A 285454-nucleotide genomic window follows, 5' to 3' on the forward strand; every position below is an offset into this window, starting at 1 on the left:
AACACAGACATCATAATGGAGTGATGGCAGACAGCAAAACTGAGAAATGTGCGGTCATTATCACGGTTTCCACACAGCATTAGTTTACCCACAAGCCATTCAGAGATTCCTGAAACATGAATTTAGTTACCAATAATTAGGCTGTATATCTCCAGCACTTAGTAACTAACTTCAGAAAGTGACCAGGAAAGCTTTGCTTTCCTTATTTCTGTCTTTCAGGATTTGGAGGTGTTTTGTTTTTTAGAAATGGAAGGAAGAAGGGAGAAAGGGAGGGAGAAGGGGAGAGGAAATATTTACTGACAGCCCATAGGCTATCCCTGAGAAAACTGTAGTAAGCAGTAAGACAATGCCCAGGTTCCATTTCTGCCTCATTCCTCCAGGGTCTCCGGCCCAGGGGGAGGAGTTTAGGCCTTGGGCCAACCTGAGCTATAAGCACAGCCACACTCTGGACTATTTATAGTGCTGGGCTGTTGGGCAGACCTCTTAAGATATTTCCAGCTCTTTCTAATTCAAAACAGCTCTTCACAGCCCTGAGCCATAACCGTGTGTGTTTAAATGCTTTTACATATCCTGGGTCTTGCAGGATCCATAGATTAAAACAATGTTAGTTATCCCAGTTTATTCCACCGAGTAAAATAAATTAGTCAGTAGTAGCCATGCATTTGTTCTCCTTTGTATTGTAGAAGAATTTGGCTTCTGTAGTCACTGATTTAGTCTTTTCTATCCTTGCAAAGATAAAATCCTACTGTAACAATGGCTTCAGCTGTATTTCTTTTCAGCATGTTCTAAGATTCCTCTTCCTCCTTAATAAAAATTCTGAGACTACAGTGTCCTCTCTCCAATTTAGATGGCGTTATGAATTATGGATACATCATCCACTATGAGGCCCACCAATCACTGATATTGAACAGTTCTGATGAAATACTGCAGCCAGTTTAAATTGTTTTCCAGGGACTTGGACTATTGATAAAACAGCTCCCACTGCCAAAGCCAGCCCTGGTAAGGAGTATGCCTTTATTTGGTAGGAAAATGAGTTTGGTATGGTAGCCTTGGATTATCACCAAAAATGAAGAAGAAAATGGAGATGGATTACAAATGGGATCAAGAATAGGAGGCCCTAGCTGGTTTGGCTCAATGGATAGAGCATCAGCTTGCAGACTGAAGGGTCCCAGGTTTGATTCTGGCCAAGGGCACATGCCTGGGTTGCAGGCTTGATCCCCAGTAGAGGGCGTGCAGGAGGCAGCCGATCAATGATTCTCTCTCATTATTGATGTTTCTATCTCTTCCTCTCTAAAATCAATAAGATATATATTTTAAAAAAAAATAGGAGGCCCTTAGATCCTATTTCTTGGGGTTTATCTTGCACTGGGATGAATTTGTGGGGCAGGGGGGAAAATGGCACTCGTCCTCAATTTTTTCCTTCTGGCTACAGAAGATAAAAATTTGTATTAATATCAGCTTTGGTGGGTAACTTGTTATCCATTTGACACCACTGTCCAGCTGCTTTTAAAGTCTTGTAGTTTCTTTTCTATAAGTGCTTTGATTTTCACAAGGGTTTTGCCCTGTAATTATTTTATATTTTGGAAGGCTATTATGAGACAATAAATTTCTGTTGTTTTAGCCACCCAGCCTGTGGTGTTTGGTTATAGAAGCCCTAACAAATGAAGTCAGCAGTCCTGGAGCAAGAGAGAGTTCTGTAACAGGTCTAGTTATGGTACAAGCAACCCTGGTGCTCAGACGATCCTATGGTGCTAGGCTCTGTAGAATCTTTGACAAGCCTCAATACAGACCCGCAGAGGTGTTGAGCAAGCCCATGCCAGCAAAGGGGGCTTTGCTACTCAGAAAGCAGGTCTGGGCCCATGGAGGGACTGAGCACCTCAGCATGGTACATCAAGCGACCGTGCAACCAGCACTGCCTTTTATGGGTGGGGAATTATCAAAGCCACCAGGTCGTAAAGTTTGCACAGAAGAAATCTATCATAGCCTGGGACTTAGACCTCTCAGAGATAAAGATCTGGGTTACTCCACCAGCCAAGTCACCTAAACCCACAGATGTGCTGGCCAATGAGGAGGGGGTTCTACAAAAGGTAGAAGAGAAGGGAGATACTGATGAACATCTAGGAACAAACTGCAGCAGCAAACAGTGAGATCTTGGCTCACCAATCTTCCTATTGTAGGTTCTTTGTCTTTGTGATGTTGAAGTCAGTGATAGGGTAGAGCAGCCTACCATGGGGCACAAGGAATGTGAGTGGTAAAAATCTGGACCGCAGTAGATGCAAGCAATGGCCTGTTCAGACCCCCTCATCCTTAACACTTCAGAGCACAACAACCTTCTACCTGTTAGCACCTAGATTTATTTGTTGGGAGTTTTCTCTGGCCTACAGAGCAACTCTACTGTGCACAACATGCCAGGTATGCCAGGGAAATTATACCATGTCCCCAGGAGCAGCCTTTAACTAATAACTGATAGGAACTGGTATATTAATATCCCAGCTCCCTCACCTCTTAAGTGGAATGATCCTGAGGCCCAAGTTTCAGAACTCAGAGTTCCCTGGGGGGATTAAGCACCAGTCACCTGCAGTGCTAACTTATTTGACAAGAACCTTTATTTTACTGCCCTCTCTCCCCTGTGTTTTTACTCCCTTACCACACTTTCCTATGATCAATTCCAAAGTAAACAATTTGTTTTATTGTCTCAATGTCTGCTTCTGCAGAAACCCAAACTAACGCAATGCACCTATCAAAATACAGACCATCGGCAATCTCTAATCAACAATATTCCTAGCTCCTTCCCATTGTTGTCTGGGATTGCTCTCTCTTATGTGTGCAGAAAAAATGAGGTAGTGGTCTGGGGAAGTGATGGGAAAAGATTACTTTGGCCACTTAATGGATTCACATTTTCAAGGTAAGGCAACCACACTATTTTCTGGTGGATAGAAACCCTGGGCAGCAGAGAATGGAAAACATATTGTCTCCCTACATTTTTCAGTTGTCACTCTTGCGTGATCTAAAACCGGGGTGTGCTATAAGGCATTCCTTAAATCTGCTCCATTTGCCATTTATGTAGAGGAGGCATTCCTCCATGATTCCAGCATTTGTTGTCCATCAGCATTCCTTTTAGTCATCACCATAAATTTCCACATTTTCCATGTCTTCATTTTCTGTGCGGTCATAGGTATTTTAATGAAAGTTGAATGACACTGCATGGTGGAGGCTGCTGGCCATATGAACATCTGCAATATTCTATCTGCAGTGAAGTGATAAAGTAGAAGATAGAATCACTAAATTTCAAGGAGTCCATCTTCCTAGAATAAGCCCTTCTTTCCATATAGAACCACAGTAGAGATGTAATAATAAGGGGAACTAGATACAGACCTGGAAATTCTAGTTCTCTTTAGCATGGTTCCTCAAAAGATTCCTAAAGAAATGATTCATGAGCGGAGAGAGAGAGAAAGAGAGAGAGAGAGAGAGAGAGAGAGATGGGTTTGCACCTTAAAGAGTCCTTAAGTCATAATTATTTCTCCAGAGACCTAAACTGGTCATTCAATAATGCTTGGAATATATTGAGAAGAATTAAAAAGCTATTTCATTTTGAAGTCAGCATTCTATTATTTCATTCTGCAGGTGACATTTTAATGGCCAAGCAATCACAGTTCTGCGATAAATTCTGGAAGTGTAAGGGTTGTTTCCCTTTTGGGCTAGGTCATGATTTGAGTGATTTTTCATTGGTTATGGTCTATTATTATCTGGTTGATGCTTCTTGTAATAATAACCCTGCCTTGTTCTCCATCTTGTCAATTTATCTTTCTTGACCAGCTGCCATTCACACTCTGACCCTGTGACAGTAGCGTGACTGCTCTGACCTTTGCAACTATTAAACCGAAAGGGGCTAATAAGCTACCAATCCACATGAGTCTAATTAGCTATTTCCAACAGTTATAGCAAAGAGGCAGTTCTAAGTCATCTTTCCATCTTAAAAAATGAGAGAAAGTTAACATAAGCTAGAAAGGAAAAATCAAAAGAAAGCACCTTGGAAAATCCAAGAAGCTTCTCAGCCAGACGGATCTCCCATTTTAGCACTTCCAAAGCTTTCCAGTGTGATTCTGGACTCTTACTATGGGGAAGATGGTATTGGTTTAAAGATTCACATGCATCTTCAGTGTGATGCACCCAAAAGGTGCCAGGAGTTGAAGAATCATGAGACCATATAAATGAGCTGGGCTAGCAAATAAGATGCATTATACATCCTATCTAATAAAAGAGTAATATGCAAATTGACCATCACTCCAACACACAAGATGGCTGCCCCCATGTGGACACAAGATGGCTGCAACAAGATGGCCAGCAGGGGAGGGCAGTTGGGAGGGACCAGGTCTGCAAGGGAGGGCAGTTGTGGGCGATCAGGCCAGCAGGGGAGGGTAGTTGGGAGGGACCAGGCCTGCAAGGGAGGGCAGTTAGGGGTGATCAAGCCTGCAGGGGAGGGCAGTTAGGAGTGACCAGGCCGGCAGAGGAGGGAAGTTGGGGGCGACTGAGCCTGCAGGGAAGGGCAGTTGGGGGGCACCCAGGCCTGCAGGGGAGAGCAGTTGGGGGGGACCAGGCCTGCAAGGGAGGGCAGTTAGGGGTGACCAGGCCTTCAGGGGAGGGCAGTTAGGGGTGACCAGGCCTGCAGGGGAGGGCAGTTAGGGGCAATCAGGCTGGCAAGGGAGCAGTCAGGCATCAATCAGGCTGTAAGGGGAGTGGTTAGGGGGTGATCAGGCTGGCAGGCAGAAGCAGTTAGGGGAAATCAGGAAGGCAAGCAGGCAAGCAGTTGGGAGACAGTAGTCCTGGATTGTGAGAGGGATGTCCAACTGCCCGTTTAGGCCTGATCCTACCTGAATCGGGCCTAAATGGGCAGTCAGACATCCCTTGAGGGGTCCCAGATTGGAGAGGGTGTAGGCTGGGCTGAGGGACCCCCACCCCCGTGCACAAATTTCATGCACTGGGCCTCTAGTTTTAGTATAAAACATTTGGGTCACCTAGATATTTAATCTTCCTGAAACCTCCATCTAACATTGCCTGGGAATGTGCTTTGAAATCATGTCATAGTTATATCTTTTTACTCAGCAATGGAAATTCTATAGTGCAGTGTTTATTTAATTGCATTAAGACTACCTGGAGAGTTCATCTCAAGACTCAGACAGTCTGGAATGGAATCTCTATTTAAAAGAATATGGACCAAGTTTATCTTGAATTCTGCTTCTTAAAGTTCCAATACATAAGGGTTGAAACAGAATTGTGATAAAACCCACAGTTTCACCATAATTCATTATCTTTGCCAGTAGGGAACACACGTACAAACAGAGCATCTGAGATGAGGATGAGACTGATTACTCGAGCTCAAAAGCCCTATGGCTACCAGAGATTTTATCACATTTTTCAACTGGCCCTTTTAATGTAAAAATTATCCAAACTACTCTCAATGTAAAAATTATCCTTGGGACTAAGAATGCAAACTTACTCATTGAGCACCTAATTTGCCTAGAACTGTTCTAGCTTTTATAGGAAAGTCAGAAGGAGACTTCCTCAAGGAAATGAGAGATTACATCATCCCCAGGAAACCAGAAAAGGTCAATGACATTCTAAATAAGTCCTGACCTTAAGAAGAAGATCCATGTAGATTACACTGCCTAAAGAAGGCTTCATGCAGGGAGGTGGGAACTGGGATTGAATTGGGAAAAGAAGGAAGAACAAGAGCAAATTTTCAGTATCTGGAATGAACATGCAAGTCAGAAATCAAAGCTCTATGCATCAGATTACACCAGCTGACTGGATTTATACATGGGCCTCGGTCTCACATAACTTTGAAAGTGAAGAATTCATAGGAGATGAGAGTTGTACCAAAATTGTAACCTTTGCCCGGCCTGTGTGGCTCAATAGTTGAGCATAGATCTATGAACCAGGAGGTCACGGTTCGATTCCTGGTCAGGGCACATGCCTGGGTTGCAGGCTTGATCCCTAATGTGGGGCATGCAGGAAGTGGCCAATCAATGATTCTCTCTCATCATTGATGCTTCTATCTCTCCCTTTCCTTCCTCTCTGAAATCAATACAAATACATATATTTTTTAAATTGCAACCTTTGGGGGGAGGGCAACAAGTAAATGGTTGGAATGAATATTGAGTTGGGCTAGCCCTGAGTCCCACCCCTCGGTCTGCCACTTCCTGTGTGGCACATGCATCTTACACGAAACCTCCTGTGGCCTGGCCTCTCTTCCCCCTGGTCCTCCAAGGTGGAGCCAACCCTGCTTGCTTGCCTCATGTGGATCTCCTGAGTCCTGAATAAATGAGAGGCACCTACAAGGGAGCGACCCATTGAAAGGAAGTTTGAGAATTTACAAAAACTAAAGGAGCAGTGAGAGTAACCAGTAAATCAGAGGGAAGCGCTCCCTTAGGCAATGCAGCTGCTGCAGCTGACAGAGCCTGAGGCAGCCCAAGGGCTGGGACGGGAAGAGAAAGGCAAGTGCCCTACTGCGTGGGATCAGCTACCGGAGAGGAAGGAGGCACCTCTGAGTACCAGGGCTCGAGCCTCAGATGTGAGCAGGAGGGTACTAAAGCAACACTTTGTCAACATCTGCAGAAGGGGCCTCTTGACTACCTTGCCGTCAAACTGAGAGGAGAAAGGATGTGTTTGACAGCCAGCGGTTAAATGCGACTTCAGGGGTAGCTGCCAGCCTCCAGCTTTCCACAGCGGGATCTTTTCTCCTTCCCTTATGCAGAGGATTTTCACCTATCATTTCCATCAGTGGCAAATGAGACTTAATCCCCACCCATACGCCACTCCTTTTTGGGAATACAGATCCAAAGGGATTTAAGTATCTAGGACAAAAGAGATCATACACATATCTTTAAAAAAGAAAGCTTTATCTTCCAATGCAAATCTCAAAGAAGGTATTTCTGGCAAGAAGTGCTCAGATTTTTCTTTTAATCTTAAACCCATAACCTTTTAAATGTGATTTTTTTCAGAAATAAATCTGAAGAAGAAAGTCACAGGTGGTAACACGGTGACATCTGCCACATTTAGAGGTTGTAATCACCATACTGTTGTCTGCGTCTGTGAGGTGTGTTTTTGCTTAACCCCTTCACCTTTGTCACTCAGCCCCTAAGCAACCCCTCCCCTCTGACAGCTGTCAGTCTATTCTCTGTATCTAGGAGTCTGTTTCTATTTTGTTTGTTAGTTTATTTTGTTCATTAGATTCCCGACCAAGGTTTATTTCTCACCCACGCAAAGTTCTCTGGGTATCTGTCAGCTCTACAGGGCAGTTCCCTTCCAAGGAACAACGTGGGGTTCCAGGCCAATGGAGGCCCCACTATTTTGTAGCTACCACAGTCACTATGGTGGAGAAAGAAAGCTGGACAATCATAAAGAAATTTTTCACTAGCTCAACCAGGAAGTGACATGTCACATTTCATTGCCCAGAACAAGGCCCCTCCAAACTTCAAGGGGGTTGGCAAGTATAATTTCCTATGTGCCCAGAAGGAGGCACATGAAAACAGATTTGATGACCACATAGCTTTTTCTCTGCCACAGTTGCCACACAGTAAAAACTACCAGATGGAAAGCAGCATTTCTGGTTATCAGACCTCAAATTGAGTTTTGAATAGAACAGCTCTTAAATGTGTGGTTACAGAGCTGGAACTCACTCTCCTCCCCTCTGGGGACCTGGCAGATGAACTGCCTACACAAAGACCACTAGACAAATAAAAATGCAGTATCTAGTTATCAAGCTCTAATACTCCAGCACAAAAGTTGGTCAGAGCTGGACAGAGAACACATCTTAGGCTAGAGGCTGACACGGGATTCCTTCTTCCTGGTCCTTCCTCCCTATCTAAATCTTGGGACAAAGAGAGAGTGACCGAACCCAAACAGCAGCATGGACCATGGCAGCAGGCCTGACTCACAGCTGCATGAAGTCCCAACAGAAGAACTGGGAGGGTGGCCAGGCACTACATGAGGGGGTGTGGTAAATCCATGTGGGCAGGAATGGAGTAGGGGGGCGGGGATCTGGAGTCAGAACCATGCTTTTAAGGCACAGTGATGCTGCCTACAAGTAAATATGGCTAGTTAAATGTCACAGACATGGACCAAAAATTGCCCCAGCAGCAAGGAAGAATCATACAAGAAAAGCATGAAAGTTGGCCCCAAAATTATTCTCTCCATCGTTTCTGAGAGAGAGAGAGAGAGAGAGAGAGAGAGAGAGAGAGAGAGAGAGAGAGAGAGATTGAAGAGAGAGAGAGAGAAGGGTTCTCCTCCTAACAAAAAGTGGGTGATTTGTTTCATGCCAATTTGCAATTCCCTTGTTATGACAGATTCCCTCCCCTAGTTGAACTCAGCAGGCCACAGTACCCATGGCTACAGACAAAGGCATCTGACTGCTCTGCTCTCCTTTGTCATCACCGCAGCAGCCTGGGCAGGGAAGGCTGACCATTTGGAGACTTCTGTACTGGCTCCATCAAGAATCCGAGAACTCTCCGTTTGGGTGTCCAAAGAAGACAGATGAGATTGGTTCTCAGGTCCTTTCATCTCTGTGCCTTCGACAGCTAGCCTGTGGGGTATTTATTGGGTAATCAATAAAGCCTGATCGGCGTGAACGAAGGATCAGGGAAGAGAATTATTTCTCTCTCAGCATCGGAGACGGTAGCTAAAGAAAGGCTGTGTCCTCTGGAGGCACACACAATACTTTCCTTGTGGAAGAATTACCTTCTGTGCAGCTGACCATGGGCCAATAGTAAAAGTCCGCTGGGAATGGCATCTCCTTGGGACCCTCCAGGCCTGCCTCTCATCCAGCCTGGGTGACGTGGGGATTCATGGGGAATAGTGGCAAGAGTAGAATCCTAACCCTAAACTCCAGCCCACCCCACCCCCCGTCCAATGCCCTCCTCTTCCGTGAAGCCTTCTCTGACTATTCTAGGGCTTAGTGAACTTTGAATTCCTGCTAAATTTCCTCTGCTCTGCCCATTTAGTTCTGATTGTACTTTACTATTACCTTGTTGTTTTTTACTCGTGGGTCATTTTTTTTTTATGTTCCCATATTTCTCTCTCCAACTATAGTTAATACTTCTTGGTATCTTCCACCACGCATAATTTTGGCAGGCATTTAATACATATTGGTTGAATGACAATGATAATAATGCAAACTTTAGTGAGTAGTTATTGCATAAAGGCACAAGAAAAAGCACATTTATTATATTCCTTAATTCTTAAAACAAGGTAAGCAGGTCTTCAAAGAACGTCGTTTAGTTCCATGTCATTTTGTTATAATGTTGATGCGATGCTGTAGGAACTCTTTCTTGTTTATATCAGCCTATGGTAAAATTGGTTTCGTTGTACGTTGTTTCACTTCAAGTTGCAGAACCTATCGGCGATGTTAAGTGAGGATTTACTACTATCCCCATTTTACAGATGAGAAAACTGAGAGTTGGAAAGGTAACTTGTCTAAATTCGTACAGCCAGTCAGAATGGAGCTAAGATTTGAACCCACAATTGTCTGACTAGAGTTTGCACTCCTGGCCACTCTGCAAATGGGTGAATGGAAGGACAGATTCCCTATTCAAGATAGTCTTACATGGTTTTCCCTAAGTATAAGGCAAAAATCAGTTCTTCCAGTTCCATAAGTCACAGGGAGATGCCCACAAATTTGTAAAAGGGGCCCATTTTGAGTGACAAATATTGAGACAGCCTCTGGGTTTAATTTCACATAAACCCAATTCAGTACCCGGGCCACTCAAAAATTAGCCGGAGCCACAGCACCCCACCCAAGGAAAGCTTCTCACTCCTATCAGTCACGGAAAATCATTTTCAAAGTCCCAAAGCTTCATAATCAAGGGAACCATTAGCTGATAGAAACTGTAAAGCAAAATGTTGTTAGAAATAAATAAGCAAAAACACATACTTTTTACTATTACCCTGGGTTAATGAATGCTTCTGAGTTCAAAATAGCCATGGTTTGCCCTCGCCGGTTTGGCTCTGTGAATAGAGTACTGGCCTGAGGACCAAAGGGTCCCAGGTTCGATGCCGGTCAAGGGCATGTACCTTGGTTGCGGGCTCCTCCGTAGCCTGGGCCGTGGTTATGGGGCAACCAATTGATGTGTTCCTCTCACATCAACATTTCTCTCTGTTCTTCCCTCTCTCTTGCACTCCCTAAAATCAATGGGAAAATGTCCTTAGGTGAGGATTAAAAAAAAAATAGCCACGGTTTCATCTCCCTTCACATCTGTGTTTAGCTTGTTTCCTGCCCTTTGATTCGCTTGGCCAACAGCTCCCGGAGTTCATAGGTTGGGAGACGGAGATGCCAGGGACTGAAGTAGCTGTTGGCCACATCTCTGCTGCAGGGGTGAGCACACACTCATGGGGAGGGGTCTGAGCCTCCAGCGGGCAGCGAGGGCCAGCTCAGAGCTGCATTTCAGAAGGCTAATACAATCCAGATGGCCAGTAACCGTTTCCAGCTGAGGGAGCTGGCTGCGCTGCCTGATCACTGCCCCAGCAGAAGCAGGATGAAACTGACGTCACCCATGGCCACCTCCATGGGCCTCGCTGGCCCCTGTCACAAACACTAAGGCAAGGCTCCGGTGACTGAATTCAGTGCCTTTGCCACTCTGAAGCCTCCTTCTTTGTGAAATGCAGGCCTGTTTCTACACTAAAGTGAACATTTGCCTTCTGGCTCATTTTCACCCCTTACTCCCCTGGTCCAGCTTCACCAAGCCCTAAGGGTTGTGTCATCATCTGCAGTTTATAGGAGGAGAGCTACAAGTTGCTTCCCTGAGTCATCCAGGCCGGCCTCTGACCTGTCTTCCAGATGAATTCCTGGCAACATCAAATGAGCCCAGTACCCAGCATAGGTATGACTGGCACCATCTATTCAGATAAATCTCAGCCTAAAAATAACGCTGATTCTGTTTAAACAAGGTAATAGGGGTGAATTGTTTCCTGAACAGTTATCTTTTAAAGAGCAAAATCTTCATCTGTGTGTGAAGTATAATGGACTTAGCCGGTGTGAGCCTGGTGACTCATCCGGCCCAGATGGGAGGCCAGCCGACGGAGCTCGCCATTCCACTGAGTTCTGATATGCGGAAAATTTTCAATTGTGATTTCATCACAAAGCAAAACATAATGAGACAACTTTCATTATCTACTTGCATGCCTAAAGCGGAGGCGAGTGCCAAGTTATTAATTTTTTTTTCCTTTGGATGTAGCTTTTGGCAGGGTTTATGCCAGTACAGCACCTTTCATTTTAGAACTCAAAAGGACGGCTCCATTTTTCATTAATGATGGGACAGTTGCTATTTATCATGATAGGGAGCCAGTAGCAGAACCTTCATTTTTCAAATAAAAAACTGAAAACACAACCAAGTTCAATAGCAGAGCCAAAGTCGTATGCAAAGACTTGCCCTCTGAAAATACTAATCTCTCTGTTTCTCAGCTCCTTTATGTCTGGAATGTGCTTTGCACCCTCCCTCTCCACCTTCTACCCCAAGCACTTTTTACCTGGTTAGCTCCTATTTATTCTTCAGATCTCAGTTTAAACATCTCTTTCCATAGTATATGCCTTCATACAACTGTGTTCCTATTTTTTCATAGTACTTAGCCATAATTTGAAACAGTATATTCATTTTTCTGTTTATTTGACAAACATTTCTCTCCCCCACTAACTTTAAGCTAGAAGCTTTTGGGGGTCTGGGACTGGTTCTGTGCTTGACCATCACTGCATCCCAAATATCCAGCCCAGCACCAGATACAATTGGCTCACGGGCTATGTACTGCGTGGATGGATGCAGGCACAGACAGATGGATTTGCTCTCTGAGTAGCATACAATTTTGCACAGCAGAACTGCATATTTGAATGCTATTCTGATCCCCATCAAGAGTTATGCACCACTTTCTAACCTTGATGTAAAAGTAAAAATAATGATTTCAAAAACAAAAGCCAAGGTCACCTCCCTCAAACAACACCTGCTAATGGCATGCCACTTTGTCGCTGCTGCCACGGAAGAGCCCTTTGTTAAAGGGAAAAGATCACTTTCTCCAGACATGAACACATGGTGTTTACCCATACAGAATAACACTGTACTACAAAAATCAATTGACTAAATTTTCAGTTCTTCAGAGATATCTACAACCATAATCCTGCGCTGCCCCAAGATGTGACAGAATCACCCACATGACTTCTCAAATAAGTGAGCATCTCTAAGATTGCATTGTGCACCAAGAATATTAAATGTGTCCTTACTTGCAGGTTTAAATTACTTCAGTATCCAGGTCTCTAATGAAAAGACAAGTCAGCCTGGTAAACAAGGTCTCTGCAGGAAATCTCGATGAAGAATTTAAAAAGAGGCAGCAATGTGAAAGCATATATATTAAGCTTTGCCTTCCCATTTTGATGCAGACTTTCCTATGCCAAACACTGAGCAGGCTTAGTTCCTGACAATATTGGGAAGTAAGCCTCAACGGTTTGGCTCAGTGGATAGAGCGTCGGCCTGCAGACTGAAAGGTCCCAGGTTCGATTCCGGTTCAAGGGCATGTACCTTGGTTGCGGGCACATCCCCAGTAGGAGGTGTGCAGGGGGCAGCTGATTGATGTTTCTCTCTCATCGATGTTTCTAACTCTCTATCCCTCTCCCTTCCTCTCTGTAAAAAATCAATAAAATATATTTTAAAAATAATAAATAAATATTGGGAAGTAAGTGAAATTTGCAATAGATCCTCTCCCACCTCTTTCCAGCAACCCTCCCCCTCACCTCTTCATGTTCTCTGCATACTCTGGTCCTCTCCCAGCTCAGTGCTGGTCCCTCATGGTTCAGAACCCTTGCTCACCTTATTCACCCTCCACCTAACCCACACTCCTGGTCACTATGACCCGCTCTCTCCATCACGTCCATGCGCTAGGTCTCATGCTCTTTTGTACTGGCCTCTTCTATACCACTCAACTTGTTCCTAGGAAACCAAGCCTTGACCAAATGTCAATAGTTGGCAGCAGGCTATGTGGTCCCCAGGACTGTGTTTTAATTAAGAACAGTATCACCTCCCAGAAGTGATTTTTCTAATGGTGAGACATAAGGCATCAGTTTTGAGACAACAGATTAAGCTGAGATCGAATTTTCCTGTACATAAGACAACTTCATAAAATACAAAGAAAATCTCTCTGGTGTAGCAAAGGAGCCGAGAGGCTGGAATTAAATCATTGATTTACTTCTAAAATGGGCAGGAATCTCTTTACAGCTGTAAGATTCCCTGAGAAGACCTACCAATAAAAAACAAAAAGCAAAGAACCTGCCTGTATCTTCAGCCACTTCCTCCATTCCGCCTGACATCAGTAGTTATCAGTTCAAACTATTTAACGGCAAAGTGGAGACTTTCCATGCCTATCACATTAACACACCGCTCAGCTGAAAGGGTATAACACAACAAAATAAATGACGCCAATAAGTCACTACGCAACGAGAACTGGCAATCAGACAATGCCCTTGGAAAAACAGCAGTCACTGCTGATATTTTGCCTGATGGTTCTTTACCTGCTTCTGACATCTCTGAAGGTGAAGTCCATTTTAGGCAACCGAGAACAGAGTTCAGGCAAGGGCAGGTGAACCGTTCCTGTCAGAGTCTGCCAATGGTGGCGAGACACGCAGTCCTAACTGCCCCAGTGGAGAGGTGTCCAGAGAGCACATCACTCACTCCCCCTCTCTGTCTGCTCCCTGGCCGATCTCATCTGCAGCAAAGCCCTGCCACCAAGCTGAGGCCTCTCCGATCAACCTCCTCACCCACAACAGACATGGTCTGTCTAAATACAGCGAAGGGCCCAGCACAGTAGAGGTTCTGAGTAACGTCTACTTGTTGGTTGAGTGAATAAATATAAATGGATAAAATCTTGCACCAAAGCCTTAGAGGTTTTTTTTAATGTATATATTTTATTTCTTTTTTTTTTTTATTTCAGAAAGGAAGTGAGAGGCAGAGAGAGATAGAAACATCAATGATGAGAGATAATTATTGATCAGCTGCCTCCTGCACACCCCCTACTAGGGATCGAGCCCGCAACCCAGGCATGTGCCCTGGCCAGGAATCAAACCCTGACCTCCTGGTTCATAGGTTGACGCTCAACCACTGGGCCACACCAGCCAGGCAAAATAGTCTTTTTATTACTTTTTTTAAATCCTCACCAAAGGAATAAGGATATTTTTTCCATTGATTTCTAGAGGACATGGAAAGGTGTGGGAGGGAGGGAGGGAGGGAGGGAGGGAGAGAGAGAGAGAAGCATCGATGTGAGAGAGACACATCAATTGGTTACCGTTGGGGACTCAGAGCTTTCTTAATCTGGAGAGCAAGTTAGTTTCATTTTTTACATCTCTTTTGAACAGGTAGGAGAAAGGTTTGGTATTTTGAACTAGATATTCCTAACAATTGCATTATGTTTTAAATCACCAAAACAGTATGCAAAATCGATTTCTCTCTGGATAGGATAGGTTCAAAGAAGCTATTTGGAATGGAGCAGTGTTAGGTAAGGGGTCTGATTTGGAGTGAAGACTTCTGTGTATACTACATGAGCGTTTTTTAAAAAACTTAAGTAAGCAATGTATTTTTATGGTTCAAATTTTTTTTAATAATTAAAAGGTCTAGAGTGAAAAGTCTTCTAATCACCCCTGTATTCTAGCCACCTGTTTTCTACCATCCAGGTAACTACTATTAGTATTTCCTTATGAATTCCTAGAGTTTCTTCATGCATATGCCAAAATATATATTATCCCCCACCACCTCTTTTTAAAGCAAAAAGTAATATACAATACACACTGGTCTGCAGATTCCTTTTCATAGTTGCATAGTATCTTGTTGTATATACATACAATGACTAACCAGTCTTCTATTGATGAATATTTGTGTTGTTACAAATCTTTTGTTATCACAAACACTGTTACAATGAGTAAGCTTATATAAACTTAATTTTGCATCTGTGCAAGTATATCCGCAGGATAAATTCACAGAAGTACAATTGCTGTGTCCTTTTTCCATTTGTTTTTAGTGGGTCAAGAAAACTGCATCAAAACAACCACATCAATTTTGATACAAAATGGGAAAACCAATTGAATGGCCTTGACCAGTGATGGAAGAGAGGTTGGTCAACTTTCAGCTTCTTCCAATCCCCCTCTTAAATGTTATGGACATTTATTGTTTTTTCTTGGCTACTCAGAATCAAAACCCTTAAAAAAGCCTGGATACCAAACTTCAAATGGTGCATCTCCTGTTTACATTTCCCAGAAATAGAGACAACCTTAGGCAAAGATCTACACTGAACCACAGCAGATATTTGATGGTTCCTTTGGATAGTCAGAGTCTTAGCAGGAGCAAGATAGGAGAAGTGGTGGAAAAGAAGGATGGTTGGAGGAAAACCATATGGATAAACACTAGAGAGGCAGAGAGGGAAACCTCCCTCTGCAGGTTCCCAATGCCCCTTGCCCACCGACAGGCATTGGTGTGGAAGCATTAACAACCAGTTCTGTGTAAGCTATAAAAATTGAGGCAAACATATAACAGAAATCTTTATTAAATGGATAGGCAAATGTTATTGGATAGAAAAGATTCAATGTTATAGACAATAACTCAGCTCAGCCTCACTTCTGAACTCCAGATCCATATATACAACTTCCTGCTCAACATCTTCATTTAAATGTCTCCAACTTAACATGCCCAAAGCTGAACTATTGGTATCATCCTCAGAATCTGCTCTACTTACAGTCTTCTCCATCACAGCTGAAGACAAATCCAATTGCTCAAGCCAAAACTCTCGGATTCATCGTTGGACTCCTTTTTCTTATATATCCCACATCTGGTCCCTCAGAAATCATGTTGGCTCTAACTTCAAGATGATCCAAATCCTAGCACTCCTCGCATTTCTACGGCTGCCAACCTGGTTCAAGCCACTGTCTTCTCTTACCTGAATTACCATATGAGCCTCCTACCTGGTCTCCCTGCTCTTACCCTTTACCCCCAACAATGATATATTCTTTACACAGCTGCTAGAGATACCCTCTGAAGTCTAAAGTCAGGTTACCTTACATCTAATCAAAGCCTTCCAGGGCCCCTCCTCCCCCACCGCTTTTCACTCATTACCTGGTCCCCATCACCTCACTGATCTCACCTTTATCTTCTCTCCCTACCCACTCTCTTCCAGGCACAGGGGACTTTTGCACTGGCCATTGCCTCTGCCTGGAACATCCCACCCATCAGTGTCTCAAAGGCTCACTCTCTCACCTGCTCTGAATCTCTGCACAGTTGTCATCTTTTCAAAGAGGTCTATCCTGACCATCATTTTAAATGAGAAATCTGCCCCTTCCTCTGCCCCTACTCGCTTTCCTTCTTTCCCTGCTCTGTTTTTTATTTTCCATAGCACTTACCATCTTCTAACACATTCGCTGTATACTTAGTTTGAGTCCCAGAGTTATTGGCAGGCATGCCCTCCCTCTGCAGATTTCCAATTACATTCACTACCTGCCCCCCGTTGCTAGAGTGTAAGCAACTAAAGGGCAGCCATTTTTTTTCTGTTTTGCTCACTGTTGTATCCCACATGCCTGAAACATCTCTGGGACATAGTAGTACTAAAAAATATTTGTAGAATAAATGAATCTCTTTTTCTTGTAATTTTTATATATGGACCATTTCAATAATTAAAATACTTGGACAAATGTATGATTAGGTATTTTTCTCACCAATTAACACTTTTCAATGACTGATTAACAGGGTTCCTCTCCTTGAACTTGAATAGATTTAAATCCATAAATCTCCTAACTTGATGTTACTACCCTTAAAGATTATCTGCAGTTCCAGGCCTACAAGCTATTTTGATCAAAAGCTGTCTAGCTGATTTTTTTTTAACCCACTAGTGACTTCTCTCCAGCGCTAGCCACAAATCTTCTCTTCACTCTGCGAAAACTATTGGACCAAGACAGGGACAGCCTTAACTGGCCTTTCCCATGCTCCTGAATAAGGCACCTGTGTGGTCCCCACAAAATACTTGTGTGCCTTCCTTTGTGACAAAGACAGACAAAATAGTTACCTACATACCAGGAGACCTTTTCTCTACCACCAGGTTCCCTGCCTCCTGGCTTTTACCTCTTTGGCAGACAGCACCTGGGCTATTAGCTGATTTCTAGGTAGTAGGATTTCGTCACCCTTTGTCTATGACCTTGGTCAAGTTACGGTGTCTCCAATGGAAATCTGAACAGTGGGGTTACTAACAGAATATCTGCCAGAGGATTGTTTTGAGGAATAAATAAATCATATCCACCAGAATATACGTTTCCAATAAATGCCAGTTTAAATTATTATGCACGCTCCCCAGGTGCCCCACGTTGAACCAGATCAGCACCCCTAAGCCCTTCTCACATAGAAAATTTGGGAGAACCCCCGATTTAGACAGCATTTGCCAAGCATTCTCTGGTTTTCCATGATCACTAGTTTGCCAGCTCTTAAAAGGAGATGTTAGTTTGCCCACATTGCCGATCGCCTGCCCAGAGACACCCTGCACCCAATATCTGAACACAGCAGGCTCTCGGTAGAGAACCGAAGAACCAAAAGATCACAGGCCATGCTGCCCTGAAGGCATACCGTTCTCTAATCTGTAAGCAATGGCAAAGTGAGCATTTTCCAATGGAGTCTTGTGCTGAGTAGAAATCAGCCATCCTAGAGTCTAAATGTCCATGACCCCTCAATCACACATTTCCCAAACCCCAAATATTATTGTTCTTCACTGTGACTGCTTGCTAAGACTCACCAATCAAAGTGTGTGCATGCAGTTAAGACACAGGCACTTCCCATTTTTCATGTTATTCAGAGACATTAATGCCAAGCAACTCCATCGAAAGTCAGAGTTTCCAGAACTCTGTGCCCAAATCTCAGGCCAAGAGCTGGGAATCGATGAAAACCCCTATGTAATCTTAACCCCACACAACCTACTCAGATTTCTAACATTTAACCCAAGTAATCTCATTTGAGTAGAAGGAAAATTTTATTTATGGCAGAATTATAGTTTGTTCTAAATTGATTAAAGGAGAATTTGTGTATTTGCCATTTAGTCTGGGCCAGGAGAGGCCTCCTTGGCCCACCCCCCCCCCCAACCCCCCCCCCCCCCCCCCGCCAGTGAATGCATCTCAAGAGGAGAAAATGGTTTGTGAGGTTGATGTTTTGAGTTTTCTGCCTAATCCAAGTGACAGGGAGGGGACCTGTAGGCACAAAGAGGCAATCCTACTTAGAAATGCCACACTGCAGGTTTCCAATTAAAAACCTTTATTGAGACGCAGCCAAGCAGGGAAGATGTCATGTGTTGTGAGGAGCTTTAGAGGCACCTGTGTTACTGGTGGGTGGATTTCTTCCACTGGCGTGGGCACCCCCTGTGAAGTGAGGGAGGGCTTGCCTGCCAATAACTCTGGGACTCAAAGAAAGTGTTGAGGGAATGAAGAACACCAGTGTGTAGCTCAGGTGATTATCCTACCACTAATTCCATGATGGGCCTCTGTATTCTGTCTTCTGTGGAGTGCGGGATCTGAGCTAGAGGACCTGCAGGGTCTGTACGTCCAGCCACAGAATGAAGACTGCTCCCTTCACAAAGGCTCTTTGTGGTGGAATCCTTGCTGCTCACCCTCCAGACTCCATGTAAGCACGATCTTTAAAAATTAGCATTTTATTGATTTTGACATGTGTTGTCATTGACGCTTCTGTTTTATGTGTTTTAATTAAATGTTATTATTTGCCCTGTGTCCTGAGGCCATGTGCTGAGAATGGGTGAGATTACATAAATCAGACCTGACGTTCTGTCGTTCTGTGTTGGGAGCCCATTGACTCATCTCGTGATGTCACTGTAATCATTTCCCTTCGATCAATAGAGAAGTTTTGATGGTCTCATTACAGCCGGGAGAAGGCTTCTTCATATGTATCCCCACCGTGTTGAAAATGCACAAAGCCCTTCTCTAAACCCACCCTCCTCTGGTGTGAGCCTTTTGTTTTGTTTTCAATGTCGCTGCTATCATTAGATGCCACCATCTTTCTCTGCGGCATGAAGACCTGTCTGGGACTGTGGTTTGGGTCTGTTCCTCTCTCTGCCCCCATTTTGGTCCCCACTTTGTTCCCTACACACTGCACTGCAGGCTCTGGACCACCATTAATTTGAAACTTCCAGAAGCTTATGTTGTCATTTTTATGAGCCTCTCTACACCCCACATGTCTGCCTTGCACAAAATTCGTGCTCCACGCATGTTGGTTGAATTCAGTTGAGGGGAGAGAGTGAGGAATTTGCATATCTCCCTTCCAGAGTCAGCTACCTGGAACCCCTGAGCCTCCAGGGTGCCCAGTTATTCTCCCAGCCCACCCCACCCCCACTCCCCCACTTCAAACCTGGAATCAGATTTCCTGGTTTCAATCCCTGCTCTCCTATTCACTAGTTGAATGACTTCAGACAACGTGTTGAACCTAAGTTTTCTGGCCTGAAAAATGGGATCATAAAGTACACATCCCAGAAGATCTCTGTGAGGCCTAAATGAAACAATGAGTGTCCGTGCGCAGCCCAGGGCTGGGAGACAGGAAGCAAGCATCTGAGGCGGTTTTACGGTTTTACGCTGCAGGGGTTATTCTTACTGATCTCGGTAGGAGACAGACCTGATGTGTAAACAGTGCCTGGTAGAAGGCGCTGGAATCTCTGTCATTAGGTCTATTGGTTTCTGGCCTTTCTGCAGTAGATCAGTGAAAAGGGTCTGAAAAGGAGAAATAGCATGATCCAAAACATCTACTTTCACAAATAACATGATCTCTACTATTTTTTTAGGCGACCTATTGGAAAGTTCTAACCTTACTCATTTAAAATCCCTCTCCAGGCTTGATTCTGTTTTGTGTTAGCGTTTGTATCAGGTCAACATCAGAAGCAGTGTGACCCTCTGCTGGAGAATGGTTAACTGAAAACGCAGGACACCGTGACAAGAAACTCCGCTCTTAGCATGATGAACAGCTAACAGCCTTTAACTCGAGGAATGCAAGGACAGGATTTCTGTTCAGATTTCCTGAGAAACAGAGTTTCATCAGATGGACCTGGAGATTATTATGCTAAGTGAAATAAGCCAGTCAGAGAAAGACATATGATCTCACTTATATGTGGGATCTAATGAATAAAATAATCTGACAAACAAAATAGAAACAAAGGCATGGATAAATGGAACAGACTGACAGCTGTCAGAGGGGATGAGGCTGGGGCTGGATGAAAGAAGGTGAAGGGATTAAACCAAAAAAACCCATACATATATATGTTACATATATGTGACATGTGTGTGTTTGTGTGATATATATATATATATCACATAGACACAGACAACAGTGAGGGGATACCCAGAGGGAAAAGGGGGTGGGGGCAGGTGGAGATGGGCAAAGGAGGAATAAATGGGGACAGAAAGAGACTGTGCTTGGGGTGATGAGTGCACAATGCCGTGTGACGATTATGTTTTGTTGATTTGTACACTTGAAACCTGTGCGGTTTTGTGAACCAATGTCACCCCAACAAATTCAATTTAAAAAAAAAAAAAGGCAAAATACTCTAAGCATTTTCTTTTCTTTGGTGCTTCAAGGATCCATAAAGAACCAAGCCCTGGCGCCATCTGCTGGCAGTCTCCAAAACAGACGCTTAACACAATGGATACCTCCCTCTCCTTGACAGAAATTAAGTTCAGGGGAAAAACTGGTAATTTCACAGTAACTTCTGTGTTTTCAACCGCCTGTTAAATATTTGAATCGAGAAGAACAGATGGTAAAAGTCTCAGCCATTTACAGTCCCCACAAAGGGCGGTCCCTGCTATGCCACCACTTCCTTTGTTTCTGTAAGAGCTTGTCACCCCACAGAGCTACCTAGAGACCAGAGACTGCATATGTATTGCCAGTGGGCCAGCGCTTGGCGAGCTCCTGCCCGTGCACCCAGTCTCACTGCTCTGCCCAAATTTACATCCTCGAGCACTTCCACACACTGGAGATACTTTACACAGAGAACACGTGTATGGACTCTGCCTTCACAGGGCTGGGCTCCCATCTCCTACAGAACCATGAGTCTAAGTTCACCTCAGGACCCAGAATATCACATAGCATCAGTGTGGGGTCTGCTCTCCATAGGAACCAAAACATCTGCTTTCACTTTCCAAGGCTTTGCTGAAAGCGGGTGGCTTCCTGGCCTGGTAGCCTCCGCAGTTTATATCTAGCTCCACGCTCACCTTAATGCCAGGCAACTCGGCACCAGCAGGCATAGAGCCCGAAATGGCTGGGGCACATAAAGCTGCAGGGCTGCTGACCGAGGAGTGAAGCTGTATCCCAGAGATTCTCATCCATTCCTCTGGGGAGAGAAGCAGGGTGGTTTTGAAGACAGGAAAGTCACGGGCTGGGCCGGTTCCTCCCTTCTCTACTCCAGGATATATATTTACTTATTTAAAATGCAGTGAGCCCTGTCTGCTTGCCAGATCATTTGATAAGCACTTTACTTCATTAAGCTCCTCACTTCATCTTAACAACAACCCATGCAATTGGTACCATTTTTGCTTCCACTTAAAAGATATGAAAACAGGCTTAGAGAGAGCTTAAATAACTCGCGCAAGATCTTAGAGCAAGTAAGTGAGAGAGGCAGGATTCAAACTCATACATTCTGATTCCTCTTAGCCAGTACCCTTCAGAGCCCCGGGACGTGGGGTTTTCACAGGCACTGCTGAAAACACAGTCACTGCTCCTATGTGCAGGACGAAGGGAATGGGATAGTTCCCCAAAGCCCTGTGAATGCGTGTAATGGGGAGCGGAGGAGGTGTGTTCGCATCGGGCACCACCTAATCTCACTTCCTGAACAACACACACACCCAATATAAATAAATCCTCCCCCTTAGACTCCACACCCTTGATGCAGTCACTGAACCGTTTCCTCATCCCCAGCCAGTTGTCTAGGACCCTCACAGTAATTTTCTCACACCATCCATGCCTGACGACTGATTTCTCATGGTTATCTGCAAAAGCACAAATACAAATGCTATTAACTGGTAATAAAACTAGCCAGCCATTTCTAAAACCCAGCGCTGGCAACTGCTCTGTGGTCTTCGGGGACCCTTGGTTTGCCAGATATTTGCTAAAGCAAATATTTCTTTCTGCTATTAAAATGCCAAGGGGGGCAACCTTGTCTTCTGCTCTTTCCAAAATATATAGAATGTTGGGTCAGGAGTAGGGAGATGGTCTTTTAAGAATCAAAGAAAGTTTTCGGGATTTCTGATTCCAGAAACCACCCACCAGCCTCAATATATAGAATTCATATTTTTTCCAGATAACATTGATTTTTTAAAGTAGGAATTTGATAAGCAATCATTAACCATCTGTTGGATTCTGGCACTGTGCTACACACTATGGATACCAAAGAAAGATCTCCATACCTTCAAGGTGCTCATAAACTAGTTATGAAGGAGCTCAGGAGTGAGACAAGGCAGGAGGCAATCAGGTGTGAGATGGAGAGGTACAGATAGTAGGGACTGTCAAGTTTACCAATGGCAATGTCCCGCCTGGGAGCAGTAAGAGCGGAAGCCCAGCAATCCTGCCCTTCACTAGCCCCTGACCAATGCACCTCAGTTACCAGATCTGTAAAATGGCAGAGCTCAGCCATTCATACAACACATTGCTTTGAGCACCAACAATCAACCAGGCATTATTTGTGGCTCTGGTGATACAGTGTTGAACAAGATCATGATGGCGCCCTAATGGATTTTATGGTCTGGTTGGGGAGAGGGGAAGATAGACAATCAATAGATGAATAAAAAAATGTAGTAGATGGTAGGTAGTAACAAGGACTATGAAGAAAAGTAAACCAAGGTAAGGGGCTAGCGAGGGACAGGGGGCTGTGTCCGGAAGGGTGATTAAGGAGATCTCATCAATCAAATAGCGCTGGATGATGTGAGGGAGCCACCCAAATAGACATCTATGGGAAGAGCACTCCTGGAAGAAGGAACAGCAAGGCAAGGCCCTGAGACAGGAATGACTTCAAATGTTTGAGGAACAGCAAGGATGCCAGTGCGGCCGGATCACCATGAGTGTGGGCATGGTAGAAAAGGAAGAGCAGCCAGGAGCCAGATCATGACGTGTCTTGTAGGTCAAGGTATGGAGTTGAGATGGAAGGCTTACGAACGCGTACCAGAGTATCCAAACCATCTCTGATCCTAAGGGGCGCACTTGAGCAAGATGGTCCTGAGCAAAGAGGATCTAGCATGTGGGAGTCCAAATGCCAAGTATTCAAACTTAAGACGATATGGGCTCCTTTGTAGTAAGGGAGTAATTTAATTAGGGAAGGAACCAAACTAAGTGGGGGAGGGGGGGGAAACATATCAGGGGTAGAAGTCTGGAGTCCAAGGAGAGAATCAGGCATTTCATGAGCAAATTGGGAACTACATTGTGCCTTTGGCCCTCTTTAGGCAGCCAGTGCATGATGCCGTCCTTCTGTCCAGAGATCCCCAAGTGGTGCCCTGTTAGAGCCACACAAGGGCTCAGCCTCCTGAACACCAATGTGCCATTCAAAACTCATAGCTAGTTATCGCTACCATAGATAACAGGTGGGCGCTGATGTTGAATAAATCCATGCTAATTGGTTAGTGCTTCTCTAATTTCTGACTTTCTGTTTACTAGTTCTCCTAAGACAGAAGAGAGAAAATACTTGGCCCAGATAGTCTGGAAGATGTAATGTGAAACAGACCACTAAAAGCAGGAAACGTAATTGAAGATTCATGTGTTCTCTTAAAGCTCATGTGAATGCTGCATTTTCTTCCAGATCTACTTGTAACAACATAACGGTGGTGTTTTACATTATTCAAGGAACAAACATGACCCTTGAAGAATTTATACCACATTTATCTGGTGCTTTGCCACACACCTGAAACCCTGTACTGTCTCCCCAGGGCTGGACAAACTCAACTTGGAAAGTATGAAGTTGATAACTGAGCTTAACCCAATTAAAACACTCTTGTCTCTAGAAGGACCCCGAGTAGTTGCTAATATTTGGGATTTCAAGAATCATAACTCACTATTGGGGGTAATGTATGAGGCAGGGGGCTCCTAACACAGATTTAGGTGTTTTCTTAAATAAAATCCCTAGTGCCAGGCCAGATTCCACAATTACGTATCTTAGGAAAGCACAAGCCATTTCCAATGGGAGTTGCATTATTAATCGAAGCTGGAAATACTCTGCATCTTAACCATCTCGGAACATCCTCAGGAACTATGTGAAGAGCACGTGCAATATGGCAGCTCCACAGCCATTACACAAGTCTGAGCACACTCCTTCAATGCCACATACGCTTAGGAAGTACGGCTGTTGCAATAAATAAGGACGCATTTGCAAGGAAACTGATACGTCTTCTGTTCCCTAAATGGTAGTGTACAGCATCTCCGAGGGGCTGTGTTTCTCATAGCATATCTGTTTAATATTTGACAATATCTTAGCTTATACTGTAGCGGGTTTGAGATAAAATGATTACTTATACATATACAGTTGCCCACACAGATGGAAGAATGTTTATTTGGGAAAGAAAAAGAAATTAGAAGGAAAATAACCATCCATTGTGCATGCATCAAGACTACTATGATTGCACAATGCTATGTTAATATTTTGAGGGACTTACTCTAAATCACCGTCCTTCCTTCCAAATCAGAATCCGCATAATGACGGCTTGCTGGCTACAGAAAAGCAGAGGATGCCATATTGAATGCTGCCCAGGCGTGGGGCTGGGCAGGCTGCTACTGCCACACAGTGAGGGCTGTCGAAATGGCACCCGCAGAAAGCTTCCCCTACTCCCGGCAAAGGAGAAAACATAAAACATTTATGTTCATGCAATTCCCATCTTCAATTCTCTCACATCTTCAGCAATCATAATGAATAACAAACACAGGATTCTCTATGTAATTCCACCTGTGGAGTGCAACATGAAATGTATTAAAGGTAAAGTAAATATGTATACAAACTCATTTTTGTCACTTAATCTTATTCCCTAAATATCTGGCTAATGTTGTATTTATAAGATAGATTACCTTTTTTTAAATTTTAATTTTAAGTCTGATATATGGTTTTGTACCAAATTTAAAAATCAATATCCCAAATCCAAATAATATCCCAAATTCTAAAGTGTTTTTGCTTTAGAGTACAAAAAACATCTCAATATGTGATGACAGTTTTTCCTTTTATATATATATTTTTTTAATTGATTTCAGAGAGGAAGGGAGAGGGAGAGAGAGATAGAAACATCAATGAGGAGAAAGAATCATTGATTGGCTGCCTCCTGCATGCCCGCAACCCAGGCATATGTCCTGACCAGGAATCGAACTGCCACCAGGATAAATTTCAGTATTAGTATCAAAACATACAGCATCATTACATATTGTTCATAGATTCATAAAATATAAACATACTAGTGACCCGGTGCATGAAATTCGTGCACATTAAAAGGGAATTAATTAGAGGAAATATTTTAATATTGCTATTTGCCCTTTCTCTATAATAGAAGTGTCAGAGATGAAAGAAAATTAGTAAAATGCATATGAAAATCTTCTTTCTGTCAGAGTCTGGGGTGCACCACAGGAACCAGAGTCAAGTCCCCGCCCACCCATGTGTGCCTTGAAATCACGTGAGACCCAGACCCGGCCGGCCCCACCCCCATCAAGCCCTGCTGGGTGGGAGGCGCGACCTCAGGTCGCCTGGCCTGGCACTGGGGCGGGATGCATGGCTTGAGGTCCCCCGGCCCAGGCTGGGGTAGGGGGCATGCCTTGAGGTCCCCCGTCAAGCCCTACCAGGCGGGGGCACAGCCTCAGGTCCCTGCTGATTGCTCGTTAAGGCTCGTTACGGGAACTTGGCCTCTGCTGTGGGTGCAGCCATCTTGTGTTATGGAATCCCTGCCTCTGCTGTGGGCGTAGCCATCTTGTTAGGGTGTGATGGTCAATTTGCATATTCCATCTTTATTAGATAGGATGGACTGGATTCACAACCAAATTCATGATAGCATTGCCTCTGGGTGGGTGGGGAATATCTGGGCCTTCACCTTTATGTGTAATATTTTATTCCATTTTAAAGAGAAAGAGAGAGAGAAGTTATGAAGCAAGTACAACCAAATGTTAAATTTTTTTACTTGGTATGGTGGTTATGCAAGTGTTTTTCATATTATGCTTTCCTTACTTCACTGAAAAGCAAAGGAGGTCAATCCAGTTCATCACAAGCTCCTTAATGTGCACATTAGGGCCAGAGACAAACAAACAGGGGGTCCCAAATGTCCTCCTTCCTCCACGGGGTGCTCAGCCTCTCCTCTATGTAAATTCAGATCGGACATGGATCGAGAACACTGGTGTGAAGGTGCGTCACATCATCATTCTGCCGGAGCACCCTCCATGCCTCCGCCAGCCCTTACACTGAAACATTTAGTGTCAAAACTGAAGGGAACATAACCATCAGCTTTTTTGGTCTAGAACAGCCTTGCTGCTATCCTGAAACTCCTAAGTTAACAACTGAAAAAATGCCAATAATAAATTTTTGGAGATAAAATAAAGAAAAAAACAAAGGGCAAATGTTTTCATATACAACACACACACACACCTATATTCATACATAATCCTCCTATGTAAATAAAAATAATTTCGAGGAAAAAACCTTGTCACTTTATCTTCCTGAGGGATATAACCATTGCCTAAGATTCATCATTAACTTCCTAAACTCCCACTCCACCCTCAGTGTCTGGTTATAGAAAAAAACAGTAGGAAAACATCATTGGAAACCTGAAGAGCAGCAAGATAATGGAGAAAGATGGGAGCTCCATCTATTTTTATTTTTATTTGAATTATCCCTGTGCATTTTAGCAAAAAGGCAAATTCTTAATTTGTGCTCTTCTTCTAACTCAATAGAGATGCAATACAAGCAGTTTTAGAGACTCTTACCACTCCCAACACAGCAGATTTGTTAGGAATGGAAACTTGGCAAACACTAATAGAGGAAATTTTAATTTAATTCAAACCATGAATTGCAAGAAATGTGCCCAAGCATCAGAAGCTCCTTGGAGGGAATATTTCTATGAAAATAAAAAGGAAATGTGATTTGGGAGAAATGTATTTTAGGTTATTATTTCTCTGTGCAAGGAAGTGAAAGCTTGTCCCCAAATAAATGTTGTAGTCTAGACTGCAATCTAGGGAGAAATGAGACTGTAATCTACGCATTCCTCTTGCTTTCACAATAGAACCACTAACCGTTGTGATGAGAATTATCCCAAATTATAAGGCATAAAAACTGGCATTGCCTCACATGTTATTAGTCTATTTGCAGATGGCACCACAATTTACAACCCGATCCTATTACAAGAAAGGCTGAGTCCACAAATACTCTGGAGCAAGAATGGAGCACTCAGAAATCACAGCAGTGCCATGTCCTATTTAGGTTTTATAAAATGTACATTGAGACTGTTCCTGAAAGTTATAGAAAATAACTCTATCTTCTTCAGGCCATTGCAAATCCTTTGGACCAAAAGTGGATATATAAACCAATAAATATCTTAGTTGCTCTCTAATTTAATCACAAACAATTATACATAATTACTTCATAGAGTGGGAATTTAAAAGGACTTAATATGTTTAACAACGAACAAAACAGCCAGCAAAACTTTAGTTAATTAAGATTCTTCTAGCACAAAATAAATAAATAAATAAAAATATTTGACTATGGAGCTGCCAAATCCAAAAATAAGCAATCTTACTAACAATAGCGAAGAGCCTGTTGGCAGATGTTAGGAGATTCATCCCAAACAAAGAAAGACTGAGGATTCCAAATCTCAGGTCTTTTTTCTGAACTCTTACAATTATGAGCTGCCCTAAGAATACAGGATTAATGTGAAAACCAAAATAACCAGTGAATTCATTATATTTATGTTTATGTTTGGACAGATGGAAATCCAAATCACTCTCACAAACCTGTTATCTTTGATTCAACAAACAGCTACCGAGAATCTGCTGCTTCGTAATGCTCTGGGGTAAGAAGTGCATCTGGATAAATCTCCTTCAGAGGAATTTCCAGCTGTACCCTTTCATTTTGTCAGATTTCTCTTGTGTTTATTTTATCACTATTAAATAGTACCTGCTCAACATAAGAAACTTGAAAAATACGAAGAAATTGAGTAGGGGAGGGGGAAGCCAGCCATAGTCTCACTAGGTAAGAGTAATAATTAAAATCTTAATTATTTCCTTACAATATTTTGCTGAGAGTTTTTATATAATTTCAATCATGAAATATATCCAAGATTGTACAAGTTGACTTTATACAGTAAAACACATCATAAGAGAACTAGACCTAACAGAACACTTTACTCAACAATAGTATACATATAACCTTCTCAACTGCACATGGAACATTCTCCAAAATAGACGATATGTTAAGCCATAAAATGAGCCTCAATAATTTTACAAGATTGAAAATAGAAAGAATATGTTCTCCAACCACAATGGAATTAAATTAGAAGTCAATTACAGCAGAAAATTGGGGGGATTCATAAGTGTGGAAATTAAACAATACACTCTTAAATAACCAATAGGTCAAAGAAGAATTACCACAAAGAAAATCAGAAAATACTTTAAGATGAGTGAATATATAAACACAGCATACCAAAGCAGCTGGATGGAGCTAAAGCAGTGATTAGAGGGAAAGAGTGAAGTCAACCCACAGAATGGGAGAAAAATACTTGCAAATCGTGCATCTCTGCTAAGGCACTTCTATCTAGAATATACAAAGAACTCTTACAACCCAACAATAAAAAGACAAATAACCCAATGTTTTTAATGAGCAAGGATTTGTAAAGACATTTATTCAAAAACATATTAATACTTAGCATCATCAGCCATTAGGGAAATGTAAATCAAAACTATTTCATACACACCAGGATGGCTAAAATAAAAAACAGAAGATAACAAGTGGTGGCAAGGGTGTGGAAAAATTAGAATCCTTATGCATTCCTTGTGGTGTTGTAAAATGGTACAGCTGCTTTGAAAACCAGTTAGGCAGACTCCAAAAGTGTTAGACATAGAGTTACCACATGACTCAGAAATTCTATCCTAGGTATATACCCAAAAGAATTTAAAACTATGACACAAAAACTTGTCCACAAATGTTCATAGTAGCATTATTCAAAATAAACAAAAAGTGGAAACAACTCAAATGTCAATCATTTAATGAATGAAAAAACAAAGAGTATGTCCATATAATACAACGGAATATCTATATATATAAAAGCCAAGCGACCTGAACGACTGGAACGACCAGTCACTATGATGTGCACTGAAGTGGCCAACCGGCCTGATCAGAGCCCCGAGCGCCCCCTGCAACCTCCTGTGGCCCCTCCCCCTGGCCAGCCCCGCTCCCGATCGCCCCCCCCCCCCCATTGGGGGCAAGGCTGGCCAACCTCCCACAGCTCTCCCCACCCCACCCCCCAGCTGGCCAGGCCTGATCAGGCCTGATCGGGGGCAGGGCCAGCAGCCAACCTCCCATGTCCCCTCCCCCCCTGCCAGCCTGGCCCAAATCAGCCCCCATCAGGGGGGGCGGGCAGGACACCACACGTGCACAAATTCATGCACTGGGCCTCTAGTCCTATCTAATAAAGAGGGGATATGCAAATTGATTGTTACGCCATCACAAAGATGGTGGCACCCATAGCCACAAGATGGCGGCGCCCAGTCCCCTTGTGCCTGCCACCGGAGTCCCACAGTCCTTTCAGCCCAGCCGGGGGTGGGAAGGCGCGTGGTGTGGCCAGACCCGCCCTCAGCCCCTCAGCCACCCAGGGCCAGCCCGAGGCTTGCCTGTGCCTCGGATGTCGACTGCCCAGCTGATGCCCGAGGCGCAGGCAAGCCTTGGATGGTGGCTGCCCAGCCGCCCAGGGCCGCCCAAGGCTCAGGGAACCAGGGTCAGCCGAGGCTTGCACTGCCAGCAGTGGCAGCAGCAGAGGTGTGATGGGGGCATCGCCTTCCCCTGATCGCCGGGTCACCTCCCGCCCCTGAGGGCTCCTGGACTGTGAGAGGGGGCAGGCCAGGCTGAGGGACCCCCCCTCCAGTGCATGAATTTTCATGCACTGGGCCTCTAGTAGGTCTATAAAAGGAATTGAATACTGAAACATGTTACAATATGATTAAAACTTGAAAACATTATGCTAACTGAAAGAAGCCATACACAAAAGGTCACATATTATATGATCACTTATATGCAGTCCCAGAATAGGCAAATTCATAAAGACAGAAGTAGATTAGTGGTTGCCAAGGGCTGAGGGAAGGAGAGAATGGAGAATGACTGCTAATGGATATGTGTGTGTTGGGGGGGGGGGGGATGAAAATGGTCTGTAATTGGATAGTGGTGATGGTTGTGCAATTCCAAACATAGTAAAAACCACCGAATTGCAGACTTTTCAAGGGTGAATTTTATGGTATGTGAATTATCAAGTTGAGAACATTTAATATGTAGTAATTTTTAAGCACAGTTAACACTGGTACAATCATAAATCACAGACAGAAAATAATATACAAAGGGATTTGCTATCAGGTATTCTTTATGTATATATCATTTAGGATGAATGGTCTTTATCATTTACCTTATTGGATTTTTCTTTCAAACTAAAAAAGCAATACATACTTTTATTACCTTTTAGCAAAAAAATTCTTAAAGGTACCAAAGAAAAACCCAACAAATTCTCCTTTCCCATGACCCTCACTTAATGAGAGCACCTCTTCCTGAGATGATGATGTTAACAGCTAATGTCCACATTCTTCTGTGTTCATAGCAATGCACACAAATGAAAATATTAACACCCGCAAAAGGTTTTTCTTTGACTTTACGAAAAGGTGATCATTCTACGTACATTTCTCTGCAACTTGCTTTGTTGTGGCCTTTCCCATAGGTCAAGACATATAAATCTAACCCCTTCTTTTTAATAGCTACAGAATATTCCAGAAATAAGGTCATACCACAGCTTATTCAACCACTCTCTATGGATAGTATTCAAGTTGTTTCCTCTTGTTCCCCGTTCAATGTATATCTTTATATGTATACTTACAAACCAATTCTTATATTTCTAGAAGATAAAATTGTCCGATCCAAGTTTTAAAGATGAATAAAATCATTGCATTGCTTGGCAATAAAAACGGTTTTTATGTGGCATCAAACATCCTGCTTGGCGGAAATGGGAAAATGTATTTCTTTCTCAGCTCAGACTCACAGCCCTGTGAGCAGGTTAGGCTTTGTGTGCAACTACACAAACAAAATACCACTTACAAGTGCTCACCAAGCCAGGCATCAGATTCTGTCTGTCTGAGGGGCAAAGGAAGTGTCCCAGCAGACACACTTCCTGACACAGGAAAACGAGCCGCTGAGGAAGGAAGCAGCTCAGGGAAATGCTGCTGGGCCAACCTTCACCTTTTGACTGCAAAATGCCCCCAACAACAAAGGATTCAGGGGCGTCCCCAGGTTCAGGGTGCAGGGTTGGCTGTGGGTTGGGCTTAGGTTAGGAGCACAAGTCCTTTGCTACCATGGGTTCCCTTATTGAGCTCTCTACCTGCTTCTTCTCTTGGTTGGCTGGAGCACTTTTTAAAGGACACGTGGCTGGTATGATCCCAAGGCCTTACATATCTAAGAATAGCTTTCTATTGCCGTCATACACAAAAGTCAGCTCGACTTACTTTAAATGCTTGGGTCACAGCCTTTTTCTTCCTCCAAATCCGGTAGGTACTGCAGTTTTATAAGCCTTCTAGCTCATAGTGATTCTGAAGACAACCCAATTTTGGTTTCTTTGCTGGTGACAAGTGTGTGCATACATAGAGAGTGTAAATATAGTAAACTGTAAGTGCACTATCGTTAAAATGGCTAACAGCCAAACTGCCTGATCTAACATAGTTTCAGCTGATCTGAAGCGATAAGACAAGGAAGGAACTCTACATGAACTATGCCTACAGCAATATGACAGTGACATCAGTCATTGTGAGTCTTGAAGGCCCCAAACAGGAAGGTCACAGCAAATTAGCCTGAGGGGATCATTTAGAGACTTTCTTCCTCTCTTGCTTTATGTGATCCAATGCCATCAGAAGGTTCTTCCCCGCTGTGGCAGACTGCCTCATACCCTTTATTTTTTTGGCATCTGCTTTGTCAGAGCGCCACCCTCTGGTGGGAACATGATAGTTATGCCCGTGTATATTGTGTGTAGGCTGTAAGACCTTTGCTATGAGAGGGAATGTAACTGCCTTCCTCCTCACCCCGGCCAGTTCCCCAGTCCCCCAAAATCTATCTTTCTCTTAGGGTTTATTGTCAATTGGAGAAAAAGTAGAATTTATGGAAAATATATAGAAGAACTCAAAATTGAAAAGGAAGACCAACAGGCTTGAAAAGACAGCTTCTTGATTCCAATTGGGCCTGGTTCCTCCCACCTCCCGGGTAAGGTGAAGATATTAGCACTATTCCATGCTTCTCCTTCTCTTCTGCTCCTCTACCATTCCACCCCCTCACATCTGTCAACCACGGATTTTGTTTTGTTTTTTAATGGTCAATTATATCCAAAATTCATTTGATTTTTGATTGTTCATATATATTTAAGGATGGAAGACTAGGTAACCACCAAACACTTTTTTCCCTACTGTTCTGTCTGTAGGTCTCTTCCCATTTCCCTGTAGGTCTGTTCCCACCAATAGAAAATCCTAGGTGCGTCAGTGGAGCTTGACAACTAGTCGACTTTACTCCAGCTGGGACACTAGACCTGGACATCTCCAAATGCCATACTGGCATTTAGGTTGCGAATACTTCCATTACTGTAGTAATAAAGCCATGATGACATACAAGGCCTCATGATGTCAGACCAGCAGTGCTTCTCGATTTCCCACAAAATGTTCAACAAAAATAAAAACTATATTGGTAATAATTCAAAAAGGCCATCCACAAAAGTCCAGTGCACCATCCATAGGAATGGATGGAGAAATAGCATGCTGGGCTCCAGCAGACCGACCGTCTCTCACAGAAAGCAGAGAGAGGCTCTGGCTTGCTCCCACAGTCAGACACCGGCAGACTCCCCTGACCACGAAATAAATGGACATTCCACTGCTGCACACAAACTGTCTTTTAAACTGGTGGGTGCCATGTCCTCCCACCACCGCCCCCTTCAGCCATTTACACTGTTACAGCTGTTGATCAATTGTAGCCACTATCAAGATATAAATAAGGTAGCACTTGTACCTGTGCTAAGCTGAGCCAGGTGACCAGCAGCGCCTGTCCCTATGGCCGAAACACATCATATGACCCATGGGCACTCAGATGGTCCTCAAATACCTTCCATGTGTTCAGTCAGGGATGAAGAAGATGGAAAATAGCAGCAGAGATCCAACTGTTGTGAGCATGATTCAGTCTTTAAGACTCTTTGATGAAGTGATTGTCTTCGTTCAGTGAGCCACAACAAATTAGCATAGACTGGATGGCTTATAAACAACAGAAATTTATTTCTTGCTCTTCTGGAGGCTGTAAGTCCAAGACCAGGGTGCCAGCCCTCTTCCAGGGTGCAGACTGCCAACTTCCAGTTACAGCCTCACATGACAGAAGAGGCGAGAGAGCTCTCTGTGGTCTCTCATAGGTCTGTAACTCCATTCATGGGGGCTCTGTCCTCATGAGCTAATCACCTCCCAAGGCCCCACCTCCTAATGCCATCACATTAAGATTAGAGTTTTCAACATATGAATTTTAAGGGGACACATTCAGTCCATTGCAGCAATCCTGCATTACACACAAAAGAAATTCTGATACTAGAACTACAGAAAGGAAAGACTTCTAACAACAAAAATCACCATCTGGAATGTCTGTATGAAAAGCTAAAAAAAAAAACAACACTAAAGCCGCTTAGCTTAGGTGGGTTCTATTTCTCAAAACAGAGTTGCCTCCAGAAAAGATGAGCCTCCAGACAACTTGCAGTATCCTCTTTGTGCTGCAGAGGGCAGTAGAGGACAGGTCTCTGAGAGCCTGCTACAGGATTCTAAGAACAGGGCTATTCAAGCCACACCAGTTTCAAAACCACCGTCAAAGCGACAAATCTTTCTTCCCCAGCAGGTTAAAAACTCCTGTGGCCTCAAAGACCGCCCCTGTTTCCCTCTTCTTCCTGTATGAGTCAGTCTTTAAAGAGCAAGAGCTGGTGAAATAAAAACAACCAAGCCTCACCAAGCTCTGACATTCCAGAAGGGGTGACTATGAAGGTTCTAGGGAGTGGGGGTTATGAGGATAAATCCGAAAGGAAGTTTTCCTGCTTCCTGTCTGTGGCCCAGCCTTTTCCACACCTGAGTGATACCTTTGTTCCTTTCTACACATATAAGATTTCAACCGTAGTCCCTTTTCCTGGAATATCTCCAAAGTGGTTCAGAGCATGCCGTCCCAAATACGCCACTCTGGTATAAGGATTATTTTGAGCTGAAGGCAATCGAGAAGAAGCAGATGTAAAAAAATTAGCTTCCCTCCCTCTCTCTACCAGGAAGGGCAAGACTATTCTTAATCACCAGAGACAACTCTAGACTCATCAACCCAGAGCTGAACCAGAGAACTTTACATAGCAAACCTCACTAAAACCACCCATATCTTCCAGCAGTTTCCCCTCTATGTTTACCTTCCCACCATTTGCCTCCCATAGAAGCTCAAAGTCCCTTTCCTTTGTCTCATCACTTCTCTACAAATTTAAGATGCTCTAACAGCCCAAATTCTAACCACCCCTTTGAGTTACCCTTCACTGAAGTCTCTCCGGTGTATACTCAGACATATCAACAAACTTCAGATTGATTTTCTTATGTTGATACGTCCTTTGTCAGTCTCATTTATAGAGCCTCAGCCAATGAACCTAAGATGGGTAGAAGAAAAAACTTTTTCTTTCCTGCATTCCCTTCCCATCCTTCATGCCCTTCCTGCTAAATAGATTTTATCATTATTGTTGCCTCTCCAACTTTCCAGCCAAAAGCTGGCAGCCCTGCACCCAAGGCAGGCACATGGCTCCTGAAACAGCCCTGGGTGCTGAGTATGGAGGGTGCTGGGGCAGCCCGGATGGTCTATATGGACTGTCTGGACATGTGGAATCCAGAATGGAGTCCACAGAACTGCTGATTTCTCAGTGTTGGATTTTTAAAAATCCATATCTTTCATGTTACTTATTTCCTTTTACAAATTGTTACTTACTTTTAGTTACACAAGCAGGTGCAAATACATGCCCACAGTCAATATGTTAAATGTCACATATAGTTAACTCTTTCCCAGAACCCCAAATCCCAGCCCCTTCCCAAAAGAAACCACCATTACAGTTTGGCTTGAATTCTCCCAGCCATACTTCTATGCATAAATAGGCATATATAGTCATACTTAGCAAAATATATAGTTTCATTTTTATAGTTGTTGTTAATCATTACTTTACAGAAGTGACATCAAATTATACCTACTGATCTGTGACTTTCCTTCTGTTCACTCAACAGGCTTTCAGATAGTGCCCACGCAACTTCATAGACCTATAGCTCTAGCTCATATTCTGCACTGCTGTGTAACATTCTCTCTATGTCACATTGTTACACATTCCTCTGGTGATTGATATTTAACCCTGTGTACATCATAAGCCTCTAAGATGGTTCCCATTTTGGACACCTGGCAGTTAACTGGTTAGATACCTTTGCATTTTTTATTATTCTAAAAAATGACACAGTGAATAGCTATGTATTTGTAAATATGTTGCAACAATAAAATCTAAGAAGTAAATATTTCTGTGCAAAAGACAAACACATTTAAAGGTTTAATGCGGTTTTAAACTTCTCAGTGGGAATGATGAATGAGGGACCACTGAGACGGAGAAGGGTCCAAGGCGCCCAGCTGCCACAGGTCTAAGACAACTGAGACTGCCAGGATAGGCAGAGCCTGCTCCCTTGAGGGCATCTGAAGTGGGCTACACAATGGACCTCTGAAAACTCTCAGTGGACGAAGGCTCCTCAAGCCGATTTAGTAGAACTGAGCACGGTCATGACGCTTATCAGCAAAGCAGCTGCTAGGCACCAGCGGCAACAGACTCACCGTCCCTCTGGGATCCATTCTGGTGCTGCAACATGGCTCCTCCTCTGAATGACGAAGGCAATCCCGAGGAAGTAGATGTGGACACCACCGAAATCCTGCAGAAGAGGGAACAAGGCTTTCCTCAGTCATCCCTTCAATGAATAGCAGATTAATGGACAACATGCAATGATCCAACCTCACTGAGTACAAGCTGCTAAAGTCCATGCGACATCACATCAAAGCATACAGAACCCATGTACACAGCTTGGTGCAGCCCATCCAACCAATGTCCAGTGCTTGGCTGAATTATCACAAGTGATGAAACATGCCATTGTGAAATGAATTCCACTGTCAAGATGATCAGCTGCACACACAATAGAATGGTAGTTGGTCCCTGATGATGACTCAGATGTGGACATTATGAGCCAGGATGGGAAGGGCTTCTCACCTGTAGCTATATCTTCCGAATGCATACCTCCACAACCACTGCTATGTTCCACCCGTGGAAGAATGACAATGGGCAGGCACAAACCAGTAACTAAAAAAATTGTGGACTGGCATCCTAGTGCCGGGGTTCTTGTTCCAGCATTAAGAAGGGTTCAGAAATCTGGAAAAAGGCTGTGCGTAGATTAAGTAGGAGTCCAAAGACGAAAGATAATTTTGAAAGGCATTGGGCGTCAAAGGAGCTTTAGCTAAAGGAGCTAAGTTCCAAGTTCTCCTTGTCTCAGGACCCCTTGCTTTTTATTAACACAATTTGTCCTAAGGCAAGGTGGAGATATACACTTCAAAGGGTAGGGTTTCATACAGAAGCATTGTCAAATTGGGGAATAGCCTATGGCTGTTCAGGTGTTTGGCCAGTAGGAGGCAATAACATGTAGATTAAGATGTCCTGAGCTGTCTGGCAGCAAACAATCATCCTATTCAGGTTTGGGGGAAATGCCTTAGCCATTCCAACAGGTGATTACATATGTGACTCAGCCCTTGTTGAGTCCCCAAGTTCCATCAACCTTTTGATGAAACTCTTGCAATTATGACATGCTGGAATTGGCTTCTGGCATCCTAGTCACACAGAGGTGCATGATTTGGACAGAAGGCAAGGTTTCGTGTAAGCCTGATAATAGCCTTCATCAGAGATCAATGAGATGGTGGGTGTGAAAGTTTAACCATGACTGAGGGTCCACAGTTACAGTAAAGAGCATTCTGGACCTGGCCTGTTTGGCTCAGTGGATAGAGCATCAGCCTGCAGTCTGAGGGTCATGGGTTCAATTCCAGTCAAGGGCATGTTCTGGTCAGGGGCATGTGGAAGCAACCAATCGATGTGACTCTCTCATATCAGTGTTTCTCTCGTCTCTCCCTCTCCCTTCCACTCTCTCTAAAAAATAAAATAAAATAAAATAAAATAAATGGAAAAAAATATCTCTGGGTGAGGATTTAAAAAAAAAAAAAAGCATTTGGGGCAATCTCTGCCTCTGGTGTTAGCTGGTCATATGAAGACAATGGGTGGCAGTGGTGCTAAGCAAGACCAGACCAGCCTGCCAGGAGAAAAGATACTGGAAGAGGTCCAACTTGAAGCCCTTAGAGACTGTCAAGTTCAATCCAGGAAACAAGGGTCTGTTGACAAGTCCACAGGGCAGTCCACCCATAGGATAGATCCTTGTATATATCCATTTCCCCACATCTACGCCAACATTAATTTTATGAGTCTGATTGGTGAAAAATAATGTCATTAAATGTATAGTTTACTAGTGACAAGAAGAATCTCTTCATGTTTATTGGTCAGGGTACTATTGTTTTTTATTCTGTTAATTGTCTATTAATATTTTTGGCTTATTGAAAAATATATCGCCCAATCAGTGTGGCTCAGTGGTTGAGCATCGACCTATGAGCCAGGGGGTCACAGTTCGATTCCTGGTTGGGGCACATGCCAAGGTTGTGGGCTCGATCCCAAGTGGGGGTTCTGCAGGAGGCAACCAATTAATGATTCTCTCTCATCATTGATGTTTCTATCTCTCTCTCCCTCTCCCTTCCTCTCTGAAATCAATAAAAATATTTTTTAAAGAAAAATATATCTCACTATCTTTTAATTTGTATTTCCCTGATTACTAGAGAGGTTAAGCATTCTTTAATGTGTTTGGTTATTTTTTATTTTCTATTCAGTGAATTCCCTGTTTATATCCTTTGCCAATTTGTCTACTGTGCTGCTTGTCTTGCTCTTATTAATATTGAATTCTGAAGATATACTATTGTTTAGAGGTCTCAAAGTGCAGTCAGTTTTCAGAAAGCAAACATAATTTGATGCAACAATCTAAATTAAACTCTTGTCCATGCCAGTCCTGAGGTTAGCGTATTGCCCCTTGTCTGTGTTGTACACCTACAATAAAACACAGAAAACTGCCACATGACAAATTAGTTATCTTCTCCAGCAAATGCCACATGTCTCTTCTTTCCTCTCTAAATAAGCTGTTCAAAGAAAGGAGGAAATTGACCCTTAAAAATAGCTGTTGGCTTTGTCAGCAGCAATCAATAACAGTCCAAACCAGTTTGGGGCTCAGACAACCACAGCATGTATTGAACTGGTGCTTCCTTAAGAAGATAGCAAAGGACGTTCCAGACCCTCCTGGTGGGGGGAGGGATGGGTGGCAGTGGTGCTAAGCAAGACCAGCCGCCCGGGGAAACGATCCCGGAAGAGGTCCAACCTGAAGCCCATAGAGACTGCCCTGGTCAATCCAGGAAACAAGGCAAGTCCACAGGGCAGGATCAGGACCAAAGATAGGAGACGAGCGAAGATTCCGGGCATAGATGGACCTGGGAAGGAGTTGAGGAGGGAGTGAAGCAAGGCAAGCCCTGGAAGCGCGCTGTCCCAGAGAGGAAGGTCCCCACCCTGCTGTAACAGCCACAAGACACCTGACACGAGTCCTCAGAAAGAGAGGCTTAGAGCAAGCTCTCCACTCTCACTGTGCAACCCATGGAGGCCTGGGCCCCTCCCGAGAGGTGGAGTCATTGGCCTGGGGTGCAGTCCAGGCATCAATTTTTTTAAACCTCTCACTTAAGCTGAAGCTGGGGTTGAGAACTATAAGCTTAAAGAGTCAGTCAGCTGGAGTGGAAGAAAGAGAGGTGGCCACAGTCTCACTCATGTCCAACTGCGGTGCTCTGAAGCCAGCCCCTGGGGGAGAGCTTCTCTGGACCCAAATCGAGGCCTGAGGGGAAAGCAAACCCAAGTGCCACCAGGGAAGTGTGCCTAGAAGAACTGCAGTGCCACTAATTAATCCAGGGAACATGGCAGAAGTGGCTGGTTTGAGCAAATGTGTTCCACGTGAAACAGGAAGAAAAAAAAATGAGGAATGCGCCAAGAGAGAAGCGATTTGAAGAAGGCAGGGCAGCCAGAGAGAAAGGCACAGTGTGGGGAAGGGAGAGAAGCCCTTCAGTCTGCAATGACATCACTGGTTCCCTCAGAGAGACAGACAGGAGAGAGGCAGAGGGAGGTTGCAGGAGAGGTCTTCTTTTCTCTCCTCCCCCTGGTAGGGCTCCCCGTCTGGCCCCGTTAGCCCAGCCCCAGGCCCTGAGGCTTGTGGGCTGGAAGTACATTCGGAGCTCCTTCTCCACCTGCTGGTCCATCAGGAATGTCTCCTGCCTGAGTCTGGAGTCCACGGAAGAAGCAAACAGTGCTTACCTCCTCCCCCCAAGTGGTAGGCCTTTTCCTCATGTCCCAAGTTACTGGATGTAACCGCAGTGAGGAAATGGGGGCTGAGCTCCCTCAACTACCTCCTGCCTGCTCCCTTCCTTGGGACTGATTCTTGCTTCCATATATTAGCGTAGGTGCAACCAAGAGCCATCGCCACCTCTGGAAGCCCTGTTTTCATGCCTCCTTAGGCATGGGGACTTGGTGCTGCCATCCCATTGGTCCTGTTGGTCCCCTTTCCAAGCCCACCACTGCCCCACGCCAGGTTAGTCTTTTCCCTGCCCCCTTTCCCTCTGCCCTGGGAGCCGCCGTCATGCCAGGGGCGGGGTCACAGCAGTGATACACGTGCATTCACACTTTGCTCCAAGGTGCTGTCTTAACTGGCCTTTCTGTGGGTCTTGATGTCTCTGCCAATATAAGAGTCCTTTCATCATTTTTTAATAACGTGAACAGACATCTCAACACATTTGTCTCAATCACAAGTCAACAGAGAAAATTCAAACACTTAACAGAGTAAATATGAGAGCTGTCCCCGGGCTGCAATAATCTTCTTGCTGGAACTCAGACATAACAAACCTCCTCTCATCTCCTCCCGGCCACATCCTCCGCACCGAGGCTTGTCACTCCCGGACCCTGATGATCCCACCAATGAATAAACAATTAGGCTTGAAGCGAGTTTCTGGACCACGCTGAGCCGGCTCTGCCTAGGGTCTGATCTGTGATGAATGAGCAGGGATCTTGGAAAACACTGTGCATCATATATCATCCAGGGGACAATTTCTTGGTGTCAACTTTTTAAAAAGTGATTTCTAAGAGGGCTTAAAAAAAAACACCCACAAGACATCACCACACTGCTTCCGTTTTATAGAATCCTTTAATATGCTCGGATGAAAGAAACAGTCCACTGTAATTAATCTAAGCCTGTGGACAGTCCCCTAAGGTCTGATGGGTATTGCGCCAAGCCTGATGGATGGATGAGAGGCAACACAGGGTATCAGCCCTGTTTGCAGCCAGCCCCAAGGATATTTAGATGAACCTTGTGTCTCTTGTCAGCTCTCTGCACAAACCAGGGGCTCTGCTGATAACCTGCGTACACAGAAAGGGTATGATTGTCTCTGGACCTGGCAAAGCTACTAACGTGTCTCAGGTTCTCCACTGGGACTGAGGATGGATGCAGCTCGGAGCAGAGGCAGCGTGTGCACCTATGCTGATATTACTCTGTGCAGATGTGCCCCCTTTGCTCCCAGCCAGGCCCCTCCCCCCTCCCTTAATTCCTGGCTTTTCTCCTAGATTCCAGGAGAAAAGCCAGGAACAGCCAGCCCATTAATCCAAATATCTATCTCCAAGAAATGAAGTTGGACATGTTACTAAGCACCTCCAATGGTCAGATTCTATCTTCTTCTTCCTCCGTTCCTGAGTGCATGTTTTTTTTTAAATTTTCCTATCCCATAATCCTTGGTGGGTAAAAGATACAATATTATACAGAATTATTGATAGCACAGCCCAGGTAGTCTGCCTTACTAAGCCATACTAAACTATACACATCATCTATTCTTCTCAATGAGTTCAGCATCAGGGTCAAAGATAAACCAATTACTTTCTGAGTTGCCTGGGCCAAAGATTCATTAGTGGGAAAAACGGTCCTAGTGATGGAAGAGAACATGCCGCCCACTGCCCACAGGTAACAGCTGCCTATTGTCAGAACGGGCCAGTAGGAGGCCGAGGGAACATCGAGTCTCAGTCCTGATTGTGTCCCAGGGTCACTCTGGGTCTTTGTTCTCTCTCTGCCTCACCTTCCTCCTCTGTGGAATGAGAACACTGGCTGTCTCCCACAAGGGCCAGGGGGAGGCGTCCCTAATGAGGGACTTGACAGCAGTTGATAGCTGTCCTGTGTGGAACAGCACGTCCTTGTTAGCCCACATCCTCCGCCTCCCCTCAGAGACATCAATGGCTCACAGCAGGCAGCTCACGGAATACAGACACCCACAGAGCTGTCAGCTTCCTGAGGCCCCCTGCCTGGTCTGGGGGCCACTCACTGTACTCTCGCTGCTCATAACGACGTAATTCCTGTGCTTCGATTTCCTCCAATGGTAAGCAATTTAGTTAGGATACTTAATAAAAGCCAGGTATTGTCACCTCTTTGCCACTCACCAAACACAGCAGTGTTCATGCCATTAATGCTGATGAGGTTTTTGTGCGTAGTTGGGTTTTTATTCAGAGGGATACAGAGAGTCTGATGGCCAATGGAAGTGAGTGAAATGAGTGGTCTCTAAAGACTTTTGCCTGCCCAAGAGGTGGAAAAAGTTCAGCTGTATACCAGTCTTTTTTAAAAACTTTTTAAAATGTAAGTATAGTTGATACACAATTTTATATTGGTTATATTCGTTTCAGATGTGTGCTATAGTGATTCAGCATTTATATACCTTTCAATGTGATCACTCCACTAATTCTAGTAATCCCCTATCACCGAGTAAACTTACCACAGTAATATTGACCATATTCCTCTTCCCTTTTTCACCCATCCTCCACTCCCACCTTTTTGGTAACCACCCCCTTGGTCTTCGTCTCTATGAATCTGTTTTTGTTGTTTGTTTTGTTTTGTTTAATTCCATATATAAGTGAAACCATATGGTATTTCACTCAGCATAATACCTTCTAGATTCATCCATGTTGTTGCAAATGGTAAGATCTCATTCTTTTTTATTGCTGCATATTATTCCATTGTATATATACTTCTTTATCCGCCCATCTATTGATGGACACCTAGGCTGCTCCCATAGCTTGGCAATTATAAATAACTAGAGGCCCGGTGCACGAAATCCATGCATGGGGGTGGGGGTTGTGTCCCTCAGCCCAGCCTGCAATGACGCAAGTGTTCTGCGCCCGGCCTGGCCAGAGGCCCTCCTCAGCCGGGCGCAAAATGCTTGCCTCGTTGCCGGGGTGACGAGGCAAGCGTTCCCTGACCCCCCCACCCCACCCCCGGCCGCTCCATGCCCGCTGCCCAGAGGCCCTCTGCAGCCAGGGTGGAACGTTTGCCTTATTGCCACAGCAATGAAGCAAGCATTCCACCAGGCCGCTCATGCGGCCTGCTCTTAGTGGCCACCCCCCACCCCAGGACTGGGGGACTCCAGCGGGGCTGAGAGGACTGGGCACCACCATCTTGTGGCTATGGGCACCGCCATCTGTGTGACGGAGTGATGGTCAATTTGCATATTCCCTCTTTATTAGATAGGATACTGCAATGAACAGAGGAGTGAATATGACTTTTGAAATTAGTGTTTTCATTTTCTTGGGTAAATACCCAAAAGTGGAATTGCTGGGTTGTATGGTATATCTATTTTCAGTTTTTTGAGGAATCTCCATACTGTTTTCCATAAGGACTACACCTGTTTGTAGTCCCACCAACAGTGTACAAGGGTTCCCTTTTCTCCACATCTTTCCAACACATGTTATTTCTTGACTTTTTTAGTAGACATTCTGATTGGTGTCAGGTAGTATCTCATTGTGGTTTTTATTTGCATTTCCCTGATGATTAGTTTTCATATAGCTGTTGGCCATCTGTATGTCTTCTTTGGAGAAATGTCTCTTTATATCCTCTGCTCATTTTGTTTTTCTGTATTTTTGTGTGTTTTTTTTCTTTATCAAAACAGTATGGTTCTGGCACAAAAACAGACACATAGATCAATTGAACAGGATCGAGAACCTGGAAATAAACTCTTACTTATATGGTCAACCAATTTGTGGTGAAGGAGATAAAAATATACACTGGTGTTGGAGAAACTGGACAGATACATGCAAAATAATGAAACTGGACCACTCTCTTACACCACATACAAAAATAAACTCAAAATGGGTTAAAGACTTAAATGTAAGGGCTGAAACCATAAAACTCCTAGAAGAAGACACAGGAAGCAAATTATTTGACATCAGTCTGAGAAATATCTTTTTGGATATGTCCCTCTCATGGATAAAACTGGACCCGCCTTGGGTCACAAAGAAATATTTTTTAAGTCACCTATGGAACCTGCCTCAAGCATTTAGTAATGCACTGCATTCTGGTTACAAGAGCCTCGCCTCTGGCATCTCACTACCTCCTTCCTCCTCTCCTTCCCAGTTCCTTCACCGTCAGAAGCAGTGGCAGCCACTCAGTGCTAGAACTATAAATGGTTGATGAGCTCTTATTCAGAATGATTATTCAAAGGAAGGGTGAGTTTATTTTCACTCTATTCATGGTCACATGGCCAGAGAGCCAGGAATGGCAAGTCCTGCCCTGCGATCACATCTACTTCCTACAGCAAGATTCTAGGAAGGTAGATGCAAGGAGCAATAGCAGAGTGAGAATACAAAAACAACTTACGAATAGCTTTCAAATACCTAACATTCTGAAAAGAGGTCTGTTAAAAATTGCTGGATTCGAACAGGTAGATTCTGCTGGAGAACTTAACAGGACTTACTTCTTCTTCCTAAATCTGAATCGAGGGGCTAACAGGCACAGATGGGCTTATGGAGAGGGATAAAGAGATGAATGACCCTCAGAGTCGAACCATCCAACTCCTTGGACTCAACATGAATGAGAAAGAAGTGACAGTTAACCATTTCTACACAATAAGGTGAATGAGAAAGAATGAGGGGGGGTGTTGTTTCCAGGCACATTGCCCCCCACCCACCAGGAATTATCTGGGGTCTAGTCAATCATCAGATTAGCAAGTCGTCAGCTCTTAAGAGGTGGACAGAGGTCAGCAATCTTGAGTGGGGTGAAGAAAGAGCAGTGTTCCTTCCCTTACAATCGGCATCATCTTTGCTGTGATCATCAAGCCTAGACAAACATCCCCATGTCTAGGCAGCCATTCTAGGGAACCACTGCTTATTTACTGTGCTTCTCCTGTGTGCTGGGATGACCTTTAGTCTCCAGCCCCTCTCAGAAGTCAAGCTTATCCCTTTAATGTCTAGTCCCTTTGAGGGGCAAAACTGATACTACATGGCCTACAACTCCCATTACAAATCACACTGTTGACTATCTAGTGGCCAAAGCCCCTGAGCAAACAAGCACACTCCTACCAGGCAGGATATTCCAAGAGCCTGGAGGTCACCCTCCAATAGCCTAGGGGAAAGGCCAGATTTCTCTTCAGGGAAGGTTAATGCTTCAGTGCACAGATGGTTAAAGTAGTCCCATGTCCAAGGTACCCCCTGGCTCCCAGCATCTTTACTCTAAGCCAGCAGAATTAAGGTCAAGCAACAAACTCACAATTAAAATTAGCCAAGCACTTCAGAAATGATGCCATCATGTGTGACAGACAATGGAAACAAACAATAGACTTATAAAGGGTGCAAATATTAGGATTGCCAGACTCAGAATATAGCTAAGTAGAAAATACTTAAATAAATAATGGAATTTGAAATATGAACAAAAACCAAGATACTGCCCTGGCTGATTTGGCTCAGTTGGTTGGAGCGTCATCCCCTATACCTAAAGGTTGCAGGTTCAATTCCCGGTCAAGGCACATACCTAGGTTGAAGGTTTCATTCCCAGTCAGGGCACATACAGGCACTACAATTCCCAGGGAGAGGAATCCTTCTCTCTGACCAGAGGAAGAAGATGGGACGAATTCCTGTGCCTCTCTCTATCTCCTTCTCTCCATTGCTTGGCCTTTTGGCATTGGATGGGGATACAGTCCAGGGAAGTATACAGCAATAGGAGGAAAATAAGACCCCATATTTCTGGCCAAAAGACTAGGAATGGAGACCCCAATAAGCTAGAAAGTGTCAGAGAGCTCATGGAGAAGAGAGAGCACAAAAGAGAGATCCCATAGAGTTGTAATCCACATAGATTAAGGACTCAAATCTGAAAGGCCAAACTTCAAAACTATTACAAGATCCCAGCAGGCATGGCTCAGTGGTTGAGCATCAACCTATGAACCAGGAGGTCATGGTCCGATTCCCTGTTAGGGCACATGCCTGGGTTCCAGACTCAACCCCCAGTGAGGGGTGTGCAAGAGGCAGCTGATCAATGATTCTCTCTCATCATTGATGTTTCTATCTCTCTCTTCCTCTCCCTCTCTGTTTTAAGATTTTTAAAAAACTATTAGAAGAAAACAAACAATATACTATTTGAACAAAATTAATAGAACCATTTTTATTTTAAAAGCAAGAGAATGAACAACACAAAATTGGGCACAGTGTTTACCTCAGGGGATAGAGAGGGGGCACAGAGGTTAAAGTAATTTCACAAATGTTTGTTATTTATGCTTTATAGCTGCATACAAATCGTATCTTTTTAATGTATTACATATATATAAAATATAATACAGAAAATAAAATATAATCATTAAAATAATACTATGTAGCACAAAATTCCAAATATGTTAAAAAATACATGTATTTATAGCTATAAATAAAAAAGTCTGGAAGAAAAAATATCAGAATGTTAGCAGTGGTTATTTCTAAGTTGTAGAGTTTGGATATGTTTTTTCTTTTTGTATAAATGTATGTTTTCTATAATAAATATGTAATGCTTTCTAATTAGACAAATTTGCTTCTCTTTATCTTCAACACATGTGGGATTCAACTTGCTGTACTCAGTTATTCCCCAAATCCTCTGTTTATTTCCGCAGCACCTCACTACAAACCTTAACGAGGACCCATCTCTATTCTCTCTATAATATATGTCTCAGATGCCTTTTCACATTCTTATTAGTGATAATAGTAGCAATGATAGCTGACATTTTTAAGCACCGACCATGTGTTCTTATGTTCTAAATATTTAGTGAATAAATTCAGTTAATCCTTACAAAAACCCAAGCGTTAGATACAATTATTTTCTCATTTTACAAATGCAGAAAAGGAGGTCTGGCACTTTTTTAAGTAGTTAGGTTACATTGCTTGCCCCAAACCACACAACTGAGAAGGTGGTTTCCCATCACCATCAGCCAAAAGGAAAGCTACGGTTTGCATTTCAGACCTAAGTCCTGTTGTAGGGCCGATTTTCTCATAAATTACTTGGCGAGATTATTCTACATACCAAATGAAAAGTGGGGAGAGGACTCATGGAAAATTTATTAGATTTCCTGATCTAATAAATTAAAACAAGCAATTGTAATTACTACCGATGACAGAACTTCCTGGCCCAAATCAATATCTGTCTCGATGAGCAGTGTTTGGCTATTCTCAGTCTAATCAAGACAAGCAGAAACCTGGATGACATCAGCGGTGGTCAGAGTCAAAAGGCCCTCCGCTCCCCCAGGCCCTGGGGACTCCTGCAATCGAGTTCACCTTCAAAGAAAAGGACCCGAAATTCATCGGCTGTGCTGCGCCTGCTGAAGAAAGTGATTGTCCCCCTCACCCTCCCTGTGTGTAAGTATTTTATCTTTCATGCTGACATAACCAGTCATCTTACCTGCCAAATACAAAGGAAAATAGATGCTATTGATTTCTCTTGGCAACATCGTGCTGGGATACTGAGGCCATATCAGTTCACAGATGTTGTTTTTCAACCAAAAGTGGCCTGAGTCATCGCCAAACGGCTTATTTAATTTTATTCTAAAAAAAAATCTCCAAACTCCTTTCCTTTAAAAAAAAAAAAAAAGTTCCCCAATAAATTCAATAAAAAAGAAAACAAAGTTTATTGAGCTTCATTTTAAGAAAATGAGCACCTTATTGGTAAACCCAAGATCTCAAATCCATATGGTAGCAAAATGATGCTGTAGGAGCTAGCCTGAGAAGTGAGAGTTTGGGTGTGACCAGGTCCAGAGTGATCACGGAGGCTGATGGCTTGGGTCAGCTGTCAGGTGGGCAGAGCCACACCCCCGTCCAGCAGCTGAGGAGAGAGGACAGTCTAGGCAGAGAAAACAACTAGGTTGTTATTATTTATGTCCCCATTTTACAGTTGAGAAAATGATGTTCAGATGGCTAGGTAACTTGGCCAAGTTTATCTAAGTAGCAATGGAGCTAGGATTCAAACCAGGGTCCGGATTTCGTATTCTCAGTCTTTTTTTAATGTATTACCTCTTTGTGACACTACAAATACATATAGTCCCTGTACTAGCCATTTTTCTTCTGCAGCAAGAACTATTTTATCCAGAGTGACAGATCAGAAGTAATAGCGCTAAAAGGCGGGACACAGAAAAAAATAATCAGGGTCAAAAGCTGACACCAAGCCTAGAAGCCCAGCCTAGTTTGAGGCAAACGTGTTGTGGTCTTAGAAATGACCACCAGTGTTGGATCCCACTAACCAGACATCAAAACTCTACCATGTGCAATGGCCTTGCAGATAACTGTGACTGCTCTGGATAAGCTTAGTCTGGCCCCCAAAATGGACCCCTTGCCCTCATCACAACCAGATTCCAACTATCACATTCTCTCCTGGTGCGAGAACTGGGATCGCTGCCTGAGACTTCAGCCACAAGGAACGGAGACAGCATCAACACTATGAGATCACTAAGAAACCTGCCCTCAGCCAACAGACTTCCTTTCCTCTCCAAACTCAAACACAACCAGCCCCCTGGTGGGCACCGCCCAAAAGCATCAGCTGCAGGTGAGCTTTGAAGTGTCACTGGGAGAGCCCTTGGTATAGGACTTTTCCCCTGAGGACACACCCAGCTCAGTCTGCAGAATACACCAGCGTGTAGAAGAAAGAAAGAAATAGAGAAAAAAAGTTAGTGAGACCCCTAAACTCTCCAGCACCTACCTGGTAAGGCTTAAGAGAATCCAACTTGGTCCCTATAAGGGAAATGAACACAGAGGGTAAAGTCAAAACAGTATTACCAGATAGAGCTTTGCCCCCAAGCTTCTCTGGAAAAAAAAAAAAAAAAAGCCTGAATGGGTAGACCCTATTTCAGAGGGTCTTACTTTGACTGATCTTGATGAGCCTAAGCAGCCTGAGTTAAAACCATTTGAGTGGGTTCCTTGTTCTGCTGTCTCTAGGCCTATACCCTCTCTTATTCTTCGTGAGAAGTGATTAAGATAAACCCGTGGAAAAACACACCCCTAAAAGGAGGAGTCTTTCTTTCCCCTATGGTTCCCAGTATTGGCCTAAAGTTACCGACGCAACGTCTTCCTAGGGCAGAGAGGAGGAGGCAGCCCCCCAAGGAGCATAGGGCTCCAGCCTGAGTCGCTGGATGAAGAGTGGGGATTCCAAAGGAGACATTCGCAGGGAACACTAGCAGTAGCCTCCGGGGGAAGGTTCAGGAAGGAAAGCACCTGCCCCCCGCCCCAGTCTGGGATAATAAACAGGAGTGATGACTTTCTTCTTATTTTCTATTTTACTCATCATGATTTATGAAAAATAAACTTAGAAATTAAAATCTAAAAGAAATTTAAGTACCTAGGACAGTGCTTATTACTCAAATACGTGTTAGATGAATGTACAGTCCCTTCTCCCCACCCAAGAAAAATCGCTAAACTCCCAGGACAGGTTCAGGATCCTGTAAGTACACACTGGATCCAACAGCCTAGTAAAATTTTTGGCATATTCGGCCTCAAGCGGCCCTGCATGTTTTGACACGGACACCCTATTTGAGAGACTACTTCCAGGCACCCACCTGCTTCTTCTTGCTAAGAGGGCAGGAATGACCTGACAGTCTGCTGTTATGTCCCACAGTGTCTGAAACAAATCCTAAAGAAGCCAGGCACAAACACAGAGCTTGGAAAATGATGCAGGCTTTCCTTTATTGAATACTTACTATGTTCAGGTATTAGTCATGTATTTTAACTCATTTAGCCCTCTTGGGGTCAAGAAGTTCCAGTTAAATGGAGGGAGGGATTGCCTTCTTAGGCAGCAAGAATCATGATCTGAATATGGCATCAGTGGCTTTATAAGACTGTCTTGTTTTAGAGGGCTGTGTCAGGTTCTCAGTGCCACATGTTAAGAAAGATTTCACCTGCACTGAGAAGACATCCCAGTAGAGGTGATCCTGTCTCCTAGGTGAGAGAGCCGACAGGCTGAATGACAGCCACACTGACATCACACTGACACTGACATTCAAAGCGCATCTTTGCCTGCTTCGTTTTATCCCATCACGCCTACTTCCACCTTCTCTAGCTCTGCAAAGGAAGAGTTCAAAGGAATTCAAGGCAAAACGCCCACCCCTAATTTATGTATGAAATATGGCCTGTCTCCATTGCATAGGAGGGGAATTATTCTTCTCTTTGCCTGAGGGATATCATTAACATAGTGATAATTAATGAAAGGCAGTTGCTGGCGTTTGGTAAATTATTAATGGTTTCAATCATCCAGAGAGCAGACAACCCCTATGGGTAGTTGTCCTTGGTGATGGTGGAAGTGCTCTGAGGAAACAGGAATGGTGGACACAGAGCTGGACGTGTGTGTGTGTGTGTGTGTGTGTGTGTGTGTGTGTGTGTGTGTGTGTGTAGCTCGGCCTTCCAGAATCTAATATATATATATCTTTTTATTTCAGAGAGGAAGGGAGAGGGAGAGAGAGATAGAAACATCAATGATGAGAGAGAATCATTGATCGGCTGCCTCCTGCACGCCCCTACTGGTGATCAAGCCTGCAACCCAGGCATATGCCCTGACTGTGAATGGAACCATGATCTCCTGGTTCATAGGTTGATCCTCAACCACTGAGCCACACCAGCTGGGCAGCCTCTCAGAATCTACATACAGTTTCAGCCCTTCTCATCCAAACAGACTGGGTTTTCCTGCAGAAGAGATCATGGATTAAAACTAAATGCAGGTCACGCTGGCAAATGATGAACACTATCAGATTCTCCCTGTAGAATGGCTAAGTGAGAATTAAGCCTAGTCCCAGGGGCCTGCTGGAAAGTTGGCAGGGAGGAGATGGCATGTCTCTTACAGCAACCAGAGATTGGGGGCCAGAGGGTAAAACGGAGAACTGGGTTAGATCAATGCTGAGGTATGGCTGGATTATCAGAGGCAAAGGATTGGAAACAAATGGCAGGAGCGGAGATACACAGGCAAAGGGGGACCACCAGCAACCTGGGAAAATGAGAGTGAAGAGTGCCATGTGGGAACAGGTGAAAGAAGGGATGATCTGGACAGATGCCCAGGAGAGAGGGATCCAGTGCCACAGTAGGAATCTTTCTCCCTCCCGAGGTCTTCCTGTATGGGTCCCACTTAAACAGCTTTGTTGTTACACACGATGATAAGCTCCTTGAGGGTGGCAGTCCTGACTGATTTCTTCTCTGCTATAGTCCTGAAGCCTAGCACAGTGCCTGACACAGAGTAGGTGCTCACAATGTTTACTGAGTAATAACTAAAGAAATAAATGAATGGATACAGCTATCTTATCAACCTAGACACTGGGTAAAGAAAGTAAATATTGATAAGCTTCTTTTTTCAATAAAGCTACCTCAATTGTAAGTTTCAATAACAAAGAATTTACTGAAGAATTCATTGGCGAGCAGGAAAAGAGGTTTCCACTATACACCATCATTCTGCAAATAACAGGATAAATGCTCATTAGATGCTTATGTTCTTCCCTAAATTCTTTTTCCAATCTTCTTCTCTTTTAGCCCTTCTCCAACACAGCACATGGGCACATACTTTTTCTCTCTTTCTCCCAGTCTTTACTAAGTGCAAAGTAAAAACAAAAAGTTCTCTTTCTTATTCCATATGTAAAAAAAAAAAAAAATCACTCCTCTGATGATCATGATGTGATTTGAGAGGTTTCACTCCCACAGACCATCTCAGGACCCTTGCTCTCTACCTCCCTTTGGGGAGGTGTATGAGCCTTTGCTTGGTTAATCCCATCATTCATATTTAAATGACCTATGTAGAAACAACAATGCACTATGAGCAATTTTTTTTTTACTTATTTGTTTTTATTGATTTTAGAGAGAGAGAGAAGAAAGGATAGGAAGAGAGAGGGAGAAAAAAAACATTGACTGGCTGCCTCCTGCATGCCCACTACCGGGGATCAAGCCCCAACGTGGGGCTTGTGCCCTGACTGGGAATCCTACCAGAGACCTCTGGGTGTACTCAACCAACTGAGCCACACCGACCAGGGCAGTATGAGCAATTATTAAAAACACTTCATTATGTATAATTTGTACATGCTTCAATTGGTGATGCTCGGGATGATTTATTTTCCAGGTTGTGCTGTCATCTACCAACATTCACCAAATCTAATTTTCATCCTGCCATGGCACATAGGAAAATACAATTTTCAAAGCAAAGTTCCCCTACTTTACACAAGGATACACAAGAGTTCGTTAGACAAATAAAACAAAAAAAGAATATTTTTGCACACAGAGCAACACCATACAAGCATACAAGACATTGTTCTTTTATTTGAAAACATCAGGAAAAGAGCCCCTTCGCCCTCAGAGGGAAATGCAAACTTTGTTGCTAAAGCCCAACTCCACAGATGAAGGCGCGGTTCTGGGGTGGGGGGGGGGGAGCAGGGGATCTGGGGACTGATGGAGGAGGGTGACGCCTCATAAGCACTTCAGGAGGAAGGAATTGCAGGAGGTTCCTCGGGGACAGTCGCACAGCTTCCCGATCCTCGCTCCTTTTCGCACGGCGCACTGCTCGCCAGCGTCACACTGCAAGCAACACAATGTGTGGTCGTGGGACATGCACAAATCCAGGCACCCAAAGGCCACGCTCCCCGTCAACACAGGTTCTGCCTCATGGGAGAGACGGATGGACCCTATCACCCTCACAGGAGGTCTAAGTATAGTCAGACCTAAAATGGAAGAGAGCTTTGTGCTTATAATTTCAGTGAGAGAACATAAAAAGAAATTTAAATTATTGAGCCCTTCCTACATTCTCCCACTTTGGGGGGGGGGGGGGTAAGGAACGGCGGGGGGAGAGTTGGATTACATTTCCTGGGTCCTTTAGTTGCTTATCCAGAAGATTTAAAAAAATCAACCAGACCTTTTTTCTAAGAAATAAACAATAGACCTAGGTTTTCTCACAACCCCTGCTCCCTGCTTTCTCCCCCCCCCCCCCATCCCAAGGAAGATTTAAGTGCATGTTTGTTCTCCATGGAAGGTGACAAGCTCTGGTTAAGAATTTTTATCCTAGAACTTAGATTTAAAAAAAAAAAACTGACGGGTTCGGAAGGCAGGAAGAAAATTGGAGGAACAAGAACCAATTCTTCGTGAGGTGAAGACAGCTCATCTTCAGGAAACACTCCTTTCCACCCAGACACAGGAGCTGGTTCCTGGCATGTGCTGTTCGCTCCTCTGAAAGGGCTGGTCTTCCCTTAGAGACCAAGGGCAAGGGCTGGCGGTGAAAACGAAGGGGACCTCAGAGAATTCTGCAAACCCCTTTCCTGAATTATTTAGCCACATCCTAGGGAGAAGGCGTGTATAAGACTCAAGGTGGTATATTTCCTCTTGGAAAAACATGGGAAGGAGGTGATTCCAAAGCCTTACCATGGGGACTTGCCCATACTTCTTCTCATAGATCGGAATACGTTTACTCTTGAGCTTCTTCAGGACTTCCTGCAGCGCTTCGATCTGCAACATACCGGCCCCCGGAGCCCGAAGTTGCCGCCTTGGCTGCGAGCCCAGCCCAGGTGCTCACTTCCAGCCCTATTTTTAAGGATCCCCAGAACCACACACCCTCCACCCTGTGACACAGAAGACAAAAAGGGTTGCTAGAGGGGTGGAAACTTGGGGAGCGCTGTCCCAGGTACTGACAGCAGGTCCGGGAGCCCTGGAGGGGAGGCTCGTGTTGCTCAGAGGAGCGGGGACAAGACTGCTGGGAGGATGACAACGAGCCCGGACTTCTCATTCTCATCTCCCCGCGCCCTGACTCTGGGAACGGGGTGGGGAGGAGGGAAGAGAGGAGGTACAAAGGAGGGACCGCGCGGCAGGCCAGGGGAGTCTGGGGCATGGGGGATACCGACCAGCTCTTTCTCATGGGAGGCATCCTCCACGGTGGAGAAGATGTCCAGGGCTCGGGGCTGGAGCTCAGCATCCTCCTGGGCACGGGCGCCCAGCAGAGGTAACAGCAACAGCAGGGCAGCACCCAGGAGGGGCAGCAGCTGGAAGCGGGTGCTCTCCATGGTGCTGAAACTCGGCGCTGCTGAGGCACCCCGCGCTCCTGTCTTTTATACCGAGCTAGAGCCCGGGTGAGGGGAAGAGGGAGGGGGCAAGGAAGGAAGGGGGTGTGGAGGAGGGTCCAGGTCAACCGTCTGTAGGCAGAGATCCACTGCCTCTTGACGTCAATGCCCGCCGGGCTCCAGGCGCGCCGGAACGAGGCTGCGCACAGATGGGCAATAGCGCGGACACCAGGGACCCTGTGCCCCCAGATGCAGATGTTGTCAGCCCCGCAGTAAGGGACGCTCCCGATGGAATTGAGCCGATGTCAAGGGGCGAGAGGTAGGGGGTAGGGAGCACGAGGGGGACAGGACTTGAAAAATGCCTTTGAGGCAAGGCACAGGCGGAAGAGTCCCTCCCCATCTCCTAGCAGGGGCAGCAGCAACGCAGTCTACCTCACCAGCCCTGCCTTGACTTGTCCCAGATCCATACGTGGCAGCAAGAAGGGATGCTGCCTCTAGGCCGGCATGTTCACTGAGCACCTTACTAGGCACGCTGTGGGATAGGAGAGGCAAACATAGTAAGTAAAAGAAAGAAAGAAATTGTAGCCTTCCCCAAGATGGGTTCAGTACAGTAGTAATAAGAGGGAAAACAGACTGACCAAGACTGAGGGGTGGTATGGAGAGTGCAGGGAGCCAGACTCTGGTTCCAGCCCTGGCTCCACCACTTGCAAGCTGTGTGGTTTGGGGCAAAATAAAGAACCTCTCTGGGCCTCACTTTTTTGTTTTGTAAAGCTGGAGTTTAAAAGATGCACCTCACAAAGTTATCTGGAGGTTGGAATGAAAGATAAGGTATGTAGAAGCCCTGACCCTTAGCACTACCTCTCTAAGGCTCCCTACCTTTCCCCTTGAATTGGAGGCTGCCCAGGTTAAGTGGCTGTGTGCAGTATCTCAGCTTTTCCTTTGAGCAAACCCAACCCTCCTCAGGAGCCCTCCGGCTCACTACCCAGTTCTGATGTCCAATGAAGATAATAAAGTAAAGGTGTGGGGGCAAAGTGCAACTTCCTAATTATGGAAATATCTCCAGCATCAGAAGTCAGTAGTAAGCCAGGACCTCAGTGACTTGTGAAGAAACTGTATTTTAAAAGAGTGGGGTCCTTACAGCCTGAATACAAATGAAAGTTCCTGTAGGAGGGGTGATGTTTTCCTACTTAGACCTAGAGGCTTATCCCACCTGCCTGCCCACCTGGCTTCTTTCACCACATCCTCTTTCGCTCAAACTGTTCCTCAGTTCATCCACTCTCCTCCATCCCTATTACTACCACCTCAATCCTGGAAAGCTTCTCTGGCCTTCTTCTTGCCTTCCCCCCGCCCTTCCCCACCCCACACCCCATTGCCTTCCTCTATTCCATAATTCACCACCAGCCAGCGGTAAAACATGCCAGAGAGGGGTGGAATTGTTTCACAGGCAGTCAGTTTCAGAAATAGACTACAGACTACGGCCTCTCTCAACATTTCCTGCAACAACCAAGAGCATTACAGCTGCAAAATGGAAATCTTTTTCCCAAATGCAAAGCTTGTGTCACCAGGAAGAAGCGTATTGTCTCCACACTCCTGTCACACACACTCACTTCACTGCTTTTCCTCACACTGTCTATGGTGCAATATGGAAAGCAAACTGGGACAGGACTGCATCCTAAAAAAATCTCAGGAAGTTCAGACCTGTCCCTGAGCACCAATCTCCAGGCCGTGGACATGAGGGAGTGACTCCTGTGCTGGGCAGTTTGGCTTAGATGGCATCTAAGGTCACTTTTTAAACCGCGATGCTGGGACTCTTTCATACCTCCTTCAGAACTCATCGAAGTGAAGTCTATTTCTTTTGACACAAACTCTAACCTCAGGAGAAACAGAATACCATCTGGCATGATCCAAACAGGCAGAGCCTGAGGGCAAACATATTTTTTATAGGCAGAAGGATCCTCAACAAGTCTCTCCTTTACTTTCTTAGGGGATCTCTGGCCCTGACATTTCTCTACCGCGTGTCAGCAATTTAAGCTGGTTCTGGTTTTAACGACAGATCCATCGTGGTGGCTTGGCTTACCAGCTAAGTCAGGCCCAGCTCCTCCTGCTCTGCAAGCCAGATCTCTGCACTTCCCATCAAACAGCCTCTCTAAAGCCGCCTGGCAAGGCCTCTGAGATGGATGGGCTAGCAACCGTTCCTTAAGCTCCTCCAACGTTTGCAGGAAGTCCGCAGGGACTGCGCTTATTTCTCAGGAAGGTGAGATTAGACTGGACTTTGAGAAGACTGAAACCCACACGTGGCAGGCTTGCCCAAGGTCATGTGTCAAGTTTTCCTCTCCTATTCAACTGGCTGCTGGAAGATAGTTGTTTGGAGACCCACTTCAACTTGATGAGCAGGATTATAGAAGGGAGGCGGATATATTTATATACAGAAGCCTCAAGAGCTTAGGGAAGGCTATCTAGTCTGAAGAGGAGGGCCAGGATGCATGTCTTAAAGCTTTATTGCCATAGAGTCACGGTTTTAGAACGACCTTAGGGAGGTAACTATGGAGATTTTGAGGGTGCTTAAAGAAACAAAACAAAACACTTCAACTCTCCTCAGTGCTCCATATTCCCTTCATTTTTCACCCTTTTCTATAAGAAAAAAAAAATAGCTATTCAACTGTACTCTCTTATCTTAGGCTCTGGGGCCACCACACCCACTCAGCTGTGCATGTGAGCTATTCCTTCTCTTTTCTGTATATTATGGCAGTCTGTGGCTACCACTCCCCCTAACCCACTGCACGATGGCAAATGGTGCACTGTGTTACTGTTCACAAATATTTAGTGCCGCTCCCTGGAAGAGGAATATACTTTGGGCCACGTTCATCAACTATGTGGCTATGTGACTCACTTTGGCCAGTGAAATACAAGCAAAAGTATGGTGCGTTGGTTTCATGGGAAAGGTTTAAAAGCCAGTGCATACTTTGCCCTGCTCTCTTTCCTCTTCCATGGTGATTGGCAATATTCCAGATAGAGGCGGCTGTTATCAGCCTGGGTTATAGAGGGTTCTGGAGGGAAGGAAATGTTGGGCACAGCTATGACCGCCTTCAGTGGACATATAGTGAGAAGGAGGAATAAACTCTTGTGGATATAAGCCACTTTGGGGGTCATTTGTTACTGTAGCATAATTTAGCTCAATAGGACCAAATCAGGTAGATAGACTACCATGTCCATCAACCCATCTCATAGATAGTATTATTAGTTACATATTGCTACATAATAAATTACCCCAAAGTTTAGTAGCTTAGAACAACATGTATTTATTATATCACCATTTCTGTGGGTCAGGCGTGACTTAGCTAGCCTCGGGTCTCTCACAAGGCTGCAATCACAAGGCATTGACTGGGGCTGCAGTCATGTCAAGGTTCAACTGAGGCAGGATCCACTTTCAAGACAATTCAGTGGTTTTGGTAAGACCTGGTTTCTCATAGGCTGTTGGACTGAGGCCTCAGTCACTTGCTTACTCTTGACCAGAGGCTGCCATTCATCCTTTCAGGTGACCTTCTCCATCTGAGCAAGGCTGTGAGAAGAGCCCGAGAGAGAACGCTAGCAAAACAGAAGTCACAGACTCTTCTAACTCATCTCATCATTTTGCCATATTCACTGGGTGCTGTCCACACTCCTGGGCAGGGATTACATAAGGGCATGAATGTCAGAATGCAGAGTTCCTGGGAACCATGTTAGAAAATGTCTACTATAGTTATTCTCTCAAAAAATGTAAATAGAATTAAGTGAACATCATTGTGTAAGAACCTAAGCCTGAGGGAGAGGTAAGAAAGAGAATTGTGGAATTGTGGAATTGGGGCTCTGAAACCCAGAAAGGCTTAACAACTTGCCTAGGATACCCAGTTAGAAATAAAGCCAGAACTAAAATTCAAATCAGCACTATTTCTACTAGACAGAAATCAGTGAAACATTAAATAGAAATATAAGACAAACTGCATTCAGCAGAAATAGAAGCTAGACCATCAATTGCTAATTGAATAGTCAAAGAAATCATCCAGACAATGAATGAATTAAGCAGAGAAGGAAAGCTCTTTAGGGAGAGGCAATCAAAAAGGTAGGCCATGTTATGAGCTCGTCTTTCAAGGGTGGACTTGTTTCAGCAGAGAAGGGAAAGTCTTGTTGGCAGGGGGCTGGCCAAGATGAGGCTTCTTCAGGGCTCTTCCCCCCCCTCCTCCCTCCCCCCCCCCCAAGGCAGCACATGGGAATGTGGCTCTCCTCTCCTCAATCTCAATTCATCAGGTGACATTTTCCAAACAGGCTCTCTTTAGCACATTGTGAATCAAAGGTGAGGCCAAATAAAGAGACCTTTCCATTTACCGTTAGGGAAGTGTTTCCCAGCATGGTGTGAAAGTATCAGAATCAACCGGAAATTTCTGTTCACCAAATTACATGTGCTTATACTCCACCCCCAGAATCTGGGGGACCAGAATCTCTGTGGAGGAGGGCAGTCTAGTGCAAGTCATTGGAAAATGTTGTCCCATTACAACCTGACCGATGTAAGCCCCTGGTTGAGGAGCACTGCCTAGGGGATCTTTGCATTATCTAGTGTGGTGTCCGGGAACACACTTTGCCCTACAAGATCACAGAGGCCAAGTCCTTTCAGGATCTAATACCCTTCCCTCCTAAAACATAAACAGCTCAATAGCTGACCCAGAATAGATGGATGAAGTCAAGTCATTTTTTGTTCAGTGGGCATCTCCATTGTCCCTTCTTTTAAGAAGCCAAGAATACACCCCATGGGACTTTTCAAGAGTGCCCAACATGCAGATATAAGTCCCAAAAGTAGTAAAAAAGTAATTAAACCTTGATGAAAGACTTATTTATATCCACCTTGAGCAGAAATTGTGTTTTCACTTCTGTCGGTGATAAAAACTGGTCATTTAAATAACTGGATTCAGGCCCCCAGGCAGGTGGGAAGTTGGACCCAGATCCTTTGAAAACCTAGTGTTTTCTTATTTACATTGTCCTTCTGTTTCATGTTATCACCTGAATCATTTTTTTAAATGGAGAACGAGAGAGAAAAAAAATAAAACTTGAATTCTAAAATAATTTTTAAATATTATAAAAGATACTCCCTAATGGTCAGGATCCCCCCTTGCTCCTTGAAAAACCAAGTCATCTTCTATTGAAAGCTGCAAAAATGTCAGGTCGAGTCTCCGAGTGCAAGCTCTGACTTTGCAAATGTGAAATGGAACTCTGTGTTATGACAGGGACCTTAAGTTTTGGACTGAGATCCACCTCGATGACCTCTCCGAGATCTCCCGGGTAGACTGGGGAGGCCCTTGAGGACCTTCACCCTGTGCCAACACAAACCCACCTCACCTGCCTGATGACGAGAGACCCTGAGGAGCCACAGCTATGAACATTTATAATGCTTTTGCCCAGATGCAAATGTCATTTTCTGCCATTTGCACTCGTGAACAGGATAGCCCTGGATGAAGATATGGCCTTTGTCCAGCGCCCTGCAGGGGGTTGGAATGGACTATAACTATAGCTGTGCCCCCAGCAACCATCGGACACCCACAGAGACCAAGCTCTCCCAGTGTTTGCTAAAGAAATTTCTCCTCAGGATATGAAAAAGACTTCACAGAGACCTGTCAAGTGAGTTTTATTATTATGTTTTATTTCTGAAGCAAGGATGCCCATAGGAGCAAGCAGCTTCTAAATGTTACTACCTCTCCCTTAGTATTTGCCATGAGATAGTATTGATATTCAAGCATTTCAAAGGAGAACTTTGAAATAATTATTTGCTCCATTTCTTGTCTATTCCCTTTCTCCAGAATTCTGTAAAAACACATCTTTGGCTCTAGAGATGTGGATATAAAAGTCATAGGACCCAGTTACACATGAGCATCTAAAGCCTGGAGAAGCCTCTTAGGGTCAGGGTCACCCATTTGTTTATGGGAATATTCCTGTGTCTCCCAGCAACCACAGTCTTGTTGAAGGTCAATTAAAGGTACATGAGTATAAATGAGAACTGCTCCCCCTACTGATGGGGGCCAATGTTTACCAGGTCATGCAAGAAAGCTCTGTACACTCTCTCTTTCCTCAATTTCCTAGATTATCCCAGAGAGAAAGAGATACCCAATTCATCTGAGGTCCCAGTGTAGGAAACAATATGGGTGGGAACCAAGGCTGCTGCCTTGTGCACCTTCAAAGAGTTTCATTTTAAATCAGTTGTCAACATTTTAAAAATGGGGAAGTTTCATGTACAAATCCAAATTTCCATCTCCTATGGAAAAACCAGAATTTCTACTACTGTCTGTTGCCTTGTATCTGGCCATCTTTGTGCCTTCCCTTGTTTACTGGCCCCCACGCATGTCTGAGTTTGCAACCCCTAGGCTAGAACAAAGCTAACAAAGCCAAATGCCCAGTTCAGCGCCAGGCACCACAGGGCCATGATGATTATTGAGAGAGATACTTCTGGCTTCTACCTGGGAGCTTTCCAACAACCCTTGCTGGGCACCATCCTAGGCCATTTGAATCCGGATCTGTGAGGTGAATATTCTTTGAAAAGCTCCCTAGGTCCTTCTAATCTGCAGCCAATTTAGGAACCTCTGCTTAGAGTTTGCCCATAATTAGCACCCCAGCCTTGTGGCTCTGTGTCAGAGATGTGCTTACCTTGCATTAGTTTCCCCTATTGTACTTCCTAGTCACTGCCTCACAACTTTTCAAATCCTCTTTTCTTTGTTACAAAGGGCACATAAGGCCCAACTGGGGTGGTTCAATGGTTGAGTGTTGACCTATGAACCAAGAGGTCATGGTTCGATTCCTGGTCAGGGCACATGCCTGGGTTGCGGGCTCAATTCCCATTCTGGGTTGTGTAGGAGGCAGCTGATCAACGATTCTCTCTCACCATTGATGTTTCTATCTCTCTCTCCCTCTTCCTCCCTTTCTGAAATCAATACAAATTCAAAAAAGAAAAGTTTAATATTAAAAAAAGGATATCAGGCCCCAAATCTAACTGCTTCATTGAGTTCCACTTCTTTTCTATGAACTCCATCCATATAAATATTGTAAAAATTGTGTGCCTTTTCTCCTGTTAATCTGTCTAATGTCAATCAAATTCGCTAGCCACGCTCACTGAGCCTAAAAGGGTAGAGGAAAACGGTTTCCGCTCCTTCAAAGCAGACATTTTATGGGAGAGTATACTTACACTCCAAACCTAAAGACCTGCACACCTTTCTTGGAAAGTTCATTATAGTTTATCTACTTAGCAACAATTATTGAGTCTTTTTGCATGCAGAGCTGCTGATGATAATAATGAACACTTATTTGCCCTTAAGCACTGGCTAGGCTGTTGGGGGTGACATGAGGGGACATCAAACAATTAGCAGTGTGAGATGAGCTGTTAAAGAGGAAAACCCAGAATACTCCACACTGGAACTCTTCTGGCCCCTTCAAATCCCATTCTCAAAAATAGTAGCCACAGTGATCTTTTTCGACATAAATTGAGTCTTGCTCCCCTGCTTAGATCCCATGAAGGCTTACTTCTGCTCTTAGATAAACTGCTAACTCCTTTCATGGCCTACACGATTCAGGGGAATCTGGTCCTTGCCGCCCTGTCCACCTTCATTCACTCGTTTTTTGAGCATCTACTAGGCAGTAGCCTCCATTCACCTCATGTCATGCCATTCCCTCGACCCCCACCTACGCCTGGATGGTTTCGTCTCATTCTCTAGGTCTTTTGCTCTAATGTCACCTCAAAGAGTCCCCCAGCCACTCAAAATAGCCTTCATTTATTTTTTGAATTACAGAACTCAATTTCTGCAGAGCACTTATCACTATTTATAATTGATTAACTTGTTTCTTTGTCAAATGTTTACCTTCCTCCTTAGACTGTAAACTCAGTGAGGGCAAGGGTCTGGTCTGAGTAGAACGGTGCCAGGCACAGTGTCCAGGGAATAAACAGTACTGCACGAAGAAATGAGCAAAAGGTCAGCCTTCCACTTCCCCCACCTCACTCCCTACTCTGACATGCGGCTGGCACAGATGCAGCCAGCCACCCTCCACCTGACCACATTCCGTCAGGTGCAGATGCTTCCACAGAAGCCTGGCGTGTCCAGCAATATCTCAGACCCCTTTGCAGCTGCATTCCTGGTTTCCCTCCATCCTCGGGAAAGCTTTTGGAAAGCCAATTAGGTGGAAATAGAAGCCTATTCCTCCCCCTCCCTCCTCATCCCATCTCCCATGCTGGCAATCGCGCTCTCTCTCTCTCTCTCTCTCTCTCTCTCTCTCTCTCTCACACACACACACACACACACACACACACACACACACACACACTCTGCATCTCCTATAAGGTGCAATTTTGGCTTTATTCTAAGATCTTAAACTCCTGGTACCTTACTCCCAAGTTATCTCCCAAGGGAGTTTATGCTGGGCCTCTGGTCTGAGGCTCCTGTCAAAACTCACACATCATGGACACCAAGTGTGGCCATGGTTCCCGACAGTGCCAGTGAGTGTGCACACTGGGTGACACCATACATGACCAGCACTGGACTCGCAATGCCACACAGCACTCACTTCCTCATCAGATCCAGAAGACAGAGCCGATGCCTTCAGAACGAAATAGCTAAGATCTCTTTTCCTAAGGATCAGACAGATTGAGCTAAAATGGGTGCTGATAATACTCACTGATTGCATCTCAAAGACCGTTTCCCTGAACTAAGCCTGGGTCTTGCTGTCAGAGAGCTTATCCTTTATAGCTGTATCCACTGAGGAAATTTTAGTCCTAAAATATACACTGAGTGGCCAGATTATTATGATCTCTGAATGCATAATAATCTGGCCACTCAGTGTCCATGTCCCCCCACCCCTCCCCGCAAGCAAGCCGCTGTCCCAGTGCTGGAGTTGAGAGTGAGTACCGTATTTTCCGGCGTTAAGACCCCCGACTTTTTTTTTTTTTTTTTGAATTTTTTTATTTATTTATTATTTTTTTTTTAATTTCTTTATTGATTAAGGTGTCATATATTTGTCCTCATCCCCCCATTCCCATCCCACACCCCTCCCCTTGGATGCCCCAACCCTCTGTTGAACTTAAGCATTGGTTAGGCTCATATGCATGCACACAAGACCTTTGGTTGATCTCTCCCCCCTCCCCCCACCCTCCCCTATCCTCCCTCTGAGGCCCGATAGTCCGATCGATGCCTCCTTGTTTCTGGTTCTGTTCTTGTTCATCAGTCTATGTTGTTCATCATTTCCCCTAGATGAGCGAAATCATGTGTCACTATAGATATACTTATAAGAATTGAATGTGCGACGAGCAATAATAGTTATGATGACAGGCAAATGAATCAGTCTGTAGTGAGTTTCTTTCTGGACCAACAGTTCTTTTGAGACCCAATATCAATGTCCACCGGTTCCCTATGAGTACATGTCGGCACTGACCCCTCAGCTCTGGATGGTGGACAAATGGTGGTAATGCAGGTCCGACTCCCTCTGGTTTGGTCTCGGCTGGACCCAGGGGCACTGCTTCACCCGGATCCAGGGGCCCACGGCCTCGCCCGGACCCGGGGCCAGGCTCACCCGGCTCCAGGGGCCCGCGGCCTCGCCGCGACCCGGGGCCCAGGGCTCACCCGGCTCCAGGGGCCCGCGGCCTCGCCCGGACCCGGGGCCCAGGGCTCACCCGGCTCCAGGGGCCCGCGGCCTCGCCCGGACCCGGGGCCCAGGGCTCACCCGGCTCCAGGGGCCCGCGGCCTCGCCCGGACCCGGGGCCCAGGGCTCACCCGGCTCCGGGGCCCGCGGCCTCGCCCGGACCCGGGGCCCAGGGCTCACCCGGCTCCGGGGCCCGCGGCCTCGCCCGGACCCGGGGCCCAGGGCTCACCCGGCTCCGGGGCCCGCGGCCTCGCCCCGACCCGGGGCCCAGGGCTCACCCGGCTCCAGGGGCCCGCGGCCTCGCCCCGACCCGGGGCCCAGGGCTCACCCGGCTCCAGGGTCCCGCGGCCTCGCCCCGACCCGGGGCCCAGGGCTCACCCGGAAGACCCCCGACTTTTGAGAAGATTTTCCTGGGTTAAAAAGTCGTCTTATACGCCGAAAAATACGGTGTATATATTAGAGGCCCGGTGCATAAATTCGTGCATGGGTGGGGTCTGGCCAGCCTGGCCAGGGGGAGGGGACATGGGCAGTTGGCCGGCCTGCCTGCTGGTCGAACTCCTGGTTGAGGGGACAATTTGCATATTAGCCTTTTATTATATAGGATATACACTGAGTGGACAGATTATTACGCGTTCAAAGATCATAATAATCTGGCCACTCAGTGTATAGCATTAGAGACATGGGGGAGCCTGGCTGGTGTTGCTCAGTGGTTGAGTGTCGACCTTTGAACCAGGAAGTCACGGTTCAATTCCTGGTCAGGGTACATGCCCGGGTTGCAGGCTCGATACCCAGTAGGGGGCTTGCAAGAGGCAGCCCATCGATAATTCTCTCTCACCACTGATGCTTCTATCTCCCTCTCCCTTCCTCTCTGCAATCAATAAAAATATATTTATAAAAAAAGAAATGGGGGAAACCTTGGCAATTATATAGCGAAGAGGTATGGAGAATAATAATCTATTGAATTCCTAGGCTAGTTTAGAGCTTCTTACTGAACAGCAGCCACGAAGAAAAAAATGCATTAGTGCTGCTGTGGGGAAGCACTCAATAGATCTGACATCAGAACCCCACCATGTATGCCAGTAGCAGATGCTAGCGGAGCCTGTACTCTGGGTCAGGCACTGAACAAAGCACATTTAAGCTGAGAGTCACAAATTATTCTCCCATTTTCACAAGTGGAAATTAAGGGTCAGAGAGGTTACGTTGTCTGAGCAATTTGGCACAGGGCTCCATCGGTTCTGTCTGCAACCATCTCAATGCTTTTGAGCTAGGGGGTCAGCAAGGGGAGGAAACCAGCTTGAAATCCACTACCCACTGCTGTGTTGTCCTCCCCCAGCCCATCTAAGTTGCCTCATCACAAGCCACCCGAGGCAGAAAGCTCTTAAGCCTGACTTTTCGAAACAGGACCTGCAGAAGCAGTAAGGAGAGCAAAGGGCAGGAGGGCAAAAGCCTCAGGACCCTGCCCTGCCACCCACTCACACTACCCCATCACCTACCTCCAGGGCCTCCCACCACACAGGACCACAGATGATGAATGCCATGGCTTTAAAATATTAACAGTACTCAGCATTAATCACCACGTTTTTACTGAACCTGAAAACAATGCACTTTTTTAAAGCTGTTCTCATTCAAAGCTCTATAGACAGAGCTGAATCTAACAGGCGCCCTTTAAATATAACCTAGCATAAGTTTCTTTCCCGATATAATAGTGATGATAAATTGCTACTCTTTACTGAATATCTACTAAATGTCAGGTGCTTTACCTAGATTTTTTTTTAATAGCTGTATTAGGAATAATGTGCACTAAACTAATGTTTTAATAGCTATTAACTTGATAGTTATTAACAGTATCTTAACAGTGTGAATACACTATTAAAGTATTTTATTTATTCATTTTAAATCATTTGCAAAATTAATAATTTCATTCTTTCAGACTTTTATAGCTATTACAGTTTACAACAGTAGCCCTATAAAGATGAATTCAATGCTTATCCCATATTTTGGCAAAAGAGAAAAACTGAAGCCCAGGGAGGGAAAGTAATTTTCCCAAAGTCACACAGCAAATGGTAGCAGAGTTGAGATTAGAACCCTAGAAGTCTTATTTCAGAGCTCAAACTGTGTTCTGCTGCTACAAATGCTTAATTATCTCAACGGCTTGAGAGGGCAAATGATAATTACATACTAGTAAATCGAGTAATTGTTTTTAAAAAGGGGTAGCAGATTCAGGCTAGAATTCAGGGGTAGCAGAATCCATTCTACCACAGTCAAAATCACATGCAGTTTGTAAAAACACAGTGCTGAGATCAAAATAAATGATAAGTGCTTAATGTTAGACATTATACAGCTTTTAATTTTTAAGTAAATAAAAACTTAGAAACAACAACACACAAGCATTCTTAACTGTATTAGTTAGATTGCCATTTATAGATCAACAGGCTTGTAATCTATTCACTGGATGTTTATGCAGTCAGTGGATGATCAGGTAAAACCCATGTGTAGATGATTCTTGGGGAAACATCATACCTAAATAGAGGTGTGTGTGTGTGTGTGAGTGTGTGTGTGTGTGTGTGTGTGTGTGTGTGTGTGTGTGTGTAAAACAAACATCAGCCTCGAAGGTTTTCTGATGGGAAATAGTGTTACAGAAAACCGGAGAAGAACCAAGCAATACTTAGAGAGATGGAGTTACATTTATTATGCGCAGGTCCAGAGGAAAATGTCTCTCAAATTCTGGGCCCCAACATGGAGGAATTTTCCCTATTTATATGTTTTTACCTTCTTTGTCTCCCAAATATGGGGTGTTTCCGGCCCCTTTGCAAGTTCTTAAAGAGCCCCTATGTGCTGGGGCCTTGAGACCTCAACCAAAGGCCTGGCCTGGTGCCAGCACTGATAATTTCGTCCGGGGAAGGTGTAATGGCCTCTCTGAAGTGGGAGTAGTCTTATTTTCCTTATTATTTAAGCAAGCAAGCATTTACAGAAGCCAAATAGCAGGGTTAAAATTTCAAACAGCAGTTTTTATATAAGATGGATGCTTCAATAGGACACTCCAGTAGAATAGTTAGGATTTGAAGTTAGAATAGGCAGGATTTGAAGTAGATCTGATCCACCACCCACAGGCCTTCTACTCACTGCACTGTCTTTCTGAAAGAATAGGATGAGAAGGGAGTTCAGTTCTGCTTCCCTATAAAACCTTGAATTTATGTTAAAAGCTATTAGTCAAGAGAGGATACTCATAAAGAATAATTTATCTGTCATTCTTTGAGCTATTAGTTTTCTATCTTTCATACATTTTGTAGCCCCAAGGTTTTTCAAAAATCGTATTTGTTATTATTAAAAGGATTGACTGATTAGTTTTAGTGTGAAATTCTGTGAAGTAAGTTTGCTCTAAGCTTGGAATTCACGTTTTGCAGTATTTCTTTTTAGTGTACCATAGACTTCATTGTTTCTTTCTCCATTTTTTCTGAATGGTTTATTTTAAACCAAAATATATAGCAATAGAAACCAAGGAGTTTTGTGGGAAACATATCTGTGGATATCGTTATTAATTTATTGTCTATTGCTAGTCATTTAAGTCATGAACCTTATCACAGGAGGATTCTGGATAAGACACACTCTACCAAGCAGGCAGGGGAGAGGTGGGAGTGGGGAGGACAATGGTTACACTTCATCCCACTGGGGCACACAGACAGAACAAAATGCCTGTAAGCTGTGTTCCTTCCTTAAAATGCTCTATTTAAAAGTACAGTTTGTTTTTCTTTGCCTTTAACCAATTAAATGCCTCAATTGGCTGGCTCACCCTGAGGTCATTCAAGATAACCTCCTTGATAATGTCAGGCACACACAGAAAAGAATAATGGCTGTAAGGTTAGCGACTCAGGCTGCTCCTAACCAGAACTGACCTGCAGGGAGTGGGGGGTCTGGCTGGTCTAGCCCCCCACTTACTCCAAGGAGTGAGGGACCCGCTTGGAGGGAAGGCCTGCTCTAGTCTCTGTTGCCTCTGCGTGCCTCTCTCAGGCTACTTCAGAGACTTGGAGTAAGGCTGGGACTAGGGGCAGGAACGAGCCAAGCAATGCCCTGGGTTTTCACAGGTTGGGGCTACTGAAGCGCTCTATTGTGTCCCAAGGGACCATAATGGTGGGCATTTCTGCCACGTGCTGAGCCTTCTTCACACTAGCAGTTCTATGGAGTAAGTGCTTTTGCTTGCACCCTTGCCCAGAGGAGGAAAAGGAGACGCAGGCTGGGACTACAGAGCCTTGGGGAGAATAATGGGGAGTAAGAAGGCAGGAGACTGAAGGCCACGGGGAAAGCCTGACAATCTGTACCATGACCTTTACCCTCTAGGTCTCCAGAGGTGAACATAAACTCCAGGCAACCTTCAGGGCTGCAATCTGGGTCCTGAGGCATGAAGACAGGAGATGAATGTTCATATTTCTTTTGGGGCCTCCTGAGGGCACATGTCTGCCTGAGGAAGACTGCAGTGTGTCGCTGGAAAGGCCTCTACACGAGAGAACACCCTCTGTCGCCGGCATTGGACTTGCTTCCATCAACCCAGGACGTTCTGCTGTCGCCCAGCCCCCGACCAGTGAGGTCCCTGTCCTTTCCTCCTGTCCGCCCCTTCCTTTCTCCTCCACAATGCTTCCCTAATTTAACATTTTGAAATATTCTGCCACTTGTCTAAAATGTAGAGGAGCTCCTTGAAATACAGACAATTAAGTAGTTCTTGGCTCAGTAATGAGACTTGCTATGTCTGATTGAAAGAGAAAAAATGTTTCAAAACCTCCTGTCCCCACAAATCACTGCTCTTTCAAGCCTGCAAATGTCTGCAATTAAATGTTGATTGAATAAATAAAATTTTAATTATTTTCCTAATAACCCCTAATTCTTTGAGCAATAAAACAGTTCATATTGACAACATCCCTGTAAATCTTTTTTATTTTTTCCTGTAGGTCTCTCATGCATCACATTCAGCTAAATGTTCCACATGGATCCATTTATGGAGTGAGGAGACTTTTAATGTCTCCCCTGCCAAAGGCCCCTCTGGATGATGACTGCCTCTCAAAGGCAATGCTCATCTCTGGGGAATTTTTCCATTAGTCATGGGTTATGACCCATGACTAATGGAAAAAAATTTATGTGTTAAAGTTTTAAAATTTTTTAAAAATGTAAGTCTCAAAATTTATTAAGTTTGTCTCTACATATTACTCTCTCACAGACTCTTTGGCAGTAAGCAGGCCTGGGTTCAATTCCAACCCAGCAGTTCAGCAAGCGATTACATGGATAAATGTTACAGCATTGTTCTTAACAGAGAAACATAGGACACAACCTAAATGCCCATCCCTAAGGAAATACATTGATATGATGTAATATACAAGCGTTAAAAGAAGTGATTTAGATCATCACAATAGCTCACTTTTATTAAGTGCTTACAGTGGAATAACTGGACAAATTTCTGTTCTATAGCTAAAAATTTCAAGTCTACTCCTGTGCAACAATGTTGGTAATGCTTGCTTGAGAGCCAAGAGGGATGCAGTGGAAGTCTGTGTCAGGAAAAGAAATAAACAAGTCAACATCTTTGTCTTAGAGACGCACAGCCAGGGGCATCTTTAATAACAGCAACAGCACAAATGGCAGTTACTGGGCACTTCCTGTGTCGGGTATGTTTAAACCCAATTGATGCTCCTGACAACCCAATAAAGTAAAAACTATTAGAAACCACATTTCACAGATAAAGGAATTAGGACACAGAAAAGATGGGAAATTTGCTAAGGTCACACAACCAGCAATGGCAGGACTGGAATTCAACACAGGCAGTCTGACTCCAAGTCCTGTGATGCTAACCACACTGCTGTCTGTTTCTCTATTGGAATCAAAATAGATAGATGTCCAGACAAAATGTGAATTGAGGGGGGGAAGGAGGATGCAGAATTTTATGTAAGATATCATTTATGGAAACTTTGTAAGCCTATAATAATAAAAGCATCATATGCTAATTAGACCAAATGCCCTTCTGTCCATCCAGATGAAGCCGGGGCTGCGAGGGAAGCCCAGGTCCCGGGTACCTGCTGGTGGCCTCAGGGAAGCCCGGTTCCCGGGTGCCTGCCGGGGAAAGGAAGGCCTACTCTTGCACAAATTTCGTGCATCAGGCCTCCAGTATTATAATAATACCATGTACTTTCTACTAATATATAAACATATTAGGTAAAAGTATTTTGTGTGTTTGTTTACAATTCCATTTTTTTATATATTACATGGTTTAATGGCTTGAGAAATACAAACAGAAATCACTGGTAATTTTCACCCCCAGGTATTTTTCTTCTAAAAAATATACAAAGCCAAGGTTGTTAATTCATTTTTAAGTGTTGAAAGAAGCTACACCCAGCTCCCACGAATGGTTCACTAGGGAAAGAGCAGGAAACCGACATGGGGAGGGAGAGATGAGAAAAGACTGAATATCCCTAACACTGCCCTTTTAGTTTTCCCTATACTCTTACAAAATGTGCCCATTTCCCCCCTATCATTTTATTTGCAAAGCCCAGAATCTAGAAACATGCTTTAATTTTAATCTTATCAGTTAACATTTGCATTATTAGGAAAGAGTTTAAATGGAATTTACTTTTTTGAAGAGGTGGGGGAGAGAGAAATAGAGGGAGAGAGAGAGACAGAGACAGAGAGACAGAGACAGAGAGAGACAGAGAGAGATTTGTTGTTCCACTTATATATTCATTGGTTGGTTCTTAATGTGTGCCCTGATCGGGGATCAAACCCACAACCTTGGCATATCAGGACAACACTCTAACCAACTGAGCTATTTGGCCAGGGCAAAATGGCATTTAGTTTTAAACAAATTTTATGAAGGTATACATTTTAATAGTGTGAAAAGATTAGAAGGAAAAAGCAAAATAGTTTAAAACAAATAATTTTTTTAATGATAAAAGTGATGTGGGTGCCGAAACCGGTTTGGCTCAGTGGATAGAGCGTCGGCCTGCGGACTGAAAGGTCCCGGGTTCGATTCCGGTCAAGGGCATGTACCTTGGTTGCGGGCACATCCCCGGTAGGGGTTGTGCAAGAGGCAGCTGATCGATGTTTCTCTATCATCGATGTTTCTAACTTTCTATCCCTCTCTCTTCCTCTCTGTAAAAAATCAATAAAATATATTGGGGAAAAAAAAGTGATGTGGGTTAATTTTATAAACTTTAGAGCCTGGCAGGTGTGGCTCAGTGGTTAAAGGGCAACCTATGAACCAGGAGGTCAGGATTTGATTCCCAGTCAGGACACACGCCCGGGTTGCAGGCTTGATCCCCAGCAGGGTGTGTGCATGAGCCAATCAATTACTCTCTCTCATCATTGATGTTTCTATCTCTCTCTCCATCTCTCTTCCTCTCTGAAATCAATAAAAATATTTTTTAAAAACTTTAGAAAATTCCAATATGTCAAAAGAAGACACTTCACTGATGTACCACTGTTTACATTCCCATGTATGTTATTCCAGATTTTTAGATGGTTAATCATACATATATAATTTTTATATAAAAATTACATTATACTATATATCCATCTCTATAAAGGCTATTCCACTTAATATACAGCAAATGTCTTTAAACATATTTTGCATTATTTTAAACAGCTGTGTATATTTCATTCTATGGATATACATATTTAACCAATTGTTATTACCCACGCGCCAAACAAAAAAGGTTAAATAAATAAAGACATTTTCAGAAAAATGAAATCTGGGAGAATTTATTGCTAGCATACCTACACTGCAAACTATGTTAAAGGAAGTTCTTAGGGCTGAAGGAAAATCATCCCAGATGCAAACTCAGATCTACTCAAAGGAATGAAGAGAGTCGGATAGTAGATATGTGGATAAACAACTTTTTTGTTGTTTTTTTTTACATTTCTATTAAAGATAACTCAGGATTTAAAGCAAGAATGAATACCAATGTATTATAGGTTTTATAAAAATGTAAAATTACAAGGTATGACAATAATAGCACAAACAATGAAGGGGAAAATGGAAGCAAACTGTTGTGAGGTTCTTACACTCTTCATGAAGTGGTGTGATATTATTTGAAAGAAAATGTGATAAGATGCACATTGTAAACCCTAGAGCCGTGGTCAGCAAACTGTGGCTCATGAGCCACATGCGGCTCTTTGGCCCCTTGAGTTTTTAGCAAAGGCCAGTTTAGGAGTACCCTAATTAAGTTAATAACAATGTACCTACCTATATAGTTTAAGTTTAAAAAATTTGGCTCTCAAAAGAAATTTCAATCATTGTACTGTTGATATTTGGCTCTGTTGACTAATGAGTTTGCCGACCACTGCCCTAGAGCAACCTCTGAATAATTAAAACAAAACATAAGAAATAAGACAGTTGCCCGGCTGGTGTGGCTCAGTGGTTGAGCACTGACCCATGAACCAAGAAGTCACTGGTTCGATTCCCAGTCAGGGCACATGCCTGGGTTGCAGGCACAATTCCCAGTAGGGACATGCTGGAGGCAGCCGATCAATAATTCTCTCTCATGGATGTTTCCATCTCTCTTCCCCTTTCCCTTCCTCTCTCCCTAAAAATCAATAAAAACTTTTTAAAAAAAGAAAAGAAAGAAGATAGTAAACACATGACTCAAAGCAACAGCTGGTACTTAAGGCAAGAAAGGCCCTTCACAGACACAGGCAGACTCCACTCTTTCCCCTGCTGCTATTTCCAGAAATAAAAATAGCCTCTAGTCTCAGTTTGACTCTAGTCTCATTCCTTACTCCCATCTTTCAACTCAAAATAGGGAGGCGACCAAATCCACCCGAGCAAACGCCTGAAGAAACTGAACGTAGACAAATCGCCCAGAGGGGTCCACAGAGAGAACGGAACTAGGTGAATTCCAAGTATCCACGTCTTAAGCCCATGACCTAACCAGAAGGGCTTGGGATCTGAAGCTTTGACATTAATCACCCGTATTTCAGTTGTAGCAACATTATCACCGCTGAAGAAATACTTTCAGATTCCCTTTTTAATGTAGTTTGATGTACAATCGCCAAAGTGAAACGTTGCTGGCATTTTCAATATCGAGGGACCGATGTTTCTAAGGCTCAGCTCTTTTTGGCATCCGTGTGTCCCCAGAGACAAAAACACAGTGACTTGGGCTTGAGTGATCCCTTCAGTGAACATCCAGATTTGGATGCCAAATACACACCAACATCTGGTGACGGAAATCAAACAGACTTTCTGAATCATCGCTTCCTGTTGCTGGACCCAGGCGGCTCTGAGGGGGTCTAAAATCACCTCCTCTTCGGGAGGCACAGCCTGTGCTGCAGGGCTCGTCACTGCTGGGGTTTTTTAAATGGTCCTTGAATCTCAAAATATAGACTTATCACTCCAGACTCACCCTAGACTTCCTGTGTGGCTTTGGGCAAGCAACCTGGCCTCCTAAAATCTTGTTTTAGTCACCTGGTAATTATTATATTAATAATATCTAACACTTCAGGCTTAATACATGACTCCCATTGATTCTACGTGACCATATATATATATATATATATATATATATATATATATATATATATATAATAAACAAATTTAACATAATAATATATATTCACTTAATCCTCACAACAGATAATGAAACTGAGGCAGAGAGAATGTGGGTAACTTGTCCCCAAATTACAAACTAACAAGTGGTGGAGCTGGAACTTCAAACCCAAGCCCCAGCTCCACCTCTTCACTTCCATACCACGCAGCCTTCGGTAAAAATAAAAATTAAAAATGAACAAGAATGGTGGGAGACTGAGACATCACAAAATCAACTCCTAGCAACAAATTTTAAGGTAACAAGAGGCAAACCTGGGACATAACACAGTAACTTCACTTCTGCTCATGCCCCTACCACCCATCTGTGGCCCATAGGCCCCTTCCAACCCCCGACCCCAACTGCCCCCAGGTTCATCTTGTAAGCACTTCCTCACCAGGTTGTTGGCGGTAGCCAGCTCTCCTGCAGTCACACTGGGGAGGTCCATCGGTGCCCCAGATCCTGTTCTTAGCTGATGTGTCAAGCTAAGTTGGCTTTCTTACCCTTAAGGAATGCATTTATGTGTACATTCAACAAATATTACAAAGCACCAGGCCAGGCGCTGTGCCTGGGACTGGGAATATAATGTCAAACGAAAAGGTACAATCTTCATTCTTGCAGGACATATAATCAAGTAAAAGAGATAGACGGAGAACTCATAATTATCAACTGCTTGAAGAGGGAGGGCAATAGAAGAGTCGACATGAGCAGAATTTTGAGGAAAAAGTGGTAATTTGTCAGTCAGACCAGGAGAATAAAATTCCAGGCAGAGAGATAACACATGCAAAGGGATGAAAGAGATAAGCAAATGTAAGTGTTCCGTGGCTGTGGGATTGTGGGCAAATGATGGCAGAATGGGAAATCAAGTTAAAGAGATTAGGCAGGCTAGGACGGAAGAAGGCCAAATAACCAGGGCTTGTGCCTCCTCACCCCCTTTCCACACCAAAATAAAATGACAGAAAGGAGCACAAAAGAAATAAGCCAACAACAACAGATATAGGCAAAAGGTCATCAGTGGGTGTACAAAGGAATTCAAGGTGGAAAGTACTCGAAAGAGTGTTGACTCTCGAATAGAGGGAACCACACTCTGCACAGAGTGACTGCAACCAAGTTCAGAGTCCTGGACGGACGTCAAAGTGTGGGGTTTCCCCAAAGCAGACCCTAAGACAATGATGTGTGTCCAGGTAGTTTAACTGGCATGTGATCCCCACAAAGCATGACGAGGGAACAGGCAGAGTGAGACGGGAAAGAAGAGAGAAAACCAGGGGGTAATGGTAAGATATGTACACATATAATACCTCAATAAAAAATTTAAAAAAAAAAAAAAAGAAGAGAGAAAACCAAAGAGAATATTAACAAGCTAGGGCTGGATCCCAGTGTGCATGCAGAACAGACCTCAGAGCTGCAATGTGATGTTTTGATGCACACTGTTGAAATGATTACCACAACCAAGCTAATTGACATACCCATCGCCCACATAGCTACTTTTGGTTTTCTTCGCAGGGAGTGATAACACTTGGAATCTATTCTCTTAGGATCTTTCAAGAATACAATACATTATTATTAACTGAAGTCACAAGGCTTTATATTTGGTCTCTAAATGAAAGTTTGTACTTTTTGACCAAAATCCCCTCATTTCCCCCACCCCCAGCCCCTGGTAATCATCATTCTACTCTCTGTTTCATGACTTTGACATATTTGGATTCCATATATAAGTGAGATCATGCAGTACATTCTTGACTTTGTAGACTGCTTTGATCTCCCTTAAAAATATTTTTTATTGTGCCATACTCTTGTTTAAATACTTATTTTTTGCTCCCTATCACTTAAGTGTCTTTCCTTGTTATCCTTAAGTGTTCTGGACCTGGCTTAATTCTTTAAAATTAAACTTTTATTTTTTTAAATCAAGTTAAAGAGATTAGGCAGGCTATGACGGAAGAAGGCCAAATAAAATTAAATAATTAAAATTTTAAAAAATCAAATAATACTTACAAGTAGTTAAAATATAAATAGAACAGACTCATAACAGTCCCCTAACCTGCCTTTCTTATCCATCCTTTACCAACAGAGGCAATCACTTTTAATCGGTTCTGTTTTTGTATCTCGGTGATATCCTTACATAAATGTATACATTAGTATGTCTTTGCTTTGCAACATTAGAAGTTATCTATTTAATTCTTACTATAATAAATAAGTAGAGAAAATATCTAACTCCTGATTTCAGAAGGTGAAAGTAAGAAAATGCCAACAATGAAGACATGGGACCCCTCCCACCAAAAAAAGTATTCCCAGAAATCTGGGGTGAGTGCCTGTAGTCTGAGAGCTCACTGGTACACTCTATGACATCTGCAGAGCTCTCAAGAATCCTCCAAGAATATAGGAGGAGCAGGAAGGGTAACAATGTAGAGTTGGTGCCTGATGAAATGAGTTGTTTCATAAATAATGGAGAGTACATTTCAAGTTACTTGCTCTATGCTAAGCGCTTTATAGTCGTTAACATATGAAATGCTCACAAAACCCAGTGAGGGGTTATTAGAGATGAGGGAAAGGAGGCTCAGATCAGTTGTTACTTACCCAGATTCATAATCCTAGTAATGGGGAAGGCAAGACATAAAACATAGATTATTTGATTCTGAAGCTCATGCTCTTGGTCATTCATCTATATATAATACCTAGTTTCTAGAGAAATGAAAGAATTAAACTAAACAGATTAAAGCATGTTCCACACCAAAAGTTCTGAAGGATTCTGACGTGGTTTGGGTACCATGCTTTCTGCATCTTCAATTAACTAAACTTTGCTGAATACCCACTCTGAACTGAGAGATCACCCAGGTCATCTGGTCAACCGGTAGCAGCACCCCCTTACAGCCTTCTACTAAAGTGTGGTCCTCACACCAGAAACCTTGGTATCAGTTCATTAGAAACACAGAATCTCAGATCCTAACCCAAACCTATTATATTAGAATCAGCATTTTAATGAGATACACCAGTGATTCACACACACGTTGAAGTTTGAAGTACTGCCCTACAGCATTCCTAATATCCCATCTCCTCTTTAATATTTCCTGGGATAGCCTGGTCCATAACCACATAGCTTTCATTATTAGTAAATTCTCACCGAAGCTTCTCCTAAACCAGTGATGGTGAACCTCTGACACGCGTGTCAGTGCCATTTCTGATGACACGCAGCCGCTGAGGCGGCTGCATGCCAAGGATGAAACATTTATGTTATTTAAACTATAAATATCGCGAAATAATGTTTTTTCCTCAAAGTGACACACTACCCGAATTATGCTCAGTTTTTTGGCGAAGTTTGACACACCTAGTTCAAAAGGTTGCCCATCACTGTCCTAAACATACTACACCCGCCCCTCCTGCTACCTCAGCTTACAAACAACAACCCTTCAGATCTTGGAAACACCTGTTACACCTCTCTTTTTAAGCAAAATCTCCACTTCCTTCAATATTTTCCAGGGCATGCTGTTCGTGTCATCCATATCAGTGGTACCCAAACTAAGATGTGCATTAGAATCGCCTGAAAAATACCCAGGGGTGGATCCCAGGAATCTGGGTGTTTTACATACTTCCCAAGTACAGCCAAGGCCCAGTTCTCTGGCCTCAGAACCATTATCCGGCATGTCCCTCTCTAGCTTGTTTTTGTTTCCAAATATGTTCTTATTGATTTTTTTAGAGAGAGAGGAAAGGAAAGGGATAGGGAGTTAGGAACATCAATGAGAGAGAAACATCATTGATCGGCTGCCTCCTGCACATTCCCTAATGGGAATCAAGCCTACATCCCAGGCATGTGCCCTGACTGGAAAGCAAAACATGACCTCCTGATTCATGGGTCGACACTCAACCATTGAGCCACATCAGCCAGACTTTAGGTTGTTAATATTCTTCATAGGCTCTGGCTTATGTCACTGAAGATAATAATCAGCCCAGAGTACAGACATTAATCAGCATATTTTTGAAATAAATGCAACTGAGAATGTGGCTAACTCTTACCAAGAGTCTCACACACTGTTAATTTATATCAAGCTTGTTGATAACCAAAATTCCAGGGTCTTTTTCTTCCAAGTGAACAGCTGCAAAGCCAGGTTTCTCTAGTTCTGTACATAAGTCTCTACTTTCCTGAATGGAGATGTTGGCCTCTGTACTTATTACTCTTAAACTTCCTCTTATTGTTTTGAACCCTTGATTTCACCTGCCAACAGTTCTGAACCTTTATTCCACCCTCTACTGGAAGGCTGGGGAAAGTTGGGCTCTAGAATCAATGTATTGGGGTAAAATCAGGTTTATTTGAGACAAGTGTGATCCAAATGGCTCTGCAGAAGGCTCTACGAGGCCAGCTCGGTGCCTGACAAGGAGTGTTGGTGCGATAAAACACTTGTTGGGTGAATTAACGAAATAATGACTGACAGCAGTGATAACCAGAGACACTGGTTTGGAGTCTCTGATATTGGTCCAAGCGAGAATAGACGGAGGTCTGACTGAGGCTAGTTCAGGGATAAAAAGGGAGGATTTAGGGAGGTATTTGAGAGGTAAAATCAGTAAGATTTGTTGAGCAATTGAATGTCAGGGTAAGGAAGAGGAGAGAATCACAGTGACAACCATGTTTCTGGACTGAACGACTGAGGAGGCTGCTGCTGAGAACACAACTGAACGCGTACTTCAGCCCACCCCTCATACGTGCCCAAAGGCTCCAGGGAAATAGTGCTCCCCATCACCGGGTGTTTGTTTAACTGGAGTAAGACTGACACCTTCACAGACCTCATTCAATTGTGACACGGATATATTTGATGAAAAGAATCTCCGGGTGAACCTTGAAGACATCATGCCAAGTAAAATAAGCCAGACACAAAAAAGACAAATAGTGTATAATTCCACTTACATAGGATACCTAGAATAGGCAAATTCATAGAGACAGAAGATAGAATAGCGATTGCCAGGGGCTGGGAGAAGGGAAAAGAGAGGAGTCATTGTTTAATGGGTACAGAGTTTCAGTTGGGAAGATGAAAAGTTCTGGAGGTGGTGGTGGTTGTACGACACTGAATTTACCTCATGCCATTGAACTGCACACTTAAAGACAGTTAAAATGGTAAATTTTGTTATGAATGGCTTGCACAACAAAAAAGTTTTCCATCTAATCTCAACCATCCTTGCTGATGAATATCCCTTCCTTTCTCTAGTTATGGTTGGTTGGCAGTGAGAAACAGTCCTCAGAGACTTCAGCCCTCTGTTTAATCCACTGAGAAGCTACAACAAAGGCACCAGGGCATAAAGACATGTCTCAGAAAACAATTCTGTAAGAGAAGTGTCAGCTGTCATTATGGCCCGTTATGTAAAATACTGTTCCTGTTTTTGCTCGCTTGTTTTTGGTCTGATCTTATTTCTTTCCGTTACCTTGGGTATATCTCATTGGAAACTTTCAGCTATTGGTAACCACTTTCAGTAGTTAGCCTGAAATTAGGTACATATAGATATCAAAATAAGGCAAACTTCTACCTAAGTTACATATACATGAAAAATGTATATACAACTGAAATTTAAGTTTTTAAATTCATGAAAATGCCTTGAAGTGAGCAGTTGCTCCATTTTGAAACCTCTTGACCAGCCTTACTCTGTGAAGGGACTCACTTTGGCTGCACACCGGAATCGCTCGAGAGCACTTTAACAATCCTGATACCTGCATCCTCACCTGGAGAGCCCGGTTTAGTTTTGGAGTCCAGAGCATTTCATAAGCAAAGTTCCTCAGGTGAATGTAGTGTTCAGTAGGGCTGTGAATCACTGACCAAGAAGTTAAGACAAATTCACCCTACCCTGAAAATGGGGAGAGAAAAATGTACACTGACCTAACCAAAAATATACAAGAGTGACATCACTGAAGCAGAAATTGCTCTTACAATCCTAAAGTTTTAGAGCAAGGAAGGAACTTCAAGATCATCTCAAGCTGTCAGTGGTGCTCAAAGTGATCCCCAGACCAGCAGCATCAGGTGAAAACGTGTTCGAAACACAGATTCTGGAGCCCACTCCAGACCTTTAGAACAAGAATCTGGGATGGAACCCAGCAATCTGTGTTTTAAGAATCCCTCCAGGTGATTCTGATACTAGTGGAATTCTGAGAACCTTTGTTCTAAAGCAGTCATGGGGTACTTTAAAACATATCCCACCACGCCCCCCAAAGATTTTGATGCCAGCTTTTTTTTTTTAAACTCCTCAGCTGATTCTAATGTGAAACCAGAGGAGAAAACCACTAATCCAGTCCCACCCCTGTATTAAGAGATAAGGAAAGACTAGGCCAAGATCAGATAGCTAGTCAGTACCACTGCCTAGACAAGAACTAAGTTCCTTGACTTCAAATTGAGCTCGCTGTCCAGCAAAAAATTCCTGTTCTCCTATGCAGAATGCTAAACCCAATCTGGTATAGATGCAAATCATGCCACACGTGGAAGACTCCATTGTTCTCTTACAGTGGTCCGTTCTAGAAACGTAATCCTCTCATTATTATGGGTAGAAGTGGATTTCTTGGGGTGCAGAGGAAAAGAATGTTCTGAGGCCCCACAGGATGATTTGGTTTCATAGAAAGCTTTATTGGTGATGTAAAATTAAGGGGTCCCATCTCTGTCCCTTTCACCATGGAAAAAGTCCAGTCTTATCTTCAGCAGGGCCAGAATTAAAGCCACTGCCCAGAATTTCTGTTCTATATTAAAATACAGTCAAGCTAGCTTAGCTTGTCCCCCAGCTGTAGTCCATTGTATGTAGGGTCCACGTGGATGGCCATGCAGCTGCTTAAGGCCACATGGCTACGGAGAATACCCACACGGGTGCGGGTCACGGAGCAAGAGCAAACAAGCATGAACAAGAGAGCAAGAAAGAGGAAACTCTGGGGATTTTAACCAGGAGCTTCTTCAAACTAACCATTAGCTTTTCAAGATTTCACACAATTCTGATGGGGTCCACCCCCTAGCCAGGCCATTGTTCCCCAGACTAGACTGACAGGCAAGCACCTTCCCTGGGTCACCAGGGCTTCACTGTGCATGTGTCCACCTGCCCCTGCTCCCCTCAGCAATCCAGTACCAGATGGGAGAAGGGAGGGGTGCTACTCCCCTTGGAGGAACAATGCTGTGTGAAGCTGTAGCTTCCTGGCGAAGCTTCCCAGGTGACCATGCTTACCATGTCTGACTCTTCCTTTGCTCTCTTCCTTTATTACTATTAATTAGCTAGTTATGATGATAACAGTTACCTTTCTTTCCTATATCCCTCAAGGTGGAAAGAGGTAGAAGAAAAGTCACATTAAAACCAAGACAAAATAAAAATAAAAATACCAATAGCTCCAAAATAAAAACAGGAGCCTCACAAATACTTAAAAACATTCATGCAAAAATTACAAAGTATTAACATTTCAAAAGAGACTATGAACAACCTGTTTACCATTCATAAAAGACCAGCACTGTGGTCTTAAGGCTATCCAAAAGGTCACTTAAGGCTACCTAAGATGTACTTAGTTCTACCCTCTGTCTCTTGGTATGGCTGCATCTAAATTATCCCTAATGAAAGACTGTCAGATCTTTTTAGCCAGACTTCCAATTAAAAGTAACCTAAAATCTTGCTCAGTGACATATTTGAGTGATCAAAAGGTTGCAATAAATCACGTTTCCATGTGGCGATTTAAACACTCAATCCATCCTCACTTTGATGGTGGTGGGAAGTCACATCCCTCCTTTGAATGCTCATGTATCCTGAGGGCCAATACCCTTAGTTTCCTCTTCTGCCTCCATTATCTTTTTTACTTACTTTCAATGTTGCAGTGGTTTCATTTCTGAAAAGTCTTTTTTTAAATGCAGGCAGAAAAGTTTTCATCAAGTTTGAAAATATAGACTAGCTTATTTTAACCTATGACCTGCAGGACTTGCTACCAGTTATTGTCTGCTGCTACCAGCACAGTAGCCTGACACTGGTGATTTTTTTTTTTTAAAGATTATTGGAAAAATACAGGATGCCAGAGTACCTCAGGCTTACAGAGCCTCAGTAACCAGAGTGCCGGTCATCTTCCATCTTTGTCCCTCTGCTCAAGAGTCCAATGTTAGAGAGTCAACCTGGCCAAGACTCAGTGAGGTGTCCAGCTCTTGGCTGGGGACCAGGGCTCTTTGCTTGATGCTCACCAAGACTGCACAGAACAGAACAGAAGAGGGGTAACTCCCAAAGGAGAATGAGAGTACAGTTACCGAAAGATGGAGGGGTACTGAGCCGGTGAAAATACAGGAGCCATGCCGTACTTACCTTTGTATCCCACCCCAGTCAGATGCACAGTAGGCCTTCAGTAGATGTTAGTTCATTTGAATAAAATAAACTCTGACAAAGCTGAAGAATGCATCATCCTGATGAATCAGGGGTGGGGAACCTTTTTTCTGCCAAGGGCCATTTGGATATTTACAACATCATTCTCAGGCCACACAAAATTATCAACTTAAAAATCAGCCTGCTATATTTGGGCAAACATTTAATTAACTCACCCCTAATGTCTTGGCAGGGCCAGACCAAATGATTTTGGGGGGCCTTATATGGACCTCCAGTCGGATGTTCCCCACCCCTGTGGTAAATGGTCTCCACCATCAATCAGTCTCACCAAGCCATATGGTGCACTTATGTGCAGAATTTTAACAGTTCTTAGCATACCCTATTTTTTTTCTCTGCAGCTTACTTCTAACAAGTAGTTCTGGTCATATTTTCTCTTCAGTAAGTTCTCTATTAAATCCCCACCTTCTAAGACCTTCCATTCACCCGCTCTGCCCACTTGCCCCAGCACTGGTAGAAATAAAGGGGAGGTGGGAAAAAACTTGGACATCTGGAATGAGAGAAGGGAAACTGGGCGGTCAGAGAAGCCGATTTTCCCCTCCCAGCTTCCTCAGGTTCACAGCTTTTTTAGTAGCAGAACTAGGGCTGAACTGGTCTTCTCCCATCCTTCTCCCCGTCTAGGGTTCTTCCCATGACCACAATGCACCATGGGTTTGTGCTGAGCCTTCACTACTTGTTACCAATGTGACATTGTCACCTAGACACAACTTTTTAAAACTAAAGGAAACACTAGTTTCCTAAATAATTTAACTCCACTGAAGGTATTCAGTGTATCAAAGTATATAAAAGCTCCAGGGTCATCATATCCCTCAGTGCTCGTAGCATACAGCAAATGTACATGTATAGAGCAGAAATTAGCAGCATGCCTTAGAAGTCTACACTTTGATCCAAATTCTAGAAATTGTAGTAACAAAATAATCACAGTTATGTAAAGAAACACACGATATTTACTGCAGCATTATTTATAATAGTGAGAAACCAGAAATAATGTAAGTGCCCAATAATAGGGAAGTAAAATCAAATAGGGCATCCATACAATGTAATATCATGCAACATCAAAATTGTAGAGGAAATATTAAAAGGCACAGAAACAGGTCAACACATTACACTTCATTGTAGATGAACTTTTACAGAATAACTTTTTGTCAAAAAAAAATTCTACAAATTAAAAAAAGAGAATACTATCCAAGAAAACACTAATAGTAGCAGTTACCTCTGGGTGGTGGGACCATGGAGAATTTTCACTTTATTTTCTTTACTCTAATTTTTCTACAAATAACATTGTTGGATTTTAAATTACAAATAATTTTAAAACAGTTATTTTTAATTATCCTACAGCTGAATGTGATGAATAGAGCTGTGGTTAAAACATGTCAAATATGTTTTTTACAGAAACCTCTTGATATTAGTCCAGAAAGACCTCATAACGTCATCAGTAGGTTTTTGGAGACTGAAGCCAGATGACAAGACCAATGTGACCCTAGGCCCGTGGTCGGCAAACTGTGGCTCGCAAGCCACATGCAGCTCTTTGGCCCCTAGAGTGTGGCTCTTCCACAAAATACCACGGCCTGGGCGAGTCTATTTTGAAGAAGTGGCGTTAGAAGAAGTTTAACTTTAAAAAATTTGGCTCTCAAAAGAAATTTCAATCGTTGTACTGTTGATATTTGGCTCTGTTGACTAACGAGTTTGCCGACCACTGCCTAGGCCCTAGGCTAATACAACAGTTCCTACGGCATACTTCTCGTCACAAAAACATCACCAAACTTCTAAATAAAGATCCAAAACACTTCTAATCGTAACAATTTAAATAAATGTGAGCTATGCATACATTTAAGAAAGCTTAATAAAAGCAGGTAAGATAATTTCTTACCACTTCCAGTTCAAGGTCGCACCCGCACTGACCCGGGCATTGCAGCCGCGCCAGGGCGCCTCCTGTGCGCGCCTCTCGGATGCGAGAGGCGAGGAGAACCCGACTCCCCGGAGAAACCCACGCACACAGTGATCCCGACTAGGAATCTTTTTTTTTTTTTTTTTTTTTCTCATCAACGTCAAAAGGAAACGACGTTCAACAAAACGAGCAAAATGACGTAAAATGACGTTATTCCCGCCAGTACTCCAAAATTCGACTTGTTCACGCCCTACACTTAACACTGAGTTACACAGTATGTTTTTCTCTCCAGTTTACTTCTAACCAGTAGTCCTGGGCATGTTTTCTCTTCAGGAAGTTCTCTATTAAATCCCCTCCTTCTAAGACCTTGCTCTCCCTCAGGCCCTTCTCTCCTTAACATAAGGAGGCACACAAGCTGTGACTTGAATCATCTTGGAGAAGGAAAACGCGGCCAGGCATACTGAAATGCTGGGGCTCCAGAAAATAAAATCACCCGGCACTATGGTAAATTAAATGGCTCTCTAGAATGCTAATGCATATTATGGTTGATATACGGAAATCCCTATTATAAAGTTACAAGGCAGGCAGGAAGCCTCTAGAAGCTGAAAAGGCAAGAAAATGAATTTTCCCCATGAAGCCCCAGAAAGAACGCAGCCCTGCGACTGAAATGGAAGCATTCCACATGCTCTTGCTGACCTCCATCATCCTTCTAAAAATGCAACCTATCTCAGAATTGAGATCACCTATCTGCACACATCTCAAAAACTAAATTGACTGGATACACAAACGCAGCCTAAATTGAACACCACACACAAATGTTTGAAATACTAATTTTATTAGGAAAGCATTAGATCATATAATCACTTGATTTAAAAATGATGTGACCAAAGGATACCAATTAAAATTTGGATTTTTTTTTTCATTCATTCAACAAATATTTGAGTGCCACGCATTGGAGATACAGGCTAAACAGGAGGCTCCTTGCCCTCATAGAGCTCACATTCTAGCAGGAGGGCGACATTAGAGAACTGATTACATTTCTGATAAACAGGTAAGATGGAAGTGACAGAGGGAGTGAGGGTGCTTTACAAGAGCACACTATAGGTGACTAACCCAGCCCCCAGAAGTCAGAAACAAAAAGATGTGTTTAAGAAGAGAGAGCGGAACAGTTCAGGCAGAGGGAACCTATAGACCCTGAGGTGGGAAGGACTTCGTGGGCTCAAGGAAGTAGAAGTATAGAAGGGCTGAAGCACCAAGGGTGAAAAGAGGAGTCAAGGAGATGAGACTACAGAGGTGATGATCATGGAGGGCAATTCTACAGAGAACCAGTGAAAGATGTAAGATTTAAGGAAGGGAGTAGCATGACCAGATGTGCATTTAGAATGGCCACCCTAATTCTGGAGTGATGGAGATTGGACCAGGTAAGACTGGATGCAGGAAGACTACTTTTGATGCCTGTGGTAGTGAAAGACAAAAATAACTGGGGGATTCAAGTGATGATAGGAGATAAAGTCAATAGAATTGACTGAATCTGCAGTTCCTGTAAGACAGTCAGTGCAGATATCCAGTCTATCTGTCAGATACAGGTCTGCAGGTCAACAAGGAATCATTGTAACGAAGCCATAAGAAGGGCTGAAATGGCGTGAACGATTAAATCAAGCCATGAGAGACACATACATTTAAGAATAAGGAGGTGTGCCAGGGGCTGGGGGAAGGGAGGATGGGGAATTAGTGTTTAAAAACAGAATTTCAGTTTAGTATGATGAGACTTCTGGAGATGGATGGTGGTAATGGTTGCACAACAATGTGAATGCACTTAATGCCATAGAACTGTACACTTAAAAATGGTTCAAGTAGTAAATGTTATGTACATTTACCACAATTTTTAAAAAGAGGAGACATTTTTGTGTTACTTGTACCTTTTAGAATAAGAATATATTTATAAATTGCTAATGAAATATCAGGACAAATGGTGAAGAGAGCAGGAATCGGCAGAGGAAGAGGGCCTGCGAAGGAAACTGAAGAGAACAGAATGGCCAAAGAGGTCGGTAGAAAACCCAGAGGATCACGGCATGGAAGCTAAGGAATGTGTTTCTAGGAGCGAGTGTTCAACTGATCTGAAAGCTGCAGAGAATCAAACCAGAAAAGCCGGGAAAGAACCCACTGGTTCCAGTAACGTGGAGGTCCCCGGTGACCCTGGGAGGGCTGTTGGCAGGGGAAGCCAGTGAGGGTAGGTGAGGAGAGAATGGGTAGGGAAGGAGTCCTGAATGCAGACAGCAAAAAAAAAAAAAAAGGAATGGGATGATGGCTAGAGGAAAAGTAGATGCTTTTAAAAAAAATAAGTGTGTTACATAATTGTGCATAATGAACAAAGCATCATTTCAGTGGAAATACAACTTTAATAGTCTTGATAATACCTGGAATTTATAGTTTACAGAACTTTTCATACTACTTGTGGGTTAGAAAGGATAAAAAGTTATTCTCTTCATTTCAAGGGTGGTAAAGCTGAGCTACAGAAAATCTAAGAAAACTCACAAGGAATTGAGGTTCATGAAGTAAGTATCTTCATGGGTATTTTTAAAATAATTTTGTTTTGTTAATCCTCAACTGAGGATATTTTTCCATTGATTTTTTTTTTAAGAGAAAGTGGAAGGGACAGGGATAGACAGGGAGACACATCGATGTGAGAGAAACACATCAATTGGTTGCTTCCCGCATATGCCCCAATCAAGCCTGCAACCGAGGTACATGCCCTTGACCAGAATCAAACCCAGGACTCTTCAGTCCAGGGGCTGTGCTCTATACACTGAGCCAAACAATCCACGGCTTCATTGATTTTTTTAAGGTAAAAAGGTACAATGCACTATATTGAGAAAATTTTACTGTAACAGTCAAAATTTGAAGAAGTCTAAAACTTTAATGCTACGAATGTATGGATTTTTGGTACATGTGCAATAGAAGATGCTATATATTCCAGTTACATCCTAAAGATGCCAAAGTCTGTCTTCTGGATTGGTGCGTTGAGGGCTGCACTGATACTGAGACCCAGGACCAGTCTGGTGTCTGCTGGATCAATAATCCCATCATCCCACAGCCTGATAAAAGAGCAAAATATGAGTTATTAGGAATCCACCACCAAACTACCATTTATACATGCCCTGCCCAGAAATGCTGAGGAGGTTCTTCTTCAGGTAATAATATACAGATCTACTGACAACTTCTGTGTACTATAATCTCACAACTGAAACCATGTTGGAGAAAGGGGAAAAGAGAGAAAGAAAAATGATATGACTTTTATCCCAGGCTCCCACAGAATGTCAAATCCAATTTAGGGACTTAGGAACAGCTTCCTACAAGAAATCACAAAATAATCCCTAGTTTAAAAATATTTTTACTTATTCCAGGAAAAACTTTCCTGTCCCTCTTCTGCCCACACAAATGTACAAATCAAGGTGATGTAGTCCTGTTATTAATATGAAGAATCATATAAACCCAGGTAATAGTCTCAAACCAAAGTCTCTACTAGAAAAGGTTTATCCCCCAAAACTTCCTCATCTCTTAAGAAACTATGAAAATTACTGAATAGAATACATTTTATTAAAATAATACCTTCCTATGTAGTTCTTTATTTTTTGCTACAACAGGAAAAAAACAATAGAACTGCTTTCAGAAGAAACTTTTAAGTAGAAATTTTAGTTTGTTTTTCTCTGGCAATGTCAAATTTATAGAGAAAAATGAATGAGAAATATTGCTTTTTTTAAAGGTCATTGGTAGGTGGCACTTTTGCTTTCTTTAAACAAACTGCCTTCTGTACCTGGATATAGCATCAATTATTAAACCATACTTACATTGACAGACCATGATTCAAATCTCTGCTCATAAAACATTCATAATAGGAAGTCTGCAGTATGAGCTGTCAATAAGAAAATGCCACTCACTCGTGTAATCTGTAACTAGGTCAATTGATTACACTTCCTTCTGTAGCCGACAGCAGAGTAATATAAGAAGCATGATGATGCCGGGGGAGGGAGGAGACTGCTTCATGAGGGTCATTAAAAAGACTGTGAAGAGGCCTTAATCAAATGCCTGAAAAATTTGATCATAAAAACAACTGAGCAGAATAAAACTGATATGCTGCATATGTAACATGAAGGATTAAGAAAAACATAGGAGGCTAGAGTAGCAAATGATAACAGCTCTCTCTGAAGACAGATTGAGCCATGTGAAAGCCTGACAGACCACAGAATCTCCCTGTGAAGAGGAGATTTATTAAACTGAAGGGAGGTGCTATATATTGGCTTAAAAATCCTTTCATCTTTGAAAGGAAGTTGCTGTCTCCATGCCACCAACTGTTTCAACAGAAGGGTTAAGCATTTACAAAGTAAGAAATCTCACTGCCTTTCATTATTTATTTCCAAAGATAAGTCTACTTGAATATAATCCATTAAAAATAATACTAATGTTAAGTATGAAAATAATAAAGGATTGAGTCTTTCTCAATAGATGGCTTAGCCATCACACAAAATATGCAATTTTTCAAAGTTTAATATTTCAACTGTTCTTGTGAATTTCATCCAAAATGTTATGTTTAAAAGAATGTAGATGTGCTTACAATATATATTTTCTCTTAAATCTTTTCTATGGTTTTATATTTCCTCTTTGCTTCTACTGGCTACTATAAAAAGAACATGTTTATTTCTCAAATCAAAGACTATAAAATATTTTGTTCTTAATTCAATGAATTAATGAACTACCCCAACAAAACATACCTGTAAAATTAGTCATAAAAGTAGATGTTAACAAGAAGAGAAACAGGTTTTTTAAAAATCCGAAATGGCATTATAATGATGCTCTGGGAAACAAATCATGCTTAGTCTGTGGCCCCAGCACTAGAAGCAGTGCCTGCCACAAAAGACACGTTCACATGATTGAAATGGATTCTAACTTCTCTCCCTCCTCTCCAGTAAATGGCATAAATCATAGCATAACCTAATTTTAAAAGACAAAAATAGTTATTTTCATTTTTCCCCATCTACCCAAGGGATGAAATGAACCCATGAAGCTTATTCTTCAGAATGCAAAACATTGAAGTTGTCCCAAAAAAGAGATCTGAAAGTGCATGCCAGCAAGTCTCCAGCAGGGACAGGCGGGATAACTTATTACCTTATTAAGTGGTATAAGAAACAAGCAGAGCCAAGAGCTGCATAGGTATATGAGGTAATTACTCGGTGTTGACACATGAACCCTGTCTGTGACTAATCACCTTCTGAATGCACAAGCGCACTTGTTCACAAGTGCCAAAGCGTGTTTGGCCAATCCATCTTAAAATGGGGTAAGAACAAAATAATCCTGGAGAGGTGATGACAGGAATCCACGGATCTTAGCAATAACTGTAACAGAACTAATTCTTACAAGTTACACAGCCAGGATTACAATTCTTAACATCCTTGCCCCAGCATGGCCGGCCTCTGGCTGCAGTGCCCCTTGAGGCCCCAGACACCTCAAAGACAAATGGATAAAGAAAGAGGGTTGAAGGGTGGCAGAATCAGGCTGATGGTGATGGAGCCACAGCCTGGCCTGGGAGAAGGGGCTGTGTTTCAGCAGCAGGCATTCCTATTATGGAGACAACAGTACAAAACTGGGTCCCAAACATTATTTTTGTTTCTCACAGAGGCTGGACCATCCTGACTGCCCAGATCTCTGTGAAGCTGTTGTCCTGATGGCCAACATGCACCCAGTAAGGAATCAGTAATTCTCAGGCTCCCACCTTGCACTGGAGTAGTAAGGGTTTCCTTCCTCTTCAAACCTCTTAATAATGGGCTCTTTTAAAGCAGCTTCATCAGCGCTGGAGAACTGGAAGAAAAGGGCAAGGAATAAGTCCACTGCAGTGGAACACAGATCCACCCAGAGCGTCTCAAGAAAACAGGGGCAAGAGATGTCATGGATGATACAACCAACATCTATCTGCACAGTGAGGTATAGATGACAAGTGATGCTTTCACATACACAATCTCATAACTATCAAACTAGTGCACCATTACATCTCCCTTTTCAGAAACAAGAGCCTGGGCTGTGTGATGTAAGGTCAAAACCAAGGGCACCCCGTATTCCAGCACAGTACAACGGTGATGTGAATTCTTCAATATACCAAAGGACTACATTACATTTAGCAGCTTTTGTTTAAGAAGGTGGAGAAGCAGGGAGTTTCTTTTAAAATAGCCAAAATTTTAAACATTTTAAGGCTTAATGGTATAAAATATCAACCACAACTTGAATAACCTCTATAGTTTCCCAGATATCTGAGAGATATTCTTCCTTAATTAAAAATTTAATGGCTTGCCCATCAGTATTGCCAGAAACAAGTGATAATTCAGATGTAAAAATCTTTATGCAAGTCAATTTTGAAACCCTGAAAAGTATTTTCAACTTTAAAAAATTCCACACAAAAACAAATGACTTATTTCAAATAAATCCAACCTTTTTTTTTTACATATTTTCATAGTTTAATATAATTTGTAGGTAAAGTATTCAGAGAGAGAACCACTAAAATTATGTACTTTCATTTATTAAAACAGATGAATTAATATATCCGTATATCAAATTAATTAAAGGACAACTATTTAAAGCAGATCATCATGCTGGGCTGGAGTTTAGGACATATCTTCAAAATATCAGATAGAATTTCATACTTCCCCCGCCGCTATTACCCTTACACACACACACACAGCTTTCCTTTTGCTTAGACACTGGACAATACTAAAGTGAATCTAAAACCTCAGTTTTGGTCTTCAGAGTTCCTTGGGGATATGGGATATTGTCAGGGAGGCAGGAACCAGCCTCTGGCTTTTATTATCCCATTCCACGAACTAGACGGTTGATCAGACAGATGCTTCCTAAATGGTAGGACTAAGAGCTTTGGAGACAGGGCCTCCTCCATATTATCCTGTTATGAAAACAGTGCGCCTAGCAATTTCAGGAATTCATTCAGTGAATTCATTTTTAAGGCTTGGTGCTTACACAAAATAGCTAAAAGCTATAATTTCAGAAGCCTCTCTAACAGAGAAATGAACAAAGGAATTCATTTTAAAAGCAGCCACTTGCTGACATGCCTTTCAAGCTTCCAGTGCCCTTTCCGTTTTACTTCACTTACACTTTCCCAGTAAAATAATGTTAATCAATTCTCATTACATGACTGAGCCCTCCCACTCAAGGAATCCTTCCCAACAAGCTAAAAGTGAAATAGAAAAAACAAAATTCTGCTGCTTTAGGTCATAAAATCAAAGACGTAAACCAGATTTATTTAAAGCTCACTAACTGCGAATGAGTGAGAATCAAACATCTTTGTGCCACAGGCACTCGCAGGCAGCTTCCTGGAGTGCTTTCCTGGGATTGTGAAAGACTCTGTACGTGACCACAGAAAGGTACCTCAAATGAAATGGTGCAAAAAAGAGGGAGAATATAAGTCTAAATTCCTCAAACAACTTCCAGGTCAGCGTCTTCTAAACAGCCAGGATCTTCACGTTGGACCCCTGACCCCTGAATACAGAGGGATTCTGGTTGCACTGCTCCGGGCAGCAGGGTGTTCCCTGGTGAGAGCCACACTCAGAGATGGAAGACAGGAGAAATGGCACTTACTTACCTGTTTTCCTTCCCTCGCTCTCTGGTCCTTCGCTATTGTCGCCAACACGTTGGCTGCCTGCTCTCCTCCCATCACTGAGACACGAGCATTTGGCCAAATGTAAAGAAATCTTGGGCTATGCAGGGGAGAAAAGAATGATCAAATTAGTTGACTGTACAACACAGAAAGTGTCAGAGGCCCATGTGTACCTTTTAAACTAGTGGTTCTTCATTCTAGCTGCATTAAAATCATCTGGGAATTTTAAAAATACAAATGCCTGGAACCCACCATACACTAATCTCCAGAGGTGGGCCTGAAAATAGAATTTTTATGTTCTCTAGGTGATTCTGATGTCTATTTTGATACACTGTATTTTTACATTTCATGAAAATACCCTATATAATAAAAGGATAATATGCAAATTGACCCCCACAGTGGAACAACCACAACGACTGAATGCTATGATGTGCACTGACCACCAGGGGGCAGATGCTCAATGCAGGAGCTGCCCCCTGGTGGTCAGTGCGCTTCCACAGGGGGAATGCCACTCAGCCAGAAGCCGGCTCATGGCTGACAAGCGCAGCAGCAGTGGCAGGAGCCTCTCCCACCTCCGCGACAGCGCTAAGGATGTCCAACTAACAACTTAGGCCCGCTCCCTGGAGGTGTTAGTCAGACATCCCCCGAGGACTCTCGGGTTGCCAGAGGGATGTCTGACTGCCAGCTTAGGCCCAATCGGGATCAGGGATTAAGCCATCAGTCGGACATCCCGTGAGGGGTCCCGGACTGCGAGAGGATGCAGGCCAGGCTGAGGGACCCCCACCCCCTCCCCCTAGTACACGAATTTTCATGTACCAGGCCTCTAGTATTGGGTATAAAAGTTTTCAAAATATCCTCTTATTATCATGGTCATGTCCTGATTTTCAGTCTAGATATGGGTTACTTGTGCTGTCTCACTTTATCTTTAAGTTTTACCAGGGAATTAGCAAGTTTGTTAGCCTTTCAAACAAAGCAACTTGGGCTTTCCTGATTCTTCTGTCTTATGTTTGTTCTTTATTATGTCCTGTCTTCTATTTTTCTTGTGTTCAAAATGCTGTTCTTTTTTGAACTTTTTGAGCTAGCTACTTGGCTCATTGATTTTTTGGCCTTACTTCTTTTCCATGATATATATTTATGTCTACACACCTTTTTCAAAGCAAGACTTTGGCTACGTCACACTAGTTATGACATGCGAATTTTCATTACCAGCCATTTCAAAATATTTCCTGATTCCCATTGTGGATTTCTTCCCAAAAGTACCTTTAGCATTAAGTTTCATTTTGCCCCTCCAGATGATACAAATTATGGTATTAATTACTTGAGATTTCTGAATGCCATTCTATATTTCAAATAAACCCAATCATTTATAATTATACATGAAGTATGAGTCTTTCAGAGAAAATCATGACAATCACCTACCCGTACGCTCTGCCACACATCCCATAGTTTCCAGCCCCGTAGGATCCCCCAATGATGACAGTTATCTTAGGCACTTTGGCACAGGCTACGGCAGTCACCATCTTGGCGCCGTCCTTGGCTATTCCTTCAGCTTCATAGTCTTTACCAACCATAAATCCTGAGAGAAAGAACAGAAAGAACGCCTCTGGGTGACGGGATTAATGCACAGAAGTTAATCTCACCAAGGCATTAGAAAGACATCTTGTCAAATTATATTTTGCTACAGGCCTCACCCTAACAAAATACTTACATGTGAAATGTGCTCCCAAAAAAGTTTGCTTTAAAAGCTAAAATAAAATGTTCCCTAATCACTTTTTAAATTTTCTTAAAATGGTTCATCTGGATGTACACAGAGATCTTCAAACTAGGTAAGGATGCAATTTATCTTTAAGAAATTATCTCAGAACAGTAGCCTGGTGATGAGGGAACGTGAAATGGCAAACTAAGGAAAAGGTACTGTGGCAAGGCGAACTGTGAGGGCTGTGGTGTCCACTGACCTGGTTTAAAAATAGAGTGTTCCTTCAGCAGTGCTGCTTAAACTTTGATGAAACAAACATTAATGTTTCACAGAGATGCTAAGTGTACCTGTCAGTGACTCAACAGCAAGGGAAGAGAATTTTTCATTATAATTATGGGCTCCTTCTACTTCTTCAAGCTCCCATCTCTGTTGAACCTGGTCTGCAGCCGCCCTGGGCCTGCAGGCTTTGGGCTCCTTCTTCTTCACCTAATAAACACCAAGTCAGGCTTCCCGTGTCCCTCTCCCCACCTGCAGACTCACAGCCGACTTGCTTGTCACTGTTCTTGCTTTGCAAATCTCCAGCATCAAATCATCCAATTCAGTTCAACCAGTTTTGTGGAGCACCTGTACTTGCTATGGAAAAGGTAGTGACGGGACATCCCTCGTCTCACCAGGCACCAGCTGCTTCCTCCAAGCAATCCCTCTGAGCTGGGCCCTCAGAACAGCTCAAAACTCCTTTATCTACCTTATCTTGACTCCTGTAATGTTCCCACAATATCTACCTCATTATCTACCCCTCTTTAAGCTCTCACCACCCCTACACCCAACTGCTCCTCTAGTTCCTGTAGATGATTTTGTCTTAAAAAAAGATAGAAGCCATCTCACTTGGCTTTCTCCATTCTTCTTCCCATCCGAAAACAACAACATAATCATACTCCAATTCTCCCTTTACTCTCACCTCTGTAGAAGAAACCAAAGTTACTCACAGATTGTCCATGAGCCCTCTTTTCTATTCAGGGTATTCTTATCTATCCCACTAGCTTTAAATACCATCGCCATATTCTGATGCTACCTACATTTTCACTTCCAGCTAACATATCCCTCTGTGCTCAATAATTGTCAACTGTCTACTATATGTCTCCAAATGGATGCCACACAGGTCCCTCAAATGCAACATTGCAAAACCAAACTCTACCTCTGCTCTCTGTGAGTCATGAATCACTACAGAAACAAGGCCCTGCCCTGGTGAAGCTACTTTCTCTCCGCCCATTTTATTAGGTTTGCCACACAGGGCCCTCAGGCTTCCATCTGGATGTGACTCCTCTCAAAACTCATCTAGCCAAGTACCTTAAAGTGAACATAAAGATGCTTTAGCACCAGTAATATTTAAAGCCCTCCTGACTGTCAAAAGCCAAACTTCTTCTCATGAAGGTTTGCCTGATCCCAACAACTAAGAGGCTCTCCTCCCTTTAAACCTGAGATAACCATAGATGACTTAGAAGACTGGGGGAAATAAGTTTTCAGCTAACCTACATTTCTGAATGTCTCCTATATGTCAGATACAAAAAAGTATATATGGGAGAATAATGGAATTCTAGGAAAAGAACTCTAGAGCCATAAGAGACCTTAAAAATCATTTCATCCACCACGTTAAGATCATCTAGGGAACATGAAATCCAGAGAGTTCACATTGATCAAACCACTCTTTGGAATAAAAATTCAAATCCCGGGGATATAATGTACAGCACAGGAAATACAGTCAATAATATTGCAATAACTATGTACGGTGAAGATGGTTACTAGACTTATTGTGGTGGTCACTTCTTAAGCTATACTGGACAGTGCAGCCCTAGATCAAGTTCAACCAAACTGAATACACTATTTTCTTACCAGTAATGTTTTGCAGGAACAGCAGAGGGATTTTCCTTTGGCAGCATAACTGGATGAAGTGAGCCCCCTAGAAGCAAATAAGATGAAAATCTTTCCAAAGGAGGGTTAACAAACCTATAATCACCATGCATCTAAAATGCCACACTTGGATCAGAGAAAATAAAGAATTCCCTCTGCCTGGCTTGTCTGACCTTATGGTAACAGTAACAATAATACTACAGTGCAGACCCATTATCAATGGGACATGTGACTGTGGTTTATACTGCACTTGTTTTGTAGTCACCTGTGTGATCACAGGCACATGCTGTAGGACAACTGCTGTGTCAGGGATGAAGTCAATCACTACCATTCCAAACAGCAAGTGAAAACTAACAGAAAAAAAAAAGGATTGCTTGTCAATGAGAATTTCTGAGCCTCATTTTAAAAAAGATAGAATAGCCTGGCCAGTGTGGCTCAGTGGTTGAGCATCAGCCTATGAACTAAGAGGTCATGGTTTGATTGCCCAAGTTGTGGGCAGGATCCCCAGTACAGAGACTGCAGGAGGCAGCCGATCAATGATTCTCTCTCATCATTGATGTTTCTATTTCTATTGCTCTCTCCATCTCCCTTTCCCTTCCTCTCTGAAATTAATTTTTTTTATAATAAAAAAGATAAACTAAAATTCTTTGGGGAAATCTATGATGATATTTACATTTTGATGATCATCTGAAATGTTTTCATGCACCAAGATTATAGTAAAATATACCTTTCTTACCAATATACCCCAAATAAATGGGATTTTAGATGAGTGTTAGAGACCTTCTAACTCTGAATTTAGGAAATTGTCTAAGGACACAAAAATATAACTACCTTATAAAGATTATGTAAGTAAGGATACCTTATAAATCATTTCCTTTCTATTTTCTCTCCATTCACAGATCCCTTTAACTCTGCTGGAAATGCCTTGGCAAGTACAAAATCTCCAAGCAACTGCTCAACCTCCAATACAAGAATGAGACCTTTGGGGCTTACATCTATAAACAAAATGTCAGAATGAGGCCAAATGTAACTCCTCCCATGTTTATTTGTGTCAAGCCACCAACTAAAACTAGGTAGAGTGTGCTGGCCTCAGCCTGACATTTTCTCTATGGAAATTAATGTTTTATATATTCATTAAAAGTCATCAGTTCCAGAATATTTGATATTTTAGGAAATACTATATATACTATTAAATGAAAACAAGCAATACCTCTATATACAGTAAGTCCTCACTTAACAGTGGCATAGGTTCTGCAACTTGAAGTGGAATGACACATAACAAGACCAATTTTACTATAGGCTAATTGATATAAACAAGAGATCAGTTCCCATGGCATCTCATCAATGCTATAATGAAATTACAGTTTTTGAGGACCTACTGTATGTGGCCACATCAATTTTAGTTTAAAAAGGGGGATAGAGGTATATGGATTGTCCTGAGTGAAGGGTAATTTTAGCTCAAGAGAAGCTCCTGCCCCTCCCTGTAACTACCTAGAATGTGAACTGGGACCTTGACCCAACTATATGGCAGGGCAAATTTCTATTTACTAAACATCTGCTCTTCTCATCTTGCAATGACCCATTGAAGGCCCCAAGGTGCATTACTGCATCCCTAGCTCAGGATGCCTTATATACCTAGATCCCCCTTTCTATCTCCGAACCTCTCCTGCATGTGTGATCTCTGACTCTCATAAATATGGGGTTCCCATACATACATATGTATTAAATTTGGTTATTTTCTCTTGCTAAAAAAAAAAGGGAAGGTAGAAAAAACTAAGGAATGATAATAAAATGTTACTCAAGGTTATTTCTGGTAGAGTCCAGGTGATTTTTATTTTCCTTATATTTACTTTCCTTATAATTACAGTGGGGGGAACAATAATGAACAATCCTATGTAATAAAAGAGTAATATGCAAATTGACCATCACTTCAACACACAAGATGGCCGCCCCCATGTGGTCAAAGATGGCTACCCCCATGTGGACACAAGATGGCCTGCAGGGGAGGGCAGTTGTGGGCAATCAGGCCAGCAGGGGAGGACAGTTGGGAGGGACCAGGCCTGCAGGGGAGGGCAGTTGGGGCAACCAGGCCTGCAAGGGAGGGCAGTTGTGGGGGACCAGGCCAGCAGGGGAGGGCAGTTGAGGGGGACCAGGCCAGAGGGCAGTTGTGGGCAACTAGGCTGGGAGGGGATGTCAGTTAGGGGCGACCAGGATGGCAAGGGAGGAAAGTTAGGGGTTACGGGGCCAGCAGGGGAGGGCTGTTGGGGGTGACCAGGCCTACAGGGGAGGGCAGTTAGGGGCAATCGGGCCGGCAGGGAAGCAGTTAGGTGTCGATCAGGCTGGCAGGGGAGTGGTTAGGGGTGATCAGGCTGGCAGGCAGAAGCGGTTAGGGGCAATCAGGCAGGCAGGCAGGCAGGCGAGTGGTTGGAAGCCAGCAGTCCTGGATTGTGAGAGGGATGTCCGGAGGGTCCCAGACTGGAGAGGGTGCAGGCTGGGCTAAGGGACACACACACACACACACACACACACACACACACACCCTGTGCATGAATTTCGTGCACTGGGATTCTAGTAGAATATAGAAATTGACCTTACTGGTAAAACATTCCACCAAAGACAAATTCTTCCTCAATTAGGATCTGAACAAGTGTAACTGCCTGTTACCTGCATCCATATGAGACCAATCACCTTGCTATTTCCTCTAGCATTCAAAGTAAGAAAGCAAGGCCAGACATTTTTTTCTTAAGAAAACATTTTAGCCAAAACCGGTTTGGCTCAGTGGATAGAGCGTCGGCCTGCAGACTCAAGGGTCCCGGGTTCAATTCCCGGTCAAGGGCACGTGCGTTGGTTGTGGGCACATCCCTAGTGGGGGGCGTGCAGGAGGCGGCTGGTCGATGTTTCTCTCTCATCGATGTTTCTAACTCTCTATCTCTCTCCCTTCCTCTCTGTAAAAAATCAATAAAAATATTTTTTTAAAAAAAGAAAACATTTTATCAAATAAGTACATTAATTACATTTACTCGAGTTTAGATAAATCTGAGACAATGATTTATGAAAATTAAATACTAAGCCCAAAGACATTCATGAGTTCCCTCCTTTAAAACCAGAGCTTCAGTCACAAGACCCACTACCTTCCCATCTCCAAAGAGTGAAAACAGTATCACGTTAAACTGATGAGGGGATAGAACAGAATAAACAGATCATGTCTCAGAACCACCTGGAAAGTAGCTTTGAATTCCTCACATGCATTAAGCACCAGAGAGTGAAACACTTTCGAGACAATTATTCCTACATTCTTAGAATACGTACACGTCATCCATAGCAGCTGTAATTCAAGTTTCTTATAAGAACTTAACTAAAACATTTTTTAACTTTTAATAGTACCCAAGATAGTTCATCATGTTCATGTAAACCTCCACAAAAACTGCTTCAAACCCTAACACACACATACACATGCATGCTCATATGCATACACACAGTGTTCTGGTTAAATATTTAACAGCTTTTATTTAATAAATTTTCATGCATTGCTTGATCTTGAATGTTCATTATGTTTAAAACAGAAAATCTTCAAAGAGGCAAGAGCATACAATGGAGTGAAGACAGTCTCTTCATAAATGGTGCTGGGAAAATTGGACAGATACATGCAAAAAAATGAAACTAGACCACCAACTTACACCATACACAAAAATAAACTCAAAATGGATAAAGGACTTAAACGTAAGATGGGAAACCATCAAAATCTTAGAAGAAGCCATAGGCAGCAAAATATCAGACATATGTTGTAGCAATATCGTTACCAATACATAGCTCCTAGGGCAGTGGAAACTAAGGAGAAAATAAACAAATGGGACTATATCAAAATGAAAAGCTTCTGCACAGCAAAAGAAACCATCAACAAAACAACAATAAAGCCCACTGCATGGGAGAACATATTTGCCAATGTTACATTTGGTAAGAGTTTAATCTCTAAAATTTATAGTGAACTCATACAAGTTAACAAAAGGAAGATAAACAATCCAATCAAAAATGGCCAAAGGACCTAAACACTTTTCAAAAGTGGACATACAGAAGGCCAAGAGACATATGAAAAAATGTTCAAAGTCACTAATCATCCAAGAGATGCAAATCAAAATAATGAGATACCATCTCACACCTGTCAGATGGCTATCATCAACAAATCAACAAACGACAAGTGCTGGCGAGGATGCGGAGAAAAAGGAACACTCCTGCACTGCTGGTGGGAATGCAGACTGGTGCAGCCACTGTGGAGAACAGTATGGAATTTCCTCAAAAAATTAAAAATAGAACTCCCATTTGACCCAGTAATCCCACTTCTAGGAATATATCCCAAGAAATCAGAAACACCAATCAGAAAGAATATATACACCGCTATGTTCATAGCAGCACAATTTACAATAGCTAAGATTTGGAAACAGCCTAAGTGCCCATCAGCAGATGAGCAGATTAGAAAACTGTGGTACATCTACACAATGGAATACTACGCTGCAGTAAAAAAGAAGGAACTCTTACCATTTGCAATAGCATGGATGGAACTGGAGAGCATTATGCTAAGCAAAATAAGCCAGGCGGAGAAAGATAAATATCACATGATCTCACTCATTTGTGGAATATAATTAATAACATAAACTGATTAACTAAAATAGATTCAGAGACATAGAAGAATCAAACAGATCATTGAACCTCAAGGGGGGAGGGGTGGTAAAAGATGAACCAAAGGACTTGTATGTATACATATAAGCATAATCAATAGACACAAACAGTAGGGGGATGAGGGCCTGTGCTGGGGGGAGGGGGCGGGAGCAGGCTGGGAGAGGTCAACGGGGGGGGAGGGGAAGGAGACATATGTAATACTCTCAACAATAAAGAATTTAAATTAAAATAAATAAATTAGAAAATCTTGAAACATGTTTAACAGTACTTGCCTTTTTTGCAGATTCAGAAAAGAGAACTCCATTATTTCCAATGATGCCAATTGGGTATCCAAATATTCTAGCAAATCCTCAAAAGAAAATGGAAATAAAGAGTTATGTACTTCAGAGGGCTTTTAATTCACAACAAACAAACATATTTAACATCCTTTAATTTCAAATCAAAGTTTAAAATGTACAGATTTTGTCTATGGTATACACCAGCTCATGTCACATTTTATTTCTAAGGTACTGGAATCTGGATTTTTTGCTTTCTTGAAAGGGGTTTGTCACATGTAAAGGGGTGTACCACCTGTCTGACTGCTTGGTTTGGTTAGATTGTAACATATTATATCTGAGTGCTCACTGTGTACCAGACTTGAAGGATATTCTGAAATAGAATAATCAAAGATACAGAGTCCTTTAAAGGTCAATGTTCAAAACTGTGGACCAGTTTCAGGTAACTAGCTTGCCTAAAAATGCCTGTGGTAATGATAGGCCCTTGAAATAAAGGGGAACCCTAGCAGGTTTGGCTCAGTGGATAGAGCACCAGCCTTCGAACTGAAGGGTCCTAAGTTCGATTCCGGTCAAGGGCACATGCCCGGTTGCAGGATCAATCCCCAGTGGGGGTCATGCAGGAGGCAGCCAATCAATGATTCTCTCATCATTAATGCTTCTATCTCTCCCCTTCTCCCTTCCTCTCTAGAGTTGATGGAAATAAGAAGGAAGGAAGGAAGGAAGGAAGGAAGGAAGGAAGGAAGGAAGGAAGGAAGGAAGGAAGGAAGGAAGGAAGGAAGGAAGGAAGAAAGGAAGGAAGGAAGGAGATACACTCAGCAAAGACAAATTAGAACAAAACAAAACAGGAACACTGTCAAGCCTGGTGATAACCAAGTTTAAAGTAAGAAATCTAGATAAGCTTAGAAGAAAAATGCATCACTCCAATTTCATTTTCTCAGTTTGCATTTTTTTCTTTCTCCTTTCCATAAGTTTTGTTTATATTTCTTAAAGGAGAAGAAAAGAAGGGAAACATGATTTGGTGAGGTACACACTTTAGATGATTTCAGGATATTAATTATTTTGTGAACCTGAAGACCTTGACTAGAGAGACCCTCCAAGAATAATTCTCAACAAGCCTACTTATGACTACATATAGATGTCAAATACCTGGAACCCAAGAGTCAACAGCTGTGCTGGTTGAAGTGGGTCAAAGGCAGCATGCTACCACAGTTTCTAGAACCTGGCTCTGTCTTCAAGCTCAAGGAGGACAGGTTGCCATTAAGACATCTGGTATGTGATGCCTGACACAAAGCAGGTGCTCAAAAAATTAATAAATAAGACTGTTTCGCTGTCTATTGATAAGCAGAACACTAAATTTTTAAAATTCTATTTTTGTTCTTTACTCTGACTTTGATTTATTTTTAATTATGTTTATTTAATGTGATAAAAATGAAACACTGATCAATGGTCAACTAGATTTCTCTTGGTCTTTCAGGCCTAAAATCCTAGCCACACCCTCACTTGCACTGCCACTTAGAATCAATGCAGAGAGGGGTGAACTTCCCAAACAGCCCAGCAATCCATTTTGAGTCCTGCCCCACCCACAAAAAGGCTGGGAACTTCGCTCATCTCTCAGCAGTAAGGTGCTACCCCTGAAGTATCCTGCCCTCTTCACTATTTAGACTTTTAACCCGTCCTCAGCCCTTCTCCAGGCACAGGACTAGTGAGTGGGGCACATGCCCCACTGTAATAGGGACACCCATGAAGGGAGCACCTTCACCAGCTTCCTATGGGCCAAACAGGAAAGTAAAATATCCAAGGAACTACTAGGGCCAGCAAATGGCAAGTGCAGAGGCAGGAAGAAACCCTTAAGAGCTGCCTGGGACACCTGATCCTTAGGAAAATCTGTTCTTCGCCTCCTCACTCCCTCCCCTGAAATGGCCCTCACCTTCTCATGTTCCCTCCTATTCTTCCTCTCACCTCTCATGCTCCCCGACTCTTCTCCTTCTCACTCCCCTCCCCCTCCCCCAACCTTACTTGAAGTCCAGTACAGTCAAGAAGAGATGGAGGAAACTGGATATATCCCTAGTATTGTAGGGGACAAAGGTGCCACCAGTTTTTTAGCAAGTACAGGCCAAATACATAAAAAGAGATGATGAGGACAGCCCATCCATCTTGAGAAAGAAGCAGAAACAGTTTGAACTTATTTTAAACTGCCCCACAATGAGGGTTACATCCTGAACTATTAAGTGGCAAATCCTGTCTATATATCAAACAAAAGCTCTTAAACACCTAAATACAAAAACATAAATTCCACTCCCAGTGTGAACCCTTCTCTTGCTCATAAATCAGATCAAGAGAAAGTGTGGTGACTTACCCTTAAGCTTCAATGTATATTTGCAAATTGGATTTTTTACTGCTGGTTGTTTATTCTACTCTGAAATGTTGTCTTCAGACTAACTGCTACATTTTTTAGCTTTTATCAGACCAAAAAAAAAAAATGCCCACATTTCTTTTGCCATTTGTCCAAGATAATTATGGGTCTAGCATCTATGTTTCAAATACTTTTCTCCAAAGGCCTACAAACTTAACAGTTCAGGTGAATGAATTAACTTCTATAAATATCCTTGTTTTGTTCTTTCAGATTTGGTATTCTGTCCTATATTCTGGATCTAGTATTTGCATAAATCAACATAAGACCTACACAGAGGCAGTGAGGTTTAACTCAGTCTGCATCCTCCCGGGAAGTTTAAACATTATATACAATTTCCCAGTTGAATTAGAGACTAAATAATACAAAAGATTGTGCTGAGCCCAGCCATTGTGGCTCATTGGTTGAGCATTCTCTCATGCACCAAGCGGTTGTTAGTTCAATTCCTCATCAGGGCACAAGCCCAGATTGCAGGCTCAACCCCCAGTGGGGAACATGTAGGAGGTGGTTGATCGATGTTTCTCTCTCTCATTAATGTTTCTATCTCCCTCTCCCTCTCCCTTCCTCTCTCTAAAAAATCAATAAAAACATATTTTTTAAAAAGACAGTGCTGAAATTTTCAAAATAGTTATCCAGAAAAACAAAAAGAACTACAAATATTTCTGATAATTTGACAGTAAGAAATTTTTAAAATTTTTTATCTTTATTGTTGAAAGTATTACAGATGTCCCCTTTCTTTCCCCATTGACCCCTTCTAGCCCGCACCCGCCTCCCACCCCAAGCCTTCACCACACTACTGTCTGTGTCCATGGGTTATGCATATATGCATATGTTATTTGGTTAATCTCTTCCCAACCACCTATCCATCCCCACCTTCCCTCTGAGATTCAACAGTCTGTTCCATGTTTCTGTGTCTCTGGATCTATTTTGTTCATCAGTTTATTTTGTTCTAAATTTTTTATACAGCTAATGCTGCTAAGTCACAGATAAAGGCCTATACCACAGTATCTAGACATAATCATTTAAAACTCTGGATCCATGAAGCCATTCAGCTTCAATTGATCTTTATAAAGCAGCTCCCTTTAAATACTGACTCACACATTTGTACTGCTCTAAACAACAAAGCTCATGCCAAGTGCATCAAAGCCTTGAGACAAGACAGCACTTATTTTCAAGCAACAAAAAATGTTCACATTCAATTCTTCATCTTTATACCTGTAACTAATGTGTCTCCATATAAGGCTTTGAACTCATTGAATCTGCTTCCATCCACGATTCTAGCAATGACCTAAGAGGAAAAATAACAATGTCCCTAAAAATTATATTACAAAGGAATTGTTACATTAAAGCTATTTATAAGGAAAACAAATTCATAGTGAAGTTGTCACTTTCACAAAATGTCACCCTACACAGAAAATCTTCTCACTAGAATTTCACTTTTCATACGAAGTCATTCTGGGCTCTGATTTTACACTTCACTATAGAAGTATTAGCGCCATGTTGATACCAAAGAAGCAGACAGACTCCATGAGCTGGTTGTCAGACTCAAAGCTTCAGTGGCTGTTCAAATGTACTGGCCTAGGGTCAGGGATTTAATCAGAAAGCAAGGTAGAGAGCTTAGTCAGAAGACCCAGTCTCCAACTTGAGGTATCACATATGATTTGTGTGTCCTGGAGTAAAGTCATTTAACCCCTCTGAGTCTCAGTTCTCACTTCTGCAAAGATGGGACAGAGTTGTGAAGATGTGATGACGTAGTAGCAAAATAACCTAATAATGCTGAGATGAAGAATCAGCTCTGACTCCCAGCTCTACCACTGAGAAATGAAGAGTCACAGCCTGGCTAGCTAAAATCCTCTAAGCCTCAGTTTCCTCATCTGTTTTTTAAAAAATGGTAAGACTTAAAAAGTGCTAACCACAGCACACTTCCTGGCTGTCATTAAAAGGTAGCTATTATTATTTTAAGCCTTTGAAGGGGTTCAGAAGAACAGATGCTACTTTGACATGTGGATTATTTTGAGCTGAAGGGAACTGAGACCCTGCCGGGTCATGAGAAACTTTCACGTCTCCCTTAAAGAATTAAAATTAGGGGCCTCATCTATACTCAGAATTATCACCGACCTATCTATAAGGCAGGGGGAAATTCTAATTGTTGGACATCTGTTCTTCTTAATGTCCTGCAAATGACCCTCCTCCCTTCTGAAGCCCCAAGGCACCTTCCTTCATCCTTAGCTCAGAATGCCATATATATCTCATTTTAACTTTCTGTCCCTGAACCTCTCATGTATGTGGGGTCTCTCTCTCATGTATGTGAGGGTTCCATACATACATGCATAATTAAATTTGGCTGTTCTCTTAATCTAATCTGCCTTGTGTAGATTTCATTGTTAGACAAGCCGGAAGAACCCTGATGGGTAGAGGAAAGTTTCTTCCTCCCCCACACCTTCAATAAAGGTTTACTGATTCTGAATCTGATAATAAAGGATCACCCCACATACATATAATAGTATAATTAACCTAAAAGGAGTAGAAATCACTAAATAGTTCATCCTTGGAGTTCATCATTATACATCAGGACTATTTCAAGGAGTTCCAAACATAAAGCATATTCCAAATTCTTTCAAAAACTATTTTACATGATACACATCATTTTTCTACTAGTTCCAACTTCCTTTCTCCTATTTACTACATCAATGCAAGCCTTCTTTTGTAAGATGCAAAAGCTGAAAAATGAGTGAATGTTTCTCAATATCTTTCTTTCCAAAAAGTAAAAGCTTACTTTGAATTATTTTTTAGTTATTTTCCTGAAAGGTCCGATTAATAATGAAAATATATGTTCTCTGTTGTAAGTGGTATGTTCCTCCAGAATTGTACCTTTTATTTTTTAACTAGAGGCCTGGTGCACAAAATTTGTGCACAGGGTCGGGGGTTCCCTCAGCCCAGCCTGCACCCTCTCCAATCTGGGAGCCCTTGGGGGATGTCCGACTGCCGGTTTAGGCCCGATCCCGGGGACATCCCTCTCACAATCCTGGACCCCTGGCTCCTAATCGCTCACCTGCCTGCCTGGTCGCCCCTAACTGCCCACCCCTTCTAGCCTGATCACCCCTCACTGCCTCTGCGTGCTGGCCTGATCGCCCCTAACTGCCCCCCGACCCCGGCGGTCAACCTAACTGCTCCTCCTGCCAAACTGGTCATTCCCAACTGCACCACCCCTGCCAACCTGGTCACCCCTAATTGCCCCCCCAGCTGGCCTAGTCACCTCCTATTGCCCCCCCCCCCCCCGCCAGCCTGGTCGCCCCTCACAGCCCCCCGCCAGTCTGGTCACCCCACGCAGCCTGCTGTTCAGTCGTTTGGCCATCCCTCACTAAACCCCCTGCTGGCCTGGTCGCCCCATGCAGCCTGCTTGTTCAGTCATTTGGTTGTCCCTCACTAACCCTCCTGCCGGCCTGGTCTCCCCATGGAGCCTGTTGTTCAGTCGTTTGGTCATCCCTCACTAACCACCCTGTCAGCCTAGTGATAGGCAGACATCTTTGTGAGGGCATGAGGGTTAATTTGCATATTACCTCTTTATTACATAGGACTGATTTCAGAGAGGAAAGGAGAGGGAGAGAGAGATAGAAACATCAATGATGAGAGAAAATCATTGATCAGCTGCCTCCTTCACGCCCCCCACTGGGAATCAAGCCGCAACCCGGGCATGTGCTCTTGACCAGAATCAAACCCAGGACCCTTCAGTCCACAGGCTGACACTCTACCAACCAAGCTAAACCAGCTAGGGCCAAAATTGTACCTTTTAAAAACAATCAACACATAATTACTATTCTTCCACACGAAGATAAAGTGACTCAAAGGGCACAACAGCCTAGGGTCACTTAGTGTGAAACTACCTTCTATTTGCTTTACAATGACCACCCAGCCACATCCTATCTAATAAAAGGGTAATATGCAAATTAACCATCACTCCATCACAAAGATGGAGGCGCCCAAAGCCACAAGATGGCGGCGCCCAATCCCTTCAGCCCCACCGGAGTCCCCCAGTCCTTGGGGAGCAGCCGCTGAGAGCGGGCAGCGTGAGCAGCCGGCAGCGTGAGCAGCCTGGCAGAATGCTTGCTTTGTCACCGTGGCGACAAGGCAAGCATCCCGCCCCTGCCGTGGAGGGCCTCTGGAGGACAAGGGGGCCAGCCCACAGCCTCCGCGGCCGAGCGCAGGCCCAGAGAGGAGACAGCGGGCCCGCCTCCCATGGAAGCAGTGCCTCTCCCTCCCGTGGAATCGGTGCGGGTCCCTCCCGCCTCCCGCGAATCAGCGTGGCTCGCTTCCGCCTCCTGCGGTTCCCGCCGGCTCCTGTGGAAGCGGCAGGAAGCCTACTGCATGATATCGCGCGATGGGTTACTAATAAAATATAGTACCTCACCTTCACAAAGACTCAAACTTTAGAAAGCAAACACATCATATAGTACTACTACTCTTGTATCTAGGAGCGGAAATCAATGCTGAGTACCCATCCCAGTACCACTGACTAGGGAAACAAGGAGCAGAACCTGGGTTTTCTGATTCCTATCCCAGTGCTGTCCTACAGCTCCATTCACTAGGAAGACTGCTTTGCTAGAACAGGAAAGATAATAAATTATCCTCACGATGAACATGAGTTAGCAACAGGTGGAAGTCCAGGGCACTTTTTAAGAAAGCAAGAGTCTATCCTCATAAAATAATCTCCATTAAATTGAAATGGAACTACCATGAAAACATGGATTTGCATCTGTGTGGCTCATTTCTGTGCTCCTGGTACCTGAAACAGCACCTTCACAGAACAAGTAGTCAAAAAATACTTTTTCCATGAATACATGAAAAAAGGTGGTTTTCCTTAAAAGGATGAATTCTTAACCATCTAGAAAACTTGGCTATCTGGAGCAACACATTTTTTCAAGCACTTCAGACTTAAGTACCATTTTTTCTGTGCCTATAATTGACTGAAAAGTCAAACTAAAATCCCAATTCTAAAAGTTACAGTTAATTAAGTCACCTTGCTAAAAGGAGCTCCAAAAAAATCCAGGATTTAACAATAGGGCATATCCTAAATAAATAATTACATCCATAAGTGGGATATTACATTCATTAATTCATTCAAATAAATATTTACTGCATGCTTATCATGTTGTACATTATATAAGGAGTTAGGATCTAGCCATCTAAAATGTTTCATGAAGAACCTTTAAATAATTGTGAAATGCTTATAATTTAAACTGGAAAAAATAGAATTAAAAAAATATATATATGTATATACTATCGCAACTCCATAAAAATGTCTACATACACATTAAGTCAAAACACCAAAATATTAGCTGCTTTCTCTGGGTGGTAGAATTATAAGCAATTTTATGTTTTTCTATATTTTCTATTCTTTCCACAAATAATACATTAATAGTTTTATATTCAAGGGAGAAAGTAACAAAATATTAAGATAGAGAATCTGGTATTAAAATAATTTTCTAGTGCCCGGCCGGTGTAGCTCAGAGGTTGAGCATCAACCTATGAACCAGGATCTCGCAGTTTGATTCCCGGTTGGGGCACATGCCCAGGTTATGGGCTCAATCCCCCACAACCCAGGGGCATGCGGGAGACAGTCGATCAATGATTCTTTCTCATCATTGATGTTTCTATCCTTTCCTCTCTGAAATCAATAAAAACATATTTTTAAAAAAATAGTAATTTTCTAGCTTAAAAAGTATTCTGCCAGATATGGATAATGAACAAAATAAAAGACTACATGTTATATGTAAACACTAAAAATTGTTACTTTAGACTATACAAAACTATGTCAAAAATCTGTAATCATAGAAACATCTTCACCTGTAATAAAAGTCTAATCTTTGCTAATGTAATCCTATATAATAAAAGCCCAGCGACCATAACAGCAAAACGACCAAAACGACTGCTCAACCAGTCGCTATGAGGTGCATTGACCACCTCTCGGTCCCTCCCCCCAGGCCCACAGGCTCTGATGGCAGGATGGTGAATGGGGAACTGGGGTGGGTGGCAGCAGGGCAGGACTGGGGACTGGGAGTGGGCAGAAGGGCCAACCTCTTGGTCCCTGCCCCCAGCCTGCAGGCTCAGATCGCAAATAGCAAACAGGAACCACTGGGAACCGGGGTGGGTGGCAGTGGGGCGGGACTGGGGACAGGCAAGTAGGCGGAAGATGACCCTGATTGCAGGCTAGGCCTAGGGATCCTACCCATGCCTTTGTGCGCTGGGCCTCTAGTATTGATATAAAAGGGTATGTTTTTTCTTTCAACAACATTTCATCCAATTCCTGAAATAAGAATACTGAAAAGAAATAGCTGAAAATGATGAAGTTGCCCTACATCATTCCTAATGTCCACATTATGGAGTACCGTTTATGAATAAACCAAGCTTCGTCATTGTGCAATGAAAACTTCCCAATAATTTAGAGGGTTTTCCTCCCCCTCTCTTTTGGTATTTACTGTGTACCAATGAATCCTACACTATGGAAAGATCTTTCCCTCACATGTCTGTCTCTCCTTACTGAGATCTAAACCAATCCCTATGTATGAACATTATAAACAGACTCCGGCTTTGAAAATGTATAAACATATGAGGAGACAGACAGCAAGGTTTACAGCTCATAGTTCTACTTTACATACCTCTCGGACATCAAAGTTCCTCTTAAGGTTAGTGCCCACTATTCCGTACAATTCATCTGCAGGAAATAAAGGATCTTCAGAGGGTTCAATGGTAACCTGCAGAAAATAGAAAAATCCTATTAATGATTTTTAAAACATTATTTCAAGACTCGAGGCTCAGTGCACAGATTTGTGCACCAGTGGGGTCCCTCGGCCTGGCCTGCACCCTCTCGCAATCTGGAATACCTCAGGGGATGTCAGACTGCCGGTTTTGGCCTGATCCCCGCAGGCCAGGCCGAAGGACCCCACCAGTGCATAAATCCATGCACTAGGCTGGGTTCGGCCCAATCTCCACAGGCCAACCCGAAGGACCTCACTGGTGCACGAATCCATGCACTGGGCCTCTAGTATGCATATAAGATCTTTGGTTAATCTCTTCCTGCCCTCCTCTCTCTTCTCCCCTTCCCTCTGAGATTCATCAGTCTGTTCCATGTTTCCACATCTGTGGTTTCAGCTCCTGTGTTGAGCGTCTGCCCCCTGGTGGTCAGTGAGCATCATAGCCACCGACCAGTCGCCGATCGCTTAGGCTTTTATATATATAGACTAGTAGCCCGTTTGCACGAAGATTCGTGCAATAGACCTTCATTCACCTGGCTGCCTGCACCAGTTTTCTGCTGGCACCAGGGACCCAGGCCTTGGCTTTGGCCACCGCCTTCTGCCTTCTTTTAGGGTCGGGGCTTGGCCCTGGGCGGTGGCCTTGGGCGCGGCCACACCCAGCGTCCCTGCTACCGATCACAGGAGCCGACCCCCAGTGGTTTCCTGTGATCCGTGCAGGCTCCCCGCTGGTGCCCAAGGCCGGGAAAGCCTCCGCCCGAGGCTTTCCTGGCCTTGGGCTCGGCGGCACCCAGCGTCCCTGCTAGGGATCGCAGGAGCCAACCCCCAGTGGTTTCCTGCGATCCGTGCAGGCTCCCCGCTGGTGCCCAAGACCAGGAAAGCCTCCGCCCGAGGCTTTCCCGGCCTTGGGCTCCGCCACACCCCAACGTCCCTGCAACGGTTTCCTGGTGGGCGTGGTTGGTGGGCATGGCTTGGGCGTAGCAAAGGTGCAGTCAATTTGCATATTTGTCTATTTTTATATATATAGATGACATAAGCCAAAATGCTTTTCAGAAAAATAAAAAATATAAGAACTCATCCAACTCACATCCAATTTTTTCTGATAATTGAGACTTCTCACAATCTTCCTAGTTAAGTGAAGGGCGTGATAATCATCCAAAGCATAGTAGTCAGTGACTCCGGACTTTCTATAGAGTAAAGCACACTAAAATATCAGATTAGAGAAAAAGAAAAAATGAAATATCTTAAGCCCCAAATATCTTCTCTCATCTAAGGATGGCATTGTTTTTACTTCCAAACCACTTTAATAAATTATATTTAATTTGTTCTCTTCATAATGTCCCTGGCAAACACTGTAACGTCCCTGGTATCATCCTTGCTTTATAAACAGGAAAAACAGGTATGCATAGAACCTTGCGTAGAACCACCAGTAGCTGCATAGGAATCCATGCCTCTATTTCTGTCTTGACCTCCTTCAATTAAACCATGGGGCCTTGCTGATAAGGACTTCTATTTAATGGTCATCCAACATACCTTAAACAAAATTCTATATGATAAGTACAACCACAGATGACACACTTTTGTGATGCTCTTGGTAACAACAAAAAGTGTTTGTACCTAACTGAGCTCCTAATGAAGATACCAACTATGGCCTCTCACTTCTGAAAGACTGCTGAGCTCCCTCCCTCCAAAGTTACACCTAAAAGCAAGCTGTCATAGGGTAATGAATGCAAAGGTTTAAGACACTGTCCCTCAGATCATGGGTTAAATGGGTATTGCTAAAATGATTCTGTCTGAAGGGCCATGGAAGTTCCTATTCAATTTCAAGTTCAGTGTCAATGAAATATGGGCTTGCTCTGGTTCTGTTCTGATTAGATGGCTTCTTATTTCAGAGGTAAAGTACTATGACTTTCTAATAAAGTATAAACAAAATGGTAAAGTTAGGCAAACTATATACCTGAAACAAACAGAATTTTGGTTCATTTTATGAGTAAGGACTAAGCTGCTGCAATCTAAATTTTGATATCTTGTCTAGGGAAAAAGCCAAACCCTTGGGAGACATTTCTTAGAACTGTGCTCGCACAGTGGTTTTGTGTCACTCTCCACCTCTGGACTGGGTGTCCCTGAATAAAAGCAGAGACTGTACTTGCTCCTCGTTACAGCCCTCCAGTGCCTTTGCAATGGCAGACCCTTCCCTTTCTCTAATTTAATAAGATAATTTACAACTGATGATACCTTTTAAATGCTTCATATATAATACCAGCTACAATTGCTGACCTCTGACTGTAGTAATTCAGAAAACAAACAGAAGCAGGAGGAACTGCTTCCAAATCAGTAAATATCTGTACTAATAAAAAGGTAACATGCTAATTAGACCAGACATCTTCTGGACATCCTTCCAGACAAAGCCACAGTGTCTGGGGCCAAGGGAGAGGCAATTAGGGGCAATCAGGCCAGCAGGGGAGGGCAGTTAGGGGTGATCAGGTCAGCAGGGGAAGGCAGTTAGGGGCGATCAGGCCAGCAGGCAGAGGCTGTTAGGGGCGATCAGGTAGGCAGGCAGGTGAGCGGTTAGGAGCCAGGGGTCCTGGATTGCGAGAGGGATGTCCAACTGCCGGTTGGGTCTAAACTGGCAGTCAGACATCCCCCAAGGGGTCCTGGATTGGAGAGGGTGCAGGCCGGGCTGAGGGACCCCCATCCCCACCCCATGCACAAATTTCGTGCACGAGGCCTCTAGTTTAAAATAAAATGCTTTCTTTTAAAAGCTGCCTAGTATTTACCAAAACAGCAGGAAAGAGAAACCTCTGATGAGGCATTACATTACATAAGTCTTTGTGTCAAATTAATTCTTCCTGATGACTAGAGAGGTATAAATATGTATTTATAAAGACAGAGAGAACCTTTGTAAATACACATTTATCACTCTTTGATTAGACAGAGAGAACCCAAAGCAATTTGTGACTAGTAAATTTTATGACATTATTCCCAAAAAAAGCCATCACCATCTAATCATTGTCCCATGATTTTAAACAGGTTAAGAATAATAGCCGGTAGTAATAGGGTGCTTAGTACACACCAGATGCTGTGCTATGAGGTAAGAACTATCCTTTCCTTTTACTCATGAGGAAATGAGGCTCCGGAAGGTTAAGTGGTTTGTCTAGTCACAATGGAAATAAGTGAGGCGAATGAAAGATGAATTCTAGAACCTACATCCTAAATTGATATACTGCCTACAGCTTTCATGGGCACTGGATTACATTTTTTAAAGTCAAAAACATTTTGTTAATAATAAATACTATCTTCTTCGCCTTCCCCAGATTAAGCTCCTACAAACAATAACAGCCCATACTGTCCTATACCCACTCACCCTTTTCTATCTGCGTCCTCTTTCTCCACAGGTTGAAACATCCACTCACTGTCTCCCTGTAACAGTCAGTAAATGGCCAGATAAGGCAGTCACGCTGCATCTCCGCTCATACAGTTGTGCTCACCTAAATGAACAAGTGTTCTGTTCAAGCTCTCCCTCTAAGCTTTTCTATGTCTTCCTCAACTCCAGTCATTCCTCCTTTGGCCTCTAGCTGTAAAATTGGAAGCATGCTAGCATATTTTATAATTGTTTTTAATTCATTCACTTCTTTCTCTTAGCTGCCTAATTAAATTATAAATCCTGAGGTTAGGGACTAGAGCTAAAATATCTCTGTATTATTCATTAACACTTAGTACAATCAATCTATTGTATTCAAAATAAGTGTTCAATGAGAAAGGAATGAAAACCTGGGGCAAAGATAGACCCATAAATCAACCCTTTAACTGGCATGGCAGTGTTCTTTGATAGGAAAGCAGAATTATTATACCCATCTGCCTCCCTAGGTTTGTTTGTGGTTGGAAGATCAAAGGTAGGTTTACCGCCCCTGAATCTGATGAATAGATGCTTGCCATTCAGGTCTGGGTTCTTTAGGGTATGATCCTGGGCCCTCCTCTACAACTCTATTCACCTGGAGGTGAGTTCATCTCATCCTATGGTTTTACAGTCCATCTCTATGCTAACGACTCCCATATAAAGATCTCCAGCACTGGTCTGGGCTCTGGACTCTTACAGCTAACTGCCTCCTCAGTTAGCTGTAAGAGTCTTGGATGTCTCAAGCATCTCTAACGTATCAGATCCAAAAGGAATGCTTGATCCCCCTGCCTTCTTAATCTCAGGAAGTAAAGCCATTTCATGTCACCATCTTTGTCATCTCACCTTCTTGCACCCCTTACATGAAATCCATCAACATGTCTCTGAATTCCACCTCTAAAATAGAGCTCAACTCTGTTCACCCCCCTACCTTCACTACCACCATAACCACCTAAGCCACCAGCATCTCTCACCTATGCTACTGATACACCCACCCAACTGCTCCCCCATGTAGACTCTTGCCAACACTCCAAGCATTCTGCACTTAGTAGCCAGAGGGAATTATTTTAAATGAAATATTTGGTGATAGCACATTCTGCTTAAAGCTTTTCAATGGTTTTCTAATTACTCTTTTTTTTAAAAAGGTCCAAAACCCTTAATGACCAATTATGATGATAAACAACAACAGTAATAATGGCAGTTAACATTTATAGGTATTTATTTAAAGCAGGTATTATTTCAAGCAATTTACATTTATTGCCTCATTTATCACTTCATAAAATTCTAGGAGGTAGATGGTCTTCTTACCCCTGAACTCTAACCTGAAGGAGTTAGACCAGTGATGTGCAGAGCAAGCTGGCACCTGACTCACAAAAGCCTACTGTGTGCATCTCTTGCTGATTCCACACTCAGCTGCATCCTGTTGATAGCTTAAAATCAGCTGTGGTGGAATAATTTATACTACAGAAATGGGCAGATGCCACAAAGCAGGGCTTTTCCCTCCCCCAGAGAACCAGCTGTTAAACACTTACCTGCTATCAAAAGATTAGCTAAGCTCTTGATAGCAGGTACTACAGCCTAAGCATCCATTTGTTTGGCCAAGAGGCCTGCAGGGACTTTAAACTGACTAGTACAAGCACAAGCCCTACAGAGCAACTGAGAGTCACAAGCAATTGTAAGTCCTGGTTTGACTTTCCCAGGAGCCCTTGTGATCAGCAGTCTCCCCTGCCTCCCAGCACCTATATGTCTTATGCACCCTTAGATAAGACCCCATTGGGCTTACCAAAATTCCACTCTTCTGAATGGAACAATCCGGCTCTAGCCCAGGAACCCCAAAGCACTCCTACCTAGGACCCTATTAAAACATGTGCCCAGCCCTAGCCAGTTTGGCTCAGTGGATAAAGTGTCAGCCTGCGGACTGAAAGGTCCCAAGTTCGAATCTAGTCAAGGGCACATGCCCGAATTGCAGGCTCAATCTCCGGTTGGGGGCGTGCAAGAGGCAGCCGTTCAATTATTCTCTCTCATTATTGATGTCTCTCTCTCTCTCTCTCTCTCTCTCTCTCTCTCTCTCTCTCTCCCCTCTCTCTCCTCTCTCTCCTCTCTCTCCTCTCTCTCTCTCTCTCCCTCCCTCCCTCCCTCTCCTTTCCTCTCTGAAATCAACATAAAAATTAAAAAAAACAACAACCATGTGCCCCAGTTTCTTTCTCTCTGTCGGCACTGCCTTGACCTCCATAGGTGGCCCCTGAAGGCATGCCGTGTACTTCCTCCAGACCCATGATTAACAAACTTCTTTATTTCATTTTCTCTTGTGGTCTGTTGTTGAACTGCAGTTCACCACCCAGCACCCTGTGCTCCACTTCCCAAATGTTCATTTAACCACTGGGTTTGATCCACCTTCTATATGCTCTCCCTATATTTCTCCTTTGCAGGCCTATCACACATATACATTTATATGAATTTTTGGTAATTATTTGTTTATTGCCCACCTCCCTGACCACACTGTAAACTCCCTGAGGACAGAGACAATGTCTATCATCTCAAAGATCTAGAACAGTGCCTGTTGCCTAACAGGTGCTCAATGGATATTTGTTAAAAATAAGAAACCTGTCTCTCCAGTCTTTCTATAATGGAAAAGCTGATGTTCTAGCTTAGAAATGCAACTCTACAGTTCAAAGAATTGAACCCTAAAACAGCAGATGGAGAACAAACTGTGGCAAGTTTAATACTTGGAAAAATACATTAAACTTTTTAAAACATGCGGCAATCAATCCTGAAAAGAAACCTCTTCCGTTTCACCTGCAATGAAGATCAGCGCCTCCAAGATCCTCAGCTGACACCTCTTCCCCAGTTGCTGCTTTAACCTACAACAGGGAGAAAAGTCAAAAGTGAGATTTGCCCATCTGAAATATACAAATGTTTTCCTAACACACAGCGCCTAACCTGACTATACCTACCACTCTTTCTTCCATAGAGCTAAAGACATTTTGTTTTTTCATTCCACTTGCCTAGCAAACCAGTCTACAAATGAAAAATCTGAACCCAGAGTCACTAAGGAACTTGCCCACAGCCCCAGCGCGAGAGATGGAACTTGATTTGAACACAGGCATTTCTGGCCTGCGAGCCTGCTCTGTCCCCTCCGTCAGGCTATCTCCGCTGCATGTTAAAGCCTTAGTGTCTGTGCCCTTGGCTGGGGCGCCCTGCTCCCTCTCACCCTCCTGGTGAATCCCTGCTTACCCTTCAAGCCCCACCTGCTCTATGTTCCTTTCCCTGACCCACTCAGGCCTTTCATCATTAATGACACTGCACATAATAATAGAGCAATGCTTGCTTATCCGTGGTCCAAGGGTATTCCACTTAGACCTCCTACATGGCACTTGCCTGACTATATTTCTGTAATCTGCATGTGTCTCTGTCCTCTCCTCTATACTGTGAGTTCCTTGATGGTAGGAACTGTGATTTACTCATCTTTGAACACTCAATAAATACATTGATATATTGCCTTTTCTTCACCTATGCTGAAAAACTACAGTGACTATTACAAACTCTTAAAGGTATAATAACTTTAAAATGGGGAAAATATCTAAGATTACTCACATCTAAGATTCAGCAGAATGTGAGTAAAAAGAAAGAAACCTCAAGTAATAAATTAAGAATGACTTAATTATAGCCTGAGAAATTCTAACCAAGGAAAGTCTTCAGTACTAAATGCCAATCTGATCCCTCAGGAATTGCTTATTGATTCCTACTTCTTTAAGTTGATTGATTTGTTTCTTTTTCTTCAAATAGGAAAAGCTTTAATTAGAAAAATGAACACTAATCTAAAATACAGCACAGAAATGACTTATTATTCACTACATCAAAAGCTCTGTCTTAAATAAAAAATTCCACTGGGAAAGGTAATTAAAATTTTCACCTCCAATTATTCCACCCCCAGAACCAAATTTTTATTTCTCCTCCCAAAGAAATTCAGTGTAAAATATCATTTGGTCCAAACAATAACTAATTATAAGAGGTGTCTGGATATTTAAAGCTGTAAAAAGGAATAAACACCAACATCCTATATTTATTTTCAGAGATCTGACTAAAAATATAAGGATTTGTCACTAGTTAATATTTATTGAGCACCCACATCATCGTGTTTGGTACTATGATAGGTGCAAAGATGATAAAAGTCAAAGATAAAATTAAAATAGCTCATTCTACTAAATTATAAGTTCAGAAGATAAACAAAAGACAGGAGAACAAAGAGCTCTTTCAAAAACTTGTCACTATGCTTTTTTCAACCATTTTAAGCTACTACAACTCAACCCCACATTATGTGTGAAACCCACCAAGCCTTTTCTCAATTTTCAGTGAAACAAGTGTCAAATTTAGAATTCTCAAGCAGGTGAGGATGCTGCTGCTTCTTTTTGTACTGTAAACAAGTGTTTTGATGGTGGACTCCTGAACGAGGATCAGTTCTGGGACAGACCGCAGACTTGCCTGGCTGCCAAGTTAAATCTGAATCCACTGGTAACTGCTGTTAGCATTATTCTAGTAGTATGCTGCTGCCTATATTCCCAAAAAGCTATTTTCAAATTTTAGTCATATCTTTACTCATTATCAAATAAAAAATGAACAAGGACTACTCATGAAAGTATGTACCCTTTACTATACAAAGGTAAATCTGCATGAATTTTCCTCTCATTAAACAATGATCGCTATCACACAAAGCTAGAGGAATGTTAAAGAATAATAAACACCACAGGCTTTTTGAATATGAAATGGCAGCTCCTCAGGCTGACCTGATCCTCATTAAGTTATTAAAAATTAGCACCATCATGTGGAAAATATACTGACTTCACAACAAAGCTTATGTTCCTTTTAACATGCTTTTTAAAATAAATTTGTGTTAATATTCCAAAACCAAAGATGATTCTTTGACAGACTTTTGAAGCAATAAACATACTTGAGATATAATTCACATACCATAAAGTTCAACATTAAAAGTATACAATTCAGTGTTTTTTAGTATATTTACAAACTTGGGCAACCATTACTGCCACCAACTCCAGAACATTCATCACTCACAAAAAAAAAAAAACCCCGTACTCATTAGCAGTCACTCCCCATTCCACCCTCCCGGTCCCTGACAACTATTAATCTACTCTCTCTCTGAATTTGACCACTCTAAATATTTCACAGAAGTGGAACTATACAAGATCTGTCCTGTTGTGTCTGGCATAAAGTTTTCAAGGTTCATCCATTCTGTAGCATGTAAGAACTTCATTCCTTTTTATAGCTGAATAATACCCCATTTTATATAGATGATGGTTTTATATGACATTCTTCTTTTAAGTATTTAATATTCTTGGATTTCACTTATATAATGAGACATTATGTTGTTTGGTGTAGTAATTACCTGTGTCTCCACCTATCCTCTATTACTCTGAAGTCTAGGGTCATGTCTGCCATAAGCATGGTGTAGTGATGACTGCATTACTGAAAATCACTGGAACAGAGCTGACCAAAGGGGAGGGGAGGAAGAGCCAGGATTATATAATCCAGTTCTCAGTGCTGCATCAGAGGCAGGCGACCAGTGAGGCTGCACAGGGTCCCATTCTCAGAAGGGCCCTGTGCTTGAAGTTTAATGCTCGGTGGTCACTCTATTGAAATTCTAATTTATCTTTGAATTTATGTTCTGTAAGTAAAGTCTGAGATGACAATGGAGTGTGTGAGTTGGAGTTTGGGCTTCAGCTCTTGGACAGTCTGCCTCCCACCACCTCTCTGGGATGGGTTCTTGGCTCCCTGCTTTCCTGCTAACTGGAGTCTGGGCCCTGGGCCTGTCCTACCTTCTCCTCCCTGCCCCCTTCCTAATGACTGCTACATCTGCCTGAGTGAGGGCCTGGCCTGGCATGCACCCCCTAGTGCAGTGGTCGGCAAACTCATTAGTCAACAGAGCGGCGAGCCGCGGCTTGCCGACCACTGCCCTAGAGTCTCAGGGTGGAGCACAGCAGCACCATCACTATCCCAGCAGGCAGTGCTGAAGTATGTTCACCAGCAGATGACTAAGTGGGGGTCTGAGCTAAGGGCTAGTCTCCTGTCTACTCCCCATCTGGCATGGAGGCTGCCCACCCTTGGGGGTCATGTATGCACTGAGGGTTGGGCTGGTGGGTCACTGGAAGAAGAGATACCTGGAAGGGAAAAGATGAGAAAGTTCTGGAGATGGATGGTGGTGATGGCTGCACAACAAAGTGAATATACTTAATGCCATAGAACTGTATACTGAAAATGGTAGAAATGGAAAATGTTATACTATGTATATTTTACTTCAACCAATCGAAACTATGTTCTTACCAAGGGGGGTCCAGCCAAGAAAATGGTACCCTGCTTGCGTACAATGATGTTTTCATCAGCCATTGCAGGCACGTAAGCACCTCCTGCTGTACAGGAGCCCATGACCACCGCTATCTGGAACCCAAGCATATATGAAACTCATCAGTACAGCCCAAACAGTGAATTATACTGTCTCTGGATCTATAGTCCCATAAATGTTGCAGTACCAGGGCATACTACTAGCTGGTCCCTGTACTTCATTTTAAAAGTGGAGTCCTCTACATCCAGCCAGGGTTGCTCAGTGGTTGAGTGTCGACCTATGAACCAGGAGATCAAGGTTCTATTCCCAGTCAGGGCACATGCCCAAATTGGGGACTCGATCCCCAGTAGGGGGCGTGCACCAGGCAGCCAATCAATGTTTCTCTCTCATCATTGATGTTTCTCTCTCTCTCTCTTCCTCTCCCTTCCTCTGTGAAATCAATAAAAATATATTTTAAAAAATAAAAGTAGAGTCCTATAAACATTTGTAATAGTTTCCTTGTATCAAAGCATTTTGAAGGGCTTATGTCACACTTTTACAAAGTTTATGGATAATCTCCCTGTCAAAGAATGGCCAGATAGACCATTCTATCTGGAAACTACTAATGGAGAACTCACAATCCACATAAATTGGCAAAACTGTATGAAAGGATAACTTTTAAAACTAATAAATTCTCTAAACAATTTCCACTTACCTCACAGTACAACTGAAATAATGAGTGTTGTTAATACTGTGTGTTACCCCGCAGAATATGATACATTCTAAATATAAAACTAATGTTAGCATCACAGTTGAAAATCTTGTTCAAAAGAAAGTCAATTGTGTAGAAGCTGGGTGATGCATACAGTCGGGTTCACAGCACTATTCTTTTGTGTTTAAATTTTTCCATAATAAAAATATTCTTTCTTAGATATTAGTATGACACAATGAACAATAAATATCGTTTGCCAATTACCCCTAGATACAAATAAATAATATCACAAAGAAAAATAAGAAAAGTACGTAATAGATATTTTCTTTAATTATCCTATATTGCTACTAATTCCAATATTCCACCAGTTTTCCTTATGGTCATAAAATATCTGTTCTGAAGAAGAAAAACCCCACTAGTATTAATCCAAAAATGGAAGGCAGCACAAGTCAACATTTTTCATCCAAATGGCTGGCACAAAAAGACATAATTCCCTATTTCATGTATGTTATTTAAAATGTCTGCAATATTTCTGTCACCATAATACAACAATGTTTATCACTTGTTGTTTTTACTTATCAATCACCCAGCAGTTTGTTTCCAAAATATCTATGGCTAGAAAAACTCATGCCTGTGAGTCCACAAAAAAACATTCATTGTAGCAGTGTTCATAATAGTGAAAATATGCAAATAACCAACATGTCCATCAATACAATATTCTTTTATTTTTAAACTTGATTTATTTTTATTTACTTATTTTTCCCAACACCATTTATCACGTCTATGCCCTCTTCCACCTCCACCCACCCCTACTTCCCCCACCATCACCACACTGTTGTGTATGTCCACAAGTTTTGGGGGGTTTTCCTCAATCCCTCCACCTCCTGTGCATGTGCGCGCGTGCGCACACACACACACACTCTCTCCTCCCCACCAGAGCTGTCTGCCTGCTCTCTATGAGTCTATATTTTGCTTGGTAGTTCAGTTTGTTCATTAAATTCCACATGAGTGAAGTTATATGGTACTTGTCTTTCTCTGACTGGCTTATTTCACTTAGCATAATGTTCTCCAGGTCCATCCATGCTTCAATACAGTATTTTGAATGGGTAGTGATTTATCAATTAAGTAAGTTCCTTTTTTTTTTTTGAAGTGTTCAGTATGTGTTTTTTAATTAATTACTTTGTTTGTTTGTTTATTTACTAGAGGCCCAGTGCACGAAATCTGTGCACGGGTAGGGTCCCTAGGCCTGGCTGGTGATCAGGGCCGATCTGTGTGGTGACCAGCAGGGCGATCAGGGGGCCCCCACTGGCATCCGCCTTGGCTGGCCAGGGGACAGCCATGGGCTGGGGGCAGCTCCTGCATTGAGCGTCTGCCCACTGGTGGTCAGTGCACATCATAGCAACCAGTCATTCGCCGTTCGGTCGATTTGCTATTAGGCTTTTATTATATAGGATTTATTTCAGAGAGTAAGGAAGAGGGAGAGAGAGAAACATCAATGATGAAAGAGAATCATTGATCAGCTGCCTCCTGCACGCCTCCCATTGGGGGTTGAGCCTGCAACTGAGGTACGTGCCCTTAACCATGTGCCGTTGACTGGAATCAAGCCCAGGACTCTTCAGTCCATAGGCTGATGCTCTATCCACTGAGCCAAACCAGCTAGGGCAGTGGTCAGCAAACTTCGGCTCGCGAGCCACATGCAGCTCTTTGGCCCCTTGAGTGTGGCTCTTCCACAAAATACCACAGCCTGGGCGAGTCTATTTTGAAAAAGTGGCATTAGAAGAAGTTTAAGTTTAAAAATTTTGGCTCTCAAAAGAAATTTCAATCGTTGTACTGTTGATATTTGGCTCTGTTGACTAATGAGTTTGCCGACCACTGAGCTAGGGCAATAAATAAATTCTTTAAAAATCTAAGGCAATAATAAGAAAACGTTAACACTTCATAAATCTGAATTGAGGGTAGGTGAGTATTTTGTTCTATTATTCTTTGTACTTTGTGCATGTCTGAAATATTTTATAGGCTTTTTCTTCAAGGTTCTATCAGGAGCAAGGGACACAATTTCACTTAGCCTGTTCTTTGTACTGGAACATCAGATTCCATTCAAACTATTTCAGTACTAAAAAAAAGTCAAGGAAGTAGAGAAGAGTTACAATGATGTAAGAATCTAAAAGAGGACACTTTTCAAAAGTAAGTCACATAGTACTAAACAGGGACAACACGGTTCCATGAAAACAACCAGAGAACAAAAGGAGAGAAAAGAGCAGCACTGCCAGCAAGTATACAGATGAGGGTGGAAGAGACAAAGACAGAGGAATTAGGTTGCCAAAGAATAATAATAGAAACAATAAAAACAATGAGGGAAATGAAACTGAGTGCCATGATGCCATCTGGGGCTGGGAGAGGGGAGATCTACCAATTTAGTAGAAAAGTCTCACAAGTGAGTAGCTGACAAATTATTAGCACATCTACATTAGGGAATTTTACCATATTCCTAAGGGCACTTCAGATGCGTTTTCTCCACAGTACCTCTGAAACCAAGGAAATCAACAATCTACTTCTCTGACACCAGCTAATAATGGACCCCCAAACCCTTGACTTTGATATTGACATCCTCTGTAACCTTGTCCCCTTGAGTGTGTAATGGATCTGCTGATGTCCTTGTCCTATCAAATGTCAAGTGTCACTTCTGTGATCAAGTTATGAGATGCTGTGTCTTCCATCTGGCTGGCATTCTCTCTCTGGCCCACTTGCTTAATCCTTCTGCTGCAGCCAACTGACACATGGTAAGATATTCTATAGAGAAGCCCATGTGGGAAGAAACCTAGGAGGGGCTCTGGCCAACAGCTGGTAAGGAACTGAATGAGGCCTGCAAAGAACTGAATCCTGCCAACAACCATGTGTGTGAGCTAGGGGTTGAATCCTTCCCAGTCAAGCCTTGAGGTCTGCAGTGGGTTGAATAGTGGCCCCCAAAAAGGTAGGTCCACACCCAAACCCCAGAACCTAGGAATGTGACTTTATTTGGAAAAAGCGTCTTTAGAGATATAATTAAGCATCTTGAGATGAAATCATTCTGGATTACCCAGGTGGACCTGAAATCCAATGACAGAAGTCCTTATAAGATAGAGAAAAGAGGAAAACACAAAAAAAAGAAAGCCACGTGAAGAACTTTCCTCTCTCTCTCTCTCTCTCTCTCTCTCTCTCTCTCTCTCTCTCTCTCTCAAGTTCCAAGGGCCCTTCCTTTGCCTCTTGTTTCCTGAGCCCACACAGTCCAGCTGGCTCACTTTTTCTACCTCTGTGACTTTATAAATAAACCTTCTCTTGTATTGGGGGCAGGGGGGTTGTGGAGGAAGACCTATGCAGAGATTGGATCATGCAACCTCAAGGCAAGGAAATGCCTCAAGCCACCAGAAACTTGAAGAGGCAAGGAACAGATTTTTCCTTAGAGCCGTTTAGGGAGCATGGCCCTGCCGCCTCCTTGATTCCAGCCTCCAGAACTTGAGAGAATAAATTTCTGTTACTTTAAGCCACACACTTTGTGGTACTTTGTTACAGCAGCCCTAGGAAACTAATGCAAGGTTGTACAGCTATAGAAGTTATAATACCAGGTTAAATGGGCTAATTTCCCCTATAAAACAAAAGATCACATTAAGATTTTCATACCAGATAATGGACGAGCCATCTATGCAAAATTGAGCAAAACTGAATTTTCTATTTTGATAAATAAAGCGTACAGATAGGCAAGGTTACTATATAACAATAAAATATATAATAAATAACATAATCTATTGATAGAAAATAAAAAAGGAGATATAATTGCAAGTGAAGACTAATTAGAATATTAATAAAAACACTACAAACTTAAGAAATCCAAAAAAACATAAACAAAGGAGTATCATCAGTATAATAAAGTATTTCAAACATGCAAAAAGATTACAGAATAATAAAATAAATATCCTTTCACCTAATACCAAGTCTTTTTTTTTTAATATTTGTATTGATTTCAGAGAGAAAGGGAGAATAAGAGAGAGACAGAAACATCAATTATGAGAGAGAATCATCGATAGGCCGTCTCCTGCACACCCCCGCTGGGGACCAAGCCCGCAACCCAGGCATGTGCCCCCGACCGGAATCGAACCCCGTACCCTTCAGTCTGCAGGCCGACGCTCTAGCCACTGAGCCAAACCAGCCAGGGCAATACCAAGTCTTAATAAATCTTGATATTTGGCCAAATTTAATTCAGGTTCTTTTTTAAAGAAATAAATTATTTCATACATAATTAAAGCCTCTACCTGACCCCTTTTTCTTTCCTCCCACTTCAAAGGTGATCACTGTTTCAAAGCCAAGTATGTGTATTCAAAGCCAAGTATTCACATATATGTGTTTAGACATAAGTAATAGTATTATTTGATGTATTTAAGTTTTATACACATACAGCAATTGGCTGTATATTTATTCCACTATTTTTTACTAAATATGTTTTTGAGACTTACTTATGTTGATGCATGAAATTCTAGTTCATTCACTTAAACAGCTAAAATTCGTATTATTAATCTCCCATTAGTGATATTTAGGTTGCTCTTCAACTTTTGCTGTAACAAACAATGCTACCTCAAACTTTCTTACACATGTCTCCTCATACATATACTAGAGTTTCTCCAGAGTATAGTTCTAAAAAAACAATTACTCAGTGCCCATTCTTTTTAAAAACTTTATTACAGTAAAAGTGTATTCCCATAATTAACAGGAGAATCTCACTGAAGGTAACCTTAAGATACTTTCTGTAGAAAAAGACTAAACTCTGAATTCACTAGTTTTAAGTAATCTCAGCGTGCCTCGTTAGCAAAGTCATTTAGAGCAAAAAGCAACATGTCTCATTAATGAGCAATTACCTGTGTGATATTTTTAGAAGACATAATTGCCTGATTATAGAATATGCGGCCAAAGTGATTTCGATCTGGAAATATTTCTGCTTGTCGAGGTAAGTTTGCACCTCCTGAATCAACTGAAGACAAGGGAAATGAAAGAAATAAGTACATCTCTATGAACAAAATGTGCTCCACACAGGAACGCCTGTATCAATGACAGTATCATTTCTTAACCACATTCACAAATGTCTTTTTAAACTATTCTACAGCATCTTTCTCTAATCCCCCAATGCAGCCAAAAGGATTCACTATTTTCCTCAAATCCATTAGGCTCTCCTACCCTGTGCCAAATTCCACTTAAAATGTGTAGTGTGCTCTCTCCTTTGAGGACCAGCTAAAGCCCCAGAAACACTGTAAATGCTTAACCAGTTCAGCTAAGAAACTGTCTTTCCCTATTTTTCACTAATACAAAAACCACCTACAGAAGTTGTGACAATTTATCGTATAATGCACCTTCTAGTATTGTTTTCACTGCAGATTAGAGTAGTGGATAAGAATGTCAGCTGAGTTCAAAACAGAGCTTGGTGACTTCATAGCTTTATGATCATAGGTGTACTTCCTACCCATTCTATGCCTCAGTTCCCTCACCTGTAAAATGAAGATAACAGTAACTATTCCTCAGAGTTCTTATTGGGATGACATGAAATAATGTGTGATATACTTAGTTCAACACATACTGTGAGTGCACATAGTAGAACCACAAAGTTAGTTAGTCCCATACCTATTAGTCTTGCCTACAACTATAAATAAATATTTTATTATTATTTGATACATTATATCTTATTTCCAATCATTACAAGTGGGCTGAAGACAAGGACAGCATAATACTCTTCACTGCAAATAGAACCTCATTTGCTGTGTTCTATTATACAAAGTATATATACCAGGCAAATTTTCCTTCCCAGAAAAAAAATACCCACATCAGTACCTGTGCAAATCCTTACATAAATGAACAATATATCTTGGCATTTAACAAAACTATACCAATATCCAGAAAGTAGCAATTTTATACTGCCTTGCTTTTATGTTCTTTTTGAAATACCCATAGATTTAAATGTATTTTAATTTTAAATATAAATGAACCAGTACTTTCATTGAAAATTAAATTTCCTTACTAGACTTAATCAGGTGATCACTTCATAAGGTATATAAATGTCGAATCACTATGTTGTAGACCTGAAACTAATATGTAATATTGTATGTCGACTGTAATTGAAAAATAAATTTTAAAAAATTTAAATTAAATTTCTTTAAATTTTATCTGCTCAATTTATATACATACATGGCTCTGGCCGGGTAGCTCAGTTGGCTGAAGCATTGTCCCGATATGCCTTGCAGGTTCAATCCCCAATCAGGGCACATACAAGAATCAACCAATAAATGCATAAATAAGTAGCACCAAAAAACCAATGTTTCTCTCTCTCTCTCTCAAATCAATAAATTTTTAAATAGTTTATTGATTTTTTTTAAAGAGAGAGAGAGAGAGAGAGAGAGAGAGAAACATACATGTGTGAGAGAAACATTGATCGGCTGCCAAACTGGGCATCGAGCCTGCAATCCAGGCATGTGCCCTGACCAGAAATCAAACCAGCAACCTTTTGGTGCATAGGACGACACCCAGCCAACTAAGCCACACTGGCCAGGGTTAGAATCAATAAATTTTTTTAAAAACTATATATATACTCAAGCATTTAACATAGTAACTCACACTCAAGAGATCAAAATATAGTTTCAACCCATTAGGGTTAACAGAAAAACAAAATATACAGAAGACAAAAAAGCACACATGTTTAGAGAAAAAATTGGCATAAACCAAAATACTGTCAGGGGTTATTCCTCAATGAAGGCGTTATTATGGGTAGTCCTTATTTACATTTTCTCCCAGAGTTCCCAACCAAGAACATGCATTTCTTTTGTAATTATGAGAGAAACCAATAGTTTTTTTAAACACTCATTGATAATGTCATATAAACAGTAAAATATTTTACCAGCTAAAAATAGTTACTTGCCCAAGTAGATGCAGGGGAGCCTGTTTTCCAGTGCAATTTCTTGTGCCCGTAAATGTTTCTTCACAGTCACTGGGTAGTAGGTACCGCCTTTAACAGTGGCATCATTGGCAACAATCATGCATTCTACTCTGAAAGGCAGAAATTTCATAGGAAAGAGAGTATGAGAGATTTATTTATTCACAATTAAAGAACAATTACAAAACATTCCAAGATACTCCAATGCTATTTTCAACTTCTAGTACCTACGACCAATGACAGTCATTAGTAGACAATCTTAAGTTATAAAAGCAAGCTTTAATCACAGTTCACATATTCGTTTATATAATAGAAAATGATCACTTTTAACAAGAGCCATCAGTCTTATATTAGTAGTGAAAAACTAACAACCTAAGCCACATTTCATAATGGTTATTTGAATGAAAGGGTCCTAAAAATATAATCTATAATAATAAAAGCATAGTATGCAATTTACCAAACGATCGAACAGCAGAACGACTGACTGGACAACCTTCCAGACAAACACGCTATGATGCGAACTGGCGCCAGGCCAGCCAAGGCGGGTGTGATGCAATTGGTCAGGGACCCCACCATTGCCCCAGATCACCTCACAGAGGGAGACCCAGGCCACCCTCTGCGGGGTGATCAATTGGGGGGCGGGGAGAGAGGGGCCTCCACGATCGATCCCCCAAGGAGGGAGGCCCAGGCTACCCACCCAGCAGCCACAGAGGCAGGCACAGGCCACCCAGCTGGCAGCGCTGCGGCAGGTGGGTGGGGCCTCCCTCTGCGGGGCAATCAACCTGGGTGTTCTATGACCAATCGCCCCACAGAGGGAGGCCCAGGCCAGCCATGCCATCGAACCCCACGCCTGTTGCGCAGGGAGGAGACCTGAGGACCACACTTGGAGAGCTACTCCTCTAAACAGTGGTTTTCACCCTAGATATGAAGAGATCACCTGTGGAGCCTGGGAAACCACACAAGTGGGGTTTAGAGAGTAAATAACTTGCCCAAAATCAAGCCACTGGCTCAGCTTTGACCTCAGGCAATTAGATTCTGAGCCCAATACAAGTCCATTTGATTGATGCCGGTTATTGGTATGTGTTCCTCCACCTTCTCATCAGAGCCCTGTGCCTTTAGGAGGAAACTGGTCTTGCAAAGCGTGTCAGGCCATAAAACTGTGAACAATACACTGCCCTGGCGGTGGGGGGGTGGGGGGAGGTCGTTATCGCTGGCCTCAGGACAGATCTTCGGATATGGCCTGGGGATCCCCAACACCTGGGGGCCTTCCTGTAAGCCCACGAAAGGGGGCAGAACCATATCTGCAAGACAAAGACCCCAGAAGGTTATAAAAAGTGAAGCCCTCTGCGTGTTTCTTCACTCTGATTTGGAAATTATTCCCAGAGTCCACTAGTGTTAATAAACGGGGCCCCTCCCTTTCTCTAGGAAGTGTGCTTGGTATTTCTTTGGTCTTCTGCAACACCTTCAGGGGAGGTGGAGCTATAGCCATTCACCACTGTTGCAGAGCTGACTGAAGACATTCCTGGTTTCTATTCTATAAGCTAAGATTTTTCCCCCCTTTAATTTTTGTCTCTAAAGCTCTATAAAGGAATCTGCATAGGAAGCCTCAGTCCTAAATAATATCAACAGCATAAAACTTGAATGCTAATATGCAAAGCTGTGAGTGCTGCATGCCTGTGCCTGGTTAATGTTCCTGACCCTCGATGTTGCATGTAAGTAGAATACTCACCCTGATACTCTCCCAATGCCTGTAATGATGCCACCTGCAGGGACCTCCTCATTATCATATAACTGGTAACCTGCAAACTGGGATAATTCCAGAAATGGAGACCTGAGAGGAAGAAAGGATGTTCCTTGAATTAATGTCATTTTTTTTTAAAAAGCATATTTAAAGAGTTACACATGGGGGGGGGAGACTTTTTTTCTTTAATGATCCAATGTTTCAAATATGCAAATTGTATATAAAATCTACAAAAAGAATATTTAAAACAAAATCTAATGTGAAAATTTCGGAGGTTTATATGGTATAGTGATACAATAGAACACTAGGTACTTATTTTAAAAGATGTTTACAAATGTGTTTATTATTATAGAAAGAGCATAGCACCTAAAATGTATGTAGTGCTGACTATGTGCCAGGCTGTCTTCTAGGACTTTCAGAAACCTAACTCATTTACTCCTAAGAACTACCTTCTCAGGTGGATCCTATTATAATCCCATTAACTGATGAGGAAACTGAAACAGAGACTAAGTCACTCGTCTAAGTCAGTAGTAAGTGGCAGAGCTGGGTTTTAATAACCAATCTGGGACCACGGTTTTTGTTTGTTTGTTTTTTGTTTTTAACCACTAGCTCTTACTTAAATGTTTAAGATATAGTAAGTGAGGGGTGGGGAAAGGGGGTTAGAAAACCCACATTTAGTATGATTCCATTTTTCTTTAAAAAATTATGTCTAATACACATATTTTTGAAAACGGTCTAGATGGATATATGCAAGGTTATTAGCAGCGTCGTCTCCAGTATGAGTGTGAGTGTGTGTGTGTGTGTGTGTGTGTGCGCACGCATGTCACAAAATATACTTTGTAGTCTTTATTTCCTCTCCAATCCCACATCCACCTAATCCAATCCTTCAGGAAACGCTGTTGGATTAGCTTTGTCTTGACAACAAACCCAGAAACTAACCTTCTCATCATCCCCACTACCAGTACCTAGTCCAGTCACCATCCTGTCTCCCTTGAATCACTGCAATTGCTCTCGAACTGGTCTCGGTGCTCCCACCCTTGCTGCGCACAGTCACAACACAGCAGCCAGAATAACTCTTTTCAAACATAAGTCAAATAGATCATAATAGCTCCCCATTCAAAACCCCACAAAAACTTCCCATTTCTCTAAAAGTAAAGCTGAAATTCTTACCCTAGCCCACAAGGTCTTACGGAATTGGACTCCATTTCTACTTTCCTTCCACCCCAACCACACTGGTCCCTGGCTCCTGGAGCAGATCAGAACATCCGGCACATTCCCACCTCAGGGCCTCTGCACTGGCCATTGCTCCTCTGTCTGCAACCCTCTTTCCCCAGATATATTTAGGTTATCGCTCTTCACTCTTTCAAATCTTTGTTCAAATGCCACCTTCTCAATGAGGCCTACCCTAACCACCTCATTTAAAACTGCAACTTGACCTTCATCTTCTCCCTTACTCTAGTCTACCTTTTCTTCCTGCCATGACAGTTACCACCTCCTAACAAAATATAAAATTATGACATTTATCATTTATTTTCAGTCTCCTCCTGCTGCAATGTAAACCCCAGGTGGGCAAGGATCTTTGTTTATTTTTTCTCTGATATATCAGCAGCACCTAGAATAGTAGCCTCCTGATAAACATTTATTGTTGAATCTTACAATAACAACCAAAATTTAAAATCATCTATTTACAATGGTGTCTAAGGAAGTCCCATGGAATAGAGAGCACTGAGTTGGCACTTGGGTATATACCAACCCTGGGTCCAGAAGGCCATCAACTCTTTCCCTGGCTAACAGTTTTCCTCTTGATGTGTGGCGTTCTTTGGCTTTCTCACTACCTCCTATAATAAAAACAGGATTAGATTAGACAGAACGCAATAATAAGGTCTCCATATAACTTAATGCCAGAAAAACATTTAACACTTAGTCCACAAAATAGAGCATTTAAAAGTTCAGCATATGCTGTGAGAAAAGCCGTATTTTTCAGATCCTTCATTCAACTTACAAACTGACAGTTTTCTAAAGTAAATAAACAGGCATTTATTTGTTTGTTTTTTAATCAGTCTATTCCCATTGCAATATTATCTACATACTAGAGACCCAATGCACGAAATTTGTGCAAGAGTAGGCCTTCCTTCCCCTGGCTGCTGGCACCAGCTTCCCTCTGGCATCCAGGACCTGGGCTTCTCTCTGGCCGCTAGCAGGCACCCAGGACCCGGGCTTCCCTCGAAGCCCTGGCTTCATTCAGGAGGTCTTCCGGAAGGACGTCCAGTCTGATTAGCATATTACGCTTTTATTATCTACTAGAGGCCCAGTGCATGAAATTCATGCACAGAGGGGGGGTGTCCCTCAGCCCAGCCTGCACCCTCTCCAATCCGGGACCCCTCAGGGGATATCCGACTGCCGGTTTAGGCCCGATCCCACATTGGGTCTAAACCAGCAGTCAGACATCCCTCTCACAATCCGGGACCGCTGGCTCCTAACCACTCACCTGCCTGCCTGCCTGATCACCCCTAACTACTCTGCCTGCCTGATCGCCCCTAACCACCTCTGCCTTCCTGCCTGATCGCCACTAACTGCCCTCCCCTGCCAGCCTGATCGCCCCTAACTGCCCCCCGACTGGCTCTGCCTTAGCCCCCGCCACTGTGGCTTTGTCCGGAAGGAGGACTGGACTACCAGAAGATGTCCAGTCTATGCAGTCTAATTAGCATATTACCCTTATATTAGTATAGACTAGAGGCCCGGTGCACAAAATTCGTGTCCGACTGCCCGTTTAGGGGATGTCCGACTGCCCGTTAAGGCCTGATCCCAGCCTGCACCCTCTCCAATCTGGGACCCCTCGAGGGATGTCCGACTCCCCGTTTAGGCCCGATCCCAGTAGGATCGGGCCTAAACGGGGAGTTGGACATCCCTCTCACAATCCAGGACTGCTGGCTCCCAACTGCTTGCCTGCCTGCCTTCCTGATTGCCCCTAACCGCTTCTGCCTGCCAGCCTGATCACCCTCTAACCACTCCCCTGCCAGCCTGATTGATGCCTAACTGCTCCCCTGCCAGCCCGATTGCCCCTAACTGCCCTCCCCTGCCAGCCTGGTCACCCCTAACTGCCCTCCCCTGCAGGCCTGGTTCCCCCCAACTGCTCTCCCCTGCAGGCCTGGTCCCCCCCCCCCCAACTGCCCTTCCCTGCAGGCCCAGTCGCCCCCAATTTCCCTCCTCTGCCGGCCTGGTCACCCCTAACTGCCCTCCCCTGCAGGCTTGATCACCCCCAACTGTCCTCCCTTGCAGGCCTGGTCTCTCCCAACTGCCCTCCCCTGCTGGCCTGATCGCCCACAACTGCCCTCTCTTGCAGGCCTGGTTCCTCCCAACTGCCCTCCCCTGCTGGCCATCTTGTGGCAGCCATCTTGTGTCCACATGGGGGCAACCATCTTTGACCACATGGGCGCAGCCATCTTGTGTGTTGGAGTGACAGTCAATTTGCATATTATTCTTTTATTAGATAGGATAGAGCAGTGGTCGGCAAACTCATTGGTCAACAGAGCCAAATATCAACAGTACAACAATTGAAATTTCTTTTGAGAGCCAAATTTTTCAAACTTAAACTTCTTCTAACGCCATTTCTTCAAAATAGACTCGCCCAGGCCGTGGTATTTTGTGGAAGAGCCACACTCAAGGGGCCAAAGAGCTGCATGTGGCTCGCGAGCCGCAGTTTGCTGACCACGGAGATAGAGGCCTGGTGCACAGGTGGGGGCTGGCTGGTTTGCCCTGAAGTGTGTCCCGGATCAGGGTGGGGGTTCCCTTGGGGCGTGGTGGGGAGGCCTGGGCAAGCGGCCTGTGGTGGTTTGCAGGCTGGCCACGCCCCCCGGCTACCCAAGCATAGGCCAGGGCCGGATGGAAGCAGGTATCTGGGATTTATTTATGTTCTATAATTGAAACTTTGTAGCTTGAGCGGAGGCCAGGGCCAGCCAGGGCGGGCATGAAGCTTGGCTTCCTCCATTGCCGGGGGCAACCCAAGCCTCCTGCTCGTTCCAGCTCTGTGGCGGCCGCCATCTTAGTTGGGTTAATTTGCATACTTGCTCTGATTGGCTGGTGGGCATTGCCGAGTGATGGTCAATTTGCATGTTTCTCTTTTATTAGTGTAGATAATAATAAAAGCATAATATGCTAATTAGACCGAACAACCTTCCAGTCAACCTTCCGGACGAAGCCGGGTCTGCGAGGGCCAAGGCAGCCACCATGGCTGTGAGGGCCAAGCCCCTTGCACAAATTTCGTGCATCAAGCCTCTAGTTATAGATATAAAAGCCTAAGCAACCATTACGACCAAACAACCGGAACGGCCGGTCAATCAGTTGCTATGATGCACACTGACCACCAGGGGGCAGATGCTCAACATAGGAACTGCCCCTGATGGTCAGTGCACTCCCACAGCCAACCTATCCCGGTCCCTTACCCTGTCCAGCAGCCCCCGGCCAGCAACTGGCAGGCTCCCAGGCCCCAGCCAGCAGCCAGCAGGCCCTGGACAGCCTGGCCCCAATTGGGACTGGGTGAGACGGCCCCAATAGCCTCTGATCGCCGGCCAGGCCGGGGCACTGGGTTGCAGGTTCGATCCCTAGTCAGGGTGTGTGTGGGAGGCAGCCAATCAGTGGTTCTCTCAAACACTGATGTTCCTCTCACTCTCCATCTCCCTTCCTCTCTCTCTAAAATGAATAAAAAGATATATATTTTTTTAAGTAAGTGTTTACCTAGTCTTATTTTCTGTGCTCGTTCGTGGAGTTCATTTACTAGTGCTTTCATCTGTTCATAGTTTTCCTAAAACAGAAACAAGGAAAGAGAGTAATATTAGAAAGCAATTACATTTTTTATCAAAATAAGGGTTAAGAAGAATATCACGTGCCAACCCATCCATGGGATCTCCACACTGTGCCAGCCCATCCATGTGGTCTCCATGCTAGGCCATTCAGTTGTATGGAAAGATTAATTCCTGCCTGTAGCTTTGCTCAAGCTCTTCACTACCATCACCCGCTCTGGTCCATCTATCCAAATCACACCCCCTTATAAAGCCTGATGCATGTCCCTTTTCATCGCCAACACCATTTCTGGCCACTCCTACTAACTTTAACAACTTACTTCCTTACACTCCTACTGAATTTAATTGATTTCTATTTCATTTTCTATTTTAAAAAATATAAGTCAGCCCTAGTTGGTTTGGCTCAGTGGCTAGAGTGTCAGCCTGTGGGCTGAAGGGTCCCAGGTTTAATTCTGGTCAAGGGCACGTGCCCGGTTTGTGGGCTCGATCCCCTGTGTGGGATGTGCAGGAGGCAACCGATCAATGATTCTCTCTCATCATTGATGTTTCTATCTCTCTCTCTCCCTCTCCCTTCCTCTCTGAAATCAATAAATTACTTCATTTTTAAGGGTTAGAATGACATCTTTATTTTTTTCTGCCCTATCTATAACTATTCTGAGGAGATTCTAACCAATGCAGAAATACTTGTTTACTGACAAATTACACTTAAAAAAAAAGCAGCCCAGGGTTTAGAAAAGTGGATTCTATTTTATGTTTATAAAAGAATAAAATTCTATGTTTGTATATGTTTAGAAATTTTCTAGAGTAATATACAAAAAATAGAAAAGAACAGAGGAAACTAACTTTTCAACCTTCTGTTTTGTAAATTTTGTTTGATCAGCACATGACTTTAAAACAATACTTACTTAGCTAATTATTTTTGAAAATTCAGAGTTTAACCTGCTAACACATTTTGTTCTTCATAATGTGATTAACACATCTGGTGATTTAATTCCCTTTCCAAGACACAATGCTAAACAGCTTTCCAGCTACTCAAAATTAGATGAATTTACAGTCTTTATGATATAGTTCAATTATTTCCTATTTTCTACAGAGAGTTCCTGAGGTCATGGAACAATTCTCCTTTGTCTGTTTAAAAGTGAAGAAAATGGCCTGTGTGGCTCAGTGGTTGATCGTCAACCTATGATCCAGGAGGTCACAGTTCAATTCCAGTCAGGGCACATGCCCAGGTTGTGGGCTCAATCCTCAGTAAGGGGCATGCAGGAGGCAGCGAATCAATGATTCTCTATCATCATTAATGTTTTTATCTTATGGGGAAAAAAATGTTTTAAAAAAACCCTACAAAATGTTTCTTTCAGTGATATCATTTGGGGCGAATTCCCAGGCAAGTCCATCCAGTCATTATGACATACTCAACAGCACTGGAAAAGGGAGGAATAGACAGGTTACATTACAGCAAATTAAAGAGAGGAGGGGTTTCACTATCATGTTCAGCAACCCTTTAGTGTAGTTTGTTGTCATTGTTGTTAACTTTCTTTCACAGAAATTATCAAACATATACAAAAGCAAAAGACTAGTGTAATGAAATGTACCCAATGCACTTCAACAATTATCCATATATGGTCAAAGTTGTTTCCTTTATGGCCCTCAAATTATTCTGAAGAAAATCCTAGACATAACATCTGATCTATAAGTATTTCCAAATCTCTAAAAGATGAGGAACACTATCCCTATCAATAGTCTATTAACCCTTTGCACTCGCTTGCTTTTTTCTCGATTCCTTTAGTCTACTCAGGATTTAATTTTTTAAATACCCCAGATTTTACAAAGCACGGCAGTAGAATAAAAAACTGGAGTTTCTTTTCATACAAACTTATTTATTTGGATTTTTTTATATTTCAAATTATTGATACATTCAAAGAGTATAAAAAGAGCTGCTACCGATGCTAACCATGTTGAGTCACACTCGACATCCGAGTGCAAAAGGTTAATATTGCCCTAGCTGGTTTTGCTTAGTGCAGTGGTCAGCAAACCACGGCTCGCGAGCCACATGCGGCTCTTTGGCCCCTTGAGTGTGGCTCTTCCACAAAATACCAAGTGCGGGCACGCACGTACAGTGCGATTGAAACTTTGTGGCCCATGCTCAGAAGTCGGTTTTCGGCCTGGGCGAGTCTATTTGAAGAAGTGGCGTTAGAACACTCAAGGGGCCAAAGAGCCGCATGTGGCTCACGAGCCGTGGTTTGCCAACCACTGGCTTAGTGGATAGAGCGTTGCCTGTGGACTGAAGGGTCCCGGGTTCGATTCTGGTCAAGGGCACATGCTTGGGTTGCAGGCTTGATCCCCAGTGTAGGGCATGCAGGAGGCAGCCAATCAATGATTCTCTCTCATCATTGATGCTTCTCTCTCTCCCTCTCCCTTCCTCTCAGAAATCAATAAAAATATATTTTTAAAAATTAAAATAAAAAACCTATTATAGATTTATATATATATATAATTTGTAAAGATATCTTCTCAACTGAAAGATATAGTTGTTTTTTGCAGTGTATTTGAATAGGATCCTATGGGAGGTCCACATACACACAATTGGCTGATATGTTTCTTAAGTCTTTTCTAAAATACTAGAGGCCTGGTGCACGAAATTCGTGCATGGGGCGGGGGGATGTCCCTCAGCCCAGCCTGCACCCTCTCCAATCTGGGACCCCTCGAGGGATGTCCAACTGCCTGTTTAGGCCCAATCCCGGGACATCCCTCTCACAATTCAGGACTGCTGGCTCCCAAACGCTCGCCTGCCCACCTGCCTGATTGCCCCTAACAGCTTCTGCCTGCCAGCCTGATCACCCCCTAACCACTCCCCTGCCAGCCTGACCGACACCTAACTGTTCCCGTCGGCCCGATTGCCCCTAACTGCCCTCCCCTGCAGGCCTGGTCGCCCCCAACTGCCCTCCTCTGCCGGCCTGGTCACCTCTAATAGCCCTCCCCTGCAGGCCTGATTGCCCCCAACTGCCCTCCCTTGCAGGCCTGATTGCCCCCAAATGCCCTCCCCTGCTGGCCTGATCACCCAAAACTGCCCTCCCCTGGTGGCCATCTTGTGTCCACACAGGGGCAGCCATCTTGTGTCCACATGGGGGTGGCCATCTTGTGTGTTGGAGTGATGGTCAATTTGCATATTACCTCTTTATTATATAGGATAAGTTCTACCATCTTTTTTGTCTTGAAATGTTGTGTGTGCCCCAGATCTCTCCCATAGTGCTAAATGCATCCCCACAGTGTCTTTTAGCAAGTTCTTCCCTTGTAGATCTAGAGGCTTATGGAATTCTTGTGTGCCTTAATTTTTTTATTCTTTTTCCCCCAACCCCAACCCCCTCCGGCATCCTACCTGCCAATCTCCTGCCAGCTTTACAAACTACAGGTTCAAAGCTGATGAAAAACAGTTCACATACATACAAAGCCAAGTATTTGTCTTTGTATATAAATCGTACCCAAATCCAGGGATACAATCACTGCAGCCAATAACGTTGCCCAATTTGGAACAGCAGCTAAAGCCGGTTATGCAAGTAATCTTTACCCTAGCTAAGCTAGCCTCCCATTAAAAAAAAATAAAGAAAACTGCCTAGAGGGCATGGCTCAGTAGTTGAGCATCAACCTATGAACCAAGATTCCCAGTCAGGGCACATGCCCAGGTTGCAGGCTCGATCCCCAGTGGGGGGTGTGCAGGAGGCAGCTGATCGATGATTCTGTCCCATCATTGATGCTTCTATCTCTTTCCCTCTTCCTTCCTCTCTGAAATCAAAAATATATTTAATTAATAAATCAATAAACAGAACTGTCACTATCAAGCCTTTGTGAAGCACACAGTGGGTAGAAGTGAGAGTGGGCAGTACATGTTACTGGTCTTACATGAACGACCAGGAAAATTAGGCAGGGAGAAACTGGATTGTGGTCAAGGCCCCTATGTGCCATCTCCCATCCAAGGCACAGCTTTACCTTTGTTCCCTTCGTATGGGTTTTTGCACTAAAAGTTTACTACTTGTAGCTGGAGGTCCCAGGAGATATGGATGCACCTAAGTGAAGTCTTTTAACATCCAACATAACTTAAGAAGAACACACCCACTCTCTCCAAGCTATTTGTTATCTGTGGCAGACAGTATTAACTGTTTATCCCATGTTCATTCTTCCCACTTTCCTTGATGATGGAATCCCAATTTTACTCAAAGTGGCAACAAGCCTAGCTGGGAAAGTAACATATCCTGGCCTTCCTGTGCGTAGACATGTGGCTATGTGACTAAATTCTAACCAATAAAATATAGGAAGCAAGTATGACTTCTAGAAAGGCTCCTTCAAAAGAGGTCAAGTAGATGAGTACTTTTGGAACTCAGACATAATAGTTGGCAACCATCTTAGACCATGAGGTAAAATGTATTACTTGTTCAAAATTATTCCTCCCCTCCCACCTTTGCCAAGGTTCAGTGTGATATTATACTTCCCCACCCCACAGTCCATGAGTCTGTCCATATTACTTGTTTTGTCCAGGGGAATGTGGGCAAATGTGACAGGGTACCAAATGCAAGCAGAGGCTTTAAGAGTGACAAAGTGTTGCCATACTCTCCTCTTGTGCCCCCACCTTCCATTATGAGAGGAGCATTCCCCAAGTAGCCACTGCCCCTTCAGGCTGGGTCCTGGAATAAGAAACAAGTAGAACAAGCCCTCTTGATACACCAAGGTTTCGGGTTCCATCCCCAGTCAGGGGCACATACAACAACCCATGAATGCATAAATAAGTGGAACAACAAATAAATATCTCTCTTTCTTTCATCAATAAATAATAATAAATTTAAAAAGAAACAGACCTTAACTGGATGCACTGCTCAGAGCAGAGCTGCCAACAACCAACCCACAGATCCAAAAGCAAAAAATAAGTTCCTGTGGGTGAAGGGATTGAGCAAAAAAGAAGGGGAAAAAAAAGAAAATTCATGGATACCAACAACAGTATGTTGAATGTGGGGGGAAGGGGATGGAGGGAATAGGGGGGATAAATGGTGATGGATAAGGACAGAGACTTGCCTTGGGGTAGTAAACACACAATACAGTGTACAGATGACGTGTTGTAGAACTGTGCACCTAAAACCTATATAATTTTGTTAACCAGTGTCACCCCAATACATTAAATAAAAAGGAAATCAATACTTATTTCGGACACTAATATATTGGGATTGCTTGCTACACAGCATTACTGAAGCAAACACTGGCTAAATACAGATCATGAGATGACCTTGAGGGGAGAGGAGAAAAAGCATCAAGAGTTAGTATTTTTGCCCTGGCCAGGTAGCTCAGTTGTTTGAAGCGTTGTCCCAGTACGCCAAGGTTGGAGGTTCCAACTCCAGCCAGGGCACATACAAGAAGCATCAATACATGGGACAACAAATCGATGTTTCCTTCTCTCTCTCTCCATTCCTCTCAAATCAATTTAAAAGGAGAGATAACATGGGACAGACTGAAATTTTCCAGCCCTGAGCTTTCAAAAGCTGCAAGTTGTTTCTTTGACCTTGTAATAGCTCCCAGTTCCAAGAAAAGCCATTCAAAGATACTGTGGGGTATTTTCTATTAACACAACCAACTATTTAAAGTCTGATAAGCACAACTTCCAAGGTTAGCTGTCCTAGGCCATTGATTCCCCAAACTGGCTGCCACCAAGCCCCCAGGGCTTCATTAACCCCGTAATAACCAGAGACCCAAAAGGTCCAGGGAGGGGCTTAAGGCAGCTGTGTATTCAACAAGCTCCCCAGCTGACAATGCTAGGCCAGGATTTGAGAACCACTGATTTCAAAAATACAAAAAACAGTGCCAATGCTAAAAGTGAACGAAAGTGTATTTGTTTTGGGATTTTTTTTTTCCTTCAGTCTTCACGACCCCTTAGTGCATCCCTCAGTAGAATCATTACTGAGGCCGCAGAGAAAAGAATAACAGCTGTTCAAGTGCGTCCACCTGCCTCCGAGTGCGGTCAGCACCGCGTCCCGCGGGCCTGGCACCAGCGGAGGTGTGGCAGAGGAACTCGCAGGCTCGCCGGGGGCTCCTGGCCCAGGCCGCTCACCCAGCCTACCTGGTAGAGGGCAGAGCCCGAGTCGGGCTGGGTGCCCAGCGTGGCCACCGCCTCCCCATGATAGGCGCGCGGTCCGGGGGCAGCAGCGCGGGCGCAGCGCCACAGCGCTAACCTCACGGTGGCCCACATGGCAGCGGACACTGAGCGAGGGAGGAGCACGAGAGAGGTGCCGACCCGGAGCCGGTGCGCCTCTCGCTCGCTTTCTCGCTAAGGGCTAAGGCTCAGCTCCGGTTCTGGCAGCCTCACCCAGCCTGATACACCCCCGATTCTCAGGCCGGCCCTCACACGTGCCTACACACGCCGCCCGTGATTGGTAGGCACTTCGTGCCACGCCCCCAACCTCAGCCAATAAAAGATAGAGAATCAGCCCCGCGAGACCCTGTCGTATCGCGAGCCGAGGACGGGGCAAGAGTCCCTTGGCCATCCTGCCTCCTCCCGCGCGGAGCTGGTGAACTGCCATTGGGTTTCCTTGTTCTCGGTTTCACTTTATTTTCTATTGTGCTTTATTCTTCCTCTGCTAATAAACAGGTATTCCAAGACTTGAAAAATCTTATTCTTATGTGAGAGCTGGGAACTGGGCAGGCATTAAGCTGCCCTAAGAAAACTCTTTAGAGGAGATATTTATTCAACAAAAGTTTCTTCCGTGTCTTCTGTGTCAGGTGCTCTTCTGGCCCTGGGGATACAGTGGAGAACAAAGTGCCGTCTTTTATAAAGCGGAAATATAAACAAGCAAAAGTAAAAATTCTAATAGTGATAAATTGCATCTTAGATGTACAATTTAATTCACTTCTAAAACTTTAATATAACAAATCTGGGCTTCCTCACAATCCCTCACCCACTACAATGAGAAAAAAAAATCTAGTGCGTTTAAGTCTTTGATTTTTGTATACAGGATTAGATAACGGTCCAACTTGATTCTTTTGTATTTGTATTTTCATTTTCCCTAACACCATTGTTGAAAAGACTGTCCTCCCATTGAATAGTCTTGGCTCCATTGTCAAAAAATCATTTGAGCATAGTATATGCGCTGGTTATTTTCTGGGCTCTATAATTCTATTCCTTTGATTTGTATGTCTTCCTCTATGCCAGTGCCACACCGTTATGATTACTGTAGATTTATAGCAAGTTTTGAAATTAGTGTGAGTGTTCCAGCTTTGTTCTTCTTTTTCAAGAAAGACAATGGCATGGGCTTCAGAAACAGGGTACCCAAACCAAGAAAGATGGGTAGGGAATTCACAGAATAATGGCAAAGGGAAGTCCCAGGATGACAGCTGTACTGCACTTGGAGAGTTATGAAGCCACTAGTCCAGATTAAAGCAGGAAGAAAGAGCTCCAGAAAGTTTTCCAGGGGGAAAAAAGAAAATTTATCTGACAGTATAACCATGTGGAAAATTACAAACAGGCATTTAACAGGCTTGCTGGGGGGTGTAGAAAGTTAAAGTCACGGGTTCAAAAACAAACCAAACTAAAAGCAAATGAAAAAGTGAATTACTAACTCCAAGAAAAACAAAAATTGTAGCAGAAAGGAAATATCATCTTAGTACATTATGTGATACAGCAGTGAATAATACAGTGAAAATAGTAAATATGGTTTAACCCCAATATGGGAGAAAGCAGGAGGGAAGTGGGAAGGGGAGAGTTGTAAGAATGCTAAACTTTTTAAAATTTATTTATTGATTTGAGAGAGTAAAATTAATTTGCTATTCCACTAATTTATGCATTCATTGATTGATTCTTGTGTGGTTGATTCTTGTATGTGCTCTGGTCGGAGACCAAGTCCACAATCTTGGCGTATTGGGATGATGCTCTAAACAGTGGTTGGCAAACCGCGGCTCTCGAGCCACATGCGGCTCTTTGGCCCCTTGAATGTGGCTCTTCCACAAAATGCCACGTGCGGGCGCGCACGTACAGTGCGATTGAAACTTCGTGGCCCATGCGCAGAAGTCCGTTTTCGGCCTGGGCGAGTCTATTTTGAAGTGGTGTTAGAACACTCAAGGGACCAAAGAGCCGCATGTGGCTCACGAGCCACGGTTTGCAGACCACTGCTCTAACCAACTGAGCTACCAGCCCATGACAGAAAGCTAAAATTTTTATCTACCATAACAAAAAGTAAATTGACAATGACTAACATTCATAAATTAGAGATAGAATAACCATTTTTAGAAAAGTATAATACCAGAACAGCTTGTGTAAAATCTTATAGCACTACTTAACTTTTTAAGCCATGTGTATTACTTAATTTTAAAAAATGCAACAATGCATAACAAAAGGTTAGTACAGTACCTAGCATAGTTGGTAGGTTCTTATTTTGAAAAGTGACAGGTTTTTAAAAATCTGGGCAGGGGGGAATGAAGGTAAAAAAGTCAGTGAGTTTAATACACATAATCTGTGCTATGAAGTATTTTCCCTTGCTATAGGTTGGCCCCAATTTAGCTTTGCATTCAAAAGTAAACAACACAAGGATTCACACAGCCCATAAAAAAATTTAAAAAAGCAGAACAATTCAACGGAAGCCCAATTATTCCTAGCACTGAGATCAAAGAGAAGTATCTACTATAGATTCCTCTAGATAGAATATTGGATGATCAAGTCTACAACTGCATTGTAGCAAAATTAATTTCTTTAAGCTTTTAAACTCTTTCACATAATGTCCCTAAACTTGAGTAGACAAAACAATGTAGTTCCTATTCATAGCTCTTTTTTTTTTTTTAATTGACTTTTTCAGAGAAAGCGGGAGAGAAACATTGGTAGGCTGCCTCCTGCACGCCCCTTACCAGGAATGTGTCTTGACCTGGAATTGAACCGGCCATCTTTCCGTGCACAGGATGATACCCAAACAACTGAGCCAGGGCTCATACATAGCTCTTTAATGATCTGACAAAAATGCAAGACAAAAATTTTGTGTATCTGGAGAAATTACTGAATTACCCCTTTAGGGAAGTTTCCACAAGTATTTCTCCCAACTAAATTTTTGGACCAATATTTTGCCACTATCCATTTCAGAAATTCAGATTTATATTGTATCTAGGACTAACGTTTCCCATTTCCTCTACAGAAAAACAAAGTGGGAAGAAAAAAAGAATAAGAGATTGAGCTCTTATACCCAAAAATTTATTATACAAAGAGTAAATAAAAAAGCAACTCTTTAGATGTATCCCATGTAGGGAAAAGTCTATTCTTTATACTTGCAATATCAAAAAAATATTCTTCACAGTATGCATATAAGAAAAAATATGAATTCTTCCAGTTTTACAGTTGGCCCTCCATATCCGTGGGTTCCACATCTGCATTCAACCAACTTCATATTCAACCAACTTCATATTCAACCAACTGCAGATCCAAAATATTCAACAAAAATAGTTATGTTGTTGCTGACATAGCTAGCCTAGAATGGTTGCATCTATACTGAACATGTACAGACTTATTTTTCTTGTCATTACTCCCTAAACAATACAGTATAGCAACTATTTACTTAGCATTTACTATGTATTAGGAATTACAAGTAATCTTGAGATGATTTAAAGTATATTGGAGGATATGCATAGGTTATATGTAAACACTATGCCATTTTATATAGGGGCTTGAGCTTCCTCAGATTTTGGTACCCATGTGGGGTCCTGGAACCAATCCCCACAGATACCAAGGGATGACCGTACTATATTTTTACAGAAGAAAGAAAGTATAAGCTGTAGTGAAAACTTCTAGTTTTAGTTAACTAAACATTAAGAAAAGGACACGACAAAAATAATATAAAATAACTTTTATTTACATAATTTATATCTGTAGAACATAATTGCTTTCTTTAAAACAAGAAAATTTACAAATGACAGATATTGCTTTTTTGTCAAAGACTTCTTCAAGCAAGATAGTATGTATACATGGTCACTTCTATTTCAACTAATATAGTGGTAAACAGTAGATATATTTTTATCTGTGCCTCGATCATTTACCAACAAATTAGTCTTTTAATCCATCATGTTCACCATTTGCTAAGATGTAAGTGTTCAGGAGGAAAAATCAAAAAAAAAAATAAAGACCTTTATAATCATATCTCCTTTAAGATTCATAAAATACAAATTCTTCCCAACATCATCTTTACATGAATTAGATTAAATATAGGTCCGAACACGTCTTTCTACCTTAAAAGGTAAATAAATACACTGATTAAGGTTCTCTTTCTCCAAGATTAGTTTTAAGGATATGATAATAGGGTAATTTAGTTGGGTGACTTGATTCTCTATTACAATAAATGCCCAAAAGATAAAATTAATCCTTATACAGTAAGTTACATCTTTCATAAAATTAATTCGCTGCAGATGAACAACAGACAGACATTAACAAAGTTAAAGCATAAATGTTATACAAGAGGTAAAATAATAGTTTGATTGTGGCAACCTAACACCCAAATTAATATTAATCAAATAATAGAAACCTTTTCAGAATAAGATTTTTAAAAAGTTATAAAAACAAGGCATTAAAATAGCAATGTGATTTACTACCATGATTCTTGTGATCACATGAAATAAATAAATGCATACCTACAGAGAATTTCCACTCATATTTATATAGATCCTCCTTTATGAAAAAGTTAAACTATAAATTTCACTACAATAAAATGAAATGTTCTAATATCAATTGTTTTAATAAATTAGAATTACTGTTGTACTTCCTCCTGAGCCATATCCTATTTTACTAACGAACTTGAAAATTGTCCTCCATTTTTTTCAATATACACACACAATTATCTAGACATTAAAATATCCCCCCATGAAATACTGATCATTCCATAATGCAATCAATACTTTTGTTAGGCACAACTTATAACTTCAATGACAAAAATATCTCATAGCTAAAGACATCAGCACCTTAAGGTAAGAAAATTACTGTCTCACACAGAGGGTCAAACTAAAATCGCAATCCAGCCATGTCCATCATTTAAGTATTGTCTGTGGCTATTTTCAACTGAAATAGCAGAGTTGAGTAGTTGCCACAGAGGCCATCTGGCCCAAACAAACTCAAAACTATTTTGCAAAAAAATATTTCTGACTCCTGACTACTTTTTTATCAACTCAGGGTAAATCTGCTTTTTGAGAAGTTTAATTGAACTACACCGAAGATTTACTTGGGTGAATAATAGAATTACATATGTAAATCACAAAATTGAAAACAACTCAAATTCATATTGATAATCACTGACTTAATAGTCTTATTTTCTGTTTTTAGTATCACAATTATGTTCTGTACTTAAAGGCCTAAATATTCCTTAAGCAGAATTTAATGGGGGGGAAACTATTAAAAAAATTATTTTTCTTTAAAAAGGAATGTGTGTGTGTGTGAGTGTGTGTGTGTGTGTAAAGGAGATTGAGTTCTGTATGGAAATTTGCCTCATAAATGAAGGTAAGGTGTTTTCTTTTCCATACAAATCCTGAGATTATCCAAGAAATAAGAAAAACAAAACATTCACAGTACAAAGTCAATATACTAAAACTATGAGAAAAAATGTATTCAAAACATATACACTATCCAAATACTTTTAGTTACATCACTTTAAATATCTTTAAAATTAAAGAGGGAAAGGAGACAAATTGTTAATGCCTTCTTTACCCATATCTGATGGGTGAAAATAATTAAAACTGAATATCCTTTTAAATAAAGTTTTTAAAAATAAATAAGCTTTTTGATGTTTCATCTTTATAAATAATAAGTTTAAATACTAGTTCTTCAATTAGGACTAATGTTAACATGAATTAGAAAAATACATATTTTTCAGTCAGTCAAATAGCTGATAATAGAAAAGTTTTTAACAATTGACTTTCATATACTTAGAGGCAACTGAAAAGGCCTAATCACCCAAAGAAAAATCCTAACAGAAAGAACCTTCACAAAAGCAGTTTGCTAAATGTTAAATATAATCCACCTCCAAATACATCAGCACTGGGATTTATACAGACATTTATCGGCGAACAACATTCCAAAATGTCCATGTGTTTTCAGTACAGGAAGAGTCAAAATGTAAACAAGAGGTACTATTTCTGTCTGAAAAAGCAGTCTTAAATGCTTGGTAATTCCAAAATGCTGAACAGTCAGAATAAAAGGAACCTTAGAAATGTTTCCCACCGATGATGAAAACTTCTAATCAAGCTCATTAAATACTCAAAATCAGCATAAAGAAAAACAAACATGATGCTGTTTAAGTCAGGAAATCCTAGACTTTAAAAAAAAAAACTTTCATTCTGTTTTATCCACTTCAATAAAAATATCACTAAAGAAATATTCAGAGACTGTGTTTGGCTCTTCTTCAAGTGCCTGGTTGTGGACACTTTTACATTCTTCTTTTGGTAAGGAACGATCACAAGAAACCTAAAAAGATAATAAAAATAAGTATGCAATATAACATTTGTATATTGGTAATGGCAGTCTAAATTGGTATCTGTTTCAAAAGCAATCTAGCATAAATATATACTCGCTGATCTAATAATTTCATTTCTATGCTATTACATTAAGAAAATAATCCTAAACACAGTAAGAGTTTTGTGAATAAGACAGCATTAGTTATATAGAAGAACATGACATGATTACGTTAACTGAAGTCTATCCATGATCCATTACATCAACCTAATTTCAATGAAAAAATTTAAACAATAGAAAAACATAACATTAAGTCTAGAATGACAATATCTTTATTTTTTAGGTTTTTTTTTCTTTATTGATTAAGGTATTACATGTGTCCTTATCCCCCCATTGCCTCCCCTCCCCCAGCTCGTGTCCTCACCCCCCTAGTGTCTGTGTCCATTGGTTAGGCTTATATGCATGCATACAAGTCCTTTGGTTGATCTCTCCTCCTTCCCCCCATCCTCCCCTGCCTTCCCTCTGAGGTTTGATGGTCTGATTGATGCTTCTCTGTCTCTGGATCTGTTTTTGTTCATCAGTTTATGTTGTTCATTATATTCCACAAATGAGTGAGATAATGTCATATTTATCTTTCTCTGATTTATTTCACTTAGCATAATTCCAGGTCCATCTATGCTGTTGCAAATGGTAGGAGTCCCTTCCTTTTTACAGCAGCATAGTATTCCATTGTGTAGATGTACCACAGATTTCTAATCCATTCATCTGCTGATGGGCACTTAGGCTGTTTCCAAATCCTAGCTATTATAAATTGTGCTGCTATGAACAGAGGGGTGATATCTTTTCTAATTGGTTTTCTACTTTCTTGGGATCACTGGGTCAAATGGGAGTTCCATTTTAGTTTTTTGAGGAAACTCCATACTGTTCTCCACAGTGGCTGCACCAGTCTGAATTCCCACCAGCAGTGCACGAGGGTTCCTTTTTCTCTGCATCCTTGCCAGCACTTCTCGTTTGTTGATGATAGCCATTCTGACAGGTGTGAGATGGTACCTTAATTGTCGTTTTGATTTGCATCTCTTGGATGATTAGTGACTTTGAACATGTTTTCATATGTCTCTTGGCCTTCTGTATGTCCTCTTTGAAAAGGTATCTATTTAGGTCCGTTGCCCTTTTTATTTTTTATTGGATTGTTTATCTTCCTGTTGTTAAGTTGTATGAGTTCCCTGTAAATGTTGGCGATTAAACCCTCATCGGAGATAACATTGGCAAATATGTTCTCCCATGCAGTGGGCTTTCTTGTTGTTTTATTGATGGTTTCTTATACTGTGCAGAAGATTTTTATTTTTATGTAGTCCCCATTTGTTTATTTTCTCTTTAGTTCCCATTGCCCTAGGAGCTGTATCAGTGAAGATATTTCTTCGGCATATGTCTGAGATTTTGCTGCCTATAGATTCCTATAAGATTTTTATGGTTTGTTTCCCTGCTTACGTTTAAGTCCTTTATCCATTTTGAGTTTATTTTTGTGTATAGTGTAACTTGGTGGTCTAGTTTTGTTTTGTTTTTCCGCATGTATCTGTCCAATATTCCCCAACACCATTTATTGAAGAGACTGTCTTGACTCCATTGTATGATCTTGCCTCCTTTGTCAAATATTAATGGAGCATAGTGGTTTGGGTCGATATCTGGGTTCTCTATTCTATTCCATTGGTCTATATGTCTGTTCTTGTGCCAGTACCAGGCAATTTTGAGAACAGTGGCTTTGTAATATAGCTTGATATCTGGTATTGAGATCCGTCCTACTTTGTCCTTCTTTCTCAGGATTACTGCAGTTATTCAGGGTCTTTTTTTATTCCAGATGAATTTTTGGAGAGTTCTTTCTATGTCTGTGAAATATGCCATTGGTATTTTAATGGGGAGTGCATTGAATCTATAGATTGCTTTGGGTAGCATGGACATTTTAATGATGTTGATTCTACCAATCCATGAACATGGTATGTTCTTCCATCTGTTTATGTCTTCCTCTATCACATTTTTAATCTCTCTTTCTGTAAGTTCACTATTATTTTATAAAAATACCATAGATTTCTGGGCATTAATTTTGTATCCTGCTACATTGCCGGATTCATTTATTAAGTCTAATAATTTTTTGATGGAGTCTTTAGGGTTTTCTATGTACAGTATTATGTCATCTGAAAATAATGACAGTTTTCCTTCCTCTTTTCCAATCTGGATACCTTTTATTTCTTCTTCTTGTCTAATTGCTATGGCTAGCACTTCCACTACTATGTCGAACAAGAGTGGTGAAAGTGGGTATCCTTGTCTTGCTCCTGTCCTTAGGGGAAATGGTTTTAGTTTTTGGCCATTGAGTACGATGTTGACTGTAGGTTTATCATATAAGGCTTTTATTATCTTGAGGTATGATCCCTCTATTCCCACTTTCCTGAGGGTTTTTATCAAGAAAGAGTGTTGGATTTTGACAAATGCTTTTTCTGCATCAATTGATATGGCTATGTGTTTTTAAAAAAATATGGAATGCTTCACAAATTTGCATGTCATCCTTGCACAGAGGCCATGCTAATCTTCTCTGTATCATTCCAATTTTAGTATGTGTGGTGCTGAAGCAAGCACTACAATGACAATATCTTAATAACCAGTATAAAAATAGACATGAAACAAAACCGTACCCAAAGGAATCATCACAAATTAAAGCAACTTTATAAAAAATTAGCAGTTATAAATCTATCAAAAATTAAGACAGGATAGTATTGGCACAGACACAGACATATATATCAATTAAATAGGAGACTAAAAATACCTCCAACACATATGGATGGAAATTTAGTATCTGATAAAAGTGATGTTTCTAAAAGGAAAATAAGAGAAGTTGGATTATTCAATAAATGATGGTGATAACTATATAGCCATCTCAGAAAAGTCAGGCCTATACTTCACCAAAAGAAATTATATATGGATCAAAAGATTTAAATGTAAAAACATTTTTTTAAAAATCTACTGTAAAATACCATGGAAAAACTTTTATAAGCCTGGAGTGGGGGATAGGGAGTGTCTTTATAAATGACAGGAAAACCAGAAGCCATAAAAGATTGAAATTCATCTATATGTAAAAATAAAAAATGTCTGCATAGCAAAAACCTCCATACATAAAATCAAAAGACAAATGACATACAGAGAATAACGTATCTACAACCTATATCACACACAAAGGGTTTTCTTTAACATAATAATAGCTTCTACAAATCAATATGAAAAAGACATATAACCAATTCTTTATAAAGTCAAATGATATGAACAGATAGTTCACAGAAAAAGCATACATGATTCAAATACAAGAAGAGATGCTCAACCTCACTCATACATGCTCATTATATATCTAAGAAGAATGATAAAAGTAAAAGAAAATTGTTAACATGTTCCTGTGAAAAAAAAGGCCCTCTCATCTACTGCTGAAAAAACAGAAACTGATATAATCCCTATAAAGGACAATCAGCCAGTATCTGCCAAAAGAATAATCATTCCTTTTAAGCAGCAATTCTATTTCTAGGAAATTTAACCTTCAGATAAATATACAAAATGGCCCAATTATAAGTTATTGCTATTACTACATTGTTTGAAATAGCAAATAATTAGGAATAACCTAAATGCCTACCATATGAGACCAATATTACTTTATGGTATGCCCAAACAATGGAATATATTATCATCATTAAAAATAAGGATAGCACTATTACTAACAAACGAAAACAAATATCTGTATACAAATGTCCACAGCAGCTTTATTCATAAATAGAGGCCTGGTGCATGAAATTCGTGCACGGGGGGGGGGGGGGGGGTCCCTCAGCACAGCCTGTACCCTCTCCAATCTGGGCCCAGTGGGATCGGGGCCTAAACAGGCAGTCGGACATCCATGGCTCCCAATCGCTCGCCTGCCTGCCTGCCTGATTGCCCCTAACAGCTTCTGCCTGCCAGCCTGATCACCCCCTAACCACTCCCCTGCCGGCCCAATTGCCCCTAACTGCCCTCCCCTGCAGGCCTCCTCGCCCCCAACTGCCCTCCCCTGCAGGCCTGGTCCCCCTCAACTGCCCACCCCTGCTGGCCTGGTCACCCCTAACTGCCCTCCCTTGACAGCCTGGTTGCCCCTAACTGTCCTCCCCTGCAGGCCTGCTTGCCCCCAACTGTCCTCCCTGCAGGCCTGGTCCCCCTCCAACTGCCCTCCCCTGCTGGCCTGGTTGCCCCCAACTGCCCTCCCTTGCAGGCCTGGTTGCCCTCAACTGCCCTCCCCTGCAGGCCTGGTTGCCCCCAACTGCCCTCCCCTGCATGCCTGGTCCCCCCCGCAACTGCCCTACACTACAGGCCTGGTCCCCCCCAACTGCCCTCCCCTGCAGGCCTGGTCGCCCCCAACTGCCCTCCCCTGCAGACCTGGTGCCCCCAACTGCCCTCCCCAGCTGGCCTGGCCCTCCCCAACTGTCCTCCTCTGAAGGCCTGATCGCCTCCAACAGCCTTCCTCTGATGGCCATCTTGTGGTGGCCATCTTGTGTCCACATGGGGGCGGCCATCTTGTGTGTTGGAATGATGGTCAATTTGCATTATTACCTCTTCTTGTGGTGGCCATCTTGTGTCCACATGGAGGCAGCCACTTTGTGTGTTGGAATGATGGTCAATTTGCATATTACCTCTTTATTATACAGGATAGCCAAAAACTCAAAACAACTCCCAATGCCCTTCAATGGATAAATAGATAAACAAAACTAGTACATCCACACTATGGAATACTACTATTCAGCAATAAAAAGGTAAAAAACTGTTGATGCACAAACCATTTAAATGACCCTGTAGGGAACTCTTTTTAATGAAAGAATGCCAATTCCAAATGTATGAATCCATTTACACAACTGTATATACCAGTAATACAATGCAATTTTACTAGTACATCACTTTTTTGAAATGATAAATTTAATGGAGAACTGGTTTCCAGAAGTCAAGGAGAGAGTGGGGTGGGGGTGAGGCAGAAGTGGGTGTGTCTATAAATGGGCACCACAAAGGTTCCCTGTGATGACAGAACTGTTCAGTATCTTGACTGTAGCAATGTCAGTATCCTGATTGTGATACTGTACCATAGGTTTATAAGATGCTATCATTGGGGAAAACTGTATAAAGGGTATATACACTGGAATCTCTCTGTATTCATTTTTACAACTGGTGTGAATCTACAGTGATGTCAACATAAAGTGTAATTTAAATTTTTTAAGAAGAAAGCAAGAGAAAGAGGAGCTCTTTACTATTTTGCAAACATCTCCAAGATGTACTATAAGGAAGAGAAAGCAATATGGAAGAGAATAGTATACTATTATTTATATAAAAAAGAAAAATGTTCATATTTGTGTATACATAAAGTATCTCTGGCAAAGTAAACCAAAAATTGATAATACTATATATTTGTGGAAAAGGGGAACTAGGAAGCTCAAGGACAGATGTGGGAAACATTTTACTGTAAAGTCTTTTTCACAGATTAGGAATTTTAAAATGTGGAATATATTACTTATTCAAAATAATAATAAAATAGAAATTTAAAAATAACATTTAGTTTAGATTCTTGCCTCTCACTATATACCAATTATACCTATATACCAAAGTCAATAACCATGAATAGAATTAATTTTAAAACTGAAAATTTTATATCTCTGGATGAAAACTCCCTAATCAGCCCTGGCTGGTTTGGCTCAGTGGATAGAGCGTCAGCCTGCGGAGTGAAGGGTCCCGGGTTCGATTCTGGTCAAGGGCACATGCCTGGGTTGTGGGCATAGTCCCCAGTGGCGGGCATGCAGAAGGCAGCTGATGAATGATTCTCTCTCATTATTGATGTTTCTATCTCTCTTTCCCTCTCCCTTCCTCTGAGAAATCAAGAAAAATATATTAAAAAAACAATAACTCCCTAATCATAAAAGCAATTTAAGAAATTGCAATAAAAAAGGAATCGATTTGACTAAACATTCAAAAACGTATGTATATAAAAAAAATCAAAAATTTAAAGAAGTAAACTTGAAAAAACTACTTGCAGCAAAGAGCTAGAAGGTACATGGCTTTTTTACACACATAAAAATCTCACATAAATTGGGTAATTACAGCACTGTTCTCCAAAGTAATCTGGCAATAATAATAAAGACTCAGAAAATCTTGGTCTCAGAAAAAAATTCTGGGAAATAACATGAAAAATTTAAAAATTTTTAAATTTTTTTTTACAAAAGTACTCCTTTAAGTTTCATGCTACCCATTATAGATCACCAGCCTTTACTGAGATGTTAAGTCACCCCAATATTCTTCTGAAGTCTTTGATACAGGTTCACAGATTTTTCCATCCCAGTACTTCCCATATGCACAGCTTCGGAATGCATAAAAATAAAACATACAAACAAATTCTAATTTTACCTTTAATTCTTATAGATGTCAGGACATTTCTTGGCAAGTAAATAAAATGCAAGCACTGCTTTGTTTTGCTTCCATTATAGGTCAGAAGAGTCTTTGCTTTAAAGAAATGGCAATTAAGAGTCTATTTACAGCTAGTTCAATGGCTCTGTACTAATAAACTAGCTGTAACTTCCTACCTTATCTTCTTTCAATATGGTGGTGAGTGGGGAGGATGATGGGAAGGAGATATATAAGATTTGCTCTGCAATAATTTCTGACATTCGAATAAAAATAACAATTGCCATGTTTTTACTAGTTGAGTCTGATATCCAACTCATTCTATATAAACAATGAAGTAGTTATCACATACATACCTGAGTTGCTGAACTGCCAATATTCTCAGATTGAGTATTAACAATACTTGGAGATGGATGCATATCAGAGGACTCTTCAACTTTTTTCTGGCTTTCACTAAGTGGATTGGATCTTTTCAAATTCTGTCTTGATATAGGTATAAGGGGTTTTAGGCGTTTCTTTCTATGAACCTGAGTAGGTTCATCAGACTCCAAATTATTCTTTGAACATATTAAAGACAAAAATCCCAGGGGTCTTCTGCCAGGTCTAGAAATACAAACATAAAGATATTGAAGAATATCCAGGAAGACACATTCTTAATACCAACTTCTTTCCATTAATCCTACAATGGCATATGTACTAGTAATATGGCACTAGTGCATAAAATTAGTGCTTAAAAGTGCATACAAATCACCTGAAAATCTTATTAAAATGAAAATTCTGACTGAATTAATGGGGGGTGGAGCCTGGGTTCTATATTTCTAACAAGTTCTCAAATGATGTCCATGCTGCTGGTCCCATGATCATACTGAATAGTAAGGCTCTAGAGCAGATGTTAGCAAACTAGGCCAAATGTAGCCCACCACTTGATTCTATAAACAAGTTTTACTGAACACAGTTGTGTTCATCTGTTTAAGTGATTGCTTTTGCACTATAAATACAGGGTTGAGTAGTTGCAACAAAGACATATGGGCCACAAAGCCTAAAATATATACTACACAATCTTTAGCAAAAAAATTTGCTGACCCATATTCTAGAATACTGCTTCTCAGTCGGTTTTAACCCCAAACCCCATGATGCCTCCCTCCTTCTATATTCAGCACATTTCTTAGACCAGAAAAGATATTGCTGAGCTTTACTTTCTGTAGTTTAGATAACTAGAATGGTAGATTCACTAAATATGCCTTTTAAAGCTACATATGCCCTTCCCCCCTTTCCTTTAGTGGAGGTTAGTACATGTCCTTCCGCTTCAACTCACCAACACCATATTAATGACTTTAAAACTGCTGACAAGAACAATAATTATCCATAAGCCAGAATGCTTTGCTCTAGAGTATGAGGAAAATAATGTGGGGAAACCTGGCTTTGGGCTTAAATTCTACACTTACTCTCATAGAGACAAAGCCATGGTTTGCCTTTTTGGTATGCCATAAGAGAGAAAAATGCACATTTTCTGGGACCTCAATAAAACAACATCCAAAACTACTTCTGATGTTAGCCCTATGTCTCAGATCATCTACATGTGCACTGGCAGCTATTACATGATAGAATAAATAAGGATCAAAATATTAACCAAGGACAATGTGGAAAACCAAATGTACAATACTAAACTCTAAACATTTTCTATCTAAAGAGTCAAAGTTTCAGCCCTTAGAGATTTTCTCAAGATACCTTGATAGTGGGGTTTTTGAAGATGATGTGATGCTATCCACTTGTTCAGACTTAGAAGCTGCACAAGCTCCTTCTTTCTTATCAGACACAATCACCTTATCCTGAGGTAACTGAGGTGAATTCTTTTCTATATGTGTATCTATTATTTTATCAAGAGGTCTAGATCCCATACTCTGAAAAGTTGCTTCAAGTTGTTCTTTCTGAGGTTCTGGTGTTGTATGTGTGCTTTCTGAAGTAGGGAAGATACTTTGTCCCTTGTAAGACATCCCTTAAAAAAAACAGAAAAAAAAAACAGTAAGAAAATATATTAAAATTAATACAACCAATGGAACTTCAATATTTGAAGGAAAAAACCCATAACATTCTATCATAAATGTGCTCTAGTAAGCTAAATTATAATTAGAATAAGCTAAATTATAAATTAGGGAGTTACCTGGACGCTTAAGAATAATATAGCTAGCTAAAAGTTAAAGTAACAGCTTCTCAAGAATAGTCTTATCAATATATTTTCACCTAGAAAATCTCTCCATAAATATTTCTTAAACTAACAAAGTGATCATTTTCTAATCTCAGGGTATAGCGAAGGACCTACGAAAATTCCTTTGAACCCAGCTTTCTAATTCCTAAAATGTAGTTGTTGAGCTTTCTGAGGAATCCTGTAGAGATGTGGTTTTCTAATAAATACAGGAAGAGCCGAAACCGGTTTGGCTCAGTGGATAGAGCGTCGGTCTGTGGACTGAAAGATCTCGGGTTCGATTCTGGTCAAGGGCATGTACCTTGGTTGCGGGCACATCCCCAGTAGGAGGTGTGCAGGAGGCAGCTGATCGATGTTTCTCTCTCATCGATGTTTCTAACTCTCTATTCCTCTCCCTTCCTCTCTGTAAAAAATCAATAAAATATATATTTTTAAAAACAAAAATAAATAAATAAATACAGGAAGAAAGTAGACTTTTATGGCTACCAAAGTGCCAAATCCATAATCTCAGCAGGGGGAAAATCTAATAATAAATGCATGATTCTTAGAGAACAGTGAGCAAGACTCTGCTTCAATCCCAAATTTGAACAAAATGCATCAAAAATAATCAGGGGTACTTAGGAAAATATAATCACATTAAAATTTATTTACTCACCTGTCTCCTCAAAAACATTTATTAATTCCTTTGAACATACCTGTTTTAAGAAAATTTACAAAAAAAAATTAGAAATTCATTTATCAAATAAAATGAAGCAGGCTGGGAGAGGTCAGTGGGGGCAAAAGGAAACATATGTAATACTTTCAACAACAAAGAATTTTTTTTTTAAGTTAACCAAAAAAGTCTGCATGTGAAAACCACATAAAATAGTCAAATGACAAATAACCAACTGGGAAAAATATCTGCAACTCATATCTCAGGCATATATAAGAGAGTTCCTTCAAATCTATAAGAAAAAGATTAACAACCTAATTAAAAAATGGGTAAGGAATACACAGTCATCTCACAGAAAACACAAATGGCTTAAAAATATGAAAAGATGTTCAAACCTTACTCATAATAAGAGAAATTAAAACTATTCTGGGGACCACTTTACACCTATCAGATATACAAGGATACACTCTGATGTCTGCTATCATCTAAGGACTACTGGTCTTCAAGTGTCCCTTTGAGAATACAGATGCTAAATTAACTTTGCCATAGTATGGTTACATAATGTACATACATTGTAAGTACCACAAACAAAAAAACAGAGGGTGCTAAGAAACATACAACACAGTGCATGCTGATTGAATCTGCATAGTATTATCAGGCTTCCCTAAGATAGTGATGGTTGAGTTAAAGAAGTTTGTATGTTTTAAGGCAGGGGTGGAGAAAGTCTGGTTCATGCGCCATATAAGGCCTGCGAAATCATTTCGTCTGTTCCTGCCAAGGCATTCGGTGTGAGTTAATTCAATGTTTGACCAAATATAGAAGGCTAATTTTTAAGTTGATATTATAAATATGATGTTATAAATATTTATGAGAATGATGTTATAAATATCCAAATGGTCCTTGACATAAAAAAGGTTCTCCACCCCTGTTTTAAGGGAACGGTTCTGAAAAAGAAGTAGCAAAAAAATGGCCTGGCACATGAAGGAGTACTGTGCTTTAAAAAAAGAAGATGGCCTGTGGGATTTGGCCTAAACTGGCAGTCGGATATCCCCCAAGGGGTCCCAGATTGGAGAGGGTGCAGGCTGGGCTGAGGGACACCCCCCCATGCATGAATTTTGTGTACCGGGCCTCTAGTCTACATATATAAAAGCCTAAGCGACCATTATGACCGAGCGACCGGAACGACTGGTCAACTAGTCACTATGACGCATACTGACAACCAGGGGGCAGACGCTCAATGCAGGAGCTGCCCCCTGGTGGTCAGTGCACTCCCACAGCCAAACTCCCACAGCCCCTCCCTGGCCGGCCAACCTCCCATGGTCCCTTCCCTTGGCTGTCTCCCCAATTGGCCCCGATCAGGGGGGCTGGCCAACCTCCCATTGACCTTCCTCCCGATCAGGGGGCCGACCGGCCAACCTCCCATGGCCTCTCCCTGCCCCCCCCCCCGGCTGGTTGGCCCCCCCATTGGCCCCAATTAGGGGGCCAGCCAGCCAACTTCCCAGGGTTCCTCCTCCCGGCTGGCCCCCCAAAAGGCCTTGATCGCCGGCCAGGCCAAGAAACCCCACCCATGCATGAATTCATGCACCAGGCCTCTAGTCTTTATCCTATATAAAAGGCTAATATGCAAATTGACCAAATGGCAATGACTGGTCGCTATGATGCACACTGAACACCAGGGGGCAGACGCTCAATGCAGGAGCTGCCCCCTGGTGGTCAGTGCACTCCCATAGGGGGAGCACCACTCAGCCAGAAGCCGAGCTCACAGCTGGTGAGTGCAGCCTCTCCCGCCTCCTTGGCAATAAGACATCCCCGAGGGCTCCTGGACTGCAAGAGGGTGCAGGCCGGGCTGAGTGGACCGCCCCCCCCCCCCGAAGTGCACGAATTTTGTGCACCGGGCCTCTAGTATAAAGAATATAAAGGAAGAAAACAAATCAATCTGTTATAATATGGCCATCTTACTTAGTGGCTCTCTTACCTCAGAGGTATATTCTTGACAATCATCTCTTAAAGTGAGTGAATGTTTTTTGGCAGGAGGAACATGGTCACTTTCATCAGACCCATAATGAAATCTCTTCCTAGACATAAGATCCAAATTAGCGGGAGGCTTTTCAGAAGCATCTCTTCCAGAATTAGAAAAACACATGGCATCATGGCCAACTGAAGTTATTGGAAAATTCATACTGCATAGAAAATACATACACATTAAATCAGTTAATTAGAGGTTAAAGACTGAGCTATTCCAATCAAAATTGCCAAAAACACTTCAAAGTAACTAACACATACATGGCTATGACCAAAAAAAAGGTTATTGAACTCCATTAATACTTAAAGGCTTAGAACTTAAATTCCATACTACAGAATTAAATCTGAGGTATAAAAAATGTCTGTCAAGTTAAATTTTAATCTAAAATGTCTCTTTCTGATATAAAAGACTTCAATTTCTAATTATATTTAATATACAATTAAGCATCTTAATCAGTGACTGTTAAAATACAACTTAAGAATTCTACTGTAAAGAATTAAAATGAGTATCAAAAATATATAGAAATATTACCTCTCCTATTTTTGCATCTTTCTGTGAATGTATTTAAGATATATATTTATTTACAAAGTAACAAAATTTAAGGTATATATAAATGTTTACAAAGTAACCATACCTTTAATAGATGCCACTTTATGATCTACATTTGTAGGTGTTTTTAGCTTTCAAAATACATAAAATACCACACAAGTTTCATACAAAAAAAATATACATTTGTGACATCTTCATCAGATATAAAATAAATGATTTCTTCTCTACCACATGATTACTAAATAAGATATCTAGAATTACAAATATTGGTAAATGGCTCGTTCCTATCAATACTATTTGATTCATAAAGCAATTTTTCTCCTAGCAAAAACAGTTTAGCTCATCCATTACCTCATGTCACCCTTTTCTTCTGTAGTCACTGACTTGACCAATATGGGCGCTGGCAGTAAAGGGTTTGGCATTAACTGTGTAGCGTTATCAGTAAATTCTTCTACTGCATTGGTTGGAATTTCCACCAGAGTTAAAATGAATGCTTGCTCTTCCTCAGCATCATGATGTACATTACCAACTAGATTCACTATCAAAATTCAAAAGTTAGTAATGAAAAGCTGAACCATGAAAGAACAGAAAATCATTTAATTTCTAAAAAAGTCTCAAAACAACTTATCACTAAGAATAAAAATTGAATGACATCCCCCCCAAAAAAGTAATTTTATAAAGGATAAAGATGATTCACTATGGAAATTTATAATTTTGAGCAACAAAATACTTCAATTTGTTTTTCTTATTTGTTTTTTTACTTTAAAGCCATCATAGACCTCTCCCCATCAAAAAACACACACAACTGTTTTGTTTTTTCCGCAGTCAAATCGGGGAATAAAAGCCATACTGTTAGGTTCTACGATACTTTATTGAAGCAGATTATCATACCTGCTAAATCCTGAGGATTGCTTACATTCTCTTGTTGGACTTCTGGAGTACTAGTTGGTATACACTGCCATAAAAATTAAAATGAAAAAGTAAGGTTGACCAAATCTCAGTTTTAAAAAGTTTTCCTGACAATTTGATATACTGAACAGTTATGGTTTCAAAACTCAACAATTATCTAACCCTATGCAATTTTTCAAAGTGTTTTTGAAACTTAGTTGTACCAATAAACATTTACACACAGCAATTCAGACTAAATTGTTCAATATGTGTAGTCTATGAAATGAATTTTGACAGGAAAGGGAGCCCTAGCTGGTTTGGCTCAGTGGAAAGAGCTTCAGCCTGGGGACTGTAGGATCTCGGGTTTGATACTGGTCAAGGGCACATGCCTGGGTTGTGAGCTCGATCCCCAGTAAGAGATCTGTAGGAGGCAGCTGATAAATGATTCTCTCATTATTGATGTTTCTATCTCTCTCTCCCTCTCCTTTCATCTCTGAAATCAATAAAATTATATATATATATGCTAACGTCTGGGCCCTATTCCCCTCCCCCGAGATTGATTTCATTGGATTGGGTTTGAGGATCACTCACTCCTACAGAGTCTTGTGCAACTCTCTTCCTTAACACCGATCAGACTAAGTTTATTCATTTGTTTCCCACAACTCTGTATCCCCATATCTCACATAGTGTTCAACACGTATCTTCTCAGATCCAGGGGTTAAGTAGCAAGAGGTGAATTCTCTGTGTACAAACACTTCCCTTTTCAAAGCTTTTACAACAAAGCTAGGTATTGGCTAGTTTATCTCTGTGCTCCAGAGACTAAAAACAATAAAAATTCTATCACAGTACATTCTTGCAAAGACAAAACAGATCAGTGGTTGCCAGGGGCTGGGAGTGGGAGAGGAGGGGTAACTAAAGAAGGACACCAGAGAATTTGGGGGATGATTGAACTGTTCATGTATTAGTCACATGACTATATATGTTTGTCAAAATGTATAGAATTGCACATTAAAGAGGGTGAAAGGTATTGTGTTTATATTATTCCTTAATTTTTTTTTTAAATGAGGAACAAATACCTAGCCACCACTTGTTATATTTTTCATTCTTTTACCTCTGGCACATAAGGTGTAAGCACATTGTCTCCATTCGAGTCCTTTTCCAGGGGCTCTCCAATAGAACTCTCACTAAGACCCCTACCCAAACCAAGTGTGTGGGAGCTTGTCTCAGAGGAAACAACTGGAGCAAATGGCAATATCTGAACTTCTTGAGATCCCTGTGCTTGGTCTTCCTTTCTGAAAGAGAAATTAGTATGTATTAGAGTTTCAGTATATATTTGAAATCAAGCAGACAACCACAGCATGTTTAGAGCTAGGTACATCAAATTCATCTATTTTAATGTTTTTTAAACTTTTATATTATATTAATACAACAGAAACTGGATGTGTTTTTAAATTAAATTCTTACAGCCAAAGCTTAAGGATACAGTTGAAACATAATAGAAACCAATCTCTCCTCTTTACCTTTCCTTTAGGCTTGCTTCCTGCAAAATACTGGTCTCTTCAATAGCATGGTCATGTGCCAATCTGCTCTGCTCCTTATTCTCTGCTATTGTTTCTGATTCAAGGTTTTTATCTTCTAATCCTGTTGCTTTAGGAGCATTTTTCTCCGTTTCTTAAATAAAAAACATTTAAGATATAATCCAAAATAGTACAGCTAAAATCTCCATATTAGAAACATATTTTCTCTTCAAAGACAGATCACTATATAGTGGACTCTTTCAAACATCTCTTAATCCAAAAAGCAAGTTTATTATTATTTATTTTTTAATGTATTTTTATTGATTTCAGAGAGATGAAGGGGGAGGGAGAGAGAGATAGAACATCAGTGATGAGAGAGAATCACTGATCGGTTGCCTCCTGCACAACCTCTCCTGGGAATCGAGCCAGCAATCTAGGCATATGCCCCGACTAGGAATTGAACAGTGACCTCCTGGTTCACAGGTTCATGCTCAACCACTGAGCCACGCCTGCCAAGCCAAAAAGCCAGTTTATTCACAGGGCACATATTTCACTCCTGACTACCACAAAAACTGCATCCCCATTTAGTGGTAATAGCAGTATAATTAGAAATCCACCAACAAAAGAAGTTTAGAGGTGGATATACATGAGGTCTGGTTAGTTCCACCTTGGGAAAAGTACTGGGAAGGAGCTGTTCTACAAAGAATAATGTTACAAAGGGAAAGAAAATGACTTCTATATAGGAAAGATAACTTGAGCCAGCATGAGAGTGCTTCTGGGTACTGCTCAGACCAGAGTAAGTAACAGGCATTGCTGGCTGAAAGAGAAAACCCAGAAATCAAGAATCCCAAAACAGAAATGATAATGTTAACTATCCAGACCTTCTACACACAACATACAGGGTTTAACACAATCTCGGTAAATTTATCAACACCACTAAGTCATACATTTTTAAAAGTGCAGAATAGTGTACTGTATGCATATATTTTTATTCTTCCTGAAAGAAATATACATACGTATGTATATATGAATGTATGGGCATACACACACTCTCATTAGATGCTTATGTGTACAAAATCTTTCTGGAAGTCTATAATAAAAATGGTGAAAAGTAGTTTACCACTAGAAGTGGGATTAGAGGTCTGGGAACCTAAAGAGGAGGGAGTTTTTAAAATCGTATGCCTTTTGGGCACTGTCTTATTTTCTGCCACATGCATGTATACCTTTCTAAGAAATGTGTGCTTGAACATTCATGTACACACACACACATTCACACACAGAAAAAAGTATATATGAAGAGAAAGTTTGATCAAGTAAATATAGTAAAATGGTATTAACTATTGAAACCAACTGGTGGATTTATAGGTATTTATTTTATAGCTCCTTCTACTTTTTGTACATTTGAAATTAATAGTAAGTTAAAATAACTTTAACAACTGAATACTCCATTTGAAATGTTATGTAATTTCTTGTGTCAAAGTAATTTTTGCAAGGGAACAATAAAATTTACCTCTTTGAATTTCCACTTCTCCTTTGGTTACAAGCAAATTGGGAACTTCCTGGTGAGCACCAAATCTGTTGGTCCCTAAAATCTTCTTAAGATTTGGCTTAGGCTTAGCAAATCTCCTTCTCATTCTCAAATTACTGGTCACCTCAGAAGTTGTATTCCTAGAAAAAGAGGGGGAAAAGAGAGAAATCCATCAATGTGTAAGAATTCTCTCTCACATTGATACATTCTGTCTAGCACTGATACAGATATGTGCTACCTTCTAAGGAGCCACATTGTCTGAAGTTTCATTTCTTAATGCTAAAATTACGTGGTAGTAACTTTTCTAAAGGTCTTGAGAAGGGAAGAGATTCTGGACCATATTTGTAAAACAGAGACTAAAACTATTTACATAAAACTATTTCATTAAAGCTTTAAAGGCACGCTTATTGCAGTAATTTTAATATGCAAAACATCAAACTAAAATCACAATCAGCAAATTATTACTTTAAAGGATAAGGAATCAGTACTGCCTACTTTACCATTTATACAAGTATTATTTAAATCTATTAACTAAATTGATGGTTTAAATATATTTATTAATAGGATACTGTAATTTATTTTTGGTAAAACTCAAAAGAAATAATAATTTAATAAAGCAAAATAAACCTGGTTGATCTAGCATTTTCCTTTACTTTCTCCTTTAAACCAATTTCTTCTTTAGTACTTTGTTCCTCCAATTCAATCTTGTTTTCTTCTAATGATGAAAGAGGTATACTATTGACAGGTGAAGAAAGCTCCTGACATTCATAAACAATTTTGTCACTGACATTATCTGGGTTAAAAGGAATATGGCTTTTATCCTTTGAATGAACACCAGGAAGTACACATATTCCTATTGCAGAAAAAAATAGAAAATACAAATAGATGTCAAAATAAATCCTTCAATATTCAGCAATTGCAAAATTCTATACTGTTTTTAAAGTTTGCTCTTTTGGGCTCTAAAATTAAATTTATGATCCCATTCTTCATGCCAAATATTTTACCTATTCTAAGCTTAATAATTCTTATAGACTGAAGTATTTGGGTTATTATAAGTAAAAATGAATCTTTTTGTTACTTTCAATAACTATATAACCTCATAAAAATTAAGAAAATCACCTTTATTTACAATTTTTCAAAACCTGTATTTTATGTCTTAGAGATTTGTGACAGGCTCCAAAGCAATACTATGCAATTAAGAATCAAGCCTGAAAAAAAAAAAAAAAAGAGAATGAAGCCCATTCTGGCCAGGAGGCTCAATTGATTGGAGCATCATCTAGTACACCAAAAGGTCACAGGTTTAATTCCCGGTCAGGGCACATACCAAGGTTGTGGGTTCAATCCTTGGTATGGGAGGCAACTGATGGATGTATCTCTCACAATGATGTTTCTCCTTTACCTTCTCCATCCCCCTCTCTCTAAAATCAATAAAAACATATCCTCAAGTGAGGATTAAAACAAAAAAAGATAAACCATGATTCTGTTCATCTCATACAATCTACGGTTTACACATCTTTAAAAGAAACATTTCTGTATCTGCATGACATTCATAGAGTAAAATACTTAGTCAAGACCATTGCTTCTCTGTAAGGTCAGCCTAAAATATTAAAAATCTGGGTTGACATATAATTTGGCTCAGTCCAAACTAATAGAACATTCTAAACCAAATAATCTCAATGATGGCTACTGCTCTGTCATACTGTATTCGAATGTCACGTAACTGTCAAACTACCTAAAGAAGCAGCTCCTTTGCTAAAGAAACATGTATAAAGTAATCAGTGATCAATAAGTGCAGTTAACCAATGATGTTTATGATAACAAAGGTAACTGAGCACGTACTATGTGCTGGGGATACAGCACTGAACAACTATTCCACAAATACAAATTACTCTTAATAAACCAAGTGCAGCCCTAATCGGTTTGGCTCAGTGGATAGAGCGTCGGCCTGCGGACTCAAGGGTCCCAGATTCGATTCCGGTCAAGGGCATGTAGCTTGGTTGTGGGCACATCCCCAGTAGGGAGTGTGCAGGAGGCAGCTGATCGGTGTTTCTCTCTCATCGATGTTTCTAACTCTCTATCCCTCTCCCTTCCTCTCTGTAAAAAAAATCAATAAAATATATTTAAAAAAACAAACAAACAAACAAACAAACAAATAAATCAATCAAGTGCACTATCTTGAAATGGTGGCCACTACATCTAAAGGGGCAGTTAAATGGATCATTGCATACATATTATCTTTTCGGAAAAAACAACGAAGTGGTGCCAACTTCAAATGTAACAGGCAGGTATTCACTTATTATACAAATGTGGGTATAATTTCTTAAAAGTTTCTTTTTTTGAGGACTTATTTTTCATTCTTACCATCACTCTGCTCTGCACTGATCTCTGACTGCAACACTAGATCTCCCATTGTAAGTAAAGTAATGGCAGCTTCAGTGCTTCCGTCGTTGGTATCTTGTGAGAAAATATACCAACATTAAAACAGAAGAATGAATCTGGAAATTTGTTTGTTTACTCAGAAAAAGTTTTTAAATTCAGGTGTTTATCCTCTAGTAACAAGTTTCAATATCCTCTATACCACTAATCCCTTACTAGGGTAATGTTTTCATCAATTTACTATAAGTAAAGAAATCATCAACTGTTGGCTTTTACTCACTGCAAATGCCTCCCTCCCATTAAGTAACTTAGTATCTTCAAAAAAATGCATTTATACAAATCAGAGAAAAAAATACTTCTTTACTAAACATTTAACTCAACTCATTTTCTACAGTAACATTCCAAGAATTCACATTTCTCCTAGAGATAACACATTCAAAAGCTGAATCATTTTTGTTCAATTCTCCAGCAAAATTACTCATTTACGAACTACCACCACTACTATATCACTGTGCTAGTGTTAACCCAAGTAGTTTTTAACAGTTTCCTATTAACAGTTACCTGTTTCATCTTGGGTATGTTCACCTGTGGTCATTTCCTAAAAGAGAAAAAGTAATATCTTATGTAGTTTCCCAAATTATTTGTTCTATATCTCAAAAAACACTATGTTGTACAGATCTATCTGTGCTTTAAATTGCAATGGAGTGGGAACTGGTTTCCCCTCCCCCCCTTAATTATAACTATTCATAAAATTTCATAAACAAAAACAGAAATAAAAAGCCAAGTTCTTTTGTCTGTTGCTCCTTATTTTACCTTTTCTTAGTATATGTACAAATTTTAATTATGATTATATTGAAATCTGCATCTACCATTCTTACTTTAGTTCTTCACTTTATAATCCTTCAGCTTTAGTCATAGCTGGCATAGTTTTGACTCAATGGAAACCATGGCCTGAAAAATATCACAATTTTTTTATACTACTAAGAAGTTATAGGACTGATGTCCAGCATGACCGCATAAGGAGCTCTGCTGACCCTCTCCCCATTGAAAATGGTGAAATTTATTTAAAAGCAACCATTAAGGCCTCTGGAAATGATCCTAAGAGCATAGAATGAAAGATCATCTACTCATGAAAACTTAATAACAAAGGGAAGAGTTGGTGGTATTTGAACAAAGATTGCTCTCTTTCTCCTTCTCCCCAGCTCAGCAGACAGAGACTCTACCTCCAACTGCTGCAGCCAAGAAAACAGGGCCCTTTCTCCCTGCAGGACCCAGCTAGAGGGCTTTCTTTCTAAGAGGGGCAGGTGTAAGATTCATAACAGGTAATAGACCAGTATCTAATATGAATATGGACACAAAAACCCTCAGTGAAATACAAGCAAACAGAATTCAGCAATATATAAAAATTACACATCATGAACAAGTAGGATTTATCCCAGGGTGGAATGTTTTGTTTAACATCCAAAATTCAATCAGTATAATACATCATATCAATACAATAAAAAACAAATATCACATGATCATTTCAATAGATGCAGAAAAAGCATATTATAAATTCTAACACCCTTTCATGATAAAATACTCACACAAACTAGAAATAGAATTTCTTTAATTTTATAAAGGACATCTATGAAAAACACCATAGCTAACATCAAACTTAATGGTGAAAGATTAAATGTTTTCTGCTAAGACCAGGAAAGAGACAAGAATGTCCACTCTTGTCACCTGTAGTCAACATTGTATTGGAGGTTCCAGCCAGGGCAATTCGGCAAGCAAAAGAAATAAAGGACAGCCAGATTGGCAAGTATTGTAAATTGAATTGTGTCCCCCAGAAAGATGTTCAAGTCCTAACCCTCAGTACTGTGAATATGACCTTATCTGGGACACACAGTCTTTGTAGAGGTAATCAAGTTAAAATGAGGTCCAACAGGATTAGGGTTGGCCCTAATCCAATATGACTGCTGTCCTATAAGAGGAGAAGAAACACAGACACACATACAGAGAGAAAGCCATGGCAATGAAGGCAAAGTTTGGAATTGTGCTGCTATGAGCCAAGCAATGACAAGGACCGCAACAACTGCCATAAGTAAGAGAATGGCCTGGGATGGCTTCTCCCTCAGAGCCTCCTGAAGGAGCCATCACTGACCTTGATTCATGCTACAATAATGAACCTTGAAAACATTATGCTAAATGAAGCCAGACACAAAATCCATATGAGTCCATTTACATGCAATGTCCAGAATACACAGATCTATAGTGACAGAAAGTAGATTGGTTGGCTAGACCTGGGAAGGATGGAAAGCAGTGGGGAGCAACTGCTAATGGGTATGGGGTTTCTTTTTGAAGTGATGAAAATGTTCTAAAATTAACTGTGATGATGTTTGCACATAACTGTATACTAAAAGTCATTGAATTGTACACTTTAAATGGGTGAACTGTATGGTGTGCGGATTGTGTCTTAATAAAGAAGTTTTTTAAAAGTTTGTAATTTCAAGTCTTCATTTTCAAAATTAAGATAAATTCTAACCAAATAAGAAAGAATACCAAGCAAAATGCAATTAAATATATTCAAAATAATTTATATTTGGTATAGATTTAATGCAACGTAAGATTATGAGAATATTAAGAGCTATCCCCACATACATACACAAAGATCACTGCTCTTCAGGTCAAATACAAAACCTATGGATTATTCATTAATTTCTACTATTCACACAGCTCCCTACATGACAAAAATTAGTGAACTGCTTGTAAACCTAAAGTATTCAAAATAAACTTCCAGTCTTTTTTTTAAAAAGTTACAAAGTAGAAGTGAGCCAGTTGGGCTGTGTAGGCTTGGGAAACAAGTTTATAGAAGCCAAAGAAGGGCCCCTGGAGCTCCAGAGAGAGAAAAGCAAAGTAATACACCTATAGAACGAAGGGAGGGATGGGGAAAGGCGCGGCTGTGCTCCCCAGAGAGAGAGCACCAAGCTTCCAGTCTTTTGAAAGTAAACAAAGAATTAAACACAAAACATTAAAATGGATGCTTACAACTGACAATACATTCAAATTTTCTTCCTTTTTCATTTCCTGAGTGGTCACATCTGTGTTTGAGAGCTGATGTTCATCAACAGTTATGAATCCGATATCTGGGACATTCACGGTTATTTCAAGCTGTCAAAATGAAAAGTCTTATTACTTCATATTGGCATACTATACACAGACAAACAAATAAAATAAAATGGTAAACTGAAAAAATAATCCAGATTCATACACAATTATAAAACTGAAGAATAGTCATTTTTACACTGATTTGACATCAACTTGGCAAAAGTAAAACATGTAAGGCTTTTGAGGGGCCTGAGAGTCTTATAACCAGTAAGCAACTTTTCCAAGGCTAATCTTCCTAGTACCTAGCATTTAATTTTCCATTATCCCCACTTTGTCCCTACTTTCACATAATTAATCTCATCAGTCTGTTAGCATTTATAGTGCTTCCTAAAAATTAGAGGGCTGCAGCTGAATGAGACAAGTTTAGTCCCAGCCCTCAAGGAACTCACAATCTAAGAAAAACAGATATATAATCAACTAACTATACACTGTCTTAAGTACTATAATAGAGATCAGTTGAAAGCTCTTAAATATATACTAGAGGCCTGGTGCATGAATTCGTGCACCAGTGGGGTCCCTCGGCCTGGCCTGCGGGATCGGTCCAAAACCGGCTCCCCGAGGGGTCCCGGATTGCAAGAGGGTGCAGGCCAGGCTGAGGAACCCCACCAGTGCACAACTGGGGCCAGGGAGAGACGTGGGAGGTTGGTCAGCTGGAGAGGGACCGCGGGAGGGCTCCAAGGCATGTCCAGCCCATCTCACCCAGTCCCAATCGGCCGGACCCCAGCAGCAAGCTAACCTACACCAGTCTGAGTGTCTGCCCCCTGGTGGTCAGTGAACATCCTAGTGAGTGGTTGAGCGACCTTAGCATATCATTAGCATATTATGCTTTGATTGGTTGAACAGCCGACTGGTCAACTGGACACTTAGCATATTAGGTTTTTATTATATAGAATATTACCCTCTCCTGCAACCCAAAACCTGTATCATTCTTGATAGCCATGTCAATGGCTATGTAAAATAATGGGTTCACTCACATTTACCCTTCATTTAGCAGTGTTACTTAGTCCTAGACTACATTTAAGACAGTGTGGCTCTTATTCCCTTAATAACAGAAAGAAGAGTATAAAAGACTGTGTGATTCAGTAGGAACTGAATACAGAGTCAAGTATGAAAATCTGCCTTCAAGACATATTACAGTAACACCTGTGTGTTCTGTTTTGTTTTCTCAGAAGCAAACATTAGAGAAAAATCTATGCTAATGTCCTACAGGCCTGGGATGATAAAAAAGTTAAAGTGATTTGAAAAGACAAAACATTTTCTGAAAAGTTGCATGAAAATGGGAATATTCCAGATAACTGAGAGTTGGTTCTTTGAACACCATCCAGTGTCAAAGTTTTAATTTTTAACAGCTTCACTGAGATATAATTTACACAACATAAAATACACCCATTTAAAGTGTGTGTGTGTGTGTGTGTGTATAACCCTATATAATAAAAGCCTAATATGCAAATTGTCCCCTCGACCAGGAGGTTGACTGGGAGTTTGACCAGAGGGTGGGCTGGCAGTGGCAGGCAGCCAGGGGAAGGGAGGCACCCCGGCCAGCAGCTGGCAGCCACTAGGGACCCTATCCATGCATGAATTTCGTGCACTGGGCCTCTAGTATAATATGTTTCTTGGATTATGCACAAATATGTACACCCATCACCAATCACTTTAGAACACTTTTATTGCTTCAAAAAAGAAACCCAGACCTTCATCCCTAAGAAACCAGTAATCTACTTCTGCCTCTATAGATTTTCTTATTTTGGACATTTCATATGAATAGAATAATATGTGATTTTTTATTTTTATTTTTTTTGGTAACTGGCTTCTTTCGCTTAGCACGTCTTCAAGGTTTCACGATTCATACTGTAGTATATATCAATACTTTATATTCCTTTATGATTTAATAATATGCCATTGTATTTCAATGCTTTTTAAGGAAACATTTTCTAACATAAAAACAATTTCCCTGCCTTAGTAATCTTGCCATAAGGAATAAAATTTTAACTTTCTTTCCTCAATTATTATGATTAATGCTATTTAAGAAGGTATTCTATAGTAATACAGGGATAAATCTTGGAACCTGATTTTCAGAAATTTCTGACATTAGTTTTGACTAGCAATTTGCCTGTCACCCAAAGAAATCTGTAAAATATAAAACATATAGCTAATTAAATTCACATGCAGTGCTAAAACAGCTCTCCTTGCACAAAATTAACCTTCCTTTTGCATTTTCTTAGTTTCAACTAAAGCTTAAATTCACTATCTTTACTTTGAACTTTTAGTTACAAGAAACAACTTGAATTTGCATCATTTTTGTTTACCTTCAACCATTCTAACTCAATAGCTTTATAACACTTAGCGTGTTAGTAACAGTGAGGAAAGATGGTTTGGGCCCTAGCTGGTTTGGCCCAGTGGATAGAGCATCGGCCTGCAGACTGAAGGGTCCCAAGTTCGATTCTGGTCAAGGGCACATGCCCGGGTTGCAGGCTCGATCTCCAGTAGGGGGTGTGCCGGAGGCAGATGATCAATGATTCTCATTAAAAAAATTTTTTATTGATTTCAGAGAGAAAGAAAGAGGGAGAGAGAGATGGAAACATCAAGGATGAGAGAGAATCACTGATTTGCTGCCACCTGGAGATCGAGTCCGCAACCCGGGCATGTGCCCTGACTGGGAATTGAATCATGACCTCCTGATTCATAGGTAGATGCTCAACCACTGAGCCACGCTGGCTGGGCTCTCTCTCATCATTGATGTTTCTATTTTTCTCTCCCTCTGCCTTCCCCCTCTGAAATCAATAAAAATAAAAAATAAAAAGTTGGTTTGGACCACCATCCATAAATGTAAATTTATAGATTCAGTAATCCATTAATTCTGGGTAACTTAACATTATTTGAATTGTTTTATGTATCCTACTTCTTTTATTATTACCATCAATACCATCTCAGCTCACTTCTGATTCTGTTTCAAATGACTCAGTAACTATCATGAGTACTTACTACAAAACTGATTGATATATGCTACTCTATAAGCCACGTAAATCATTGAAAATTGAGGCAAAACAGAAAACTTTGAAGTTACAAAGTTGAAATACTAGACCTAGAGGCAAAGGAGTAAGGAGCTTTTATAATAAAGTAAGTTGAAGTAGTATGTTCCTCCATCTCACATCCATTAGGATGGCAAGTATCCAAAAAAAAGAAAGAAAGAAAATAACAAGTGTTGGTGAGGATGTGAAGAAATTAGAGCCTTTGTACACCATGTACAATGATGCAGCTGCTATGGAAAACAGTATGGTGGTTGCTAAAAAAAAAAAGAAAAATGGGCCTTGGCCAGTATGGCTCAGTTGTTTGAGCATCGTCCCATGCACCATGAGGTTGCCGGTTCGATTCCAAGTCAGGGCATATGCCCGGGTTGTGGGTTCCATCCCCAGTGATGGGTACGTAGGAGGCAGCCTATCGATGTTTCTCTCACCGGTATTTCTATATTTCTCTTTCTCTCTCTCTCTCTCTCTCTCTTTCCCCCCCCCCTCGCCCCCCTCCCTCGCCCTTCCTCTCTACCTCTCTCTCTAAAATCAATAAAAACATATTTTTTTAAAAATCAGTGAAACTTAACATTTAAAAAAATTAAAATAAATTTAAAATTTACCATATGATCCAGCAATTCCACTTCTAGGTATATTCCCCCCAAAAATTAAAAGCAGGTGTTAGAAGAGATATTTGTACACCCATGTTCATAGCAGCATTCTTTATATTATCCAAAAGGTGGCAGTAAACCAAACGTGCACTGACAGATGAATAAACAAAATGTGGAATGGAGTATTATTCATCCTTTAAAAAGGAGGACATTCTGGCACATGATCAAACATAGATGAACCTTGAAAACATGATGCTAAGTGAAACAAACTACTAACAAAAATGACTAATACTGTACAAGAAATACTACACAAGGTACCTAAAGTCATAGAGACAAAAATGGAATGGTGGTAAGCACAACCTAAAGGGGAGATGGTACTGGGGAATTATTGTTTGATACGTACAGAGCTTTCGTTTTGCAAGATAAAAATGTTCTGGGGATAGATGGTGATGATGGTATAGCACAATGAAATGAATATACTTAATGCCACTGCACTATACTCAAAAATGGTTAACATGGTAAATTTTATGTTATGTGTATTTTACTACATTTAAGAGTATATAGAAATATGTCTCTTCTACCTTGTCTACTAATCAGAACTCAGCCTAAGCCTATAAAAATTATATTTGGTAGAGGTAATTTAGAGAATGAACTCTACAAATCCTAATATTCACTAAGAGCAGAAAAAATGACCCACTAAGAGAAAAATACAAGTAAGACAAAGTCCCAAGCACTCAAAAAAGAAACTACCTCTTCCATCGTTTCCTCAATATGAGTAGAAACAGGTTCAGGAGATCTGAGACCAACAGGTACAAACACTGGAGCTTTGTTTATTTCTTCTGGAGCAAGATGATAGCTTTCTTCTTCATAGGCAGATTCAAAATCTTCCACATCATCTTCGTCCTCTTCCTGGGAAGCCCTAAGAGTCACCAGCATGGCCTTGGGAGCTCTAGGTTCCTTCTTTGAAGTCTTACTCCGAATTCGTTTTGATCCACGCCCTTTGTTGACAGTTGGTTTGATCTTTCGATGCATTCTCCTTTCAGTATGATCCATCTCATATCCGGAGGCAGAAGAGATAGCTGTTCTTTGATTGAGAGCAATTTTAGAGTAATTTGATTCTTTCAACAGTTGTGAATGGCTGGAGGTTTAATCAAAATAACAACATAGTCACTGCACACACAGGATAATTTTAATGAAAACCAAACTTTTAGATTGAAATCCCAACTCAAGCCTTAAAATGAAAATTCCCACCACTCATTCTGTCAAAAACTTATACTGTGAAAAGAAGAAACTTACTATTAGTTTCTCATTCAGAGTTATCTGAATATAAAAACATAAAAAATACAATTCTTAAAAAATAAATAAAATAAAAGCTTAGTTATCTACCCACAAATTTTTCATAATAAGTTTTATTTCTGGGCCATTTCCCCCCTTGCTATATAAGTGGAGATAAAACACAAGATTGGAAATTATCAGAGGAAATAGGAATGACAGTCAATGGGCCAATAAATACAAAATAGGTGGTTAAAAAGTGATACTGGTTCTTCCTATTGGGTAAACAGATTAGGATAAAAGAAAAAAAGAGAATGCAAAAAATCCATCAAAACAATGTTGTTTTTAAGAACTTAGTTCCCTTCCACTTTTCTTGAAAATGATGGAAGAAGGGTACCCTTCACCTATGTTTGTGCCCCTATTTGAATTAGCACTCTAATTATTTAGGTACTGCATACTACTCTTTGGTCAGGCTTCTTCATACCTACCATACTCAATACCCAGAGATTTTAAATGTAGGATAAAGAAAATCTTCCTAAAAAGATCCAAAGAAAGTAAATGTTCAGTAAATAAAATCAAAAGGGAAGAGAAATAAACCTGTCGATAAAAAACCATCTATACTTCTGTTAACAAGACATCTCTTACTCTATTAATAAATTAAGGTAGGACATCCATAAAGAATAAGTTTTTATTTTTTCTGCTGAAAGTAGTTATGTAAAATTTTACCTTGCTAATTTACTGAGATGCTGCTCTTCAACAACTGGAGACACAGAATTATCCCCTACAGTTTTCTGTCCAACACTTCCTGATGGTCCAACTTCTGATTGAAGATCTTTCTTGGCCAAACCAGCCTCTTCGGAACCTACACAATCTTTTCTTGCTGAAACCTCCAGAGAGGTCAGAAGCTCAGCTTTTTCCTTTAATTTAAGAAGAAACCGCTAATATTACCACAAAAACAATCTCTATGGCAATTTGATTTGGTAGTTTGACCTAGAGTTCCAAACTTGCTTACACACACACACACACACACACACACACACACACACACACACACACACCATGACTGGTTTCTAAGTTTTTATAATATTAGAATGCCACTCAATTTTCATGAAAATAATGACAATAAAAATTAAATATTTGTAATGTTCTTCTTCATGATCCTGACAAAATACAACCCACTGATAAAAATTATGTATTTTCAAACTTACTTTTTGAAGGAACTGGGTGTCAGAATCTCCTTGCTGCAGCAAATTATCTTCTTCTGGCTTCCAGGCCTCACCCAGATCTGCTCTGTCTTTTTCTATAAGTCTTTCCTCTTTCTTATCATGTGCTCTTCCCAAATTTGGCTCAGGGTTTTGGAACTGCCTTCTTATCAATTGTGCTGGACTAGAAACATAAGTTTTATGTTCATTTATAGAAAGAAGTACAAATCATCTTGAAGAACAAAAATCAGAATTCTTTTTTAATGTACCAGTTGTTAAACAATTTTTTACACAAACCAATCCTATGTTCAAAGGACTATATGTAAATTGGCTATGCTGATATGAAAGGAAGAACATAAAAGCTTTTACAGTATAACATCCATTTTCTGTATAGCCTGGGAAACAGTTTTACAATAATATTAATCTTTGTTACTTTCATTGATTCTGGTTTGTGGTTTCATTCTACTTTAACTAATTTTCAGAGTAATAACTAGAAAAAAAATTCTAGTAGTTGAAGATGGGTTTCATAATGGCACTTTAAACAAATGCTTCAACTGGGCTCTGAACAAATGAGCAAATGTACAGTGGTCACAACAAGCATAGATGGTCCTACTGGTTCACGAGCAGGCTTGAAAGCTAGAGTCTCTTTTCCTTCCACATGCCTATCAGTTATAGAAAAAGTCAGTGTCATAAGACTCTCAATAAAAACCATTTTATCTGCCAAAACATAGAAAGATAAGATTTAAACATTTAATAGAGTAGCCATAGCCTCCAAGGCAACACAAGTATTTGAAGAAGCAGATTTAAAATATTCTAGTTCATGCCCTAGCCGGTTTGGCTCAGTGGGTAGAGAGTCAGCCTTTGGACTGAAGGGTCCCCAGTTCGATTCCGGCCAAGGGCACATGCCTGGGTTGCGGGCTCGATCCCCAGTGTGGGGTGTGCAGGAGGCAGCCCATCAAAGATTTCTCTCATCACTGATGTTTCTATCTCTTTTCCACTCCCTTCCTCTCTGAAATCAATAAAAATATATTTTAAAAAAGCAAAAAGCAATTTAAAAAAAAAATTCTAGTTCATGCCCTAGCCGGTTTGGCTCAGTGGATACAGCGTCTGCCTGCGGACTGAAGGGTCCCAGGTTCAATTCCAGTCAGGGCACATGCCCAGGTTGCGGGCTTGATCCCCAGTGGGGATCAATAAAAATATATTTAAAAAATATTCTAGTTCATAATTATTACTTTATACTTTCATAAAATTTTCAAGATATGAAGTTATATAAAATTAATTATGTAAAAACCCAACCTTTATCTTTGGAAAGTTTAATGCTTTCTGATTTAAAGGCACACTCACCTCATCTTTTTATCTAAAACATTAATTTTGTTAATATGAAGGTTTTCTAGAAGAGCCATGTGACTCTGATTTTCATACATTCTTCCTTCAGAAACTTTGGAGGATATAACTTCAATTTCATTTCCAATTTGACAATTTGGCTGAAATGACAAAACCATACTTGTGTATTTTTTTAAAACAACAGAATATACCTGCTAAAGTATTTTGAACATTAAGAAAGGCATTTAGTTTTTTAAAATGAAGACTCAAACTGGATATGTTCATGATTTGCTGCCCAAAACATAATCACCTAATTTAGAAAGTTTAAGAGATTTTTGCAGTAATATGTTTAAATGATGCTTTTAAAAGTACATAACCATCTGTTATGAACCCCCCCAAAAGAAGTTTAATATTGTTGTTTTTAAAGAATCAGAAGGTTCAAATAAAAATTACAATCACTTTAAATCTAGATTTTTACTATAACAGACAGAGAAAAGGACAGAAAAACAAGAACTGTTGAAATGGACATTACATTACTAAGATTTGCTTCTAATATCACAAGAGCCATCAGTAAGAGATGGTTTAACTATCATTCAAAAGAGCAGAATGTTTATGCAGCAGTTAAAAATAATGTATCGCTGTATTCTTGACAGAGAAAGTCGGTTAATATATTAAAATAAGTCGTCACAAAATAACATGCATGTAATCATTTTAGTATTTAAATTTACATATGTATCCACATATGCATGCATGGGGATACATCTGGTAATTTACAACAATAGTTTTTCAATGGTAATCTCATGGTGGTCAGATTTGGGGTAGTTATTATTTTGTATTGATTGAAGATTTCACAATGAATAGTTCATTCGTAAGGAAAAAAATAAACCTATATTTACTTTTTTTAAAATTCAGAACGGTAAATCTGAAACAAAACTAGATATATTATGTAATCACTGAATAGAGTAAGTGTCAAATTACATAAGACAAGCCTGAGCTATCATTTAATGTTTTAATTTGAATTAAAAGGCTCAACTCAATTACATAACAATAACTCACCACACTCAGGAATTTCTTTTCAGTTTCATCTTTTTGCAATTTTGTCCTTTCTTTTTCAACTATGCCTTTGGCTTCACCTTTTTCTACCATTTGCCTCTGTCCAGCCTTTTTGATGTTTGGTCTAGGTCTCTGAAGGCGGCCCCTAACTGGTCGAGTAGTATGGATAATACTTTCCTTCATTTCTTGTTGAAAAGTGTTTATATTATTATGAGTCCTAGAAAGAAGGACAAAGAAAAATAGAGGAACTTGACTGTAAAAAGATGAAAACTACTATAAAAATGTAAAATTTGAGTATCATCTAATAAAATTACCCTCTCAATAACAATTTACTTTCTGATTATAAATATACCTTGTTTTATAAAAGGACATATTATTTCAATTATTAAAAGGTAATGAGCCCTAGCCGGTTTGCTTAGTGGTTAGAGCATTGGCCAGCAGACTGAAGGGTCCCAAGTTTGATACCACCCGGTCAAGGGCACATACTAGTACCTCGGTTGAAGGGTCGATGCCCAGCCCCAGGTCTGGTTGCATGTGGGAAGCAACCAATCAATGTGTCTCTTTCTCATCGATATTTCTCTGTCTCTCCCTCTCCCTTTCACTCTGAAAATCAATTAAAAAATATCCTTGGGTGAGGATTTTTAAAAAAAGGTAATGAATTTATATAAGGTACATACAATATTCATATTCATAGAAAGAAAGTACAATCCTGGTTGCCAAGACCTGGAGAAAGGGAGGAAAGGGGAGTTATTGTTTAATGGGTACAGACTTTTAGTTGGGAGTATAAAGTTCTGGAGATGGATGGTGGCAATGGTCGCACAATGTGAATGCACTTAATGCCATTAGACTGTACACTTGGTTAAAAGCTAAGTATTTTGTACTATGTATTTTACCACAATTTTTTAAAATATATATTTTTATTGATTTCAGAGAGGAAGGGAGAGGGAGAGAGAGATAGAAACATCGATGAGAGAGAATCAAGGAATGGCTGCCTCCTACACGCCCCGTACTGGGGATTGAGCCTGCAACCTGGGTATGTGTCCCTGACTGGAATCGAACCCAGACCCTTCAGTCCGTAGGCCAACACTCTATCCACTGAGCCAAACCGGCTAGGGCTTTTACCACAATTTTTTAAAAGACAAATAATAACTTATATACATATATTTCTTAAATGCATTGCTTTGTGTAAGATCTTAAGCAGTGAACAGTGAACATAAGCAGACAAGCATAAAAAGGTGTTAAACTCAATCTGATTTTCAATTTTACAGGCAGTCTGCCGTATGAATAAAAATAAACCAAATACAAAATTCTTTGTATTCACTGTTAAAATACATTAATACATCTTAATTTCAAAAAAAGAAATATTTGAAAGAACTCTGTCTTATTTTAGATTTTCAAAGGACTATCACTGTTTACCCCATAGAAACAAGTAATTCCTTTTGCTGGACTTGTGTAGACTGAGAGGCCTCTTCAGATTCACAAAAACTTGAAGGTGAAAGGTTCTTTTCTGTCAGTTCACATGGTAACATCCCAGCCTCCTCCTGCCTATGATCTGATTTGTCTTTTTCTTTTGATGTCATCAGGGAAGATGCATCCTAGAAAGAGATTAAAAATAATTTCATTGAGGGTGGTAAAAGTATAAGGAAATAGGAACTTTCATATACTATTAGAATAATAAATTTGTATAGTCTTTGTAGAGAACAATGAGACAGATCTATTAAAAATTTTATTTTCCAGCTATTCTACTTCTAGAAATGTATCTTATAAAAATATTCAAATAAGTACCAAGAAAATTATATAAAAGGATATTTATTATAGCAATATTGTGTGTCCTGCCGCCAAAAAAAAAAGAGAGAGAGAGAGAGAGAGAGAGAAAAAGGGTATTACACTAAAGAAAATACAAATAAAAAATTGAAAACAACACAAATCTATCACTAGGGGACTGAATAAATAAGTTATAACTTCTTCATAATACAATAGTATAGAGCTATTTAAATGATAAATTTCTAAATACTGCCCTGGCCGATGTGGCTCAGCCAGCTGAGCGTCATCTATGCTCTGAAAGGTCACAGGTTGAATTCCCGGTCAGGGCACATGGCCAGGTTGCAGGCTGAATCCCCAGTCAGGGTATGTGTGTGAGGTAGCCAATCGATACCTCTCGTACATTAATGTTTTTTTCTCTCTCTCTTTCCCTCTCTCCTTTTCTTCTTTCCTCCCTCCGTCCTTCCCTCTCTAAAAATCAATAAAAACATATTTTAAAATTTCTAAATACTGATCCAAAAAGATGTTCACAGCCCTGGCAGGGTGGCTCAGTAGGTTGCAGTGTCATCCTATGCAGCAAAAGGTTACAGGTTCAATTCCCAGTAAGGGTACATATCTAGGTTGCAGATTCAATCCCGTCAGGTGTGTATAGGAGGTAACCAATCTATGTTTCTCTCTCTCTCTCCCCCTCCTCTCTCTAAAACATTAATAAAAACATATCCTCAGGTGAAGATTAAAAAAAAAAATGTTCACAATATTGTGTTAAGTGGAAAAAATCAGAAGGCAAGCTATGATGTCATTTTTGTAAAACAATGAAAATACCCTCACATTTTATTATTTATATAATATGTAACTATATTTTAAAAAGTCTGTGTTGCCCTGACTGATGTCGCTTGTTGGTTGGGCGTCATCCCATGCACCAAGGTGTTGCTGGTTCGATTTCCGGTCAGGGAACATGCCCAGATTGCATGCTAGATCCCCTGGTGGGGGGCATGTCAGAGGCAGCGAATCAATGTTTCTCTCACATCAATGTTTCTTTCTCTCTTTCTCTCCCTCTCCCTTCCTCTCTCTCTAAAACAGGGTGGGGAACGTAAGGCCTGCAAAATCATTTGGTCTGGCCCTGCCAAGACCTGCGTTAACTAAATGTTTGCAGGCTAATTTTTAAGTTGATAATTTTGTATGGCCCGAGAATGTTATAAATATCCAAAACCCCTGGCAGAAAAAAAGGTTCCCAACCTTGCTGTAAAAAAGCAATTTAAAAATCTTAAATAAAAAAAGTGTCGGTGAGTAGATTCAAAATTGCTACATGATTAACTTGGCAAGGACAGATGGAACATTATAGAGGACTTTCACTATTTAGAGTCTATATTTTTTCCAATTTGGAATTTTTATATCAATAAAATAATCAAAAAAAAGTGATTTATCTTTTAGAATATAAGATTAGAAGAATAAAATACAAATGTTCAAGTACAGTAAGAACTAAGCTATTTTAAGATGCAAAATAAGAATTTCAATTCAAAAAAGTACTTTACATATTTAGAATACTCAATTTATGAGTGGTATTTCATTTCAAAGTTTGTTTTTTATATGTTTTTATTAATTTCAGATAGGAAGGGAGAGGGAAAGGGAGAGACAGAAACATCAATAATGCCAGAGAATCATTGATCTGCTGCCTCCTGCACGCCCCCTACTGGGGGATCTAGCCTGCAACCCAGGCATGTGCCCTTGACCTTCAGAATCGAACCCAGGACCCTTCAGTACACAGGCTGACACTCTATCCGTTGAGCCAAACCGGCTAGGCTGGTTTGCTATTGTTGTTTTTTTTTAATATATTATTATTGATTTCAGAGAGGAAGGGAAAGGAAGAGAGATGGAAACATCAATGATGAGAGAGAATCATCGGTTTACTGCCTCCAGCATAACACCTACTGGGGATCGAGTCTGCCACCCCAGCATGTGCCCTCACGGAGAATTGAAACATAACTTTCTGGTTCTTAGGTCAATGCTCAACCACCGAGTAACAATGGCTGGGCTCATATCAAAGTTTTTGATGCTATATCACATAATCTTAATTTATGAACCAAGTAAGTAAAATATCTCCTTTAACTCTTACCAAGCTCTTAACTTTATTTTTAAATCCTCACCCAAGGATATGTATTTTTAATTGATTTTAGAGTGAGAAAGGGAGAGAAAAAAAAAAATCGATGTGAGAAACATTGATTGGATCGAAGCCCCAAACTGGGTATGTGCCCTGACCGGGAATCGAACCCGAGACCTTTCAGTGCACGGGACAATGCTCCAACAAACGGAGTCACACTGGTCAGGGCCAAGCTCTTAACTTTTTATTTCACCTTCACAACAGAGTGAAATAAAAAATTGTCATTCCCATTTTCCCTATGAAGAAACTGGTTCATCATTTGGCTATAATCACACAGCAAAAAAAGGTAGAACTTGAACTACATACAGCCCAGGCTTCTTAAATTCCTTCCATGACATACTTGCCCATCATAGAGATTTGAGATTCTTACACAAACCATGTGGAACAATGAGGCACATTCATTAAGTACAGCTACAACAAAATCACACATGGTAAAAATTATATGAGGAAATGCTTGTGAAATTTCAATTCCAAGTGTTTTACTTTATTAAATAAAACAAAAGAGCCTCCATCTTAAATTCACTCACATATTGAGAAGGGAGAGTGTTCATTTGTTCACCATCCTGTTGTATCATAATAGTCTCTATTTTATCCATTTCCAATTTCTTCCCAGGTACATGTTTTTCTGCTTCCATAGTCTCTCTTTTTAAAGCTGCTCTTGATAAGTTTGGTTTTGGTCTTTTGAATCGACTTCTCATAAAAGGTGCTGGCTTAAATGGCTTCTGTTCTTGAGGAAGAGATTTGCTTTTGGAACAAGGATTATCATGCTTTAGAATGAACTGAAGGGGCAGTGGGAGAGGAATCTTAGGACAACCTTAGAGATTGGCAGTAAATATTTAATTCTGATCCTTAATAGGAAAACAAATTGGACCATTTGGTAGATTCTGAAAAAATGAGTGGTACAACCCAGATAGATATAAGCCTACGAACTATATCATCTTTACACAAAGAAAATATAGGTTTGTCACACCCATATGATTTAAGAGTATATGTTATATACAACTCTATGTTAGTAATTCTCACAATCACTGTCAGAATATCCTCAATCCTCTCTCCCACTCTTCCCCAAACTAGCTTAAACTCGCTAACACTATGTTATAGATTATGTCTTGAAATCTTAACATAATTGCAAATATAACTTTATATGCTTTTTCTTTAACAGCACACAGACCTATAAAATTATACCTTGAATTAATATCTGAAAATTGCTCTGGAACATCTGCAGATGGTGTCCCCTGGTCTTCTGTTTTATCAAGTTCAGAAGTCTTCAAAGAAGTCTTCCAATGACTCAACTGGCTGGACACTTCCTTTTCAGTATTTCCCTTTTCCTCTACAGGTGTATGCACCACAGATAGGACTTCATTGCTAATGTTCTGGAAGAATAGTCACAGTAAATCAGCACATATACAAGATTCCTTGAGCATCTCAAACAAAAATCCTACTATATTCTAAACACTTTTCTTTAAAAATTCAGAAGTTTAGTTTTTTTAATTTTTAAATAAAACAAAATTTACAAATGTTAAAACATAAAATTCCGTTAACTCTTTTTTACATATTGTATATTTATATTTCCAAGCCACAAATGCCATTGCTGTCCGTTCAAAAAAAGTCCTTGAAAATGTTAGAATAGGATGAACTTCAAATAACTGAAAACTTTTAATAAAAATAACTTTTAAAAGTGGAGTAAATGAGGTGGGACAGGAAAAATAGAGAAAAGATGATACATTTATAGTCAAAAGAAATAATTCCAATTTCGTTTATTCCTTTTATCTAAAAGAGTAACTTCAAATTGACATTAAGAATAATACCTTTTCCACAATTAAAAAAATGTTAATTATTCTTTTTTCTTCGAGGTCCCAAAACATAGAATTTAGGACTAAGAAAGACTTTGTGCTTTAGAGATTTTAAACATTGTTGGACTCAGAAATGCAATTATTTTTATAATGTTTCTCTGAAAGAGCATTATAAAAAATGTTTAGGGACGGAAAAGTACATACTTTGATATTTAGTGAAGGCACAGCACTGCAATCAGCACTTCTGCTCTGCATTAAATCTGTCTCAGTTTGTAGTGAAGTCCCAGTCTCCTCTGGTTCGTTTTCCCTTAGAGAAATACCTATTTTTTCCAAACCTGCCACCATTTCTTCTGTAGCACTGATCTCTTCTGATCCAATTTTCCTCAAGGAAATTTTTCTTTCCGTTTCTTTCAAATCTGCCTCTGTTACCTTAAAGACAGCCATCTTTTCCATCAGAGAAATGTCTCTTTTCCCAGTTTCTTTCAAATTAATCTCCCTTTCCCCTATGGCACTGATCCCCACTAGTACCTTTTCTCTTGAGAAAGTTTCTTTTCCAATTTCTTTCAAATCTGCCTCTACTTCTATAACTCTGTCCTCTGGGGCTTTTTCCTGTGTGGATATTTCTCTTCTCCTGGTTTCTTCCAAATCTGTCTCTCTTTCCTCAGTGGCATTAGTCATAGTCACCTCTGGTATCTCTTCCCTTGGAGAAATCTCCCTTCCAGGTTCTTTCATCCCTGCATCCGCTTCCCCTACAGTGTTAACCTCTGGGGCCTTTTCCTGTGAGGATATTTCTCTTTTCTCTGTTTCTTCCAAATCCGTCTCTCTTTCCTCAATGGCACCAGTCACCTCTAGAATCTTCTCCCTTAGAGAAATCTCCATTCCAGTTTCATTCAAATCTGTCCCCACTTCCCCTACAGTGTTGACCTCTGGGGCCTTTTCCTGTGTGGATATTTCTCTTCTCTCAGTTTCTTCTAAATTCGACTCAATTTCCTCAGTGGCATTAGTCATAGTTACCTCTGGTATATCTTCCCTTGGAGAAATCTCCATTCCAGTTTCATTCAAATCTGTCCCCACTTCCCCTACAGTGTAGACCTCTGGGGCCTTTTCCTGTGTGGATATTTCTCTTCTCCTGGTTTCTTCCAAATCCGTCTCTCTTTCCTCAGTGGCATTTGTCATAGTCACCTCTGGTATCTCTTCCCTTGGAGAAATCTCCCTTCCAGGTTCTTTCATCCCTGCCTCCGCTTCCCCTACAGTGTTGACCTCTGGGGCCTTTTCCTGTGATGATATTTCTCCTTTCTCTGTTTCTTCCAAATCCGTCTCTCTTTCCTCAATGGCACCAGTCACCTGTAGAATCTTCTCCCTTGGAGAAATCTCTCTTCCAGTTTCTTTCAAATCTGTCTCCGTTTCCACGGTGAAGTCAATCATTTCTGGTTTCTTCTCCCTGAGAGAGATGTCTCTTCTCCCAGTTTCTTTTAACTTTGACTCAATTTCCTTTGTAGTGCTAGCCTCCACTGGTACCTTCTCCTTTGATGAGGTTTCTAGTCTTGCTGCTGTCTTTTTCCCAGGAACAACAATCTCCTCTGGTACCTCTTCCTTTGAGGAAATGTCTCTTCTTCCAGTTCTTCTTCCTATATTTGGCTTTGGTTTCTGAAATCGATTCTTTAGAACTGGAACCTGTTTGAGTATATTTGCTTCATTATCCTCTTGAATACTATAAAAAGAAAAGATACAATTAAATTTTAAACCAGATTGTCTGTTGAAGAGATGATGGTTGAGAACTCACTACTGAAACACGAGGGACTCTCGAATTAAAAAATAAGAAAATTAAGAAAGCCCAAGGAATCTCTGAGTAAAATTTAAAAATTAAAAGGGAGCCTGGATGGTGTGGCTCAGTGGTTTAGAACTGAAATATGAACCAGAAGGTCATGGTACAATTCCCAGTCAGGGCAAATGCCCAGTTATGGGCCCATTCCCTGGTATAGGGTGTGCAGGAGGCAGCCGAGCAATGATTCTTTCATATCATTAGTGTTTCTATCTCTCTCTCTTCTTCTCTGATATCAATAAAAATCAAATTAAATTAAAAGAGAGCCCTGTCCAGGTAGCTCAGTTGATTAGAGTGTTGTTCCATATGCCAAGGTTGCAGGTTCAATCTCTGGTCAGGGCACATATAAGAATCAACCAATAAATGCATAAATAAGTGGAACAACAAATTGATGTTTCTCTCTTCCCCCCCCCCCTCAAATCAATCAATAAATAAAAATTTATAAAACAAAATTAAGCAGAGAATTTATTAAAAATAATAAAATTAAATTAAAATCAAGAGGAAAATTTCATCTTTTGAAAATATGGTAAAATTTTAAAATAATAAAATATCTATTTCCTAGAGACATATATAAAGAAAAAGTCATCAATAAGGTCAATTAGATTAGCAGCTAATTGGCCCGGAATAGTTTCCTACTAATTGTCATCCACACCATTCTTCACAAACACTGTCGGAGAAAAACTCTCCAGGCTCTACATTGTAGCTAGCCCAATTTGTGTCTGCTATTCCTACATCTCTGCCCCTACTATCATTTACACAGACATATGACTTACCATAGAGTTAAGGGACCCACTTATATGGCCAGACTTGACTGGCATCCCAAACAGCTGGATGGAGGCATGATTTGAAAAAGATACAACCTTATGACTAAGTACTACGTTCACACCTCCTCACTTTTAAAAACAAGTTTAAAATGATATTTCCTGTACAGACATTTCTCTAAGAGAATACAAATTGGGACTTAAAGGAAGAATTAAATGAACAGTATTTGGCAGTTTCCTGAGTGTTACTGGGCATTTCAGGAATGTTAGTCTGAACAAGTGTATACAACAGCTTTATAAAAATGAGTTAAAACTGCCCTAGCTGGTTTGGATCAGTGGATAGAGCATCAGCCCGCCGGCTGAAGGGTCCCAGGTATAATTCCAGTCAGGGGTACATACCTCAGTTACAAGCTCGATCCCTGGCCCTAGTCGGGCCATGCAGGAGGAAACCAATCCATGTGTCTCTCTCACCTCAGTGTTTCTCTCACTCTCTGTCTCTCCCCCACCCTTCCACTCTCTCTAAAAATTCAATGGAAAAATATCCTCGGGTGAGGATTAACAAAAGAAAATTTTTTTTTTTACTTTTTAAATTATTTACAACTATGTTAGTGCTTGCTTGAACTTGTCTATGTCCCAACCTATCTTTCTTTGTTGAAACATGTTTTTCAATGCAATTTTTGATAACACAAGACAGGTTCTCAGTACAAGACTAATTTTCAAATTGTACTTGTTTATGTAACTGAGGTGTTTTTCAACTATCATTAACTTTAGTAATAGATAACATTCAATGTAAAATTAATACAAACTGGTAAAGGATATTTAATTTAGTTAGTTCTTAGTGGGTTTCATTCTACTTTCTGACTTATGATACTTTTCATCTCCATCCAGAAATATTTAGCTTTTAGTCAGGTTTGTGTACTAGCAACCTTGGTTTGGTTATCATGGGAAAAGATAAAATCCTACCTAATAATAGACAAATATGCAAATTGACCGCACCTTCGCTATGCCCAAGCCACGCCCACCAACCAAGCCACGCCCACCAACCAATCAGGATGAGTATGCAAATTACCCCAACAAAGATGGCAGCTAATTTACATATCAAGACAGCGTAGAAAGAAGCCAAGAGATGCTGAAGGGAGGAAAGCTGCGGAGAAGCAAGCAAGCCGGGGGGGAGGGAGTGGGAGAAGGGAGGAGCGGAGGCGGGACTGGGGGAGAAGGAAGGAGAGCAGGCGGGGCCGGGGGAGAAGGGAGGAGGGGAGGCGGGGCCAGGGGAGAAGGAAGGAGAGCGGGGCGGGCTGGCGGAGAAGGCGGGCCAGGGGACAAGGGAGGAGCGGAGGCGGGGCGGGCTGGCGGAGAAGGCGGGCCGGGGGACAAGGGAGGAGCAGAGGCGGGGCGGGGTAGAGTGCAGCAGGAAACCCTATTGCAGGATTTTTCCTGCAACGGGAACGCTAGTCTATATATATAAAAGCCTAAGCAACCGAACAACTGGTCACTATAACATGCACTGACCACCAGGGGGCAGACGCTCAACACAGGAGCTGCCCACTGGTGGTCAGAGCAGTGCACCAGCCGGGCGGCAGCCACTCACTCCCTCAGTAGTCCTACAGGCCCAACCTCCAGAGAACAGTACAGGCACCAACGGACCAGCACTGCCGGCACGATCCCGACAGCACCGCTGGCCTCCTGGAAGTCGGCCTTGGGCACCGTGGCCACTTTTCCTCCCTAAACACTCCACAAGGAAGAAACGATATAAAACGCCAGGTGGCTCCCAACAACAGGCGTGAATGTCAGCGGGATGGATCCGGATCCCAGGCCGGCAAGGGTGTCCCATGGCCCGCTCAGAGGGCTGATCACATCCCAGCCCCCCACCCTACCCCCCTGGAAACTCCACCCATGCACGAATTCATGCACTGGGCCTCTAGTATCATTATAAAGTCACATTTTAAACACTAGCATATTCTTAAATCTTATAAATGCTTTAAGCAAAAGATTTATTAATAATATCATTACTTTAATATCAATTCAGATTTTAAGATACAAATACACAATGTTACGATTATATTCCATGTGCTTAAATAGCCTCTGAGTAATCAAAGGTCTTTGATAAACTTTACTTTTATGGATAAACTATAGGCCCAGGGCACAAAATTCGTGCGTGGGGGGTGTGTGTCCCTCAGCCCAGCCTGTACCCTCTCCAATCTGGGATCCCTCGAGGGATGTCCAACTGCCTGCTGGTAGGATCGGGCCTAAACGGGCAGTCGGACATCCCTCTCACAATCCAGGACTGCTGGCTCCCAACTGCTTGCCTGCCTGCCTTCCTGATTGCCCCTAACCACTTCTGCCTGCAGCCAGATCACCCCCTAACCATTCCCCTGCCAGCCTGATTGATGCCTAACTGCTCCCCTGCCAGCCTGTTTGCCCCTAACTGCCCTTCCCTGCAGGCCTGAGTCCCCCGCATCTGCCCTTCCCTGCAGGCCTAGTTGCCCCCAACTTCCCTCCTCTGCCGGCCTGGTCACCCCTAACTGCCCTCCCCTGCTGGACTGATCGCCCACAACTGCCCTCCCTTGCAGGCCTGGTTCCTCCCAACTGCCCTCCCCTGCTGGCCATCTTGTGGTGGCCATCTTGTGTCCACATGGGGGCAGCATCTTTGACCACATGGGGGTAGCCATCTTGTGTGTTAAGAGTGATGGTCAATTTGCATATCACTCTTTTATTAGATAGGATAGAGGTCTGGTGCACGGGTGGGGGCCGGCTGGTTTGCCCTGAAGGGTGTCCCAGATCAGGGTGGGGGTTCCCTTGGGGCGTGGGTTGTCCTGAGCGAGGGGCCTGTGGTGGTTTGCAGGCTGGCCACACCCCCCGGCGACCCAAGCGGAGGCCCTGGTTCTGGGATTTATCTTCTACAATTGAAACTTTGTAGCCTGGAGTGAAGCCAAGCCTCCTGCCTGCTCCATGGTGGCAGCCATTTCTGTTGGTATTTATTTATCTTCTATAATTGAAACTTTGTAGCCTTAAGTGGAGGCCTGGGCCGGCCAGGGTGTGCGGAAAGCTTGGCTTCCTCCATCGCCGGGGGCAACCCTAGCCTCCTGCTCTCTCTAGCTCTGTGGCTGCCACCATTTCTGTTGGGATTTATCTTCTATAATTGAAACTTTGTAGCCTTGAGTGGAGGCCTTGGCCGGCCAGGGTGTGCAGAAAGCTTGGCTTCCTCCATCGCCGGGGAAACCCAAGCCTCCCTCCTGCTCGCTCAGTGGCCGCAGCCATCTTGGCTGGGGTCAATTTGCATACTCGCTCTTGATTGGTTGGTGGGCGTGGCTTGTGGACGTGGCGAAGTGATGATTAATTTGCATACTACTCTTTTATTAGATAGGATAATCAGTACCACATTACTTGGAGTTCATGAACAACCAATCAACAAATAGTTCTAAGCACCTACTACATGCCAGGAAGGCATGTGCTAGGAACTGGGAATACAATGGTGAATGAGGCAGATCTCCTCCTATAGAGCTCATATCACCTGCATAATTAACTGAAGAGCAGTACCCGAGGTTAGAAATCAGATATGAAATTGTACTGAATTATTCCTCAACTTAAAACATATAATGGATCCACAACTCTCCAAGATCACAGAATTTAAGGAAAAAGGCAAAGAAAAAAGAGGATCATAACTGGAGAAGATAGGAGAAGAATGTGCACACAATTACAAATCTACTCCATGGTCCACGTGTGTTTTTCTAAAATACAGTTTAAGAATCAACAAAGTACTTATAAACATCCATAAGATAATCATGAGTACACAGGATGCCAAATTAGCCTAGAGAAATGTTTTACATATATTTGCTCATTTATATAATCAAGAATTTTTAATGCATTCTTCATCTCAGAGTCTCTTTCTTTATTTTCTCTTTCTCTTACATAGCACCTTGACAGTTCAAAGTGTTTGGGAGGGAGGAGAACTGCCTACTAGATACAAAGAGACATATGGTTTGATAAAACATAGAATCTTAGAATTGTTTTTAAGAATGTTGGAGATTCAAAGACCAGAAAGACCACATGATAAAACAGAAAGGACATTGCCTTGAAAAAAAAAAATAGTTGTTGACATCAGACTGGTTATCCTATATAGTAAAAGCCTAATATGTAAATCGACGAAACAATGGAACGACCAGCAGAATGATGGGTTGCTATGACAAGCACTGACCACCAGGGAGCAGACGCTCAATGCAGGAGCTGCCCCCAGCCCACAGGACCTAGGCCAGCAAAGGCCGGTACCAGCGGGGGCCCTCCCTATCACCCTGCCTGTCATCCCACAGATCAGCCCTGATCGCCAACCAGGCCTAGGGACCCTACCGGTGCACAAATTTCATGCCTCTAGCTAGTTATAAACATATCTACCAGGGTTCTAAAACCCAAAGACCACTAAAAACTTAATTTTCTACCAAGCCAAGATGAACTATTAAATGGAGTTTGGTTTAACCCTGGCAGGTGTGGCTCAGTTGGTTAGAGCATCATCCAGTACAACAAGAGGTTGCAAGTTCGATTCCCAGTCAGGGCACACACCCAGGTTGCGAGTTCAGTCCCCAGTAGGGCCACATATTGGAGGCAACCAATCAATATTTCATTCTCGTATCTGTGGTTCGCTCGCACTCTCTCTCCCTCCCTTTTTCTCTCCCTTCCTCTCTCTCTAAAAATAAGTAAAAGCATGTCCACTATAGAGAGGGTTTTGTTTGTTTTTTAATGAAGTTTGGTTTAAACAGAAAAAAAAGATAAACAAAAAATCCAAACTGTCAGATATCAGATATCTATATCAGAGATATGTACCAAATAATGTCACTGTACAGAATTCTACCCAGAGATTCTGTGGCAGAATAGAAAAATAGTTTGGGGGTGGGGGAAGGCAGTATAGGAAATAAGGAGCAAAAGAATAGAGGAAGAAGTGAAGAATAAAGAAATTTTTCAAATAAAGATCTTTATAATTAGTTCAGGAACCGAGCTTTCACTCTCAGGTTAGGTAGTAAACAGGCTAATACAGCTATAATAAAGTATAAAATAGGCCAGACTTTAAATGGAAAGATTGGAAAAATATTAATAATTGTTGAAACTAGATAGTAAGTACATGGGAGTCCATTAGTCTATGCTCACTACTTTTTGCACATTAAATATTTACAAAAGGAAAAAGAAATTAAAGTATATTAATAATTCCATTAATATGGCTTGGTGCCCTCCAGAGGGGAAATAACAAATATAAAAGAGCTTTGGCTGTGAGAAGTATGGGTTTTTACATATAAGTTTTACATAAAATTTATGTACACCTTAAATAAAGGCAATATGGGTTCAATCTAACCTCAAAAATCAAAAATACTAAAAAAATAAGAAACGTTATCACATTTGGACATAGACATATGATTTAATATGCATGTTAAATGGTAATCCTATCCATGTGAACTCAAGGTCTAATTTATGATGGGTAGCTCTTTTCAAATCACCCAAAACTGACAAATCGACATGAAGGCTATGACATAAATTGCGTTGAAAAATGAAGTTATAGCCCTAGCTGGTTTTGCTCAGTGGAAAGAGCGTCAGCTTGCAGACTGAAGGGTCCCGGGTTCAAGTCTGGTCAAGGGCACATGCCCAGTTTGTGGGCTCGATCCCCATTGGGGGCATGCAGGAGGCAGCCGATCAATGATTCTCTGTCATCACTGATGTTTCTCTCTCTCCCTCCCTCTCCCTCCCTCTCTGAAATCAATAAAAACATATTTTTTTAAAAATAAAGTTATATTTCTAAACTAGAGGCCCAGTGCATGAAATTCGTGCACAGGGGGCGAGGGGGGGGTCCCCTCAGCCGGGCCTGCACCCTCTTGCAATCCTGGTCCCCTCAGTGGATGTCCGACTGCCGGTTTAGTCGGGATCAGGATCGGGCCTAAACCGGCAGTCGGACATCCCTCTCACAATCTGGGACCGCTGGCTCCTAACAACTCACCTGTCTGCTTGCCTGATCACCCCTAACCACTCTGCCTGCCTGCCTGATTGCCCCTAAACAGTCACCTGCCTGCCTGATCGTCCCTAACCACTCTGCATGCCTGATCACCCCTAACCACTCACCTGCCTGCCTGATTGCCCCTAACTACTCGCCTGACTGCTTGATCGCCCCAATCTCTCTGCCTGCCTGCCTGCCTGCCTGATCGCCCCTAACCACCTCTGCCTTGGCCCCCGCCACTGCGGCTTCATCTGGAAGAACGTCCAGAATGACATCCGGAAGGTCATTCAGCTGTCCAGTCTAATTAGGATAGCACACTTTTATTATTATAGATATTATGTAACTTGATATACAAAAAAAATCAAGTCTGATTTGTGTCTTTTTAAAAATTAACAATTTCTAAAACTTTATACAAAATTTTAAAATTATATAATCAATAAGATGATGCTTACCTTGGACATTCATTAAGAGACTTGGGCTCATCTGGTTGCACATTTTGAAAAGAAGTATCTTTTTTTCCAGATTGTGAGGTGATGTCACATGACTGATCTTCTATCTGTTCAGGAGTCTTGATAACGAAGACATTTTTTAAAAACAGTTTTAGTTTTCAAAATGAACCACCATTTATAATGTCCAATTTGAGTACAAAGAAAAAGGTAACATTTCAAAACCATAAAATGATAGTCCAAAGATGTTGGTTTTTTTCTTTAGATATCTTAGGAAATTTCATAAGCCACACCTTTTACCTCATCTCAAAGGCCCCATTTTCCTCCCAATCAGAAAGCAAGTAACTGCTTTAGTCTCATCTGTAAGAATTATACCCTGGGATCTATCTCTCTGCATCTATCTTATTATTATAATCACATTACAGACCTTGGAAATTATGCCAACTGTTACCCTTATCAAAAAGACTAGTTATTATTATGTAAATAATCTAAAATCCATAATCTGTTCTTAGAATTATATTTTAGTAGGAAGATTTTAACATTTTGTTTCTGCCAGCGTTAAAATTCACATATCAAGCTATATTTTCAAAAGGAAGTGTAATTCAAAATCTGCAGAGTAATGGGGAAAAGCAAGTCCAAATATGAGGTAAGATGAAAGTCGATGATCCATCATATAAATGCCCAAAATCCAGAGAGCTGAGTTACATGGCTTTACAATTAGCCAAGTGGCTGCCTATGAGATTTTGGCCTTACATTTAATGAACAATGTACACAATGGTATAACACTACTGTTTAAAAGCGGGTGAGGCCCAGCCGGCATGGCTCAGTGGTTGAGGGTTGACCTAAGAAGCATGAAGTCATGGTTCAATTGTCCGTCAGGGCACATTCCCGGATTGCCGGCTCAATCCCCAATGTGGGGCGTGCAGGAGGCAGCCAATTAATGATTCTCTCTCATCATCAATATTTCTATCTCCCTCTCCCTTCCTCTTTGAAATCAATGAAAATATATAAAAAGAGGGTGAAAGAAGGCTTATTTAACAAAAACACTGGGAGGAATCAGAATACTTACATTTATATCAACACAGGATTCATTTTCATTCTTTTCTACATTGGCCTCAATTTCTTCCTGTGATTCAAGGATTTCTTTTTTTTCAGCAGCTTTAACTACATTTGGCTTTGGCCTTTGTAATCGGCCCCTCAGTCGTGCAGGTCTGAAAGCCTTTGGTTGATTATCTTCCTGCAGATTCATTTTTTCACTCAAACTAAAACAATTACAAAGGAACCAAATTAATAGTTACTCTGTATTCACATACTTGCTTGTTTTTAGTATTCCCTTCTCTCAGGTACAAATAATTTGTAATATAAAATAATTCATAAGTATCCTCAAGAACATCCTTCAAAGATATTTATACTTCTACACTTTGAATCTTTGGAACCCAAGACATAATCCTGGAAGCCTGACTATAAAAAGCATTTTAAAATCAAATTTTCATCACAAAATTAGAAAATTTACATCGAATAAGCATGTACTACAATTCCCCACTAAGTATAATATTGTATAATGTACATTACCAGGGCACTGGAAACAGATTATGGCATAAATATACAGTCCAAAATCCACTGGTTCAGATTCATACTGGAGCAATGTCTATTCTAGATCTCCATTATAAATTAAACATTCCCTTCTGAAACCCGTTATAAGTAAAATAATACAGAAACACATTATCTTACCCATTAACTTATCTAACAAACTTTGTTAGTAATCTTGTTAATAAGCTGAGGGAGAAATGTAATTGCTAACTCAATGGATCCATATCATAATTTATTTCTACAATACAGGGGTGGACAAAAGTAGGTTCACAGTTGCTTGTATGGAAAAGGACATGCAAGTTATGATTATAGTAATACAAAAATAAACTGCATACTCACACTGTAAACCTACTTTGCCTACACCAACATTAAGCATAATGAGCATTATTTACTAGGTGTACCAGGTAATAATGCAGATTTTTTTTCAATAGATGTAGTTATACATATATTGATATATATACGATTTGATATATATGCTATTTTGTTGTATTGACAACAAGCTTCAAAACTTCATATGTCAAATTTGCTGAAGGTGTTAACATCATAGATATTTTTACGCTTAAAAATGTCAAATTTCGTGCCAAAAAAAAAGAGCATTTGCGGGAAGTTTTAATTCATTACTTTATTTTAAAGAAAAAGTAATCGGCCGTAACCGGTTTGGCTCAGTGGATGGAGCGTCGGCCTGCGGACTGAGGGGTCCCAGGTTCGGTTCCGGTTGGGGGCATGTACCTTGGTTGCGGGCACATCCCCAGTGGGAGGTGTGCAGGAGGCAGCTGATCGATGTTTCTCTCTCATCGATGTTTCTAACTCTCTATCCCTCTCCCTTCCTCTATGTGAAAAATCAATAAAATATATTTAAAAAAAAAAAAAAGGAAAAGTAATCGTACACTTCGGGAAGTTTATGGTGAACATGCTCCATCTCAAGATACTTGTGAACGCTGGTTTAAACACTTAAAAAGTGATGATTTTGATATGAAAGACAAAGAACATCCAAGTCAACCGAAAAAGTTTGAAGACCAACTATTACAAGCATTATTGGATGAAGATGCATGTCAAACTCAAAAACAACTTGCAGAAAGATTAAACATTGCTCAGAAAACAATTTCCGATCATTTACAAGCAATGGGAAAGATTTTAAAGGAAGGAAAATGGGTGCCACATCAACTGAAGGAAAGACAAATTGAAAACCGAAAAGTCATCAGTAAAATGTTGCTTCAACTGCAAGAAAGTCTTTTTTGCATCGAATTGTGATTGGCAATGAAAAGTGGATTTATTTTGAGAATCCCAAACGCACAAAATCATGGGCTGATCCAGGTCAACCATCAACAATGACTGCAAGGCCAAATCAATTTGGAAAGAAGATAATGCTCCATGTTTGGCGGGATCAGGAAGGTATGGTGTATTATGAGCTTCTAAAACCAGGTGAAACCGTTAATACTGATCACTACTGACAACAAATAATCAATTTGAACCACGCTTTGATCGTGAAACAACAAAAATGTTCCAGGAGACACGACAAAGTAATTTTGCTTCATGATGATGCACCAACACACACATCAAAACCAGTTAAAGACACGATAAAAGATCTTTCCTGGGAAATATTAACCCAACCCCTGTATTCACCAGACCTTGCTCCTTCAGATTACCACTTGTTCCAATTGATGGCACACACACTTTCTGAGCAGCACTTCAAAACATACGAAGAAGGGGGAAATTGGGTGTCTGAATGGTTTGCCTCAAAACAAGAAAAATTCTATTGGGACGGTATCCACAAATTTCCTAAAGATGTGGGAAATGTGTAGCTAGCAATGGACATGACTTTGAATAAAGCACTTTTGATGTTTCTCTTGAAATTATTGTGTTTTCTTTGATTACAAAATCTGCATTATTAACTGGTACACCTAGTAAATGTTTCAACAACACCAACTGTTAAAAATGGACTTCAAGTGCATAGCTGAAAATAAACTTCAGACAGTATCAAGTAGAAAAATTACTACAATCATTCCTAAGAGTTACTATTTGTATTCTACTTCCTAAATACTTACTTAGATACAGTATCAGCTTCAGAGTTCTCTTTCTCTGTATTCTCCATTCCAGAAATGTCAAATGAATTCATTTTATCCTTTTCCATGTGGGTCTATGAATTCAATGTTTTACATTTAATCTACTTAACATAAAAAAGTTCAAACTTTGCAATAAGTAAAGGAAAATTTAAAGAAAAGTTTCTTTTGTACTTCTAATAAGAGAGTTTTTAAAATCATACATACAGATTAAAGTATTAGAAAACATACCGGGTGAGGCAAAAGTAGGTTTACAGTTGTTCATATGGAAAATCCTACCTAATAAAAGGGAAGTATGCAAATAACCATCACTCCGCTACGCCCACGATTGGGCCAGCGGCAGGCTGGGGGAGGGACTTGGGGTGGCCAATTGGGCTGACCGGATGAGCGGGGGGCGGGGACTCGCCCCCCCCGCAGGCCCCAATGGCCAGCACTGCGGGAGGACCAATGGAGCCGGCAGAAGGCGCCGGTGGCGGAACTCGGGGTGGCCGATTGCGTGGCTGCCAGCACCAGTTTTCCACCAGCAGCAGTTTTCCTCTGGCCACCCGCCGATTGATCGGAGCGCCTGCCGATCGGAGTTCCTCTAGGGGTGGCCAATTGCGCTGGCGGGAGGCGCTCCGATCGGCGGGTGGCCAGAGGAAAACTGCTGCTGGCGGAAAACTGGTGCCGGCAGCCAGGTGAAGGAAGGTCTATTGCACTAAGCTTCGTGCAACGGGCTTCTAGTAATACAATAATAAAAAATACAAAAATAAACTTGTGTTTCATATATTTACAACTGTAAATCTACTTTTGCCTAACCCTGTATAACCTCATACATTACTACAAATCACAAATCAGTATATCCTTTCTGGAAAGCCTTTTGTCAATATGAATCAAGAGCCTTAAAAATATTCATCCTTCTGACCCAGTAATATGATTGTTAAGACTCTATTCTAAAATATTTAGACTAAAATTTAAGTACAAATATGTTCACTGGAATATTATACAAAATAGCAAACACTGTAAAATCAAGGTTGGGGAAAGTCTGGCCCACGGGCCATATAAGGCACATAAAATCATTTGGTCTAGCCCTGCCAAGGCATTAGGTCTGACCAAATATAGCAGGCTAATTTAATTTTGTGTGGCTCGTGAATGATGTTATACATATCCAAATGGCCCTTTGCAGAAAAAGAGTTTCCCCATCCCTGCTGTAAATAGACAAAATATTCAACAATGAGTAAATGTTTAAATAAACTCAGTTCACACCCACTGATAGAATATTATGAAGTTACTAAATTAAAAAACCATGTTTTCAAAAGATGTTTAATGATATGGGAAAATATTTATAGAAGTTAAATACCAAAGGATACAAAACTGAATTAATACTACTACTCAATTTTGTAATTAAGAAAAGCTGGAAGAATTAAAATGTTGGTTGCATCTGAATAATGAAATTATAAGTAGTTTTTGTTTTAATTTTTTCCTAATCCTCACCTAAGGATATGTTTTCGTTGATTTTTAGAGAGAAGGAGGGAGGCAGAGAAAACACCGATTGCGAGGCTCCAATCAGCTGAGGCACACCGGCCAGGAAGGTTTTAATTTTTACATGAGTGTATATTTCCCCAATTTTCTAGAAGTTAAAAATCCTCTCTAATAAAAGAGTAATATGCAAATTTGCCATCACTCCACTACATAAGCCACGCCCACCAGCCAAGCCACGCCCAGCAGCCAATCAGGGCAAGTATGCAAATTAACCCCAACCAAGATGGCTACCAGAAGGGAGGCTTGGGTTTCCCCGGCAACAGAGGAAGCCAAGCTTTCCACACACTCTGGCGGGACCAGGCCTCCACTCAAGGATACAAAGTTTCAATTATAGAAGGTAAATAAATCCAAACAGAAACGGCTGCCGGCCATGGAGTGAGCAGGAGGCTTGGCTCCACTCCAGGCTACAAAGTTTCAATTGTAGAAGGTAAATAAATTTCAGATACCAGGGCCTCCGCTTGGGTCGCCGGGGGGCGTGGCCGGCCTGCAAACCACCACAGGCCCCTCGCCCAGGCCTCTCCACGCCCCAAGGGAACCCCACCCTGATCCAGGACACCCTTCAGGACAAACCAGCTGGGGGGCGTGGCCAGGCCTCTATCATATCTAATAAAAGAGTAATATGTAGATTGACAATCACTCCAACACACAAGATCAAGATAGCTGCCCCTATGTGGTCAAAGATCCTGCCCCCATGTGGACACAAGATGGCCACCACAAGATGGCCAGCAGGGGAGGGAAGTTGAGAGGGACCAGGCCTGCAAGGGAAGGCAGTTGAGAGGAACCAGGCCTGCAAGGGAGGGCAGTTGGACGTGATCAACCCTGCAGAGGAAGGCAGTTAGGGGTGACCAGGCCGGCGGAGGAGGGAAGTTGGGGGCAAACAGGCTGGCAGGGGAGCAGTTAGACATCAATCAGGCTGGCATGGGAGTGGTTAGGGGGTGATCAGGCTGGCAGGCAGAAGTAGTTAGGGGAAATCAGGAAGGCAGGCAGGCGAGCAGTTGGGAGCCAGCAGTCCTGGACTGTCAGAGGGATGTCCGGTGGGATCGGGCTTAAACAGGCAGTCGGACATCCCTCGAGAGGTCCCAGATTGGAGAGGGTGCAAGCTGGGCTGAGGGACACCCCTCCGCCCCCGTGCACGAATTTCGTGCACCGGGCCTCTAGTACCTTATATAATTATAATATAACTAAATTATAAAAAGTATGATAAAAAAGCTATTTCACATAATAGGAAAAAATGTAGACTAACATTATAAAAAGTATTTTACCAAAAATAAAAAATTTAAAACAATATAATGCTAGCATGAATATAAGGAAACAGGAACATGCATTTGGTGCTTGTAGCAATGTAAATAGAGTCATGTTTTTGACTGTCAGTGTGACAATGCACAAGACCTATAAAAATATTAAAAATATTCTGACCCATTAATCTCACCACCTCTGAAAATTTATCCTTTGTTTTACCTTAAGAAAGCCCTATTTAAAAAATTGTTTGCTTTTATTTCAAGAGTTTAAAAAATGGAAATAACCTAAATATCCACCACTAGAGAAATGGCTAGTAAATTGATAAGTTAACCTTAATTAAAAAGATCAATTAATCCCAAGAAATATAAATGAATAAATTTAGAGAAAGAAGTTTTAAATTTTATGTTATGATTGCCCTGGCTGGTGTGACTTAAGTGGTTAGAGCGGCGGCTCACACCAAAGGGTTGAAAGTTCGATTCCTGGTCAAGGGCATGTACCTGGGTTGCAGGTTTGTCCTTGGGTCAGAGCAAGTGCAGGAGGCAACCATTTGATATGTTTCTCTCACATAAATGTTTCTCTCTTTCTTTCTCTCTTTCTTTCTCTCTCTCTCTCTCTCTCTCTCTCTCTCTCTCTCTCTCTCTCTCTCTTCTCTCTCTCTCTCCCCCCTCCTTCTCCTTCCCTTCCACTCTCTCTAAAACATCAATAGATATTAAACAAAAACAAAAACAAAATTTTATAATTAAAAACTATAGAAATGTTTTCATATATAAAAAGAAAGTTTAAGTTTATAAAAGACAAACAGAGCAATATATCTGTGTTTAGATGAAAAGGTTGTAGATATAATTTTATGTATAGCTGGCTTAAAAAAACATTTTGAATAATAATTTCATATAATAAAAGTCATATTTGTCATTATTGAGGATGTTTGAAATTTGTCTTAGGTTCTAAAAAAAATATGCATAAGCCCTGGCCGATACGGCTCAGTTTGTTGAGCATCGTCCCACGTACCAAAAGGTCACCAGTTCCATTCCTGGTCAAGGCACATGCCCAGGTTGTGGGCTCCATCCCCAGGAAGGTTGCATGCAGGAGGCAACTGACTGGTGTTCCTCTCTCACATCAATGTTTCTCTATCTCCCTCTCCATTCCTCTCTCTAAAAATCAATAAAAACACACATTTTTAAAAATTAAATAAAAATAAAATAAACCAGGAGCCTAGTAAGACAAATTTAATAGTCTTAAAATATATTTTTAAATTGACTTCAGAGAGGAAGGTAGTGGGAGAGAGAGATAGAAACATCAATGATGAGAGAGAATCATTGATCGGCTGGCCCCCCTACATGCTCCCCATCGAAGATCACGCCTGCAAACAGGGCATGTGCCCTGATGGGGAATCGAACCACAACATCCTGATTCATAAGTTGACGCCCAACCACTGAGCAACACTGGCCTGGCTAAGACAAATTTAATATTAATGGGAAAGTTGTTCTGAAAAAAATGCATAATCAAGACACTAGTAAAACATTTAATATTAATGTATAAGTTCTTGTATCTTTGTGTTAGTATCACTAACATTACTTTTTAATTATAACTAAACATTTTTATTTCTAACTATTTAGGAAAAAATTTTTATAATTTTAATATCTATAAAGTCTCTTGCTCCATACCTTTACAACTGAAGCTTCTGGATGTAAATTCTTGCTCTTGGCATCTGTTTTACCTTGTGAAAGAACTGATTTCTTCCCAACAGCCCTTGATAAATTGGGTTTAGGTCTCTGGAATCGTCCTCTTACCATAGGTTTAACATTTTCTGTTTGATCAGTTTCCCTAAAAAAAAAATCATTATGCACTATCATTCAGGCATATTAAATGAAATTCTTCAAAATTCACTCAAGAGTCAGAAAAAAACTCTGTTAAGCATATTACAAAGTAGCAAAGAAAACTGAGAAACAGCAATGAGGCAATAACTAACTTGTTCCATCAGATGTTAAAAAAACAGTATTCAGCATCAATAATTGAAACACTGTGGAACAGATATATGAAGAAACAGATAAATGAAACACAAAAGAAAATTGAGATGACTCCAAAATATACATGATTTTAGTATTTAAAAAGGGAAGCATTTCAAAAGTGTGAGGATAAGATGAAATACAAAATAATGTATTCTTAAGAATAAATATTAGCCCAGCTGGCATGGCTCAGTAGTTGAGCATCACCTAGGAACCAGGAGGTCATGGTTTGATTCACGGTCAGGATACATGCCCGGGTTGTGGATTTGACCCCATGTGGGGCATGCAGGAGTGCAGGAGGCTGATGATCAATGATTATCTCATCATTGATGTTTCTATCTCTCTCCCCCTTTCCCTTCCTCTCTAAAATACATATATATATATATATATATGTATACACACACACACACACACACACACACACACACACACACACACACAGTAGAGAAACAAACATAAGTGAGCACAAATGTGACAAGACATTAATAATCAGAAAATTTACTCTGGCCGGTGTGGCTCAGTTGGTTGGATGTTGTACCAGGCACCAAAAGGTTGCCAATTCGATTCCCAGTCAGGGCATATACCCAGGTTTCAGGTTCGATCCCCAATAGGGGCATGAAGGAAGCAGCTGATCAACGTTTTGCTCTCACATTGATGTTTCTCTCTCTTCCTCTCTCTCTAAAAATCAATCTTAAAAAAAAATCAAAAAATCTACCTGGAATTATATATATTCACTATCTATTCCTTTAACTTTCATTTAGGTTAGAAGATATTTAAATAAAAAGCTGAAGAAAATAAATAAAAGAATTACATATCCCTGCCAAAAAAGAAGGAATGAGGTGGAAATATTGTACTGAGGTGTTATTTTATAATCTATCAAGACCAGCAAAAATCCCAGCTTGATAACAGCATTATTAGTTGCTAAGAAAGAGAGGTGCTTTCTTACATTGTTGGTGAAAATGTAAACTAGTATAATTCCTATGGGTAGCATTTTGACACTATCTTATCAAAATCATAAATGTACACACATATATATCCATGAAGCAAGCATTTCCATTTTCAGGAACTTCACCTACAAATACACTTGCTTATAGATGATTCAGTGGAAATGTACAGTAAGATTATAAGCATTATTTGTAAAAAAAAAACAACCTATATAGCCATCAATAGGGGACTGATAATATAAAATGTGTTTTTTTCATACAACACTATGCAGCTATAAAAATAATAAAGAAGGTCTTTATTTAAAGGTATGTAGATACAAGAAAAAAATGTAAACGGTATGTATACTACTAGGTTATTAAAGAGTTAATATATGTTTGTATTAGCTTTTTGTTGTGGTAGTTAATCCCCACCCAACGGCATTTTTTCCACTGGTTTTTAGAGAGAATGGAAGGGAGGAAGAGAGGAGAAAGAGAGAGAGAGAAATATAGATGTGAGCGAAAGACACTGATTACTTGACTCTGGCATGCGCCCTAACCAGGGCTGGGGATCAAACCTGCAACCCAGGTATATGCCCTTGACCAGGAATTGAACCTAAAATCCTCCGGTGTTTAGGCCGACACTCTAACCACTGAACAAACAATGGACAGGGCTACTTGTATTAGCTTTAATATACTTTTCATTTTTTCTAAAAGTATATTTTATTTTATTTTTTACAGAGAGGAAGAGAGAGTTAGAAACATCGAGGAGAGAGAAACATCGATCAGCTGCCTCCTGCACACCCCCTATTGGGGATGTGCCCGCAACCAAGGTACATGCCCTTGACTGGAATCGAACCTGGGACCCTTGAGTCCGCAGGATGACGCTCTATCCACTGACGCTCTAAAACAAATACTTTGGCTTTACTGTGACCTTTGTTGCAGCTAAACTGATTAGGGCTTAATATACTTTTTAAAAATTTTCTGAAAATATCAAACTGGTACTGGTTAGAGTGAATAAGGATATGGTAGGAAGAATATTTCCCTCAATACCTTTCTACACTTTTAGACAGCTGAACCATAAGAATATATTATCCATACCAAAGACTAATTTCAATTTTTATTTTAAAAAATAAGGTTGATTCTCAATATGACTTTGCTTTACTGAATATAAATAATTTATAAAGTGAATAGCTTTTAAGACCATATGAGAAGTAATGAGGGAGACAAAAAGGAAGTCTGAATTTTTGACATATCTCTTCAAAGGGACATTCTGTGGTGCTTTTGTTCTATTTTTAGTGAAGATACTAACTTAACCAGTATCTATATACTAAAAAACATGATAATCTCTTCAAAGTCATAAATATCAAAATCCACTACTTTGACAACAAGCATGAATATTAACTCAAACCAAGTAAAAGCAAATATTTAAGCTTTTGAATTATTTTAGAATTTCTTAAGTTACTACTTTGCTAAAATTCGTATTACTATAATACATCATATATGAAAGAAGCTCTTTCTGTAATGAAATATACACACTCAGACCACAGACATATTAAATGGTCTATAGTTCCGTCCTCATTCCTAAAAGAAGCAACATTATTAACATTTGTTAAATTATAAGAAATTACCAAAAGTTTTAAAATAAATTTTTAAGTCCTACCATGTTAAATACTTACAGTGATATATTTTTTAGTTCAACATTTCTTTCTTCTGTACAACTACTCTCAGCATTATTCACCTCACATAAGACTCTAATTCCAACTTCTGATGAATGCAAATCTGAAGTGATTGATTCTGAAGCCTCAGTTGCTACTGATGTAGCATCTTGTTGACTACTAAAAAAATGAAAACATCAGGAAGGAAAGAAATTCTTAGTAATGCATACTTTAATTATTTAAAAGACTTTTAAAATGCTATATACTAACCAACACTATGAACAATAATCCTTCATATTATGAAAGAATTAAAACAAATATTTTGGCTTTACTGTGACCTTTGTTGCACCATGTTAATTTTTTTTAAAACTCACTCGTAACATTGTTCTTTACCTATTTTGTTTCTATATATATATATATACATATATATATATGTATATATATATATATATATATATATATATATATATACACATACACACACACACACACACACACACACACACATATATATATATAAAATTGATTTTTTACAGAGAGGAAGGGAGAGGGATAGTTAGAAACATCGATGAGAGAGAAACATCGATCAGCTGCATCCTGCACACTCCCTACTGAGGATATGCCAGCAACCAAGGTACATGCCCTTGACCAGAATCAAACCTGGGAACCTTGAGTCCGCAGGCCGACGCTCTATCCACTGAGCCAAACCAGTTAGGGCGCACCATGTTATTAAGAACTATTTCTTCGCCCTAGCTGGTTTGGCTCAGTGGATAGAGCATCAGCCTGCGGACTGAAGGGTCCAGGTGTGATTCCAGTCAAGGGCACATGCCCGGGTTGTGGGCTCAATTCCCACTAGGGGGCTTCCAGGAGGCAGCCAATTGATGATTCTCTCTCATCATTGATGTTTCTCTCCCTCTCCCTTTCTCTCTGAAATCAATAAAAATGTATTTAAAAAAATAAAGGGGAACTGTTCCTTCAAAAAAAGTAGCCACCATAAATTAACAAGCGTGGGAAAATGTTCAAAAAGTCACAAAATTCCCTTAATTATAAGTCACAAAAGAAAATTTCCTTATTTATATAGAGTTCACAAATCAAATGTATGTGTAAAATCATAGTAATACTTAGAAATTATCTTCCATTAAAATTTTATGAAAGCATTTGAGATATTACTCCCGAGAATATGTGTCAGTTTGGCTCAAATAAACTCTTATAAAAATTCAAAAATAGCCCTGGCCAGTATGGCTTAGTTGGTTGGAGCATCATACCAATATGCCAAGGTTGCAGGTTTGATCCAAGGTCAGGGCACATGTAAGAAGCAACCAATCTATACATATAAAACCCTAATATGCAAATAGACCTAACGGCAGAACAACCAAACAATCGGTCACTATGACATGCACTAACCACCAGGCGGTGCACGCAGAACATGGCGGGCATCGGCCACAATGGGATGGTGGAGCAGGTGAGCGGGGCGCCAGACCAAGGGGGTGCACTGCTCACTGTCATCAGGGCAAGCCTCTGGTGGTTACTGAAAATTCTTTGCTCCCACGCACCGCGGTCTCACCGGGCACTCACACCCACTGCCGGCGCCATTCCCAATCACTCGGTGTCGTCAGCAGGCGCAAGCGGCGGCTGACGGCACCGCTCGCACCTGTTGTTGGCACCGGCCCCAGTCGCTCCTCGCCGTCAGCGGGTTTGAGTGGGGCCAGCGCCTTCAGGGCGTGGGAGCGGGGTTGCTGGCAGACGACCAGGGGCCGCAGCGGGAGGGGCCTAGCAGGGGAGCAGAGGATGGGCTGAAACCCACCCCTGTGTCCACCATCGCGGCCCACCCCTGTGCCCAGCCTCGCGGCCCACAGTTTCTTTCAAGGTGCACGAATTCATGCACTGGGTCCCTAGTGAATGTATAAATACATGGAACAACAAATCGATGTTTCTGTTTCTCTCTCTCTCTCTCTCTCTCCCTCCATCCCTCTCTCCCTCCCTCCCTAAAAATCAATAAATGACCCTAGCCAGTTTGGCTCAGTGGATAGAGCGGTGGTGGCCTGAGGACTGAAGTGTCCCAGGTTCGATTCCAGTCAAGGGCATGTACCTTGGTTGCGGGCACATCCCCAATAGGAGGTGTGCAGGAGGTAGCAGATAGATATTTCTCTCTTATTGATGTTTCTAACTTTCTATCCCTCTCCCTTCCTCTTTGTAAAAAAAAAAAATTAATAAAAAAAATTCAGTAAATAAAGGACCCAGAGGTCCATGGCTCAGCTTCAAATACATTATTAACATTTTGAACTATATGAAAAACTCAGCACATGTGCATATGTGTATTTTTCTACATGAGAATAAATAACTACATCAAATTTTTCAGAAGATAAACATATAGACCAGTGGAACAGAATAGAAAGCCCAGAAATAAACCACGTATATATGGCCAAATGATCTTTGACAGGGTGCCAAAAGTACACAGTAGGAAAAGAATAGTCTCTTCAACAAAAGATATTAGGAAAGCTGAATATCCACAAGCAAAAAAAAATGAAATTGGACATTTATCTTATAACATACACAAAAATCAACTAAAATGGATTAAAGATTTAAAGGAAACACTTTAACATAAAACTCCAACAAGAACACATGGGAGGAAACTTCATAACATTGGTATTGGCAATGATTTCTTGGCTACCACAACAACAGGAACAGAAGAAAAAAAAACACAAAAATAAGCAAATGGGACTACATCAAATTTAAAAATTTATGTACAGCAAAGGAAATGATCAAGAGTCAAAAACCAATCTATGAAATGGGAGAAAAATATTTGTTAGCCATATATCTAACAAGGGCTTAATATCGAAAATATAAAAGGAACTCCTATAACTCATAGCAAAAACACAAATAACCTAATTTTAAAACTTGGAAAAGAACTTGAAACATTCCTCCAAAGAAGACATACAAATGGCCAACAGGTAGATGTAAAGATACGTAATATCACTAATCATCACAGAAATACAAATCAAAACCACAAAGAGGTATATAATCTCACACCTGTTAGTATGGCCATTTTTTCTTTTAAGTGTTGGAGAGGATGTGAAGAACTGGAATCCTTGTGCACTGTTGGTGGAAAAATATAATGGTGTAGCCATGTAGAAAACAGCATGGAAGTTCCTCAAAAAATTAAAAATAGAACTATCATATGATCTGGCAATCCTTCTTCTGGGAATTTATCCAGAAGAATTGAAAATAGAATATCAAAGAGATCTCTGTACTCCCATGTTTACTGCAGCATTATTCACAATAACTAAGAGATGGAAACAACCTAAATATCCATTGACAGATGAATAAAGAAAAATGTGATACGTACATACAATGGAATATCATTCATCCTTAAAGAAAGAAAATATTCTATCACAGGCTACAACATGAATGAACCTTAAAAACATTATGCTAGGAAAAAACAAGATGGTGGCATAGGTAAACACCTGAAATTGCTGCCTCGCACAACCACTTCAAAACTACAACTAAAAAACAGAACGGACATCATCCAGAACCACAGGAAGGCTGGCTGAGTGGAAATTCTACAACTAGAAGAAAAGAGAAAAGCACACTGAGACTCAGAGGAAGTGCGGAAGTAAAGTGCAGAGGTATGGAGGAACGTGTGGAGGAAAGGACTGGCAACTGAGTCAATCGGGAGGGAGACATAAGCTCCCGACTGCTCTGAACTCCAGTTCTGGGCAAGACACTAGGGACCCAGACCCATATGGGGAGAAACTGGACTGTCTGGCATCGGGCGGAACTCAAGGGTGGCTTTCTCTCAGAGGTGCTTGCAACGATTACTGAGGGACACTGAGACCCGGGGGCCTCTTAGGGCAGGGCTGAGGAGCAGCCATAGCTGTTTGCTCTGCTTTGTTGATTCCCTGAGACCATGCCCCACCCAAGCTGTGTGCAGAGGCTTTTGCATATGAATGGCCTGGCCCTTTTCAATCTAAAATTACCTAACAAACTGCAGCTGGGTCAGAGAGACCCAGAACATACAAAAGAAGGCCCAAGGCCCCACAGCAGCTTGCATTGCTTCACCTCCAAACCCCAAACAAAGAAGAGGAATCTGCAGATCTCTCTGTAGCTTCTGCCGGGTGGCCTCAGGTAGAGGCTCAATTAGCACCTCCTTGAAGATCCAAGAGCCAGTGTACCCAGTGGTAAGAGTAGGACTCATCCAGATTACAACTCCTCAGATCCATAAGGGACACACTCAGGGGGCAGACTCAGTGAGCACCAAAGCACCACTGAAGCAAGTCTTACCCCATAAGGGTGTCTCCAACACAGAAGTTCTCCCATCATAGACACAACTGATCCTCACAGCCAATTGGCATCGAGATCAATTCCTCCCAGTGATACCAACAACAATCAAGGCTTAACTACAGCAAGACTGTGCACACAGCCCACAAAGGGGTGCACCAAGAGTGTCCACCTCAGGTAACTGGGGAGGCAGAGCCACTGGGCACTATAGGACACCTAGCACACAAAGCCACTCTATCAACACAGGGAAGCAGCCAAAATGTGGAGACAAACAAACAGGTCACAAATGACAGAAATGGAGGAAAACAAACTACTGGATATAGAGTTCAAAACCACGGTTATAAGGTTTTTCAAGAATTTTCTAGAAACCACTGATAAATTTAGTGAGACCCTCGAGGTTATGAAAAAGGACCAACTAGAAATTAAACATACACTGACTGAAATAAAGAATAATATACAGAGATCCAACAGCAGACTAGAGGATCGTAAGAATCAAGTCAAAGATTTGAAATACAAAGAAGCAAAAAACACCCAACTGGAAAAGCAAAAAGAAAAAAGAATCCAAAAACATGAAGATAGTGTAAGGAGCTGCTGGGACAACTTCAAGCGTACCAACATCAGAAATATGGAGGGTGCCAGAAGAAGAGAGAGAGCAAGATACTGAAAACCTATTTGAAGAAATAATGACAGAAAACTTCCCCCACCTGATGAAAGAAATAAACTTACAAGTCCAGGAAGCACAGAGAACCCCAAACAAAAGGAATCCAAAGAGGACCACATCAAGACACATCATAATTAAAATGCCAAGAGCAAAAGACAAAGAGAGAATATTAAAAGCAGCAAGAGAAAAAGTTACCTAACCTACAAGGGAGCTCCCATACGATTGTCAGCTGATTTCTCAACAGAAACTATGCAGGCCAGAAGGGAGTAGCAAGAAATATTCAAAGTGATGAATAGCAAGAACCTACAACCAAGATTACTTTACCCAGCAAAGCTATCATTCAGAATTGAAGGTCAGATAAAGAGCTTCACAGATAAGAAAAAGCTAAAGGAGTTCATCACCGCCAAACCAGTATTATATGAAACGCTGAAACGTATTCTTTAAGAAGAGGAAGAAGAAGAAAAAGGTAAAGATAAAAATTATGAATAACAAATACATATCAACAAGTAAATCTAAAAATCAAGTGAATTAAAAATCTGATGAACAGAATAAACTGGTGAATATAATAGAATCAGGGACATAGGAAGGGAGTGGACTGACAATTCTCGGGGCGAAAGGGGTGTGGTGGGGTGCGGGAGAAACTGGACAAAAATTGTACACCTATGGATGAGGAGAGTGGGGGCGGGGGTAAGGGCAGAGAGTGGGGTGGGAACCGGGTGGAGGGGAGCTATGGGGGGAAAAAAGAGGAACAATTGTAATAATCTGAACAATAAAGATTTATTTTAAAAAAAAACATTATGGCCCTAACTGGTTTGGCTCAGTGGATAGAGCATCGGCCTGCGGACTCAAGGGTCCCAGGTTCGATTCCAGTCAAGGGCATGTACCTTGGTTGCGGGCACATCCCCAGTGAGGAGTGTGCAGGATGCAGCTGATCGATGTTTCTCTCTCATCTATGTTTCTAACTCTCTATCCCTCTCCCTTCCTCTCTGTAAAAAAAATCAATAAAATATATTTTTAAAAAAACAAAACATTATGCTAGGTGAAATAAGCGAGTCACAGAGGGACAAATCAGGTATCTAAAGAAATAAAACTCATCTATATATATAAAAGCCCAAGCAACTGAACGACCAGAATGACTGAACAATCAGAATAACTGGTCGCTATGACGTGCACTGACCACCAGGGGATAGACGCCCAACACAGGAGCTGCCCTCTGGTGGTCAGTGCGCTCCCACAGCGGGAGCACCGCTCAGCTGACCAACCCGTCCGGTGGCTCACCAGCCTGGCGGCAACCACTCACTCCCTCAAGTAGTCGTGCAGGTCCAATCTCTGGAGAACAGGCCAGGCACTAACTGACCAGCACCGTCGGCATGATCCTGACAGCACTGCCAGCCTCCTGTAAGTCACCCTCGGACACCATGGCCACTTCCCCTCCCTAGACACTCTGCAAGGAAGAAATGATATAAAAGCAACCGCCAGATGGCTCCCAAAAACCAGCGTGAAGGTCAATGGGACGGACCGGCAAGAGCATCCCACTGCCTGCCCAGAGGGCTGATCGTGTCCCAGGGCCCCCTCCCCCACTTAGGATTCCACCCATACACGAATTTGTGCACCAGGCCTCTAGTAGAAACATAAATTAGAATGGTGGTTGCCCAGGGCTAACAATAAGAAGGAAATAAGGAGTTGCTGTTCAATGGATATAGAGTTTCAGTCATCCAATATGAAAATGTTATAGAGATCTCCTCTACAATACTGCTTACAGTTAACATACTGTACTATCTACACGTAAAAATTTGTTAGGAGAGATCTTATGTTACGTGTTGTTGTTTTTACCACAATTTAAAAACAACAACAAAAACTCAGACAGCAGGATCAATCACATTTAAACTGCTAAAGAACAAAAATAAAGAGAAAATTTTTATAGAACATGATAAACCCACACAAACACTATCACAAGAAAGCTGTGTGACAAAGTAAGCATCAGAACAAAAGGCAATACCAGAATATCACACAAATGATAAAAGGATGACTTCACCTACAAGAGACAACAATTCAACATATGTATGCACCTAATAACACAGCCTGAAAATACATAAAGAAAAACAAATAGAACTGAAAAGAGAAATAGGCCAAATCCCAATTACAGTTGGAGACTTCACACTCCTCTCTCAGTAACTGACAGAAAATGTAAGCAAAGTCAGGAAAGATTATATATAAAACTAGAGGCCCAGTGCATGATTGAATCATGCACGTGTAGGGTCCCCTACACGCTTTCGCTTTTCGCGGTGGAGCTGGGTGCTTGTCCGCTGGTGCACCAGGCCTTTCAGAAGCCTCCGGCTCAGCGGAGGCTTCTGAAAGGCCTGGTGCCGGAGCAGACAGGCACCCAGCTCCACCGCTTTTGATGGTCCGCGGCCGCTGAGGGGGGCTACCCTGCTGTTGAGAGGCGCAGGGGGCAGGACTCCCGCCCCCTGCGCCTCTCAATGGCTGCTGAGGGGGGCTGCCGCGGACACCTGGCTACCCTGCCGTTGAGAGGCGCAGCTGGGTGTCCGCGGCAGGCCCCCTCAGCGGCCGCGGATCTGGCCACTGAGAGGCACAGGGTAGCCCCCCTCAGTGGCAGCGGATCCGTGCCTCTCAATGGCCGGATAGGCCACCCCGAGTCCCGCCCCCCAGCCTCCCGCCGCCCAATCGTGGGCGTAGCGGAGTGATGGTAATTTACATGTTACTCTATTATTAGATAGGATACCTTAATGAAAGAACAGGGTCAGTTTTATTCACAACTTTGTCCCTGGAGGATAAATCCTCAACTTCATCGATGGTCTGTACACAGGAAAGCTTCTGTTCCTTATTGCCTTCATCTTCATTTCTCTCAGGCCTTAAAAATGGACATTTATCTATGAATACAAAATACATGTTATTCTAAAAACGGACAGCAAAAACATCTATATTTTAAAGCTCAAAGGAATTTACATATAACAACATCTCTTCCTATAAATCATTAATCCATTCAACATTTAAGTTCTTGTTGATGCAAAAGATCATATTTTAAGAGCATTAATGAAAAATCAATCAACTTACAACTGTGTTTTAGGATCAGCACAAATTTCTTAGACAGTCTGTAGCATCCTCCTTTTATTTTGCTTAAATTTTAAGTGGTTAGATATGTCTAGTTATGAAACAAAGTGAATTTTGCTCCTTCATTAAGTGTCATAATTATAACACAGTAATAGCTAATCATTTCAGAACTTACTAAGTGATAGAAACTGTAAGTCCATCAGATAAATATCTCATTTAATATTCAAAACAATCCTACTAAAAGTTATTCATATTAACCCCATCACAGAAAAAATGAATCTAAGTTGAAAGATCTTAAGTGACTTGCCCAAGGTCATACTTAGCAAATAAAAGAAATAATTTAAACCAAGGTCTGCTTGATTTCTAAAATCCAATTTCTTAATCACTGAGCTATCCCATTTTACATGTAATATCTTTAATAGTAAGCCACAAAAGAGCATAATATTATAATGCCTATAAACCAAACTATGCTACCAACCACAACTCATTTATTAAAATCATGTGGATGCCCTCGCCAGTGTGTCTAAGTGGTTGATCGTCGACCTACGAACCAGAAGGTCACAGTTTGATTTCCAGTCAGGGCACATGCCCAGATTGTGGGCTCAATCCTCAGTGCGGGGCATACAGGAGGCAGCCAATCAATGATTCTCTCTCATCATTGATATTCCTCTTTCTTTCCCTTCCTCTCTGAAATCAATGAAAATATTTTTAAAATAATAATAATAAATAAAAAATCATATAGGTGAAGCTGAATTAAGTAAAATTTAAATTCTATGGAAAAGTTGTTTTGGCCCTAACCGGTTTGGCTCAGTGGATAGAGCATCAGCCTGCCGATTGAGGAGTCCCAGGTTCGATTCCAGTCAAGGGCATGTACCTTTGTTGCAGGCACATCCCCAGTGAGGGGTGCGCAGGAGGCAGCTGATCTGTGTTTCTCTCTCATTGATGTTTCTAACTCTCTATCCCTCTCCTTTCCTCTCCATAAAAACATCAATAAAATATATTTTAAAAAAAGAAAAGAAAAGTTGTTCTGATCTGCTACTATTTTTATTTCCTCTCTTTACTTGATTATCTGTTTTAAATAATCTATACATGAACTCTTTTGTCTGTTTGTTTGTTGTCCATCCTCATCTCAGGATATTTTTCCATTGATGTTCAGAGAAAGTGCAAGAGAGGGGGAGATCTCAACAAAGAGAGAAACATCCATGTAAGAAAGACACATCAATTGGCTGCCTCCCACACGAGCACTGACTGGGGCAGAGATCAAGTCTGCAACCGAGGTATGTGAGCTTGATGGGAATCGAACCTGGGACTCTTCAGTCTGCCAACGCTTTATCCATTGAGCCAGGCTATATAGGGCTAGGACTATATATGAACTCTTAAGGAAAGGGACCAAGACTTCCCTAAACTCTTAGCCCTCATTCCCTAAAAACTCATGTGTCTATATGTCTGCATTCTAAGAAAGTTTAAAAAATGAAAATGGGAGGAATACTTAGTCCAGTAGCTCTTTTATAGAAATTAATCAACTTATTGTGGGTTCAGAGAGGTGCTATGAAAAGGTAACATGAACACCTGTGATTTATTAACAGATACAAGCAATGTAAATTTAACTACAATAAGTCCTCACTTTACATTGTCAATAGGTTGGTTCCTGGAACTGAGGCAAAATTACATATAACAAAACCAATTTTACCAGCGACTAACTTATGCATAAACAAGAGTTAAGTTCCTAAGGCATTTCATCAAGTTGTAAAAAAATGATGTTGAGTGAAACCAAATTATTTGAAAACCTGCAGTATATATGTGACTTCTTATCATTGTTAATGAGAGTACAATGGAGGTAATAAATCTTAGAGACAAATTTTAGGGAAAGAACGTCCCCATTTAGCTTTGTGGTTTTTATTTTGTTTTAATTAACAACATTTTTCCTACTAAATTAAAAATAAAAGTGTTTTGCTGTGGCCTGTGCTGCTCAATGGTTAGAGCATTGTCCCATGCACCCGGGTTTGATTCTGGTCAAGGGCATGTACCTGGGCTGTAGGTTTGATCCCCAGCCCAGTCGGGGTGAGTGTGGGAGACAACTAATCTCTCTCACATCAATGTCTCTCTTTCTGTCTCTGTCTCTGTCTCTCACACCCTCCCTCTATTCTACTCTCTCTAAAAATAACATGGAAAAGCTCAGTCAGAGTGGCTCAGTGTTTGGGCATCAACCCATGCACCCAAAGATTGTCGGTTTGATTCCCAGTCAGGGCACATGCCTGGGTTGGAGGCTCGATCCCCTCTGTGGAGCATGCAGGAGGCAGCCTATCAATGTTTCTCTCTCATTAATGTTTCTATCTCTCTCCCCATCTCCCTTCCTCTCTATATAAAATAAATAAAAACATATTTAATAAATAATCATGGGGGAAATATCCCCAGGTAAGGATTAACAAAATAAATGTGTTTAACACAGTACATAAACACAGAACCAATTAATAAACATTAGTAATTACTACTATCTAAAGAAAGACATTTAATTTATACACTATACTAGAGGCCCGATGCATGAAGATTCATGCAAGAATAGGCCTTCCTTCCCCTGGCTGCCGGCACTGCCTTGCTCAGGCCAGAGCTGCCTTCCGCCTCTTCTCGCCTTGTCGCATCAATTTGCATATTCCCTCCTTATTGGCTGTGGGTGCTGCCATCGTTTGTCGAGTTACGGTCAATTTGCATATTCCATCTTTATTAGATAAAATTATTATATGTATGCCATCAAATAATTAGAGGGTATTAAAATATGTAAAAAACTTACTTTTCTGTTTTTCTCCTTTAGAAGGGCCTGGCTGAACAGTGGCATTTCCTGAAAGATTTTTTACTTCTTGTTTACCAACTTCATCTTGATTTTTCCTTCTTTTCTCTAGATCTAGGTCTGGTTCTAATGCAATCTGTTCTGAATCCTGTCCTGATAAAGTCAGGGGCTGCAGTTCTTCTTGAACTGACTGAGCATCCTTTTGAGACTCTTCTGTATCTGAAATTTTAGCACTCACAGACTCATCTGGATTATCAGTCACTCCTTCACTGGCAACTTTTTTCACTGAAAATAAAAGAAATGGTTATAAATGCATAAACAACCTATGAAAAATTCTTAAAGCAGAGACGGTAAATACCCAAGGATATCCTCTGTAATATTATTTGTATAAGCAAAATTTTGAAGACAATATAAAATGCCCGACAGAGAACAACTAAATTAAGTTATACTACTACATTAATGCTATAAAAATCGATGCAGTAAATAATAATAATGAGGTAGGCTCATAGGTAGTGATGTACAAGATTTTAAAATATACTGTTACATTAAAATCAAGTTGCAAAACAACATATATAGTATGACCTCATTTCTATTAAACAAAAACAATTATGTATACTCTTAAGACACACACACACACACACACACACACACACACACACACACACACACACACATATGCATAGGAAAGAGTTTAGTAATAGTTATCCATAGGAAATCTGAAGATTCTGATTGGCAGGGTAGAAGAGAGAGTTCAAGAATTTTATTTTCTGAATGATTTTTCAATGAATAATCTTTTTAACAAATACTTTAAAACAATTTCTAGTGCTTTTTCTTTTGAAGGCATATAAATAGTCAACTGTAACAAAAGATAAAAACAGCCCTGGCTGGGTGGCTCAGTTGGTTAGAGTGGGTTCGATTCCCAGTCAAGGCACATACCTAGATTGCATTTCAATCCCAGGTCGGGATCATATGGGAAGCAACCAATTAATGTTTCTCCCTCTCTTCCTTCCTCTCTCTCCAAAATCAATTTTAAAAATAAATTTAATTTAAAAAAAAACAAATGCAGCCTCAGGTGAGGATTTTTTTTAAAAAATTTAAAGATGAAATAATTTGCCGAAACCGGTTTGGCTCAGTGGATACAGCGTCGGCCTGCGGACTCAAGGGTCCCAGGTTCGATTCCGGTCAGGGGCATGTACCTTGGTTGCGGGCGCGGCCCCGGTGGGGGGTGTGCAGGAGGCAGCTGATCGATGTTTCTCTCTCATCGATGTTTCTAACTCTCTATCCCTCTCTCTACCTCTCTGTAAAAAATCAATAAAATATATTTTTTAAAAAATTAAAGATGAAATAATTTAAAAAGCAAAAATAGAGATCACCATGGAAACAGCATCCAAACCAAAAGCAAACTTAACTTCACAACCATGGCTGATCAGACATCTCTAGAAATATCTAATCTTTAAAAAAATAATAAAATTCAATGTCATTTATTTAATATATTTTACTGATTTTTTTACAGAGAGGAAGGGAGAGGGATAGAGAGTTAGAAACATCGATGAGAGAGAAACATTGATCAGCTACCTCCTGCACACCTCCTACTGGGGATGTGCCTGAAACCAAGGTATATGCCTTTGACCAGAATCGAACCTGGGACCCCTCAGTCCACAGGCCGATACTCTATCCACTGAGCCAAACTGGTTAGGGCACAATGTCATTTATTTTTGTGAAAAAAGTCAAAACAAGATTTTAAAACTAAGAAAATAATACTGGATTTATTCTCTATCAGAATAATAATCAGCAATTTTTAACTTCTGAGACTTGTAATAATACATCTGAAAATTTCTCACATTAATGAGATACAGTGAGTTACTTGTGCTAACTGTTACATGATAACCACAACATTAATACATCTATTTTAATCTCCTAGGGCTATGTATAGTAAGTAAAGAAAAATGACTAAAGAGTAAAAACTTTGCAGTGATCAATACAACTTTTTAAAACATGTAGACATCATACTCCAAAAAAGGAAATTCGAGATTGGCTCTGTGCAGAAGAGAATTAACATAGCAGGCTATCCTTTGAAAGGTCTACCTAAAAAGGTTGGCCCGTTGCTATCTAGAAACTGGGGCTTGAGGAGAGTCCCCATCTGCCTACCTAAACTGTTTGTACAAATAATGAGGTTTCTGCTGAACAACTGGCTTTCCTTCTGGGAGTCTGAATTCTGGTACGTGCCAAGCAAAGGGTATGACAAGCCTCCAATAAAATTCTTGGGCACTGAGTTTCTAACAAGCTTCCCTGGCAGGAAACTTTTTATATAAACCAACTTTTTTAAATCATCGAAGACCCACGTGCCTTTTCCCTTTGCTAATTTTGCTCTGTATCCTGTTACTATAATAAATCTTAGCTGTTAATACAACTACACAATAAATCCTGAGTCCTCCCAGCAAATAATCGAACCTGGAGAGTGGTCTTAGGAACCTCCAACACAGGCTCTCACAGTCCTACGTTTGAGTCCTGCCTCTACCTCTATTAACACTGTGAGATCTTATAAAAAGGTAACTTAGGTCTGCAGGACTATTTCTGGGTGATTAAAACAAACAGAAAAGGGCTTGGATATGGACTAGCTAACATAAGGTTCCCTAAAGTTCCAACATTCTTTACACTATGTGATTATAGCTAAACACTGTCCTCATAGATCACAATTTAAATAGTTTACAAAGTATAAATCTAAAAATTTAATAAACATACATAAAAACAATTTTCTACCTGGTACAAGTCAACATTAACCCTAAGAAATAATTTAAACTCAAACTACACAATTTAGTCACAAGTCCAAAGTATTAGAGTGGTTTGTTTTTTTTTAATGTTAAAATGTTGTGACAGATTTGCTTTAGAGAGGAAAATAAGTAACCAAACATGACACTCCAAAATTCTGATACTCTTTTATTACTAAGACTATGCTCTAGATCAGTGGTTCTCAACCTTTCTAATGCCGCGACCCTTTAATACAGTTCCTCATGTTGTGGTGACCCCCAACCATAAAATTATTTTCGTTGCTACTTCATAACTGTAATTTTGCTACTGTTATGAATCGTAATGTGAATATCTGTGTTTTCCGATGGTCTTAGGCGACCCTGCTAGCAGTTCTCAACCTGTGGGTCGCGACCCACAGGTTGAGAACCTAAAACCATCAGAAAACACAGATATTTACATTACGATTCATAACAGTAGCAAAATTACAGTTATGAAGTAGCAACGAAAATAATTTTATGGTTGGGGGTCACCACAACATGAGGAACTGTATTAAAGGGTCGCGGCATTAGAAAGGTTGAACCACTGCTCTAGATGCAAGAAAGATATCAAACAGCCATGACAATTAGAAAATTTAAAAGAAAAAAAAGAACAAATAAAAGACAGCTACTGTCTTGGGCCCTGATAACCTCAACTACCTGAACTACATGTGAACACTCGAAGGCTTAATATTGCAAGTCTATTAAGTAAAATAACACACTTCCTTTTAAAATAAATACCTTTTACATTTTTCCGTGGTTTAGAGGATTTCTTCTCCCTTAAACTCTGATTTTTAAGGGATTTTTGTTTTCTTTTCTCTTCTTCAGCAAGAACTTTCTGAAGCAAATGAGCAAAAAAATCGAAGTCAAAAGGGCGCTTTTCCTCTGTTTAATAAAAAAAAGAAAAAGAACCTTCAAATTTTTATTTAAGTACCAAAATATCAAAGCAAATGGGGCCCTGACTGGGTAGCTAAGCTGGTTAGAGCATCATCCGGATACTCCAAGGTTGCAGGTTCAATCCCAGTCAGGGCACATACAAGAATCAATCAATGAATGCATAAGTGGAACAACAAATCAGTGTTTCTCTCTCTCCTCCTTCCTCTCTCTCTCTCTAAAAGTCAATTAAAAAACAAACAACACAAATGGGCTTATCAACAGGAGACAATGAATAAAAAACTCCAGTCACTATACTATCCTACATAATAAAGAGGTGATATGCAAATTAACCCTCAGGCCCTCACAAGATGGCTGCCTACGACCAGGCCGGCAGGGGGTTTAGTGAGGGATGACCAAACGACTGAACAAGCAGGCTGCGTGGGATGACCAGGCTGGCAGGGGGGGCAGTTGGGGGCAACCAGGCCGGCGGGGGGGGGGGAGGGGGGGAAGGCAGTGAGGGGCGATAAGGCCGGCAGGGGGGCAGTTAGGGGTGACCAGGCAGGCAGGCAGGTGAGTGATTAGGAGCCAGCAGTCCAGGATTGTGAGAGGGATGTCTGACTGCCAGTTTAGGTCCAATCCCCGGCAATCGGACATCCCCCAAGGGGTCCCAGATTGGAGAGGGTGCAGGCTGGGCTGAGGGGATTCCCACCCCCCACCCCCGCCACCACCCCCGCCACCCCCATGCACAAATTTCATGCACCAGGCCACTAGTCATCACATAATAGACCACTGAGCAATAAAAACAAACTTAAAAAAAAAAAAAGGATCCACTGATAAAAGCAATTAATTCAAGTGAATCTCAAGCACATGATTAATGAGCCCTGGCCAAGTGGCACAGCACAGTTGGTTGGAGCATCGTCTGTACAACAAAAAGTTGGAGGTTTGATCCCCAGTCAGGGCATGTACCAATTGATGTTTCTCTCCCTCCCCCTTCCTCTCTCTCTAAAATAAAAAAAATTAAAATATATATCCTCTGGTGAGGATTAAAATAAACAAATAAACATAATGAGTGAAAGAAGCCAGACATAAAGAAGTACATACTGTATGATTCCATGAATAAGACATTCTGGAACAAGCTAATCTATGATACTTCAAATGAAAATAGTGATTGCCTGGGTCAGGATAGCAGTGGAAATTGACTAGAAAACTAAGTAAAGGGCCTTTCTGGAGAGATGAAAATGTCCCATATATTGTTTTGGGTGGTGGTTATACCACCAATTCTTTGTCAAAATTCAAATTACAAATTATACTGTGTGTAAATTATAAATCAACTTTTTTTAAAAGCCTAGCACTAAGAAGTCCTCAATAGCCTATGCATCACCAGATGCCTGCTCTTTATTACTATTTACTCTACTCTTCCAAATACTAGCATGATAAAAGCAAATGAATATTGATTAGGACCTCTCACTAAATACCCATCAACAGCACTGTATCAGAAAGAGCAATTTGTGAACAAATCAGGAATAAATCCATTACAGGAGTTAAATCCTTGCCTAAGTTAAGCTCTACTCTGAAAATGTAGTAAAGGCCTGGCCGGTGTGGCTCAGTTGGTTGGAGTGTCCTCCTGTACACCAAAAGGTGGTGGGTTCGATTCCCAATCAGGGCACATACCCAAGTTGCCAGTTCAATCAACAATCAGGGCTCGTGTGGGAGGCAACCAATCAATGATGTTTATCTCTCACATAAATGTTTCTCTGTCTCTCTCTTTCCCTACCTTTCTCTAAGATCAATAAAATAAAATAAAAAGACTTTAAAAAATAGAGTAAAAGTAATTAATTAATTAATTAAAAATATAGGAATGTAAACAAAATGGTGCTCTATATACGTAAGTTCCAAGATTGGTTTGATTATAAGATGATTAGAAGCTGGCCTCAGAAAAAGAGATATATACCAAAACAAAAATAAATTAGCCTTAGGAAACCAAGCCCAAAACTGGAATTCCTGAAGGCCCTGTTTTATTGTAAACCCAGCCTTTATGTGTTCTGGCCTTCCACAACGATGATAAAAAATAATCCATAAAGCTTCTCAGAGGAATTCAAAATATAAGTTCTAGAAAATACCATTTAAGTTTAATTTTTTTTTTAATTTTCCACTAGAAAGAACCAAAATCAATGAATTTTAAAGGTATCTATTATAATGGTTTTAACAATGACTCCACATCCCATAAAAGATTTATAGGTTTATAAATTCTTATTATAATACGTAAAACTTAATGAAAAGATTCTGGACCACTTCTCTAAAATGGAGAGGGTTGAGGACCACAGTATTCCAGATCTTCTAAAAGCCTTTCCTGGAAGTGGTTTCCCTGAGGACCCAATACAACATGGGGTATAGGGTCCACTCATCTACCTTAGTATTTACTCATTAAATAAATGTACATGCTCCAAAATTTATATCCTCTCTTTAGATTTTTTTCTAAGATAAATACTAAATAGATACTAAATACATTTATTCATCATGAGGCATTGGATTATTATCTTCCAAAGAAGGAACTACTTTATACAGTACATTTAATTGTTTTGCTTTACAGATCCTTTGATATCTTTCTCTAGATTTAAAAAGAAAAAAAATGTTAACTTTAATGAGGCTATTAGTTAGACACTGAAAGGCACACATCATTCCTTCAAATCAGGAATAAATTCAAATGTCATTTCTTCAGACAGAACTTCCCTGACCACCCAATCTAACTATCCACCCACCAGCTTAGAAATTAATCACTATCTAAAATTATCATGCTTACAGACTATACCCCTTCCCCCACCCAATTACACTGAACACTATAAAAGCAGGATTCTCGCCCTAAATGGTTTGGCTCAGTGGAGAGAGCATCGACCTGCGGACTGAAAGGTCCCAGGTTCGATTCCGGTCAAGGGCATGTACCTTGGTTGTGGGCACATCCCCAGTAGGGAGTGTGCAGGAGGTAGCTGATCAATATTTCTCTCTCATTGATGTTTCTAACTCTCTATCCCTCTCCCTTCCTCTCTGTAAAAATCAATAAAATATATTTTTTTTTAAAAAACTGTCTTAAATAAATAAATAAATAAAAATAAAAACAGGATTCTCATCTGTCCCGTCACCATTATATACTCCATACCAATATAAGGACAAAACAAATTTAAAACACATTAGAACCTGCCCTGGCCAGTTTGGCTCATTGGATAGATCGTCGGCCTGTGGACTGAAGGGTCCCAGGTTCGATTCCAGTCAAGGGCACATGCCCAAGTTGCAGGCTCCATCCCTAGCAGGAGGCGTGCAGGAGGCAGCCAATCATTGATTCTCTCTCATCATTGATATCTCCCTCTCTCTCCCTCTCTCTTCCTTCCTCTCTGAAATCAATAAAAATATATTTAAAAAACACACATTAGAACAAAAGACGAAGATTGGTCACTTTTTAGGATCTTGATATGAAACCTTTTTAAAATGGTCTTAATACTTACGGAATGCTTTGTCTATTCTCCATCCATTTGTTTTCTCTTCACGTTTAAATTTATTCTGTTAACAAAACAAAAAATGCTATAATAACTTTCTCCTATTAAATGACTACGTTTAAACAAAATAACCATGAAAATGAAACTTATGGTAACATATAACCCAAATAAATAAAAATGTCTTTGCCAACAGACAAGTTAGTAAACCTTTAGCTTTTAAAAAATAGGGATAAAGCCGAAACCGGTTTGGCTCAGTGGATAGAGCGTCAGCCTGCAGACTCAAGGGTCCCAGGTTCGATTCCGGTCAAGAGCATGTACCTTGGTTGCGGGCACATCCCCAGTAGGGGGTGTGCAAGAGGCAGCTGATCGATGTTTCTAGCTCTCTATCCCTCTCTCTTCCTCTCTGTAAAAAATCAATAAAATATATATTTTTTTAAAAATAAAAATAAATAAATAAAAAATAGGGATAAAAGATTTATACTGAGCTTTCTGATCTGCCTTATAATCAATAGCATGAATCAGCAATGAAAGTCCACTAGTACAGAAACAGATCAAACCTATAATCAATTAAGCTAACCAGAATTAACTATTTCAAAACTAATATACTGCCCAGCTGGCATGGCTCACAGTGGTTCAGTGTCGAACTATGAACCAGGAAGTCACAGTTCCATTCCCGGTCAAGGCACATGCCTGGGTTGTTGGCTCAATCCCCAGTGTGGGGTGTGCAGGGGGCAGCCAATCAATGATTCTCTCTCATCACTGATGTTTTTCTCTCTCTCTCACTTCCTCTCTGAAATCAATAAAAATATATTTTTTAAAAAACTAATATATTCATATCAAGTTAAACCTATTATATTATTATGCTAATCTATTTTTAATGGAATAGAGATTGTAAAAAAACGCCTAAGCAAAATTTTGAAACAGGCCAGGTTTATTTTTGGAACCTTCTTTATATTAAGGCTCATTTTCTCATGCCCCATAGCCAGTTTCACTCCAGATTAAGTCCATTACAATGGAGATAGAAAAGATTTAAGGCTCAATCCATCCTAAGGTAATTAGGATATCTGAGGGTGTAAGTTTGTGTCCCAGGATGTCTAATCATGCATATACATCCAGGGTCTGGGAATAAGCTGCTAATTGCTTCCTTCTACCGATCAGTGGTCTAATAATGCTCTTATTAAAAATGTAAAAATAAAACTTTTTATTGAAAAAAAGAGAAAAGCACAGAAAACAAAGGAGCTATTTCATGGCCCCCTTCTTCCCTCCTAAAGAACCTAACCAACAACCTGACTTTTAAAGCAATTACTTCCTTGCATTTCCTTACTGTTTACCATTCAAGAGAACATCGTTAGACTCCAGTTTATCCTTACCCATTTTTTAAAAAAAACTTTTTATGACTTAAACATCTTTAAATCTACAGATTACCCCCCATTTCCATTCTTTACTTTTCTTCATAAACTTTTACTAAATAATATAAAAGTTTTCAGTGATCATCTTTCTCCCTTAAAAGATCATATTAATCTTTAAACATCTCAAAAATTAAAAGTTACATTCATAAAAAGTGACTGGCTATAATCACTAAATTAAACCTTCTGATAAAAATGCCAAAAGGCTCTATGCAGTATTGAATTCTAAAATATTGCTACACCTACCTATCTATACATTGAGTAGCCAGATTATTATGCTTTCTGAACGAATAATCTGGCCACTAAGTGTATATCCTATATAATAAAAGGCTAATATGAAATTGTCCCCTCGTCCAGGAGTTCAACCAGCAGGCAGGTCGGTCAACTGCCCATGTCCCCTCCCCCTGGCCAGGCTGGCCGGACCCCACCCATGCACGAATTCATGCACCAGGCTTCTAATTATATATATACACATACATACATACATACACACTGAGTGACCAGATAATTATGCATTCAGAGATCATAATAATCTGGCCACTCAGTGTATAAAAGCCTAAACGACCATCGCAACCGAACGAATGACCAAACAGGCTGCATGGGGCAACCAGGCTGGCAGGGGGGTTAGTGAGGGATGTCCAAACGACTGAGCAGCAGGCTGTATGGGGCAACCAGGTCGGCAGGAGGGGTTAGTGAGGGGCGACCAAACGACTGAGCAACAAGCTGTGTGGGGCAACCAGAACGGCTGGGGGGGGGGGGGGGGGGGGGGGGAGGGCAGTTGGGGGCGATCAGGCCAGCAGGCAGAGGCAGTTAGGGGTGATCAGGCCGGCAGGGGGACAGTTAGGAGTGATTAGGCAGGCAGGCATGTGAGCGGTTAGGAGCCAGTGGTCCAAGATTGTGAGAGGGATGTCCGATTGCCGGTTCAGGCCCGATCCCCAGGCTTAAACCGGCAGTCGGACATCCCCCGAGGGGTCCTGGATTGGAGAGAGTGCAGGCTGGGCTGAGGGGACCCTTACCCTCCCACCTCCCCCCCCCCCCCGGCACGAATTTCGTGCACTGGGCCTCTAGTTTTGCCTAATCAGGAACACAATTCAGAACTATTTAAAAGTTTTTGAAGACTATTTTATATGAGTCATTTAGGTTGGTTTGACATTAGAAAATCAGTAGTCCATTTTCACTTTTCTACAATTTGCCCAAAGACCTGCTAGAAATACACTATAAACTTTTAGGGGAATAGTCTGAACAATTCTGAGAGAAATCGTCCAGTGACAAATTGAACATTAATTACTCAGATCAGCTCCTCTAGACAATCAATTTCTAGCCTTCACAGAACTTTAATATTTTGTCCTCAACATTAAAAAATATAAAAAATTTCTCATCTTTTGTAGAAATACAATGACCATTACACTGTACAATGTTCCTCAGGTGACCAATCCATGCCTAGCCCAAGGGGGGGAAAAATGTATCTTTCCTAATGGTCCCTTTTAATTAATGAAGTTTAAGCCCACTGTTTGAAAAAAAAGATCTCACTATCAATTGGAAATGTATTTCCTTCCTAGGAAATACAGAATTTATTTTGTGATAAAAAAAACTACCCTAACCCAAATATTCTACTACATTTATCTTCCCTCTTCATTACATAACTCTTCTTTTATCTTAGCTTCAGTGGCTCAAAGACATTTAGAAGTGGACAAGACATAAATAAGAAAATACAATACTGAAGTTAGGGAAATTGTATTCATAACAGAACTCAGAAAAATTAATTACTTTTTGAGCTATAAAAAGAAACAGGTGTACCAAAAACATAATAGTGAAAAGGGGTGGACTGAGATTTAAGTCAATGGTTAAAAAAAATATTAGTAATTTTTAGTCTCTTTCCAAGCAACAAATGTAATGCATTCACTTTACCTTAATTTCTATCCTTTCTCTGTGAGGAAAAAGTTGTCCCAATCATTGAAAAGTCAGTTCCTACCATGCTGATGGCTAAAAAAAACATATCTGTTTCTGTAAAAATAAAAGATATAAAGGACCGAAAGTTAACATTCTCACATTTCAGAGGAAAAAAACCTTACCTAAGTATGCATTTTGAGTTTAAATAAATTTGATAGTAGTTAGTAGTTTATTATTACAGTCCAGTAAATTCTTTAGTCATAGAAATATGTCTACATACAAAATTATAGACGTATTTCAACTTTGTTGCAAAGAGCCTCATGGATCTAAAAACATCTTCCTTAAGCCCTGGCCTGGTAGCTCAGCTGGTTAAGAGCAGGGTCCTGATATGTCAAGGTTGCAGGTTCAATCCCTGGTTAGAGCACATACAAGGATCAACCAATGAATGCATAAATAAATTAAACAATAAATTGATCTCTCTCTCTCAAATCAATCAATAAAAATAAAAATAAAATAGCTCTGGCGGGAGGTGGCTGTTAGTTGGGTTTTGTCCCCTGCACTGCCAGTTTGATTCCTGGTCAGGGCACATACCAGTTTGCAGGCTTCATTCCCACCCCACTACCCCCATAGGGGACATGCAGGAAGCAGCCGATAGATGTTTTTCTCTCACATCGATGTTTCTCTCTCTTCCCCTCCCTTCCTTTTTTCTCTACAAATCAATTTTAAAAAATTTAATTAAAAACATCTTTAAATTTTTTATATAGAAACATGGTATAAGAAATTTGCATGGTCATAGCAAAGCAGCTGAATTAAAAAAAAAAAAAAGGCATTCTGCCTATCTGGTTTCAAAATCAGTCACAGCCATGCAATATTACTAAGATGTGTCTTAGTTCCGTGAAAGAAAGTAGCTAGACCTGTACCCCTGTGGCTCAGTTGCGCATCGACCTGTGAACCAGGAGGTCAGAGTGGCAATTCCCAGTCAGGGCACATGCCCGTGTTTCGGGGTCAGTCCCCAATGGGGAGTATGCAGGAGCCAGCTATTAATGATTCTCTCTTGTCATTGATGTTTCTATCTCCCTCTCCTTTCCTCTCTGAAATAAATAAAAATATATTTTACCAAATTTTAAAAAATTAATAGCTAGAAAAATACATAAAAAACTGTTGACAAAAGTAACTTCAAATAAATAGGATTAGGGGAAGTCAGAGAAGGAAAGTAGAGATCTTTCTTTTCACTCTATATTATTCTATGTGTTGAATTTTTTCTCAAAACAAACTATTATTTATACAATAAAAAGTAACAATAGCCGAAACCGGTTTGGCTCAGTGGATAGAGCGTCGGGCCTGCGGACTCAAGGGTCCCAGGTTCGATTCCGGTCAAGGGCATGTACATTGGTTGCAGGCACATCCCCGGTAGGGGGTGTACAGAAGGCAGCTGGTCGATGTTTCTCTCCTCATCGATGTTTCTAGCTCACTATCCCTCTCCCTTCCTCTCTGTAAAAAATCAATAAAATATATTTTTTTAAAAAGTAAACAATAGAGGATTGGGGGAATGAAAAAAGATAAAACAAAGAACTTATATACTTATAGGCATAGCCCATGGACACAGGCAATAGGTGAAAACCTGGGGTGGGCGGGGGCGGGAAGGGGAGGTAGGGATTGGGTAGAAGAGGGTAAAGGGGAGGAAGAATGGAAGACATCTATAATACTATCAACAATAAAAATATTTTTTACTTTAATAAACAACAGCATGCAATAGACATACTTTTTTAACAGCATAATTTTTATTTATAGAAACTTTATTATGCAATATTATCTGAGGTAGAATAGGAATTTGTTGGAGAGAAACATTCTAACCAAAATAACCATAATGTTAATTCCTAAAAATCTTTCTAAGATAAAGTCGGAGTTATAGCTCCATGGGACGGGGGTTGGAGGGAATGTCAATAAAATTAGCTAGACAGAAACGGCATGGTAGTTTGCACTTTATTTACTTAGGGGAGACCTGGTTTAATTCAGAGACAGAGAAAATAATTCATTACATTTCAAATAAAGGACCTACATAATTTAAAATAAAAATCAGTTACCTTTATTTGACCATGGTTTAGAATAATAATTTTTCCTAAAGCTGGAATACGTAGTTGTAGAACCACGCTCAAATATGGGGTCATTTTCCTCAACAACACAGGGGCCTTTGGTCCGTAAAACTTCTACAGTTAAACTGAAAGAAACACATTTTTAGATAGATCCACACTAGAAACAAGTAAAGAAACACATAGCAAATAATATTTGAACAGTAATATCTTCAAATTTAGCATGGCAGAGTCATATCAAAAGTACAAATACATTTGAGGTATGCTTATTTTCTATGAATCTAAGTTTCACTTAAAATGTAATTGCCAAGGGTCCTAGCCAGGTAGCTCAGTTGGTTAGAGCATCGTCCCAATAAGCCAAGGTTGTGTGTTCAGTCCCCAGTCAGGACATATATAAGTATCAACCAACGAATGCCTAAATAAGTGGAACAGCAAATCAATATTTCTCTCTCTTTCTCTCTCTCTCTCATCTATCTCAATCTATCTCAATATCTCAATATCTCTCTCTCTCTCTCTCTCTCTCTCTCTCTCATATCAATATAGTAAAAAATAAAATAAAATGTGATTGCCAGGGAGTAAAAATAAATGTCAACTTTTTTTTAAATCCTAAAAGCAATATAAAATTCAGAAAATATCTTTGGGCTACCTAAAAAATTATTTGTTTTAATGACTGCTGCCTGTCTTCTATATTTAATATATATTATCTTATGCTAGACTCAAAAAAAGATATTGAGAAATATAAGCATTTTATATTTATGTTTTACATTCCTGCAAACAAAGCAGTTAAATATGCTTTTAACTATTTATTTAATGACCAGTAAAATTATCATCACAAAATAATGGAAAACAACATGCAAAAACAATTATCATTAACACTATCACATTTATGTTTAATTATCATAGAATCTATATGCTATAAAATGATTTTTACTAATTAAATTATCAGGAAACTTTCTATCCCTTTTTTATTTACTTACTAACAATTATCTACTTTTTAAAATAATACACTTCAAAAAAATTAAAATAATACACTTTGGAAAGACAACTAAATTCCACAATGCCAAATATGAGAAATTTAATATCATAACTGAGAAATTAAACCAGAAGTGAATTAAACCTCACCATAACAAAAATCAGAAAATATGTTAACCTACATTTCACTGCATTTTTTAAAAATATGTTTTATTGATTTTTTTACAGAGGAGAGGGATAGAGAGTTAGAAACATTGATGAGAGAGAAACATCGATTCAGCTGCCTCTTGCACACTCCCTTCTGGGGATGAGCCCGCAATCAAGGTACATGCCCTTGACCGGAATCGAACCCGGGACCCTTGATTCCGCAGGCCGATGCTCTATCCACTGAGCCAAATCGGTTAGGGCCCATTGCATTTTCATTAGTTACCACCATCCAACAGAATATGGTATTAGTTAATAGTATGAAAACTTGAATATTGACTTCAAGACTGAGTCAATCTTTGAAACCTATCCTCAGAAGAAGAAAGCATATGATTAGCTCTATAGCTCGTCCCAATTACCAGTAAAGTTGATAAAACAACAATGGCAGGTTAATGGTCAGAAGTACTATCTTCTTTTTTTTTTTTTTTTTTTTATTGATTTATTACAGTGAGGAAGAGAGAGGGATAGTTAGAAACATCGATGAGAGAGAAACATCGACGAGCTGCCTCTTGCACACCCCCTACTGGGGATGTGCCCGCAACCAAGGTACATGCCCTTGACCGGAATCGAACCTGGGACCTTTCAGTCCGAAGGCCGACGCTCTATCAACTGAGCCAAACCGGTTTCGGCAGAAGTACTATCTTCTGATACAGAATACAAAGTTATAAAAATTGCTAAAAAATTATAGTTCTGGCCGGTTAGCTTATAGCATCATCCTGATACACCAAGGTTGCAGATTTGATTCCTAGTCAGGGCACATACAAGAATCACTCAATGAATGCATAAATAAATGAAACAACAAATAGATGCCTGTCTGTCTCTGTTTCTTTGTCTCTCTCTACAAGCAATTTTAAAATGTCTTTTTTGTTGTTGTTTTTTAATAATTTCAGAGAGGAAGTGAGAGGGAGAGAGAGATAGAAACATCAATGATGAGAGAGAATCCTCGATCGGCTGCCTCCTGTACACCCCACACTGGGGATCGAGCCCACATCCCAGGCATGTGCCCTGACCAGGAATTGAACCATGATCTCTGGTTCATAGGTCGATGCTCAACCACTGAGCCACACCGTCCTGGCTAAAAGACATTTTAAGAATAAAAACTGCTAAAAATTATAAATTAATCTAACACACCCTTCTATATACAACATCCATTATGCTAATATAAACATCAGGGTCTAAATGATAAAGACAGATAGAGAAACCCAATCTCTTTCATTAGACAAAGCACTTTTGCTCTCATGAAACCACAATCTCTCACTCTCTTTAACTTACCTTTCTTCATCCAAAATTATAGAACCATCTTCTGCCACTTTTACTCGCGGAACCAGCAATGGGCCATCATCCATCTCTTCTTCCAGTTCTTCATTATCTTCAACATCAGGAGTACTCTTATCTTCTTGCCTATCAAAGGTAAACACAGGTTGATTCACATATACATGAGAAGTGTTTCTGACTACTATGGACTTCTAAAATAAATTATTGCAAATTCAACCTTCTAGCAATTACCAACTTCCCCTATAACTTGCGAAAATACTATGTGTTGCCCTACCTGGTAGCTCAGCTGGTTAGAGAGTTGTCCTGATATGCCAAATATATAGGTTTAATCCCCAGTCAGGTCACATACAAGAATCAACCAATAAATGCATAAATAAGTGGGACAACAAATCCATGTCTCTTTTCTTTCTCTCTCTCTCTCTCTCTCTCTCTCTCTCTCTCTCTCTCATATCAACCAATCAATAAATAAAAGAAAATACTATATTTTGTTAATGACATAGTTGTAAGATTTTCTCAAATTTCATCTGATAGCATTTAATAAGAAGCCTTACCCTCTTTGAAAATAAAGAAAAATAGCCCTAACCAGTTTGGCTCAGTGGATAGAGCGTCGGCCTGCGGACTGAAAGATCCCAGGTTCGATTCCGGTCAAGGGCATGTACCTTGGTTGCGGCACATCCCCAGTAGGGGGTGTGCAAGAGGCAGCTCGTCGATGTTTCTCTCTCATCGATGTTTCTAACTCTCTATCCCTCTCCCTTCCTCTCTGTAAAAATCAAAAAAATATATATTTTTTAAAATAAGAGAAATAAATGCTCTTCTTTTCTACCTCAAAAGAGTATCAGACAGAGTAAAACTTGTACGTATTTTAGAAGTAACTAAAATAACCCTTACATTTATATAGCATTAGTTCCCAAATCATTTTATTAATTCTCAGAAAAACATTTAGGGCAGTTGTCGGCAAACTCATTAGTCAACAGAGCCAAATATCAACAGTACAACGATTGAAATTTCTTTTGAGAGACAAATTTTTTAAACTTAAACTATATAGGTAGGTACATTGTTATTAACTTAATTAGGGTACTCCTAAGCTGGCCTTTGCTAAAAACTCAAGGGGCCAAAGAGCCGCATGTGGCTCGTGAGCCACAGTTTGCCGACCACTGATTTAGGGGTATTTTCATACTCATTTGAAGCTTGGAGAAGACAAGTAACTTTTGCTCTAGATTCCATAAACATTACTATTTGTGTAGGCTACACCAAGAAGGCAAATACAATTTTCTGAATATGACTCCAAATCCATTATACCTTCCATTTAATTACATTGTCTCCTTAAAGTATTACTAAAGCAAACATACCTATAAATCTATAAAAACGCATTTGTAAAACTTGAGAGTTCTGCTTTAAAATAATGTGGATTCTAAGCAAAACAGTAATCATTACTTAATAAGCCCTGAAGTACCAACCAGAAAACCCCAATGTTTGTGTTAATTTTCCACAATCCCCCACCATGAATTACAAGGCTATAATAACTTCCTAAGGGGTCTCTTACAGGGCATTCTTTTTGGTAAACTAAAATGACAGTGCAACGTGGAAGGCAACAGGCAGCTTATACAAAAAAAGACTCGTTAGTGACATCAAAACTACATCCACTGCAGGATGGCATACACAAAATGCTAAAAAAAGAAAACAAAAGGGAAAGTAAGAGGGAAGAAAAAAGGAAAAAAAGGGGGAAAGGAAAGGAAAAAGAAAAATGCTATATACATGTCTGCTTGAATAAACATAGATTAGAATTAGAACAATACATTAAAAAATTGGTAACATGCTGCTGCTGGGGAAACTAGATGGCCGAAAAACAGAATTGGAGACTTTTCTCAATATATCTTTGTTCCTTTTGAATTTTGTAGCATCCTATCTAATAAAGAGGGAATGTGCTAATTGACCATTACGCCCTCACAAAGAGGGCAGTGCCCACAGCCAATAAGGAGGGAATACGCTAATTGTCTATCATGCCCTCAAAGATGGCGGTGCCCACAGCCACAAGATGGCGGCGCCCAGTCCCCTCAGCCCCCCAGCCACCCAGGGCGCAAGCAAGCCTCAGATGGCAGCTGCCCAGATGCCCAGGGCTGGCCTGAAGAACAACCAAACAACTGAACAGCAGGCTGCGTGGGGCGACCAGGCCGGCAGTTGGGGGGGGGGGGGGGGCGGGCATGAGAAGTGACCAGGCTGGCGGGTGGGGGGTATTGGGGGGCAATCAGGCCAGCACGGGGGGGGGGGGGGGGGGGAGGAAGGGTAGTTAGGGGCGACCAGGCCAGCACTCAGAGGCAGTGAGGGGCGATCAGGCTGGCGGGGGGGGGGGGGGGGGGCAGTTAGGGGTGATCAGGCAGGCAGGCAGGTGAGCAATTAGGAGCCAGTGGTCCAGGATTGTGAGAGGGATGTCCATTATTGTGAGAGAGGACATCACCCGAGGGGTCCCAGATTGGAGAGGGTGCAGGCTGGGCTGAGGGGACCCGCCCGCCCCCCCCCCAGGCCCTGTGCACGAATTTCGTGCACCGGGCCTCTAGTGTGAATACATTATTATTTTAAAGCAAAACAAAACCCCTTTTAATTCTAAAAGCTTTAATGTAAAATCATAACATTGGCCATATATAATAGACAAATAGTCTGGGGCTTTCCTACTGATTAAAATCAAACTAACTTTATTCTTATCAGCAATTCTACTTAAAAATTGCTATCACATGTAATCTGACTATAAAAAGAGGTATCATTTGATTTCTTTATTTTTTTTAATGTATCCATGCCAGAATATATTTGAAAAGAATAAGATGAGATGCTTACTCTCTTGTCTGAACTGGTGTCAATGACTTTTCAGTTTTCTTTTCTTGCTCCAGTGAGGAACTATTAAACAAAAATAACAGAATACTTCTTAATAAATAATTAATTTACATCTTGTCAATTCTATCTGTAGGCAAGAATTATTTTAACTTGCATTTTTTAATAACATAGCATAACACTACTATTAATGATGGTGTGTCCCAACAGTTAATTCTTCGGTCAAAAACTGAGTAGAAATAATTTGTTGGGCCCTAAGTAGGGAACTCTCTTACCCTCTAATTCCTCAGTGAAGACAGGCTCCCAGTCCAAAAGCATGAAGCCATCTAGAGGCTTATCAAACCATTCAAAACCTAGGTTTCTGGCCTTACCTTCAACTAGGCCAGCGATTTTCAACCTTTGTCATCTCATAGCACACATAAACTAATTACTAAAATTCTGCGGAACATCAAAAAAAATTTTTTTTTGCCGAGCTGATATAAAGAAAATAGGTATCATTTTGATTCATTCACACCAGACAGCTATTATTGTGTTGGCTGTTGTCATTTTTTTTATTTAATAATCTCAGAGGAGAGAGGTCAGTGCCCTTGACTAAATAGTCAGGTATTGCATGTTTTAAGAATTCTTGCAGCATACCAGTTGAAAATAAATGGACCTAGTGAATCTGAAAAACACTATACTAAAAATATGCCACTATTCTCACATCCACCGGCTAAACCATCAAACGCACAAAAATGAGAATTGTCATAATCTGGCCTCCCCAGGCTAACTTTGATTAAAGAAGCTTTGTTCTTAGAGGATCTCTTAATCAAATGCTACTTCATTTAGTAAATAGATCACCCCTTTAGATCAGGTTATAGTGTACAAGAAATAGAAATTGCAATCATGATGACAGAAAAGCTATTTAGTTTTACTACATCTTAATAATGTAACCAAAGGAAACTTATTTTTAATCTCAGAGGTAAAGGGATCATTTACCACCAAGAAAGCAGTTACTTGAAATACCACTAATTTTTGTTGCAAAGTTCTATTTAAAAGGACATCATATTTGCTATAAATTTTGTCAACATGCTTTTAGAAAACATGAAACTGTACTCTATAGATGATACTCAAAGAAAGTAAGACAAAAATAAAGTTTACTCACGTCATTGGATTGCTATCTGGCAGGTAATATATGAAGTCTCTCATAGTCATTTTTGAACGATCTGGTGGTCTCTGACTTTCATTTATGGCATATTTGTTTTTCCACTGTTTCTAGATACAGAGAGAGAGAGAGAGAGAGAAAGGGAGGGAGGAAGGGAGGGAGGGAAGGGGGGAGGAAGAAGGAGAGAACGGGGAGAGAGAGAAGGAGAGAGACAGAGAGAGGAGAGAGATCAACCACTTTTATTTTTAAATACAGAAGAATTTCAAATGTACTATATTCAAGTATACAGTCCACTATTGCATTCATTGCAAATGCTTGAATATCATTCCTACCATAATTATGCACAATTTTAAGGAAATTTTTATAAACGGAACATTAAGAAGTTGTTGAAAAAAAAAAAGTTGTTGCATATTAAGAAATTTTAAAAACTAAAGTGACTGGGACTGGATAAAAGCCCAACGTATAAAATCATGCTTACTGGTGCTTTCTAACTATAATAATTTACTGAGAATTTATAAATACATAGCTTTTGCTTACCCTACAGTGAATTCTAATTCTGTGTATTTTACAAAATTCTTGAAGCAAATGTTTAATTTTTAATTACCCAAAATAAATCTAATTAAGCACATTCTATAAAACAGAACATTTTTCAGGCTTAGGTTTTAGAGGATATGGATTCAAATGTGTAACATAAAAAAAAATAACCTCTCTGAGCTTGTTTCCTCTGGTGTAAAATAGTGATTCTGAGATAACTAATATAAAGCACCAAGCTAAGTGCATTCCTCTTAATTAAAAAAAGAAGAGAATGCTATAATTAAAAGCTGACATTTAAGTTCTTATTATTTGCCAGACACTAATCTAAATGAGTTTTACATGTATTAATGCATTTAATCTTCACAATCCTTCAAATAGGTAAATACTATCATTAGTCCTATTTTACAGATGAGGAGACACACACAGAAAGATAAATTAAATTGCCTAAAGTCATATAGTCAATAAGGGATAAATCTAATGTTCAAACCTTTAGTAACTAACCCCAGAGCTTGCATGCTTCACTGCTGTTACATTGCCCTTTTAGAAAAATAAACTTCAAGATTAAAAAGGACATGGACTCTACTACATGCATACATGAATATATTTCCCATTTATAATTTTCCATATTGTCAATTTAGAAAATATTACTAATTCATTTTTGCTCAACTATACTTGTCTTAAATCAAATGAATGTAACTCATGTCACCTGGACATCCTCATAAAAATCTGATTAAAAGTTGTAAGTATGCCCAGCTGGTATAGCTCAGTAGGTTGAGCATCACCCCATACATCAAAAGGTGGCTGTTTCAATTCCCTATCAAGGCACATGCCTGGGTTGCAGGCTCAGTCCCCAGGAGTAGATGTGTAGGAGGCAGCCAATGATGTTTCTCTCTCTCTCTTTGTACCTCTCCCTTCCTCTCTCTCTAAAAATCAATTAAAATAAAAATTAAAAACACACACACACATAGTCTGGCCAGTGTTGCTCAGTGGTTGAGTCAACTCATGAACCAGGATATGGCAGCTGATTCCCCATCAAGGCACAGTCCCTGGTTTCAGGCTCAATCCCCAATAGAGGGTGTTGCAGGAGGCAGTTGACTGGTAATTCTCTCATCATTGATGTTCTATCTCCCTCTGCCTTCCTCTCTCTGAAATCAATAAAAACACATTTAAAAAAACAATAAAGTGCCCTAACCAGTTTGGCTCAGTAGATAGAAGGGTCCCAGGTTCGATTCCGGTCAAGGGCATGTACCTTGGTTGCGGGCACATCCCCAGTAAGTGTGCAGGAGGCAGCTGATCAATGATTTCTCTCTCATTGATGTTTCTAACTCTCTATCCCTCTCCCTTCCTCTCTGTAAAAAATCAATAAATTAAAAAAAAGTTATAAATATGTTTATATGTGTATCTGCATGTATGTATGAAGCTTCTATTTGTAGCCTTCACCAAGAACCATCAAAATATAGATAAATAAAACATATAAAATTAGTATAATGGAAAAAAAAGCTTAAATCCATAGTGCTTCTTAATCATTCTGTTAAGAAAAGGGGAAGGGAGAAGAGATCAACTAAAGAATGTATATAAGCATAACCAATGAACACAGACAATGGGGGGTGGGGTGAAGGCTGGGGCAGGGACAGGAGCAGGCTGGGAGAGGACAAGGGGGCGGAGGGGTCATATGTAATACTTTCAACAATAATTAAAATAAAATATTTCAGCAAAAAAAAAGAGAGAGAGAGAAGGGGATACTCTGTTAACATAAAGGATGTTATTTGGTTTTGTTCCCCCATAAAATGCTACAGATGATTATTTTTCCTCCAAATGATATCTGACTGAAATAAAAACTGAAATCTGGCAGGCAACAGTCAAAATTCTGATTTTTCTCTCTTACCTTCTCTTTTCTTAATTCTTCTTTTAACATTTCTCTCAGTTTCTGGGCTTTATATATTCGGTATCTGTCGGAGTATGGCTGTTTCTCTTTTGTTGGTATTGGGTGTGGCTGTGGATCTTCTTGATTAACTGTAGATAAGGGATGAGGCACTGAAGGAACACTGACACTAGGCTTAACCAGAGTAGGAGTACTTGATATTCGCTTTCTTCTCTGTGAAACAGTAGAGGAAGATTTACTGGATTCTTCAACATCATTCTTACCATCAGTCTTTTCATTACTGTTGAAATTCAAAAAGAAAATAAAAAGGGTATCATGGATCTTCTTTTAAATATTTTAGTTTTAAAACCTAATTTAGGTCGGGCAGGTGTTACTCAATGATTGAGTGTTGACCTCTGAACCAGGAGGTCACGGTTCAATTCCAGGTTAGGGCAAACACCTGGGTAGCAAGCTTGATCCCCAACAGGGGGCGTGCAGGAGTCAGCCGATCAATGATTCTCTCTCATCATTGATGTTTCTATCCCTCTCCCTTCCTCTCTGAAATCAATAAAAATATTTTTAAACTAATTTGGTAAAAATTCAAAACAGTAAAATCTCATTATTTAAAAAAATCATTGACTTGAGATGTATGTGTTATGACAGATGTTGGAATAAAAATTTTTAGCAAATCATTTTAACAGATACGTAAATTCTAAGTCCTTAAGCACATTACAGCACATAATTTTATGTTCTTACTGGTCCCTCAAAAAAAACACACACACAAAAACCTAACTTACAAAAACAAAGTTTAGTTAACCTAGTTTAAATCGTCAGATAACAAAGTTCTTTTTTTAAGTTAAGCTTACAATCCACACTGACATCCATCTAAATTGATCTAAATTTTGGCATTTTACTTTATCAATCTGAGATCAGTTAAACCAAATATACACATCAAACCTCTGAAATATTTGAATTTCAGTATTTGAAGATACACACTTAGCTATGTTAATCAAACAAAATTCTGTTTGAGGCAGAAATCATCTCTCCCTCTCCCTTCCTCTCTGAAATCAATAAAATTATTTTTTTAAAAAAGAAGAGGAGGTATAAGTCACGAATTAAAAGCAGTCTACTTTTTTCATATATTAAGGTTAGTTATATATAAAAATGGAAAATACCTAAAGCTGTAACATTTCCAAAAATGTCTCCAACTTAAATTCTTATCTCAGCCCTTATAATGTGCTACATGCACTACATTTCACCCAATTATGTTGAATGCATAAGGAAAGAAGATACACCCCATAGATTTTTACAACTAGCAAGACCCATAAAAAAATGATTAGAAAAAAAGTACACTATCTAAATGTCAATTCTAAGAATTAAATATCCTCCAGCCTAAATGTCAAGGATATATATACTCTTAGTAACTCATTAAGTCAATCATCATGCATTATATGTATGTGTTAACAGGATCTGTGTGAACTTCATTAATTTAACAACAACAATCTTCATTTTGGGGAGGAATTTTGAAACAAATTCATGTAAGAAATTGGAAATCACTATGCATTATTAAGCTAGCAAAATAATACCTTATACCCAGCACCAGTTCAGGCCAACTGAGGAAGAAGAGTTAAAATGAATAAAAATTTCACCTTCAGCCCTAACTGGTTTGGCTCAGAGCGTCGGCCTGCGGACTCAAGGGTCGCAGGTTCGATTCCGGTCAAGGGCATGTACCTTGCTTGTGGGCACATACCCAGTAGGGAATGTGCAGGAGGCAGCTAATCGATGTTTCTCTTTCATCAATGTTTCTAACTCTATATCCCTCTCCCTTCCTCTCTGTAAAAATCAATAAAATATATATTTTTTTAAAATGTCACCTTCAATCCAGATCATAAAAAGAGAATTGATACCATCTCACTGTCATTTAATAGGGTTGGTTTTTATTGGTTTCCTCACATACATAGTACAGAAACAGAGGCCCTTATTAGCCTGACATGTCATGACTTTGCTCCATTACCTTTATTTTAAACAAATAACTTTTTGCAAGCAACTATTCTGCTGTGTCCTGTGTTAAGATGGTTTATATAGTTACTAGAGGCCCAGTGCATGAAATTCGTACACTCGGGAGTGGGGATTCCCTCAGCCCGGCCTGTGCCCTCTCACAGTCTGGAGCCCTTGGGGGATGTCCAATTGCCATGGAGGGGGGAGAGGTTCCCGCCACCACCACTGTGCTCGCCAGCCATGAGCTCAGCTTCTGACTGAGCAGTGCTTCCCCTGTGGGAGCACACTGACCACCAGGGGGCAGCCCCTGTGTTGAGTGTCTGTCCCCTGGTGGTCAGTGTGCATCATAGCGACCAGTCATTCCACCGTTCAGTCGATTTGCATATTAGCCTTTTATTATATAGGATTTCTAACCTCCACAATAATTCTCCAAAGCAGGTAATATTATCGCCCTTTTACAGATGAGAAAATTCTGCCTGAGTAAAGTCTTAGTATTGTTAAATTCAGTAGAATTCTGAATCCAAATGGGGTACATGACACATGCTTTTCCAATCAGCAAACATGGTCGCCATGGTCACCCTCAAATCAAAGTAAGTAACTAGACCTTTTGTCCAGACATAAATCAGCAGAACCAAAACAACACTGATCTTCTTTTAAAAATAAATGTTTTGCCCCGCTGGTGTGAGCATCAACCCATGAACCAAGAGGGCACTAGTTCCATTCCTGGTCAGGTTACATACCAGGGATGTGGGCTTCATCCCTAGTAGGGGGCATGCAGGAGGTAGGCTATCCATGTTTCTCTCACAGATGTTTCACTCTCTCCCTCTCACCTTCCTCTCTCTAAAAAAGAGAAAATCAGGCTGCTTGGGTGTGGCTCAGTGGTTGGGCATGGACCTATGAACCAGGAGTTCACGGATCAATTTCCAGTCAGGGAACATACCCGGGTTGCAGGCTCACTCCCCAGTGTGGGGTGTGCAGGAGGCAGCCAATCAGTGATTCTCTCTAATCATTGATGTTTCTATCTCTCTCCCTCTCCCTTCCTCTCTGAAATCAATATAAATATATTTTTTAAAATTTTTTAAATAAATAAGTAAATAAATAGCCCAGCCAGCATAGCTCAGTGGTTGAGCCTCTACCTATGAACCAGGAGGTCAGGGTTCAATTCCCCCATCACAGATCCCCAGTGTTGGGTGTGCAGGAAGCAGCCTATCTATGATTCTCTCTCATCATTGATGTTGCTATCTCTCTCTCCCTCTCCCTTTCTCTCTGAAACCAATAAAAACAAATTTAACAAAATAAACTAAATCCTATATAACAAAAGCCTAATATGCAAATTGAATGACCGGGAGTTTGGCTGCTCGCTATGATGTGCCCTGACCACCAGGGGGCGACATGGAACATGCTGGGTGTCAGAGATGCGGTGCTGGCAGCAGGTGGCAGTGGAGGCACTGTGGGCCCCAATGGGCCCAGGCAAGAGCAGGACCATGGCGGGATGGTGGAACAGATAAGCGGGCAGTGCCAGGTCAAGGGGGGTGCGAGCGGGGACCCAATCGCCCTGCTGATCGCCCTGCAGACGGCAACCAGCGGCAGTGGGGGGGCGGGGGGGGTGGAGACCCAGTCCCAATTGATCGCCCAGCAGGCGGGACGGTGAAGCAGGTGAGGGGGCAGTGCCAGGCCAAGGCAGGATGCCAGGATGCCAGGCAGGGCTGCGAAGCTGGGGGTGCTAGCTGGGGCCTGATTCCAGCAGGCCACACCAAGGGACCCCACCCATGCATGATTTCATGCACAAGGCCTCTAGTAAATAAATAAAATAAAATTTAAAAAATAATAATAATAAATGTCTTGGCCCTGGCCAGGTAGTTCAGTTGGTTAGAGCATCCTCCAGGTAAGGCAAAGTTGCCTAAGCCAATGTTGTGGGTTCAATCCCCAGTCAGGGCACATACCAGAAGCAACCAATGAATGCAATAAAAAAAAAAAGTGAAACAATAAATTGATGTTTCTCTTTCTCTCTCTCTCTTTCTCTCTCTCTCTCTCTCTCTCTCTCTCTCTCGCCCTCCCCCTCTCTCTAAAAGTCAATAAATATAAATAAAAATGTTTTTAAAATTTAAAAAACTACTTACCCCTGCAAAAGTACTCCATAAGAATTAAAACTACGGCAATCCAAATTATCTAATGAATAATACCACGTGTGACTATTCACTTCCAGATTGTTACACCTGGATTCCTCCCACAACCACTTGAAGACATGGTTCTCTCCCCCAGAATCTATATCCTCCGGCCTCAACTGTAAAACTTAGTTCAAGCGAGGGAGTAACTCCTACTGTAAAGTTCACCTCCTCGGCTGACAGGCCCGGAGATGAAAATGCTCCCCTCTTCGAGCACGTACCTGCTCCTGGGAGCCTCTTCTTGCGGCTTTGCTCGCCCGAAATCCACCGGGGGCACATCTGTGATCTCCGCTGGCTTTGGGTCACAGGCCGCTGCCGGTTCCGGCGGCCTGGGAGCCTCCCGTCCACGCTGGGGATTGGTGGCGGCGGAGCACCTAGCGCCCACACCAGGCCTGACATTCGGCTTCACGCTAAGGCGTGCCCGGCGGAACATGGCGGAGCCAGGGGGCCCGGGGAGGCGGCCCAAGGCCGCTCTTAGCCCCGAGCCCCGGCCGCTGCGCGAGAGGGGTAAGGAACTACGCCCTCCCACAAGGCCACGAACCAGCCCAGCGGGCAGCTACCGGAGATTCGCGCCCCCGCCGCCTCCGGCTGCCTCCCGCCGCCGCCTCTTCCTCATGACCCTGCTACATTCAGAGGTGGGTTTCCCCCTATACCTAGCTCCCCGCCCTTGGAAGGCGCCTAAACTAATTGCGTCATCAGCAAGCGCTGCGCGATGACGCAAGACGCACAGCGCCCGGAGCCATGGTAACTGTCAAACTACAAAGTCCGTGTTACTGGTGAACCAGAAATAGAGATGCCAGGCTGTGTGCTCTGCCCTCTCCAGGCGTCCTGAGAAATTGTTGAGAAGAAGGGGAAGAGCTAGTCAACCGCTCAGCCCCAGATTTTATGGGAACTACTAAAATCGCTGGCCGGTTTTCTTTTTAGACGGTCCTGTAGAGCAGGGACTGTTTACGAGCACATCCCCAGGCTTAGAAACCCTAAATTGAGTAGATTGTAGATTAGAAATTCAGAGGTGAAGCAACTGATAATAGTTACCTCCTAGGAGGGAAACTGAGTTTCAGGGGAATGTGTCGTGGAAGAGCATTCATGTGCTTGTGGACTTTTTAATGTGAATGTGTTCCCTGTTCAAAAATTATTATAGTTAAAACTTTGTAAATCAATGTATCCTTAATCTGCTTCAGGAGGTAGCAGTGGAGCAATAAACAAGACATTCTGGTAGCAGAAGAAAAATACAATAAACAAATAAACAAGATAACTTAAGAATGCATTAATCTCGGCCTGCGTGGCTCAGTGGTTGAGTGTCGACCAATGAACCAGGAGGTCATAGTTTGATTCCTGATTAGGGCATATATCCAGGTTGCAGGCTCCATCCCCAATGTGGGGCTTGCAGGAGGCAGCCGATCAATGATTCTCATCATTGATGTTCCTATCTTTCTCTCCCTCTCCCTTCCTCTCTGAAATCAATAAAAATATTTTTAAAGAATGAATTAAATTCCATAAAAGAAATATAAAGTGTAATATGACAGAGATTAATCGGAGACTGGCTTGCTTTAGGTTGGATGGTTAGAGAAGGCTTCTATGATAAAGGAAAAATGGCAAGAGTGTGTGTCATCTCTCCCTCTCTGAAAGCAATAAAAATATTTTTTAAAAGAAATCAAAAAGATTTTTGAGGTGCCTCAAAAATCTTAGAGCCACTGCCAGGACCATATAGCTTTGGACAGCATATTCTGGTATAAACTGAAGACACAAGGCTTTTCCTCAAGTGTTTTGTTCCACATTAAGAGTCTAGGGTATTCTGCAATTAAGGAAGTCAATAATGACTAAGATTTAATTTCCCATTAGTAAAGGGGTGAGAACAGAGTCAGATTTAATTTTATTATTAAAGTCAAAATATTTGTTACACACCCAAATTTATGGAGTAAATTCTTAATGGCATCATAGTAACTTAAAGTCTCCAATTTTCTCTAAAACACACACATTTCTCACGTACATGTTGTACATCATGTGTATCCCTACAACTTGAAATTGTATTTTCAGCTGCAAAGAAAAAGCTCAATTAGACTGTAATTAAGACGATATACAGAAACAACTCTACCACCTACTTTCCAATCTCAAATTCTTTCCAGCCCTTCCTCATGATGTCTTTATTTAATTAATTCTTTATTGTTTAAAGTATCACATATGTCTCCTTTTCTCCCCATTGACCTCTCCCTGGCCATTCCCACCCCCCAGCACATGCCCTCACCCTCCTACTGTCTGTGTCCATTGGTTATGCTTATATGCATGCATACAAGTCCTTTGGTTGATCTCTTACCACCCCTCACTCCCCTGTATCTCTCTGAAGTTTGATGGTCTGTTCGATGCTTCTATGTCTCTGGATCTATTTTTGTTCATCAGTTTGTTTTCATTATATTCTACAAATGAGTGAAATCATGTGATGTTTATCTTTTTCCACCTGGCTTATTTCGCTTAGCATAATGCTCTCCGGATCCATCCATGCTGTTTCGAATGGTAAGAGTTCTTTCTTTTTACAGCAGTGTAGTATTCCACCGTGTAGATGTACCAGTTTTCTAATCCACTCATGGGCTGATGGGCACTTAAGCTGTTTCCAAATCTTAGCTATTGTAAATTGTGCTGCTATGAATGTAGGGGTGCATATATCCTTTGGATTGGTGTTTCTGATTTCTAAAGATATATTCCTAGAAGTGAGATTACTGGATCAAATGGGAGTTCCATTTCTAATTTTTTGAGGAAACTCCAAACTGTTTTCCACAGTGGCTGCACCAGTCTGCATTCCCACCATCAGTGCATGAGAGTTCCTTTTTCTCTACATCCTTGCCAGCACTTATCATTTGTTGACCTCATAATGTCTTTATCTCTGAAAAAGAGGCTGGTTAGAAAGTCAATCTTTCCCCCCTGCTCAATTTATTCCAGAAGAGGTTTTCTAAGTGGAAACAGACACTTGGCCTGTAAACTATATTGAGGAGGGAAGGCAGGTGGAGAGTGATGAGCAAGTCTCTCAGAGATTGAAAGAAGGACAATAATAGCTAACATATTGAGTGCTAATTGAGGGTAATTTTATCAATTAATTAATTAATTCTACACATCTCAGTTTATAATGACTAATGGAAGAAATAAAGAAAATAAGTACCAGCCAAATGAACCATAGGCATTCTTACAGGTCTGTTTCTAGCAATAGCAGATGCTCTACAGCTTTCAGGGAGGTTCCAAAGCTATTCTGGGCTATTCTAAATGTGTGGTAAGGCTGTATCCCCTGCCATCCTCTCCCCATCACACAACCCAAACCCAAGTACAAAACCATTAACCTTAAAACTCTTGACGTACCATCCACTGTGACAGGGCACTGGAATAAAATGGGAAATGATCAGACTTTAAAGTCCGTCTTAAATTTGAATCTCATTTCTACCAGTTCCTATAACAGTTAGGTCAGTAACTTCTGGTCTGAGTCTCAGTCTCATCTTTTTCTTTTTTCTTTTTTTATATATATTTTTACTAGAGGCCCAGTGCATGAAATCCTCATGCCCAGATTGTGAGAGGGCACAGGCCAGGCCAGAAAGGGATAGGAAGGGATAAGTAGAGAGAGAGAGAAATATCAATGATGAGAGAACCACTGATTGGCTGCCTCCTGTACCGCCCCCCCCCCCCCCACACACACACACACACCCTGGGATAGAGCCCGGGCATGTGCCCTTGACCGGAATTGAACCAGAGAGTTGACACTCTATCCACTGAGCCAAACCAGCTAGGGCTCAGTCTCCTCTTAAGTTAACTGAGAACAATGAAGCCTGCCTACCTTGCAGGGTTGGTGCGAGAATAAGCAAGGAAATTAAGGGCCAGACTCGGCCTTTCGCAGTTAACCCCTCAATCTGTCCTATCCTATTCACCCCCTTCCCGCCACTGCAAGGAGATGAAGAAAGCTAACGTTCTTGGTCGGAAAGATAGAGCGTTTATTGTCATTTTTGTCGTTTCCAAAAAAATGCTGGCTGGTCAAGTTCCAGTGCCCGGTAAGTCCACACACACCCATCTCTCTCTCATACACAAGGCCTGTTTCCGGGACTTTACCCAACGTGCGAGGCAGAAGATGCCAGGAGTGCCCATGGCTTTTCCCACGAGGCCGATCCGGCCCCGGCCGCGTCGCGCCCCGCCCGCCCAGCCGCGCACGCGCAGGGGCTCGCCAGCCGAGCCGGTGGCCGAGGTCGGGCCTCGGAGGGCGGGGCGGTGGACGGGGCAGAGGCGTGGCCCCGCGGAGGGCGGGGCGGTGGACGGGGCAGAGGCGTGGCCCCGCGGAGGGCGGGGCTGGCCCCGCGGAGGGCGGGGCGGTGGACGGGGCAGAGGCGTGGCCCCGCGGAGGGCGGGGCTGGCCCAGCCTTCCAGACCCGCTGCGGGGACGTCCGCTGAGCGCGCGAGGGAGCCTGTGCTATTCCGAGTCGCTCTCTTCCGGGCCCGGTGCGGTGGTCGGCATGGCCCGTGAGTGTGCGGACCGGTTGGGGAAGCGGCCGGGAAGCCAATGGGTCACCCGGGCGCGGTTGGCGGGGAGCCAGGGGCCGGCGGGGAATCCCCTTCGTACAGACGCGGCGGGGACCGTGTCTTCCGAGAGGGACAGTGGGTTCCGATGGGCCTGAAAGCGGGCCTGCCCCTCAGGTGCGAGGTTCCACCGGAAAGAACACCTCCCCGGAGGCGGGGTGTGGGAGACGGCAGCCCCGGAGGGGTCCTGCTCTGGAGGCGGCTTATAGCTGGCACTTGACGTCATCAGGCCTAATAAACACCCGGAGCTCAGACTGAGTCTCCGCCCTGGTTCTTTTGTTTGGCCCTCACCGGTACTGCTTCACAAGCCTCTTGCTTAAGAGTTGGCTTGTGCGATGTGTGGTCTCTCTATCTAGCTTTCTCACACACTCCGCCCACACCCCGCAGAAGCCAGAACTTTGGAATACTGACCCATGTATAGCCGACTGGAATGGAATGCCCGTTTTAAGAGATCGGGCATTTACAGCCAGTGAACACCTTGATTGGTATAATACTCGTAAAGATCTTAAGTATTTACCTTTACGCTTCCTCCTTGTAGTCAGATCTGAGACCACCACTCAGTGCTGTACTTTGCTGGCTCATCTATTAAAAAGCAAACTTCAGCCCTGACCGGTTTGGCTCAGTGGATGGAGCGTCGGCCTCCAGACGCAAGGTTCCCAGGTTTGAATTCAGTCAAGGGCATGCATGTACCTTGGTTGCGGGCACACCCCCGGTGTGTGTGGGGGGGGGGGGGGGGGGGGGTGCGGGAGGCAGCTGATCGATGTTTCTCTCTCATCGGTTTCTAACTCTCTATCCCTTTCACTTCCTCTCCGTAAAAAATCAATAAAATATATATTTTTTTAAAAAGCAAACTTCAGATGCACTTAAACTGAAATCAGTAATTTTGGAGATGGGTAAAGAGCACGACTTTTTCTTTGTAGGTGGAAATCAGCGAGAACTTGCCCGCCAGAAAAACATGAAGAAATCCCAGGAAATTAGCAAGGGAAAAAGAAAAGAGGATAGCTTGACTACCTCTCAGAGAAAACAGAGGTCAGTTGATGCTAATGGAATTCTCAAGTCACTGAAGTTTTCATTGTGGAGAATGGAATGCATTTTTTAAATTCTTGGTAGAACTAGGCCTAACCTGCAGAAAGGGATAACAGTTGAGTATTTGTTGTGCCAGGCATACTAAAACTATATGGATAGTTATCATCCCAACCCATGGGTGAAGAATTTAAAGTTCTTCAGCTATAATTTGTTTTGCAGAGAGCCTCATGCAACTCCGCCACACCATTAGAACTTCATTTAGCAAAATTATCATCTAATATACTGAATAGGTTATATACAGAACACAAGTGAGAACGTTTTCTGTAACAACTTACAGCCTTTTCTCCCATTATAGAGACTCTGAGATCATGCAACAAAAGCAGAAAGCAGCTAATGAGAAGAAGTCTATGCAGACAAGAGAAAAATGATGACTGACAATTTGGAAAACCTGGGTGCTACTGCCAACTAGGTGTATTATAAACTCTATGATCAAGATTTTGTAGAGTGAACAGTCATTACATATGTTATATCTTTATAAAAACTTTTAAACTTTACCTTTCAGTCTGACTTAGTATAATGTTTCAGAACCATTCTTCAAAGAATAAAACACTAACCATGCATGTGACATGTTGGTGAACATTATTTTTTTATCTGCAATGAGCACATATGCAACTAATTAGAGGTAATGTGATCAGGTAAAAGAAGCTCTTATATAAATCTATAATCTTTGTCTTAAAACTTTGTTAAGGTAGGTCTTTAAAGTCAACTTTATTATATAATAGAATTTAAGATGCATTCATCTAATTTTGCTTTTTAATCAACTGGTTTGCTTGAAGAATTTACAATAGATAGTACAAATGACCTGGAACTAAATGAGGTCTCAGTACTAGTAAGAGTTTTACTTACAGCTTTAACATTTCTTAAATAAGTGCCTTTAAAAAATAATAATAATTTTTTCTAGCAGAATTAGTTTTACAACAAAATTGAGATTTCCCCTATACCCCCTACCCCTACATATATCCCTTGCATAGTCTCCCCAATTATGAATATTCCCCCACCAGAGTGGTACATTTGTTGTAATTGATGAACCTTCATTAACACATTATTAGCACACAAGTACATAATTTACATTATGATTCACCTTTTTTAAAAATGTATTTTATTGATTTTTTTACAGAGAGAAAGGGAGAGGGATAGAGAGTTAGAAATATTGATGAGAGAGAAACATCGATCAGCTGCCTCCTGCACACCTCCTACTGGGGATGTGCCTGCAACCAAGGTACATGCTCTCGACCGGAATCGAACCCAGGACCCTTCAGTCCTCAGGCTGAGGCTCGATCCACTGAGCCAAACTGGTCAGGGCAGGATTCACCTTTTATGTTGTAAGAGCGCCTTCTTTTTTTCTTTTAATCCTCACCGAGGACATGCTTAGAGAGAGAGGGAGAAACAGATCAGTTGCCTTCCACATGTGCCCCAGGGATCAAACCCACAACAGGTATGTGTCCAGACTGGAAATCAAACCGATATCTTTCCTTGCACAGGGTGATACTCAACCAACTGAGCCAATCCAGCTGGACAACAGTGCCAGTTTTTTAGTCTGTTGAGACTCTTAAAAAACCTGTGACTTTCTCTGGCCAGTGTACTCAGTGGTTGGAGTGATGGCCCTCACCAAAGGGTTGTGGGTCCTATCCCCAACCAGGGGCAACCAATCATTGTATCTCTCTCACATCAATGTTTCCCCTTCTCCCTCCATTCTATTTGGTCTAAAAAGCAATGGAAAAATATCCTCTGGTGAGAATTAAAACAAACAAAAAAACAACTGGTGACTTAATGATGTTTATAAATTTGAAAATATGATAACCTAAGGCCATGGTCGGCAAACTGCGGCTCTCAAGCCACATGCGGCTCTTTGGCCCCTTGAGTTTTTAGCAAAGGCTAGCTTAGGAGTACCCTAATTAAGTTAATAACAATGTACCTACCTATATAGTTTAAGTTTAAAACATTTGGCTCTCAAAAGAAATTTCAGTCGTTGTACTGTTGATATTTGGCTCTGTTGACTAATGAGTTTGCCGACCACTGACCTAGAGTAACTAAGGTTAGAGACCTTGTTCTTCTCTGAAGTAAATATGCATAATTATTGCAAAGAGAATAAAAATGCCATTGAAGTAAATAAGATAACTTTAAAGTATTATTCAAATACTTGAATTTCCACATCACACAATTAAACAAATTTTTATTTATCATCTAATATGTCTACCTCTATGCTAATGGCCAGATCTTCAGAATTCTCCTAGTGCCTTAATGAAGGTGCTGGTAATCTTGTGATAGGTCACTAACCAATTGTACTACCCATAAATAGGATAGAATTCAAAGTGTCTCAAATACTGAATGAGGCAAACAAGAAATTTTTTAGCCTGAGTTTTTACCTTCATATTAGCACAGATTTTCAGTTAAAGTAAAGCTTTGCTCTACTTATTCAGTTAATTTCAGTCTTCACAATGTTATATGATGGTAGTCACAAGGGGAATAGGATTACGATAGCTTGGGTTACATTCTAATAAAAAGGATAATGAAGAAGTCTAATTGTACCACAAAGATTCTTTATGGATCTGATTTCTGTAATTCTATCTCTAGAATTTCTACACAGAGTGATAAGCCATGAGTACAGAGAACTTTTTATGCTTTCAGCCATATCCTTTATTTGCTTTCTTTTAATGAATGATTTTCATATTTAAAATAGCCCATGTAGTGGAATAACTTTGGACTTTTTCAAACGTTAAACAATTCTTACAAACCTAGGGAAAACTACAGTTCCAAAAGAACATAAATATTAGGATAAAGAAGATCTCTGGGTTGTAATTAATCATTGAGACATATCCAAACTGAATGTTACTCATTTTATGGTATTTACTTGAATAAATTAACTGTTAAAATACAGGGTTTGATTTTTACCTTCAACATCACCAGACATTTCTTATAGATAGAAAAGAGGGAGAAAATTAAGGGTAACTACTGAACTATATTGACACTATCTTGTTAATCCTCATCAGAAGGTATTTTTTTTCCATTGATTTTTAGAGAGGGTGGAAGGAAGGGGGAGAGACAGAGAGAGAAACATTGATGTGAGACGGACACATTGATTGGTTTCCTCCTGTATGGGCCCCAACCAGGGCTAGGGATCGAGCCTGCAATCTAGGTACCTACATGCCTTTGGCCTACAACGGACCCTTTGTCTGTAGACCAACATTCTATCTACTGAGCCAAATCGGGTAGGACTATATTGACACTTTAGTTTCTTTTCATGTAGCATATTTAAACAAAGTAATTAAAATATCTATACCTCTAAAGAGGGAAACTGGTAATTACAAAATATTAAGGGGAAAATGCAGATGAATAATTGTAACAAGTCAGCAAAGTTAATTCATGTACTAACTTTAGATATTTCTTTGAGTTGTTACCAAAGCAAGAAAATTATTTAGATGAAGTAGTACCAACTTTACAATGTAATTTGAAAATTACCAAAATCCATGAAACACCCTTATAAACATTAAAAATACTGTGTTACATCATCCTTAATAGGAGGTAGTGCATTATTATTAGCAATCTTCGTAAGTCCTGCTGAAAATAAGAGGGAGCAGCTGCTACTTCCCAAGGTGATATACTGAGGTCAGTTTCATCAGTTACTTGATTCCTTTCGAATGGCCTTTCTATTAGTGGGAGTAAGAAATTATTACCCACTTATCAAACGAGGCTGTTTTTAAAAACAGGCTAAAGGGAATTATTGATTTCTAGCATTATTTTTTTCTTTTTTTTAAAATATATTTTTATTGGTTTTTTGCAGAGAGGAAGGGAGAAGGATAGAGAGTCAGAAACACTGATGAGAGAGAAACATCAATCAGCTGCCTCCTGCACACCTCCTACTGGTACATGCCCTTAACCGGAATTGAACCTGGGACCTTTCATGTAGCATGGCCGATGCTCTATCCACTGAGCCAACCCGGTTAGGGCTAGCATTATTTTTCTAACTTTAAAAATATATATTTTGCTCTTTTTCCTCATGTTTTTATAGATGGGAAGAGTTTACCCATTCTGGAAAGTGACAATATATTTTTGCGTTATATTTTCAAGTTCCACCTTGTAAAGAGAGCTTTTTTGTTTAAGTCAGATGTACTACTGCTGTTTGTTTTGAGTCTACAATCTGTTTTAAAACTACTGAATTTTAAAAAGAATATCCCCCACAGTGTTATATATAAAATAATGGCCTTAAATATATGCAATTTTCACTTCAATCATACCTCAATAAAACTGGGGGAGGGAGGGCATATCCCTAAAGTGAAAACCTAATATATATATAAAATTGGCTTTGACAACCAGATGATGATTTGTACATTTTACCATCTGTGTAATGGTTTTAACAGAGAGAGCAACTAAGCAGGGAGTATGTCAACTTCTTTAGGTAAATTCCTAATTGCCTTTGGTGATAAAGATCTATAAACACCAAAATTCAATTAAAATTGAATTACTTTTATGATTGTCATGTTTTTTCATTAGATCAAAACTGAATAAGAACATTTATTAAACTTGCCTCCTACAGCTTCATCTGCTAAAGTACTTGCTTTATAATAATCACATATTGAAATATGTTGTCTTTTCAGATGGCCAAGTCATGAAAATGTCAGTGAAATAAGAATGACTTACAAGTTGCTCAAATGCACTTCCTTATTTTTTTTTAAAGTATATTATATTGATTTTTTACAGAGAGGAAGGGAGAGTGATAGAGAGTTAGAAACATTGATGAGAGAGAAACATCGATCAGCTGCCTCCTGCACACCTCCTACTGGGGATGTGGCCGCAACCAAGGTACATGCCCTTGACCGGAATCAAACCTGGGACCTTTCAGTTCGCAGGCCCACGCTCTATCCACTGAGCCAAGCCAGTGAGGGCTGCACTTCCTTATTAATTCCAAGAAGATTTAAAACTTAACTACAGGCTTTCCCTTACAACTTTGCTTCTTAAAAACAAAACCTTTTACAAAGCGCTCATTTTGCACATTAAACGTTCACAGATAGCTTGTTATTGGACCAATTGCCCAGGAAAATTAAGATTTAAATTTTTTTTGCTTTTATTTATTTTCGATTTAAATTATTGTTGAAAGTATTACATCATGCCGCGCCAACACAGCCAAGGGTTCAGCGAGCCTGAGGGAGGGCTGGTGAAGGATGAAGAAAAGACAAAGAGAATAAGCTGGGTCTAGGTGGACCTTCTGTGCCTGGCTGAGACCACAGAACAGATCCAGACAGCAAGCTGATGCTTTATTTTATAGTCAGAGGTAAACAAGGTAGTGGTCACCATAGTTACAACGTTCTTGTGAGTTTCACTTGTTTTGGCAGCACTTGCTGAACCTCCCACAGCCCATTAGCTACCCAGGAAGGATCTAAGGAGCAGTCATAAAGTCAAGCTTAATTATGCTGTGCCCTCTAAGCTGGGACTTGTTTGTGGCTTTGCCAGCAGGTCAGTCCGAGGTTTAACCCTATAACCACTCCCTACATTACATATGTCTCCTTTTCCCCCCATTGACCTCTCCCTGGTCTGCTCCCTCCACCCCCCACCCCCCAGCACATGCCCTCACCCCCCCTACTGTCTGTGTCCATTGGTTATGCTTATATGCATGCATACAAGTCCCCCAGCCACCCTCCCCTGCCTTCCGAGGTTTGATGTTGTTCGATGCTTCTATGTCTCTGGATCTAACATTTTTATTGATTTTTAGAAAGAGGAAGAGAGAGAGAAACATCAATTTGTTGTTCTACTTACTTATGCATTTATTGGTTGAGTCTTCTAAGTGCCCTGATCCAGGATGGAACCTGCAACCTTGGCTCATCAGTACAATGCTCTAACCAAATGAGCTACCCAGCCAAGGCTAGCACTCTTTATTTCATTTTTATTTTTAACCCTCACCCGAAAATATTTTTCCATTGATTTTTAGGGAGAGTGGAAGAGAGAGGAAAACACACAGAGACAAACATCAATGTGAAAGAGACACATTGATTGGTTGCCTCCTGCTAGTGTCCTGACCAGGGCCCTGGCAGGGGAGGAGCCTGCAACCAAGGTACATGCCCTTGACTGGATGGAACCCAGGTTCCTTGGGTCCGCAGGCACTGAGCCAAACCAGCCAGGGCAAGGCTAACACTCGTTAAAGCACTTAAAAAAATGTATTATCCGTTACCTATGGGGTGATTTTTATTTTTAAAAATATATTTTTTTATTGATTTCAGAGAGGAAGGAAGAGGGAGAGAGAGAAACATCCATGATGAGAGTCATTGATTGGCTGTCTCCCGCACAACCCAACTGGGGATGGAGCCCCAACCCGGTCTTGCATCCCCCGGCCGGAATCGAACCTGGGACCCTTCAGTCCGCAGGCCGATGCTCTACCCACTGAGCCAAACCAGGTAGGGCGAGTGATTTTTATTGTATTGGTTTACCCATATTTTCTAAATCACCTGCAATGAACACTTAAAGAAAAAATCCTCACCTGAGAATTATTGATTTTAGAAAGAAACACTGATGTAAGAGAAACATCTATGGGGTTGCCTTCCATACGCGCCCTTACGGGGGTAATCAACCCCCAAGCTAGGTATGTGCCCTCAACCAGGCTGCTCCAACCAACTGAGCCACTCCAGCCACTGCAATGAACACCATTTTTAAAGAAAATGTACTGTTCAAAAATACCCGGGTAGAATCTACGAAGATATCAAAAAGTGAAACCGAAGAATTGAGAGAATACAGAGGAAAAACAAAACAAAACAAGAAAGATGGAGACCACTGGGGGAGAGGGCGCGAAGTCCTCCAGGCCGCCGGTGGTCCCCGGGCCACCGTACTCTTCCGCTCCCAGAGGCCCCTGCGGCGGAAATGGTCATTCTGCGAGGCACGCAGCCCACGCCGCGCACCGCTGGTATCCTGGCCATGGCGATGGGGGGAGGAGGTGGCGGCGGCGTCCCGGAGCAGGAGGACTCGGTGCTGTTCCGGCGCGGCGCCGGCCAGGTGAGGGCGCGGCCGGCTCTGCTCCCCGAAGGCGCCCAGGGCGGGCTCCCAGCGCCTATTGCCGGCCCCTGCGCTGCTTCCCCGGCCGCGGGGCAGGACCCGGCCAGTCCGTTTACTGCAGGACTGTGGTCCGCCTAAACGTTTCTACACATTTTCCCATTTGGGAACCTTAGCAGCCAGCTCCTTCCCTGCTCAGCTTGGGCGCTTGATGGCTTTGAGCCGAGGCCCTACCGTAACTTAATCGTCCTTTGGTTTGTCCATTCTGACTGGGGGCTGTGAGTGGGGCCAGGCCAGGGCGAAGCGGGGGGACCAGTTAGGAGTCTATTAAAACGATCCTGACTTAGATCAGGATGTTAGCGGAGGAGAACAGAGTACTTGGATTCTAGGTGTATTTTGAAACCAAAGGCAACAGGTGTCGCCTGTGGATTCAGTAGTGGAGATTTGAGAGAGAAAAGTCAAGGATAACTTCAAGATTGTCCTGAACAGTTGAAATGATGAAGTCAGTTGCCCTTACGGATGAGCTGAGATGGGGAAGACTGAAAGTAGAGCAGGTTTATAAAAGTGAAGATCAAAAATTCATTTTGAGTGAAATCGTGGCGATGAGATCTGATTGGGGGTGAGTCCAGGAGTGGGAGAAGAGAAATTCAAGGCAAATAGTTCAGGGAGTTTTATTGTAAATAGAAAGTATAGAAATTGGCCAATAGCTGGAGGGGGAAGCGGGATAAAGAGGAAAGCTAGGAATTTTAGTGAGGAAGGAAGGAGAATAATCTGGAAGTGGAAGTGAGGAGCAAGGAAGATTTCTTCCCCACATTTGGTATAGTGATTTCAGAGAAGAGGTTAAAGAGGGGTAGAGAGTTTGTTGGTTACTCAAAAGAGCATGGTGGAAGTGTTGGTAATTGAGAAGTAGTAGAAGATGGCAGAACATGAGGAATAACTTGAAAAACCTCGGCTACTGGTAATGACTGAGAAACAAATATAAAGGCAGCCCTAGTCTGTTTTGGTTGCTGTGTAACAAAGTACTCAAAACTTAGTAGCTTGAAAATAATCATTTTATTATTTCTCATAGTTTCTGTGTGTTAGGAATTTGTGAAGGCCTTGCTGGGTATTTCCCCTTGAGATCTTTCATGTGGTTGCATACATATAGTAACTGAAGCTACAATAGCTGAGTCCCTGCAGCTAGGGACTGGCTGGCCATATCTTTTCTTACAGCCTCGGGGCTTCTATATGTGATCTCTGTGTTGGGCTGGTTTGAATTTCCTTATGCCTTTATAGTTCTCTATCATCTCTCATCTCCTGTTCCCAGACAACTGCTGATCCACTTTCTGTCACCATAGGTTAGCTTGCATTTTCTAATGTTCTACGTTTATTCGTTTACTGTTCATGAGTATTGGGTTGTTTTCAGTTTGGGGCTGTTACAAATAGACCTGCCATGACTACTAGCTTAGAAGACTTTATGTGAACATGTGCTTTCATTTCTCTTGGGTAAATACCTGGGTCATTCATTATTTTAACTCTAAGAAACTGTCAAACTTTTCAAAGTGGTTGTACATTTCAACTAGCAATGTATGAACGTTTCATTTGCTTCACATCATTGCTAACTCTTGGTATGATCAGTCTTGTGCTAATTTTAAACATTAATAGATGTGCGGTAGCATCTTGTGGTTTTTAATTAGCATTTCTCTGATGAATGATGATGTTGATCATCATTTTATGTGTTTATTTGCCATCCATATATCTTCTTTGGCAAAGTGTCTGTTCAATCAAAAACCATTTTTGAATTGGTTTGTTTGCTTTGCTTTTGTTGAGATTTGAGAGTTCTTCATATATGCTCGATATAAAACCTTTATCAGATAGGTAATTTGCAAATGTTTTATCCCAGTTTGTGGCTTAGTTTTTCAGTCTCTTAACAGTGTTTTTTAGCCCTGGCTCATTTGGCTCAGTGGATGGAGCTTCTGGCCTTGAGTTTCCTCTTAATTATGGGTTGCTGCCCCAGGGTTGGGGTTTATCGTGAGATAAACCTAGCTGCTTTGATATTGTCATTGGTGGTTTTTTTTTCATTTGCCCAATGTGTAGGAGTTGCTCAACTAATTTTTAGATTTTTTCTCAGAGAAAATTGTTTCAGACAACTGTAGATTTATTGTGTTGGTAGGAGGAGGTGAGTTAAGAATCTTCTGTATCTTCATCTTGGACTGGAGAAAATCTATTTCTTTCCATTTAAAACATGTTTGTACTTCACATTTCAGTATTTTATTATATTTGTTTTACAGTCTTTTTTGTTTTGTGTTTTAAATCCCTGATTAGAACATCTGTCTTGGGAGCAGCCAGCATAATTTCATATACTTCGCAATGATGAGTGCTTAGTAGGTAGTGGGTGCTCAAAACATTTTTTTATTGAATTAAGTTTAAGTTCTACTAAGTATTCATTAAATTTAAATTCAAAAATAGAAATAAGTTGTAGGTCTTTTCCAGATTACTTAATATCATATTTTTCCCCACTAAAACTACGCCCTTTATCTTATACTACCTGGCTGGCCAAACTACACCATTTATCTGCTCTTAGACAAGATTGAAATGTGAGTTATTCTTGAACAAATCCACTTATGGTTGGTAGATAGGGATTAAATTGTAGAGCATTCACTTAATGGCATACCTCTTAGAACTTTTACATATGTTTCGCTTTGGGGATAATGCTGCAAAATCTCTAAGCAGGTAGGTTTCTTGTGGTTATAGTTAGGATTTGAAGTACCCATTTTTTAGTTTAATTTTATGTTTGGGTTAAGATGGCTCTTGGCATACTTTTTTTATGAAATCCATCCAAACATGAATTGTTTTTATTCTTTATCCTTCCCAGAGTGATGATTCTGACATTTGGGATGATACAGCACTAATAAAAGCATACGATAAAGCTGTGGCTTCATTTAAGGTATGAAATGTTTACATTTTTGCTTAGGTCCTCATGTTAGTCACTTGGGAAAAATTAGTTGATAACATTTACAGTAAAGTATTAAAGTATGTATTATTTAGTTCTAATTTTGAAGATTAAAAGATAACATTGGTTAGTTAAATTAGATGTTTTCCTTTAGAAGTTGGTAGGTAGCCTGTCTATATGTGATCCTTTTAAGAGAGGAGATTTAACTAGAATTTTAAACATTGGTTGCTTTTAATGTGTTTACATTGCATAAACGTATGGAAGTCATCTAATTCAGATTAGTGGAAGGATAGTCTGAATTTTAATTTTTAAACATTTAACAAGTCTTTATTGAAATAATGATGATAAATAGCAGTAGTGCAGTAATTAATACTTGTAGAGTGTATACAGTGTTTTAGGCACTTTTCTAACTGCTTTACATATGTTAAATTAACGTAATCTCCCCTAAATCCAATTAGTTGGGTTCCAAGTCAGGTGTTTCTGGTGGTTGGAGTATATAGTTCTTTGGGGAGTGTGGTCTGTTTTTGTGGCCCACATAAGACATTTACACAGTTGTCCAATATCATCACTTGACTCAAAGTATTTGGTCTTATTTTTATATATATATATATATATATATATATATATATTTTAATTATTTGGTCTTATTGAGCACCATATGTGAGCCCTCTTAGTTCAGGCACAGCATAGGCTCATTCAGAACACCAAGCATAGAATCCACTTCCTTAATGTAGTCGTTCCTATACCATAAGGTAGGAAGATCAAACCTGTGTGTCATCCTTGAAGCTGCATTCTAAATTTGTCAATAGCATGCTTTCCAGTATGCACTTAGACTAGAAGCACACTAACTTAGGGTTACCATGACAGTTCTGTAAAGTGCAGATTAAAATGGGGCTCAAAGCCGACCCCGGTAGCTCAGTGGTTGAGCTTAGGCCTGTGAACCAGGGCCCAGGTTGCGGGCTCGATCCCCAGTAGGGGGCTTGCAAGAGGCAGCCAATCAATGATTCTCTCTCATCATTGATGTTTCTCTCTCTCCCTCTTCATTCCTCTCTGAAATCGATAAAAATATATGAAAAATAAAATAAAATGGGGCTCAATGTGGGATTGGGTAGGTAATATTGCAGAGGGAAGTAGTCTGAATAGAGGAAAGGAACTGAGTTGAGGAAAAAATAGTTTACTTTTAGTTGTGTTGAGTTTGAGATAAATGGAAGATATGAAATTGGTAATAGGAAATGTTGAATTGAGCTAAGGAGAAAGGTCAAAGGTAGATAATAGTTTTAGAAGTCTGTTTGCATAGTGGTTATTATTGAAATAATAGGAATAGTAGATGATCATAATCAGGTAAAGAAGGATGGCCAAATTTTGTTGAGACTGCCCAAGTTTAAGATTTGATCAGAGAGGAAATAAAAGCATTGGGGCCCTACGTTTCTATGTCATCCAAACTGTCATGCATATCACAAATAAAGATGATCAACAGAGTCTAATGTTACAGAAAGGTTTAGAGTGAGGAGTCTTGTTAAATGGGTGTATTTTGTCCTCCCCCAAAAAATATTTCTTAATGAATCTTTAATTTATTGATTTTTAGAGAAGCGGGAGAAACATCAATCTGTTGCTCCACTTATTTATGCATTCTTTGGTTGCTTCTTCTGTATGCTCTGACTGGAAATTGAACCTACAACCTTGGTGCATCGGGATGACACTAACCAGCTGAGCTACCCGCCCAGGCTGCTCATGAATCTTAACAGTTAACAGATACATCTGGCATGATCTGTCCACATGGCATCAGCTGGAGTGGCTCACTTGGGGGGTGAGGGATCTACTTTCAGGATGGTTCACTCACATGGTTAGTACTGCCTTCTGCTAAGGCTCAGCCAGGGCAGTGTGCTGGGGGCCTCTGTTCTCTAAGCAAGTTTCTTCGCTGACAAAGGGGTCTTTAGACCTGATTATCAGATATATGATGCCTGTAGCATGTGAGATGGTGGAAATAGGAAGTAGAGGCTGTCTGAGGTTTTTAATAACTGAATTGTGACTTTTTCTGTATCGTTTTGTAACATGCACATTTCTATTCTTATTTTCATAGCATGCTCTAAAGAATGGTGACATTTCTGAAGCTTCAAATAAACCAAAAGGCACCCCTAAAAGAAAACCTGCTAAGAAGAATAAAAGCCAAAAAAAGAACACCACAACTCCCTTGAAGCAGGTTATTTTTAAAATATTGAGATTTAACTTCAAAGATTTTCTTCATAGCATTCTTATTAAATAGTGTCAAATATCTTTAACTTAAGTGATTAGTGCAATGTTTTCCATTGGCATGTAATTATAACATTTCTAAAACTATTAAACTTTCTATTGTTTAGGAACATGCATGTCAATAAAAGTATAAGGACTTAGGTGGGACTGATTAATACTAAATTCAGGACAATGTTCACTTTATATGGGAAGGAGAGGGTGGAAGGCAGTGCTGTTTGAGAGAAATACCTGAAGGCCTTAAACTGAATTGGCAGTATTTTACTTTTTAAACTGAGAGGTGGCTATCCTTTTTTTCCCTTCAGAAAGCCTAAACCTGTTAATACTCAGAAACCTAAAATTCTAGATAGAGTTTTTTCTGCTATTTAAAACAGTAGACCTGGAAGCTAAATATTTTGGTGTCTCATTAGTCACTTTAGTTTCATCATTACCAAGGGGGAAGAGAACTAATATTTGTTAAGCATTTGCTGTATGTCAGCCCAGAGGTGCTGGATACTTCACACATTCCCTCCTTTCTATTCTTCACAACAAATAAATGAGGTGAGGTAGGTTATATTATATCTACTTAACAGATGAGGAAAATAATACTCAAAGAGATTAAAAAACTTGCCCATGATTATAAAAATGGCAGAATTTATATTATATGACAGGATTACATTATATTTATATTGGAATTCACATTTATGTGTTTTGGGCTCCAAGTCTTTTTCACTGTTTCATTCTGCCTTCCAGATTAGTTAACTGGAGACTACCCCCATCCCCGATCCTACCCCACCCAAACAAGAAAATAGTTTACCCTCTTTAAAAGAAATGTGTTTATGTGTATGTGTATCTTTTTTGTTTTTGTAGTGGAAAGTTGGTGACAAATGTTCGGCCATTTGGTCAGAAGATGGCTGCATTTACCCAGCTACCATTGCTTCAGTTGATTTTAAGAGAGAAACCTGTGTTGTGGTTTACACTGGATATGGAAATAGAGAGGAGCAAAATCTGTCTGATCTACTTTCCCCAACATCTGATGTAGCTAATAATATAGAACAGAATGCTCAAGAGGTAAGGATACAAAAAATAAAGTTCTTGAAAGTAGAGACGAGATGAGAAACTACATGATATAACAACTTGTCAGTTTGATCCACTGAGGCATTACATTTTTCTTAATGAAACCTATATAACAGCAATACGTATATTTTTTTCTTTTTAAAGAATGAAAGTCAAATTTCAACAGATGAAAGTGAGAACTCCTCCAGGTCTCGTGGAAACAAACCAAATAACATCAAGTCAAGAGCTGCTCCATGGAACTATTTTCTCCCTCCACCACCCCCCATGCCAAGATCAGGACTGGGACCAGGAAAGGTAATTTTTACACAGAAAAGGTTTCCCAGAAAATCTATATTAATAAAAGGGTAATATGCTAATTAGACCAGACGTCCTTCCGGACAAAGCCATGATGGTGGGGCTGAGGCAGAGGCAGTTAGGGGTGATTAGGCTGGCAGAGGAGAGCATGTAGGGGGATCAGGCCGGCAGGGGAGAGCAGTTAGGGATCAGGCCAGCAGGCAGGCAAGTGGTTAGGAGCCAGCGGTCCTGGATTGCGAGAGGGATGTCCGACAGCCGGTTTAGGCCCGATCCCGCAGGGACATCCCAGCAGTCAGACATCCTCCAAGGGGTCCCGGATTGGAGAGGGTGCAGGCCAGGCTAAGGGACCTTTCCTGCTGTCCCCCCCGCACGAATTTTGTGCACCAGGCCTCTAGTAGTTAATAATATTGAAACATTAAACAAATATTCAAACCTTCCATTAGGAGAATTGTAGATTTTCCCATGAAACTGGTGGCTTTCTGTAGGTGTTATAAATACACACTTGAGAATTCTTCAGAGAGGAAATATGATAGTAATGCAGAATACTTTATAATGAAAAGCTTTTTCAACTACTTTTATGCAGTATTAGGTATTAGACTAATAATGTAGTGAACTTAAGTTAGAAAGTATGATATTTTATCAGCTGACTATCCTCATAGTTCCCCAAGTCACTTGTGTGAAATATGTAAAAACTAGTGGCCCGGTGCATGAAATTCGTGCAAGGGGAGGGGGGTGTTCCTCAGCCCGGCCTGCACCCTCTCCAATCTGGGACCCCTTGAAGGATGTCCTGCTGGTTTACAGGGATCGGGCCTAAACCGGCAGTTGGACATCTCTCTCACAATCCGGGACTGCTGTCTCCAGCTGCTCACCTGCCTGCCTGCCTGCCTGATTGCCCCTAACCACTCTGCCTGCCGGCCTGCTTGCCCCCAACTGCCCCCTCCCGCTGACCTGCTTGCCCCCAAATGCCCCCCCGCCAGCCTGCTCACCCATAACTGTCCCCCCTTGCTGGCCTGCTCACTCCAAACTGCTCACCCCCCCACCCCTCCGCTGTCCTGATCACCTCCAACTGACCCCCATTGACGGCCTGCTCGCCTCCAACTGGCCCCCCGCTGGTCTGCTTACCCCCCAACGGCCCCGCCCCCCACCAGCCTGATCACCCACAACTGCCATCCCATCCTGGCCTGATCACCCCCCAGTGACCCAAGCTCCCAGCCCCTCCTTTTTTTTCCTCTTTTTTTTTTTTTTTTCAGCACCTCCTTGAGCGGAGGCCAGGGCCAGCTGGAAGCATGTATCTGGGATTTATTTATCTTCTATAATTGAAACTTTGTAGCCTTGAGCGGAGGCCAGGGCCAGCCAGGGCTGGCGGGAAGCTTGGCTTCCTCCATCACCGGGGCAACCCAAGCCTCCTGCTCGCTCCAGCTCAGTGGCCACCACCATCTTTAGTTGGGTTAATTTGGATACTACTCTGATTGGCTGGTGGGCATAGCAGAGGTACAGTCAGTTTGCATGTTTCTCTTTTATTAGATAGGATTGGAAGAGAATACAGTATTTACATCTACTACAGGTAAAATCCTAAGAAGCTCCCAAACTGTTATGGAGTAAATGTAAATATTGTTTTCCTTTATGGTTCTTTTGGTTATAAGTAACAAATCAACTTTAAAAAAGATTTATTTTAGGTTATATTGTAGAACCCAAGTATGTCCCTGTCTAGTTGTTTTGTATAAAGCAGTGATTTCCTTGGAGGTTATGGTATTGAGGAAATAATAAAATTTTAAAAATAAAGATATCAAGTATGATTTATTAAAACTTTTCCTGCCCTGACCGGTTTGGCTCAGTGGATAGAAGGGTCCCAGGATCGATTCCGGTCAAGGGCATGTACCTTGGTTGCAGGCACATCCCCAGTGGGGGGTGTGCAGGAGGCAGCTGATCGATGTTTCTAACTCTCTATCCCTCTCCTTTCCTCTCTGTAAAAAATTAATAAAATATATTTAAAAACAAAACCAAAAACCTTTTTCTTAACATTTTCTTCAAGATCTTTCTTTTTTTTTTTTTAAATCCTGACCTAAGGCATGAGAATATTTTTCCCATTGATTTCTAGAAAGAATGGAAAGGAGTGGGGAGGGGGAGAGAGAGACACACATTGATGTGAGAGAGACACATCTGCACCAGGTACATGCCCTTGACCAGGAATCAAACCTGAGACCCTCTGGCACGTGGGCTGATGCTCTAACCATTGAACCAGGGTTGCAAGGTTTTTCTTGAGATTTACATTATATTACAGTTTCTAGAATGATCAAATCAATTTATGTGTGTGTCTGTATATATGTATGTGTATCTCATACTTCTTTGATCTTAGGGGCCTGATTTTCCTTGTTAAGTGAGAGATTTACTAATTTTTACAATATATGCTGTAAATTAGCATATGTAACTACTAAAAGGACATCAATAAAAAAGATTATACAATCTAGATAATGAAATTGTGGGATATATTGTTTTATGATTGAACTGTCTTGCTAAAAACACTACCTCTTGATTTATAAGGTAATTAAAATATTTTCTTACTTTGATTTTACTCCCTGAATCTCTATAGAAAGGAAATGAGAAAAATCTAGATTAATGAGTTTATTTGACTTCAGCATTTGATACATGCAATCCTATTTAATCTTTTATTTGTTATTTAAATTCTTTTGACATTAAATATTTTTTTCTCTTTTCATATTGAAGTTAGTAAATTAATCTTCCTTTGAAATACTTTTGCAGCCAGGTCTAAAATTTAATGGCCCACCACCACCACCACCACCACCACCACCATCCTTCCTATCATGCTGGCTGCCTCCGTTTCCTTCTGGACCACCAGTAAGTACAAAACAATTCAGATGAAACTTTGCTTTCATACATAGTTTCTAATGGGTAAAAATTTGAAGCAAACCTTGCAGGTTTTTTGTTTTGTTTTTATCCTCACCTGAGGATATGTTTAATGATTTTGAGAGAGAGAGTGAGAGACAGAGAGAGACAGAGAGAAACATAGATGTGAGAGAGAAACATCGATTGGTTGTCTCCCATATGCCCTCGGACCACAGATCAAACCCGAAACCTAGGTATGTATCTTGACCAGAAATGAAGTGTGCAACCTTTTTTTTTAAAAAAATACTGTTACTGATTTCAGAGAGGAAGAGAGAGGGAGAGAGAAATAGAAACATCAATGATGAGAGAGAATCGTTGATTGGCTGCCTCCTGCACGCCCCCTACTGGGGATTGAGTCCGCAACCCGGGCATGTGCCCTTGACTGGGACCCTTCGGTCCCTAGGCCAACGGTCTTATCCACTGAGCCAAACCAGCTAGGGCAAGTCTGCAACCTTTTTTTTTAGTGTATGGGACGATGCTCCAACCAACAGAGCCATCTGGCCAGGATGGGTTTTTATTTGTTTGTTTTTAATTTTTTTTTTAAATATATTTTATTGATTTTTTACAGAGAGAAAGAGAGAGGGATAGAAAGTTAGAAACATCGATGAGAGAGAAACATCGATCAGCTGCCACCTGCACACCCCCTACTGGGGATGTGCCCACAACCAAGGTACATGCCCTTGACCGGAATCGAACCTGGGACCCTTCAGTCCGCAGGCTGATGCTCTATCCACTGAGCCACACCAGTTAGGTCTGTTTTTAATTTTTAATGCCCTTCTCTACCAGACTGATTCATTCCTCTTATTGCCTCAGCTCATAGCCCTATATTGCCTGCTTCCTTCCTGGTAGAAATTGTATCCCTTATTCTATAGGGAGGTAGTTCCTGTTTGAAAGAATTTAAGTATACTGCACACAGGGATTTATGTGTTTCCTTTCCAGGTGTGCTTGGATGTTTGCTTGTGATCAAATAGACTATTTGGATATCTACTGGTAGACTTTTAGATAACAACAGTAGCCTAGATACAAAGACACTTTTTGGCCAACTGTGTGTGTTGGAGTGGGGGCAGTGCAGATGTTCACCCAACACCTTTATTTCAATACTGTTAGGGTGTTTTTTAAAGGAAAACCATCAAAGTATTTATGCTTGGTCTTTTACCCATAGTTTCATAAAGGAACAGAAAATTAGTTTCAAGGAATAGAAAAATATATCTAATCAAATCAAGATGTTTAAACATTTTATGTGACCTATTGTTTTTTTATTGTTCAATTTAATTTTGTTGTTGTTACTGGTTGACGTTCTTCAAATGTCAGATTTTTAAAAATTTTAATAGATAACATGGAATTTAGGGAAAGATACAGTTAACATCCAGCATTGTCTCCATAAAATGAATCTCCAGACTTCACATTTTTGTTTACTGACTTTAAAGTATATTTTTCTTCATTTCCAGATAATTCCCCCACCTCCTCCCATATGTCCAGATTCTCTTGACGATGCTGATGCTTTGGGAAGTATGTTAATCTCTTGGTACATGAGTGGCTATCACACTGGTTACTATATGGTAAGTGGTCATTCAACACCTTTTCCTGACACTTTGTGGTTGTGACTTTATTGTGTTTGTGACTAAAAAGGTAATTTGTTAAATTAGCCAGATCCTAAGGGTTTAAAACTACCTTAAAGTTTAAAAAATACAACTATTTGCCTAAAGCTTAAATTACTCTTCTATTATCCCCATTTAATGTAATTATAGTGCAATTAAAAATCTTTCATGTGCCCAGCCAATGTTGCTCAGTGGTTGAGTATTGACCTTTGAACTAGGAGGTCACAGTTCAATTCCCGGTCAGGGCACATGTCTGTGTTTCGGGCTCAATCCACAATGGGGAACATGCAGCGATCAATGATTTTCTCTCATCATTGATGTTTCTATCTCTTTCTCTTCCTCTGATATCAGTAAAAATATATCTAAATATATATATATATATATATATATACTAGAGGCCCGGTGCAAGAAATTCGTGCACAGAGTGGGGTATCCCTCAGCCCAGCCTGCATCCTCTCCAATCTGGGACCCCTCAATGGATGTCCAACTGCCCTCTCACAATCCAGGACTGCTGGCTCCCAACCACTCGCCTGCCTGCCTGCCTGATTGCCCCTAACCGCTTCTGCCTGCCAGCCTGATCACCCCCTGACCACTGCCCTGCCAGCCTCATCAACGCCTAACTGCTCCCCTGCTGGCCTGATTGCTCCCAACTGCCCTCCCCTGCTGTCCCAGTCACCCCTAACTGCCCTCCCCTGCAGGCCTGGTCACCCCTAACTGCCCTCCCCTACTGGCTTGGTCGCCCCCAACTGCCCTCCCCTGCAGGCCTGGTCCACCCCAACTGCCCTCCCCTGCAGGGCTGACCCCCCCCCCCCAACTGCCCTCCCCTGAAGGCCTGATTGCCCTCCCCTGCAGGTCTGATCCCCCCAACTGCCCTCCCCTGCAGGCCTTGTCCCTCCCAACTGCCCTCCCCTGCTGGCTTGGTTGCCCCTAACTGCCCTCCCCTGCTGGCCTGGTTACCCCCAATTGCCCTCCCTTGCAGGCCTGGTCCCTCCCAACTGCCCTCTCCTGCAGGCCTGATCTCTCACAACTGCCCTTTCCTCCCCTGCTGGCCATCTTGTGGTGGCCATCTTGTGTCCACATGGGGGTGGCCATCTTTGACCACATGGGGGCAGCCATCTTGTGTGTTGGAGTGATGGTCAATTTGTATATTAGGCTTTTATTATATAGGATATTTTTAAATCTTTCATGTTATTACATTATTTTGATTATACATTTTCTAATTTTTTTTAAATATTTTTTTATTGATTTCAAAGTGGAAGGGGGAGAGAGAGAGAGAGAGAGAGAGAAACATCAATGATGAGAAAGAATCATCAATCGGCTGCCTCCTGCACCACCACCACCCCCCCCACCCCCCCCCCACTGGGGACCGAGCCCGCAACCTAGGCATATGCCCTTGGCCGGAATCGAACCCGGGACCCTTTGGTCTGAAGGCTGATGCTCTATCCACTGAGCCAAACCAGCCAGGGCTATACATTTTCTAATTTGATGACACACTTTCTAAATTATTTTTCAATCTCATTAGTCTTCCTGTTTTGGACAGGGGAATTTGGTTAATCCTTATCTGAGGGTATTTTTTTTCATTGAATTTTTAGAGTGTGGAATCTAAGGGTCGGGGGGAGAGAAACATTGATGTGAGAGAGACACCCTGACCAGGGCCAGGGATTGAACCTGCAACCCAGGTATGTGCCCTTGATCGGAAATCAAACCGGCTTCGGGTCAAGGGCAAGTACTCTATAACTACTGACCCATACTGGCCATGGCTCTGATCACTTTTAAAGAGCATTATAAGGCTATAAACTTATTTTTCAATATTATTTTGTTAAATAGAATTAGTAAAATGTCTTACGTGAAATAAAATGTTTATTCATATTTGTATGCTATTCTTTTAAATTTCTTTATTTTCCTTACAGGGTTTCAAACAAAATCAAAAAGAAGGAAGGTGCTCACATTTTAATTAAGGAGTAAGTATGCCATTATTATTATGACTTTTGGTAGATGTTTCCATGTTGCCTTGAAAAGCAAATTTTTTTTTTAATATTTTTTATTGATTTTTTTACAGAGAGGAAGAGAGAGGGATAGAGAGTTAGAAACATTGATGAGAGAGAAACATCGATCAGCTGCCTCTTGCACACCCCCTACTGGGGATGTGCCCGCAACCAAGGTACATGCCCTTGACCGGAATCGAACCTGGGACCCTTGAGTCCGCAGGCCGACGCTCTATCCACTGAGCCAAACCGGTTTCGGCGCAAATTTTGAAAACCATATTTCCTTTTTGATTTTCAAAATGGGAGATGCATTTCTGGGATGGGTATTTTTTAAATTACATAAATCACATTTGAAAGTAAAATTACTCAGGGAGGCAAAGAGGAGGAACATCTGTAGTAATTTCAACAATAAAATTAAGATAGAATTAAAAATAAATAAATAAATGATAATTACCTGTATTTCATTCTTTGATTAAAGTCATTTTTCATTTCCTTAACGTTCTTCAGCTAGGTTATTGAGCCAAGTCTAAAAGGATGAAGAGAAAAATTAGGCAGGGGATGAAATGGGTTAAAGTCTTCTAGACAGAAAGTGCACAAAGCCAGAAGCATTGTATATTTCAAGGCCCATGGTAGCTCAAATGTCTTACCTCTGTTCCTAATGCCAGTCAGCCTTCTTATCTCCCCATTTGTATAATTTTCCCTCTTTGACTCTGCTCTCTACTTGTTTCTATTACATATCTTTTTTCATTATGTTTTCTTTATGTGTATATATTTGTCTTTCCTCTGTCGTTAGAAGCATGGCACTACATCTCATTCTTTATGTCTACAACAGTGGTCGGCAAACTGCGGCTCGTGAGCCACACACGGCTCTTTGGCCCCTTGAGTTTTTAGCAAAGGCCAGCTTAGGAGTACCCTAATTAAGTTAATAACAATGTACCTACCTATATAGTTTAAGTTTAAAAAATTTAGCTCTAAAAAGAAATTTCAATCGTTGTTGTACTGTTGATATTTGGCTCTGTTGACTAATGAGTTTGCCGACCACTGGTCTACACTATCTGGCACAGTTTTTTGCTTAAAGAGCATAGGATGGAGGGAATATACAAGAAGAGAGAATGGTAAATGGAGGAGAGATTTCAAGTTGTTTTCAGATCAAATCTTTCACCCATCATGAAAGATTAAACATCAGCTCTACTTTTTGTTAGCTTTAAAGAAGACTTTTCTTTATAGCAATCCTGCAAGTAGATGAATGGTTTTGAAAGTTAATTGTAAGGGAATATATATAACATTTTGAAGAAACCAAAATTAGAATAGCTTTTAGATAAACTAATTTTTGAGGTTTGAAATTCTGATTTTTTTCATTACCAGTTATTGTGACATAAATTGACCTTGCACATTTTAAAATGGTATATAATTGTGAGTTGAGCTATAGCCCATTTTAAATAAAACCAGTTCTTGGTTTCCAGGCAGAAGACAGAGGTGAAGCCGTATATCTGAGTATTATTGAGTCTTTGTGTTTACATAAAGACTTCTGGTTAAGAGTTAAAAAATCTTATTTTATAAATCTTGGTTTCAGTAGACTCTTAGGTATCTATTAATTTGTGTTTTTATTGTACAGGAAACTAGAAACTGCCATGTGAAATTTTTCTTTAATGATAATAGCTTTTTTTTTTTTGAGTCACTACTGTGTGTGCTAGATGTAGATATTTCATTTAATCCATATAGCACCATCGAGTTAGATACTATAATTATTCCCATTTTACACAGATGAGAAAGGCTCATAGAGGTGAAATGACTTGCTTTGGGCCACACAGCAAATGATGGAACTCTGTATGTACCACCTCAGAATTCTCTACTCAGCTCTCAGTCCCCTACCACATCACCCCAGCAACTGTTTCTTCCAGGCTTTGTGGAATTTTGTCCTATGTATACATCATTTAGGATTTGGTCAAGGACCTAAATGGAAATCCTATACAAATTTCTGTAGGTCCTTCTCTTCAAATCACTCTTTAGACTTGCCTCTTCAAATTCCAGCTGCCTTATTCCAAGACCCAAACTACAATCTATTTCTTCCACCCAAGAACAATACTCTTGACTCAAGTTTCACTTTCCATGCTGCAATTTGAAAATTGTGTCCAGCTAAGAAAGGGGTGAAAGTGAAGTTCACCTTATGTGTTTCCCTTTCTCAAGGATTTCAGCCCTATACACTGTATTGTCCAGTGCCTGAAAACAGTTGTATCATACAGGGTGGGGCAAAAGTAGGTTTACCATTGTGATATGCAAAAGTTCATTCTTATATTATTATTTATTACTGATTATTTTCTATACAAACAACTGTAAACCTACTTTTGCCCCACCCTGTATATTGTGCCGAGTTTTATAATCTGGCAGGAAAACAAGTACACTACCAGCTATTCCTACTATTTTTAAACAATGAATTTTCAATTGTTACATGTTTTCTGAAAGTTTAGTATTACAGCAATTTTCAATATTTTTCATCCTGTGGAACACTTTAAACTAATTACTAAAATTTTGCAACACATCAGTCAATTATTTTTTGCTGATCTGACAAAATAGATACAACTTTTATTCATTCACACTGGATGGCTATTATGTTAGCTGTTGTGGTTTTTTTTTATTTGATTATCTAAGGAAAAGAGGTCAGTACTCCTGACTAGTCAGGTATTGAATGTTTTAAAAATTCTTGCAGCATACTGGTTGAAAAATCACTGGTCTATTGTATTGTGGTGGCTTAAAAAAATGTACTAAACAACATTACCTCTATATCTCTCAAGTATGTAAGATTAATATATCACATTTGGGGTTATTATATATATGGCAGTAATCTACTTTTAGCTTTTTTCTTTTTCTTTTCTTTTTTAAAAATAATCCTCACCTGAGGATATTTTTCCATTGATTTTTAGAAAGTGGAAGGGAGAGGGTAGACAGAGAAAAACACCAATGAGAGAGAGACATGTTGATTGGTTGCCTCCTGCATGCCTCCAACCAGGGACAGGAGCCTGCAGCCAAGGTACATACCCTTGATCGGAATCAAGCCCGGGACCCTTTAGTCCCCAGGCCGATGCTCTATCCACTGAGCAAAACCAGCTAGGGCTACTTTTGGCTTTTTTTTTTTTTTAAACACTGTTTTGTAGAATTATTTTTGTGTATTGATTAATTTTAAGTTTGGGCTTCAAATTCTAAATAGTTCTATAGATCATCATATGTTGTCATAGTGCTTCCTCAAAAGAATAAACTAGTTAATAATGCCCTCATTTTTCATACTTGTCTAATTGTTAAGAATATCTACTTGTTATAGTTTAAGAATTATTCTTCGTGGTTATTCTTTTTTATAAAAAAAGTTTTAAAATTTGAACTAATATTTAATTTATTCTTGTAATTCTTTTGTTTGTTTAACTACATTGTTGCTTGTTATGTGTAGCATTCTTGACAGGAAGATATATTTAAATGAAAATAAGACACAGAACTATGTATATTATACTGCCTGCTATTTGTGTAAACATATATTTATGTACATGTATATGCATTGATTATCATCTCAGGGTGATACTCTAGTTACCTTTGAAGAGGAGAAGACAAAGCCATGTGAGGGAGACTTCACAGTGTACCCTTTTGTATTTTTTTGCTGTGTGCATTTATTGATCATAAAAAATAATACGTAATTAAAATAAATCTGATAAGATGTATCAATTTTTTAAACTTTTTTTTATTTTTATAGGTAATTCATACAGTATTCCTTAAGAAGTAAGTGCTTTTTCTGCATTATTTCTTGTTTATATTTAGATGTATATGTATTCCATATCAGTGTATAAAACTCTTGTTTTAAATAGCTGCAGGATATTCTTATGTGTAAATGTACATCATGCTTATTTAATTGACCTCTTATGCATGGAAGTTTAGGCTGTTTGTAATCGTTTGCTGTTTAATATATAGTCATTATTCTTTTACATAATTCTTTTTGTAGATGTTTGAGCACATTTCTAAAATTAAATAAATAGAACTGCTGGGATTGAAGAGGATATGCATTTATAATTTTAATAGATTTTTGTTAAATTGCTCTCAGTAGAAATTGTGTTAATTTATATTCCCACCAACATGGTTTGAGAGTTCCTGTTTCCCACAGCCAATCCAGTAATTTATCAAACCTTTAGGTCTTTGTCAATCTAATAGTTGAAAATGATCGTCTTATTATAATTATTTTATTGTGAAGTTTAGCATCTTTTTATGTGTTTGAGAGCTATGTATCTTTTCTGAAAACTTGATGAACATCACCTTTACACACTTTTCAACTTGGATATGTTTTTCCTTTTGATTTGCAAGAATTCTTTGCAATGGTAACCATCCCTTTGTGATAAGAGTTGTAGGTACTTTTTTCTACAACTAGTTTGTCATTTTGTTTGACCTTGCTTATAGTGATAGCAGTTGTCATTTTGATAGAAATATTTGCTTTTTATGTAGTCATACTACTTTGTTTTCATATAGTCAGATTCATTCCTTCTTTATGGCTTTTGGATTTTCTTCTAATGTTTTGTTTCATTTTTTTTCCTGTGTCTATATGGTTATTCCCCTATTACATTTTAAATATTTGTGTTTGCTCTCTTTTAAATTTTTGCTTATAAAATTTTATCTACTGTAAATCCTCATTCACAGATTCTGGATTTGCAAATTTGCCTACTTGCTAAAATTGATCTGTAACTCCAGGATCAGTATTTGTGGCACTTTCGCTATAATTCATGGACAGGTGCAGAAAGGTGAAAAATTTGAGTCACCTGACATAGATGTTCCCAGCTGATGTTGAGCAATACTGTTTTCTTGTTTCAGTACTCATACTATAAATAAGTATCCTTTTCACAATCTTAGTGCTACATTTTTGTGCCTTTTGATTTCATGCTTTAAAATGGCCCTCAGCCATTATGCAGAAGGGTTATCTAGTGTTTCCCAAGCGCAAGAACTCTGATGTGTGCCTTGCAGCGAAAATACATATGTTAGTTAAGCTTCATTTTGGGCATGAGATATAGTGCTGTTGGCTGTGAGTTCAGTGTTAATGCATCAGTACTATCTATTAATAACATGTGTTTCAATGGAAACACACAAAACAAGGTTATTTATCTATTGGTTGATAAAAATGTGATCAGAGACTTTCAGGAACTTAGCGCAGTATTTCTTCTAGGAGTGATGGCTTTGTATTTATAAATTCCATGTTTTGGTGACTTTTTAGAACATAACTTCTGTGAATAACAAGAGTCACCTGTATTTCCTTTTAATTCGTTTTACAAAAAGTATACAGAAGCATAAAAAGATGTGATAAATAACTGTTAGTAATTTCAGTGAGAATTCAAGTACAGCAAACCCAAATTGTTTCTAACATGTGATTTTGATCATTGTTTTATAATATAAGACATCAAATACCAGTGCTCCTTAAATTTTGAAAAAATATTCTCTATTCCCATTTACTCTTCCAAATGAATTTCACAATTAGTCTATTTAACTATTCCATAGATAGAAATTAGTATTAGCATATTTTTATTCTAGTTTTATTTACCTTGATGAGTGTATTGCTTTCCATTTCCTCTCTCCTTTATGATTTTATAAGAAAACAGGTTTTTAACTTTCATAATTATATCTAGACTTTTTTTCTTTCAAATTAAGGTGCAGCTCTCTCCCAAGGAGAAGGGTGTTTTGATATGCCCTGGTCGATGTGAACAGTTTTCATCTTTTCTTCATGAGCACTTGGTTGAATGGCACAATCTTCTACATTTACCTTTGTTGTATGTGACTTGTGCTTAAGTAACCAGCCAGGTATTTGTAGGGAATAACCAGTTTGAATAACTGAACAATGGAAATGTGAGTAATTAAAAGAAACTCAAGGTCACATATAGTGCAGAAAAGTCAATCTGTCAACACATTTGTATATTGTAACTTTCTTAGTATGTTAAGCTTTTTACTGATGCCTTTAAAAATAAATGATAAATATTTTTTAATCTTGACTATCTGAATATTTTTCTTTGGAATATATATGGTTAAGGGTAGAGTCTATAGAAAGAAATCTACTCAGGGTAAAGAGTATTATAAAGATACAACCAATTACAAAACAATGTTAATGAGAATCCATGGTTAAGAAACCCTAGCTGAAGCTGAGTGTCACAAGGTCTGGGCCCAACCAATCAGGAACCAAAGCTGTATTGTCTTTTGAAAGTCATATTGTCATTTTCCTCCTTGCACCTTCTCCTGTCTTTCTGCCACTCTCTTCTGGCCTCCTCCACGTGCTCATCATGCACACACCTAATATGGTTGGCCAAGCTATTCTCGCTTCATCTCCACCTTGTAGTTCCATCTCTCATTCATTTGACTATATATCTCTCTCCATTCAAATTCTTAGATCATATTGTTTCAGTTTAGTCTGAAGTTTGGTGTCCATGGCACATGGGATATTTTCTAGTCCGTTTAGCTGCAGAAGATGTTAATATATAAATGCTATTTCTTTCTGAGGTTTTGCATGGAGAAACCAAATATGCCCAGCATATCAGTACATATTTCTTTTAATAAATGAATATTCATTGTGTGTTACGTAAACTTTGCAAAATGGGTTGTTCTATGGCTTAAGCTTTCTATACAGGTTAAGTGGCATTTTACCATTTTTCATCACAATCAGCCAATATTTTATATATTTAGCATATTTTAATTGCCCAAATATGTGCCAGGTTAAATTGAGTTATGAAGGCAGCTTACTTGCCTTCTAAGATATTTTTGGATATTATCTCCCTTAATACTTAATACAGTTGGAGAGTGGTCAGAGGTTCAGGAAAGTCACTTATTTCAGCAAATCTTATTTACTTATTTTTTGAAGTTTTTTTCTTTTAAAAAAATATGTATTTTTATTGATTTTAGAGAGGAAGGGAGAGGGAGAGAGATAGAAACATCAATGATGAGAAAGAATCATTCATCGGCTGCCTCCTGCATGCCCCACACTGGGGATCAAGTCGCCCAACCTGGGCATATGCCCTGGCTGGGAATTGAATCGTGACCTCCTGGTTCATAGGTCAATACTCAACCACTGAGTGACACTGGTTGGGCTGTTTTTATTCTTTAATATATTTTTGATTTGAGAGAGGAAGGGAGAGATAGAAATATCACTGATGAGAATCATTGATTGGCTAAATCTTATTTAACTTTGTGTGCTAGGCACTATTCGAGTTTCTTAGGAGACAGCAGTGAACAAGACATGACAATTCCTGCTTATAGTGGTGGGAACTTTATAAGGTGGCAGATAGTGATACATGTAGAGAAAAGTGAAGTAGGGAAAGGGGTTAGGCAGAGTGAAATTGGAAGTGGGATGCCTTTCTAAAAAGAAAGGTCAGGAAACTTTATTGAGGTGACCTTTGAGTAGAGATCTGAAGGAAATGAGAGCCACTCACATAAATAGAGGGAGAACCTCCCAGGCAAAGGAAGTGACAAGTACAAAGGCCCTAAGACCAGCATGTTTTGCATGTTTAGGAAGCAGCAAAGAAACCAGTGCAGCTGAGTGGACTTGAGCAAGGAGGAGAGATTGAAGAGACAGAGGTAAGATGGGCAGTGAGGGGTCAGGTCATTTGTAGGCTATTGTAAGATCTTCAGCATTTACTTGGAGCTGGGAATCAATTGGAGGATTTTGAATCAAAGGTGTTGCATGGTTGCATTTATATGAAGAGCCTTCTGGCTGCTATGTTGAAAACAGATAATAAGTTTTAAGGGAAGAAGCAGGCCAACCTGTTAGGACCAATGGGTAGTAGTGGTTGGAGCTGAGTGTATTTTGCAAATGGAGCTCTGGATTTGCCAATAGATTTACAGGTGGAATATGAAAGAGTCAGGATGACAAGGTTTTGACCTAGGCAAATGGAATTTAATGAGATGGAGAAGTCTGAATAAAGAGTACTTTTGTGGGAAGGAAGGAGTAGAAGTTGGGTTTGGGCATATGAAGTTTGAGATGCTCTTAATGGGAGTTGGGTATGAGTAGAGTTCAGAGGAGAGATCTGGACTAGAGACGAAAATTTAGAAGTTAGCCTAGATATTGAATTTAAAGCCATTCAACAGGATGAGATAGCCAAGGAAGTGCATTTCAATAGAGATGTCAGAGGAAAACTCGGGTACTCCCAATGTTTAGAGATCAGATATTAGGAGAAGCAGTAAAGGAAACAGAACTCTCGGTGAATTAGGAGGGAAGTCTTGGAAATCAAATAAAGAATATGTTTTGAGGAGGGAGTGATGGACCACATCAAAGCTACTGATGGGTCAAATGCTCATACAAAAAGTAGGATGAGGACTGAAGTATTCATTGAATTTAGCAATGTGGAGGTCATCAGTGACCCTCATAAGAGCTGTTTTGGTGGAATAGAGGAAGTAAAATCCTGATGGGAGGAAATATAAGAAAGAAAACAGTATACATAAACAACAACTGAAAACAGTATATATAAACAACTCTTAAAAAGAATTTCGTGTTTTTGAATTATTTGTTAATTTGCATATTAGTAAAATATAATATAGCTTTGTTTTAGAAAGTTATTTTTCTAATCTTGTTTCAGTTGTGAGTATGTATATAAATGTGCAATATTTTCAATATAGAATTTATTCCTTACTATGGGTCCTGGTTTTTGAAAAAATATGGAGCTAAAATAAGAAGGTGCAGGGAACATTTAGAAAAGAGGCTGAGGATATTAGGCACGTTACTCATGTGGGCACAGTGGAAGGATTTTAGGGAGTTGGAGAGGTTAGGATATGTGAGTGTTATATTGTAAATCAGAAGACGCCTTAACTAATAAGCCAAATTTATTTGGAGTCTTTTTCATTTCGCTAGCGCTAGCGGGCCCAGAGGAAATATTGCTTCTCAAATTCTGGGGCCCAACATGGTGGAAATCTTTCCTATTTATACGTTTTTCAGCTCTTTGTCTTCCAAATTTGGAACCAGACTTCTGGACCTTCTGAGAAAACGTCCTGTATGCTGGGACTGCCGTGAGACCATATCTCAAAGCCTGGCCAGATGCCCACACTGACAACTCTGTCTGGGACATAGTTTATGGCCTCTCTGGAATGGGAGTAGTCTTATTTTTTCCCTATTATTTAAGCAAGCAAACGTTTACAGAAGCCAGAATTTAAAATTTTAAACAGCAGTTTTTACCCAAGATGGAAGTTACAATGCTTCATGAGAAAGGAAGAAGTTTAGAAACATAAAGGTGAGTTAAGGTGAGTTCCAGGGCATTTGAATCAAAACCCCTGAATTAAAGCATTTTCCCTAAATCCTATTTCTTCTTCACATTGGCAGTGGATAAAGGGAAGGTACAAGTAAACTTGACTACACCAAAGTTAAATATACAGAACAGATCCTACCAGGATTAGGGAATATCTCTTGGCCCACAAAAGACTGACTCATCTGTACCCTGTTAAAGTGAACTCTGTTTCACCTATGTGTGAAACTGACTTAGTCCTTAAATTACTCATTTCATATATAACCTGAATTCTTCCACATTGTGACTTTTAGCTAGATCAGTGTACCTCCCTCTACCCTCTCCTTGTGGCTTTGTTTCTCTTTACCAGTTACCCTGAAAACCTGATGCTTATGCTCGACTATGAAATGTTAAATGTATAAACTTTAGTTGGGAAGATCATTGAGAGACTTCAAAGATATTGGTAATAATGTTTCTTAAGCACAATGATGGGCATGCAGAGTTATTTTTTTACATGCTTTACATGTTTTATAAATATTATTTTGCCTGCGATCCTATCTAATAAATAGGGAATATGCTAATTGATCACCACACCCTCACAAATATGGCAGCACCCACAGCCAATAAAGCGGGAATATGCTAATTGACTGTCACACCCTCAAAAGATGGTGGTACCCACAGCCACAAGATGGCGGTGTCCAGTCCCCTCAGCCCTGCCTCATCCAGCTGGAGTCCCCCAGTCCCCTTAGTCCCGCCTCATCCAGCCTCAGTCTCCCAGTCCCCTCAGCCCTGCCTTATCCAGCTGGAGTCCCCCAGTCCCCTTAGCCCCGCCTCATCCAGCCTCAGTCCCCCATTCCCTCAGCCCTGCTGGGGGGTGGCAGGCACCGCACACCTCATCCAGCCGGAGTCCCTCAGTCCCCTCAGCCCCACCTCATCTAGCCAGAATCCCCCAGTCCCCTCAGCCCTGCAGGGGAAGGTAGTTGGGGGCGATAGGGCCAGCAGGGGAGGGCAGTTGGGGATGATTATGCCAGCAGGGGAGCAGTTAGGCGTCAATCAGGTCGCCAGGGGAGCAGTTAGGGGGCAATCAGGCAGGCAGGCAGGTGAGTGTTTAGGAGCCAGCAGTCCAGGATTGTGAGGGATGTCCGACTGCCGGTTTAGGGATCGGGCCTAAACTGGCAGTCGGACATCCCTCAAGGGGTCACAGATTGGAGAGGGTGCAGGCTGAGCTGAGGACAGTGCCCCCCCCCCCCCCCCAGTGCACGAATTTTGTGCACTGGGCCTGTAGTATTTTAAAAAATGTTCTTGGATAATTAGGTTTTTAGAATTGTTGACAAAATTTTTCTTGATTCAGCAGTTTTTAGCTAAATCTTCTATTTCTGTATGATTGGAGAGAATGGCAATATCCATTTCCACCGAATATTGAAGTGTTTAGATTGAGGGTGTTTTTCTTTTGTCGAAGTAAGCAGTGTGATGTCTTCTGCATCCAGGAGCCAGCTAACCATGTTGATTGTGGTGAGACTTGGCAGCCGTAACATACATTGACTCAAAGACTTCACTGTGGTGGCCTGAGCTCTGATACATTCAGTGAAATGCCTGGAAATTGTCAACTCTTGCAAGTTTGGCAAGTTGTCCAGTAGTTGAAAGAAATTTCTATATCCTTCCTCTGTAATCTTGTGATTCATTAAAAGGTTTAAGTTCTCAAGTTTCTGGAAACCTCCACTGATTGCTACTTTGGCTATAAAAGCAAAATATTTAAGAAATGGGAATCGTAAGACTTTTGTTTCAATAATGATAGACTAGATTATTTGAACCAATCTCCTCTCTTATCACCACTGGAAATAGAAAATGCCAATAAATAGATACATACATACATATATTTATCCATACATATATACATATAAATCAGGGATGGGAAACCTTTTTTCTGCCAAGGGCTATTTGGATATTTATAACATCACTCATGGAACATATACAATTATCAACTTAAAAATTATCCTGCTGTATTTGGTCACACATTTAATTAATCTCCCTTAATGCCTTGGAAGGGCCAGACCAAATGATTTCATGGGCCTTATAAAGCCCGCAGGCCAGACATTCCCCATCCCTCCTCTAAACTCAATAAAAACATACAAAATTTGCCCTAGCAGGTTTGGCTTAGTGGATAGAGCGTCAGCCTGTGAACTAAAAGGTCGGTCCCAGGTTCGATTCTGATCAAGGACACATGCCCAGGTTGTGGGCTCCATCCCCAGTGGGGGACTTGCGGGAGGTGGCCAATCCATGATGCTCTCTTATCATGGACGTTTCTCTCTCTCTCTCCCTCTTCCTTCCTCTCTGAAATCAATATATATATACATATATACATATATACATATATATATATATATATATGTATGTATATATATGTATATATATATACATACGTATATATATGTGTATATGTATATATGTATGTATGTGTGTGTATATATGTATGTATGTGTGTGTATATATATACACATATATACATATATATTTTTAAACGTATTAAAAAAAATTTTTAAAAGAACACAGACTTGAGAGCTTTGTATAGTCTCAAATGGGAGGGCATCTTTCACTTCCAAATCTGACCAGGACATTAGAGGGAACAAATGATAAGATAGAGATAATGAAGTGGGTTGAACATTTTTAGAGAGAGAAAAGTCTGTATAGACATTTTTTAAAAATATTTTTTTGTTGATTTCAGAGAGGAAGGGAGAGCTAGAAACATCAATGATGAGAGAGAATCATTGGTCGGCCATCTCCTGCATGCCCCTCACTAGGGTTTATGCCTGCATTCGGGGCATGTGCCTTGACCAGGAATCCAACCATGATCTCCTGGTTCATAGGTCGACACTCAAACCATTGAGCCACGCCGGCCAGGCAACTGTATAGACATTTTGTAGCAGAAAACTTGAGTAATGTTACTGGCTTTCATGCAAGCTGAAACGTTTTTTAAATCCTCACCTGAGGACATGTTTATTGATTTGAGAGAGGAAGAGAGAGGGAGGGAGGGAAAGAGAGAGAAAGATGGGTTGCCTCCCATACTCGTCCTGATTGAGGATTGAAGCTGCAACATAGATATGTATCTTGACCGGAAAATGAACCCACAATCTTTTTGGTGTACAGGATAATGCTCCAAACAACTGAGCCACCCATCCAGGGCAAGGTGAAACATTTTATCAGAGGGTAACTCACCAATTTCCATTACACTGTCATCATTTAAAGTCTTGAAAAATGAGAGAACTCGGAGACATCGTAGATGCTGACACTGCTGGATGATCAGTTTGGCCACCTGATGAATCCCACCCCCAGTAGGAAGGATCAATTCTTCCAGATTGCGAAGAGAACCTAAAGTGTAGGCTATCAGAAGACAAAAAAAAGAAAAAAAGAAGCTTTTTCATGGTCACTAGCCTCAAAATCATGCACAGTCCAGGAGGCCCCAGGTAGCATAGAGACTGTTCCTCTTCCTCTCCAAGGACAAGAGAAAGGGGTCAGCCTACACCTTGATCTTTTTTTTTTTTTTAATATATTTTTTATTGATTTCAGATGAGGGAGAGATAGAAACATCAATGAGAGGAAATCATTGATCCGCTGCCTCCTACATGACCCCTACTGGAGATCGAGCCCGCAACCCGAGCATGTGCCCTTGACCAGAATCGAACCTGGGACCCTTCAATCCACAGGCCGATGCTCTATCCACTGAGCCAAACCAGCTAGGGCCACCTTGGTCTTCATTGCTATTTCCAGACAACCATATTTTCACCCTCCCCAGTCTTTCCTGCATTGAAGTGCAGAATACCTATCACATATTCATTCCCTTTTTTAGACTAAAGCCGCTTCTGGCATCCTGGATACTCTCCTAGCTCCTGAAGGCCTTCCGCCCCCTTCCTTTCAATCCCACCTCCTGCTATTACCTCAGTGATTTTTCCCTCTGCCTCAGAGCACTAAAGTCTCACAATCCACCACTCTATCTTTCCTTTTCACTTTGATTCCATCCTTAACATGGTACTGTAGATTACTTGATCCCTAAAAAGTTCTCTACTTCTGAGGCGTCATACCTGGAGATGTTTTGAACACTTTCTACCTTAAAACAATGTCCCAGGCCCTGGTCAGATGGCTCAGTTGGTTAGAGTGTTGTCCCCGTACACTGAAAGGTTGGGAGTTTGATTCCCAGTCAGGGCCCATACCCGGGTTGTGGGTTTGATCCCCGGTTGGGGTGTATACAGGAGGCAACCAATCAATGTTTCTCACATTGATGTTTCTCTTCCTCTCTCTAAAATCAATGAAAAGCATATCCTCAGGTGAGGATTTAAAAACAACAACATTCCAGCCTTTTGCTTTCTCTGTCCCAGTGCTTAAGCCATTTCTATAAGAACTTGTGTTCCTTTTTGGGAAGCCAATATGTAGAAGTCAAGATCTGGGCATCTGTTGTACTCATTGTTATTAAGGTATTTTCTAGTGTCTCAGTTGACTGAACTTAGAAATATAAATGTGTGTATGTGTATAGAAATATATAGGTAAATATATATCTATATCTGTGTGTACATTGATCTATTTATGTGAATAGGTTAAAACTATGAGTTCAGCCCAGGCAGTGCAGCTCAGTGGTTGAGTGTGGACTTATGAACCAAGAGGTCACCGGTTCAATTCCCAATCAGGGCACATGCTAGAGTTGCAGGCTCAATCCCCAGTGTGAGGCGTGCAGGAGACAGATGATCAATGATTCTCTCCCATCGATATTTATAGCTCTTCCTCTCGCTTCCTCTCTCTTTAAAATCAATAAAAACACTTTTTTAAAAACACCATGAGTTCATATCAATATTTCCAATTCTAATTTAATACCTCAAAGTTCTTTCTAACCTACCCTTTCAATATTTATAAATTCCTTCTCAGTGAGGAAACCTGGCTCTCATTATACTCAGCATATTTGTTTAATCAACCTGTTGTATATACCAGGCACTTCCTTGACCCCTGATCCTTCCTCTGCCCCATTCAGCCCCCATGCTCTTCACCTACCCACACTGCTGCCTCCAAAGGAAGAAAAGAGGAGGAGGAGATCCATGTGATCCTTAAGCACGCTAAAGTTTGTTAAAGTTTAAAAGGGATTAACTGTTCAACACTCCTTATCTCTACTGACCCACCTTATGTTTTCCTGAGTTAAAAATAAGACATCATCCCCAAATAGAGTTGCTTATGCTAAGTCCCATGTCACCAAACCAAGACTTCAACTTTCAGCTCTCCCAGAAATGGAATCTTAAGCCAGGTAATCAGGAATCATCTGAGCAGCACTAGTTAGGTTACCAGCCTTTAGAACTCTGCCATCCCCTAAAGGAAATGATCCTTGCAATCACCAACCAACTTTTTTACGTGATATAACTTCCTTGTTCCTGCTCCCTTCTACCTATAAAAGTCATTCTGTGTTACTCCTCAGAGCTCCTTTCTGTCTGCTAAACAGGATGTTCCCCAATTCAAATCCATTTTTACTTAAATAAACTTAAAATTGTTAATATGCCTCAGTTTATGTTTTTTCCCAATCAGCATACATTACTTTTGTAATCATAAAAAAAAAATGAAAAAGTACTTAAGCTCTTTTTATTGCTAGTCATTTTGTTAAATCTGGGTTTTCACATACTGAGTTTTCTGAACCTTAAAAGATAGTTTTATCTATATCCCAGAAACTTAAAACAACACAGACTTAACATGTTTGGAATGGGTACCTGCCAATGAAATTGCATAGTGGTGCCCTGACCGGTTTGGCTCAGTGGATAGAGCGTTGGCCTGCGGCCTGCAGACTGAAAGGTCCCAGGTTCGATTCTGGTCAAGGGCATGTACCTGGGTTGCGGGCACATCCCCAGTAGGAGGTGTGCAGGAGGCAGCTGATCGATGTTTCTCTCTCATCGATGTTTCTAACTCTCTATCACTCTCCCTTCCTCTCTGTAAAAAATCAATAAAATATATTTATTTTTTAAAAAAATTGCATAGTGGTATAATGACCCATAAGGCACTCTGAAAATAATCAAGGCATGTGAGGGTAAAAGCTGAGCAGCCCTGTCTCTTCCTCCTAATTAGCTAGGGTAGTTAATACACATCATGATTGTTGTAGCTAATGAAAAATAGATGGAAGGATTTGAGGAGAAGAGAATAAAGAATAAGTAAAAGGCACTGTTTTATACACATACCAAATTTTTCAGATGTTTCCTTATCTGGAAATTCTTGTAAGTCAAGATTTAATATCTTCAGAGAAATAAAATTCGTCAGGATGGTGACTATAAAAGGAAAATAAAAATCTAGTTATGTCAGTTACAACTCATATACCAAAAAGTAATGTGATTAAAGAATATTTTTAAAGTGATAGAAAATAATACAGTAATTCAGATAGACTTAATTAGTATGACTAGGTAAGTCTTTGTGCAGGAAATAATTCTGATAACTAGAAATATTTAAACTTTTAGAAACATACAACTTATTTGATAACTCATTTAAGATCATATATATATTACATCAATTTGGCATCAATTGCATATTTAAAATGTGCTTATTTTTAAAAAGTGCCTTAAACCAAAATTTTAAAATTGTAGCTCTTACCAAATGGGATGGGTTTAAAAAATGCTCCAGAAAACTTAATTTCTTTGAGTTTCTTGCAGGAAGCGAGTACAGTCATGAGAGACTCAAAATCCGAAAAGAAATTACATTGCAGATGGAAAACATTAAGGTTTGGAGAATTCTCAATTAATTTAACTGTAAAATATCAAGGATTTAAGAAATTAGGGAAGATTGCAAATTTCTATCAGGATTAGCCACATAATTTGTTATTTTGGTTCAACAATCTTGAATTAAAACAAAGCACCACGATGTAATGATCCACGAATCAAGCCACTTTGGCTTGGGTTCAGGTTCTGGAATTAACTAGTAAGCTATGTGAACTTGAACTGAGCTTCTCTAGGGATCAGTTTTCTGTAAAAGAAGGGCATTGACTCAGTAAAGTCACTTTCAGTTTTATTTTTTTTTTCTTTCCAATTTTTTTTATTAAGGTATTATATGTGTACATATCTTACCATTGCCCCCCCCACCCCACTCCCATATATGCCCTCACCCCCCAGAGTTTTGCGTCCATTGGTTATGCTTATATGCATGCATACAAGTCCTTTGATTGATCTCTTATCTCCCCCCACTTTCAGTTTTAACACTTAATGCTTCTAAGTGTGCACATGACATTTACACAATAGGAACACTAGACAAAGAAATAAAAGCAATGACAACTCTGAAACAAAATATAAATTTGATGCAAAAATTGCTAACAGATTTAAGAAAATAACTTCTTCCAGTTCAGTGAATTATTTTGCATGTCAGTTCCATAGAGATTTACATTTCCTCAATCCTTAGTGTTCAGTCTTTACTGAACTAAGGAATTGATGATGCCTAAGTCATTTTGCTAAATGATGTATTTAAGAAAGGTGGTTGCACATGTCCATTAACCATGAACATAGGCTGGTGAGAAAAATAGGGAAATGCTTCCAATTGCTACCAATCAGCATATTTCCTTCCACCTAATTTGGCAGGTATCTGTAACTTTAAAACAAAATAAAAGAACTCTACAAATTATTTTGGAGAGACAGTATATCAGTGGTTAAAGCTCAGCCTTGGTAGTAGTTAGAATTCCTGTGTTTGAATCACAGGCTACCATTTCCTTAGTTGGAGTGACCTTGAGCAATTACCTCTTTATACCTCAATTTCCCAGCTGTAAAATGAGAATAACAGTATCTTACCTCTTGAATGGATATGAAGGTTAAATGAGCTAATACTTGTAAAGTGCTTGTAATAATTTCCTAGCATGTAGTAAGGGCTCAATAATTACAAATAGCTCTTTGCTCTCTTAATGAGAAAGTGCTATTCCCCCAATTTACCATGGATACAGGCTTTACCCACAGGTCCACAGCAGCTTTTACTCTTGAATGAATCATTGGCCAAATAGCTCTACCAAGTGATGTAAAAACAAGTAAATCAGTGTGCCATCCTTACCTATTTTGGAAGGACCATTCTCAGTGGAAATTTTGATCAATAATTTCTCCATATGGTGGAGATTTAGGAATTCTTCAGGAATAACTGGAAAAACATTTTTTTGGTTCATATTCACAGACAATTCTTTCAGACATGGGAACTTGTCCAAATTAGGAAAGAGTTGATCTAGAAAGCAGCACACAGTTTCCCGTTATTTATGTAAAGAGTTCCAGAGTGGCAAATTCGAAACTGTCATTTTGATTCATCACACTATTTTCACATGAAAACTTTTCTCACCCCCTTGCTAATGGGAGTGGGGTCCTTGCCATATGCCAAGAAACGGAATTTTCTGAGACTCGCACAGGAGGATGCAATATGGCAGAAAACTTCATTTCCGAGGAATTATATCCCTGAGTTTCCAAAGTCCCATTTCACTCATAGAAGTATAGCTGGGATTTCCGTAGGGCTAAAATCAGAGCCAGTATCCAGAATTCTAGTTCCATGTTGCAGCTGGGTCCAATACAGCCATTAGGCTAGCTGCAGTCCAGTAGTTCATTAGTCCATTGTGTGGGGGGGGTCTGTGGGCCACTTGGGAAAATGCCAGGAAGCCAAGCGTGAGCCAAGTGTGCCAAGAGGAACCAAGACAGTGAACTCCTTTATTCAGGGGGTTAAATATCCCAAATTTCCAAGCACTTAGAGTGGCCACACCCATTCTGGCCAACCATCTCTCTCCCCAGGTGTGACTGACAGACAAGCCCCTTCCCTCTGTCATCCCAACTTTACTGGGCATGCGTCTATCTTCCCTTTGTTGGATCTCTCCCCAGTGTTTTTTAGGGAACATGCCTATAATGTCTGGTCTTCTCTTTGCTCCTTTCCAATTTTTTGTAACTAGCTAATTACAGTGGTATCAATACCATAAAACATTCTTTTCTAGAAAGTACATATATGAAGATACTGCTTTATGCAGCACTTATTGATTACTGTGTGGGAAGCCTTGTGCTGCTGTCCGGATTCACAAAAATAAGACCTCGTCTCAACAAATACAACTGGATTTCCACATGCAAAAGAATGAAGTTGGACTCCCTACCTTCTGGCTCCATATACAAAATTAACTCAAAGAGGATCAACAACCTAAGTATAAAAACTAAACTATACAACTCTTTAAAGGAAACAGTGGATTCTTAGATATGCTACTAAAAGCACTAGCAATTGGACTTAATCAAAATTTAAAACGGTGCATCGAAGAACATCATTGCGACATTGAAAAGACAACCTCTACAGTATAAGAGAAAATATTTTCAAACCATACGTCCAATAAGGATTTAATATCCAAAATATACAAAGAACTACAACTCAGAACTAAAAGGCAATACAACTGAAAAATGGGCAAAGGACTTACTAGACATGTCTTCTTAAAAAAAAAAAAAGACACAAGCAGCCAATAAATAAGCACATGAAAATATGCACAAACCATTAGTCATTAGGGAAATGAAAATCAAAACCACAATGAAATACCTCTTCACACCTACTAGGATGCCTTTATAATAAAAAAAAATGTTTTGATGAGGATGTGGAGAAATTGGAGCTACGCGCCCCTCCCACCCCCCTACCCCCATGCCCTGCCCTGTACATTGCTCATGGAAATGTAAAATGGTGCAACCATGTCTGGCCAGTGTGGATCAGTAGTTGAGTGTCGACCTATAAACCAGGAAGTCATGGTTCGATTCCTGGTCAGGGCACATGCCCAGAATGCAGGTCAATCCCCGGTAGGGAGCGTGCAGGAGGCAGCTGATCAATTATTCTCTCTCATCATTGATGTTTCTATCTCTCCCTCTCACTTCCTCTCTGAAATTAATAAAAATATATTTTAAAAAATAAAATAAAAATGGTGCAACCACTCTGGAAAAGTAAGAGATTTGGAGATTTCTCAAAAATTAAGTAAAATTACTATTTGCCTTAGCCGGTTTGGGTCAGTTGTTAGAGCATCAGTCCATGATTGAAGGGTCCCAGGTTCTGTTCAGGTGAAGGGAACGAACCTTAGTTGCAGGCTCAATCCCCAGCCCTGGTCAGGGTGTGTGCAGGAGGCAACCAGTTGATGTATCTCTCTCACGTTGATGTTTCTCTCTGTTTCCCCATCCCACTCTGTAAAAATCAATGAAAAAAAAATCTGTGATGAGGATTAACAAACAAAAACAAAATTATATTATTAATATGATGCAGCAATTCCATTTCTGAGTCTATATCTGAAAGAATTGAAAGCAGGGTCTCAAAGAGATATATACACCCATATTCATAGCAACATGACTTAACAGTAGCCAGAAGAAATAACACAAAGCCAAGCACACCTAGACATAAAACAAACTGTTGAAAAACCAAAGCCACAAGAGCAAAAAGTAGAAAATGGAAAAAAATTTAAATATTATTTACACAAATACCTAGGAATAAATTTAATGAAAGAAATAGAAAGCCTACACTGAAAACTTGCAAACATTACTTAAAGCAGTGAAAGGAAACATAAATAAGTGGGAGATATTATTTCCCACTTATTTTCCAGACAGTACAGTGTAAGCCCTTCCTTCCATTTAGCAGATAGGGTGAGGGTAATCCTCAAGCATCATCTTTATATACAGATCATTATTTTACTAATAAGTAATTTGTGTCTGCTTATTAACTTAATATTTTTATCTGAGTTGTTTGAAATTAGTTAATTTTCATTAATTTTTATCTGAGCTGTTTGAAAAACATTCTATTTAGAAGCCTTTCACTAATTCATACTACTGACAAAAATAAATTACTGAAGGTTTATTTTATATCTATTCTGTCAGCAAGCATTTATGGTCTCATGCTTTCACAAGTTTCATCCACCTAAAACCAAGAGTAAGCAAATAAAATTACTATCAGAATAGCCAGCTAAAATATATTCAGGTATATATATACCTGGTATCTGGGTTGTTTCTGAGACTTCGAGGGATTCCAGGGAAGGCAGGTTGAGAAGCAATTCCTGTTCTACTGCATTCAGCTCAGATTTGTTTATGGAGCACTTGGTGAAAGAAGCCTTATACTGCTCAAGCGCTGGGCAAAGGCTTTCAATAAAGCCCCTGCTTCCCTTTAAGTGAAGTTCAATGCGTTGTGAAGCTGAGAAAACTGCCATTAGAATCCTGAGCATCTCTTGGTCCACACCATCCATATCAGTCACGTGGACTTCCAGAAGGGGAATCTTGTGCTGCTTTGGAGAAAGTTTCCAATAGCCAGTGCTGATGTCTGGTGGTGCTTTGACCGTCATATTCATAACTCTCAATATGTTTTTCTGTTTTTCAACTACGTCCCGCGCCCATTCCATCCTATCCTCAAAGACAGAAGCACAGTCCTGATGTATAGCTGGTGCCTGTGATTTGTCCCAACATCTCTCCAGAAATGAAATATCTGGTATAGGTGACATGATTTTCATGTTTCCACTTATGGAGACTTGGATGCTCCTCAACGATAGCAGGCTTTCTGGATGGTCAAAAAAATACTGTAACTTAAGCATATCCAAAGTCAGGGTTCTCCCTTGAAGGAACTGTAAAATAAATGGAGAACATGCTTCAACAGTGTTGCTTTGATAAGCAATTTTTATGGCAATGGTCAGTAAATGTTTCGAAACCAGTGAAAAGTAATCGTCTGGAGATAATTGCCACAATGACCTAAACATGTGCACTCTCTCCAAAACTTGCGGATGGTGCTTCCGATTGTCTTTTTCAGATATATTCTCCAATGACTCTTTGTTGTCCAACAAATGAAGCAAATGAGATACAATTTTTGGCCCTGCCTTTGTTGAAGGGTAGCAGGAGACGTACGTCAAAAAATTGTTACAGGGACTTATAGTCATCATGGGAGAGTGGATTTGTTTCAAATAATAAAGTCCCAAGTCTTGATCTTCTTGCCTGTCGGAATCCAGTAGTACCATCAGCCTCATCCCAGCAAGAAATTCTTGGAATGCAGGATCTAAAAACTGATAGACTGGTTTCAGTCTCTGGGCTGTGAATTTACTCATCAGGCACATGGTTAGATCTTCATCTTCGTCAACTCCTGCTTCTACAAGGTCATCATCACTAAACTCAAAGCAAGAAGAGAAAAACCCTTTCAACGCCAGCTCACCACAGGAGGACACAGTTGCTTTGAGACGTTCAGCTGAAGTTTTGTGCTTTAAGGAAAGGCATTCCATATAGGACTTGAAAACAGCCACATCATCATAGGACTGGTCGAAAGGGTTTCGAAACCAATTAGCACAAACTGCTGCTACAAAAAGAGGAGTTTTCTGAATTCCTTGCAAATTTGCATTTATTATAAAGTGAATCAAAAACTTTCTCAGACGGATCAAATCATGAGAAAAAAACTTCCTTAATATGTAGACAGTATTATAGAAGGGAAACGCTTTGATCTCTAGAATCGTATGTAGGTATTGTCGGATGTCCCTGGTTCTGTTTGTGCGGACGGCAATCAATAAACAGGTCCTTGATGAGTGGTTCTTTTGAATCAGTTTTTGTATGACTTGAGGGACTGAGCACATTTCTTTGTAGTCATCCAAAAGGAATAACACCTGATTCTTTAATTGGTGCATGATGTTCCTTAGGCACATCTCAGTAACAGATCCTTCTGTCTCTAGGAGTTGGTCACAAATGATGTTGGCCAGCCCTTGGTCCAGTCTGGCAGAGCTAAGGGAGAGATAGAAGACCAGCTGGAACCTGTTTAACAAGGGACAGCATCCTGATGCCCATAGAAGAGCTATTTTCTTCAGGAGGACTGTCTTTCCACTACCAGCTTCACCCTCCACACACATGACAGAGTTCAAGTTGGCAAAGACATCAGACAACAGTACAGGCTTTTGCACAGGAGTGCTGATGTGTTTTGAAGCAAGAGACAGATCACAACTCAGCAAGTGGTCTGTGGCCAGACTGGAAGACACCTCAAGCATACACATGCGGCGGAAACTGGCATCAGTGTAGGCTTCTTTCAGTCGCTGGTTCAGGCTTTTTGCCTCCCCAAACCACTGGGCTTCACTCTGGGCTGTCTCTGTGGAAAGAAGAAAGAAGGCACAAGTACAAATCCTCTCTCTTTTAAAATCCCCTACATATAAATATATGTACACATATACAGGGAGTCCCCCAAAAATGTATCCATACACGTTAACAGATGATTTCTATTACATTTTGAAAATGAAATGTATTTTAATAAACACTACCCTTATTATTTTGAGGGGCAACCCTGTATATAATCCCATGAGCTATTTTAAAATCCTTACCTGGCACTAGAGAACTAACTGCTGCTGAATCTTCAAGATTGGTTTCACTTATGGTTTCCTTTGAAAATAAAATCCTCTATTAAATAAAAGTTTATATAAGAGGGTGAGGTATCATGTTACAATTGGGAACCAAACATCACTGAAATACAACCCACCCTCAAATATTTATGCCTGTTGAAAAGAGGAATGCTATAAATATGGAGCAATACATGATCTGCAAACCCCTCAAGTGTGTGCTCCTAAGTGGTACACATGGGGGAGTCAAGGAGAGATTACTGTCCAGGTAATCAGAATCATGGCATCTAGAGCAAGACAACCCTCCAAAAATCATTAGATATAGCTACTGACCTAAGTTATTAACATGTCTAATATTACATACCTGCGGTGTAGGAAGGTTATGTTTCTTCCTTAAAAAGTAAGCCATTTAAATATCCCCAAGCTTTTTTCTTCAATTTCATTTTTCAGCTAACAAATATAAACTTAACCTTTTGCACTCGGATGTCGAGTGTGACTCGACACGGTTAGCATCGGTAGCAAAGGGTTAGCGAGTGCAAAGGGTTAAATC

The 285454-nt window shown here is 40.9% G+C and overlaps 6 protein-coding genes across 10 annotated transcripts in view; 2 read left to right on the forward strand and 4 right to left on the reverse strand.

Moving 5' to 3' along the window:
* Positions 1 to 52195: 52195 nt before the first annotated feature.
* Positions 52196 to 53775, reverse strand: CARTPT (CART prepropeptide; the record flags this gene model as incomplete). 2 transcript variants are annotated; one of them, XM_079800105.1, is made up of 3 exons in its annotated part: positions 52196 to 52303; positions 53141 to 53224; positions 53617 to 53775. In XM_079800105.1, the coding sequence occupies 3 exons, from the start codon at positions 53773 to 53775 to the stop codon at positions 52196 to 52198; spliced, it is 351 nt and encodes a 116-aa protein (XP_079656231.1). The 2 variants fall into 2 exon arrangements, with proteins under 2 accessions (XP_079656231.1, XP_079656230.1); XM_079800104.1 differs by having other exon boundaries at positions 53141 to 53266.
* Positions 53776 to 84075: 30300 nt separating this feature from the next.
* MCCC2 (methylcrotonyl-CoA carboxylase subunit 2) lies at positions 84076 to 138862 on the reverse strand. The gene is made up of 17 exons (XM_079793231.1): positions 138604 to 138862; positions 132442 to 132508; positions 129461 to 129545; positions 127696 to 127797; positions 125952 to 126079; positions 123907 to 124019; positions 118311 to 118424; positions 114771 to 114835; positions 109668 to 109767; positions 108488 to 108583; positions 103047 to 103119; positions 99419 to 99495; positions 94455 to 94521; positions 92288 to 92444; positions 90854 to 90968; positions 88982 to 89067; positions 84076 to 86309 (listed from the first exon to the last, which is right to left on the reverse strand). Exons 1-17 carry the CDS (start codon positions 138730 to 138732, stop codon positions 86192 to 86194), a joined length of 1692 nt encoding a protein of 563 aa, XP_079649357.1. The 5' UTR covers positions 138733 to 138862; the 3' UTR covers positions 84076 to 86191.
* A 3486-nt stretch (positions 138863 to 142348) lies between these two features.
* BDP1 (BDP1 general transcription factor IIIB subunit) lies at positions 142349 to 237417 on the reverse strand. Its single transcript, XM_079788025.1, is given in 41 exon segments — positions 142349 to 144963; positions 151749 to 151995; positions 153121 to 153388; positions 154251 to 154290; positions 156223 to 156427; positions 157171 to 157357; positions 157711 to 157774; positions 158819 to 158999; positions 159228 to 159378; positions 160735 to 160892; positions 161380 to 161605; positions 163114 to 163206; positions 163690 to 163726; positions 166159 to 166281; positions 170645 to 171032; positions 171893 to 172083; positions 172375 to 172552; positions 173713 to 173852; positions 174748 to 174961; positions 176161 to 176339; positions 179191 to 179407; positions 179849 to 180036; positions 180661 to 180885; positions 180985 to 182167; positions 189463 to 189578; positions 190526 to 190718; positions 193092 to 193183; positions 197531 to 197690; positions 200472 to 200630; positions 208133 to 208280; positions 211250 to 211531; positions 214771 to 214914; positions 218403 to 218457; positions 221708 to 221746; positions 221748 to 221803; positions 223774 to 223907; positions 226228 to 226356; positions 229060 to 229119; positions 230198 to 230307; positions 232617 to 232893; positions 236977 to 237417. Coding segments are annotated over 41 exon segments (7581 nt in total). The 5' UTR covers positions 237189 to 237417; the 3' UTR covers positions 142349 to 144831.
* A 3681-nt stretch (positions 237418 to 241098) lies between these two features.
* On the forward strand, positions 241099 to 242951 carry LOC307113489 (small EDRK-rich factor 1). Of its 2 annotated transcripts, none has more exons than XM_079795112.1 (3): positions 241099 to 241243; positions 242221 to 242329; positions 242682 to 242951. In XM_079795112.1, exons 1-3 carry the CDS (start codon positions 241237 to 241239, stop codon positions 242752 to 242754), a joined length of 189 nt encoding a protein of 62 aa, XP_079651238.1. In that variant the 5' UTR covers positions 241099 to 241236; the 3' UTR covers positions 242755 to 242951. The 2 variants fall into 2 exon arrangements, with proteins under 2 accessions (XP_079651238.1, XP_079651237.1); XM_079795111.1 differs by lacking the exon at positions 241099 to 241243 and adding an exon at positions 241320 to 241960.
* A 6041-nt stretch (positions 242952 to 248992) lies between these two features.
* On the forward strand, positions 248993 to 272686 carry LOC307113477 (survival of motor neuron protein). Of its 3 annotated transcripts, XR_013814842.1 has the most exons (11): positions 249008 to 249364; positions 252216 to 252287; positions 254374 to 254493; positions 255390 to 255590; positions 255741 to 255890; positions 258651 to 258746; positions 260243 to 260353; positions 262303 to 262353; positions 266114 to 266139; positions 268045 to 269955; positions 271310 to 272686. XR_013814842.1 is itself a non-coding variant. In XM_079795089.1 (10 exons), the coding sequence occupies exons 1-8, from the start codon at positions 249233 to 249235 to the stop codon at positions 262348 to 262350; spliced, it is 930 nt and encodes a 309-aa protein (XP_079651215.1). In that variant the 5' UTR covers positions 249008 to 249232; the 3' UTR covers positions 262351 to 262353; positions 266114 to 266139; positions 268045 to 271035. The 3 variants fall into 3 exon arrangements, 2 of the variants coding, with proteins under 2 accessions (XP_079651216.1, XP_079651215.1); XM_079795089.1 differs by lacking the exon at positions 271310 to 272686 and having other exon boundaries at positions 268045 to 271035; XM_079795090.1 differs by lacking the exons at positions 258651 to 258746; positions 271310 to 272686 and having other exon boundaries at positions 248993 to 249364; positions 268045 to 271035.
* A 185-nt stretch (positions 272687 to 272871) lies between these two features.
* The window catches only part of NAIP (NLR family apoptosis inhibitory protein), a 31007-nt gene continuing 18424 nt past the window's right edge, over positions 272872 to 285454 (reverse strand). The window contains exons 9-15 of the mRNA XM_079797830.1: positions 284890 to 284965; positions 282546 to 284660; positions 279630 to 279794; positions 278196 to 278348; positions 277790 to 277876; positions 274806 to 274970; positions 272872 to 273327 (exon numbers count right to left, since the gene is read on the reverse strand). Of these exons, the coding sequence (XP_079653956.1) occupies positions 272963 to 273327; positions 274806 to 274970; positions 277790 to 277876; positions 278196 to 278348; positions 279630 to 279794; positions 282546 to 284660; positions 284890 to 284965 (3126 nt within the window). The 3' untranslated portion in view covers positions 272872 to 272962. The remainder of the gene's footprint in view (positions 273328 to 274805; positions 274971 to 277789; positions 277877 to 278195; positions 278349 to 279629; positions 279795 to 282545; positions 284661 to 284889; positions 284966 to 285454) is intronic.

This window comes from Cnephaeus nilssonii (genome assembly GCF_951640355.1).
Source record: "Cnephaeus nilssonii genome assembly, chromosome: 2".
Lineage (NCBI taxonomy): Eukaryota > Metazoa > Chordata > Mammalia > Chiroptera > Vespertilionidae > Cnephaeus > Cnephaeus nilssonii.

Coding starts and splice junctions, on each gene's coding strand:
- MCCC2 (XM_079793231.1), bottom strand. CDS start 138,732: ATGTGGGCCACCGTGAGGTTAGCGCTGTGGCGCTGCGCCCGCGCTGCT. Junction 99,496..103,046: donor TGGAGACACATTAGTTACAG/GTATAAAGATGA, acceptor TTTTCTTTTGAG/GATTTGCTAGAATATTTGGA. Junction 86,310..88,981: donor CCTTACTACTCCAGTGCAAG/GTGGGAGCCTGA, acceptor CTCTTTTATCAG/GCTGTGGGATGATGGGATTA.
- LOC307113489 (XM_079795111.1), top strand. CDS start 241,927: ATGGAGCGTCGGCCTCCAGACGCAAGGTTCCCAG. Junction 241,961..242,220: donor TCCAGACGCAAGGTTCCCAG/GTTTGAATTCAG, acceptor TTTTCTTTGTAG/GTGGAAATCAGCGAGAACTT. Junction 242,330..242,681: donor ACCTCTCAGAGAAAACAGAG/GTCAGTTGATGC, acceptor CTCCCATTATAG/AGACTCTGAGATCATGCAAC.
- LOC307113477 (XM_079795089.1), top strand. CDS start 249,233: ATGGTCATTCTGCGAGGCACGCAGCCCACGCCGCGCACCGCTGGTATC. Junction 252,288..254,373: donor AAGCTGTGGCTTCATTTAAG/GTATGAAATGTT, acceptor TTATTTTCATAG/CATGCTCTAAAGAATGGTGA. Junction 255,891..258,650: donor CAGGACTGGGACCAGGAAAG/GTAATTTTTACA, acceptor ATACTTTTGCAG/CCAGGTCTAAAATTTAATGG.